At 39.1% G+C, this 227,034-nt stretch overlaps 5 protein-coding genes, 2 long non-coding RNA genes and 24 other non-coding genes across 40 annotated transcripts; 18 read left to right on the top strand and 13 right to left on the bottom strand.

The window, feature by feature from the left end:
- Positions 1 to 134: 134 nt before the first annotated feature.
- TRNAP-AGG (transfer RNA proline (anticodon AGG)) lies at positions 135 to 206 on the bottom strand. Its single transcript has one exon. It is a non-coding gene; the product is annotated as a tRNA-Pro (tRNA).
- Positions 207 to 441: 235 nt separating this feature from the next.
- Positions 442 to 523, top strand: TRNAL-UAG (transfer RNA leucine (anticodon UAG)). The gene has a single exon. It is a non-coding gene; the product is annotated as a tRNA-Leu (tRNA).
- Positions 524 to 2,738: 2,215 nt separating this feature from the next.
- On the bottom strand, positions 2,739 to 2,829 carry TRNAY-GUA (transfer RNA tyrosine (anticodon GUA)). Its single transcript is given in 2 exon segments — positions 2,739 to 2,774; positions 2,793 to 2,829. It is a non-coding gene; the product is annotated as a tRNA-Tyr (tRNA).
- Positions 2,830 to 2,842: 13 nt separating this feature from the next.
- On the top strand, positions 2,843 to 3,962 carry LOC140513497 (uncharacterized). Its single transcript, XR_011970208.1, has 3 exons — positions 2,843 to 3,064; positions 3,599 to 3,680; positions 3,866 to 3,962. It is a non-coding gene; the product is annotated as an uncharacterized lncRNA (long non-coding RNA).
- Positions 3,963 to 9,978: 6,016 nt separating this feature from the next.
- TRNAL-UAG (transfer RNA leucine (anticodon UAG)) lies at positions 9,979 to 10,060 on the top strand. Its single transcript has one exon. It is a non-coding gene; the product is annotated as a tRNA-Leu (tRNA).
- Positions 10,061 to 32,755: 22,695 nt separating this feature from the next.
- On the top strand, positions 32,756 to 33,715 carry OR6S1 (olfactory receptor family 6 subfamily S member 1). Its single transcript, XM_072624025.1, has one exon. It carries the CDS (start codon positions 32,756 to 32,758, stop codon positions 33,713 to 33,715), a length of 960 nt encoding a protein of 319 aa, XP_072480126.1.
- Positions 33,716 to 61,136: 27,421 nt separating this feature from the next.
- TRNAP-UGG (transfer RNA proline (anticodon UGG)) lies at positions 61,137 to 61,208 on the bottom strand. The gene has a single exon. It is a non-coding gene; the product is annotated as a tRNA-Pro (tRNA).
- Positions 61,209 to 62,516: 1,308 nt separating this feature from the next.
- Positions 62,517 to 62,589, top strand: TRNAT-UGU (transfer RNA threonine (anticodon UGU)). The gene has a single exon. It is a non-coding gene; the product is annotated as a tRNA-Thr (tRNA).
- Positions 62,590 to 71,797: 9,208 nt separating this feature from the next.
- On the top strand, positions 71,798 to 71,889 carry TRNAY-GUA (transfer RNA tyrosine (anticodon GUA)). The gene is given in 2 exon segments: positions 71,798 to 71,834; positions 71,854 to 71,889. It is a non-coding gene; the product is annotated as a tRNA-Tyr (tRNA).
- A 919-nt stretch (positions 71,890 to 72,808) lies between these two features.
- On the top strand, positions 72,809 to 72,900 carry TRNAY-GUA (transfer RNA tyrosine (anticodon GUA)). Its single transcript is given in 2 exon segments — positions 72,809 to 72,845; positions 72,865 to 72,900. It is a non-coding gene; the product is annotated as a tRNA-Tyr (tRNA).
- Positions 72,901 to 74,009: 1,109 nt separating this feature from the next.
- TRNAY-GUA (transfer RNA tyrosine (anticodon GUA)) lies at positions 74,010 to 74,099 on the top strand. The gene is given in 2 exon segments: positions 74,010 to 74,046; positions 74,064 to 74,099. It is a non-coding gene; the product is annotated as a tRNA-Tyr (tRNA).
- Positions 74,100 to 75,216: 1,117 nt separating this feature from the next.
- On the bottom strand, positions 75,217 to 75,288 carry TRNAP-UGG (transfer RNA proline (anticodon UGG)). Its single transcript has one exon. It is a non-coding gene; the product is annotated as a tRNA-Pro (tRNA).
- A 1,586-nt stretch (positions 75,289 to 76,874) lies between these two features.
- On the bottom strand, positions 76,875 to 76,964 carry TRNAY-GUA (transfer RNA tyrosine (anticodon GUA)). Its single transcript is given in 2 exon segments — positions 76,875 to 76,910; positions 76,928 to 76,964. It is a non-coding gene; the product is annotated as a tRNA-Tyr (tRNA).
- A 1,110-nt stretch (positions 76,965 to 78,074) lies between these two features.
- On the bottom strand, positions 78,075 to 78,166 carry TRNAY-GUA (transfer RNA tyrosine (anticodon GUA)). Its single transcript is given in 2 exon segments — positions 78,075 to 78,110; positions 78,130 to 78,166. It is a non-coding gene; the product is annotated as a tRNA-Tyr (tRNA).
- A 919-nt stretch (positions 78,167 to 79,085) lies between these two features.
- Positions 79,086 to 79,177, bottom strand: TRNAY-GUA (transfer RNA tyrosine (anticodon GUA)). The gene is given in 2 exon segments: positions 79,086 to 79,121; positions 79,141 to 79,177. It is a non-coding gene; the product is annotated as a tRNA-Tyr (tRNA).
- A 2,784-nt stretch (positions 79,178 to 81,961) lies between these two features.
- On the bottom strand, positions 81,962 to 82,034 carry TRNAT-UGU (transfer RNA threonine (anticodon UGU)). Its single transcript has one exon. It is a non-coding gene; the product is annotated as a tRNA-Thr (tRNA).
- A 5,920-nt stretch (positions 82,035 to 87,954) lies between these two features.
- TRNAY-GUA (transfer RNA tyrosine (anticodon GUA)) lies at positions 87,955 to 88,045 on the bottom strand. Its single transcript is given in 2 exon segments — positions 87,955 to 87,990; positions 88,009 to 88,045. It is a non-coding gene; the product is annotated as a tRNA-Tyr (tRNA).
- A 1,332-nt stretch (positions 88,046 to 89,377) lies between these two features.
- On the bottom strand, positions 89,378 to 89,459 carry TRNAL-AAG (transfer RNA leucine (anticodon AAG)). The gene has a single exon. It is a non-coding gene; the product is annotated as a tRNA-Leu (tRNA).
- An 8,436-nt stretch (positions 89,460 to 97,895) lies between these two features.
- Positions 97,896 to 97,967, top strand: TRNAP-UGG (transfer RNA proline (anticodon UGG)). Its single transcript has one exon. It is a non-coding gene; the product is annotated as a tRNA-Pro (tRNA).
- A 3,317-nt stretch (positions 97,968 to 101,284) lies between these two features.
- On the bottom strand, positions 101,285 to 101,356 carry TRNAP-AGG (transfer RNA proline (anticodon AGG)). The gene has a single exon. It is a non-coding gene; the product is annotated as a tRNA-Pro (tRNA).
- Positions 101,357 to 101,453: 97 nt separating this feature from the next.
- Positions 101,454 to 102,862, top strand: LOC140513439 (uncharacterized). Its single transcript, XR_011970168.1, has 2 exons — positions 101,454 to 101,726; positions 102,409 to 102,862. It is a non-coding gene; the product is annotated as an uncharacterized lncRNA (long non-coding RNA).
- Positions 102,414 to 102,495, top strand: TRNAL-AAG (transfer RNA leucine (anticodon AAG)). The gene has a single exon. It is a non-coding gene; the product is annotated as a tRNA-Leu (tRNA).
- A 3,397-nt stretch (positions 102,863 to 106,259) lies between the features above and the next one.
- TRNAP-CGG (transfer RNA proline (anticodon CGG)) lies at positions 106,260 to 106,331 on the top strand. Its single transcript has one exon. It is a non-coding gene; the product is annotated as a tRNA-Pro (tRNA).
- A 932-nt stretch (positions 106,332 to 107,263) lies between these two features.
- TRNAT-UGU (transfer RNA threonine (anticodon UGU)) lies at positions 107,264 to 107,336 on the top strand. The gene has a single exon. It is a non-coding gene; the product is annotated as a tRNA-Thr (tRNA).
- Positions 107,337 to 118,059: 10,723 nt separating this feature from the next.
- Positions 118,060 to 118,150, top strand: TRNAY-GUA (transfer RNA tyrosine (anticodon GUA)). Its single transcript is given in 2 exon segments — positions 118,060 to 118,096; positions 118,115 to 118,150. It is a non-coding gene; the product is annotated as a tRNA-Tyr (tRNA).
- A 2,832-nt stretch (positions 118,151 to 120,982) lies between these two features.
- Positions 120,983 to 121,070, bottom strand: TRNAY-GUA (transfer RNA tyrosine (anticodon GUA)). Its single transcript is given in 2 exon segments — positions 120,983 to 121,018; positions 121,034 to 121,070. It is a non-coding gene; the product is annotated as a tRNA-Tyr (tRNA).
- A 1,325-nt stretch (positions 121,071 to 122,395) lies between these two features.
- On the top strand, positions 122,396 to 122,467 carry TRNAP-UGG (transfer RNA proline (anticodon UGG)). Its single transcript has one exon. It is a non-coding gene; the product is annotated as a tRNA-Pro (tRNA).
- Positions 122,468 to 123,450: 983 nt separating this feature from the next.
- On the top strand, positions 123,451 to 140,156 carry ANG (angiogenin). Of its 5 annotated transcripts, XM_072623992.1 has the most exons (3): positions 136,315 to 136,399; positions 137,548 to 137,594; positions 139,280 to 140,156. In XM_072623992.1, the coding sequence occupies exon 3, from the start codon at positions 139,308 to 139,310 to the stop codon at positions 139,764 to 139,766; it is 459 nt and encodes a 152-aa protein (XP_072480093.1). In that variant the 5' UTR covers positions 136,315 to 136,399; positions 137,548 to 137,594; positions 139,280 to 139,307; the 3' UTR covers positions 139,767 to 140,156. The 5 variants fall into 5 exon arrangements, with proteins under 5 accessions (XP_072480091.1, XP_072480092.1, XP_072480090.1 ...); XM_072623990.1 differs by lacking the exons at positions 136,315 to 136,399; positions 137,548 to 137,594 and adding an exon at positions 123,451 to 123,541; XM_072623991.1 differs by lacking the exons at positions 136,315 to 136,399; positions 137,548 to 137,594 and adding an exon at positions 128,174 to 128,268.
- RNASE4 (ribonuclease A family member 4) lies at positions 123,451 to 171,069 on the top strand. 6 transcript variants are annotated; one of them, XM_072623985.1, is made up of 4 exons: positions 123,451 to 123,541; positions 146,320 to 146,353; positions 169,257 to 169,310; positions 170,063 to 171,069. In XM_072623985.1, the coding sequence occupies exon 4, from the start codon at positions 170,087 to 170,089 to the stop codon at positions 170,516 to 170,518; it is 432 nt and encodes a 143-aa protein (XP_072480086.1). In that variant the 5' UTR covers positions 123,451 to 123,541; positions 146,320 to 146,353; positions 169,257 to 169,310; positions 170,063 to 170,086; the 3' UTR covers positions 170,519 to 171,069. The 6 variants fall into 6 exon arrangements, with proteins under 6 accessions (XP_072480086.1, XP_072480085.1, XP_072480082.1 ...); XM_072623986.1 differs by lacking the exons at positions 123,451 to 123,541; positions 146,320 to 146,353 and adding exons at positions 157,193 to 157,275; positions 158,423 to 158,469; XM_072623984.1 differs by lacking the exon at positions 146,320 to 146,353 and having other exon boundaries at positions 123,457 to 123,541.
- A 24,877-nt stretch (positions 171,070 to 195,946) lies between these two features.
- On the bottom strand, positions 195,947 to 203,670 carry LOC140514048 (FUN14 domain-containing protein 1-like). The gene is given in 2 exon segments (XM_072624023.1): positions 195,947 to 196,416; positions 203,619 to 203,670. Coding segments are annotated over 2 exon segments (522 nt in total).
- A 5,366-nt stretch (positions 203,671 to 209,036) lies between these two features.
- Positions 209,037 to 216,909, top strand: LOC140513542 (epididymal secretory protein E3-beta-like). The gene is made up of 2 exons (XM_072623288.1): positions 209,037 to 209,273; positions 215,925 to 216,909. Exon 2 carries the CDS (start codon positions 215,943 to 215,945, stop codon positions 216,381 to 216,383), a length of 441 nt encoding a protein of 146 aa, XP_072479389.1. The 5' UTR covers positions 209,037 to 209,273; positions 215,925 to 215,942; the 3' UTR covers positions 216,384 to 216,909.
- The last annotated feature ends 10,125 nt before the right edge of the window (positions 216,910 to 227,034 follow it).

The raw sequence follows: 227,034 nt of genomic DNA, 5'->3' as shown, positions 1-227,034 counted from the left end.
AACAACGTTCCAGGTTACGCCAGGTTATACCTGAACGCTTTGTACACGCTCAGGTGGCTAATCTGCAAGGTGTCAGGGAATCCTCGAATCAGTCAGTTTCTTTTCTCCAAGCGGCTGGGTTCGGTCAATAAAATGGGCTCGTCCGGGATTTGAACCCGGGACCTCTCGCACCCTAAGCGAGAATCATACCCCTAGACCAACGAGCCGCTACAAAGTGCGTTTTTTTCTCTCCCTTACTCTAGCATAACTGTTTGTAATCATAAGTTGTTTCTTTTTAAATTCAGTTTGAAATGTTCAAGGAAATACAAAAGTGTTTTTTGAATGGAGATTAACTGACAATTATTGTTGGTACTTTGGAAAAAATAATGTACCTCATGCTAGGCCCTCAACTGGGAAGAAAATCTTACTGAAGGAATGAGGTAGAAAAGGCTTTATGTGCTTGGTAGTGTGGCCGAGCGGTCTAAGGCGCTGGATTTAGGCTCCAGTCTCTTCGGAGGCGTGGGTTCGAATCCCACCACTGCCATCGAGACTTTTATTCAGGAAATCTTGTGCAAATCATTATATTTAGATTCTTCCTAAAATGACTTACCTATGATTTAAGGCACCCTCTTATCGTTTGGGAGTAACCTGGGCTTTCCCCCAATAGGTAAAAGCAAAAAATGGTCAAGTTTTACACAATTGTGTTCAGAAACTGGAAAAGTACATCATTATTATGATTATATAGATAGTGAGATATTTCCAATGGATATACAACAAAAAAGATGTTTTTTTAAAAAAAATCTACAATTCGAATCACCACTTCCTTGAGTCAAGTGCCCATCTGAGGAAGTGGAGATCTCGTCAGACTCAATTTGAGATGACTTTTGACCTAATCAAACTGATGAAAGGTCATTTTTGAAACTGGAAAAGATGAATAATGAATTGTAAATAGTAGTCTTTTGAGAGAAGCTGTTGGCAATTAAATTTTATATGTATAGACTATTGATCAATTTGGTAACTTATCTTTGGAGGATATCACTGGAGATTAAGAGGTTAATTTCATTTGCAGATCACCCAGTACATGCTGTATCACTCCTTTCATTAAGTATTGCCTTGTATTGTTAGATTAAAATTTCTCACATATCCCAAGTAAGAAATCAAAAGAGTATTTTTATTTTAATAATATTTCACAAAGGAATAGGCTTATAGCACATACTTTAGTTAATTCCCTAGTTTTTAGTTGCATCTTTTCATATTATATGCCAATTAAAAGCCTTATTTCTATTTTTGTTGCTCTTTTCTCCTAGAAGAATAAACAGTTGAAGGATAAAATCCTTTAAACTTGGGCATAGCTTAGAGCCTAAACATACCTTTACATTTACCTGCTCTGCAGCCTTCCCCAAGAGAAATATTACATGGATTGTCTGGATCCACAGGCACAACCATTTTTTTAAAAATTCTACAGTATTGTTGTTGTTTAGTCTGTCTTTCACTCTTCCTGACCCCTTTTGGGGTTTTCTTGACAAAGTGGTTTGCCATTTCCTTCTCCAGCTCATTTTACAGATGAGGAAATTGAGGCAAACGAGGTGAAATGACTTGCCCAGGGTAAGCTTGTAATTAGATGAGGCTGAATTTGAACATATGTCTTTCTGGCTCCAGTGCTCTATGCCTTGTGCCACCTAGATGCCCAGTAACTTCTCTATGAACTCCAGTGATTCTGACCTGTAGGCTGCTTAGGCCCATGTTCCTTTCCCTGACACCTGGTACTGTCTCATACACATCTACGTCGACCCTATCCATCTGGTGTCCCTCTGTATACCATTTTCATTGTGCTATCTGGAATATTTGCTACATTGTGAAGAATCTGCCCTTCCTCTGCAAATTACTTCATTAAAATTTTGTGTTTAATTTTATGAATAACTATTGTTTCTTCACTTACACTATGAGCAGCTAACTTCTCTGTTACAAGGGATGACTTTCTAAGAAAGGTAAATGAATAGAAAAATATAGATTATTTCAAATAAAATTAAGAAAAAAACGAGATAAAGAGACTGTAAGTTCTTTGACAGCAGAGAATGTCTAGAAAGTAGATGGCACTTAACAAAAGTTTATCAAATTTGGTAAATTAAAAATATTCCAAATCTGGAATCATAGGAACTGAGTTAAAATTCTGTTTCTTCCATTTTCTTGCTATGTAACTTTGGACAAGTCACTTAAATTTCTGGATTCACAGGGCCTGAGTTCAAATTCTATCTCTTCCACTTACTGACTGTAAGTAACCTTGGAAGAATCATTTCACTTTCTGGGTTCCAGTTTCCTCATCTGAGTGGGTACTTTTCAATGATGTCCAATATATCCTTCCAACTCTACGTTTGGACCTGATTTTTCCTAGGAGGAAGGAAGGCAGCAAGAATCATATGAAGAAAGGGAAAGAGGAAGGATTAAAGGAAAAGGAAGTTTGTAGGAAATCAGTTTGGTTGGAATATAGTAGTTTGGAATCCCCCAATTAGTCAATCAATTAATAAGAACTGACAATTTCTAGATGCCTCGGTCGGTGTTAAGTGCTGGATTTACTTTGTAAATGCCTCCTGCCCTCAACGAGCTTAGATCCCTAACCCTGGCCAAATTCTTGAAAAATTCATGGTCCCAAAGAAGACTCAGAGTGTCTCGGTGAAAATTCAGATCTATTACCGGAAAGATAAACAAAACCTTGAAGAATGTATTCAGTTGATAAAAGTTTGCAGAAAAAGTCACACGCTTCCTTCGAGCCGGAATCGAACCAGCGACCTAAGGATTCCTACAGATGTATTACTCTACAGTCCTCCGCTCTACCAGCTGAGCTATCGAAGGGCGCATGCTAGAACCCTCTAGGACAGAATTTTCTGTGCACCGTTACAGTTAAACTAGTCTTCTCAGTATTGTTCTACGAATATCTGTGTTGATCTTGGCTACTTGGGTTTCTCTGTTAAAATCTCAGCCCGAAGACAGCAGGAAAGCAACGCTGTCAGATATCAGAGTACTTCAGGAACTTAGCGAGCTTCTAAAACTCGGAGAACACTTCCATCTTGTAAATAGGAGATCTTGGGTGAGTCGTTTAACTTTTCTGAGCCTCAGTTTCTTCATCTGTAAAATGAGGAAGTGAGACTAAATGGCCTCTAAGGTCCCATCCAAGTGTATATTGCTCTATGATCCTACGATCGTGACCGTTTCTAAATTCTCTCAGGTCTTCAAATCCTTTGGTCCCAGTAACCTTCCATAGGTAGCTAGTTTCTGGCAACCCTCCCTCATCCCTAAGTTGCCACTACCAATACTGAAATGGGACTTTTCAGCTCTTGAACCAAATGAAAATAATGTCAGGAGACAGAAAGACTCTTCAGGCAACCCCGAGTTCCTCCAGAGTTTAAAGGGAGAAAGATTGAAGGAATTTCCTTCCCTTTTTCCCACATTGATCAGCCATACCTGAAGAGTTCGATTCCATATTGTTAAAGGATCACAAAGACGCTTGTACTTGATCAGAGGCAATAGTGAGCCACTAGAATTTCTTGAGCAAATGAGTAACATAATCTAGGATCTGTACTTTAGCATTGTCATCATTTGAAAGAGTGTCACTATTTCGCAGAATGTCATCAGTTGACAGGAAGACCAATTAGACGGTTCCGGGGAAGGGTGAGGAGGACTTGACCAACTGGAAAATCTGAGAGGTAGAATCTACAAGACTTGGCAATTGATTGGATATGAGGGAGGGTGAAGGAGAAGGAAGAGTTGAGGATGACTGAAGCTGTGAACTTGGGTGACTGGAGGAGTAATGGTGACCTCACCAAACCAGGGAAGTTACAAAGAAAAGTGGGTTTTGAGGGGAAGATAGCTACTTCTCTTTTGGACATAGGACCATGATGAGAATGCTGAGCGATAAAAAGTGACTGGAAAGTGGAATTAGAGGACGAAATTCTGTTCATTGATTGGACAAAGACCCATAAGCTGTGAGTAGGGAAAGAAAATCCATGGGGAACTCCAGAACTGAGAATGCTTGCTAATTCCAGCATTGGAGATATTTTACTAGCATTTAGAGGATTCAGTCCATGGGCAGATTTGAATCCAGGTGTCTGATTTTTTTTTTTTTTTTTTTTGCAGCTCCTGTTTTGAGGACATGCCCTTATATTGGTTAGGGGCTGCCTAAGTTTGAGAGGAGCTGTTAGGCTCACAACCCATGAGGTGGTTAATAGTTGGAATACGTCAAACTTTATTTCTTTTACTTTCTGTTGTGAGTAAAAACTGTAGAGGTAAGTCAGGGTTGTGTCATTAACCCTGTCATATCATACTTACGAGATTAGGGTCTGTCAACCTTGAAAACAAATGATCAGAGTCACAGAGGATATGCAACTGCTGTCAACTCTGAAAATACCTAAGAACTCATACCAACCACAGTTAACTGAAAAGTGAAATAAAATAAAACCAAAATGCTAACAGTGGCCATAAGCAAAAAACTTTCTTCATTTGGTTGGAGGAGGAAAACTAGACACGTGCTGGGGCCTCCTCTGATACTGAGAAGATGCAGATTAGTGTGGGCAAGTATCAATACATATATCAGAACATGGGTACTGTAGGTGCTTGTTAGAGCTCAGAGATCACCTCATGCTGGTGTGAAACAATTCTGGGATTTTGCTGTGGATGAGTTCATGCTGTGGGTGAGCATAAAGAATTGTTGTTATGCCAAGCCCAAGCTCAGAGCACAGCTTGCTTGTTGGGCTTTAGCTCTGGAAAACAGGGTGTCTGCTAATGATAAAAAGGAAGTAAAAGGAGAGCAGTAGTCTTGGTATGAGAAAATTGACAAGTCCAATGAAACATTAAGACAGAGAGCTACTCTTTGTAGTTGCCAAAAACTGGAAGTCAAGGGGATGCCCATCAACTGGGGAATGGCTGAATAAATTGTGGTATATGAATGTAATGGAATACTTCTGTGCTATAAGAAATGATGAACATGAAGACTTCAGGGAGGTCTCGAAGGACTTATATGATCTGATGCTGAGAGAAAGGAGCAGAACCAGGGGAACTTTGTGCACAGCAACGACCACAGTGTGCGAGAGTTTTTTTCTGGTAGACTTGGAACTTCGTAATAACACAAGAACTTAAAAAAAAAAATCCCAATGTTTTCCTAAGGCAAAATGCTTTCCACACTCAGAGAAAGAACTATGGAATTCATTCACAGAATGTAGCAGATCATGTTTGTGTGTGTGTGTGTATGTGTGTGTGTGTGTGTGTATGTATTATGTTTTGATTTGTTATATGATTTCTTCCATTTATTTTAGTTTGTCTACACAGCATGACTATAGTGAAAACATATTCAATAGGAAAGTATATGTAGATCCTATATAGAATTGTATACAGTCTTGGGGAGGGAGGAGGGTGGGGAGGTAGGTGAGGGGGGTAAAAATCTAAATTTTATGGTAGTGATTGTAGAACACTAAAAAAAAAATAAAATAAAAAAATTTGGATTAAAAAAAAGATAAAAAAAAGACAGAGAGCTAGAGTTGGCTTAAGGTGGTTCAGACGCAAACTTTAAGAGACAAAATGGATAAGTCTACCCAGACATGTCTTTAGACTAATGAAGGGAGCAGGGTCACACATAAAAGTATTGGAAGTAGGGGAGAGAGACTACTAATTCTCTGAGAACTATAGGCAAACTGGTATCTCCCAAAGCACCCTCTAATATGGACATAATTCATTAACTAATGGAGTGAGCATGGAACTACCCAGGGCCTAGTCCTTCTTCAATGGTAGGCTACTACCTCATTGACAAAATACATTGTAAAGGATAGGCCTTTTCAGGAAGAAGTTTGGGGATCATTAAAAGCACTGTAAAAGAAGTTCCCAAAATAAGTCCTGGCAGCTCTTCCACTCTGGGGTCAACTCATCATTGGATGTACAGTATATTTCCAAGATATCTGAATGAATGGACCAGCTCTCTAGATGCTCCATCTAATTATGTTATAGTCTGGAAAATAGAACTATCCTTCTACTTGGTTTATCCATCATAGATAATGAGACCAAACTATTTTTGAGTAATTACAGATCAGCACACTGGCCTCTGCAAAGAGGAGGGCCTGAAAGACCTCCACCATCCATCTTTCTTCTATTTGGACTCAGTGCTGAAAATCCTCCATGTTGCTGGAAAGTTTATTTAACAAGTATAAATATCCCTATTTTATTCCTCTCTTCTTACTCAATATAATCAGAAGGTCAAAGGACCTTCTATCTTTATTGCCGTATCTTTCAAGGAATTGTGGATAACTGACATATTGTAGAAGATATCGTATTGAGGTAAAGCCTGGAAGACAGTGTTTCTCTCTACTGAATCAAATGCATTTTTATAGCCAACAAACATAGTGACATTTTGTATTCTTTAAACCTTCCCATCTACTTGACCTTAAAGATATAGTGTGCTAAACAATATTATTTGAAAGAGCCTTACTGTTCGCTACTCAGATCATCAAGGGTGCCTGCAGTGTATGGGGGAAGAAACATATAGTTTGGTAGTTACTTATATTCAATATGTTGCCTTTCATGGGGCTGGATTTTGGAGGGTGGGAGTGATAGTAATTAGTGGCAGCTAAGTGGCATAGTGGATAGAAGCTGTGAGTTTGAATCTGTCCTTAGGCATTAACTGTGGGATCATGAATAAGTCACTTAACCTGCTTTCTCATCTGTGATGTGGAGGTAATAATAATACCTCCCCCCAGAATTGTAGGGAGGATCAAGTGAGATAAATAAAAATGCTTTGCAAAATTTAAAATGCCATATAAATGCTAGATATTTTTATTAATAAGACTCAAGCCTTCTGCATCCCGTTTCAGATACCTTGAGAATTCATCTCAATGTCCTCAAAATCCTGTCACCTCCAAAACAAAACTCCTTTGTGTTTGATTGATCTAATCTAGTCAGTTTTCCTATCTCTCTATCTTTTTTTTTTCCTTCAGTGATATTTTTTTAAGTAAAGAAAGGTAGGTTTAAGGGAGGTTTATTGGGTAGCACTGTTGGGGTTTAGGGGTGCTTGGATCCTGAAATAGCAACACACAGGTCCTGCCTAGAATACCAGTCAGGGTGGGCATGATTCTAAAAATCTGCAATATTGGCCAAGCTGAATCTCAACCATTGGCTAGACTCTTAAGGAATCTGAGCACCTTAATGGAGGCAAGATGAATCTTTTACACAGAAGACTGTGGGAACAGAGGAGTCTAGATGGAATTAAGGAAGTAGCTATCTAGGTTGGGCCAGAAGCAGACAATGAAAGAGAAGTTAATGAAGAGGGAAGGGCTGGCTAGCTAGGCTAACACCTATAAGGGATATAAAAGCAATTCTTTTGATACAGGTTCTAGATAAAGGGGAAACGACTTTATGAGGCCTTTAGGTTACAGAAAAAACTAGGGGTTTTACAAAGTACTGAAAAATCAACCTTTACTATTTTTTTTAACCCTTAGAACACTTTGTATCCACATCACTGGGTTACAGCATTCATCTAGTGAGTTTAACTTCCACAAAGATAATGTGCTAGGCCAACACCAGGGACCTGGGCCAGGTGGGAAAGTCCTGGGGCTTTTCCTTTTGGGGGTCCAGAACCCCCCAAAATGGTCTTTTTCTTTTGGGGGTTCAGATCCCATCCCCATCAGGACCAACCTTAGGGTTTGCCTCACAAATGTTCCCAAGGTTTGAAAGTCTAACCTTTGCCTGATAAAAGGCAATTTTCTTGGGAATTCCAACTCTTAATCAGAGGAAAGGATCACATACATGGTTCCCAGTACTGAGAGAGGCATCTTTGAAATATCTCCACAATGTGGAGAAGTAAAAGGCCTGGACTTTGCATTCTACCTTTATCCTAAATTATTAGGGCTATGCCTTCAAGACCATTTCCACACTCTCCTCAATATCAAAAAAATAAAAGGTCCTTTTAGCACATTATCTTTGTGGAAGTTAAACTCACTAGATGAATGCTGTAACCCAGTGATGTGGATACAAAGTGTTCTGAGGGTTAAAAAAAAATAGTAAGGGTTGATTTTTCAGTACTTTGTAAAACCCCTAGTTTTTTCTGTAACCTAAAGGCCTCATAAAGTCATTTCCCTTTTATCTAGAACCTGTACCAAAAGAATTGCTTTTATATCCCTTATCCTGTGTTCCCCCTGTCCTTTAATGCTTAACCTGTGTCCTCCTGCTCTGTCCTTAAATCCTTGAACCATACAGAATTCCCTTTGCCTCCTTACCCTGTCACTCTGTCCTGTCTTTAATCTTTAATCTCCATAAAAACCTCTAAAACTACACCATCATTCTGAAATCTCTATATAAGCATAACTCCCCCAAATATTGGAGTTTCACTTTGCTTTCTTGCTAGGAAATTCATACTGCTTTTGTGTCAATAAAGCTCCCAATGGCTACAGAGGTCTAAGTGAATTCTTTCACACCGGAACCAGCTCCACCAACTCTAAACCTCATCACCACCACAACCCCCTCCCCACCCACCATCCTTCACTCCACCCCCACCCCCCACAGATGAATTTTCATTAAGGCAAATCTACTTACTTAGGTTTCTTGGGGTGAGGGTTGGGGCTTCCAATGCTAACATTATGTGGTTAGGCAACAAAATGACTTATGCTGCCCAATTCAGTGATAACCCTGCCCATTCATTTGTTATGTAAGTAAGGGGCAACCTTACTTACATAACAACCTTATTCTGAACTATCCTCTGAGCACTGCCTCTTTAGCTCGGGATCTCAGCAAGGCATAGGGAGATGCCTGCGTGTAAAATTAGAGAAAAGGGGTTTGAATCCCTGCTGGACTCCTACTACCTGAGAAGCCTCAGTTTTCTCATCTGTAAAATAATGTGGAGATTAGGCAAGATGGTCTCTATGCCCCTCCTGGCTATATGTCTAACTAGTTGATGTCGAAACAAGTTCTTTAGTAACAAATGACATTTCAACAGCTGCATTTTTCTATCCCCAGCCTCCTCTTTACTGCCGTGAACAAGAATATCTGTCTAGATGGTAGTAGCAGAAAGCTGAAAAAGTAAAATGTAAACAACTGAGACTTGTCTAGAACAGGCTTCCACTATGCCTACGTTTTCCCTTTATGGCTCTCGGAAGTCAGTAAGCAGAGAAACGAAGTTCTCCACCAGGCCTTTAGACAGGTTTCAAACTTCACTGGAAATTTCTTTTCCCTCCTGGTCTAGAAATTCCCCTAGAAAGGGGAAACCCCAGCTATCATTCAACCAATGAATCGACAAACATTGAAACTATCGCTACTCTCAAGAAACTTACATATTAACGGAGACAACGTGTATATAGAAAACTAAATAAAGCATAGATGTAAATACATATAAATATACATATAAATTATAGGCAATATAATTAAATTAAAAGAAGTTTGGGAAAGAGGTGCTATGGGGAGGGGAGAAGGTCAGGAAAGCCGTCCTGCTACTTGAGATAGGCGGGGGCAGGGGCGGGGAAGAGAGACTGTATTCCAGGTCAGTAGGACGACGAAAGCAAAGACTAGGAGGCCGGAAAGACTTGTGAAAGAGGAACGGAAAAAAGGCCAGTTTGTCTGGATCGCAGACTGGAGTTTCTATTTTATCCTTAAGCCTGTGGTCTTCTGTTATTGTTTCAAGGTAGTCTTAGTTCCACACCTACTCCAGGGTCCTCTATATTCACAAACACAAATCTGGGTAAAGAGAAGACATTGTTCGGTGCCGGGAAGGTATCGCTCCCAGACTCCTGCTTTCCCACTCCCTTTGGATAGTGTAAGTACGCCCTTCGTTTCCGGCAACTCCTAGATCTCGAATTCCTGAATCAGGAAATGGCAAGCGAGCACGTCCTTTGAGAGGAAAGCGAGCTTTAAATGAAAGATCGAAGTGTCTTGGCTTTTTTTCCGTACACAGAACAGAATCTTGAAGAAAACCGCTAGATGAATTGCCCTCAATCAAGGAGATAAAGACGGATGCCCGGAACGACCACTGTGGGTAGCGTGGCCGAGCGGTCTAAGGCGCTGGATTTAGGCTCCAGTCTCTTCGGAGGCGTGGGTTCGAATCCCACCGCTGCCATTGACGTTGGTTTTTAGTGGAAAAAAATTTAATTTGTTTGAAATTTTCTGTATTACCCAGCCAACACATAAAAACGAGCGTGACGGAATGTAGAAAGTCTATTGGTGTTAATTAAATTTGATATCCTTATCTTCCAAGTCTGTAGAAGGCCTTATGTCACTTTTTAGCCCCCAGACCATCTTAGGGGTCAGTCGATAAGCATTTATGAAATACCGTATGTATGTATGTATGTATGTGTGTGTGTATATGTGTATGGTGTGTGGATGTGTGTGTTTATGGCGTGTATGTGTATACATATGTGTGTATGTATGTGTATATGTATGTATATATGTCAGGCAACCACCATAAGGATACAAAGAAAGGTAAAGGGCAGCCTCTGGTCTCAAGGAGACAATATACAAACAACTATGTCCAAATAAGATATATACAGGACATATTGGAGATCATCCATTGAGAGAGGGCACTACAATTCAGGGAGATAAAGAAAGGTTTCCTGCAGAAGATGGGCTTTTAGCTGGAACTTGAAGAAAATCATGCAATCCACTAGGCAGAAATGGGGAGGAAGAGCATTCCAGGCATGGGATACGGTCAGTGAAAATGCCAGAACCCAGAGATAGAGTGTCCTGTTTTTGGATCTGTAAGGACAGTTGTCATTGGATCTTGAAGTACAATGGGAGTCATAGGTGGAAGGGGGGAGGGCCAGGAAGGGAGGTAAGGTGCAAATTGTCCTGAAAGTTGAGGGAGGACAAGTTACAAAGGGCTTTGAACTCCAAACAGAAGATTTTATATTTCATCTTGGACAAGGGGGCCAGTGGAGTTTATAAATGGTGGGGAGTTGGAAGGGTGAGGGAGAACGGACTTGGACTTTAGAAAGATCCCTTTCGAAGCTAAAGGAAGTATAGACTGGAATAGGGAAGAGACTTGAGGCAGGTAGACCACCAACAAACTTGCAGTAGTCTAGGACTGAAGTGATGCAGGTCTATACCAGTCTGGTGGCACTATCAGAGGAGAGACTAGACATTTGGGAGAGATGGTATGAAGGTAAAATCAACAAGCCTTAAATCTATACTAATATCAACTCAATCAAGAAACCTTGAAAAGAAAAGACTTCAAGGGCAGTGGTTGAATAATAGTAAATTACTCTCACCTTCATATTATTTGACAATGTGGTTGCATACCGACACAGGTAAACTGCTATACGGAGACATTAGTCTGTGCCAGCCTTTGGTTTCTTGCTTTTAGTTTTCCTTAGACTGTATTTCCTTAAATGGATACATTGTTTAACTTTGAAGAAACAAATAAACTAACCAAAAGAATAGAAAACCAAAAGGAAGAACAAAACAATCAAAATAGCAACAAAACAATCAAGATAGCAACAAAATAACCCCTGGGAAGTTAAGCAAAACAACACACTAAAGAGATTGCTAATATACTGCCCATTGTTAAAAGAAAAGAAGTCTAGGTACTTCAACATATTAGGTCATAGAAGCAATGTCCATTATATTTAACCTATATTGTTGCCTGCCTTTACATAACTGTAGTTCGTGTGCATTTTCTTTTAGTGTTCATGTAATTGGAAGGAATTTCACGGATCACTTAGGCAACTCATCCTGGTAGGCAAGCATTGTTAACATGAGATCTGAGAACTTGGTAGAGAGAGACGGACAATGGGGACAGAGAGACACACAGAGAGAGAGGGAGAGAGAGACAGAGACAGAGACAGACAGAGACAGAGACAGAGACAGGGAGAGAGAGAGAGAGAGAGGAACAGACAGATAAACAGAGACAGAAAAACAGGAGACAAAGAGACAGAGAGACAGAGACAGAGACAGATGATAGATTAACAGACTATATTTCAATATAATTGATTTCCTTTGTATTCCTATATATTTTATGAATTTAAAAACATTATTCTGATAAAAGGCCAATAGGCTTCACCAGATTGCCAAAGGGGTCCAAAAAGGCTAAGACTCCTGGGGTGGAGGAACCCTCTTAATAACGTCTCCTGTGCTTTTGGAAAGGGATTGGTCTTTCTTTTATTTTGTCCTTTTCAGTTAAAGGTGTTGCTTGTGATGGCACCAGACCTAGGAGTTTGAGCCATAGTGACCATGGAGGGAGGATTCCAGAAGTGTTACACCCATTCAGTCTGGAAAGGAAGCTCTGGGAAGCCAGGGTGCCTTAAAAGGCAGCCCAAGGGGGGAGGGTTGTGGAACTTAGAATTGGTACTGTACTCCATAGGAACTGAGCTGAACTGTTTGTATATTAGTTTTATATCTTTGAAGTAAATATATTTTTGAAAAAGCTAGTCCAACCATTAGTACACTAGAGTACCGGGGAGCCCTCCTGCACTTAAGGAGATACCATTTCTGGGGGATGGAAACTTTTGCAGAGAACCTTCACAACCCTAAATCCCCTTTAGGGCACATAGAACCCTGGGGGAAGGGATGAAATATAATATGTGTGACCTTCAGTTAGTGGAGGCCAAAGTGTCTAATGTTACATATTAAAATAGTAATCAAAATATTTTTAAACACAAGTTCATGCACTCAAGGTTAAGTAGCTCTGCTTTAACTTAAAAAGTCAGGTCCATTGGATTTTTCAATTAATTAGACTACATAGCCTGGGGTGGAATATGTTGGCAGAAGCCAGGTAGAGGCTTGAAACACAATTGCTACTTGAAAAAAATACAAACATTTAAATACTTAGAATATATAGGCTACTCTTCTGCCTAGTACAGCTCAACTTCTAGCCAGAGATTTGTTAAGTCTCACTCAGATGTATCTCCTCAACACTGACAAGTACAATACAAATTAGGAGCTCAGTAAATGTTCTTTGAATGAATAGATTAACTGTAACCATTAGAGGTCATTAGAGGTTTGACCTTGTGGAACATTTAAAAACCTCAAGTTCACTAGAATTCTTCCCTTGGGAAATGTCATTAATATAATATATAAGTGACTTCTGATTTTGCCCCCAGAGAGTGTGAAAGCTGGAAGATTGGGATCCTAGACCTGTGTCCAGAAAGGTTGCTTTCTCCTGTGCAGATCCCAGAGCTGTTCTATGTCCTCATACTGCAAAGAGAGACCAGGAAAAGCAAAGGACAGAGTCAATCACAGGTGTTAATGAGCCATAAAATTTGATCAGTCAACTCAAATGAGAACAGGATAAAAGGACACACAGAAATGGAAATCAGCTGCACACTTGGCCAAAGTAAGGCTGGGGAATGGTTTTAGTTCTTTATCTGTTTCTGTGTGCTCCAGCTACCTAAGTGAAAACCTATGATGAATGATGAGATAATCTTAATCATAACAACAATAAACTACAGTGTTATACCTTGCTGCCTGTCTCTTAGCTTGTCCCTTTAGCTCACACAGTCTCCTTTAGGGGTACAAACTTGAAGAGGGGCACCACTGCTAAAACTGTTCCATGTGGGGAGTAGAGAGGAAAGCCTGGCCACTTACTTCCCTTCTCCCTGTTTTCTCCTCCCCTTAGTCAACAAGCATTTATTAAGTACTTATTATGTGCCAAGTATTAGATACTTAAATTTTTACTGTAGCAGAAAACAGCCCTCTAGTGCTGATCTCACATTAGCTTTCACTCTTTCAGAAGTAAGAAAAAATTACAGTTCAACTCCCAGCGTCTTTAGGGACTTAAATCTCCCTGAAAAGTAGCCAATCCCAGCCTTGCCGAAAGGACTGATACAGAGTGAGTGTGTGCACTGTTCTCTCTATGAAAATTTAATAGGGATGGACTACTCTATGAGGATCCAGTCCTTGAAGAATGTGCAGATATTCTCTAATTCCTTTCTGTCCACTGCATGGAACTTTAGGGAGCCAGTATTGACCTTGAGTAACTGAGGGGCTTGCACCACTAATGACTAAAAGAACAAATCTAAATTTCCTAACAAATCAGAAAGAACTGACAATTCCAGAGTTGCTGAGATGGGAACTGAGCGGCATTCCAAAGGATTAGCTAACCCCCAAGTCTGCTCCCTTTCCTTGGTAGCTTAAAGGGAAATAACACTACTTTAACTTGCATTCTTAGAACTGGGTAAACAACCACAACAATGATAATATTTATATAGAGTTTATTTGGTGGCGGGCACTGTGCTAAATGTTTACAAATGTTATCCCATTGGGTCCTCTCAACAACTCTGCAAGGTAGGTGCTATTTTTACCCACATTTTACAGATGAGAAAACAGAGGCAGAGATTAAGTGACTTGCCCAGTAAGTGTCTGAGGTCTATTTGAACTCAGGTGTTCCTGACTCCAGGTTCTACAAGGTGAACTAGTGGCAGCTGTAACTACTCTTTTGTTTTTTTGCTCCCTAGAGTAAGTAACTAAGCAGGAACTGTGAGGTGGATGTGTCCAGGAGGCCCTGTGAGTTTGGGAGATCCAGGAATCTCGTTAGTTCCTGCTGACAGCCCAAAGTGGTGACAGGAGACAGCCACACAGTAGTTATCAGTGGCAATGGAATCATATGTAGAAAAGTAGTCATCTGAATCCTACAGAAAGCTAGACCTAAGGGAAATCTCATGAGGACTCTTTGAAAGGAGAAAATTGCTTTCAATAACCGGGAATTGTGAGTAGCACCATTGCCACATGTGTTCACTATACATGTATTCACATGTATCCTGTGCATATTTGTGGAAAGGGGTACCCCAGATTTTTGAGGGAGAATGACTTTGTAACTATTGGTCTTGCTATACCTCCTTAGTAGATACCTTTGCTAAAAGCTAAGTGAGGCCAATGGCTGATTGGCAATGAGAAGTATTGGCAAAGAAGAAGTAGGGGCTTGTGATCTACACTACTAGAATTTCAGATGCTTAGGGTTGTCTTGATAACCCTAAGATTAGTAGTAGCAGCCACACTCTGGGAACCTGGTCTACCAATTCAAATGGGGTTGGGAAAGTTGTTGTTGTTGTTTGTTCTTCATTCTTGAAGAGGACCATCACATCAGGATGCCTTTACTTGCAGGTGATTTGGATTTAAGTGAGGGAGTGCTGTGCAAGGTCTCTAGCCTCACTTTCTCTTCAGGAGTTATCTGGGTCCGGTGGCAAGTTATAGATCAGGAAGACTGGAGATGGCTCCAGATCATAGGGAAGTAGCCTTAAAGTGAATGCTATGAGAACATTAAGAATATCAAGCTGACCTAGTGTAAGAAAAGAATAGTGGGACCACTGTTGGAATTTGTTTCCTTTGATGATGCATTTTCCTTCCTTCTTTTTTTCTTTAATGTAAGGATAAGAGTGGAAGGGAGAGAGAGGCTAGGGATAAAGTAACCAACAGAAAAAGAAAGAAAGAAAAGAGAAGAGGAAAGAAAAGAAAAGTAGAGTCTTTGAAGTGTTTTAAAAAAAACAGTACAGTAGAGAACAAAAAGGTCAGAAAGACTTTAGCAGAACAATTGTATTGTGATTAGCAGGACAATTTTTTAAAGTTACATATTGAATATATTTAGAATGAAAGCAAACTGTATGTAGTAGAGAATTCATGTACAATTCTTCTTTTCTATCCTATGATGTATATGTAAAAGGTCCATTTTCATTTGGTATTTATTCAGTTAAGGATTTTAAAAAATACACTCCAATAAGAAAGAAAGAAAAAACACTGGAGTCAGGAGTCCTGGGCTTTAGTCCTGGATTTTCTGGGTGACCTAGGGTGGGTCTCATCTCCTTCCTCAACCTCAATTCCACAAATCAAAAGCAATGGACCAGATGTTCCCCCAAGTATCTTCCAGCTCTGACATTCAATATTCTATGATGTTTTTTTGATATGAAAAGATATGTCTATTCAAATGGATCTGTGATCACTTTGATTTCCAGCATCCTTCCCACAATACAGATTATAGCCCATCTGTGTTTGCCTATTCTGGGAGGTTCTTGTCCATTTCCTCCCAGAAGTTCAGAACAGGGGCTATACTAGAATTCTGGAGGCCTTCTTGCTTCCAATCCCTTTCAACTTCAATTCATCTTTCACCTGGTGTATGTAAGGTGAATTTTAGTGTAAGTAAGATGGATTTTAGTGAGTAAAGTAGATTTTTATTATTATTTCTTAGAATTCAGTTTCCCAGGATCAATAGCTATAACAATCTCTTGTTCACAGGTATTAGATAAGAGTCCCCACAATTATGGTTCAAAACATCTCCACCATGTTTGTGCAGCATTATATAATGATAAATAATATGAATATCCACTGTGGCTGCTCAGTGAGATACAGGGATGAGGTGATGTAAACTTGTGAGGCTATTGCTGGCAATATGCCTTCTTTGTCTGTTGCCCTATAAAGTAGGTGGGCATTAGTCAGTCTATGGGGAAACCTTAGAGTTGAATGCACAAGTGAGAATGCTTATGTGTGCCTCAACTGGCACCCATTGAGGCTTTTGGGGCTTTACTGTTGAATTCACAAATACTGTGTGTTCCTTGATCAGCCCCCATTAAGGCTTGGTAGAAATCTGTGTTTGGCCCCCAGAAAGGCTTGAGGGGATTCAGGGAGATGCACAAGTTGTGCCTGTCTCAATTGACCTCATTGAGAAGTAGGGGTAGTTGCCCCCGCTTTTCACCAGCCCCTGTGAGAAGGGCAATTAAGCAATACTGTAGGAGTTGTGCTGTCATTATCAACAATCCTTTTCTGAAAAAACTAAACTAGAATAAAGTAAGATTATAAACCCCTTTTTAGTGTCTTTCCTGACTGACCAGATCAAGAATAAACCTGTGCTAACAGCCCTACTATGTGCTGTGTTTATGTCTTACCCCTTGCTAGTTAACTAATATTTCTAGCACTGTTCTAATTGTATCATTTCTCCATTGAAATAAATTCAAAGGCTCCCAATAGCCTACACAATCTACTGCCAACCTTACTTCTCAGTATTATCTCCCACTACTTCCCATATTACTAGCCCAGAAGTTCTCAAACTGTGGTCCAAAGAACTCTGGTTATCTATGATACCATTTCTGTGGCTTCTCAAGGTCAAAATGATTTTCATAGTGACATAAAGATGTTATTTGCCTAATAAAATACTTCTCTCATTTCTGATTATATATCTGTGTGGGATAAGATTTTCTTCATATACTTCATCCAACACATCATAAAAAATTGAATGAAGAAGTAGAAATTATAATTTAGCTGTACTTACTAAGCCAGATATTAAAAAGGTATTTAAAAATATGTAAAACAAGACTGGCCTTCACATTGTGTTTTATAAAAATAATCCTTATTTTCAATTAAATATGTAATTTATATTAACATGTATAATTACTTTTTTATTCTTATTTGTTAATGAATTAATAAATATTTTAAAACTTCAGCAGTCTTAATTTCTAATATGGTAAATATTGATACATATAATCCATATAAACAAAAGCTCTTTGTGTTCCTCAATAATTTGGGGGGTTAATTAATATAACTAATAAGTATAAAAAGATCCTGAGGCTAAAATATTTGAGAATAGTTGCTCTTTTAGACTGTTCTCAGTGCACATTTCTCATCCTCCTATGACTCATTTCAGACTTTTGTTCATGTGTCCTTCATGCCCAGAATGAATGTCACCTTCCCTGACCCCATATTTCCAGTGAAATCCCTCTCTCCTCCTCTTCCTTCCTGTAAGACCCAATTAAGCTTGTACTTCTACATAAAGTCTTCTATAACCTCCTCCACATTTCAAGGAAAAGCTCTCTCTCTCTCTCTCTCTCTCTCTCTCTCTCTCTCTCTCTCTCTCTCTCTCTCTCTCTCTCTCTCTCTCTCTCTGTCTCTCTGTCTGTCTTTCTCTGTCTCTGTCTCTTTCTGTCTCTGTCTCTCTGTCTGTCTGTCTCTCTCTCTCTCTGTCTTTCTCTGTCTCTGTCTCTTTCTGTCTCTGTCTCTGTCTGTCTGTCTGTCTGTCTGTCTGTCTGTCTGTCTCTCTCTCTCTCTCTCCTCATATCTCCTTGAGGTGGGGTGAGAGTGAGTAATACGAGACCCTTTGGTTGGACTTCTTTTCATTTAAAGAAATATGTGTGATATTTTTATCTGTATGCCTTTGAGCAAATGGTTTCATGGACTACCTTCTAAAAAACTATCTTAATCTATAAGCACCACTTCTCTTTGCATGTCTTTGTCCCCAGAAATCCAGATGGAATTCCATTACTGTTCTTCTTTTAAAGGAGAGCTCAAGAGATGTGAACTTACTTTGTATCAGTCATTCTCAATGTTGTGTCAGCGGGACAATCCTGGACAATAGAAAGAATTCATGGATTATCAAGGTATCACCATCAATGGCAGAACAGCATCCTCATCAGTGAGGTCAATGGGAACCTGGGAAAATGTTGGAGTGTATATGTCAATTAGTGATAGTAGCTGTAGATGAGGAAACAGTTAACAATTGTTGAGTTGTTAAGGCCCAAACTCAAATTGAGCAGCATGATGCAATAAGAAAAATTTATATCTAACATTTGTGGAAGAAGCTAATGAGTCTTTCACATCCCTCCCCTTTAACAATATAAATATAACTTTCTATCTTTGGGATAGATTATGCATTCATTAAATCATTCTGAAGATGCTTAAGTTGTTATTATTATTCTGCATATTTATTTTTATGATTGGCCTGCAATATCTACTTTGTTTTCTTCTCAGTTTTCCTTCTAACAGTATTTCCCCCATTCTCTCATTTTTAAAAAACTTCCCTTTGCCTACTCCCCAATTTTTTTACTGCAAAAAAATCATTCATTTTCTTATGAAAAAAATTACCTGTTCAGAATTTACTCTGTGTCAGAAATGTATTAAGGCCTTTAACAGGATTTACCAAAAATAAAAATAAAGGGTACTGTCTCTGTGTTCAGAAATTGTTAAAAAAAAAAGCCACCTAAGGACTTGAGGTCCAGGATCTACCTCCCCTCCTCTAAGGCCATTTGTGGTTTAAAATGTGCTTCTGTGAATAGGCAATCATTGGACATGGAAACACCTTTCTCTTCTGTCAGTAGATAAGTGAGAAATCATGTGACTAAAATATCGTATGTGATAGATTTATTTGCTTTGTCAGTTGCTTTTTTACCTGTTATTCTTGGAGAATTCAGGAGAATTTTTTAAAAAATCAATAAAGTGCTAAAACAAACCAAGTATTGCTCCTTAATGGAAAAGACTGTTTGTAAAAGCCTGCCATATTCCTCAAAGGGTCTGCATATCATGGAAGAGTAAATTCTCAGAAGAATGACAATTGCAGGTGATTCAATGAGCAGTGGTAGGATAAATGGTACATATAAAAAAAGCTGCTGCAATTTCCAGCAAATACATGTGGATAAGAAATATAAAAACTATCATTAAGGGAAGTTTCAAGTATACTTGTCAAGACAAACTGAGGAACTACATGAACATAATTATAAAACACTTTTCATACCAATGAAGTCAGCAATATTAATTGCTCATGGATAGGCAGAGCAAATGTAATACTAAGTAAATAATAAAGAAATGACAATTCTACTTAAAGTAACATACTTATTCAATACCATCTCAATTGAATTACCAAAAAATTATTTCAGGGGACTGGGAAAAAATAATGAAATTCATTTAGAAGAACAAAAGGTCAAGAATATCAAAGGAATTAATGAAAAATATAAAGGAAGGATGTTTAGCAGTACCAGATCTTGAGCAATATTATAAGTTAGTAGTTATCAAAACTATCTGGTACTGACTAAGAAATAGAAAGGTGGATCAGTGGAACAGAGTAGACATACAATATACAATAAAAAAATTATTATAATAACCTTATGTTTGACAAATATAATAATTTAAGCTTTTGGAATAAAAATATACTATTTGGTAAAAAAAAAAAATCTTGGAAACCCTGGAAAGTGTCTGGCAGAAATTGGGTATAGGTCAATATTTTACACTATTTACCAAGATAAGGTCAAAATGGATATATGACCTAAAGGGAGATATCCTAAGTAAATTAGAAAAATGTGGTACACATTACCTATCAGACTCATGGATAGGAGAAGAATTTATGAATAAACAAGTGATAGAAAGCATTCTGAGATATAAAATGGATAATGTTGAGTACATTAAATTAAAAAGGGTTTGTACAAATAAAACCAATATAACCAAGATTAGAAGGAAAGAATAAAAATGAGGGAAAATTTTTATAGAAGTTCTCAGATAAAGGTTTTATATCTCAAATAGATGGAGAACTTTGTCAAATTTATGAGAATATAAGTCATTCTCCAACTGATAAATGGTGAAAGCATATGAGCAGGCAGTTTTTCAAAGAAGAAATCAAAACTATATATAGTCAGATGAAAAAATGCTCTAAAATATTACTGATTATGGAAATGCAAATTAAAACAACTTTGAGATATTATCTTATACCTATCAGATGTACTAAAATGATAGAAAGGGAAAATGACAAAGACTTGCACAAAATAATGAAAAGTGAAAAGAGAGAACCAAGAGAACATTGTATACAGTAACAACAGTATTGTTTGAAGAATGATTTTGAGCAAGTTATTCCATGTATTATAAGTACTCAAATCAGCTACAAAGGACCTACCAAGGAAGAGGCTATCCACCTCTAGAGAAAGAACTAATAAACAGAAGTATACAAAGTATAAGTTTACATATATTTATAAATCTGTGTCAAATGGTAGCCTTCTCTAGTGTGAGGTGGGGAGGGAGAGGGGGAGACAGTTTGGAACTTAAAATGTAACAAAAATAAATTAATAATTTTTTTTAAAGGATACCTGTGAAAAGGCAGTAGGCATAAAAGAGAGCCCACTTAAGTGTTGTGCTGGTGTCGACATAATAAGAAAATGCCTACAGAAAGGCCTCTAGCATGTACCTGAAGGGACTGTTCCTTTGGTATTACATGACATTAGCCATAAGCAATCAAATAAAGTGGGGGAGTCCTTGGTAATAGGACCAAGGAAACTTCAGAGCTATGCTTGTAATAGTGTTGGTTAGTTGTAACTGTTCTGAGGCCTCTGCTTATACAGGACATGCTTGGCTGTCTTTTGAAGACAAGAATAAGGATAGTTCCAGTGTGCAAATGTCAGTGTATGGGGTTGTTCTGAGAATTCTGTATGTCTCTTCTTCCAAAATGATTGCACAGTGCTTGCCTTCACACTGTGAGAAACAACGGAAGGAATTCTATTTCCATAGGAAAAGTGATAACAGGAGTGACAACAGGATGCAAGTCAGAGGTGACTGGTTCTAATCACAGCTATGACCTAGAAGAACGATGCTTCTGATCAAGTAAATAAATAATATTTATTTATTTACATTTAGTGTATAAATAGTGTCCTAATAAATTTATATTGTAAATAAAAATCAAGTAAAAAAATACAGAAGCCTGTATGCATGCTTAATGCCCTGTTTAATATTATCCCACCCCCCACTCTCCAGGGTGAAGCAAGATAATTTAAATGCTCATTTGATACATGAAGGGGAAGGGAGAAAATATCAAAGAGGACAACATGAAATGGACAGTTCAGGAGGTTGCATCTAGCCAATGGAAAGCAAGGGGGAACATTCAAAATGGGAACCAGCATGAATAGCTTTGCATTTGTCTGAGTAAGTGTGCTCCATTAGGGAACATAAAATAAATGTAAAATAAAAGGAGAGTTTTCCTGGCTTCACGATGAGTATTGTTTTTTCTAGAGTGAGCATGTTTCTCACGATGCACTCTGCCTTCTTGCTGAACTCTTCTATTACTATCATTTCTGTATACAATATCCTCTATCCCATCTCCATGGTTTTGGACAAGCTATCCCTCTGCTTGGACTGTGCACCTTCCTCACCTCCTGTATTCTCTAGTTTCCCTCAAGACTTAACTCAAGGGCCCCTTCATGTGCAACAACTTTCCAGATTTCTCTCTCTCTCCCCACTCCCAGGAAATTACTTTGATTTCATATATATCTTTTTAAAAATTTAGTCATCTGTGAACATATTATTTCCCCTAACAGAATATGAGTTCCTTGATTATGGGAGTTGTTTTGTTTTATGTTTTTGACTTCCAAGCACTTACTTGTTACAGTACCAGGCACATAGTAGGTTCTATTAAGTGTTTGCTGAATGAATGAGTAATCTCAGAATGTGCTCTCATAGCCCTGTGACTTTGCTTAAACAGTTCTTTGTTCCTGGAGTGCCCTTCAGCTCTATCTCTGCTGCTACTGTTGTTGGTTCCCTGGTCATTATATAAAGCCCAACTCTTTCAGAAATCTTTCCTAGATCCTCCTCCCATAGTCCTAGCCATATCCTTTCTTTTTGGACTTTGAATAGCACTTTTTATTTGTGCAATTTTAAACTGAAATCTTTTCTCTTTGAGTGGATCTCTTATTTTATCAGTGTAGAGAGTTCCTTGTTGGGAGCTCCTGGTGAAATATTCATGATCTCAACACAGATCGACACTTTCTTTGTAACTGAGAGTCTTAGAGAATTGCCCAAAGCACTGAGAGTTTGCTACTTGTCAAGGTCTTGTAATCAATATGTGTCAGAAGTAGCAACTGAATTCAGGACTTCCTGATACTTCTTATCCACTATACCATGTTACCTCTAAGACTGCACTTATCCTTTGATATTATATATAACAATTACATATGTATATATATATGCATAACACACATATAATTTTATATAAAATAGAATTAAAATAAAGATTTGGTTGCTATTAATCTCCTCTCATGTGGCAAAGTATCCAATGTTGATTCTATTGCAGCTGAGATTTACAAGGCAGGGGGTAAATTGCTCATACAAAAGCTGATTGAAATTTTCCGGTTTATATGGTAAGCAGAGGTTACCTCCCAGGTTACCTCCATTGTCCATCTCTATAAAGGAAAAAGAAACAAGTTGTCTTGTGACGACCATGGGGGGTGGGGGAGGATGGAAATCTCTCTTTTAGTTGTTCATTGCTGGCAAGATTCTTCCCATGGTCCTACTTAATAGACTGATCTTGTACCTGAAAGACTATCATCTACCTGAGACATAATGTGATTTCAAAAAAGGCAGAGGAATGGTCAATACGATGTTTGCTGCCCAACAACTCCAAGAGAAATGCCAGGAGGAAGACAGAGATCTGTACACAATATTTATCAATCTGCCCAAGGTCTTTGATATTGTCAGCCATGAGGGTTTGTGGAAGATCATGGCATAATTTGGGTTACCCAGAGAAATTCATCAGTATTGTTCCATAACAATTTGCTCACACATTTTCAGTCACCAGTGGAGTGAAGCAGGGCTGTGTGCTTGCTCCTCTGCTTTTTAGCAGATGTTTTCAATGGTGTTGTCAGATGTCTTCAACGAGGACAAAAATGACATAAAGATCAGCTAGTGAACTGATGGTAAATTATTTAACTTGAAAAGAATATAAGCCAAGATTAGGGCGAGGGAGCATTGATATGTGCCAATTTTTGTTTGCTAATGATTGGGCACTCAGTGCAGACTCTGAGGCTGAGATGTAATAGAGCATGGATCAATTCTCTACTACTTGTGTGAATTTTGACCTAACAATTAACACCAAAAAGACAGAAGTTCTCCACTAGCCAGCACCACACCACCTATATCTGGAGCCACTGGTTGCAGCAAATGGAGAAATTTTGAATGCTGTTGATAAGTTCATTTACCTTGGCAGTATACCTTCCAGTTATGTACACAGAGATGATGAAGTTTATATACACATTTCCCTATCTAACTCCATGTTTGGGAGGCTCAGAAGGAGGGTGTGGGAGAGAAGAGGTATTAGGTTTCCTACAAAACTGAAGATCTATAGAGCTTTTGTGCTGACTTCGTTGTTGTATGTCTGTGAAACCTGGACATATATATAGCATATAGCAGCACCATGTCAAGAAACTGAATCAATTCCTTTTGAATTGTCTTAGGAGGATTCTGAAGATCTGATGTCCTCTTTGGAGCTGAACTGCTAAGTATTCAAACTCTATTGCAGCAAACACAAGTCCAATGGGCTGGCCAATTTTTCAAATGTCAAATATGTGTTTGCCTAAAAGACTATTTTATGGAGAACTCACACAAGGCAAGTACTCATGAGGACGTCAAAAGAAGTGATACAAGGATACTCTCAAAGTCTCTCCAAGGAACTTTGGAATTAATTGAGACATGGGAAACATTGGCACAGTGCCGCCCAGCATGGCATGCCTGCATCAAAGAGGGTACTGTGCTCTATGAGCAAAGCAGAATTGCACTAGCTCAAAAGAAGCACGAGATGCACAAATTTAGAGACATCTCCACTTCTAATGTTCATATAGACTATTTGTGCCTGACCTGTAGTAGAACCTTCTGAGATTGTACCTGTTGGACACGCTATACCTTGACTCCAGCATAGTGATGTCATTTTGGTCCTCCTTGAGAATGAAGGACAAGAACTAACTACATATAAAATATAAATTATATATGTATGTATACATATGTATGTGTGTATATATGTTTGTATGCATGTATGAAAATTGGAGCCAATGTTGGACCCAGAGGCTAGGAGCGCTATACCTTCTCACTATTCATCAAAGCGGTAAGGGACAGCTACTTTTTTTCCTTCACACAAAATAAAAGTTTAACAAGAAGACCACAAGTTGGAACTGACAAAAAAAACCCCCCATAAACCAGGATAAAGTGATGCATCTACAGATATATTTTACCATAAGGTTAATTACACTTTAGAACATAGAAGCAGTTTGTGGGACTAGGAGCTAGTTCTCTAAAATGACCTAGCCTCTAAAATGTCCAAACAGTTCCTGCAAGATTCATGTCTTATAGTCACCCCAGCCAAAGGATAAATTTCTTCCCCCTGTTGGGGATCATTTTCTTCAGTGTAAAATCTTTTCCCGCAGCCAATCATATCCAACTATGGAGGCCAAGATCCCTGGACCTCTCCAATTTATCAGTTCACTTCCATGTCTGGACACATCCATCTAGAGAATCATTATTTAGTTACCCATATTCAAGCAAGAAATAAAACACAAACAGCAGCTTGGATCCCATGCTCAGACTTGCCCAAGACTATCCAGGTACTTTAGTTGCCAAGTGTTTGAAGTCTTCCATTTTTGTGGTGATGTGGTAATACCACCGACTCTACCCTTATCTCTGTAGAGGGATATTCAGAGACACCTACTCTAGTAGGCAGATGGGAAAAAAAGAAAACAGACAGAGTTTGGGTCACTCCCACTTAAATATTTAATGAGTCAGCAGCTCTTCTTGCTCAGGAGTCATTAAGGAAATTGCTTCTTCACGTCAAATCATAAACTATTCAGTGCTGAATCCCACATATCTCTCTGGAAGATGTCAGAGAAAGTCCTGTGCCTTCTTCCTGGGATGACCTCTACTTTCCCACCCTCACACATTCTCTGTGAGGTGAAACCCCAATGAAACTTACCATGATTATCTAGGTGTCAAATCTCCTTACTAAACTGTGAGCTCCAAGGGGACAGAGACCTTTGAATTTACTTCAATGTTTATCACAATACTTTGTATACTGTAGCTGCTTTTAAAAGCACTATTATATCTATGTTATATATAGATATTATATCTATATCTATATATATTATATATATCCTTACGTGCTATATATAGATATATGTAATAGATATATAATATCTATGTTATATAAAGCATATCTTATTATAATACTCATTAAGGTGTGCTTCCATACTAATTCATCTTTTGTTGAGTCTCCAATCTAGGAGACATTATAATTAGAGTGGTTGGTCTCTAGCTCCTGGTCTCTGACCTCATGGGGATTAGTGTTTTTATTTTCTGCATTTGTTCCACTTTTTTGAGACTCAGAAATCAGGCTATTCTCAGGCACCTGGATTCCTGATGGATTTTACAGCTCATTAGAATCTAGACTTTCTCTGTGGTAGCTCTGAGTAGCCGCACATGTTACTTGACATTCTCTAGTGGCTGACTCTTCATACTCCATGGAATTAGATGTTATCATTTCCATGGGGAATATTCCTAACATTCATAAACTTTGCCATCTGAATAAGACATATTTCTTGGAATTCAGATACTTCTTCATGAAGGGAATACCTTCTGGTTCAGGACCATAACTACACTGAGGTGTGAAGTATTTAGGGACATCTCATTGGATTATACCCATGTTCTAGCTGGAAATCACCCCAACCACTTATGAAAGGACAAAGGGGAATTCACCAGAAGTATGAAGATTCACTGAAGTCTACCCAAGTTCTTAGAGGAGTAGAACACATTCGGCTTTCAAAGTGCTGACTTTTTTTTGTGGTCTTTGAATTTGCCAGAGGACAGAGGAAGGAACACACAACTGAGATGCTTCATTGTTCTTGAATCTCTGTTACTGGCTGGCTCATCTGTCAATTAGCATCAGGCCAGAGATAAATTATGTAATTACCAAGTGAAAAACTATTTCTGTCTGGCCTGAGGTACTCGACAGCTTGCCCATTTAGTAACATTGGAGGAAAGATAGAGAGTAACCTTCCTCTATATTTGTACGTATGTTAGTTGTAACTACTTTTGAAATCCTGTTGATACAAAACTCCTGCACCTGTCCATTAAATACTTTGTGTTGTTTAAATGTATTTACAAAAAAGGTAATTATTTTTTCAGATGCAAGTTTTCCCCATAACAGGCCTCTGAGAGTGAAACTGTGGGAAAATTGAGGTTCAGAATTACAGTAGTTTTTCTTATATAATTCTTTGTTGTAAGAAGAAATAGTCATTATTAAATCTAAAATTTCTACAGTTCAATAGTTTATTTAATTTCTGGGAGCCATATTAGTCTAACTTTCTTCTGATCTGATTGTTTTCATGTAAAAACTCCTATGTTCTACTTGGCTTAGAGATATAAATAACATTCTAGTGTCCAAACTGATTGAAAATAGGCCCGGATGATCTTTGCCTTATTTAAGTTACGTGACTTTTATTTCTTCTGTGCCATCATTGATTCAGAAACCATGTTTGGATGAAGGACAAAAATCATGCTTATGAATTAGATTATCTCCATTATTTCTCAAATATTAGAAGAGTTCTCCTTTTTCTCCTTTTGTCTTGGTAAATATAACCTTTCCCTTCCATAATTCAGCACTAACAACGGTCCCCATTTCCTCTTCTGGTTTTGTAAACACAGTTCTTTGGATTAGGTTAAAGTGGCATTCTTCAGGGCAAAGAGGCAGTAGAATGAGAGATGTCTTTTGTTTCACAAGGATTCTATCGAACTGGTGACCCCTATATATTTATGGGGTCTTCCCTAATCTAATAATTGAATATATTTGTGGAGGGATAGGATTTGGGTGGATTTAATACAAGATGAATTTCTAATACATCGGTTCTCAAAGTGTGATGTCCAGTCACTCCCCATGCCCAAACATTCACATGCCAAGTTCATTTATTACATGAGAAATGAGGTTCCTTATCACTAGAGTCCCTGCAAGGAATATTTACCCTTTATAATATTTCTATCTCCACCTCTGTCATTTACCCCAATCCCCAAATATCATGTAATACTCAGAAAAAAGACATCAAATTTTTGTTGATTGCTTTGTAGGAAACTTTCTGACTTCAAGAATGCCATAGAGAAAGGAGTGTTCAAGACGAGGTAGGTCGTCTCCTCCCCAATCTCAAACTTAATTTATCACCAATACCATTATTTGACGTTTCTTTGGGCCAAGGTGAGTTACTAACTGTGACAAATGCTAAGGCAGCAATACATTATTGTATGTTCAATGCCCTTTTCAGATTTTGTGAGAATAGCAAATGGGACATTTCTACTGACACACAAATTCCCCTTAACTCTTCCAGAAGCTGCTTTTCTCTTTCTTTGTCTTGGCCCCTCATTTTCACTGGGGAGAACCTTCCCAGAGAAATGCTGTCCTCTGGGCTCCTGTTCTTGGCCCAGCTCTCAATGTGTGAAGCATCTCCAATAGTGACTGCTACTAATGCACTGAGGATTCTCTCATTAAATAGAACTGTTCAGAAACAAAGGTCTCCCTCACTTTCCTTTCTTCTTAAACACAGGATAGTGCTTTGAACCAGAAAGAAGGGAATTGACCTCAAAGAATGGACCAAATCCAGTGCATATTCTCCATAAAATCAATCATTGGGCGGAAAAGAATTGGTCCTCAAGGGAACATCTTCCAAGCAGAGACACTTTTAAAGAAACTGTAAGTGTGGAAATGTGGTGTTTTTTTTTTTTTTAAATTCCCTGGCTCTTTTCGGTAATAGAGACCTGAGATCTGTTAAGCCTTGAGAGGTTACTCTTCCATTCCAGTAAAACTTGTGTCCAATAAAGATAATTCAGGGATCCCTATATCTGAACACATTTTAATTTCAATGGCAGTTAAATCAATTTGTTGTCTTACTGCACTCTAAGCCCCAAGAACAGAGTCTGGGACAATATGATGGAGATTAATAGAAATCCTCAAAGGAGGGAGATGTGTGACCTTGAGCTAGAAATTTAACTTCTCTAAACCTTAGTTTCCTCATCTGTAAAATGAGAGTTTTAAACAGTTTCACTTGAAGGTTCCTTCCAACTCTAGATATAAGATCACTGATCCTCTGATTCTATCTAACGTGCAGACCTCCTAACCATAGATAGAGCAGGTCTGATTCAGCTCACTTAGAATCGGAAAGAATGTTCTATTTTTGAGGCAGAAGAGCAATGTCTTTGGGCCACCCCAGGGAGGAAAATACAAGAGAAGAATGGTAGTTATTCCCAGTCACATTATCCCATTTTTTCCTAATTGCTTTTCCCATATGGAAGTGCTCCAAGATAAGCATGGGTTTACTATCATTACCTAAATCATGAGGATAAGACCATGATAAGGACATGATGTAAGATCAAAGAGTGATCTGTGACCATCAGAAGGGATAGAAAATTTTTACCATCTCCACCAAAGTGGCCGCTCTTCCCTCCCCTAGACACTCAAAGTGACAATGGCGTTTACATTCATCTCCTATTGTAGATAAGGTTAGACTAGCCTTAGAGCAAATCCAGTACATTTTGGATGCATGCGACTGTCGCAAAAAGCCCTTATCCCCTGGAGATGGAGGCCCCTCTGAGTCTTTTTTTTTTTTTTAAAGCAAGAGGTGACAATTCCCCCTGCTCTGGTAGGCTTCTCCAATTATAATCATTTACAGCTCAGAAATGCCATGTAAGCAAATCATTGCTTTTTCTGTGGTAAACATTAACTAGGGTTTTGCTTAAAGAAACACTGGAGCAAATAAGGGAGAGAGGATTTCAGAGGTCACTCGGGACATGGATAAGGATGCTGTAATTCTAATAACTAGGAAGATTAAAAAAGTTAAATCCATGGTAAATCTTTCTTAGAGAATGTCATAACAGAACTGGAGCTACTCAACTCACAAATATTTGAACTCTATTTCAAATGACAGAAGATGTTAGAGTAGATAGAGTGGACTTAACCTCAAGAGGTTTTCATTCAAATACTAATTTGGGTATTTAACAATTATATGAAAGTCACTTAACTTTTCCCAACAGGCTTTTTCAGCTGTAAAAATGAGATAATATCTGAACTATCTTACCTGGCTTATTACAAAATATTACTTCAATATGAAGTATTATTATTATTGGGTGCCAGAGCTTAGAAGACTTCTGACTTCGTAAATGACCAGGAGTTTGATCTGGTTTCAGTTAAAGGTGTTTTGGAATTGGAAGTCATACATTCCCCAAGCAAATCATATGATTTCTCCTTTATTTTTAAGGACATGATCTGGTCACTTCTTGTTTTCCTAAATGACTCAAAATGAATGAGAACCACCTTTTAATACATGGAAAATGAGGAAAGATGGGAGTTACATCATTGAAGCACAAGACCTTAGGGTGTGTTCAGAGCCAGAAAGAACCATAAAGGTCATGGTCCACCTCATTTGACAAATGAAGAAACTGAATTTCATGTCTGAAATTCATTCCTGTGGGGTCTCTAATGCAGGAGTTTTTAAAGTGTGCCTTCCAGTGACTCCCCAACCCCAACCCACTTGACATATTCATTTATTACCTGAGAAGGTCCAGATTCCAATCAGGCTCTGCTGTCTACTATCTATGTAGCCTTGGGCAGTGCACATATGCTCTCCAGATTTCAGATTCATAATATAAAAGAAAATAGATGTAGAAATTAGGCCTCAGAAATATGGAGCCTAATGTTCTAAATGAGCAGAAGAGGAAACTGAGGCCCAGAGAGATTATGTGATTTGCCCAAAGTTATATATGTAATTTGAAACATAAATGCTTACATGTGTAGCAGGGCTGGAATATTAATTCAGAGCCTCTCTTTCCAAATCTAGTGCTATTTCTAATAATCTGCACTTCTACCACTTCTCTAAAAATGCAGGAGAAGGAGAAGACAGGCATCCAAGATCCCTTCCAGCTGAGTCATATGATGTTTGCATCAGCCTTCTCATTTCCCTGTAAGACATTTATCAGTTTTGTTATCTAAGAGACAGAATAATGAACTAGCAGTCAAAAGACCTGGGTTTAAATATTGGGTTCAAATGCTATCTCAGATACTTTGTGCTTATGACTTTTAACTTCAAATTCAGACAGATAGACAGACAGAGACAGAGAACACACAGAAAGAGACAGAGAGCACACAGAGAGATAGACCAGACAGATAGGGATAGGGGATGAAGAGAGCGAGGAGAGAGATTGTTTACATGCTGAATACTCCATTAGGATCTGAGCTTCTTGAAATCAGGGTCTACCTTCTGCCTTTCTTTGAGTCCCCAGTACTTAGAACACAGTAGACATTTAATAAAGGTTTATTGACTGACTGATAAAAGCATAAATGCTCTACTTGGCAAAGTTGCAGATGGCACAAAAGTAAGACACTGGGTGGCAAAATCAGAATCCAAAAGGATTTGACAGGCTCAAAGAGTGAGTCAAATCTAATAAAGCAAAATATAATAAATATAACCATCAATTCCACACCTGAGTTTTAAAAAATCAATTTCATAGTACCAAATAGGGGCAGCACACATGCTTCCATTAATACGAATTTTTAAAAAGCTCTAGGAGGCTTGGGGGGTCTCAGTGTGAGTAACGATGTGAAGGGTCAGACAAGTCATATCAAAGTCCTCTTCAGTTACATTAGAAAGCAAAGTGTGCAGAATGAGGGAAGTCCCGATCCAGCACTCAGAGGAGTACATGGCACACAGTGGATGCTTGATACATTTTTATTGACTGACCGACTGTCTCACTCTCCTCTGTCCTAGTCAGGCCACATCTGGAGTATGGCATTTAGGAAAAGTAATGACAAGCTGGGGCATGGTCACGATGTTGAAGAGATTGGAGACCATGCCAAATGAGAATCAATTAAAAATACTTATTGTGGAGAAGAAAAGACTTCGGGTTATCACGGTGGTCATCAAGTATTGGAACAATTGTCATGTGGAAAAGAGAATGAATTTGCTCTATTTAGCACCAGAGGGCATTACTTGGAACAACAGGTAGAAGTTGGAGAGATAAAGATAGAGTCTACCTGTGAAAAACCTTCCTAACAATTACAGGTATCTAAAAGGAAAGAAGGAAATAGGCATTTATTAAATACATTGTGATAAGTTAAATCTATATTAAATTAAATTAAACATACTTATATAATGTATATTAAATTAAATATATTAAATATGTAATTAAATATACTGTGATAAGTAAATATTCCCTCGTTTCATCCTCACAACAATCCTGGGAGGTAGGTACTATTATTGTTTCTTGTTTACAACAGAGAAAACTGAACTAAACAAAGTTACGTGACTTACCCAGGGTCATACAGCTATTATGTGTCTGAGTCTGGATCTGAAGCTAGGCCTTCCTGACTCCAGGCTCTGTGCTTTATATATACCCAGCTGCTTCTAAAAAAGAGGCACTCAAGGAGAAGGAGATAAGAAAAGGGGAGGGGGGAGTGGTGATAGAAGGGAGGGCAGATTGGCAAATTGGGGGAAGGGGTAATTGGAGAGAGAGAAGAGATGGGGAGAAAATTTGGAATTCAAATGTTGTGGAAGGGAATGCTGAAAACTCAAATAAATAAATAGAAATGTGAATAAATAAGTAGACTCTCAAAAGCAGCTTTTTTTTTACTTCCTTAGGGAGTAGGGGGTTCCCTTTTATGGGAGCCCTTAAGTGAAGACTGGATAGACATTTCTTTAAGATATTGTATGCAGATAGGATTCTCAGTCAAATATAGGTTAAGCCAGGAGTCTGTGAAGTCCTTTCTAGTTCTGAGATTCAGGACTTGCACTCATTCTAAGCAAGGGAAAAAACAAGCAGCATATTCAGGGTCTTGGATTTTGATTTTGCCTGCAATAGTAAATCAGTCTATCCTAGGGGGTAGAAAAATTAGGTCATTCCTGCCTGGGCAATGGGATTACCCAATTTCTGGCTTGGGTTGAGTGGTATCAAATAATGCCTCAGAAAACCATTTTTGGATTCTCCTGTTCCCAGTCTTGACTGAGCTATTTAGGTGAAGTTTCTCAATAAGTTTGCATCAATGAAAAAATGACATGACTTCACAGTCTGAGAAGGGAGGAAGCTCTTTGTTTTGAAGGCGAAGGTTTCTACACCTGGATTTGAGTTATTCTTTAAAGATATCCCATCCAGCCTGTTGGAAGATGACCCCAGTTCCATCTAGTTTTAGAATAGTCTCTCAATGAGGAAAGAAAGTTAGGGGGATAAGGGTAGGTAAGTACTTAAATGTGTATTCTCTCACCATGACTATCTCTTCATTGTTCAATAGATGAGAAAACCAATGGCTGTGGGCAGGAATCAGAGTGGTGGTGTGACTGAGTTCATCCTGGCAGGTTTCCCCACTCTTCATAACATGCAAACTGAGCTCTGTTCAATATTCCTGCTAGTGTACCTGCTGACCTTAATGGGCAACATGGTGATTATAAGTGTGGTAGGAGTTGATCCCCGCTTGCAGACTCCTATGTACTTTTTTCTGGGAAACCTGTCCTGCTTGGAGATCCTGATCACTTCTGTGATTATCCCTAAGATGCTGACTAACTTCTTTTCGGGTCGGCGTACCATCTCTTTCACTGCTTGCATTACTCAATTCTATTTTTACTTCTGCCTTGGAGCTTCTGAGTTTCTGCTACTGGCTATCATGTCTGTGGATCGTTACTTAGCTGTCTGTCATCCCTTGAGATATCCTATACTGATGCGTGGGGCCATATGCTTACGATTAGCTCTGGTCTGCTGGGCAGGGGGCCTTCTCCCTGTGCTTGGTCCTACAGTGGTTGTGGCCTTACTTCCTTTCTGTGGCCAGGATGTGGTGATCCAACATTTCTTTTGTGATAGCGGCCCTTTACTTCGCTTGGCATGCACCAACACCAAACAACTGGAAGAGGTTGATTTTGCTCTGGCTTCTGTGGTCATCATGGTCTCCCTTCTGCTTACTGCTACTTCCTATGGTCACATTGTTTTGGCTGTCCATCGAATACCCTCAGCCTCAGGCCGACAGAAAGCCTTCTCCACTTGTACCTCCCACTTGATGGTGGTCACACTCTTCTATGGAAGTGCCATCTTCCTCTACGTCAGACCATCACAAAGCAGTTCTGTTGGCACAAACTGGGCAGTGACAGTAGTGACTACTTTTGTGACACCACTAATGAACCCTGTCATTTACACCCTTCGAAATGAAAGAGTGAAGGTAGCCTTAAGGGATATGCTTAAGAAAGGATTAACAGCTTGCTCTGGACATCTCTGATATTATTACAACTAGACTAGGGAAAGAAAGAAATGAAAAGGAAGAATCAGAGGAAAGGGTAGATCTACTTTACCTCTGCATTCTGTTTTGGTATAGCATGAGAATCACTCTTGTGTCCATATCTCATTGGCCTTTAATCTTTGGAAAATCTTTCTCACTGTCATTTTTATTTTACTAACATCTTCCACACTAGCAAACTGCAGAATTCTAGAACTAGCGAAGATTTCCAAAGATTACTTAGTCCTTATTCCTTTTTCTCAAGGAAAGATTCACAAGCCAAATTACAAATGTTGACTGAATTTTCTAACAGCCTTTGGGGACTCTTTCTGATTAAATAAACTTCCACAAAGTTAATAAGTTTGCCACATATGAAAGACTGCAATATCCAAGACCTAATGAGCACAGGAAGAAATGCCAGTAGATCAAGTCTGCATAGACTGTGCTTGAGTTTTTTCAAATCTGCTTGCTACACCTAAATATTTGCCAACAGATGAAAAAGAAATAAAGAAAATTGAACCAAGGGACTGGTTTCCAACTCTAGAGAAATGCCAATAGTCATGGAAGGTTGAGACCCCTGAAGGACTTAAGGAGACTAGCTTTTCATCAACTCTTCTGCTTCCTATATTTTATCTTCATCTAGCTTCAGGTAAAAGTTTGGTGGAGAACTATTTTATTTCTTGTCACTGGGATATCTTTCCTTTAATTATACCACCTTCCCTTCCTGTCTTTTCTTAAATTCATATTTACTTTTATTGAAGTTGGTGTGGGAATGGACTTATCCTGATGAATACTGACCATTTTTTTAATGATTGTAAATATAGTAGTGTATTTACTGGCCAACTGAATGTGATAAATAATAGTAGTCACTATGGTTACTTCTAAAAATTGTGTTCTGTAATTTTGTAACTATCTACCTCATAGGATGCTGATGAGCAGATGAACTCATGCCTTACAATGTACTCAGAGGCTGATGTGAGAGAAAGATAACAAATAAGGTGATGTTCATCAGTGAGAACCTAATATCACATAGTGATGGGAGAAATAAATGTACAAAGATGTTCCAGATAAAGGACAATTAAATTCAAGAGCTTGGTGAGTAAACTGATTTCAAAATGATCCAAAAAATGGGCACATTGAAAAGCTTTAACACCACTGTAAAACTGACTGATGGAACAGTCTTGAATCTCCAAATGCCTATCTGACAAATCAAACTGAATTAACTCAACATGATCAAAACTGAACTCATCATCTCCCCTTCTCCCTCCACCCCACCAATCCCCACCCCTTTCCAGAATTTTCCATTATTGTCCAGAGCACCACCATCCTGCTAGTTCCTCAGACTCACAAACTCGGTGTCATTCTCCACTCCTCATTATCCCTCAGTCTCTTTATCCAATATGTTGCCAAGGCTTGCTGATTTTACCTTTGCACCATCTCTGAGCTATGACCATTTATGACCTCTGATGCTGTTACCACTCTGGTTCAGGACCTTATCACCTCATGTTTGGACTATTCAATAGTCTGCTGGTTGGTTTGCCTGTCACATATCTCTCCACAATCCAGTCCATCCTCCATTCAGCTAATGAAGTGATTTTCCTTACTTGTATATCCTACAATGTCATCCTCCTTCTTATTCAATAAACTACAGTGGCTCTCTAGCACCTTTAGGATCAAACACTAAAAGCCTCTGTTTGGTTCTAAACCTTTCATAACCTATCTGTTTCTTCATAACCTATCTGCCCTTCTGATCTTCTTGAATATCTTCCCTATATACTCTTTGATCCAGTAGCAATGACTTTTCTGTTCCCTGGACAAGTCACTCCCCTAGGCCCAAAATGCTTTCCCTCCTCATCTTTATCTCCTGGATTCCCTAGAATCCTTCAAGTCTCAGCTAAAATCCTACTGTCTATGAGAAGTCTTTCCCAAACTATTTTAATTCTAGTGCCTTCCCTCTATTGATTATGTCCCCTTTATCCTGTTTATACCTTGTTTGCATATCATAAGAATTTTTAATTTACTCTCTAGTGGCTTCAGGATAGTCCCCCCTTTTTTTGTACAAAAAAAAAATTCAGAGAAATAACTGAAGCTTTCCTTACAGTGTGGAATTTGAATGAATCTTTCAATAATTTAATCTGGATGATTAACTTGTTAGGGGTAAAAGAATCCTTACCTCAACTTTGTCATAATGATTTCCTAGCTGGTTGTAATTTCCAGAGTAACTCCTCAGTGTTTGTTGATCAATTTACAACTTGACCTGTTGTGATTTTTCTCCTTCTGCTATCTTCTGCTATCTGGAGAGGATAGTATTATCCATTAGCCTACTAGAAATTTTATGTTTATCTCTGAAATATAAATCTTTTCCTGTTCCTTTGGCAGCCATAAAATCCAATTGTACCTTTTCTTTTCCCTGATGAAATTGGCAACTATATAAGTCATAGGAAAATTCTATCTGGTAGGTGGTTATTTTTAGGTATCATGAGGCTACTAAGCAAAAAATAAACAGGTTAATGAAATGTTTCTGAATGTTGATAATTATGATTGGCAGTACTACCTGCCAATGAATCTTTGTATATTTCCATATCACACATATTTGTTTGCATGTTATCTCTCCCCCATTAGATTCTGAGCTCCTTGGGGATAAGGACTATCTTTTGCCTTTCTTTTTATTACCAGCACTTAGCCCAGTGATGAACACATTTAGAATAGGTGCATAATAAATACTTATTGCCTGACTGGCATATCTTGGATTTATCTTTAAGATTTCAATATGTGGTAAGAATGTTGTTTTTTCCTTTCCTGTTACACTACTACCACTCTTCTTATTATGTATTTCTATCTAAGGAAATCTTGCAAAGAAGTAGAAAAAGAAGCAATGGGGAGGGGAAGGTTATGATGAGAGATCTAGATTTTCATAGATTTGTTGAGGTCAATGAACATATTGACTCAGAAATTTCCAGAGAGTGGGAAATCCAGAACAATGGAATTTTCCCAACTGCCAGTGATGTAATAGTAATATGAAAATATTCCAGTCATTTGTATAAGTGGGGAGGGTAATTAATAATCTAAGATATTTTTGGACAGAAACAGCTCCTATTCACATCAGAATAAATGCTTTTAATCTTCAGTGGATCTATAATCTCCATGATGCAGCTACTTCCTCCAAAGCTGCAAATTGCAACACATCTCCTCTTCCTTTGCAAATTTTGTCCATGTTGTCCTACCCTCCACAGATTCTGGGAGTGAAGGGGTAGGGTCTTCCTCTGAATCTTACGACATTATATGGATCTCAATGAAGTACAAGAGCTAACCAGTGACTATCCTTCATTTTTGTCACAAGACCAAAACCTTTTCTTATCACATTTCCTGGTAGCATCCTTCACAACACCTCTCTTACACAATTTTTATTGGTAATGTGTCAACCAGCTTATGCAGATCACTTGTACATCTTTCCATTACCTTTGGGGGACCCCTTTCTTGGATATTTCATGACTTACAGTCACACAGCATCAATAGAAGAATTTTTTTAAACATAGCTTTTATTTGAAGGGGAAAGTTTGGGGTTCTTAAAAGTACTACACATGCAAAAATTAAGCTTAGACCAACATCTTGTGCCCTATTTCCGTGTAATTCAAAATGAATACATGGCCTTAAAATTAATTATGATACCATGAAAAATTAGTTCAGTGGACAGAGCCAAGATGGCGGACTAGAAAGACACATTTATGCAGGGTCCTCCCCACAGCCCATAAAATACCTGTAGAGAGGGACTCTCAACAAATTTTGGAGCAGCAGAAGTGGAGAACCACAGAGTGGAGGAGATTTCCAGCCCACAGTGACCTGAAAGGCTGACGGAAACGTTAGTTGTGCTGGACACAGAGCCAAGCACAGAGCCCAGCCCAGCCTTGGACAAGTGACGGTGCGTCGCAATGAGACTCTGGGAGGAGGACACCTCGGGGGTGGAATCTCCAGTCCCAGTAGCAGGTCCTCAGATCCCTTGGCCCACAGGCCGCAAAGGTCAGTGACAGGGTTTAATCAGCAGGCCAGGAAGGGAGAAGGGCTTTCCCATAGCTCTAGCAGCAGGCAGCGGCCACAGAGCCTGCACAACAGCCATTATGAAGCTCCACTGTTGGAGCATAAAAAACCCTGGGGGCATTGAAAAGCTGAGTCTTACCTCCACCCTGGGTGGAAGCCCTGGGAGAGCTGGTCTTTGTCTCACACTGAATGGCAGTCCTGCCCATCCAGCTTATCTGAAAATCAGCCCCCAGTGTTGACTTGGGAACTGGATGCCAAGTGGCTGTGGAGAGGTATCTGCTAAGATTCTGGGCACAAAAATCCCTCTCTGCATCCAGACTAGTACACACTTGATTGTGCCACCTTGGAGGAACTGAGATCTCACAGATTCCCAGAGTATACCCTACTCTTGACAAAGGACTCAAAAGTCAAGTAACTGGTTGGGAAAATGCCCAAAAAGGGAAAAAAAGTAAGACCATAGAAGGTTACTTTCTTGGTGAACAGATATCTGCTCCCATCCTTTCAGATGAGGAAGAACAATGCTTACCATCAAAGAAAGACATAAAAGTCAAGGCTTCTGCATCCAAAACGTCCAAAATAAATATTCAGTGGGCTCAGGCCATGGAAGAGCTCAAAAAGGATTTTGAAAATCAGGTTAGAGAGGTGGAGGAAAAACTGGGAAGAGAAATGAGAGAGATGCAAGAAAAGCATGAAAAGCAGGTCAACACCTTGCTAAAGGAGACCCAAAAAAATGCTGAAGAAAATAACACATTGAAAAATAGGCTAACAATTGGCAAAAGAGGTTCAAAAAGCCAATGAGGAGAAGAATGCTTTCAAAAGCAGAATTAGCCAAATGGAAAAGGAAGTTCAAAAGCTCACTGAAGAAAATACTTCTTTCAAAATTAGAATGGAACAGATGGAGGCTAATGACTTTATGAGAAACCAAGAAATCACAAAACAAAACCAGAAGAATAAAAAATGGAAGATAATGTGAAATATCTCATTGGAAAAACAACTGACCTGGAAAATAGATCCAGGAGAGACAATTTAAAAATTATGGGACTGTCTGAAAGCCATGATCAAAAAAAGAGCCTAGACATCATCTTTCATGAAATTATCAAGGAAAACTGCCCTGATATTCTAGAACCAGAGGGCAAAATAAATATTGAAAGAATCCACCGATCCTCTCCTGAAAGAGATCCAAAAAGAGAAACTCCTAGGAACATTGAGGCCAAATTTCAGAATTCCCAGGTCAAGGAGAAAATATTGCAAGCAGCTAGAAAGAAACAATTCAAGTATTGTGGAAATACAATCAGGATAACACAAGATCTAGCAGCTTCTAAATTAAGGGATGGAAGGGCATGGAATAGGATATTCCAGAAGTCAAAGGAACTAGGACTAAAACCAAGAATCACCTACCCAGCAAAACTGAGTATAATACTTCAGGGGAAAAAAAAATGGTGTTTCAATGATACAGAGGACTTTCAAGCATTCTTGATGAAAAGACCAGAGCTGAAAAGAAAATTTGACTTTCAAATACAAGAATGAAGAGAAGCATGAAAAGATAAACAGCAAAGAGAAGTCATAAGGGAGTTACTAAAGTTGAAGTTCCTACATGGAAAGACAATATTTGTAACTCTTGAAACTTTTCAGTTTCTGGGTAGTTGCTGGGATTACACACACACACACACCCACACACACCCACACACACACAGCACAGAGTGAGTTGAATAGGATGGGATCGTATCGTAAAAAAATGAAATTATGCAGTGAGAGAGAAATATATTGGGAAGAGAAAGGGAGAAATGGAATGGGGCAAATTATCTCTCATAAAAGAGGTAAGCAAAAGACTTTTCAGTGGAGGGAAAAAGAGGGGAGGTGAGAGAAAAACATGAAGCTTACTCTCATCACATTCCACTAAAGGAAGGAATAAAATGCACACTCATTTTGGTATGAAAACCTATCTTACAATACAGGAAAATGGGGGAGAAGGGATAGGAGGGGTGAGGGAAGATAATGGAGGGGAGGGCAGTGGGAGGAGGGAGCAAATTGAGGTCAACACTCTTGGGGAGGAACAGGATCCAAAGAGAGAACAGAAGCTATGGGGGGCAGGACAGGATGTAGGGAAATATAGTTAGTCTTACACCACATGACTATTATGGAAGTCATTTGCAAAACTACAGAGATATGGCCTATATTGAACTGCTTGCTTCCCAAAGGGAATGGGTGGGGAGGGAGGGATGAAGAGAAGTTGGAAGTTGAAGTTTTAGGAACAACTGTTGAGTATTGTTCTTACTACTAGGAAATAAGAAATGCAGGTAATGGGATATAGAAAGTTATCTGGCCCTACAGGACAAAAGAGAAGATGGGGACAAGGGAAGGGAGGGATGTTAGAAGAGAGGGCAGATCGGTGATAGGGGCAATTAGAATGCTCGGTGTTTTGGGGGGAGGAGGGGAGAAATGGGGAGAAAATTGGGAACCCAAAATTTTGTGAAAATGAATGTTAGAAGTTAAATAAATAAATAAAACGGAAAAAAATTAGTTCATATACTTTTCATTTCATTTCATCTATAGATAGGAGATGTATTCTTAAGCAAATAAAAGACAGAGAACAGAAAGAAACAAGCATTTATTAAGCATCTACACAGTACTGTGCTTATAGGTGCTATCATTATCCCCACTTTACAGGTGAGGAAACTGAGGCAGATAGCAGTTAGGTGACTTGCCAAGGGTCACATAGCTCATAAGTATCTGTGGCAGGATTTGAGCTCTGCTGTTACTAACTCCAAGCTTACTGCAGTATCTATTATGTCATCTAGCTGCCTAGAGGCAATGACAAAAGATAAACTAGATAATTTTAATTACATGAAACCAAATAGCTTCTGAATAAACAAAATCAATATATCTAGGATAAGAAGTGAAGTGGTCAAATGAAGAAAATATATTTATAAATTTTTTGGATAAGGTTTTGGCATTCAAGATATATAGATAAGTAATGGAAATAATGTATAAAAGCCATTCCCCAATATATAAGTAATCAGAAGATATGAACAAAGAATTCTCAAAAAATTTGCAAACTATTAACAATATGAAAAAAGTCTCCAAAATGCGGGTCACCAGCCTCACTTCTCTTCCAGAGCCATCTGAATGCAGTGACCAGATATTCTTCAGGATGACTGGAGATGACCCAGTTGCTCAAGGTCACACAGCTAGTGAGTGTCAGGTATCCAAGGTGAGATTTCAACTCAGGTCCTCCTGACTCCTGCACTGGTGCTCTATCCATTGTGCCATGTAGCTGCCCTAGAATACAATTCTGTAGTTATGCTTAGATCACTCATTTGATTTTGGCTTGGAGGAAGTTTTGGCATTTTGGTGTCACTTAGCAAAAAGTGGAGCTTCAACACTGAATTCACTGCAATTCATTAGTAATAGACCATCAAGAAAGAGATAAAACTAATCCAGGTACTGAAGAGGAAACTGCACACTTCTTCTGTATTCTACTTTAGTATTCTCCAAACTCTTAAGGTTGTACCCTAATATGTTTACTTGTTTAAAAATATATACATTTACTACTGTACTAATAAAATTATAAATTAAAAATGAAATAAAATGTTTTAATAGCTAAAAAACCTTTCGTTAACTTTTTGAAAAAATAAGAATATTATAATCTACTTTATTATTTTAAAAGTACCTGTAAAAGTCCTAGAAGAGAAGGCAGCCATAAATATGTTATTAGAAATTAATTTATTCACTCACTTTGATCAAATGAGCTAGCCAGACAGTTGAATTTTTTTCTTTTGTCATTTTCTATAGTCATTTTTTTTTAATTTTTCATATTTAACACAGTTCATATCACATAAAACAATTCCAACTCTTGGTCAGATGATACTTCTTTTAAAGTATTTACAATATAGACCACAAATGAATATTTTTTTAACATTAACCAACTGAGACCCAAATTATAACTATGTATACTAACTTCACAAGCCTTGACCTAATTGTCTCCTTTCTACTACTAAGTATTTAAGGACCCTAACTTATTGTTGTTGTTCTAAAGTCCTAAGCCTAATAGCTTAATTTTAGACAACCTCAGAAGTCCCCCTACCAACAATCTATAATTTAATGGATCTGATATTAAACTTACAAACCTTTTGACTATAGGAAGTTGCCACTAAGAGCAGGGACGTTGCAGGGAATCAATATCTCCCCAACTTCATGTCAATTCCAGGCAAGAGTAGATTTTCAACTTGCGTTCAGTCAGGTGTGATGTCTGCCAGGTGTCAGTGGGGAAATTTAGTCAGGAGAATCCTACCTCAGCCCAGGCTGAACAGCTGCTCTCCCATCCTTCCCATGAGATCCCTTTTTGCAGTTCATACCAGCATCTCAGCAGCTTACTGGCATCATGTATTGGAGGCTGAGATTGCCTTTCTTGCTATCCATACCTGGAGTTAGACTCAGAAAAACAGTCAGTAAATAGTCCCATTGAATCTTAAAATAACAAGTTCCAATAATAAGGTTTCACATATGGCTATAATTTCACATTGGCTAAGGAACATATTTTGAGGCAAGTCTTAAGTGACTTACACACCTTTCTATACATGTTCTAGTTCCTAATTAAATAACAACCATAAGATCAAATTTACCATTAAAACCTTAACTTTTTCATCAGTGCCAAATTTTACCTGAGGTTTCCTGCCTCTAGGAAACTTAGACTAAAATTATTTCCCCCAAACTAAAGATGTCTCTGATTTAGGCTCAGTAATTAATCAGTCAATTGTTTTAATACTAGTTACTTTTACATCACTTTGTAATATGTCCAATTTTTCTCCCCATCTCTCCCCTCTCCACACCCCCTAATATCTTGCATTCTGATTACCCCTTCCCTCAATGTTCCCTCCCTTCTATCACACCCCACCCTTCCCTTATCCCCATCTTCTCTCTTTTCTTGTAGGGCAAGATAAATTTCTATACCCCATTACCTGTGTTTCTTATTTCCCAGTTATATGCAATAATAATTCTCAACATTTGTTTCTAATTCTTTGAATTCCCACTTTTCTCCCTTCCTCCCCATCCCCACTGAGAAGGCAAGCAATTCAATACATACTAAATATATGTCATTTTGCAAAAAACTTTCATAATAATCATGTTGTGTAATACTAACTATATTGCCCTCTATCCTACTCTATCCTCCTTTGTTTTTTTATTCCCTCATTTGACCTTGTCCCTTCTCAAAAGTGTTTATTTCTAGTTACTCCCTTCTCCCATTTGCCCTCCCTTCTATCATTCCCCTCACCCCACTTGTCACCTCCTCCCCTACTTTCTAGTAGTGTAAGATAGATTTTCATACCAAATTTAGTGAGTATGTTATTCTCTCCTTAAGCCACATGTGGAGAGAGTAGCTTCACTTTTCCCCTCTCCCCTTCTCCCTTTTCTCCTCTATTGAACAAGATTTTGAGTTATAGCCTGCCCCATTCCCTTTCTCCCTTTCTCCTCCTACTATTTTCCTCCCTCACTCCTTAATTTTTATTTTTTTTTGGAGGCATATCATCTCTTCTGATTCAATACAACCTGTACTCTCTGTCTAACTCTGTCTATGTGTGTGTGTGTGATCCCTCTGCCTACCTAAACACTGAGAAAAGTCTCAAAAGTTACAAATATTTTCTTTCCATGTAGGAATGTAAACAGTTCAGCTTTAGAAAGTCTTTTATGATTTATCTTTCCTGTTTACCTTTTCATGCTTCTCTTGATTCTTGTGTTTGAAAGTCAAATTTTTTCTTCAGTTCTGATCTTTTCATCATAAATGCTTGAAAGTTCTCTATATCACTGAATGACCATTTATTTCCTTGAAGTATTATACTCAGTTTTGCTGGGTAGGTGATTCTTGGCTTTAACTCCAGTTCCTTTGACTTCTGGAATATCCTAGTCCAAGCCCTTCAATCCCTTAATGTAGAAGCTGCTAGATCTTGTGTTATCCTGATTATATTTCCACAGTACTCGAATTGTTTCTTTCTAGCTGCTTGCAATATTTTCTCCTTGACCTGGGAACTCTGAAATTTGGCCACAATATTCCTAGGAGTTTCTCTTTGTGGATCTCTTTCAGGAGGTGATGGGTGAATTTTTTCGATATTTATTTTGCCCTCTGGTTCTAGAATATCAGGACAGTTTTCCTTGATAACTTCATGGAAGATAATGTCTAGGCTATTTTTTTGATCATGGCTTTCAGGTAGTCCCATAGTTTTTAAATTGTCTCTCCTGGATCTATTTTCCAGGTCAGTTGTTTTTCCAATAAGATATTTCACATTATCTTCTATTTTTTCAAACTTTTGGTTTTGTTTTTTAACTGCGTGGTTTATGTCATAGTCATTAGCTTCCCTGAACTCAATTCTCTCTTTTAAAAAGCTATTTTGTTCAGTGAGATTTTGAACTTTCACCTCCATTTGGCTAATTCTGCTTTTTAAAGCCTTCTTCTCCTCATTGGCTTTTTGGACCTCTTTTGCCAATTGATTTAGCCTCTTTTTAAAGGTGTTATTTTCCTCAGCATTTTTTTGGTTCTCTTTTAGCAAACTGCTAACTTGCTTTTTGAGCTCTTCTACTGCCTGAGTCTAATTTAGGTTCACTTTGGAGGCCCTGGAGGCAGGGGCTTTGACTTTCTATGACATTATGCCTTGTTCTTCCTCATCTAAAAGGATGGGAGGAGACACCTGTTCACCAAGAAAGTAACCTTCTATGATCTTACTTTTTCCCCTTTTTTTGGGCATTTTCCCAGCCAGTTATTTGACTTCTGAGTTTCCTGTCCATACCCACTTTGCCTCCAGTTCTACCTGAGGTTCAGATGAGCTGCTCCAATCCCTCAAGGGTTTTAGGCAGGGGCAGGGCCATTACTGAGGGCTGAGGTTCAGATCAGCTGCTTCCTACAGCCAGAGGCTTTACATTGAACTGCCTGGAAAATGGATCCAGGTTGTTTCCTGGCCACCGTAGCTGCCTGCAGTCTGCTACTGCTATTGCTGCCTTCAGGAATCCTGGTCCCCTGTTGCCCAGCTTGGAAAGCCCTCCCACACTGACCTTTGGAGCTTTCTTTGTTGCTTGTGGGTTGGGATACCTGGGACCCTCCCTGCTGGGAACTCTGCCCCAGAGGTCTATTCAGGTCCTGTTCCTCCCAGTGCCTTTTGGCCAAGGCTGGCTCCACTATGCTCAGCATCCTGTAAAATAGATCTTTCCTGTTGGCCTCTAGGTTACCTTTGGCTGGAAACCTCTTTTGCTCTGTTGTTCTGTGGCTTCTGTTGCTCTAGACTTTGTTGAGAGTCATTTTTACAGGTATTTTGTAGGCTGTGGGGGGGAAAGTGCTAGAGTATATGATCTTCTCACTCTACCATCTTGTCTCTGCCCCCTAGAGAGTTGAATTTTTGAAGGAACTTTTTTGTTTTGTTTTGTTTCAATTTATTAATTTATTTATTTTTAGTTTTCAACATTCACTTCTGTAAGTTTTAAATTTTCTCTCCCTCTCTCCCCCTCCTTCCTCAAGACAGCATGTAATTTGATATGGGCTGTATATGTATATTCCCATTAAACACATTTTCATATTAGTCATGTTGTATAGAAGAATTATAACAAGTAGGAGAAACTATGAGAAAGAAGAACAAACAAAACAAAAAAGAAAATAGTCTGCTTCACTCTCCATTCCAACTCCATAGTTCTTTCTCTGAATGTGGATGGCATTTTCCATCATGAGTCTTTTGAAATTGTTTTAGGTCCTTGCATTGGTGAGAAGGCAAAGTCTATCAAGATCAGTCATCACACACTGTAGCTGTTGGTGTGTACAATGTTCTCCTGGTAAAGAAACTTTTAAGTGGAAAGATACAAAGTATTTGTCAAGTAAGTATTGTTAATGAACATGAACATAATAGCTCTTCTGTATGTAGAGATTCACCATAAATAGTACAAAAGAAAAAAGAAACAAGCAGAAGTCAATAGCGTGATTTTATTTCAGTAAAAAGTTTCCAATAAACCCATTCCTCTTTCTTTAAGTGGTCCTCCTTAATGGATGCTTCTATATCTTAATTTCTAATTCAGATTTGAATATTTTAGTTGTGTGTTTCTGTGAAAGTGAAGAACAGGAAGAAGAACAGTTTGACTGAATATAGAATGCAATAATTGCGAGTAATGATAAAGCTGAAAAGGTAAGTTGGGATCAGGTAAAGATAAACTTTTAATGCCAAGCAGAGGAGTCCATGGGAACAACTGCAATGAATTACACAGAAGAAGCAATACAGTCAAACCTGAACTTTAGGAAAATCACTTTGGTAGTTGTGTGGAGGATGGATTGAAACAAGGACCAAGGAGTACACTAACTTAAAGATTATTTCGGTAGTCCAGGTGAGAGGTGATGAGGACCTGAACTAGGGAGGTTGGTGAAGTGAAGGGGGGGTAGATTTGAAAGTTGTTGCATAGATAAAGGTAACAAGACTTGACGACTATTTGAATACGTAAGGTAAGTGAAAATGAAAAGTCTAGTATGATACCCAAGTGTCAAACTGGGGTGACTGGCAATATGGTGCTATTATGGATAGAAATATGAAATTCAAGGGGAGCAAAATTTGAAGGAAAGATAATGCAATTGAGCTCTTCAGTGAAGATTGCAACAAATTCATGCCTACTCATTCTGTGCAACTCACTCTGTCCCACATAAAGTAAAATAGGAATAGGAGGAGGTGTTTGCAGGGCTCTAACATAGAGAACACTGAGCTCAGAATTGACTTTCCAATAGATACTGGCCACAGTAAGAGATGATCTAGAGGTTAGGGAGTGTTAGGATCTGGGAATATTCCCCATGGCACTATCACAACTATTCCTGTAGGTTCAATGGTTACCATTAAGTTGTAATGTACTATCATAAGGGGTCAAAGATACAGAAGGATGAGGTTGGAAACTTGCACAGTGAAAGGATGGTGAGAGATATGAGAGTGTTGGCTAATGATAAATGAAGTGTAGGTTTAAGAGAAATTCCACAAGTTGCTATGTGTGAAAGAGTGTATGAAGCAACCCTTCTTTGAAAGCTCCATTTGCTGGTCACACACCCCTGGGGTCTCTCACTTTGAAGATAACTGCTATAAAGCATCTTATCTTGTCCTTAAGGAGAAATACACCTAAAAGGTGTGAACTGATTTTCACCACTCCTCCCTCATCAGAAAATTACTAGCAGTTGGAATATTGAATTTAGAACTGACACTGCTGGATTCTGGAGAAGAACCAGGATTTCTTAGGAAATGGAAACTTGAATGATAGAGGAAAAACAGGGAGTTATTACACAATATGATTGAATTAGGTTTTTGATCTATTAATCTGCTGAGATTTGAAGATTTTTATATGGATAAGTCATAACTATGAGAAGTTTTTGATGCTCTTTCCCTCTTAATGAGTATCAACAAAGATAGATTTCCCCCCACATTGCTGGAAATTTCCCCTCCTTAAGAAAACTTGAGAATCCATCCTTCAACAAGGATTTCCTGTACCTATGGAAACAAGGAAGACAGGAGAGAAGGAATGAAAGAAGGAAGAGTGGAAAGAATGTTTTATTATATTGTTCAGAGAAATTATTAGAGGTTGTTTGCATCCAGAATGTCACCTGACCGCAGTAGCTCTCTAGCAATGCTGGAGATGGCTACAAGGAATTTTGGGTTCCCCCAGGCTTTGGATCCACCCAAAGCATTCTTATTTTAGGCCTACCACACCCAGGATTTGCTTAGGATCCACCCAAGCTGGTGTTTTGATTCCCTTCGTTGTGTGTTCATCCTTTGTTGCTGAAGAAGACCATGCCATCAGAGAAATTATGACATTTGACTTGCACTTGACTTTGTTTTGAGTGAGGGAGGGCTGTGCCGGTCACCAGCCTCACTTCTTCAGAGCCATCTGAATCCAGTGACCAGATGTTCATCAGGATGACTGGAGATGACCCAGGATGCACTGGGAGACCTGGGCCCTTTAGGTCAAGATCTTTGCAGGTACTCACTTAGGGTGAGGTAATGCCCATTCATTGAATAGGCCTGTTTAAGAAGTAGCCAGGGCATGGCCCCTTTAATGAGGCCAAGAAAAAGAAAGACTTCAGGTTGGGTGGGAAACAGCAACAGTTACTATTGATAATCACTCTAAAGCTAGGAGGGTCCAGAGGAGCCCTTAGGCATGGGCCCATTGGCATCCCAGTTTCAGAGTGCATAGGACAGGACAGGATAGCCCAGGACAGGACAAAGGGTAAGGAAAGGGGAAAGGGAAGGGGAAGGGGAAGGGAAAAGGGAAGGGAAAGGGAAAGAGAAAGGGAAGGAGTCAGTAAAACCCAAGTCAACAGGGCATCTTTTGGCCATCCAAATTTACCTTCCTTTGGAGAGCAGAAGGGGAGGGGGAGTCAGACAGGAGAGGAGGAGTTGAATTACCCAGCTAACTGGGTCTCCATTCAGCCAGCTGCGTCTGCTATTTGGTGATTTAGCGAATAGAAAGATAAAAAAGATCTACTTCCTACCCTTAGGGAGCTTATCATAGTTCAAGCACTATCTTCTATATAAAACCTTTCTTGATTCCTAACCAAATACTAGTACCCTCTTTCCCAAACTAACTTGTAATTAACTACTTCATATTTATTTGTATTTACTCTTTTCCCTTCATATAATTTGCATGTGACTAATGCATGAAAACCCATCAAAATCCTATATAATGTAAATCTTCCAGAACCTGGAGAAGGAATCATTCTCTTCTTTCCAGCTTTCTCTCTCTACCAAAAGACCTAATAAATTTCTTTCTAAAACTATTTAGATTTTGGGGTTTGTTCTCATGAACAAGAGAAGGAAGGAAGGAAGGAAGGAAGGAAGGAAGGAAGGAAGGAAGGAAGGAAGGAAGGAAGAAGAAAGGGAGGGAGAGAAGAATATGGAGAAAGACTAGGGAAGGGATCATTATTCACCTGTTAACTAAATAACACCTCTAATGCACCACTATGAGTTTGCCACACTTTTCCTTATTTAAAAACATTCAATTGCATATTTTCTAATCTTGATATTCAAGGTCTTTCATAGTTGGCTCCACTTTTATCTTCCACCTTCATTTCACACAACTCTCCAGTTTATGGGACTATTCTTCTGATTGTTACCAACCATTCTGAGTTTTTTACTCATCATGTACATTATTTCTAGAATGGCCTCTATCTTTTCGGCATCATAACCCCACATTTTCATCTCTTGAGGTCCTTCCCTTTTTCAAGGCTGAACTCAGGTGATATTATCCAATCAACACTTTCCTGACCACTTCCCATCCCAGATGGAACTCTCTCTCTCTCTCTCTCTCTCTCTCTCTCTCTCTCTCTCTCTCTCTCTCTCTCTCTCTCTCTCTCTCCTACCCCCCTCCCTACCCCCCTCCCTCCCTCCCTCCCTTTGTCTCTCTCTCTCTCTCTCTCTCTCTCTCTCTCTCTCTCTCTCTCTCTCTCTCCCTTCCTCTTCTCTCTCATATAGAGAGCACAAATATAGTTTTCTCCATTTTACATATGAGGAAACTGAAGTAAAATCACTCATCTTTGATCATACAAATGGTTATCTGGTGATAGGATTGAGACAAATTAAGATCTGACTTCTAGTTCATTCTTCTTTCCATTAGGCCAAGCTTTTTAACAGTGACTATCTCAGATACCTACTACTCTTTGGGTTTCTAATACAGTCCAAATATCCTTTTATATTTACTATACCATTCAGAAAAGGGGAAAGAATATTTAGAATGTTCACAATCTTGTGCACAATTCCAGGAGCCTCCCAAATTGAGAATCATAAGCCTAGACCAACAAGCCCAAGACCTAAGTATCTTACCTTCTGGTAATTTTCTAAATAGTATTCACTATATATGCCTTCCTTGGTTCAGGTTCTTCCACTAAGAAGCCATCTTTCTTCTCCATGCCTTCAAAAGACATCCTGAACTCTCTCTACTACAGTAGAGCTAGGATTCTGGTCAGAAACTCTAAAGAGACTTGGGTAATCTGGGGGTTCTCTAACCTTTCTGTCTTTCTTAGTTTTTACCAGAGTGTTTTGCACACAGTAGGTTGTCAACCAATGCTTGTTCATTTTAGTGGAATTCAAGTCAATGCCAGGGTCAATGATGCTCATGTTCTAAAAAATAAAGAGGTAGCCAAAGCTTAAGTAAAGCACATGCAGAAATTTCCTCCCTCTTTTCTATCAACTATGTGTGCTACCTATGTTCTTAGAGCTATGTGAGCATGAAGAAATAAGTCCTTCAATGGTTACTGAACAGGAAGACCTCATGACTCAATGAACCTTTAAAAAGGGGGTGATTCTTCAACTTTCTTTGAATCCTCCAGTGGCACCTGAGCCTTCCAGGTAAGGGAAGGACAACTTACCTTTTTCTCTATCTTGGCTACCAAACAACCAGGAGTACACAGAAGTTAAATTATATGTTCTGCCTGGGTAAGCCTGAGGACTTCACAATCTTGGCTGCTTTTTCTGTTTAGTTTTTTTTTTCTTTCTAATTTACATTTAGGTAAGTAAATATCAGCCTCAAGCTAAAGTCTTGTCTTGAGGTGACCTTGAGAGTAGTAGAGGTTGAGAGATTCTAGTTAGCTTGGTTGGAGCTGCTTGGGGAAGGTTCTGAATTGGAAAAGATGATCACAGACAAGAGTAGGAGCCAAAGCCCTGGCCTGCCTAGTCAGAAGACATGAATGTTGAGGAGTGTAAGAGCAAGCAAAATGGAATTTTTGTTGTTTTCTTTTTGAAGTTCAGTTTCCCAGGCTCATTGAAAACATCTGAAGGATTAATCTCCTTTGAACCCTGACAGTTCACAGCTGTGTGGAGTCAAGTAGGTTTCGTGCCTACCAACTCTGAGTCAATCAGGAATGGAGTCTTTGTTATATATATTGGGAGGTTGTTTTGTTTTGGTTTTTTTTGCTTTGCTTATGAGAAAGACCTTTGGATTCTCTGGATGGGACTCTGAGTAGCCATTTGTTAAGAGCCTCCTGACTACTCAGATGTTGTTAGTGCTCCCCCATCCAGTGGTGTATGTAGGTGGTTGTGTTACTTTGTCAGACAGTTGGAGCCCTGTCTGTTGATGTTTGTGCTAATTTCTCTGTTTGTATTTTCTCTATGTTCAGGGTATTGACCTCTCCCCTGAACTAGTGAATAACTTATCTATGTTTAATTAAAGAAGGATTGTTAACTCCTTTGAATCTGTCTTTCCTTTATAAAGCAGAGCAAAGAACCTGTGCTAACAGGACATCCTGGGTGCGCTAGGATGCTTGCTAATACAAGGAGTCAGAGCAGAACCTAGATAAAATGTAAGAATACTTCTTCCTTAGTCCCTCAGACTGCTGGTCTGGTCCAGTGATCTTTAAGTCTTAACTTCCCAGGAGAGCAAAAGAGTAGTCGTGTTAAGATATTGAAACTTATTCTGAGTCTGTCAATGTATACTTGTTTTTTAAATTTAATTTATTGTATTCTGAACTGAAGAAATAAAACAAGATTTCCATAGCACAGTAAAATAGAAAACGATGATTGTACCTGAAACTGCATGTCTATTACGTGCAACTTGCTATTCCTTTTAAATATATATTAAAGTTGCCAAGTAACTTTCTTCCCTCCCCCTTTTTTTTCTCCACTCTCCCCATGCCCTTGAGATGGCTACCATTAGACACAAATATGGATATATATGTAAAACCATTCTATGCGTACTTCTATTTATCAGTTTTTTCTCTGGATGCACATAGTGTCTTCCTTCATATATCCTTTGTAGTTAATTTGGGTATTTATAATAGTCAAAATGATTTAGTAACTCAAAGTTGTTTTTTTTTTTTTAACAATATTGCTATTATTATATACAATGTTCTCTTGGTTGTACTCATTTTACTCTTCATTATTTTGTGTAAGTCTATGTTTTTCTAAGATTGTCAAGCTCACTATCATATACCACAACGTGTTCAATCATTCTCCAATTGATGAGCATGTCAGCAATTTCCAGGTCTTTGCCACTACAAAGAGAGCTGCCATAAATATTTTAGAATGTATGGGTTCTTTTCCCTTTTCTCTAATCATCTTGGGAATGTCAATGTATACTTGTGTTTAACATTTCTTTTGTGTGTAGGAAAAAATGACTACTCTATACCTGATTCATATTGTCTATTGAATACCTTTCTATCCATCATTTTTGAAATATCCTAGACATGAGGAAAACTTTAAGCAAAAATTTCCTAGGGTGCCAGGATGGAGCTCACATAGAGGCAGAGTGTAAATATAGGAATATGACTTCTTTTCTGGGTAGTCACTCTCACTCAGGACTGAGGTTATATAGACCAAGTACATGGTTACAAAGAAGATGAACTTTTTAGTGGAGAAGTATCTTAGGATAAAAGTGCCTCAGCCCTCTGGGTCCAATAGTAGTTTGTATTTTTAGATGGATTATTAATTGAAAGAACTGGATCTGTTTAGTCTGCAGTCTTTGGAGGAATGTAATTGTCATATTAAATTGTTAGAAGGACTCTCATTTGAAAAAGAGGTTAGATTCCCTGCTTGGACTCAGAGGACACAACTAGGATAAATAATAGCTCACATTTATTTAGGGCTTTGTAACAGCAAGCACCCTGGTACACCCAAGATGACCTGCTAGCACAGGTTCTTGGAACTGCTTTTCTTAAAGGAAAGCAACTTTTAAGGGATCAACAATCTTCTTTAATTACATTTACTAGTTCAAGAGAAAAGTCAGCACCCTGAATATCAGGGGGAAACAAGCAGAGAAATACAAACAGAGAAAATACAGAGAAATTGGCATAAAGACCAACAGACAGGGCTCTGACTGCCTGAATCAAAGCAATATTTCTATACACTTTACATGTACCACTGGATCGAGCAAGCCTTTACATCTAAGCAGTTGGGGATCTGTACATATATAGGGGTACTCAGAGTCTTGACCAGGGAATCACAAGGTCCTTCTCATAAGTGAGCCTCCAAAGCAAAATACCAACTCAGAGTACACATACACTTCTCAGGGCCAGGAGGTATTACAACCCTTGTGACTCAGGGCCTAATCAACTTAGTACCAAAAGGTACTACAAGCAAGCCTCTCCCTAAGTAAGCTCTTCCTTAGGCAAGTCCCTCCCCCAGTGGGCTCCATGTGAGGGCTATTAATGGGTAGAGAAGATTTTATTATCCCATTAACATTACAGGCTTTAAGGCTTACAAAACATTTAATTTACCTTATCTCATTTGATCCTAACAACAAACCTGAGAAGTAGGTGTTATTATTACCCCACTTTATAGATAATGAAACAGTGTCAGAGAAAATAAGTACCTTGTCCAAAGTCATATAACTTAAAAAATGTATGAGGTCAAATTCCAACTCAAATCTTCCTGACTATAGGTTTAGCAGTTACTCTCCTCCTTTCTTCTACTCCAGGGAATCATTTCAGCTCCTTGCTGACAATAAAAGGCAATCCAAAAGTCCAGTGGATTATCTAAAAAATGTAGTGTTTTTTCAATTATTGAGCAAAGTTAAAGTTTTTCTCTTCATTAGCTCAAAGCTAAGGAATTAGAGAAAACATGGGAATGGATGTAACTCTTAATTATTTTCTCTGTGGTCATGTATTTCTGATGAATCCAAGACCCAGTCCAACTCTATCTCTGCTCAACAAAAGATGCTGGATCCTTAACCAACATTGATTAGAGAAGACAAGTTGCTATGTAGTACATGGATACTCTCTCACCCCAATTGGAGTGGCCATGCCCCATTTGGACTTGCCTACCAGGGTTTGCCTTGATCTCAACCTGGTAAAACTTTGTCCAGAGAAAAATCCTTGACCTAAAGAATCCCCTGGAGATGAGTAGGTCAGGACATGGCAGATGAATATTCATTTGAGATGAAAGGGAGCCTTGATTAAAGGACTAGATACTTCCCTCTCCTCTCTTTGTCTCTGTCTCTCTTTCCCTGTCCCATACATCCACAGACTCACAGTAATGTACTGAATAAAACTTTTGCAGATCTCTCTATTTCCTCTGTCTTCTCCTACTGCCCTATACAATTGCCCACAGTCATAGAGACAAAGAAGACAAGCTAAAGAAAGACCTTGGTGGAGGCAGTATGGCCTAATGATCTAAAGTTCTAGGTCCTGTTCTCTTTGGAGGCATAGGTTCAAATCATACTGTTCCTACTCTTAATTTTAGTTCTTAAATTTAGAAGGAATAAGTGAATGATTTTCATTCCTCAATATTTATAGACTAAGATTGTTGTGTTCGTCCTTCATTTTCAAAGAAGACCATGACATCAGGGAAATTAGCCTATAGACTAAGGAGTGAATGGGTAAATGGATAAAACTCTCAGAGGCTGGAGGACTCCAGGGTACTCTAGAAAAAAGAGAATCATCTTCTCTAAAAGTGGACACTAGGGTCATTACTTGGCTAATATTAGGAAAGAGGAGAGAAGAGAAGGAAAGAATTATAGTTTAGATATAGCCTGTAAAATTAGAGTAGAAAGATTATGCAATAGGGCAGGGGCCTACTGAGGCTGTGTATAATTTGAGATAAGTAAAATCAGATTGGATTTCATTACTTTTTCAAGTGAAACCCAGCATCTTGGAGAAGTAGAGGTAGAAGCAGAAGCAGAGAAATTAAATGTTAGGTGTTACTAAAGCCTGAGATTGTGAAGATGCAGAGTGGCAGAAGGTGCTAAGCAGGGAAAACCATTGTAAAATCTAGGCATTTAAAGGATAACTTTAGCAATCCAACTTCTTTGGTGAGTAGAGATGCCCAGCTTTTAACTCCACTGACACACAGTGTTAGGAAGGGAGTGGAGAGAAGATTAAGACAAAGTAGCAAGCCAGATAGCCTGAGGAGATGGCCTTTTAAGATGTGTATCACTGTCTGTTCTGTGAGGTTGGCTAGGAAAGTTTGTACTCAGTCATCAGTCAAGATGGTTCAGCTCAAGGGATAGAAAGTCAAATCTGATTGGACAAAGTCCTCAAAGTCAACTCAGTGCAGATATAATGGGAAAAGGATTGTTTTTTCTGTTATCTCCAGTGTGTTTGGCTTCTTTTGGGGAGTCCAATCCACTGGGTGATGCTGGATCAGAAAGAGACTGTGTAGGGATAGGGATCCACCAGAATGTCAAAGATCAATTCCTTTCTGAGAGGGCCTAAGGGGTTATATGTGACATATTTTTCTGTATCAGTTCATGGACTCCTATGAATGTTTTACATCTTCTATATTTTTTGTCGAGTGAAATAAAAGTTGTCCTGATCATATGCATTGCTCCTTGAAGTATGGAATCTGGGAGACTGTTATCCACATTTGTGGGAAATCTAGATATAAGGTAAATATAAACCCTACTTGGAGATTTTTCTGGAGTAATTGTAGATGGAAGCAATGAATCAAAGAGAAAAAAATAACCTCCTTTGGACTAGCCACCAGGATTGTGATAGGGTGAGTTCAAGATCTTGAGTGACACTGAGCCACAAATTTCAGTAATATTGTCCAAGCAGCCAGATGAGCAGTAAAGAAAAATTTAAGAATTGTCTTGATTTTCATTATTCAGAGAACTGCTTAGAGAGAGAAAGATTAAAAAGGACTTTTATTTTCCCTACCCAATATACTTTGGCTGTGTCCATTTCAGCTGTCTCTCTCTCTCTCTCTCTCTCTCTCTCTCTCTCTCTCTCTCTCTCTCTCTCTCTCTCTCTCTCTCAATCAACATTTATTAAGTGCCTACTATGTACCAGGCACTCTGCTAAGTACTGGGGATACAAAGAAGGAGGAACAAAAGATGATCTCTCCTGCCAATGAGCTTATAATCTCATGGGAGGAACAATGAACAAACACATACAAACAAACTCGACACATTTTTAATAGAAAATCATTAAGAGAAGGAATGCACTAGAATTAAGAGGGGTTGGAGAAGGCTTCCTGTAGAAGATGGCATTTTAGTTGGAACTTAAGGAAGCCCAGGAAGGCAGGGGGTGAAGATTAGGAAGGAGCATGGGGGAATTCCAGAAAAAAATGCATGGAGATCTGAGATAGAATATGTTGTTTGTGGAATAGCAAGGAAGCCAGTGTTACTGAATCAAAAAGTATGTGATGGGAAGTAAGGTGTAAGAAGACTGGAAAGGGAGGAGAACAGTAGGTTATGAAAGGCACTGAACACTTCCTAAACTCAACATGTACAAAATTGATCTTGTTATTTTCCTCTCAGACTTTCCTTCCCCTAGATTTCCAATTATTGTAAAAGACAACACAGCATCTTCTCAGTTTCTTAGGCTTACATTGATGAAGAATCAAGGAGAAGAGGGGGCTCACAGCAAATCCTCTCATCTTTTTCCTGTAAAATGAGACAAAGTTCTCAGCTGAGATAGAAGAGAGAGTTGGAAACATGGAAAGTTTGAGAAGGAATAAAATCTTTGGAAGAGCTGCTGTGGAGAGTGAGTTGATAAGACAAGTATAGAAGCATTGCTCAGCAGCAGTGAGGGCCCAGTTGAGGTGGACCCAGTCACAAAGGTATTGTGTTCTCCAACACCTTCATTCAACAGCATGTGTGTAGGAGCAAAGGTAGAAAATAGTGGGAGTGATCCAAGACTGAGGCTTAGCTGGGTATAACTTATCAAATGATAAAAGGGCTAGGGATTCAAATGAGGAACAAAGTATAGAATTGAATAGATTTACCAAGGGGTCAAAATGGGGAAAAATAGAAAGAATGACCAGTGAAGGGCAGCTAACTTAGGAGAGATTTGAAGGGTCAAGGAATTGGAGATCATGATGCAGACAAAGAATAGAATTTTTTAAGGGAAGGCAGAGGAAGAGGTGAAAATCCAATAGATTATGATTTGATAAGAGAACTTTGGAATTCTGGGATGTGGAAATGGTACATTTGTCAGTGATGGAAAGATCAAGGGTATGACCATCTTTGTGTGTGATTGATATGAGGTGTAAGGATAGGCCATGGGACACGAATAGGTGAAGGAATTGAGTGGTTAGAGTATTTGAGGAAGAAATCAACATATATGTTGAAGTCTCCCAGTAAAAGGGCAGGAGTTGAGGAGAACAAAAAATTGTGAACCATATACCAAACTCATCAAGGAAGGAAGGGGAGTGACCTAGAGGTTGGTAGGCAACAGCTACTGGGATTTTGATTGAGTGGTAGATATGAATAGAATGAACTTCAAAGGAGGAGAGGATACTTGGTAATGAAAGTAGGAGGGAAATCTAGCTAGAAGTGGCAATGGGGAGCAATGAGGCCTTTACCTCTCCCACTTTGACCAGTGAGCCAAAGAGAATGAGTAAAGGTGCAGCCAATAATGGAAAGTATGGCCAGGGAAGCTGTTTCACCAGGGAGGGGAGGGCAGGTTTCAGTAATAGCTAGAAGATAGAAAGAGTAGGAAAGGAAAGGATTTGGGATAAAGACAAGTTTGTTGTCTATGAAACAGGCATTCCATAGTGCACAGTAGAACTTGGTGGTGTTTGTTTAAAACTTTAGGATGGAAAGGTTGAAAGGGAGAGGAATAGAAGTCAGGAGGCAGGGTAGGGGTTCAGAATCATTAGAATGTGAAGGCTATGATGATAAGACTAGGTGTGAGAAGGTTCTTTACTGAATTGAGAGCACTATTCACATCTGACAGGAGGCTAGAGATTAAGCCAGAGGCAAGTTTGGTATGAAATGGAAGGTATAAAGTTAGAAAGTCAGATGGGAGGTCTTGATTCACTACTCCTCTTCCCTCCTAAGGGTGGATATTATTCTGGGAATGCTGCCTTATAAGACATCTAGGGTTTCATGTCCTTTTCTGTTCCAATGAAATGCTTTTTGTTGAAATTATGCTTTTATTTCCCCAAGATTCATATGAGTGTGGAGATTGAGTATACAGACCCAGTTCCCATTTTCACAATGTTGTGGGGACTCAAACTTTATGGGAGTATATTTGCTAGAAAATATCCCACTACAACTGAAGAGAAGTGCCGTTTGGCATCCCGTTTTTCATTTCCAATATTTGCTCTTTTGCTGAGTGTGAGGTGAAACCTCAGTTATTTTTATTTGCATTTCTCTCATTTTGATAACTTGAAATATTGTTCTATATGGTTGATAGTTTGAAACTTTTGGCAACTGTTTGTTGTACTTTGACCATTTATCTCTTGAATAATCTGTTTTGGTCTGAAATATTTGTGTTAGTTTCATATATATTGTATTTTAGACATATTTGATGCAAAGTTTTTTTGTGGTATTTATCCATTTATTTGTTTGTTCATTTTTATGTTTGTTTAGTTTGCCAATGTAATGTGACTTCCATTCAAACAAGTTAAAGAAATGCTAGGAAAGGTAGAGACCTTCCAAGGATAAAATAGTCAAGAAATTGACAATCACAAAGAACCAGCTCAAAGCAATAATAAACTGTGGTTTGAGCGAAGATCCGCTGGAGAAGTCGGAAGAGACACCAGGAGGAAGAAGGTACTGTTGGAAGGAATTTCTAGAACTGAAGATTAATTCTGCCAACTTCATTATTTCACACTGCATGAACCCTCTGCTTCTATCTCTTCTTGTCTGATGATGCAGGAGTTGTAGACTCAACTTGGATAGAATCCTGAGTGACAGGATTGGTTATGAAATACTCAAGATTTTTGAACAGTTCAGTGGAGCACAGTCCAAAACACTGATCCTCTAAGTGTTTCCTTAGGTGGATCAAGCCTTATTTTATGAGTTCTGATTCAAGAAATTCAGCCTCCAGCTTCAGCAAAACTAGAATGAGGTAGTGGTTTGCATTTCCTAAGGAAAGTAATATACCCTAACTGATAGTATTAAAGAAAGGTCTCCTCCATGCAGTCCTGGATTCTCCACTGAAATTCAGTCTTCCCAGAGCTGGTTCAAACCTGAAATTTTCATATGTAAGATTCTCCTGTATTTTGTCCCCAAACCACATTCACCTAAGAAAACAATCACATATCACAATAATGATCGAAGATGCTGTAAGTTTTCCTCTTGGACTTTTTTTTAAAGGGCTTCCTTTCTGCTCGTCTTCTTCAGGTTCATTTTTTTAAAAAAAAAAAATCTTTCAAAACTATCCTTATTTTCCATAATGATCCCCCCCCCCCCTTTTCTTATTCTTCCCTCTAGGGAGAGAACACTTGTCTACATCTACTTTGTCTACCCATACCTCTGTACAACACAGTTCAACCTCTTTTCCGCCTCTTTTCACTTGTTGAGAGTAGGTTTAACCTCCGACAAGGAGGGTAAGCTCAATTGGAATCTCATATTCCCACTGCAGTCGGTATTTTGTTGTTGGGATTTAAGGTATCTATTAGTTTTAGTCATTCATAGCCCAAGTGTATTCCTGGAATGATCCAGATCATTCCTTAAAACTAAAAAATAAATCATTGGAAAAGAGTATGAGGTGGCAAGTAATTAATTAGGGCACGGGGTGGGGGTGGGGAGAAAGAAAAGCAGGAAAAGCAGTTTGGGAAGAAAAATGGATAAGCCCAGGTTTTCTGGTGGGAAACTCAAAGGTAGCAGAGAATGCGGATGAGAAGACTAAGGGATTGGTTCTGAGGGAATTACTAGTCAGCTTGTCTTTATGGAGAGAAATGAAGCTAAACACCTCTGGGGTGTCCAGAGTGGCTATTCCGGTGATAGCCAGAGGAAATAGAAAATATGCCGTTTCTCAGACTAATTATCCTAAATGACAAAATTTCTTTCATTATTAAAAGAGAACAGAAAAAGTTTCAGCACAGACTAGCATGGCACCTTTGAAATAAGGCATACGCAAGACTGTTAACGACCGCTCTTCAATAGCTCACTTGGTAGAGCGGAGTACGGTAGTTTGTAACCTGTGGAAATCTTTAGGTCGCTGGTTCAACTCCGGCTCGAAGGAGTAGTCTGCTTCCTTTTACTGCCAAACCATAGATAATGTCTTCAGAATTTGGTGTCACTTAAATCCAATTTAACCTCTCTGACCAATAAGTTTTAGGAAGGAAACAGAAAGGATGGAGTGGGTCCAGAGGAGGGTTCCCAAGATGGTAAGGGCAATAACAGTTGTGCCTCAGGAAGGTGGGTTGAAGGAGGCTGAGTCAGAAGAAGATCAGCTCTAGGGGACAACCCCAGTCCTCCCCACACTTAAAGAAGACTTAGATTTCTGCTTCAGTGAGAACTCCTTAAAACCTTCCGGCCTCATTCTGATCAGCCAGGTCTGGTCAAATAACACTCCTCTTTCACTATTTTACCTCTTCTTCCCTCCAGCACAAAACGTTTGTGGTCTCTACTAAGGTGAATAGTGTTCTCAGCATGTCTATCCTAAAGTCCTTCCTAAAAGTCAGGATATAAGCATCCCCAAAGTCTCAAACTCGACAGCCTTACTTTACCAGGTGAGATATCGGAAGTCGAGAAGAAGAATGAGTTAAGGAAGAAGGGGTTAGCAAGTAATTCTTGGGAGAACAGTGTCAGTGGAATGGTGGGGACCAGAGATAGTCTACTTAACATCTAGAAAAAAAGTTTAGGGAAGAAATGGAGACATCCATTGTGGACTTTCCCAAGACATTTAGTATTGAAGGAAGAAGGTAAAGCTAGAGGCCAGTACAAAGGTCAAGGGGAGGGTTTTTTAAATTAGAATTGGGGAGACCCAGGTATATTTTTGGCTGCCGGCAAGGACCCAGAAGTGAAAAACACTAAAGAGACAGACCGACAGTGACACGGAGGCAAGAGAGAGAGAGAGAGAGTGAGAAGAGTGAAGGCGAAGGGAGGGAGAGGGATGGACAGGGAGATAGATGAAGAGAGGGAAAGAGAGAGGTAGAGGATAGGGGAGGGAGGAAGAAGATATGATGACTTCCTTCATGAGGAATCCCTAAACTACTCCTGTACCTGGAGAGGAGTAGAAAGTACTTGTTTAATGGTGCTATTCTCTCCCCACCCCCACCCCCCACCCCGAGGAATGATATAATGGAAATTGACGCCCCATCTCCTCATTCTTCTCCGGGAAGTAGAGAATTAAGCCTTGTGCTGTAAGTGTGAGGCCACTCACATGTGAGATATACAGGTGTCTGAACTGTATGCCATATTACTCAGAGCAGCATATACAATCTACCTGGACCCCACTTCCGCCAAGAGACCTCGTACCAACCCCAAAACCATGCCAGCAAAGATGAAAACAAAGCTGCCAAGTTCCAGTATAGAAGTTAGATGTATAGGCAGGAAGCGGACAGGTAGAGGAATAGGATCAGAAACGGTACGAAGAGGGAACGCTTGAAGTACCGACCATGTTTCCCATGTTTATTCATCTATGTGTAAGTATGCGTGCCAGGTATCTATTCACGTCCATGCTGTGAGTTTTAGTTTAACTCTGGATAGATGTCTCCAAGCTGGAAAATATATCCTGCAGAATGGTGAGTGCAATTCGAAAGTCGATATGACCAAAGGGAAAATACCAGGGCTCGTCCGGGATTTGAACCCGGGACCTCTCGCACCCAAAGCGAGAATCATACCCCTAGACCAACGAGCCACATGTACAAAGATTACCTTTTCGCCTTAAGTATTTTAACAAAAAAGTGACTTGTTCTTTGGGAATTTTTGATTCGAGAAGTCACCGCACCACCAACCAAAATTGTTGTTTCCTATCTTTCCAGTTTTCTTCTCTCCACCTTACACTTACTTTTCCATACCTCCTTCATCCTACACCACGCGCCTTTCACCATCCCTGCCATTCGAGAAAGGACACAAATGCTCCAGTCTTCCGCAGTACAGACAAAGGGATCCTGGGTACTTTGCGTTGGTCTACTCCAACCTTCGCGCACCCAACAATGCTTATCCTGGAAACACGAGCTACAGCAAAAACCAGCTGCACCCACCCTAAGCCCAGGTACAGCCAAGCTTACAGGCTTCTTCTCAAACACCTTGACTTCAATTCCCGATCACTACCAAGATTTATTTATTTGAAAAAAAACAAACTTTTTTTTTTCCTGCAAAGTCAATCTCATAGCCATACTGCAGGAAAAATGAAAAAGGAAGAAGGAAAAGACTGAACAGTTAGAAAGTGCTCATGGCCAAAATACTGTCTCCATGTAAGTGCATCAGTAGCTAATACCAAAGTACCAACCTGGCTGAGCACCGAGCTGTTCAGACCCTGAACGCAGGCATAGCCAGTAGTGACAGAAGCAAAGCCCAAGGACAGTCATATACAGAGAGAGGAGTCATTCCAGCCAGAAACGCTGATTGGTGATAGTACTAGTTCCACCCTCACCGAAAGTGCTGAAAGGCTCTGTCATATCTGGAAACCACAGTCAGGCTCTTGTTCATTCTCAAATACATACTTCTTGGAATCCTTTTCATCCATCAGATAGGATCTCTTCTGGATTTTTGATAGCATCTTTCTACAAATTCTGGATCCCTACTAGACACTTCAGTCTGTATGAAGAAAAGTTTGTCTAACTCCGGCCAAATTTTTATCCCTAGCAAACATTCTGAGTTAGGGAAGGAGACAAACCACGGTGAAAAGAGGAAACCTAGTTCAGATCTTGCAGCGGAGGTTGCCACGTGAAAAGGGTGGTTCCAAGTGAGCCTTATGAATGTAATAGGTTCCTGGTTGATTTCTAATTCAATTATGAAATGCTACTTACTATTCGTAGTTTTCGGCGCTTCACCCGGCTATGGATTGTTTTTGAGTGCAAGGAAACTAATGGACCCCAGTTTTTATACTTACACTTCAGAGCCAAACAAAACTTGAAATAGCAGGTGGATTCGTAATAATAAGAAAGCGTAGAAAAATTCAACGTTCCTGGAATTCTGTTGTGAAAAAAAGGCAGATTACATGGGCTCCATAGCTCAGGGGTTAGAGCACTGGTCTTGTAAACCAGGGGTCGCGAGTTCAAATCTCGCTGGGGCCTTTCGTCTCCACTTTTTGCTTTCATTCCCGTTTCTTTCCATAGAAATTCAAATCAACCACGGCCCCCGCCCCCGCCCCCTCGTCCCGGTGTAATTACACTGCTTTTGCAGATAAATGTCACCCTGATACCTGAAGTAAAGTGGTGATTCTATTGCTTTTTGAAACGAGGTGATAGTCTTCCTGAACTCTGCCTTCGTTGATTTTCCGAGGTATTGTCTTCCTATTTGAGCAGTACCTTATAGGAAGTGTTTTCAAAAGTTAGACCCTTCAGAAGACTAGACTTTGCCGAGACATGATAGATACAAGAAGTACTATCTCCTGGACCATCGGACCACCATGGCACCCTAGTGAGAACTACACGTGGCATCAATGAGAAGAAGGGGCACATACTAGTAGAGATTCATACTTAGTGAATACGTCTAGCCACTTCTGTCACATAGTGTGTGTATTCGTGCTTCGTTGCCGAAGAAGACCATGTCATCAGAGAAATAATGACACGACTTGCACTTGACTTTGTTTTGAATGAGGGAGGGCTGTGCAGGTCACCATACTCGCTTCTCCTCCAGAGTCATCTGAATCCAGTGACCAGATATTCCTCAGGATGACTAGAGATGACCCAGGATGAGGAATTGAGGTTAACTGACTTGTCCACGGTCACACAGCTAGTGAGTGTCATGTGTCTGACTGGTGTCCTCATGCTTCTCCCCCTATGTTTAGCATTTCTGATGGTCTTATGCATACCTCACAATCCTCAGACTGACTCTAGAAAATCTATAGTAGAGTGTCTTTAAAGGACCACTAAGGGCACTATGAGTCCTTGACCTATCACTGGCTAGCTGTCTTCAATTTCCATCAGTGCTGATTAGGGCACTTCATTCATAATGAAAGGGGAATAAAGTGTTACCCCTTATTCATTTTTTCCTGAGGCACAAATACCGTTACCTTTTTAACCTACCTTTTATTTTCTTCAATTCTATCAACTAGGCTAAAGAGAAATTCATTTATTGGAATGTCCAAAAAAAGATACCCTATTCAGTATATACCACACTTCCCCTGGCAATTCACTGGTCATTGTGCAATGGTATGTTCAACTCCTTTCATCACCTCCCACCCCACAAAAGATCGCTGTAAATATTTTGGTATATATTGGAACTTTCTTTCTGCCTTTGACTTCCTTGTGTGTGCAGATTATGCCTTATAGAGGGATTATTAGGTCAAAGAATATGGAGGGGTTAGTGACTTCTTGTATAATTCCAAACTTTTATCCAAAATGATAGGACCAATTTACTGCTCCATGAGTAGTACATTAAAATGTCTATCTTTCCATAGAACTTTTATAATTGGATATTTTCATTTTTATAATGTTTGCCAAATTTCTGGATAAAAGGTGAAATGATTTTTTAAAATTATATTTCGATTGCTATTGGTGGTTTGAAGTATACTTTCTTGTTGATGTTTATAATTTAATTTTTTTCTCTTGAAAATTGTCCATATCTTTTGCTAACTTATCTAGTGTGGATTATTGGTATTTTTTTCAGTTCTCTGTGTATCTTGGCCAATTAACTTTTATTAATGATATTTTACTCAAGGATTTTTCTCTCAGCTAACCAGATTCTCTTATTTCCCTTAATTTTTTTCCCCATTGAATTTTTTTTTTAAATTCCTGGTTAGTTTTTATTTTATTTTTCTCAATTACATGTAAACAAATTTTTTTAGCATTTTTGAAATTTTGAGTTCCAGATGCCCTTCCTCCTTTCCCTTCACCTTGAGAAGGTAAACAATTTGATGTTGATTATACATGTAGTCATGCAAAACATTTCCATATTAACCATATTACAAAAGAAAAAAGACTCCCTCCCCCCAAAAAAACCCAAGAGTAATAAAGTTTTCTTTTTCAATTATGCTTCAACCTGCATTCAGACTCCATCAATCGTTTCTCTGGAGTTAGACAGCATTTTTCATCACAAGTCCCTCAGAATTGTCTTAGATATTTGGTATGTTGGGAATAGCTAAATCATTCACAATCGATCATCTTACAATATTTTAGTTACTGTGTAAAATGTTCTCCTGGTTCTGCTCACATCACGTTGCATCAGTTCATGTAACTTTTGCTTAGGTTTTTCTGAAAACATCCTGCTCATCCTTAGCATGATAGTATTCCACCATAATTATATACCACAACTTCTTCAACTATTCCCCAAATGATGGGCATTCCCTCAATTTTGAATTGTTTGCTACCACAAAAAGAGCTGCTATAAATATTTGTGTATGTGTACATATGTGTGTGTGTATTTTTCCTTTTTCTTGGGTCTCTTTGGGGTACAAACCTAGTAGTAGTATTGCTGGGTCAAAGGGTACACATGGTTTTACAGTCCTTTGTACATAATTCCAAATTTCTCTCCAGAATGGTTGGATTCATTCACAATTTCATTAACAATGCGCTAGTGTCCCTATTTTTCTGCATTTCCTCCAACATTTGTCATTTTCCTTTTCTGTCATGCCTTAAATCCAATTCACTCTGGCTCTCATTGATTAGACAACAATAGGTCCCTGCCCAAGCACTACTTAATGGTTATTTTTTGAGTCGTGATAGCTCATAGCAGAGGCAAATAGTAATTGTTTTTCCTTTGGTCAGAAATCTTGAGGGTCTTTTTCTCCAGTTTGATTAAAGGGCCACTCCTTGGTTCTCTTCTCAAACAGCCCTAATTACTGAATGGGCTATACCTCAGTCATGTTGAGTACTTGAAAAGATCTTACCTTAAAAGGGCTAAGATTTCCCACTGCATCCAGTCCTCCTGATCTATATCTGGCCACTGAACTCAGATGGCTCTGGAAGAGAAAGTAAAGCCGGTGACTTTGCACAGCCCTCCCTCACTTAAATCCAATTCATTTGCAAGTCATGGCATCATTTGCCTGATGTCATGGTTCTCTTCGAGAAGGAAGGACAAACCACATCAGCCAACATAATACGTATGAGGTGGTGTCTCAAAGTTGTTTTAATTTATATTTTTCTAGTCGATGGTGATTTAAAATACTTTATATGACTATAGATAGTCTGGATTTCTTTTGAAAACTGTCTTTTCATATTCATTGACTGTCAATTGACTCATCTTATAAATTTGATTCAGTTCTCTACCTATTTGAGAAAGAAGGTTGTCATCAGAGAAACTTACTATAAAAAATATTTCTCCAGTTTCCTGGTTTCCTTCTAAATTGGGCTCCATTCCTTTTGTTTGTGCAAAAGCATTGTAATTTGCTGTAATCAAAATTGTCCATTGTACATTCTATAATGCTCTCTATCTCTTGTTTGGTCATGAATTCTTCCCTTATTCATAAATCTGACAGGTAAAATATTTCTTGCTCCCCTAATTTGCCCATGGTATCACCTTTTACGTCTTTATGTCTATATCATGTACCCATTTTAATCCTATCTTGGTAGATAGCATGAGATGTTGGTCTATATCTAGTTTCTACCAAACCTCTCTCCAGTTTTCCCCACAAGTTTTGTCAAATAGTGATTTCTTATCCCAAAATACTAGGTCATTGTATTTATCAAAGACTAGATTGCTATGGTCATTTACTACTGTGTATTGTGTACCTAATCTATTCCACTGATCTACTACTCTATATATTAGACAGTACCACATTGTTTTGGTGATTACTGCTTTCTAATACAGTTTGACATCTGGTACTGGTAGGACACTTTCCTTCACATTTTTTTCTCATTGATTTCCTTGATATTCTTGACTTTTTGTTCTTCCAGATGAATTTTATTATTATTTTTCTACCTCTCTAAAATAATTTTTGGTAGTTTGGCATGGCACTGTATCAGTAAGCACCTCAGCATACAGAGGAGCATGCAATCATAGGTTCTTTGATCTGCTTCTCTAAAAGAAAAGGCAACTTTTGAGAGGTTAACAATCACTTTAATCAAGCACATGTATCATTCCTTTAACCAAGTACATATATCATTCACCTAGTTCAGGGCAGTCAGCTCCCTGAACTTCATAGAAAATACAGAGAAAGCAAAGATCAACAGACATGGCTTCCTCTCTTTGAATTCAACAGACAGGCCCTACTGTCTGACCATAGTTACCAGAGAGGGAAGCACTGATATCTGAGTTTTCAAGGTGGGGGCGGAGGGGGGGGGGGGGGGGGGACTCCTTTAGTTGCTTCCCAGAATCCTCATCTGACCAAACAAACAATTCCAGTCAGTAAGCCCCGGTAAGTAAGTAAAACCCTCAGCATATTTATACCTTTTTTAGAGCCAGAGGGCATCCCAACCCTTGGGAACTAGTGCCTCATTAACAAAAGGTGTAGTCATTCTTACAAATCTTCCCTAATCAAACTCCCCTTGATGGGCAGGCCCATTAATGGGTGGGGAAGATCCTTAATCACATTAATAATACAAACGCACATACTGTTTCTAGTTAAAGAAACTCTTGTTTCTGAACTTTACTCCTAGTAAAGGCTCTTGATTGATAAAGGCAAGATTCCATCAGAGGCACTTGATTATACTAAAACAAAAACAGTAAAAGATCCTACTTTGCTTGCCCTTACAGGCACTAAAGAAGTAAATTAATTTGGGTAGAACTGCCATTTTTTTTATATTGACTCAGCCTACCCATGAGCAATTAACATTTAATTATACTAATATTAATATATGATCATTGTTATTTCTCAAAGTGTTTAGAATTGGCTTTATGTCAAAAGTGTTTTGTAATTGTGTTCACATAATTCCTAGTTTGTCTTGGCAGGTAGACTCCCAAGTATTTTATATTGTCTGCAGTTATTTTAACTGGATTGTCTCCTTCTGTCTCCTCCCGGTGGGTTTTGTTGGTGGTATATAAAAGTGCTGATGATTTATGTGGGCTTATTTTACATCCTGCAACTTTGCTGAAATTGTTAGTTATTTCAACTGGTTTTTAGTTCATTCTCTAGGATTCTTTAAATACGCCATCATCATACCACCTACAAAGAGTGATAGTTTTGTTTCCTCATTGTATATTCTAATTGCTTCAATTTTTTTCTTGTCTTATTGCTATAACTAGCATTTCTAGAAGAACATTGAATAATAGTAGTGAGAATTACCATTGTTCTTCACCCCTGATCTTATTGGAAAGGCTTTTAGCTTACCTTATAGACATTATAAACGTTACAGATACTGTTTGCTGATGGTTTTAGATAGACTTATCATTTTAAGAAAACCTCAGTTTATTCCTATGGTTTTTGTCTAGTGTTCTTAAAAAGAATAAGTGTTGTATTTTGCCAAATGTTTTTTCTGTATCCATTGAGATGATTATATGATCTTTATTGGTTTTATTACTGATGTGGTCAATTATGCTGATGATATTCCTAATATTGAGCCATTCCTCGTTCCTGGTATAAATTCCTGGTCATAGTGTATGATCTTTCTGATATGTTGCTGTAATCTTGCTGGTATTTTATTTAAATTTTTTTTTGCATCAATAGTCATTAGGGAAATTTGTCTATAGTTTTCTTTGTATATTTTTGCTTTTCCTGTTTTAGTTATCTGTACCATATTTGTGCTGTAAAAAGAATTTGGTAGACTCCTTATTTGTGTATTTTTTCTAAGTTTATATGGTGTCAGAATCAATTGTTCTTTAAATTTTGTTGTTGTTTTTCAGTTGTTCAGGTGTGTCTGACACTTTATGACCACGTGGACGATAAGATGCCAGGCCCTTCTATCCTCCACTATCTCTTAAAGTCTGTCCAAGTTCATTTCATTGTTTCCATGATAGAATTTGTCCATCTCATCTGCTACCATCCCTGTTTCCTTTTGTCTTCAGTCTTTCCCCAGACCAGCATCTTTTCCAATGAATCCTGTCTTCTCTTTATGTGGCCAAAGTACTTAAACTTCAGCTTCAGTATTTGACCTTCCAGTGAATACTTTGAATTAATTTCTTTAAGTTTTGACTGATTTGACCTTGCTGTTCAAGGGATTCTCAAAAGTCTTCTACAGCACCACAATTTGAAAGCATCAATTCTGCAGCACTCAGGTTTCCTTATAGTCCAGCTGTTACAGTCATACATTGCTACTGGAAAAAAGCATAGCTTTGACTATATAGACCTTTGTCAGCAAGGTGATGCCTCTGCTTTTTTTAGTATGCTGTCTAGATTTGCCATAGCCTTTCTTCCAAAGAGCAAGCATCTTTTTATTACATGACTCCAACCTCCATCTGAAGTGATCTTTAAGCCCAAGAACATAAAATCTGACACTGTTTCCATTTCTTCTCCCTCTGTTTGCCACAAAGTGATGGGGCTGGTTGTCAGGATCTTAGTTTTATTAAGCTTCAAGCCAGCTTTTACAGTCTCCTCTTTCACTCTCATAAGGAGGCTTCTTAATTCCTCTTCATTTTCTGCCCTCATAGTGGTATCATCTGCATATCTGAAATTGTTAATATTTCTCCCAGTGACCTCAATTTCAGCTTTTGATTCATCCAACCTGGCATTTTGCATGATGTATTCTGCATATAAGTTAAATAAATAAAATGAAAATATACAACCTTGCTATATTACTTTTTCAATCTTAAACCAATCCACGTTTAGTTCTAACTGTTGTTTCTTGGCCTACATTATAGGTTCCTCATGAGACAAGTAAGATGATTTAGTACTCCCATCTCTTTGAAGACTTGCCACATTTTGTTGTGATTCACACCGTGAAAGGCTTTAATGTCAAAGCAGAAGTAACAGAAGTTCTTTAAATAATTGGTAGAATTTATTTGTGAATCCATCTGGTCCTGGGGATTTTTTTCTTAGGGAACTCATTTATGAATTGTTGAATTTCTTTTTTCTAAGAAAGGATTATTTAAATACTTTATTTCCTCTTCTGTTAATCTGGGCAATTTATATTTTTGTAAACATTCATCCATTTCCCTTAGATTGTAAGATTTATTGACCTATAACTGGACAAAATATCACCTAACAATTGGTTTCATTTTCCCTTCTTTGGTGGAGAATTAACTCTTTTTATTTTTGATACTTGTAATTTGGTTTTCTTCTTTTTCTAAAACACCAAATTAACCAATAGCATCCTGTTATTTTTTGTTTCCTTGTCTCCATGAAACCAATCTCTAGTTTTGTCTATTACTTCAATGATTTTCTTACTTCCAGTTTTAGTAATCTCTCCTTTGATTTTCAAGATGTCCAATTTGGTGTTTAATTGCAGATTTCAGTTTTTTCTAGCTTTTCTCAGTTGCATGCTCAATTTACTGATGTCCTCTTTCTCTATTTTATTGATGTAAGTGTGTAGAGATACAAAATTACCTCCAAAATACGTCAGTTTTCATACTAGGCCTCCATTCCCAGAAGAACGGGTTGGGGATACATATGTAAACAAAAAATCTAGAGAGCCTTATGAATGCAGCCACTAAGGACTTAAAGAACTGACCAACCTGGGCTGTCATTCTTATCTCTTACTCATGTTTAGTATATTAAAATACGCTTTAGTAGGTTAAAATATTAAAAGTTTGCTTACTGTAGATCCTTTTGTTTGTAAGCTTTCTAGCTCTGTTTGCTTCTGAGTATAAAAGCAGTATAAACTTCAAGAAAGAAAAGAAGAAGAGAGGAGAACAGAAAAGAGGAGAGGAGGAGAGAAGAGAAGAGAAAAGAGGAGAAGAGAAGAGAAAGAAACCTAGTCAGTATATTCCACGTTAACTGTGCAGCTTCTAGCCAGCAAAATTTACCTTCCTTTGGAGAGAAGGAGAAGAAGAAGGGGAGGATGAGTTGCAGGACCCTGAGTAACTCAGGACCCTGAGTTGGCTGGGTCCGCATTCAGACAGTTCTATCTACTCAAAGGCTTTGTTTGTCCCTTGTTTTTGAAGAGGACCACGACATCAGGGATATGATGACATGGTTTGCAGTTGACTTTGATTTTAGTGAGTGAGGGCTGTGCAAGGCCACCAGTCTCACTTTCTCCAGCAGAGCCATCTGGATTCAGTGACCAGATATTCATCAGGATGACTGGAGATCGCCCAGGTGCAATGGGAAACCCTTAAAGAATGAATGGGGGAATACCTCACTCTAAGTGAATACCTGAAAAGGCCTCAGCCTAAAAGGGCCAGGGCAATGAAATACTAGGTTCCTCTCATCCTGTATCCTTATCCCTCCCAATTGCTATCCCTACCCAACATGGCTGTCACAATTACAGCACTCTTTCCAAAGGGAAATGATTCTCAGGCCAACAGTCCTACCCAAAGACTTCTTTACTATCCCGTGCTTTCCCAGCTGAAGAGGGAGGGCTGGATAGAGCTGTAGCTAGAATATGCAGCTCCCATCCAAACTATTATACATATGAAGAAGAATGCTACCTTTCTCCAAGTGGAAATTTGGGATCCCGAAACCTGAACGTGGGCGAAAGGAGCCATCTGGGACGATGCTAAAAGTTAAGGGGCTGGAACACCCACATGCCAGGAATCACGTCTCTGATTTTGCAAATGACCCAGCAGCTCTTGAGCTGGGCGTGCCTCCACTGCTTCGTTCACTCGTCAGTTCGATATAGGTTCGTTCATTCAGCAAGCATCATTAAAGTCCGTGTCTTGTGCTAATAGGTGCCAGTCCCTGTGCCGGGTGCCGGGGATACAAAGACAAAAATGAAACCGTGCTCAAAAAATGAGAGCCTCAAGCACGGGAAACCTCATTGTAATCTCTCTCACACAAGGCGCCCCCCACCCCCCTTTTTTGCAGCAAATAGTTCCGCTCTTGTGCCATGAGGGTCACCTGTCACTCATCTGCAACTTAGGGTGTGATCAAAAGAATCGTTTTAAAGGAAAGCCAGTTCGGAGCAAAAAGAGCAGGAACGAGGTGGGCAGTGAACTGGACACGGGGGTGGGGAGAAAGAAAAGCGTTGAGAAGGAAGGCGAGTGAACGAGCCGTGGTTTCTCCAAGCGCTTCGCAGAGGAGTCGAGGGCAGCGCAAAGACGGCGGGCAGAAGGAGTCGGGTGGTGGACGGCGCAGCGGGAATTGGAAGTGAAGCGTATGTTTGGGGGAAGAGCTGCACATAGACACCGTGGGCGTGGCGAGGGTGGCCATCGTTTCGAGTGCGGTTGGGAGCGGGTGGGAAACGTGCTCCTAGGCCTAGTGTGCCACATGGCATGATTTGCTTGGTTCTGAAGAAGGCAAGAGAAGATGTAGCGCCAAGCAGTGCCACTCCTTTAAAAAGAGACGTCCGCGATTTCGCTCTCGTGCGCCCTTCGATAGCTCAGTTGGTAGAGCGGAGGACTGTAGAGGCACGGTGTCCCTAGCTATCCTTAGGTCGCTGGTTCGACTCCGGCTCGAAGGAGGTGCCCTGTCTTTTGGACACGTCCCAAAGAAAGACGTCGCCTCACAAAAGGCGACTTTCTCAGCAACCACGGCTCTTCTTCTCAGCTGCCTGATGGGGAGACAGACACGGACAAACAAAGGCACCTTCCGGCAACGCTCAAGCGGCCCGCGCCTTTCCAAAACTTCCCAGAGAAAGCTCGACGAAGTCACGCTACCAAAAACAGAGAGCATCCCATCCCTCCTCCCTTGCCGCACCTTCTTTCTACCCCTGGACAACACCCCACAGCCACCAACCGCTTCCTTACGCTTCCCCAAACGGCTGACTAACTAACCTTTGACGCTTCGCACTGCTTGACCCTGAACTGCAGACTAACTAGTCTGCTCGAGCTCATCGAGGCAGGCTCAAGTGAGTCTTGCAGAAGGTGACTTGGAGGAGCTCCGAGACTGGGCTTCCACGTGAAAGCTGGGCCATGTTGGGCAACTAGGCTGATTTTAGAAAACTGGGAAAGCAAGCGCTCCGCTGGATGCGTGTTTTCCTCCTAAACCTCGACATACATATGTATTTGTACGCCCGCATTTTGGTAGCAATCAGGACCAAGACGTTTCCAGGCCAGTTGGAGTGTTGCCTTCTTAAAGATACTTGGAGACTCCATTGTTGAGTTGGGTCAACCTGTGGGCTCCAGCGCACAACTCCTCTGCACGTGCAAGAAATGCCCAAATATTTACGGAGAAAGAATGGAAGGGAGGGAGGCCGAGAGGGAAGACATAAGGAAAGAAGGCAGGGTTGGAAGAAGGGGGACGAGGAAGGATGGATTAAAGGAAAGGATGGCTTCTGTGGATGTATAGAAGAACGGAAGAAAAAACCAAATAGTTCCATTCCAGGACGGGCATTTCCCGCACTCTTCAAGTAGGCAGCGTACAGAGGTGGTAGCGTTCCCCCTTCGATAGCTCAGCTGGTAGAGCGGAGGACTGTAGAGGCAGAAAGTCTGTGGTCATCCTTAGGTCGCTGGTTCGATTCCGGCTCGAAGGAAGGGTTGTCGTTCTATTTTGACTTGAGCTTCAGAACCCCCGAACAAACCCACAGGACTCGCCAGACCCCTTAACAGAATAGTCCAGAGGACAACTGCCTGGGCGCCGCCAGCCTCATCTACCCAGCGTCCCACAGATTTCCGAAACTTGAAGGAGAATCAAGCCACCGCAAACGTTACCCAGCTAGACAGTCTCAAATCCAACCCCGCGCCCTCATCCTCCCGACTCTTTGAGGAAGGGGTGAGCGAGGCGCTGACGAGCACTGAAGCCAAGCACATGGATGACATATAACACATACGCACTCTTCCAAGGAGAACAATCCCGTCCTGCCCCCAACTGTTCTTGCTGCCAACCCATCCCATTCTCCTTTCGGGGAATGTCTCTGACACTCTGGCGTGCACTACTCTGAAGAGCGACTTGATTGAATTCACATGAGCTTAGATACCTGTGCATAGAAGCGGCAGAGGACAGCGCTGGGATGGTTAAGACTTTTGTTTCCTCAAACAGTAAGTGGAGTGTAACAGCACGAGTTTGGTTTTCCGTTCCCTCGCAAGAAGTGAAGTGCTCCTTTCTGTCCATTCTGGCGAGTTCTACCTTAAATGAATAAAAAAGAAAAAGAGCAAGGATGATTCTGCTCACTCAACAGCAGAAAGGACTCTCTTCCGAAGGCAAACAAACACACAAACAAAACCCCAGCATCTGCAGAAATGCATCCAGGTTATCAAGTTCAGGGCAGAATGCGAGTTCTCACCGGCTAATTGCTCTCTGGTTTCCCCAAGTGCTTCTTCTCCGCATTAACCACAGGCACTTGGGTTCATTATGTCACAACCCAACATAGAGTCAGGCTAGGACCCTGGCCGCGGGAGGTAGGATGCGTAGGAACTCCTGAAAGACTTGACAGGAAAGAGGCGTTGGCAGAAGGGGGCGGAGAAGAGCGCATTTAGAGAAAGTAAGTTTCAAGAAAGAGTGTCTTTAAGGAAACTATTAGAGAAAGAATAGTTTGTCTGCATGCAGAAAAGAGTAGAAGAGGAAAAATCAACAGCTCCATTCCAGGACGGGCATTTCCCGCTCTTTTCACGTAGGCAGTGAGCAGGCTTAGTGGCATAGCTCCCTTCGATAGCTCAGCTGGTAGAGCGGAGGACTGTAGAGGGATAGTCTGTGGTCATCCTTAGGTCGCTGGTTCGATTCCGGCTCGAAGGAATTTTGACTTGCGAACCTCGCCCCCTGAACAAATCACAACGAGGCCCTTTCACAGAACCGGTGTGAGGATGAATTGGCTGCTCCCTGGTCCTTCTGCTACCTAGCTCTGCAGACACTTCCGGAACTCGCAGGGGAATGAAGACTTCCTGGAGATACGGACACCTATCGCCAGGGCTTCTCTTTCACCTTTCCTTTACGTCTCGACGCCTACAGAATCTTCCTGTCCTCCTAGATGGAGGAGGAAAACATGGGAGGTCTTGAGGAGGACTGAAGCAGGTTGAGCGCAACGCAGTCGCTTTCGCAGAGGGGGCAAATGGGTTGCAGGGAATTTAGAAGCATGGAGACGACACCTATGCAAAGACTGAGGTGATGGGTCTGAGTGACTCAACTCAAACGCGATGAATCTGGTGTATAACTGATATCATTGCTTGCCTTTTCGATGAATAGGGGCGGGGCGGGAGGGAAGGAGAGGATTTGGAAATCCAAATTGCTTGAAAAATGAATTTTTAAAGTAATCTTGGTTAATTAAGGAAAAAAAAGAAGCATGATGAGTCTTTGAAGGGGGTAATGACGTCCTCTGAAGAGTGGAAACCTCCAGCAAGTGCCGCAGCTGATCAGTCCAGTAGTGCTAGCAGGGCTCTACCACAAGTTGGGCACAAATAGTCCGTTTTTTATACATTTGGATTGCAATGATCTTCGAGGAAAAATGATAGAATGGTAAAAGGGTGGATTATGAGCGAGTCAAGTCATAGCCTGAGCAGAACTGGGCTCTGTTTTAGGCTGTAGCAAACTCAACATTTCAGTCTGTTACCCAGTTGAGTGGAGGCCAGATGGAAATACCGTTGGAAGGCAGGAAAAGGTTGCCAAAATGGAAAGGTACAGCCTACTTACTAGCTCTATTTGAAAAGCACCACCAAGTTCAAGGAGAATTCTACCTTTCGTGTTTCAGGATTTTAAAACCAAAGGGGAAGCTATAGAATGAGACTTTAATAAATCCTTTCCGTCTTGTCCGTCCCGCTAAGTAAGCTCTTTCTGGGCAACTCGTCTGGCGGAAAGCTGGAGAGTCTTCCTGCAGAGTAGCCTAGCTGAAGAAATATCCGGACGTCATAAAAACCGTGGGCTCGTCCGGGATTTGAACCCGGGACCTCTCGCACCCAAAGCGAGAATCATACCCCTAGACCAACGAGCCAGATAGCTTAAGATGACTAACCTAGCCTTTTGAGGGACTTTGTTTTTGAAGAGTCTTCACACAGTAAGAGTTCTTCAAAATTATTTTTTTCTCTCCTTTTCCATTATTCTTCCATCCAACTTAACTCACCTTTCCACACCTCCTGCAGACCACCAGGCACACTTCACCATCGCTCCCATTTGGAAAAAGACATAAACGCACAGCCAGACTTCTACAGCACGGACATTAGGACCCTGGACGCTTTCTCTCTACAACCTTGCAGTCTCTTACCCTGGAAACAGGCGCTTAGCAAATCTGGCATCTCTAACTGTTATAAAGGGACAAGAGCAGCTCCCACCCTTAATACCACTAGGTCAGCCAAGCTTACACGCTTTTCCCTCAACTATCTCTACCTCTACTCCGATCACAAAGATTATTAGATAACTCTCACGAGTCTTCTTCACTCCCTCCATCAACATAGAGATAAATAGTACAGGCTTAAAATCTACCGAAACCTAACCTACTTTGATCCTTGTTGCTTCAAGTAATGAATCAGACTCTCGCTTCTTTTTACCCTACACCCTCTTTTGGTCTCCCTCTCCCCCTTCCATCCAGCCTGCCTGAACCCCCATTCATTCTCTGCCATTTGACTATCCTTTCCAGGATGATTTCAGTCTGTCACCATGAGGCAATGAGTGTTTTTTCTGAACTTGAGTAAGTTACTGGATTACCCTGGAGATTTAAGGACACCCAGATGTTCGAGGGCTGCCCAACTTGTGGTAGAGCCCTGGTAGCACTATTGGACTGATCAGCTCCAGCAGAACACTTGGTACCTTGATCACGACGTCATGATTCAGGTAAAAGGATGAACAACGACAGAAAGTTCAGAGTTTGTTTTAAACAGTTTTCCGGACGTGCAACACTGACGGTAGAAAACACTGAGGTAGAAAACACTACCTTCAAACCGTGGGACAGAGCTAGCCGTATTGCTGAGCTGCTGCAGCACTTGCTGGAGGTTTCCACTCTTCAGAGGACGTCATTACCCCCTTCAAAGACTCATCATGCTTCTTTTTTTTCCTTAATTAACCAAGATTACTTTAAAAATTCATTTTTCAAGCAATTTGGATTTCCAAATCCTCTCCTTCCCTCCCGCCCCGCCCCTATTCATCGAAAAGGCAAGCAATGATATCAGTTATACACCAGATTCATCGCGTTTGAGTTGAGTCACTCAGACCCATCACCTCAGTCTTTGCATAGGTGTCGTCTCCATGCTTCTAAATTCCCTGCAACCCATTTGCCCCCTCTGCGAAAGCGACTGCGTTGCGCTCAACCTGCTTCAGTCCTCCTCAAGACCTCCCATGTTTTCCTCCTCCATCTAGGAGGACAGGAAGATTCTGTAGGCGTCGAGACGTAAAGGAAAGGTGAAAGAGAAGCCCTGGCGATAGGTGTCCGTATCTCCAGGAAGTCTTCATTCCCCTGCGAGTTCCGGAAGTGTCTGCAGAGCTAGGTAGCAGAAGGACCAGGGAGCAGCCAATTCATCCTCACACCGGTTCTGTGAAAGGGCCTCGTTGTGATTTGTTCAGGGGGCGAGGTTCGCAAGTCAAAATTCCTTCGAGCCGGAATCGAACCAGCGACCTAAGGATGACCACAGACTATCCCTCTACAGTCCTCCGCTCTACCAGCTGAGCTATCGAAGGGAGCTATGCCACTAAGCCTGCTCACTGCCTACGTGAAAAGAGCGGGAAATGCCCGTCCTGGAATGGAGCTGTTGATTTTTCCTCTTCTACTCTTTTCTGCATGCAGACAAACTATTCTTTCTCTAATAGTTTCCTTAAAGACACTCTTTCTTGAAACTTACTTTCTCTAAATGCGCTCTTCTCCGCCCCCTTCTGCCAACGCCTCTTTCCTGTCAAGTCTTTCAGGAGTTCCTACGCATCCTACCTCCCGCGGCCAGGGTCCTAGCCTGACTCTATGTTGGGTTGTGACATAATGAACCCAAGTGCCTGTGGTTAATGCGGAGAAGAAGCACTTGGGGAAACCAGAGAGCAATTAGCCGGTGAGAACTCGCATTCTGCCCTGAACTTGATAACCTGGATGCATTTCTGCAGATGCTGGGGTTTTGTTTGTGTGTTTGTTTGCCTTCGGAAGAGAGTCCTTTCTGCTGTTGAGTGAGCAGAATCATCCTTGCTCTTTTTCTTTTTTATTCATTTAAGGTAGAACTCGCCAGAATGGACAGAAAGGAGCACTTCACTTCTTGCGAGGGAACGGAAAACCAAACTCGTGCTGTTACACTCCACTTACTGTTTGAGGAAACAAAAGTCTTAACCATCCCAGCGCTGTCCTCTGCCGCTTCTATGCACAGGTATCTAAGCTCATGTGAATTCAATCAAGTCGCTCTTCAGAGTAGTGCACGCCAGAGTGTCAGAGACATTCCCCGAAAGGAGAATGGGATGGGTTGGCAGCAAGAACAGTTGGGGGCAGGACGGGATTGTTCTCCTTGGAAGAGTGCGTATGTGTTATATGTCATCCATGTGCTTGGCTTCAGTGCTCGTCAGCGCCTCGCTCACCCCTTCCTCAAAGAGTCGGGAGGATGAGGGCGCGGGGTTGGATTTGAGACTGTCTAGCTGGGTAACGTTTGCGGTGGCTTGATTCTCCTTCAAGTTTCGGAAATCTGTGGGACGCCTGGGTAGATGAGGCTGGCGGCGCCCAGGCAGTTGTCCTCTGGACTATTCTGTTAAGGGGTCTGGCGAGTCCTGTGGGTTTGTTCGGGGGTTCTGAAGCTCAAGTCAAAATAGAACGACAACCCTTCCTTCGAGCCGGAATCGAACCAGCGACCTAAGGATGACCACAGACTTTCTGCCTCTACAGTCCTCCGCTCTACCAGCTGAGCTATCGAAGGGGGAACGCTACCACCTCTGTACGCTGCCTACTTGAAGAGTGCGGGAAATGCCCGTCCTGGAATGGAACTATTTGGTTTTTTCTTCCGTTCTTCTATACATCCACAGAAGCCATCCTTTCCTTTAATCCATCCTTCCTCGTCCCCCTTCTTCCAACCCTGCCTTCTTTCCTTATGTCTTCCCTCTCGGCCTCCCTCCCTTCCATTCTTTCTCCGTAAATATTTGGGCATTTCTTGCACGTGCAGAGGAGTTGTGCGCTGGAGCCCACAGGTTGACCCAACTCAACAATGGAGTCTCCAAGTATCTTTAAGAAGGCAACACTCCAACTGGCCTGGAAACGTCTTGGTCCTGATTGCTACCAAAATGCGGGCGTACAAATACATATGTATGTCGAGGTTTAGGAGGAAAACACGCATCCAGCGGAGCGCTTGCTTTCCCAGTTTTCTAAAATCAGCCTAGTTGCCCAACATGGCCCAGCTTTCACGTGGAAGCCCAGTCTCGGAGCTCCTCCAAGTCACCTTCTGCAAGACTCACTTGAGCCTGCCTCGATGAGCTCGAGCAGACTAGTTAGTCTGCAGTTCAGGGTCAAGCAGTGCGAAGCGTCAAAGGTTAGTTAGTCAGCCGTTTGGGGAAGCGTAAGGAAGCGGTTGGTGGCTGTGGGGTGTTGTCCAGGGGTAGAAAGAAGGTGCGGCAAGGGAGGAGGGATGGGATGCTCTCTGTTTTTGGTAGCGTGACTTCGTCGAGCTTTCTCTGGGAAGTTTTGGAAAGGCGCGGGCCGCTTGAGCGTTGCCGGAAGGTGCCTTTGTTTGTCCGTGTCTGTCTCCCCATCAGGCAGCTGAGAAGAAGAGCCGTGGTTGCTGAGAAAGTCGCCTTTTGTGAGGCGACGTCTTTCTTTGGGACGTGTCCAAAAGACAGGGCACCTCCTTCGAGCCGGAGTCGAACCAGCGACCTAAGGATAGCTAGGGACACCGTGCCTCTACAGTCCTCCGCTCTACCAACTGAGCTATCGAAGGGCGCACGAGAGCGAAATCGCGGACGTCTCTTTTTAAAGGAGTGGCACTGCTTGGCGCTACATCTTCTCTTGCCTTCTTCAGAACCAAGCAAATCATGCCATGTGGCACACTAGGCCTAGGAGCACGTTTCCCACCCGCTCCCAACCGCACTCGAAACGATGGCCACCCTCGCCACGCCCACGGTGTCTATGTGCAGCTCTTCCCCCAAACATACGCTTCACTTCCAATTCCCGCTGCGCCGTCCACCACCCGACTCCTTCTGCCCGCCGTCTTTGCGCTGCCCTCGACTCCTCTGCGAAGCGCTTGGAGAAACCACGGCTCGTTCACTCGCCTTCCTTCTCAACGCTTTTCTTTCTCCCCACCCCCGTGTCCAGTTCACTGCCCACCTCGTTCCTGCTCTTTTTGCTCCGAACTGGCTTTCCTTTAAAACGATTCTTTTGATCACACCCTAAGTTGCAGATGAGTGACAGGTGACCCTCATGGCACAAGAGCGGAACTATTTGCTGCAAAAAAGGGGGGTGGGGGGCGCCTTGTGTGAGAGAGATTACAATGAGGTTTCCCGTGCTTGAGGCTCTCATTTTTTGAGCACGGTTTCATTTTTGTCTTTGTATCCCCGGCACCCGGCACAGGGACTGGCACCTATTAGCACAAGACACGGACTTTAATGATGCTTGCTGAATGAACGAACCTATATCGAACTGACGAGTGAACGAAGCAGTGGAGACACGCCCAGCTCAAGAGCTGCTGGGTCATTTGCAAAATCAGAGACGTGATTCCTGGCATGTGGGTGTTCCAGCCCCTTAACTTTTAGCATCGTCCCAGATGGCTCCTTTCGCCCACGTTCAGGTTTCGGGATCCCAAATTTCCACTTGGAGAAAGGTAGCATTCTTCTTCATATGTATAATAGTTTGGATGGGAGCTGCATATTCTAGCTACAGCTCTATCCAGCCCTCCCTCTTCAGCTGGGAAAGCACGGGATAGTAAAGAAGTCTTTGGGTAGGACTGTTGGCCTGAGAATCATTTCCCTTTGGAAAGAGTGCTGTAATTGTGACAGCCATGTTGGGTAGGGACAGCAATTGGGAGATATCAGGATAGAGACAGAAATAGGAACAGGGAATGACATGGACATGGGATTTCATTACTGTGAGGGAATTCCAGGACTAGGAAGTCCCCAGCGTCAGTGTAGGTCAGCAGCTTTCCAATAAATACGTGTTTATTAAGCACCTACTAAGTGACAATCACTTTGTTAAGCTCTGGAAATACAAAAAGAGGGGACGGTCTTTGCCCCCAAGAGGTTTACAATGTGACGGAGAAGACAATGGGCAAACGAATATACATACAGCTGCAAGCAGTGCAAATAGGAAATAATTAACGGAGGTAAGACAGTGAAATGCAGAGGGGTTAAAGAATGCTTCTAGTAAAGGATGGGATTTTATCTGGGACTTAGAAGCCAGGGAAGTTAGTAGTTGGAGGGGACGAGGGAGAGTATTCCAGGAATGGGGGATGGCCAGAGAGAATACCACGAGCAGAGACTTCACGGAAGAGGCAGGAGGCCAAGGTCACTGGATAGAAGAGTTCCGGTTCTGGAGTTAGGTGTACGAAGACTGGAAAAGTAGTACGGGGCTTAATTATGAAGAACTTTGAATGGCAGAAGATTTTTGTATTCTATCTTGAAAGCAATAGGAAGCCACTGGAGTTTATTGTGGTCGGGGGGTGGGGGGTGGGGGACGCGGGACTGGGTGGTCTTTGCCGGATAAGGAGAGGAAGGTGTGCGTGACAGAATTTCAACTTTGCTTTAGGAAAAATCACCTAAGTGACTTGAATGGAGGATGTATTGGAGTGAGTTGAGACTCCGGGCAGGCAAACCCAGCAGCAGGCTATTGCAGTAGACCAGGCATGGGGAGCTGAGGGCTGCACTGGAATATCAGCAGAGGAGGCATTTTCTAGAGATGTGACAAAGGCGAAAATGACAGGCTTTGGTAACAGCTTGGATATTTAGGGGGCGGGGGCAATGTGAGAGATAGTGAGGAATCTAGAATGACCAGGTAGTGAGCCAGAGAGACTAGAAAGATAGTGTTGTTGTCCTCTACAGTAATAAGGAAAGTAGGATCGAAGGAGGTTTAGCGGGAAATGTGAGCTCCAGTTTTTGAACAATTCAGTTAAAGGTGTCTACTGGATATCCAGTTTGAAATGCCTGAACGGCGATTGGACATTCGACTTTGGAGGTCAGCAGAAAGATTGGATGGAGATAGTAATTAAATCCTTTGGAGTTGATGAGACCACCTAGTGAATTAGTATAGAGGGAGAAGAGAAGAAGGTCTAAGATTATGCCTGGAGGAACACCTGAGATTAGATGGCATGATCCAGAAGAGGAGCAAGTTGACAAAGAAGGAGCAGTTAGATAGGTAGGAGGAAAGCCAGGAGAAAGCAGTGTTGGGAAAACCTAAGGGAGAAAAGAATATCAAAGCAATTTAAAAGGCTTCAGATAGGTCAAAGAGAATGAGGATTGAGAAAGTAGGATTGACTAGGCTTTTGATAAATATTTATCGAATTAATTTGGAAGCGAAGACAGCACTCCAGATGTAGTCTCCTACGAGGGGGGGAGCATAGGGAGACTATCACCTTGCTGCAAAAACCATCACTCTATTTCAGGTACGAATAAGGTATTCTATTTCAGGTATGAATAAGAGATTTAACTGCAAGAACAGTACACTGTTAGATCAGGGAAATTAGATCAGGGAAATTCAAATATTACTTGGAGTTTCTAAGAAAGAGTAAAGTGGAAGGCCCCAGCGAGATTTGAACTCGCGACCCCTGGTTTACAAGACCAGTGCTCTAACCCCTGAGCTATGGAGCCCACATAATTTTGCTTCTTTAATACAGAATCTCTGAAACACTGGACTTTTCTATACTTCTTAAGAATCTACCAGTTATTTCACATTTTGTTTGGTTCTACGGTGCAAATGTGAAAGGCTGAGTCCATTCGCTTTCCTAAACTCGAAGGGAATCCATGCCCGGTGTATTGAAGAATGGGAAGAGTAGGATTTCATAGTCGTAGTTGGTGTAGGTTCCAGTCTGTCAGACTCTGCAGTCAAAAGAGGGCTGAAAAAAGCTCACTTGTGTTTTAATAAACAGATAAAGCAATAAATGAGGAATCAGGGACACGAGTTCCCAGTTCAGTCTCAGACATTTACTAGCTGTGGACAAGTCGCCTAACCTCTGTCTGTCTCAGTTTCTTCACTTGTAAAATGGGAGTCATGATAGCAAACACCTCGCAGGGTTGTTGGGAGGCTCTAACATATGGTATTTGTAATGTACTTGGCAAACATTTAAAAAGCTATATAAATTGCTAGCAATTCTTATTTTAAAAAGAGCACCCGATACTCTGTCGAAGAGAAAAAACTGCCATTTCTTCCCTGCGAAATTAGCGTGATTTATAGTGACTCTGGAAAATCTCTGGTTATCTTGGATTTTGTATTGAGCAAGAAGAGAGTGACAGGTCCAGAGACATAAGTAGAACTTGACTTGGGGGAGTTGAAAGCTGGTTGGCTTGTACAGGATGTGGCGTGAAGAAATGAGCAAGATGCCCTAGACAAGTCACTTAACTCATCTAAGCCTCAGTTTCCTCCTGCCGACTCTCCATCTAGATCTATGATCCCAGACTAGAATGGACAAGTGTAGATGGCCTACTGACCAGCTTCATTGACTCAAGAGCTTTCTTGTCCTGCCAATTTCTTAGGATGCCAGGGTGAGCCAGTAAATTATTCATGATCTGGGAAAAGCAGAAACAAAACAAACAAACAAAAACATGCATTGTTTTAAAGGTAACAGACTGAAATCATCCTAGGCGGGATAGTTAAGTCCCAGAGAATGACTGGTGGTTTAGGCAGGAGGCAGGCTGGGAGGTATGGAGGGAGAGAAGTGTTATTCTGGTTCATTAATCAAGAAACAACGGTCAAAGCAGAGGGGTATCGTTTGACTTTGGACTTGCCGCGTTTCGTTTAGTGTCTGTATTGAAGGAAGTTTAGAAAGATCTTGAGAGTTACCTAATAATCCTTGGTGATAAGCGAGGTTGAGGTAGAGAGAGGTAGCTGGGAAGACGCATGTAAACTTAGATGTCTTTGTGGGGCTAAGGATGCGTGCTGGTGGTGGTTGCACCAGAATTTGCTAAGCGCGTGTTCCCGGGGCAGAGGTGTTGGAGGCAGAGGATGCAGTGTCCAAAGTCCCCGCGTCTGTGCTGCAGGAAATTGAAACACTTGTGTATGTTGTTTCTGGAGTGAGAGTGATGGTGAAAGGTGTATATTGAACAAAGTAGGAGGTGTGGGAAAGTGACTGTAAGATGGAGGGAGGGATAACTGAAAGGGAGAAGAGAGCAGTTTTAGGGAATCTTCAGAGAGGTAACTCCTAACAAATGTTTCTCAGGGAAACTGTACTTTATGTATTCTAATATACTTCTGGGGGGAGACTAAGCTGGTGCTTTCGTGGTTCGTTGGTCTAGGGGTATGATTCTCGCTTAGGGTGCGAGAGTTCCCGGGCTCTAATCCCGGACGAGCCCTCCTCTTTTTGTAAGTCTAGGTTTGCACAAGTTGGTAAGAAAGAGTGTAATGAGACGCCGCCAGATGTATCTGGAAACTCACTTTGCTGTTGTTGGGAAACAATTTTTGTGTGACCACTCTACTCCTCCTTTTATTATTCATACTCTGAAAAATTGAATGCTGAATTTCTAGTATTGAGTTCACCACCGAATAAAGCTAGATCTTTGTAAAACAGACCAAGTACTTCTATTATGCTAAATCTTCCTGCCTTGCAGTTGTACTTTGTAGACTCTCCACCATCGCTTAAGAGGCTGAAACTCCTGGTCCGGTCTGCGGCAGCCTGCGGCCCATTCTACTAACAGCGCGGCCACTCACTCCACAGATCACTTGGTAAAAGCAGATGTGCGCAGAAAATGGAAGAACGCCGACACCTGAGAAATAGCTAAATGCACACTTCCATAGATTCATTAATAAATAGGTGGATAAATAAGGGGGGAAAAAAAATCTTCATCTTGGCTTTTCAAACTGTCACTTTTCAGTCTTTCCCAGCCCTCTTAATTCTTCTCCCAGTCCCTCGCCTGCCTTTCCTTCTAACCACTGTATTGGAACTCGGTGGCTTTGTTTTTTTCACTTTGAGGGGTTCGGTTTAGGTAGGATGTGCTTTTCTGAATAACCTGGCATGAAAGGTCGGAGACTGGGTGGAATGAAATAGCGGCCAGTGGCTTCACACTTAGAACAGATGGCTTAACTCTATTTACCAGAAGGAATGAAAAGTCTTGAACTCTCACCATGATTCTCTTCAATTTTTTCAACTTCATTAAACAAGTACCTTCTGCTCCTCTCCTCAAGTTGACAAAGAAAATCAGTGCTATACTTGACCTGGAGCTTCAATTCTCCCTCTTCCCACTTTCTCTCTTCTCCAGTGTCTATGATGTCTGTGCCTCTCTGTGCCTCTCTGTCTGCCTCTCTGTCTCTCTGTCTCTGTCTCTCTCCTTCCCCCTTCCTCCACTCTGTCTCCGTTTTTGTCTGTCTGTCTCTGGGTCTGCCTTCCTGTTTCTCATTTTCAGCATTTTCCACTGCAGAGGCCTTACTAGCTGCCCACAAACCTACCTGGATCTCCCCAACCCTATTTAAAAACAAAACAAAACACAACTTCCCCATTAACTCTTATATTTCCATCTAGCTACTGTTCCTTTTCACTTCAAGGTTAAATGTCTTGGGAAAAACTCTACAGTGGACTCCTCCATTTCTTCCCTAACCACTTTCTCCTCATCAAGTTGAAGACTCTTTCCCTCCTCCACCACTCCACTAACAGTATTTCCTCTTAAATCAATCCCCTTTGACCTACTACTAGATATCTCCAGTGTCTTCTCTTTAGTGATCGACCTTCTCCTCTCTGCATATCTTGAAATTGTTGCTTGACAGGTTTATTGATTGTCAGGCAGCTCCAAAGTCAAACTGCATTTCACCCATTGGGTTCTATGACAAGCCTCCTAGCTATCACCATTGCATAGCTTTATTTTCACCTCTTTCTCTACAACTAAAATTTTAGGAATTCTTACTTTCACTGCAACATTACTATGATTGAAGATTCTTCTAGCATGGTTCTCCACATTCAGCAGGTAAGGACCCCTTTCCTCCAAACACTGCATCTAGTCATTTTCTCCTTGTGATGTTCCTTGGGTGCTTCTCTTCCTTATTTCTTCTCAAGAATTCCCATTTCTTATTTATGGTGATTATATACTCTATATCCCAGAATTAGTATTCTGAGAAATGAAGTCTTGGTCTGATGGGACTGTGCCTACTGCACAACAGTCTTAGAAGTATAGCCTTGCTATCCTCTGGCCCATTACAAAATTTGCCCACAAGAAAGATGCAAGACTCTTATGGGGTGGCCTAGATCTCTCCTTATCTCAAGAGCTTGCTGGTTCTGCCAACACTGTAGACTGGCCATTAATTGTCATGGAAAGATGGGGATTTATATTGTGTTCATACTCAGAAGTAAACAAAGAGAGCTGATATATTTGCAAATAACTCCTCGAGGGCAATTAGACCCCAAACACATTTGAATATACCTACCCTGAGTAAGACAGACAAAGACACCTACATAATTTGGTCTTTGATATTTAGTGGATGCATTCAAGACGCTTTAGAATGCTAAGGAATCTACTCTTGCTAATAGCAAATTCAGCAAATAGAAAGGTAAAACATTTCACAGGAGAGACAAGGGTAGAGAAAGGGAGATCTGAAAAGGGAGGACAGAGGATGTTTTTGGCATGCAATGTCAGGGTTTATTATCTGAAAAAAATAATACAGAGGAAGCAGAGGTGGAGGACTGGTAATGTTGGAAATTTATTCTCATCTAGATGGAAGAGGAAACTATACATCTGGAAGGGCATAGAATTCTTCTGAACATGTAGAGAGGTGAGAAAACTGGGGGGAAATTGAAGCAAAAATGCAAATGTAAAGTTTGCAATAAACATTGACAAAGCTGGCAAGAAAAAAAGAAACAACTACAGTTATAAAAGCTCTAAGATAAACTATGATGAGTCTTTAGTCACTGCTTCCTTCATCTACCAGAAATGTTCAACTTGGTTCAGAACTTTCCAGAGCTTTTTGAGGTGGCCAAAACAAAATAAAATGTAATTGGGAAATATTTAACAATATAAATAAAATACAATAATACACAGATAATATTAATATGTGATTTTCTAAGTCAATATACAGCCCTGAGGGACTCTTATGTATGGTTTAGTGGTCCCTTGTTTCTATCTGAGTTTGATACCAATGGTTTAAAGCACTGAGAGTTTTAGGCAGTATTTGAAAGCAGCTCTTCCTGGCTGTGAAGCTGGTTGGGTATCCACTATACCAAGTTGTAGGCAAATTAAAACATTTTTGCCTTTCTAGCTCACATTCATCAGACCGGAAAAGATGTAAAAAAATGACATTTATTGAAAGGGCTATGGGAGAGTAGACACAGGAATTCCCTACTGGTTGAATTGTAAAATGGTCCAGTCATTCTGTGTAGCAATTTGGAACTATATGCCCAAAGCCACTAACCTGTGCACAGTCTTTGATCAATCCATAACATCATTATACAGTAATAATATAATAACAAAACATAATATTACACCTTCTTCCCCTCCCCCAAAGAGGTCAAAGAAAGAAGGAAAGGACTCACATGTACAAAAAAAAAATATTTATAGCAGCACTTTTCCTCACAGCGAAGAACTGGAAACAAAGTGGGTATCCATCACCTGGGACCTGGTTGAACAAATTGAGTATATCAATGTAAAGGACTATTTTATATACTGTTGCAGATGATGAAAATGATGGATTCATAGTATTTTGAGAAGATCTGTATGAACTGATGCAGAGTAAAGGAGGCAGAAGTAGGAGGAAAAATTAGAGTGACCTGCATTGAAAAGAATAATAACTAGGAAAGACTCTAGAATGAAATATACAATGACGAGTCAAAATACCACCTCTTGGCAGAGAGGTAATTGACTAGTAATAAAGAAGCCATTTATTGTCACACAAAGCCAATGTGTTGATTTTATTTGTATTAATCAATTTATTTGTTATAGAAAAAGTATTTTACTGAGGTGTGTCATTGAGAATGGGGGGGGGGGGGGGAGGAATGATAAGGACACTTCCAAAAAAGAGAAAAATAAGTACTTTACTGAATCGCTTAAAAAAACAAGAGAAAGAAAACAGAAGGAAGAAGACAAAGACAAGCATGGCAATATTGGAACTACCACGTTAATTTGAAATATGTGGTTAATGTGAAATATGGATAATTTACAACTTCCTATTCAGTCCTTTTTCCCTATTCTTATTTGTGTAGGGAAGCTCATTTTTCTGGTTTTTGTTTTTTACATCTGTCAAGTTCAAAACAATAGAAAGAATAATATTGGCTGGCAAGTGGCATACGACATTTGCTAGTGGTGTGCCCTCTGAGAAGTCATTCAACTTCTGCGTACTTAGTTTCCCCTGAAATTTGTGTCCTTTAATAGTTCTGAGCAGAGATTGTATCGGGCCTTTGGTGAAGTTGCACGAAGCAGTACTGTAAGATACTTCTCTTCCTGAGAAAGACTGTCCTGGAAAGGAGCACAGAGATCTCCCTTTTCTTTCGATCCCTATTCAGGCGGGGAATTTTTGAACTTTGTTCAAAGGTGGTGGTTTTATAGGCGATCTTACAGTTACAATTACATACCTGGGTCTAAACAAAATCGCAGTACTTCCTTCGAGCCGGAGTCGAACCAGCGACCTAAGGATTTCTAGGTGTATGTATTCCTACAGTCCTCCGCTCTACCAACTGAGCTATCGAAGGGTACACATAAGAAGATTGGCGTGCGTCCTATTTTTAAAGGTGTGGTGCTAGTCGGCGCCAAATCGTTTATTGCTTCCTTATTTCTACTCAAGGAAATTATGCCATTACAGACATTTAGCCTGGGAGTACAGCAAGTACATTTTCCATGTGCTTTTAGCCACTGCCTTAACATTAACCACTCCGGAAGTGTCTAGCTTCTTTTCTCCTTACAAACACAAGCTCTTTTCGAATTCCCTCAGTCAATCACTCTACTTCTAACCATATTTTCCCCTTTGCCTTCTACTTTCCTAGAAAACACTTGAAATCACCGCGGAAAGGGGTTCATTCACTTTCCTTCCTTTCCAAATTGCTTCCCAATAAAGCTCGTATTTTGCAGCTCCAAAAAGAGAGATTGCCCCTCTAACCCTTCTGCTTCAGCCCCAGGACATGAACGACTTCATCTTTCTCGACTTCGTAGATAGTTAAAGCAATCTGCTTAGACTGTACAATAACATAATAGAAAGGTTATATATTGTGACCAGGTTTGGTTTATAAAAGTAATGTAGGACTGGTTGAACATTAAGAAGACCATACATATAATAAATCATGTTAGTACGAATAATAAAAGCATGTGATCTTAATAACAGGTCTCCAAAAGACTTCTGGCAAAATCCAGCTCTTAATATAGGAATGAATCATTCGGATGCACCTCATTAAACTTGGTAAGTTAAATCATATATTTCAAACCGCCAATGAACTATGGCATCTTCAGCGAAGACACAGAGGACAGTGCCTTCCTTACGAAGGACTTGGATTGATAAAATTATCTTTAGAAAGTTTGCATTTTACAACCATTAGAGTTCATTCCATCCCCTCTTCCCCAAGACCTTTCTCCATTCATGACCTGCAGATTCTTGGCCTTCGGTTAATGCCTAACATTTGATCTTTCTTCTTCTGCAGAAATGCTAAGTTGCACTTGAAAAAGTAACAGAATCCCATTTTTTATTTACTGCACATCACAAATAACCTCTCTTGGTGCTGACCAGCTCCGCAGTCTTTCTACCCTCCTATGGACTTAGGTGTCCTACATATTTATTTCTCTACTATAATAACCCCTTCCTTCTCTCCTCTCCTTGTCTCTTCCGTACCATCATCTTCGTACCCATATTTTTGAGGAGAAAATTATTTTATTTATTTTAGAAAAGAGGTTCTTGAACTTCATTTCTAAAAGTATTGTGTCATTACTCACTCACTTCCTCCAAAATGCATGGTATTTTTAAAACTAAGGAGAGTAGAATGTCCAACTCAAACCTTCTATATAAACTCTGATGCTTTTATAAAAATCCTTTTAGATGGCAGCGGTGGGATTCGAACCCACGCCCCCGAAGAGACTGGAGCCTTAATCCAGCGCCTTAGACCGCTCGGCCACGCTACCATGCCGCTTTCTCCTCTTTTTTTTTATTGGTCAGTTTATAAGGATTGATTAGACACTTGCTACGTGCCAGGTATACTAAATTTGGAATGCCAAGACAAAAATGCAGTCCCTACTCTCTAGTAGCTCTTAGCCAAGGCGGGAAACCAACATAAAAACAACTACGCATAAACAAGATATGGACTGAACAGAATGTTGATAATCCACGTAGGATGAACGCTAGCATGCATAGCGGGGATCAGGAAAGGCCTCTCATAGAAGGTAGGGTTTTAGCTGGAATATGAAGGAAGTCAAGGAAGCCAGGGAAGCCAAGGGTTTGAGAGGAGGAGGAAGAGAGAGCAATTCTGTGTTGGAGATGAGCAGTGATAATTCCGGAATTTCGGAGACTGAATGTCTATTACGGGAAACAGTCAGGAAGCCAGTGTCACTGGACTGCAAAGTAGGTGAAGAGTGGGGGAAGGATGGAGAGAGGAAAGTAGGAAGAAGACAGGAAAGGGAGGAAGGGGACAGGTTATGAAGGTTTTTGAAAATCAAACAAGATTTGATATTTTATGCTGGAGGTTAAACGCAGCCACTGGAGTTTATTGAATAGCGGGACCACGTGGTCAATCTTGCATTTTAGGAAAATCGATTTGACAACTGAGTGGAGGAATGATTGAATTGGTGAGATACTTGAGGCAGGGAGACCAATCATAGGCTGTTGCAATAGTCCAGGCATGAGGTCTTGGGGCTGAGAGGGGTTTCAGTGAAACAATTCTGAAAGTGATTTCAGTGTCAGATGAGAAATGGCTGCTAGAAATAACAGTATTTGAAAAGAATGGAAGGGTGGTGGTGAGAGAGAGAGGAGTAAAGAATTACATCTAGGCTGTGAGCTCGGGTGACTGGGAAGATGGCGTTACTCTCAACAGTGATAAGAAACATAAGAAGAGGAGAGGGTTGGTGAAGAAGGGGTACTATATTGAGTTCTGTTTTGGACATCTTGAGTGGGAGATGTCTACTAGACTAGAGATGTCCAAGAGGCAGTTGGAGACATAAGTCTGGAAGTTAGGAGAGATGTTAGGGCTGCATTAAGTAGATCTGAGAGTTATTTATATGGAAATGATAACTGAATCCACTGATGAGATCAGATGAGAGGAGCTGATGAGATCATTATGTCAAATAGTATAGAGGAGAATAAAAGAGAAGAGGGGAGGAGAGAAGGGAGGGGAAAGGGGAAGGGGTAGGGAGAAGGGAGGGGAGGGGAGAAGAGGAGAGGAGAGGAGAAATGAGGAGAGGAGATGAGAGGGCACACCTAGGACATCCTGGAGGACACCCACCTTCTTCATCCAGGTTAAGCTATATTAAGAACCAATAAAGGAGCCTAAGGTATGATCAGACAGGTAGGAGATACATCACAATAGAGAAGTGTCATTGAAAACTAGATAGAAATTATCAAGAAGAGGGTGATGGATTAATCAATCAATCAATAAACATTTAAGTTCCTACTATGCATCAGGTACTGTGCTAAGTGCTGTGTATTAAAGGATTATATTTTTGTAAATGGTCATAACCGAATGTTGTTACGAGGGAAAATAATTTGGGCCAATGCACAAGATTGCAAAACAAAAACGAGGCTTTTAATAGAGTTGCTGATAAATAGCAGGATTGTTTTTACTGCTGGATGGTCTCAAAAACTGTCTTCAGAATAAGAAAAAGGACTTGAGTCAATATTATTTCAACTGGGAAACAACATTTGGTAAAGAAGAGAAACCAGAATTGTTTGGTCAAGGGTAGAGAAATTTAAGTGATTTAGGGGAATTTTGTAGTCTCTTGGATGTGCTTGCTACCTGCACGAAAGTATTCACTATATGTGTATGTATTTCAGCCACTGCATATGACAATTAACAAACTTCTCATTAACCTGAGATAATTTCAGCCTCCTGACTTTTGCAATCCAACAAAAATGGCAACAAGAAGGAGATTGTCCTGGTGGACATGAGACTGAGGGGAACCACTGAGTGGAAAAGCAGCCTCTACTAAGCAGGGCTACTGACCCTGCAATTTCTGTCTAAAAAGCCTCTACCCATGATCCCTCCTGCTCTGTCAGTCCTGCAAGGGGAATCTAAATGAAATAAATTCCAGGTAAGAGGCATCTGGACTGATTGTCACTTGTAGTCTGGGGAAACTGACAGTCAAGAATACATTTTGGAACTCTTTTAAAGGAGCTGGTCAGCAAATTCGTCAATCTGGTATGCTTCAGGAACTTGAAGTATTAAGTGTTTCATTTGTCTAATATCAACTATGTTGCAAATATTGTTTGTGTTTTGCGTCTTGGTAGTTCCAAACTGACTTTTTCCAGCTAAAGAAAAAAGGATATAAAGAATGAAACCTTTTCTTCAAGACTTTCCACATTTCTAACTCTAGCTAAGTTGGAGAGGCAGACAAGAGATGACACAGATAAAAGGAAAGGAATATTTTTCCTGGTCTCCAGAAATGTATTGTTTTGTAAATCAGTTAGGGACTAACTTTCAGAATATAATGTAAGTTCTCTACCATAAAGTTCCAAATTGTGATTTGAATTTTTTAAAAGAAATACTGAGGTGGGTATTGAAGCCCTCAGGAAGTACGATGTGATTAAATAACATTAGGATTACTGGTTTAGGGGTGGGGGACTGTGAAGACTTGATGATAAACTTCTATCTATTTGTGGCACTTTTTTCTAGCTCTGCTAATTCTGATCATCTGAAAAGAAAAATGTTTACTGTGCTTAGTAATTGAGAACACACTTCGTTTTCAGGTAATCCATTCCACTGTTGGATTGCTTTCATTGCTGAGAATGAGCTGAAATGGCTCCCTGTAACTTCTACTTATATTTAAAAGAGTTAGGAGTAGTGAAGTTCACCAGAGTGATGGACCTGTAGTTAGGATGACCTGAATTGGAATTCAGCCTCAGAGACTGACATGATTGTAACTGAACTTCAGTTTCTTTATTTATAAAATGGAAATAATTGTAGCACCTACTTCTAATGGTTATTATGAGGATCAAATGAGATTAGGCCCATAAAGAGCTGTGCAAATGTTAAATCCATATGTATACATGAGTGATTTTTGGTCCTAGTTGTGTAGGGTCCAACTCTAGATCCAAGCAGGGCATCTAACATCTTTTCCAGGGAAGAATCCTTCAAACAATTTATAATGGCACTCTCCCTACCCCACCCCCAGTCTCTAGGTTAATCATGCTCCATTCCTTCAGTCAATATCCATCTAACAATATAAATTACTGTTGGACCCTCACTCTCTTCACTAAGGAACTCACCTGCTCTGTGTGACATGATGTAATATTGGCCAGCCTTACTGAGTCTGCCATCTTTTTAGCTCAGTTTTGGCAATAGAAGGAAGTGAAACATTCCTAGGTCATATAACCATTGACAGAAGAAGGTTTACTTATAGCACAGAAGAGATATTAAATTGGGATATTGCAGCACTTAACTCTGGATATGGAAGATGAGAGAAAGGGAGGATTCAGGAATTAATTCTCAGTTTTCAACCTAGGTGACTGGAAATATAGTGGTGCCTTTTATAGAAATAGGTACATAAGAAAGTGAGGAGAGGTTTTCTGAAGGGCAGAAAAGAAGGAAAATAATGAGTTCTGTCAGGATTCCTATGCCAAGACCATCCCTCTCTTTTTACTCCTCTCTTTTTAATATTAGGAGACACCCTGTTTTCCAGAGCTAAGGCCCAGAAAGCAAGCTGTGACCTGATCTTAGCATAACAACAATCTTTTGTGCTCATCCTCTGGGTGAACTTTACCACAGCAAAATCCCAGAATTATTTCACACTAGCCCCAGGTGGTCCATGAGTTCAAACACACACCTGTAGGACCCATGTTCTGGTCATGAAATTCTGCTATGAATCATACATGTTACTGCTCATTGTCAGGGCTGCAGCTCACTGTGTAGCCATTGCCATATGTATCAAGATTTGGCCTCACTAAAGTGAATCTCCTTCTAGAGGAGGCCCCTCTATCTGTGTCTAGTTTCCTTCCTCCAATCGAATAAAGAGAACTTTTGGCTTATGACTGCTGTTGGCTCTATTTTAATTTTATTTTATTTTCTTAGAGTTAACTGTGGTTGTGATGACTTGTGTAATCTCTGATAATTTGCAAATTTAACTGTGGCTATGATAACATGTGTGAGCTATTTGATATTTTTAGAGTTAACAGCAGTGGCATAACTTCTATGACTTTTTGGTCATTTGTTTTCAGACTTGACAGTTCTATTTTGTACATCTTGACCCTCACAGGCTCCGATTTATAGCCACACATAAGGAGAATCAGATGTGTAATGGGTCAAATACTACTAGAGTTTCTAAGGATGATTTGAAAATAAGATGGACAATTTCTTTAAACACTATTTCTAAGCTGTCGTTTGTGACTATTGGCATCACTCCCCATGGGATTTATTTGAATTCAATTAAAATGAGCAAACATTGGTTGAGTCTCTATTGTGTGCAGACACTCTGGTAAAAGTTAAGACTGATATCTGATGCCTACGATCATGAAGTTTACAATTTAAGCTAACAAAATGGGACCAACATTACCATCTTATACTAACCTTTTCGATAGAGAAAGGAATTAAGATAACACGTATTCAATATTTTCAGTAAAACTCAAATCAATATTATTAATCTAGGGTATTGAATTTCAAGAAACACAGCTATTAATTCTATTAAGAACCATCCAAAGGTAATTTTGATTATATCAAATTGAAAAGTTTTTGTACAAACAAACAATACAGCCAAGATTAGAAAGAAAACTGGGAAAGAATTTTTATAACCACTGTCTGATCAAGGCCTTATTTCTAAAAACATATGGAGAACTGAGTCAAATTTATAAGAATACAAGTCATTCTCCAATTGATAAATGGCCAAAGGATATGAACAGGCAGTTTTCAGATGAAGAAATTAAAGTTATCTTTAGTCATTAAAAAAAGTTCTAAATCACTATCGATAAGAAAAATGCAAATCAAAACAGCTCCGAGGTACCACATCATACCTATCAGATTGGCTAACATGACAAAACAGGAAAATTATAAATTCTGGAGAAGATGTGGGAAAATTGGAACACTATAGCATTGTTGATCAAGGCGTGAACTGATTCAACCATTCTGGAGAGCAATTTGGAGCTTTGCCCAAGGAGCTATAAAACTCTGCATACCCTTTGACTTAGCAATACCACTTCTAGGTTTGTATCCAAAAAAGATCATACAAATGGGTAAAGGACCCACATGTGCAAAAATATTTATAGCAGCTCTTTTTGTGGTGGCAAAGAATTAAAAATTCCCTATCAGTTAGGGAATGACTGAATAAGTTGTGGTATATGAATGCAATGGAATACTATTGTGCTATAAGAAATGATGAACAGGCAGACTTCAGAAAAACCTGGAAAGACTTGAATGAACGGATGCTGAATGAAGTGAGCAGAACCAGGAGAACATTATACACAGTAACAGCCATAATGTGCAATGACTCACTTTGATAGACTTATCTCTTCTTAGCAATGCAAGGATCCAAGACAACTCCAAAGGACTCATGATGGAAAATGCTGTCCACATCCAGAAAAAGAAGTATGGAGACTGAATGCAGATTAAAGCATATTATTAGCTCTCTCTCTCTCTCTCTCTCTCTCTCTCTCTCTTTCTCTTCTTTCTTGTGGTTTGTCCCATTGGTTCTAATTCTTCTTTACAACATGCCTAATGTGAAAACAGGTTCATTATGAATGTATATGTAGCACCTATATAAAATTACACCATCTTGGGGTGGGGGAGGGGACAGTTGGGAAGAAAATTTGGAACTCAAAATCTTATGGAAGTAAGTGTTGAAAAACAAAAATAAGTAAACAATTTTTTAAAAAAAAGAACAATTTAAAAAAAAAAACCTTCCAAAATATTCCTCCTCCCTATAGCTGAGTCAGTGAAGGATGCAAGTCAGACTAATCATGAGAAAATTACAGACATTGATACAAATACATATAAATGGTTAGACACAGATTCCCCAAGTCACTTTAAAATTTCTTTTTAAAAAATTTATTTATTTTATTTTTTAATTTATAAAGTAAAACAAGCATTCCCATAACATAGTAGAATTTAAAAAAAGATGATTGCTCATGAAACTGCAGATCTATTATGTACAACTTGCCATTCCTTTTAAGTATATAATGCAGTTTTCATGTAAATTTTTTCTTTTTCTTCTCTCCTCTCCTAGAGATGGCTACTATTAGCCACAAATATGTATACACACACATGCACATATATGCATATACATATACATACACACATACATTTATGTAAAATCATTCTATACATCTACTTTTAAAAACATTTTTTGTTTAAAGTTTTGAGTTAAAATTCTGTCCCTGCCTTTCCCTTCCGCTCCCCCTTTCCTGAGATGTTAAGCAATCTGATATAGGTTATGCATGTGTAATTATATAAAATATTTCCATACTAGTCATTGTGTAGAAGAAGAATCAAAGAAATAAATAAAAGAAAATGAAGCAAAATGAGTAAAAGAAAAAATGCAAGAAAGCAAAAAATAGCATACTTCACTCTGTATTCAAACAATATCAGTTCTTTCTCTAGAGGCAGAGAGTATACTTCACCATTCATCCCTTGGGATTCTCTTGCATCATGGCATTGATGACAATAGCCAAGTCATTCATAGTTCTTCATCAAACAACATTGTTGTTATTGTGTACAACTTTCTCTTGGTTCTGTTCACTTCACTATGCATCAGTTCATATAAGTCTTTCCAGGTTTTTCTGAAATCATTTGTTTGTCATTTCTTATAGCGCAATACTATTCCATTACAACCACATACCACAGCTTGTTTAGTCATTCTGCAACTGATGAACATCACTTTTTAGGTCAGTTGTTTTTCCAATGAGAAATTTCACAGTTTTTCTTTTTACTTTTTTGATTTTGCTTTATTGTGTCTTGATGTCTCATAGAGTCATTAGTTTCTAATTGTTCATTCTAATTTTTGTGGAATTTACTTTCTTTAGTGAGTACTTCCTTTTCTCTTTGGCCAGTTCTATTTTTTAGGGAGTTATTTTCCTTGGTATATTTTTGTGTATCTTTTTCCATGCTGTTGACTCTTTTTTCATTATTCCCTTGCATTATTCCCATTTCTTTTTTTTCCAATTTTTCTTCTACTTCTCTAATTTGCTTTTTAAAACCCTTTTTAAGTTCTTCAAGGATTTGTTTTCGCACCTGAGACCAAATTACACTCTTCCACGTTGGTAACAGAAGCCAATACATACTTCTATTTATCAGTTCCCTGGTTGCAGATTTCTCATCAGGATCTTGGCTCCACTGCAGTCCAGAGTAAGCTCACAATGCATCCTTGACCCTTCTCACCTATTTCCTGTAAAATGAACATGAAGAATCATACAAATCTATATCTATGTGATGCTTTTAGATTGGTGGAGAGACACAGAGAAAAACAGAGAAAGAGAGAGACACAGACAGAGACAGAGAGACAGAGTGAGATAGAGAGACAGAGACAAAGACAGACAGACAGACACATCTAGATAAACACACACACAGACAGAGAAGAGAGGAAAACAAATTGAGAGAAGAAAGTAATGGAGATAGAAAGACAGAGACAGTCACAGAGAGAAAGACAAAGGGGGAAGAAGGGGGAAAGAGAGAGAGGAGACAGAGACAGAGGCAAGGGTGGAGAGAGCAGAGTATAGAGATTCTGAATTTTGATGACTGTGGCCAGGCCTTTCCATGGCTTTTGCTCTCAGTGCAACCATTACTAACACAAACCTCTTCAAAAAGAGTCAGGAATATTATGACATTTTTCAGACCCTTAGTGTTGAATGGTGATTTAGCAGGTAGCGGAAAGCTGAGTGAATGGGAGCAAGAAATAAAATGTATCTCTTCACCTCCCCTGGTAGGTAACAATATCATTCATTAGTTGTCTTAGAATAGTTGGGGAAAATGGGTTGAAATATGTTGTATAGAGGCAATGGGGTATAGAAATCTATTTTGTCCTACAGGAAAATAGAGGGGAAGTGAATGTAAAAAGAGGGAATAATAGAAGGAAGGACAGACTGGAGGAAGGAGTGGATGGGGTGCATGCTGTCCTGGGATGGGAGTGGGGAGAGATGGGGAAAGATGGGGAGAAAATTTTGAATTCAAATTCTTGTGGAAGTCAATGTTGAGAACTGAAAAACAAAGTTTTTTTAAAGAAAAAAATAAATAATAAATATGTTGTGTAGAATGAGATGAGATGAAGGAGATATAAACAAATGAGAGCAAAGTGCAAGGTGAAATAAAGAAGTGGATAAAAGTATTAGAAGAACTTGGAGGAAGAAATGACGTTTTACTAAAAGCACTTGCACTAAATTTAGTGAGTACTATCCAGAAAATTACCGAAAGCAAAAATCCCACAAGGCTTGGCTCGTTGGTCTAGGGGTATGATTCTCGCTTTGGGTGCGAGAGGTCCCGGGTTCAAATCCCGGACGAGCCCTTTATGTCACGCTTTTCTGCTTTCGGTAGATAGTAAGAGGATAATGTTTCAATTGTGTTGGAAGGGCAAATACTTTAGCACCTGGAGTTTCGTGTACTGGAAAGCGGATGGGATAAGGGCTCATAAGGTAATGACCCCCATGAAAACCTTCTCAATCTAGTCCATTCCAAGAATGGAAGATAAACATAAAATGAGTGAAAGACTGAGACAAAAGAGTTTGTAAGAGCACATTGAGAAGATGGGAAGACAATTAGATTAAGAAGCCATGTACCACTTTTGTTTATCCCCCAATTTTTGGCTGTAATGACTGTGCTGAAACTAGCTTCTCTCATGGAAATGGTGACATGATTTTTTTTTTTTTCAGAAGAGGAAGGGTAGTTTCCTAATGATTTTTGGTATCTCTTGAAGATGTAGGAGGGAGTAGCCTGAGAAAAGGAGGATCTGTCCACTTAAAGCCAACACTTAGGACCATCTTCTCCGCTGGGAGCTATAGCTTTTATTTAACTGAGTTAAGATGCTGGAGAAAAAGTTGAAATATATATGGGAAATTAAGAAGAAATATAAAACAACATAAGAGATCTAAGGAAGAACTATATAAAAGGAGAAAACTTAGGTCACAGATTAATTTGGGGGGAGAAGATATTGTGTGTGTAGGAGATATGAAAAAATAATTGCAGGAGAGTTTTTGATTGACTTTTAAAAGGTTAGAGAGAGTAAACAAACAAACCTGTAGGGTTGTGAGAGGTCCTTGGTTCAAATCTTGAAACCTGGTTAATTTTACCTGTCTCTGCCTAAACAATTTCGAGTCATCTCTGATTTTCACTTCCTTCTTTCAGCCTTGGTTTGTCTTTTGATCCTTAGTCTCTTCTAGAGATGGAACCATTGTCTCTTCTCTACTTTCCATGGCATTAGGTACACAGCTAAGTAGAATGACTCTTCAGTTACCCCAAATCATCCATAGGATTATTGTGAAAAACGGTGTTTGCAATTGGGGAAAGGAAGAAGAAGGAACATCTGGGAGGGAAACTCCAGATCATGAGAGAGACAGTTTTGTGTTGAGGAAAAAGTAGTAGATTGGGAATCTGGAGAGGTACTTCTAGGCTCAGTCTTGTTTCTTGACCATCTCAACTGTCACCTCGCTCTCTCTGGGCCTCATGCTCCTTCATTGCAAAAATAAAAGGCTTTATTAAGACTTTTGCTCAATTATCCTAAGAATAAAAGAAAATCCCAAGCTACCAATCATTTGTTTACAAAATCCTCAATATTATTTACCTTTATTAAGCCTTTGATATCCGTGATCACTTTCTTCACTTTCTTCTCTTTAGGATTTTGTGACACTTTTTCTTCTGATTCTTCTCCTACGTGTTGACTACACTTTCTCAGTCTTAGCTGAATCTTCATTCAGGTAGTATTTGCTAACCTAGAGTGTTCTCCAAGTATCTACTCTGGGCCCTTTTCCCTTCTTTCTCTACACTATTTTGCTTGGTGATCTGATCAGGGCCCATGGATTTAAGTGTCATTTCTATGTAGATGATGCTCAGATACATTTATCTACTCTTAGCTTCTCTCCTGACCTCCAGGATCATATTACTAACTATCTCTTAAACAGTTTGAACTAGTTTTTCTGTAGATATATTTAATTCAACATGTCCAAAATGGAACTCATTATCTTCCCTATTCTCCAAATCCATATCTTTTCTACACTTCCTTGTTGTTGTTGAGGGCATCACCATCTTTCTAGGCAACTAGCTGGTATAGCAGATAGAGCCCTGGACCTAAAATTAGGAACACATGAATTCAAATCAGACTTTATCCATATACTATCTGTGTGACACTGGCTAAGTCATTAAATTCTGCTTGCCTTAGTTTTCTCAACTGTATAATAAGGATAAGAATAGCACCTACTGGGCAGAGTTGTTGTAGGGATCAAAGAAGACAATATTTGTGAAATACTTGACATGTGTCTGCCACATAGTAGGTGCTTAATAAATCATTCCCTCCCCCTTCCCAGTCACTCACACTTTCATCCTAGTTATCATCTTTGACTCCTCATTACACACACTCATTCCAGATATCACATGTATTGCCAAGTTCTGTCAATTCTATAGTTAAAACATCTCTCATGAATGCCCTCATACATTCTCAAAAGGCTGCTGCAGAACCTTATTTCCTCCCAACCTGATTGTTTCAGTAGCCTTCTGAGTCCTCTCCTTGCTTCGTCTTTTACCACTCCAATACATCATCTACTCAGCTTTCAAATTTATCTTAAAATGAAGGTTTCACTGCTACTCTTCCCTATTCAATAAACTCCAAAAGCTCCCTATTACATCTAGGATCAAATATAGAATCCTTTATTTAGCATGTAAAACCCTTCACAATCTTACTTCAGCTTATTGTTCCATATTTATTATACTTTATCTCCCTCCCCCCATGCATTCTTTAGGCCAATCAAACAACTCAATTTCTATCCCTCACTTAGGATATTCCATGTATTTCTCCAGCCTTTGCACAAATATGTCTGATATACACTTTCTTCCCACCTCCGTTGTCTTAGAACAGGGGTGGGGAACCTGTGGTTGCAAGACCACTCTAGGTCCTCAAGTGAGACCCTTTGACTGAATCCAAGTTTGGAGGCCACATGTAGCCTTTAGGACTAAGGTTTCCCACCCATCTTAGAGAGTAACAACTCTTCCTTCCTTCCTTCCTTCCTTCCTTCCTTCCTTCCTTCCTTCCTTCCTTCCTTCCTTCCTTCCTTCCTTTCTTCCTTCCTTCCTTCTTTCCTTCCTTCCTTCCTTCCTTCTTGCCTTACTCCCTTCCTGTGTCTGGCATATAAGAGGACCCAATAAATGCTTATCAAGTGACTGATTGGTTTCTTGTATAGAAATCTTATGACTTTCAGAGGGAAAGGAGACCTTCCCTATCCCTGAAGAGCTATTGGAAGTCAAGGGTCTTTCCCTGTTCTCTCCTCTACACTACTAGAGAGCTTATCTGTCCCATAAACTGAATGCAGGATAAAGAGAAATGGGTTCCTTCCAGAGAAGATGTTGAAGTTAGATTATCAATAAATCTATAAATAAGGACTCTGAATCTCAATTTCCTCATCGTTAAAATGGGGGACTGAAATACCTACCTTTCAAGTTTGTTGCATGGACTAAATGAAATAAGGTGTATAAAACCGTTGACAACTTTAGAGTGGCATTTTTATGTTGTACGTTATTACTAAACGTATTTTGATAGACATAAATGTTTCTCTTTTTTGTAAATGAAAAGAAAAATAAGACTTCCTATTGCCGAAATTCAAGGAAGAAAAAAAAGAAGGGCTCGTCCGGGATTTGAACCCGGGACCTCTCGCACCCTAAGCGAGAATCATACCCCTAGACCAACGAGCCACCTACTAAAACCCTCGAGATTCCTTTACTTCAGGAAAGATTTCAGCCACGTCAAACTTTTTCGTGATTTTTCAGCAACAGTTGTGAATCCGGAGCCACCTGCTGGACGCAAAAAATGAATCCATGTTCTCAAACGAATTGCTGATGAGGATTTTTCCCTTCTGTATTTTCGGACTGATGCAACATTACAGCATTGAAATATGGTCGCAGATTAGAGATTTGGGGGAAAAGGAGGAATCTCTGGGAATGCCCGACGAGGGAGGAACAGAGCCTGTTTGCGCAACGTTAAAAGCAAGAAATACTTTACTGCGTGTTCAGTGGTTACGTTACTGCTAAATCTGAAGGCCTAGGGATGTATGAAATGATCCCCGTAAGTCCTGGTCACGTCTGCTTTTATGCATATTGGAGATGTCACTCTTTGCGTGCCTCATTTTAATCTTTTGTCTGTTCTACTGTTCTTTCCTTATTTCGAGTGTGTCTCACATGGGGACGAGATGAGGAAAGACTGCTTCCTTCCTCCTCTCTCCTCCCTCTGTCCTCCTCCTTCCCTCAATCTGTCCTCCTCTGTCCCCTCTTAGTCCTTCCTTTTTCTCCTACCCCATGTGTCCTCCTTCTTCCCCGGTCTTCCTTCCTCTCCCCATCTGTTTTCCGTCTCCTGTCCTCCTCCCCGCCATCTTTGTTGTCCTACCCACCCTCTTTATAAAATTCCCTCCCCTCTCTGTTCCCTTTACACTCTTCCTCCCCTCCTTTGTCTTACGTCACTTTCATTCTCTTTCCTTCCCCAATATCTTCTCCACCCCACTCCCCATTCCTCCCTCACTGCCCACTTCTGAGACAAAGAAGCTAAATAGATCTTCGGTAGCGCAGTCCTTTCAGTTTCCTTCCTTTGTTCTCTCCACCTCCCTGTCATTTCCGAACAAGTCTATTTCAGCTCTTTCAAATTCCCTCTATTAGAAAAAAAATCACAATGCATTAAAAAAACAACTAAATGATCTATCTAGCCAAACCAAAGAAAACACAGAATGATTGATTTTTCTACTTTTTCATTACAGCGTCTGGTAGCGTGGCCGAGCGGTCTAAGGCGCTGGATTAAGGCTCCAGTCTCTTCGGGGGCGTGGGTTCGAATCCCACCGCTGCCACATTTTTGAGCTACTCAGTTTATCAACTAGAGCTTTGTAATTTTCAATTATTAATATCTAATGTTGATCCCGAACATTACGAAGTTTTGCCATCCAAGTAGTATCTTTACCAAGTGCTAAACTGGAAAGCGTCTGAGTGGGACAAAGAAACGCATCTCTCGAACTTTGACGAGTACTTGCAGATCATAGCTACTCATGAGACTATCTGCTGCTTAAAACTGTCCTCGGAAACAGACGAAATAGCATATCTTTTGAAGAACCCATATTAGTTTATGCGATCTTTAACACCCGTTACTCCGTCAAAACTGTTCTTGTTAATATCCTGCACTCAGTGAACTGCTTAAAGTAAAGTGTCTCAGTAAAATAATTCACAACCAAGGTGGGAATAACAAGCTTACTTCTAGAGCCCTGATCGGTCGGTTTTCATTTGTTTAGTCCAAATTGATGGAGATCTAAATGAGAAAAAATTATCAGAAACATTTGGGGGAAAAGTTTTAGGAACTCTTCAAACTCAGTATTCAGGGACTGACAGTTCAAGGCTGACTACTATGATAGATCCCAGAGAGCTGGTTTGGAGTGATTCTGTCTTTTCCCACTTGTTCTTTCTACATCGCTTCATTTTCTGTCTGCCATTACCTCATTCCTTCCTCATTCTGCACTTAAGCCACAAAGTTGAGACTTTTTAAATCAAAGTAGAAAATTAATAAATACCTCACGCATCAAGTCAATCAACAAACATTCATGGAGAGCTTACTATGTGCCAGGCACTGCTAAGCACTGATAGTATAAAGATAAATAGAAAACAGTCCAGTCACCAAGAAAGTTGCATTTTAAAGAAGGAAGAAGAATAATTACATTAAATAATAGTTTCAATTTTTTGTCAAATCAGATTTTTCTTTTTCTCTGGGAGGGGGAAGGGTAGGAAAGGGAGGAGGAAAAGCAGATTCCAGTTCTACATCAGGGTCTATCAAATCATAGAACAGGTTACCTCCGCACAATTCTCTCTCTCTCTCTCTCTGTCTCTCTCTCTTTTTGTCCTGCCCCTTCCTTTCTTCCTTTCCCCCTTCCCCCCTTCCTTCCCTCCTCATCTTGTGTCCCCTAATCCAGTGGTTTATACTTTACTGCTTACAAACACAACGAAATCAATCTAGAATCAAATTTTTATTAAGCATCTACCAAGTGCCAGGCATTGGTTCCCCAAAACAAAACAAACCCACCCTCTCTCTTGATCTTACCCCCCCCAAGCTATCATTCATATATTCATAAATATCATATATTTCTTTTGCCTTTCTTGCCAAACTCCTAGAAAAATTCAATTACACTCCTAATTGACTACCTCCATTTGCTCTCAACAGTCAGGTCCAATAGCCATTTCTCAAACCTTATCTTTCTTGACCTTGACCTTGGTGCAGCACTTGACACTACTGACTGACCCACTTGGAATGCTCTTTGTTCCTTGAGTTGCCATTCCATCGCTCTATTTGGCTTCTCCATCTACCTAGCTGACTGCTTCTTATTTTCCCAACCAGGGGCTCAACTCCAAGGCTTTGACCTGCTTTTCCTCTCTGTTTTGAGGACTTAATTAGTTTCTATGGATTCAATAATCATTCATACACAGATGGTTCCCTACTTTCTCTCCTGAGTTCTAGTTCTGTATCACCAGATAGTTACTTATTGAACACTTCTAACTGGATGTCATGCCAGCATCTCAAGCCCAACTTGATCCAAACAGAACTTCTTGTCCTCCCTGGAAACCCACTTTTTGCCCCTTAACTTCCTTATTTCTTCTCATAAAGTTGTAATAGCTTTGTATATGTTGTAAATATGTTTACATGTGTCCATATTATTTCCCTCAATAGATTGTAAGCTCCTTGATGGAAGGGATGTTTTTATTTCATTTGCATAAAGATTTGACTACTGACAATCACAGTACCTTAAACTACAGGTATTTATATAATTGTTAATTGATTTATTGATCAATTGACACAAAAATGCATTAAAAAAAATCTACCCCTAATCCCAGGGGGAAGATATGTAAAAATAGATGCAAAATGCTGATGTTGTAATATCCATTCCTCCCAAGACCCTTCTCTTTTCTTCCTTTGTCTAAATCTGGGGAAATTAACTTCATAGGAAAGTAGACTTTTTATACAGGCCATAGACACAATTTGATACGAGTACGAAGTAAGAATCTAACATTTTAGCTTGACTCAGTCAAAATTTCTTTAGCCTAATGTTAGGCAAAGAAACCATTAACAAGCAGACAGGCAAACAGGTAAGAGTCCTGTGAGCCTTTGATAATTAGCTCATTTTCCCATTCTCCAACCTTTAATCCTCAGGGTCACAGATGGAAATGACAGATAGAAAGAAAAGCCACAGATCAAGTCAACTTAGCATTTATGAAGGACTTACTATGTGCCAGGCACTGTGCTAAGGATAGGTGACCTATGAGTTGATAAGAAATTTCCTGGGTTATGGGTACTTTAAAACTGATCCCTGAACCCACAACAATGGAGGGTTCCTCCACAGTCAGAAACCATTACTCTATTTTTCTATCTTCAGAAGAGGCTGGAGTCACACAAACTTTCATGATTATCACCCGCATTGATCAGCCTTTATCCTCTACTTTTGGGAGGCTTGAACTTAATGAATTTTCCTGGGAATCTCACTATCATGTCAAACACCAATCTTTTTGAAATCCTGATCAAAAGATTGTGTTCCTAGTGAACACCTGTACATCTCCACCCAGGGAATAGGTCACTCTTGAAAGTATGCCCAGAAAGTAGTCTGCTGACTTGTGGAATCATCATTGAACTCCCACGATAAGAAGGCCATTAAGTATGTAAATATTCAAGAAATATATGATAGAAAAAAATGGGTGTGGTATATAATTTTAACTAGAAACAACATAATCAAATGCTACACTAATATCCATGTAATATTAAAAGACTTTATCTTGCCCACATTAAACATCAGTCAAGTTTACCGAGCTTTAAAAAAAAACATACACGTTTTACACCATGGTGTATCTTACCCCTCTCTCCCTTATCTGAAAGTTCGCATGTAGGTTGACATAATTTCCTACAGATATACTTCTTTTAGAACAATAAATGACATTTAGCTATTGTCCCAAAGAGAATGGATAGAAATCTGTTCAGTACTTGGTAGACTCCATGAAGTAAGGTAGGTGAATGTTTTAGGGTATATATAAGACAAATCCTGGAAGAGACAATAGAAGGGTGCTGAACCCACTCAATAAATGCTTAAGTCCAGGTAGGCCTTGAAAACTTCAATCGTGGCTGTGGGTGAACCTTGGGAGTTATTCGAATATGTTAGGTACAAAACACCCGTGAGGAAAGCATTGAAATCCTGAATTACTTTTGTCTTTGTGCTGGACAAATCCGTCAGGTTCGGAAAGATGCATGAGTCTGGGAATAGGGGTATTCTTTTCTGGATCTGAGAGCAGCCATCTTTGCCCTCTTCCCTTTGCCCCCCTCCACTGCCCCCTTCATCCCACAGCGGTGACTTTTATTGTTTTCTGCTGCAGTGCAGGAGCTGGTAAGGGAAAAAAGGGTCGAAATGATTCAAGAGAAGTGTAGACAACTGTGAGTGAAGCGCCTGGAAGAATAGATCTTAGAGAACGGCTCTGAGAAATCTGTGGCAAAATATATATAATTCTAGTGCATATCATATATGTTCGTATAGCTACACCTCCCAGAAAAGTACCTTAAAGGAAATTCGGAAGAAAGAAACTTCAGGTGTCCGGCTCGTTGGTCTAGGGGTATGATTCTCGCTTCGGGTGCGAGAGGTCCCGGGTTCAAATCCCGGACGAGCCCAGGGTCGCTTTATTGTTTGTGTCAGCACTTAATCTTTAAACTTCTACCTCAGGAAGGACAAGGGACGACTATCAATTTCATGCGCAATTGGAAGCTATTATTAGTAACTGACAGTTTCACTGAATTACAAACTTCTTTGAGAACTCATTTCCTTAACCCTGAAATTCGGATGTTGGACAAGACCTAGTAGCTAAAATTATTAGGTTTTTTTTTTTTTTTTACATGAAGACAAAATACCTGGCATTTAATAAATATTGTTGACTTGTTGATTGACTAGAAGATGAGAAAATCGTGTGTTTCTCTATGAAACGCCAGATAAGCGCTAGACCTCCACGATAATTGAGTTCACTTTTGTTAGGACACTGACAAGTTGGGGGAGCACATTTAGGGAGGCAACTTAGTACGATGAAGGGGCTTGAGATCACACCATGAGAGGATTCAATAAAGGAATTGAGAAACCCAGAGAAAAAGGGAAGAAAAGTGAAAAGGAACAGCGTTTACTAAGCACTTACGATGTGCCAGGCTTCCTGCTAAGCGCTTTTAAAATAGCTCATTTAATTTTCACAGCTGTGTGAGGCACCATTTTGCAGCTGAGAAAACTGAGGCAGCACAAAGAGTTTGATTTGGCCACGCTTATACGGCTATAGTAAAATCTAAAGCCTGACTTCACCTTGTTTTCCTCAGTTCCGGACCCTGCACTACTTACTTGCCCGAGTAATAGTAATCTTTGGGAGTTGACGTCTATCAAATATTACAGCTGAAAATAAATTTCCCGTCCATGTCCAAACCGAAGACTCAATCAGGTTTTCTTTTTCCTCTCTATTTGAAACTTAAATTAAACACTTACTAAATAATTAAAAAATGTTACTTAGCCGGAATAAAACAAAAAGAAAGGGCTCTTCTAGGTAGAAATTAGGCATTTTTCTGCGTCTGGCTCCATAGCTCAGGGGTTAGAGCACTGGTCTTGTAAACCAGGGGTCGCGAGTTCAAATCTCGCTGGGGCCTGATGATTCAACATTTTTAAACTCAAAAATTTGTAATCAGGCTCTACCTTATTGTTCATTCAACTTAAGTATCCGCCCTGTAAAATGACATTCTTCGTACCATATTTAATTTAAAGTTCATTGTCTGACTCGAGAAATGGAATGTCACTAAATCTAGAAACTGCCCTTGCTATTACAAACTGTACCCAAGAACAGAATTCCCTAAATCCAGTATATGACAAGGAAAGTGTCCATGGTAGGAGGAAAGCGTCCCTTGCACAAGGAATCGGGAGTTTTAAGTCGCCCCAGGACCAGGAAGGGTGCGACATGCACTGCAGAATCTGAGACGTGGAAGGGCTCAGTGCCGGTTGGAGGCTCCTCCTTTGGAGTGATATCCTGGGGCAACAGGCACAGCAGAACAAATTGCAAGCTTTCGGACTTATAAACAGGCTAGGCCTGGTTTGAGGAGGGGTCGCCGCCCGATCTGGGGCCAAGATGGAAAGGATGCAGTCTTCAAACTCCGCCCCTCTCCAAGCCCCGGAAGAAACTCTGTGGTCAAGCTACTTCCGTGCCTCCACTTTGCCTGTCCGATAATTATTCCTCCAGGCGCGAACTGCGCTTTGGATCATAGGAACAGTGGGTTAAAAGTCCCAAAGGCCCCTTTTTCTCTTTGAATCTTTTCCTTCCTGCTCCAATTTCTGTCTTCAGAGAACCTGCCTTTCCCTAGGCTCTGGAGAGCTCTCCAAACTCTGGCTCCCTGCCTCCGCCTGGAACCCAAAACAAAGATGCCACGTAGTGCGGAGGAAGCTTGGCCTCATCTCTGAATAAGACCCGGGTAAAATTCTCCTGCTTTGTGCTAAGTTATGTTGTAGCCAGGGAGACTGGAGAGAGCGATTAGGTTGGGAGGTACTTATGAATCCAGAAAAATATTTAAGGTGCAACTGTTGCTAATTGTTTCAAAGGAGATACGTCATCCGCAAAACATTCACTCCAGTCTGGCTGTGTATGTGCTCTTACCTTTCACCTTTAGCTTTCACGCGAACCCTGAACCAATCACATTACTTCCTGTAATAAATAGAAATAAAGTGGGGAGGTTTCCCGAAGGATAACTACTTCATCGAAACACGTCCAGAAAGCAAGAAAGGGAAGAAAATTCAAGGGCATGATGGGTACAGGCTGAAGGAGAGAACACTGAATCTCAGGGAAGATGAACTTAGGTTGGAAGAGGCTGGTGAAGATCTTGTCTGGACTATAGAAAACTCTTTTAGGATCCTGGCTCTGCCATTCAGGTTATCTATTCTTCCTTCCCTTGTGTCCCTCGAAAACTGGATATGCATTTCTGGCCTTCTGTTTACCATAGTGCATCCACTCAAACCATCATCCCTTGCACATTATCCTGGCTACCAGAACACTTCCCAGGCTGTCTCCACAGCCCGCCGCCGAGTTCCTACTTTTCCTCCTCTTTCCATCTCCCCTTTATGTTTTATCTTTTTTAGGTCCTTGAGGGCTGGGACTATTTTGTTTACTTATATTTATATCCCTCCCTCACTATCTATTTTAACACATAGCCTGGCTTATAGTAAGCTCTATAATAATTTACAAGAAAAGCTAACATTTTTATAGCACTTTGTTTGCACAGTCCATCAGGTTGTATATAAGTCATGTTATTCTATTTATTCTTCACAACCACCCTGCAAGGTAGATGTTATTATTACCCTGTTTTACAGAAGAGAAAACTGAGACTAGAGAGATTAATTGACTTGTACTGAATCACACAGCTAGTATTTAAGAAGGGTTCAAGTTCAGGTCTTTTTGACTCCAAGTTCAAGTCTATTTGATGTACCACCTAGCTACTTCAAATCTATCTATCTATACATCCACCCATCTATCATCTATCTATCATATACCTATGTACCAATCTACATTCTTACAAGTTTTTGTTAAAAGTAAAGATAAGCAGCACAGGACCAAGGACAGAACTCCCTCCGAGTTGACATGTTTATTAATTACTACTCTCAGGGGAGGCTACCTGAACTATTCTCTAGCCTACATCTCTCAATCTTGTACTGAAGGACAGCATAATATATTTTATTGTACATAGTATGTGCTTAATACATGTTTGAATGTGTAAATAAATTCACACATTTTACTTTTCAATTAATTCTACATTCTTTTCATATATGTTTTCCATCTTTCCAATTCAACCACAGAATGATGCTAGATTTGGAGTCATGGTATCTAAACAAAAAGTCACAACTTCTCTGGGGGGACTTAGTTTCTTCATATGTAAAATGAGGAGGGGTGCCCTCAAAGACCTCTAATCTACAGAACCTTTCATCTCTATATCTATGATCTGATGAACCCATTGTTGATGTATTTTTTCTTTCTAATTTCCATAGCATCCCTGGGAAACCTCAAGAAACTTTTATTGAAACATCTTGAAATCAAGCTATGAGTTTTATAACTAACCTTTATTCTCTAAGTTTTTCACAAGAGAATTGCAATTTCCTCCTTTTAAGTGTCAAAAGCAGAATGATTGCTTTCAGTCTCCTACTAGTGCCCTTTGGTGACTATCAATGACGTTAACAGTGACAAAGAAAGGCTGACAAAGTCAGACTTCAACCAGAACAATGGAGGTGGATTCTAAAATGCTATTTAAAGTTTCCCATAAAAAATTCCAATCCATTTCTCTTACCTACCAGTTAAGCTACTAAAAAGTCTCAGACAAATAAACAAACAATTCCTAATAAGACCTAATGTAGTTTGGGGAGATTTGAATGAAGAGCACCACACAGAGATAGAGTTAATGGAACTTTATTATTATACATGGAGGATGGAGGAAAACTTGCAGGTTAAGTAAGATTCAGTGTTTGGGCCCCCACAGCCTTTGATTGAGGGAAATACTCAGTGGGGTATCTTCTGGAGGTGAAACTCTCTAATGGTTTTTGCTCTCCAATCAAAGGCACAAAGCCCTTAAAGGTTCAAATTACTATAAAATTTTAGACAAAGCTGGTACCAATGATTGCCGTACGTACAGAAGGAGAATAGTATAGTTGATATCAGTGAGGTGTTACCCTCCCAGATTGATTCTTTTATGAAGGCAAACTAGATCATTTTTTGCCTCCATTCTTTGTAACGGGACGAGTTAGAGCCGACCCCTGTCCATTTCAGGACGCCACACTGAGAGCCTGCCTAGATAACCTAGGGGCTTATCAGTAGGGGTGGAACTAGATGGATTTCAGGAGGAAGGGTCTTGTCTTTGTTTGCAACGTGGCAGTTCTTTGTCTGGCTTCGGATGTCCAGTGGAGAAGATACCCATATAAGGAAAGGTGATAGGTGATAGGTTCAATGTGAAAGGTGATAGGTGATAGGTTCAGTGTAAGGCTTAGGAATGTTTCACGTAATTAAGACTATATATGCATGTGAATTAGCTGAAATAAACGGAGTCTTCACCACCTTTGTCTCCCGCCCCATCTCATTACTCACAAGATCAAGGCCTCTTGCTGGACAAGAGCCTTGGGTCGGGGTTAGGGGTTCCCATAAATGGTCTAGGGGACCCCAACAATTCTTAACTAGCCTTTAATTACTGAATGGGTATTGCCTCAGACAAACTGAGAGCTGGGAAAGACCTTACCTTAAAAAAGCCAAGGTCTCCCAGTGCACCCCAGGTCACTACCTATCCTGCTGACCTAAGTCTTGCCACAGGATTCCTGATGATTCTGGAGGACAGAGTGAGGCTGATGACTTTGTACAGCTCTGCCTCACTTAAATTCAATTCATTTGCAAATCAAAACATCACCTTCTTGAAGTCCTACAGAGGACAGACAACAACAACAACCACAATAGAAACTAATGGATGTAGGCAGAGATACAAAGAAATTAACTCTATGCAATCCAGCAAGAAGCTGGTGTGTGTGTGTGTGTGTGTTTGTTTGTGTAATGCCCAAGATATGGATTTATTAGCTTTAGCATACATGCATCCTGGCAGATGGGGGAAGACGGAAATGTCACACCAGTCAAATCAGTTTTCACACACCTATCTATATATGCACGTATACATGTATACATGTATGTAATATATATACATGTATTGTTTGTACACAGTTGTTGGTATGTTTTCTCTGCTGAGACTGTGAGCCCCTTCAGAGAAGACTCTTTTGCCTTTCTCTGTGTCCCCAGTGCCTTGCACAATGACTGACACATAGTAGGTGCTTAACAAATGGTTATTGACTGACTGAGTTTAAAACTGCACCAAGACTTTTGGAGACACTCTGTATAAGATGGTAATGCCATTTCCTGACATTTTCCTCCCCCTGTGCCATATATAATGAAACAGAATTGCTGTTTCATTATATATGGCATCAAACCAAATACTCGTAACTCTCCCAATCACCACAATAACATCCTTCACTGTTTTCTCTCTCCATGGCCTCACTGCCCCCAAAGACATTTCCAATTGACACTTCATACCCTTTAGTGTTGTACTGAGGGAAAAGTCCTGGATCTGGAGTCCACATCCCTGTACCCAACTTCCAATTCTGCCACTCTTACCATTTCTCTCAAGGTCTCAGTTTCTTCTCTGAAAAATGATATGGGCTAGTGTTTTTGCTCCAAATATTGGACATAAAAAAGTGATAGCAGACACTCAAAATATTAGCTCATAGAATCAATTCATCATGGAATGCATGGTGTGCTCTTTAAATGCATGACATGGGTGAGAACATTTTAAGTCTATGAATATTTGAATCTCCCCAAATGACCCAACACAGGCTTGGCTTATGTGTTATTTGACTTTGCTTGGCTGCTTCTCCTCATCCCTTTTTTAATTCCAATTTTTGTTGCAGTGAATGACTCCCGGTAAGGGAGGGGGAAGGGATGTATTTGGAAGTGAAGAGGACATAAAAGCAAGCACCACATGGACTGACTAATGAGATCCCAGTCCTGGGAGCAGGGCTGAGGGTCTTGCCTATTTTTTCTTGCCCCTAGGTAAAGGAGTATCAGAGCTGTCTGACTCTATGAGCTTCAAAAGAGAGAGGGAGTGAGCCATGGTAGTCCAGAAACTAGTGTCCATACCAGAGTTTATTGGCAACTGAATCCAACCAGGAATAACCTATAGGATCCAGCCCCACAGTGAATTTGACTGGGAAGCAAGATATTTGTTTATTCAAATAACTTCTTACATGGACTATGGATTTCGAAGTGAACTTTAAGAGGCAAATATTTTCTAATAACCATTATAAGTTTGAGTACAGTACACTTTTTCAGAGACAGAGGGGGAAAGGTTTAGGAGACAGTATTCCCTTGGTTTGGGAAGATTTTAAGTCCTTCCAATATCTTTTCAGCAAATACCCCTTTTGTAAAAGCTAATTAGTGGTAATTGGTCAAAGGATATTTGGGCAATAATCAGTGTTGTAGGTGAGAAGACATTAAATAATATTGGTTAGATGCTAATGAAGAGATAATTTAGGAAGTGATACCCAGAGAATGATGGGGTCGAGGCTCTGGGAACTCCCTTGAACTCTCCTTCCCACTTGATCTGATGTTCACCTGAGACCATAAGCCTTTCATCATCCTTAACCAAGCCTAGTCCTCCATTGTCTGATACCTCCAGATTGTACCTGCCTATTTCCCATCCTTGATCCTATCAAAATACCCTTAGTTTAGCCTAGTCCTCCATTGTCTGTTACCTTCCCATTGCCTCCAGCTGCTTTGGACTCTTGATCCCATCAAAATTCCCTTCTCTTGGTTCTGATCTCTAGTCACCCCAGTCCCCTAAGATCCTACTTAGACTCCTCCTGAATACAGTCCCTAAATCCCTCCTCCTGTCACCCCAGACTACTAGACCATCCCTAAATCCCTGTATATAAGATCCTTCTTCTCTCTATGAAGGTGCTCAGATTCAATCTAGCTCAGATTCCATCTATCCTGATTGTTAATGCAAGCCATGTCACAAGCCAAGGCTTCTTAAGAGTCAACCCAATATGACGAATTTTAAATAAACTTTGTTTTCCTCTTGGCTAAAAGAAGGCTTGAGTCAAGGATCAGAGTGTCAGTATTTTGGGTCCCAAGCACCCTAAACCTCAAAAGGAGCACATTGTAATGGCAGCTTGCACCAAAAGCATTAAAAAGATACCTAGACCCCTTAGAGGTACATCTAGAACAACGAAGTGTCTATATACTCTTACTCTGATTATGTAACTTGCCAGGGAGAGTGAGAGTTAGGGTAAGGAACCCCAGAATATATGTAGACTGCACAAGATACAAATAGAACTTAAAAAAAAGCAACACAACATTGCCATCCCATGACTACAGCTTGCAAAAGGGTACTCTGCAGTGGATTTATCCTATGTGTTTGATTAGCTCATTTCAAGTGATCTGTTACTTTTACTTTTGTAGAAATTCTCTAGCTAGCTGTTAGTCTTTCAACTAGAAAATGATCACGTTTTATAGATCCTGTGATGGGGTATAGGCTCTGGGAACCCACATGAACTCTCTGTGAATCCTCCTGCTTGATGTATCTTCACTCCCAAATCTGTTACCCTTAACGTAGCCTAGTCCTCCATTGTCTGTTCCTATCAAGACCCTCCCTAAACCCCTCCTCTAGTTACTCCAGGCTACTTGGCCAACCCTAGATCCCTCCCACAGTCTTTCTGTATATAACATCCACCTTCCCTCCATGAAAATGCTCAGATTCAACTTAGTTTAGATTCTATCAGGCTAACTGATATTAGCATTACAAATACTTAGATTCCTTAAGAGTCTACCCAATATGGCAGATCTTAAATAAACTTTGTTCTTCTTTGGCCAAAAGAAGTCTTAAGTCAAATTCATCCAGGTAGGATCTGGCATGCATGTAGGTATTTTGGGGTCCTAAGCATCCCTCAACATCAACACCTGCATTCCTGTAGCGCACTGATTTTGCTTACCTGAAGAGAGTGCCATTGCAGACTTGCCCAAGTTCAGAATTAATTTCTTCCTCATTTCCATCTCTTAGAATGCTTCAAGGTTCAGTTTAGGTGTCACCTCCTATGGGAAGCCTTTCTTAATCAATCTTAATTATTTGTGCTCTCTCACTTCTCAAATGAGGCTGTCTGTGCTTCTTAAATATTTTGTGCTCCAGTAGAATGTAAGTTGTTTGAAAATGGACTGTTTTTCATTATTTTGCCTTTGTATCTCTAGTATCTAGTACATCTTGCACAACATAGGTGCCTGTTTTAAAAATGTTCTTGAATTGAACAATTAATTTTTTTTACCCTAAGTAGGATTATCTTCTCAGGACCATGTCTCATGATCCTCAAAGTACGGTGAAATTGTGAGGCCTTATTTTGGGACACTTTTGGTTAAAAGTTCTTCTCTGAAAACTTGGAGGCTTGGTGAAGGAAGGAGACCAGAATTGTGAAGGAACCCCACGAATGAGATGAATTTTCAAAGGAACATGGAATATTTAACCTTGAAGAGATATAGGAAGGGCTAGACATGGTAGTACTTGCCTATACTCAGTTTCTGGGGAGACTGAGGCTAGTTATTCTTTTGATTTTTGAACTACAGTGAGGCTGAATTCTTCACTAAATCTGGCAAAAATATACTGAGTTCTCAGGAGCAGAGGATATTCATAGTGCTCAAGGAGGGGTGAACCAGAAAATAGAATGGGTTAATGTTTCTGTGCTGACCTATATTGGGATGACCCTGTATGTGGGTGCTGCACTTTTAGCCTGGGAGAAATAGAGAAATGTTGTCTTAAAAAAAAAGCCATAGGAGAGCTGGAATAGCTGTTTTCTCGTATTTGAAGAGTTATCATATAGAAGATGAATTAGACTTATTTTGTTTTGTCATATGCTAGGTTTCACTTCTTAAAAACCAAAATAAATCACAACTTAAAGCAAATTAAAAAAAAAAATCTTGATCCTGTGTTTTTACTGTATCATTGAATCCTTTTGCTTACTACCAAATTTCTAGAAATAAGTCTCCACTCACTAATTTCACTTTTAGAAGACCTAGTAATCAGGTTCTATTTACTACTGCTCTATTGAATCTGCTCTTTTTTAGGTCATTAACCAGTCCTTTATGGCTAAAATCAATGGCAGTTTTCTGTCCTTGACTGCTTTATAGCCCTTGATGCTGTAGACCATTCCTTCTTTGAGACACTCTTATCTTGACTTCTCAGATTCTCAGGTCTCATGGATTACCTCAAAGAAAGGAACAGTTGGCACCATGGATAACCCAGAGCCTGAGTGTTCCAGTAAGCAACAGTCAACAAACAAGAAATGAAATAAGCTCATGGTTTTTCTAGATTTTTTAGTAAGTTGTATGATTGTGAAGATAAGACATGCTAGAAAATAATTTATGAATTCTTCTCATACCTTCAACAACGATGCCCTTTTCAATTCAAATCAATAAGCATTTATTAGACACTTACTATGTGTCAGGCTGTAAAGGCAAGCACCCCAACATACACCAGGGGCCCTGCTATCATAGGTTCTTAGATCTGCTTTTCTAAAAGGAAAGCAACTTTTGAGGGGTCAACAATCACTTTATTCAAGCACATATATCATTCATTTAGTTTAGGGGACCTAAACTTCAGAGAAAATACAGAGAAATAAAAACCAACAGACAGTGCTTCCAAATGTCTGACATAAGCAATACGTACATCATAGATCAACAGACAGATAACTGTCTGGCCATGCATGCATAGTTACCAGAGAGAAGTACCAACATCTGGGTTTTCAAAGGGGGGCTTACATTTTTCAGAGCCAGAGAGCACTCCTTGAGAACCAGTGCCTCATTAGAAAATTAGCAAAAGGTGTGAGCCTTCCCTAATCAAGCTTCTTTTAATGGGCAGGCCCATTATAGGTGGGGAAGATCTTTAATCTCATTGGCATTACACAGGCACCATGCTAAGTGCTGTGGACACAAAGAAAGGCAAAATCAGTCCCTTCCCTCAAGGAACTTGCAATGTAATAGGGAAGACAATGGGCGAAGACCATGTATAACATATGCACATACACGCATGACACCTTGGAGGTAATTTCAGACGGAATAGATTAAGACGTTAAGTGAGAACCAAAAAGAAGCTTAGCGAAGGTGGACTTTTAGCTGAGACCTGAAGGAATACAGAGAAAGCCAGGAGGAAGAGCCATGAAGGAACACATTCTAGGTATAGGATACAGTCAAAGAAAATGCACTGAATACCTAGAAAGCTCTCTGCCATCTCTGGCTTCCTTGACTTCCTTCAAGTCCCAGCAAAAATCCTATCTTTGATAGGACACACTTCCCAGTAACTTTGAATTTTACATTCTTTCTTCTACTGATTATTTCTGTTTTATCATGTGTATGCCTTTTTTTTTTTGTATAGAATTGTTTTCATGTTTGCAGTAGACTAGGAACACCTTGAAAGCAGAGGCTGACTTACTTTGTACCTCCAGTGCTCAGCACAAGGCCTGTCATGTAATAGGTGCTGGATAAAGGATTATTTACTGACTGACTAAATGGAGAATTGCAATTTGGAAGTTTGAATACAGTGAGAAACTCAAATAATGTTTATTTTCTCTGAGCTGATTTTTCTTTCTTTTTTTTATTCTTTGTTACAAGCATAACTCTTATTAGAAATTGAATTGAATTTTGCATTCTGTTTGGAGACAAGGAGAGTCAGTACCAAGGGCCTGGTAAATTGGCATTTTTTGAAAGGGGTAACCTTGATAATGGATTACCATCCTCTTAAAGAGATACAAAAGGAATTCAATAGGACCAGGCTACCCTTCTGGGCAACTCTAGTCTATATATCAGGAAGACTTCATTTTGAATGTGGGACCTGAGTTGTGCTTTGAGTGCAGGGAAGAATTACAGGAGCAAAACCACAGCAATGGAAAAGATCAGGAAGAGAATAGATATGAAGAGTATTCCAGTTTATAAGGTATGTAAAGTGCATAAAGGGGAAAATATTGGAAATATAGTTTGGAGTCTAATTCTGAGGGCCTTAAATACCAAGGCTCAGAGTTCATAGGTTTTGTATTGAAGGGGTGCAGTACCCTAGGCAATGATGAAAGCAAAGAAACAAGTAGAAGTGTGAGTCATATCACGTGATAGCCATTGAACAAATCTTAAATGCTGATGGCAGAGGTGGTTTAAGAAATTATCACATAGATGATGATATCTGTGCATTTTGGGGAGCAGAGCCTTCATTGGAGAACCAGATTAGCAGAGGTTGGTTGACTACTCGTCGAGGCTGTTGCATAATTCTGTTCAGGTATAGGTTGTACAAGTTGACTTGTGATTCTTTCAACACTGGGATTCCATGGTTGTTTCTATACTGTTTTCCCCTTAGTGGCAAGATGCCAGAAGTTTACATTTTTCTCTTCTTTCAAGACAATGGTTCTCAGAAGTCATGGTGCCATCAATTTTAGATCCGAACATTTTAGAGGAATCTGGTCACAGGAAGATCGTTTGTAGCTCCTACAAAGAGCCTTTAGGAGCAGGAAGCAAAGCCTGGGAGCTAGCAGAGGGCAAATCACAGACGATTCCTATTCGGAAGAATTCCTTGCACCTAGGTAAGTATCTACCAAATGGAGAGCAATACGTTTTGAAGATCAAAAGTGGCAGTGTAGTTATTGATGGTGAGTATGACTAACTATTGGAGGAGTCATTAAATTTAAAGGAAAAAAAATTTCACACATCTGCCTTCCAGAACAAATCTTGCCAGAGCGATATATCTTATAAAGAGGATTTTAGGAAACAAAACTTTAAGGTGCCCTTCGATAGCTCAGCTGGTAGAGCGGAGGACTGTAGTTTGTATAATCTGTGGAAATCCTTAGGTCGCTGGTTCGATTCCGGCTCGAAGGAGGTGCTACCGTTTTAGACACACCCAAAGATTGGCATTCAATAACTGTGTACCTGTTCTGGACTACTCTCCCCAGTCTTGGGCTTTAAAAGAAAACCAAAACTCCTGAGTTCTTTCTAGTAGTAGATCGATAAATTCTCGGGGCAATTATTTGATCTGAACCTTCAAAATACCGGGCAACAAACTATTCTTACTTGGATTTTTTTTTTAAACTTCCAGTAATAATACAGACCTTCAGTTTCTGTTTTGACCCGGAATTCACGTAAGGAACACTGTCCTAGAACCTCAAACATGTCTCTCCTCTATATTTTCCCTTTCCCCACTACAACACTCCCTCTCCTCTTCTCTCTCAGCCCCTTACCAATAGTAACATATTCTGAATTAAGAAATCTTAGAAAAACAAAAGGTCCAGAATATCAAAGGGACTAATGAAAAGAAATGCTTGGGAAGGTGGCCTAGCGCTACCAGACCTCAAACTGTACTATAAAGCAGCAATTATCAAAACCACTTGGTATTGGCGAAGAAACAGAGAGGTAGACAAGTGGAATAGACTTGGCACTCAAGATGCAGTAGGCAAGGAATATAGCAACCTTCTGTTTGATAAACCCAAGGACCCCAGCTTCTGGGATAAGAACTCATTGTTTGACAAAAATTGCTGGGAAAACTGGATAACAGTGTGGCGGAAATTAGGCATAGACCCATACCTGACACCGTACACAAGAATAAAGTCCAAATGGGTACATGATTTAGGTATAAAGATTGATACCATGAATAAACTGGAGAAGCAAGGAATAGTGTATTTATCAGATCTATGGAGAAGGGAAGAATTCTTTACTAAAGGAGAGATAGAATGCATTATGAAATGCAAAATGGATAACTTTGATTACATTAAACTGAGAAGTTTTTGCACAACCAAACCCAATGCAACCAAAATCCGGAGGGATGTAGTAAATTGGGAAAGAATTTTTACAGCTAAGCTCGGGGATAAAGGCCTCATTTCTAGAATATATAGAGAACTGATCCAAATGTTTAATCATACAAGTCATTCCCCAATTGATAAATGGTCAAAGGATATGAACAGGCAATTTTCAGAGGAAGAGGTTAAGGCTATCTATAATCATATGAAAAAATGCTCTAAATCACTATTGGTTAGAGAGATGCAAATCAAAACAACTCTGAGGTACCACATCACACCTATAAGATTGGCAAACATGACAGAACAAGAAAATGATAAATGCTGGAGAGGATGTGGGAAAGTTGGAACACTAATTCATTGTTGGTGGAGCTGCGAGCGCATCCAACCATTCTGGAGAGCAATTTGGAACTATGCCCAAAGGGCTACAAAAATGTGCATACCCTTTGACCCAGCAATATCGCTACTAGGACTATATCCCCAAGAGATCATAAAAATGGGAAAGGGTCCCACATGTACAAAAATATTTATAGCAGCACTCTATGTAGTTGCCAAAAACTGGAAGTCAAGGGGATGTCCATCAATTGGGGAATGGCTGAATAAATTATGGTATATGAATGTAATGGAGTACTATTGTGCCATAAGAAATGATGAACAAGAAGACTTCAGAGAGGCCTGGAAGGACTTATATGACCTGATGCTGAGTGAAAGGAGCAGAACCAGGAGAACTTTATGCACAGCAACAACCACAGTGTGTGAGAGTTTTTTCTGGTAGACTTAGATTTTTGTAATAACACAAGAACTTCTTACCAAAAAAAAAAAAAAATCCCAATGGAGGATCTCAAGGCAAAATGCCTGCCACACTCAGAGAGAGGAATATGGAAGTCACTCACATATTGTAGCAGATCATGTTTGTGTATGTGTATGTGTTTGTGTATCATGTTCTGATTTGTTATACGATTTCTTTCATTTATCTTAGTCTGACTACATAGCATGACTATAGTGAAAATATACTCAATAGGAAAGTATATGTAGAATCTATACAGAATTGTATGCAGTTGTGGGGAGGGAGGGGGGGAGTGGGGGGTAGGTGGGGGGGATAAAATCACAATTGTATGGCAGTGATTGTTAAACATTACAAAATAAAAATAAAAAAAAAGATAAAAAAAAAAAGAAATCTTAGATGTTACTGCAAAAGGTTTCTTTTTAATTGGCATCTCATCAGGACTCTATAGTAATCCTGTTATATTGACATACAGCCTCCACTGGAAGACAGGCAAGGCAGCTGATTCCTTATTGGGACAGCTGTAGTTTGAAGAAGTTTCTCCTTAAATCTAACCTAAATCCGGTTCCCTGAAACTTCTGTGCTTAACTCTTTCCTCTAAGGCCCAGCAAATCAAGTCAATCTTTTCTCTTTCTCCCAGGTCTCGTCCTGAGATTGACGTGTCACTCTCAGCTTGTCTCACTTCCAACATATGGGTTTGCCTATTTTAACCACCTCAATATAATAGTTCTTATTCACATAACTTTAAAGTTTACTAAAAGCTTAAAACAGAAAGGAGCACTGGTTTGGATCCAAAATATTTGGTTTCTACCATTTATTATTATGGCGTTGTGTAAGGCATATCACTTCTCTGGGCCTCAGTTTCTTTATTTGTAAAATGATGGGCTTGGGTTAGACTCTGCCTCCAAATTTCTTTCTTTCCAACTTTAAATGCTATGGTCTTTGTTTTCTTCATAGTAAACCTGTGACTCGTATAATGCAAATGTTAAATACTGTACAAATTCTGACGATGAAGGCAAGAAGACTAAGAAACTTGGGTTTTCTGTGGCACGCGAGGGATGGGTTGAATAAAGCGTGTTCGCAGACACAAACAACCATACAGAAAATACTGGGTGCTAGGAAAAGCAAAAACTCATCTCCTTCGAGCCGGAATCGAACCAGCGACCTAAGGATCCCTACAGGCAAACTCTACAGTCCTCCGCTCTACCAGCTGAGCTATCGAAGGAGGACACTATAGCAAATTTACGGTTGACATTTCAGTGAGACTTTATGATCTTCTGTGGAGTTCATAAGCTATTTGAACCAGATTCATTTTTACATACTTTTTAAAGGTTTATTCATTTAACAAATACTATGGAACAAGACACTGTGGGGGAATACAGTAGTGAATAAGGTGATCATTGTTTCTGTCAAGGAGGATACAAAATAAAAGAGGTCAGGGTATGTAAACTGTAGTAACTTAAGTCCCTAGGGTTAAGGTTAGGGTTAGGGTTAGGGCTAGGGCTAACCCTGAATGTGTTCTCTCTGATTTAGACTAGAGAAGAGATTTGTGAAGGCCTTTTAAATGAAAGACAATTAGACTTACTTTGCAGGGTGTTCAAGCAGATCTTGGGTGACCATTTATCGGGGAGATTACAGAATGGATTCATGTATCAGGCAGGGTGTTGGACAAGATGACCTCAAATCCTTTCAGTGGATTCAGTGAATCTTAAAAAGTCATACACAATAAAGATAGTAACAGTGTTTTAAGGGTTCCGAGCAGGGTAAAATCACATTCTGCTGGAGAACAAGAAGGGCTTCTGGGAAAAGGCGATGTTTGACCTTCTCTTTGAGAGATGGGCAAGATTTAGGGGGCATAGATAAGTGGGACTAAAGCACTTCTGGGCAGGGGGAACTACCAGAGCAAAAGTAGAGGTTGCAAAAGAGCACATGCTAAGGGAGTCATGAAATAGTTCATTTTGGTGGGCTTTTTTCGAATGTTTAAATCCAATTAAATATCTATTTAAACTACTCCTACTACTTGCAAGGAAGTTTCCTTCTTTCCCTGACTAGTTCACTAAGCTAAGGGCGATGATTTCTCAGTCGCGAGGGTTGGCAAATGCCTCTGGGAGCTTTTCTGTCTTGCTACAAAGAAAGCGCAAAGACTAGTGTGCCCCTTTCCCTGGGGGAAAGGCCAGACGTAAGTCTCTGTCTAGTTAATTGGTCCCTCAATTCCAGACAGATTTACTCCCGCGCGGCAGAAATTAAGTTCTTAGTTCCCTCCCTATCCCTCAGTTTCCCTTTTGTCTCTTAGTACTAGTCAAGATCCCTCTGACTACAACTTCTGTTGGACAAAGTTAAAAGTGGAATCAATCTATTAGTATGGGTTTGGGCGCAGGTAGGGAAGGGAAATGAATACAGGGAAGGGGTAAGTGATGTCATGGCAGGATAAATAGTAGATGAGAAGAGAAAGAGGACGAAAGAAAGATAACCACATGATGTATTCCAAACCAGAAACAAAATGCATTCATATGTGACAGACAAGGAGTTTAACCACCCGATCCAGTATGGGGCTCGTTGGTCTAGGGGTATGATTCTCGCTTTGGGTGCGAGAGGTCCCGGGTTCAAATCCCGGACGAGCCCGTACTTTTTTCCCCCTCTCTATACATAAGGAAATATATTAAAACTTTTCTTGTACTTCAGTCCTCCCTGCTAAAAGGAAACAGAGTTAAACAGAGATATTAGTGAGAGCAAAGGGGAAAGTATTGGGGACATCTACATTAGACCAAGCTGACTCTATTTCAAGGTCCCCCGTCCACCTCTCTCCCCCGCCCTCCCTACTTAATGCGTGCAAGCCAGCTGTTTCTACCCCATTGGAGTAACAGCTCCTCTCCACCCCTGCATTCAATTTTTCCAGCCCTTTGCTGCCCCCTGGAGGTACTCCAGGAAAGAGCTTCCGAATTCCGACAGTGGTTCCCATTTCGCTGATCGGGGGCGCCTAGGCCCAAAGCAATGCCTCAGAATTGCACCAGAGCCACTCCCACCTTGGGACGCACCCTGCTACACCCACCAGAGTTTCCAAGTGTTAGGCTGGGAAAGAGGACCCATCCCCAGGCTGAGAGGACAGTAATGATCCCTTTAGTTCCGAGCAAGTTTAACAGAGGACCCCTGCATCACATGTTGACTCTCAAACATATCCACACATCACGTAATACAGCAGACACAGACACACTAACATGTACACGTACACATCACACACCAACGTGCATACAGAACAGTTACACACAACACCAACGCCCACAACTTTTCCCTTTCCTCTCCTAATACCCTCCCCCTTTTCTCCTTTCATTCCTCTTTTTCTTTAGCTCTTACTGACTCTTCTATTGGCCAATGAGCAGAGCCCCAAAGACCACATTTCATACATAACTTGTCTTTCTGGGATTGTACTTGTTTGTATTATCTTGGCCATCTTTCCGCACTCTGAGTCTAGCACTGTAGCCACCTCATCACAGTAAGAGCCCAATAAATTCCCATTACTTTGGGTTTTTTATCACGAACGAGCGCCTGGTGATAGAATAAATCTGTTAACTTTAGCTAATTTTTCCTCTCCCGTTTTCATTTCATAGATTTTCATTCCTAAAAGGAAACCTTATTAAGAGATCATCCTTCTCCTTCCGCATTACTGAAGGAGGAAACAGGACTGTTGCTCAAAACACGGTGAGTTACTTTTTATTGTTATTTTGGTTTTTTGGGGAAAGGGTAGGGAGGGATACAAAAGTCTTTGACTTCCAGTCCTGGACTCACTCTGTCTTTCCTTAAAAAAAAAGTTCAGAGTCAAATGATCCCCCAAACCCCAAGAATTTCAGCTAAGCAAAACAATTCAACATTTTGTATAAGTCCGACAATCTATAGTCCACCTTCTCTCTTCTGAGAGGCAAGAGGCATGCTTCACTCTCAGTCCTCTGAAAGACCCAACCATTGACCCACTGCACGTTTGGTGAAGTTGTTCAGTGTTGTTTTCCCTGTGTTATTGTGTCATCATGTATATTGTTTTGTTTACTTGGACCCTGGCTCAGTTGATGCTAGTTTTCCCAAGTTTGTCTGACTTGTTGATGTTAGCTCTTTCTAAGGGTGCAACACAACCTCATTACATTCATATATGTATGCTTAGCTATTCCTCAACAAGGGCACCCAGACTCTTATTTGATCAGTTAAGGCAAATGTGTAAGGAGGCAGTGTGCTGGACATATCAGTCTTCCTTTAAAGTTGAAGTTAACTTGCTTTCTTTTTCTGCTTAGTGTCTGGGTCCACTTTTTGAGGTTTAAAGGTCATGGCCCCCCTTTCCCTTATCCTAAGTAAAATATGTGTTTTAAAAAACTGTGTTTTCTGCAGTGGCATATACCTGGACCCCAAGAAAGGAATTTCTGATGGACATGTTTCTTAGACTTCCTATTAGAATTTCAGGGGAATCTGCAACTCTGACTTGGGACTGGTCATCAAGATAAGCTATATAATGTTTACTTAGCAGATATTACAGTTAGAGTATACAGTTAATGTTGAAAAAGTGGTCCCTAATGCAACTACTTATTGCTGTCTCCTTCTTCCCATATACTACAAAAGAAGCATTTATTAAAATATGAATTGAATGCAAAAGAATTGGGAGGAGGAACCAGGAATATGAAGGAGCTGGTGCCTGAGGTGAACCTTAAAAACAAAGCAAAATAGATTGATATTTGGAGGGAGGCCTTTCCCAAATCACTGTAGGAGGGAAGGAAAGGACAGATCTGGCCACAAATAGCAATTGTGATTGGAGTATGTGAAGGAGAACAATGGTTATAATGAAATGGGTTAAGAATTGCCATGTTTATGTAGAAGAATAACTTATAAGTACTTGGAGGAGTTTACTGGTGGAGGATTGAAACTCATTGTTGAATATTGAATTTGAAAAGTGTCTTGAAAAGAATAATCTGTATAGACAATTACATATGCAAACAACCTCAATTCTAGATGCTTGTCTCAGAGTTTGCAGAGGAGTGAATATTTAATCCCTGTCTCTATTTCCAAATAGAGAAAAATAAGTGTGTAAACAAGACTTTGGCCCCATTCTCCTTTAGTCAACAAGATTCCTGAACATCACCACAGGAAACATGCAGAGCACATCTGTTGCTTTTCCAAGAAATTCCCCCAATGATATTTTTCCATTGGCAAAAGTACATGCAAGTTCTAATCCCTGTGCGAGATAAGTTGCTCAGAGTGGTTTGCAGGGTATGTGGCAGCAGAGAGAGGGAAGGGACAAGTAAGCAGGATATGTAGGGAGTCACAGTAGAATTATCAGATTGGAAGCCCTGAATGTTCATGGTTCGGCTGGTTGGTGCTTCTGTCCAGAGGATGTGTGTGTGTGTGTGCGTGTGTGTGTGTGTGTGTGTGTGTGTGTGTGTGTGCGCGTGCAATTCTAGAGCACATCTGAGCTCACATTCCTGTGGTGTCCTCCGCATTTTGACATTCATATTAGGCAAGGAATGTATTGGTTAAGTATTTCCAGGCTAGCTATTTGGATTGTTTCAGTCACTGCTACTAAGACAGAAGTGGTAACTATTTGTTTTCTGTTTATCCTAGGAGATCATTGCTTGACATCTTTTTTAGAGCTCAGGTATTTTTAAAAGTATAGTTCTACTTCATTTTATTGCACTTTGCTTTATTGTTCTTTGAAGATGTTCTATTGAATTCTATTTTTCTCATTTTCTTTTTCTTTTCTTTTTTTAAAAACAAATTGAAGCTTTATGGCAAGCCCATGTCAAACAAGTCTCTCAGTACAATTTGTCCAATAGCATGTACTCACACAGTGTCCCTTGTCACATTTTGGTAATTCTCACATCATTTTAAACTTTTTCATTCTTATTATATCTGTTATGGTGATCTCTGATCAGTGATCTTTGTTGCTACTATTATAATTATTGTGGGGTGCCACAAATCATGCCCATATAAGATGGTGAACTTAATAAATGTTGAGTGTGTTCTGACTGTTTCACTGACTCACTTTTGTTTATCTCCCTGTCCTTGGGCTTCTCTATTTCCTTGAGACACAACAATATTGAAAGTCGGCCAATTACTACCCCTGCAACGGCTTCTGAGTGGTTAAACCAGAGGAAGAGCCAAATGGACACAGCGAATTTCATTGCTGTCTTATTTTTAAAAATTTGCTACAGCCCCTTGAACCTTCCCCCAATCAGTCAGCAGCCACAACATGGAGGCAAGACCCTCCACCAACAAAAAGATTACAACTCATTGAATGGCTAGCATTTTTTAAACAATAAAGCGTTTTTAAAAGTATGTGCATTTTTTAGACATAATACTTCTGCATACTTAATAGACTATAGTATAGTATAAACATAACTTTTATATGCACTGGGAAATGAAAAAAATTCATGTTACTCATTGTATTGCGATAATCATTTTATTGCAGTAGTCTGGAACTGAACTCCACAATATCTCTGATGTATGCCTGTATGGAAGCTATTCAAAACTGAACTTATCTGAGCACCCAGGGTACCTTTGCCTACATGAAGAAAGTGTTTCCCAGTAGTTGTTAGTTGCGTTTATTTTCCCTTCTACTGTCTAGGCAAGATGGTATGAGAATGTTGCTTGACTGTCAGTTTATTCTTTGTTCAATCTGATAGCAAACATGCCTTCACTCAAAAAAAAAAAACCCCTTTATAACTACCTTACATCTTCAAATCACTGTGCTAGTCACTTGGGATGAAAAAAATAATATGAAAAAATAATAATAGTAGTATTGATAATGCAGAGCAACCTAAGAGGAAATTGAGCACTCCAGTATAGCTGAAACATAAACACAAATATGAATCAAAAGTAATTTGACATAAGACTAGAAAGGCAGATTGGAGACCAACTGTAGAGAGCCTTGAATGCCAGGTAAAGAACGGGCTATTTTTTCCCTAAGAGCAATGGGGTTGCCATTGAAGATTTTCTGGTAGTGACATGGTATGAATATATTTGCTCTTGAAGAAGATTAACTGGTGGTTTTTTGTTTTTTTTTCTTTGATGAATTGGATGGGAGAAAGTCAGTAGGATGTCATCACATCTAACGAAAACCTCAAAAACCTGAAACATCTAAATGCATCACCTGGGGTCACCTTCCATCATGTAGGGTAATCCCATAGTAGAAGGCTGTCCATTGTGGTTTGTTCAACTTTAATAGTCAGCCAAAAATCTTGATTAGTTTAAAGTAAAGACAATTTTAAAGTCAAGTGGAATGGTAAAAAGAAAGAAAAGTACTTAACAAAACATTCCCTCATAAATCTGGGGCATATTTCATCACAAATACCGCATCAGCAGGGAATACCCATGGAGAAGCAGGCATGTTGAGAATACATATAGGCAAGTCACACAAATAGAGAAAGTGTGTGTTGATAATATTTAACATAAATTTTGGACTTTAATAAGGGCTAAAGCTTGAATTAAGAAGAGTCTGAACCTAATGGCCTTTTGGTGTCAGGGAAGCAAAGGGACTGACTTAATAATTCCCTTAGGAGACCCTTTCTCCTGGCATTTTAGTGATAAAAAAAACCCCACAGATGTCCTGGGTTGTAATTTCAATTGAAACTTTGTTTACCCTTTCCTGTGTCAGCTATTTTGAGTACCTGTTTAGGACAGGAAGCCTGCCACTAGAGTGGCGGGATTTTCTTCTTATTGTATGTCACAGACACATATGTTTACACAGCCTGGAGTCACTAAACCCTACTGACATTGCTTTGTTAATTGTCTTGTCTTACTAAATTTACAATTTTTCCAACTAAGAGAGTTCCTTTCTCACTGTAAAATGTGTATAAGCCAGAAGATTTCTGTACCAGCCAGCCAGATTTGATCCTGTCTCTGTAGTGCTATGCAACTGTTATCTTTATGGGGATTTGTTTAATTAATTAAATCATAAAATGTATGCATTTAGCCTGTGCCTTTTCTTTAACCAAGTTCTCAGGTCAACAATGTCCAGGGCATACATATGGAGGAGGAACTCATTCTTTAGAGCTGTTGGAAGGCCTTTGTGTTCATACTGTTTCTATTAGGTCTGCTCATGACTAATTTCATAGTTTCCACCAAATACTGGTTATAAGCTGGCTATGAAGTCCATCCCAGATTCTGTTTGACTATGCAGTCCTTATCTTCAGGGAAAACTTGCTCTGTCAGCTAGTAGACTTTTCCAGTTCTTTTAGAAAAGGTAGAAAACCTTTGCCCTAGGACATGTAACAAGCCTCTCATTTCTCTTGCAGGAGATAACTAGTTCAGGTACCAATCTCTTTGGAGTTTAGACCAAAGAGCATGATCCTCCCAGTTGACTAAGGCTTGAAACTTTAGTCTTTTCTTTAGATTTCTCTTCCTCCTGAGGAATTTGTGTCTTTCAGGCAGAGAACTCTCCCTAGTAGATGGTAAGTATTCCATCCCAAATTTTAATATCTGAAGGCCAAACTATTAACAAAACAGTTGGTATTTGCTGGATACCAAACAGTTCTATTTCTCAGAATTCACCAGTTTCCAAACCCTAAGTCTCTTCTGTTTGCCCATGTGGATGAGTGGGTGGAGAAAAGAACAGAAAGACAATGCCAAGTCTAGAGGTCCGAGGTCATTTTCTCTGCTACTGGCTGAGTTGCTTTCCTGGCCCCTTCCTATGCTTGCAACCAGACTTCTCAATCATGGCTGCAGGAACCTTTGGGAATTGTAGCAAAAAGTGGACAATATAAATTCTGCTACAGGGGGTGAAGAAGGTTATAATACTTGAGGGAAGTGAGAAAGGCAATGACTAAGCAGGAGAAACAGAGAGATTAGCTCTGGGAGTTGTTGATTTGGCTTATGTTCAGTGTTCAAAATCTGGAGAAGGGCTGTGTGCTGAAACAGACTAAGGTTACTAGCTATTGTCAATTCTTGGGATCAACTCAAGGACAGTGGAAGTTTAACTCCTTTTCCATCCTCTCCCAGAACCTGTAGCAGGCAGAGACCTTCAACAAAATCTCCTCTAATTGCTTTAAGCTGTTTTTTTCTTTAAAAAAATCATTTTGAACTTGAAAAATGTTATTCTTGTCCCTCAAAATGAACATTTCCATATGCAAAGGTAGAATGGGAAAATAGAATTTTATATGAAACTGTTCATTTCTGTTCCCTACTCATATGCTTTTTAAATTTTTAAATTTATTTTATTTTAATTTATGTAATAAAACAAGCCTTTCCATAACACAGCAGGATAAGAAAAAATGACTGCACATGAAACTTCAAATTTATTATGTATAGCTTGCTATTCCTTCTAAATATATAATAATAATAATAAATAATAATAAAGTTATCACATAAATTATTAATTATTTCAATTAACATTTTAGTTTAGTCTTTTGGATTTTCCAAGTATATCATATCATCTGCAAAAAAGGGCTAGTTTTATTACCTCATTCCATATTCTGATTCTTTCTATTTCTTTTTCTTTTCTTACTGCTATTACTAGGATTTCCAGTACAGTACTGAAAAATATTAGTGACAGTGGGCATCCTTATTTCACCTGTGCTCTTACAAGGCTTCTAACTTATCCCCTGTACAAATGATGCTTGCTGATGGTTTTAGATAATTTTTTTCATCAATGTAAGGAAAAAAATCCATTTATACCTATACTTTCAATGTTTTGAATAGTAATAGGTGTTGTATTTTATCAATAACTTTTTCTGCATCTATTGATATAATCATGATTTTAAAAACTTTTATTATTGATATAATCAATTATGTTAATAGTTCTCCTTACGTTAAACCATTCCTGAATTTTTGTTATAAATCCCGCTTGATCATAATGTATAATCTTTGCAATATATTGTTATAACCTTTTAGCTAGTATTTTATTTAGGATTTTTACATCCATATTCATTAATGCAACTGGTCTATAATTTTCTTTCTCTGATCTCTTCCTGGTTTAAGTATCAGTATCATATCTGTTTCATAAAAAGAATTTGGTAATATAGCTTTTTTGCCTATTATTTCAAATAACTTTTAAAATATTGAATTAGTTAAAATACTTTAGGTGTTTGATAGAATTCATTTGTTAATCCATCTCGTCCTGGCGTTTTATTTTTTTTCTTCCTTATTTATGGCCTGTTCAATTTTTTTTTCTAAAATAGGTCTGTTTAGATATTCTGTTTCCTCTTCTGCTCATCTAAGCAAGCTAAATTTTTGTAAATATCCTTCTACTTCACTTAAATTGTTAAATTTATTGGCATATAATTAAGCAAAAAACCTCCTTATAATTATTTTAATTTCATCTTTGATGGTGGTGTATTTACCCTTTTCATTTTTGATACTAGTGATTTGGTTTTTCTCTCTTTTTAAAAATCAAATTAACCAATGGTTTATCTATTTGATTGGTTTTTTTCATAAAACTAACTCCTAATTTTATTTATTAATTCAATTTAGTTAATTCAACAATTACCCTCAATTGTATTAATCTCAGCTTTAATTTTTAGAATTTCCAGTTTAGTGTTTATTTGGGGATTTTCAGTTTGTTCTTTTTCTAGTTTAATTGCATACTCAATATATTGGGCTGCTTTTTCTCTCTTTTATTAGTATAAGCATCTAGAGATATACATTTTTCTTTGATTACTGCTGCTATCTCATAGGTTTTGATATGTTGTCTCATTATTGTCATTCTCTTTAATGAAATTAATTAAATTCCTTAAGATTAGGTTGTTTAATCTCCAATGAGATGTTAACTATGTTTCAATGTTTCCCTATTAAATATAATTTTTATTGCATTGTGATCTGAAAAGGATACTTTTAATATTTCTGCTTTTAACTATAAAATTTTCATGTCCTAATTTAAAGTCAATCTTTGTAAAGGTACTGTGAGCCACTGAGAAAAGGGTGTATTCCTTTGTATTTCCATTCAGTTCTTTCCAGATATCTATCATATGTAGTTTATCTAAAATTCTATTTACTTCCTTGACTTTTTTCTTATTTATGTTTTGTTAGATTGATCTAGTTCTGAGAGGGGAAGATTAAAGTCCACCACTATTACAGTACTACTATCTGTCTCCACATGCAATTTATTTAAGTTTTGTTTTAAAAAGTTAGATGCTATACCGTCTGGTATATATAGATTTGGTATTGATATTGTTTTATTATCTATAGAACATTTTATCAAAATGTAGTTACCTTGCTTATCTCTTTTAATTAAATATATTTTAGCCGTAACTTTGTTTGATATCTTGATAGCTATTCCTACCTTTTTTGGCACCATCTGAAGCATAATAAATTCTATTCCAACCCTCTATTTTTAACTCTGTGTGTATCTCTCTTTCTTAAATGTGTTTCTTATAAACAACATATTGTTGAATTTTGATTTTTAATGTATTCTGCTGTCCATTTCCATTTTATGAGTGAGTTTATCCCATTTACATTCAAAGTTATAATTACTATTTGTGAATTTCTCTCCATCCTATTTTTGCTCACTGTTGTCCTTTTCAGCATCTTTTCACCCCATCTATATTACCTTATCAGCTTCCCTTACCCCCCATTCCTGATTTTAGCCACCCCTATATGCTTTCTCTTTGATCTGTTCTCCAGATCATTTTTTTTCTAATGAGATATTTCAGATCCTCTTCTGTTATTTCTTGCTTTATTATTTCTTGGTGTTTTATAATGTCATTCTATTCTCCTTATCCAATTCTAGTTTTCAAGGAGTTAGTTTCTCCTTTAAGATTTTGAACCTCTTTTCCCAGTTGGTTAACTTTCTTTTCATAATTTTCTTGGATTGCTTTTTCCCCCTTGATTTTTCCTTGATCTCACTGATTTGATTTTTGAATTTCTTTTTAGGTTGTTCCAAGAATTATTTTTGAGCTTGTGACCATTTGATGTGACTCTTTGGGGTAGAAGTGGCTTTTTTTTTAAAAGCTCACTATCTTCCTCTGAATATGAACCAGATCTTTTACAATATAGTAGTTATCTATGGTGAGGTGCTTTTTCCTTTGCTTACTCATTTTTATTTTTATTTTATTTTTTAGCAGCTTCTTATTGTAGTAAGGTTTTAATCCCAAATTGTGAGTAATGGTGGCCCAGGCCTCAGGAAATCCTTACTGTTATTTTCTGAATTCTGTCCAGTGGGTTCAACCTCAGGCCCATAGTTAGGTACTCTAGTCACACTGTCTCAGCAATATTCTTGTTCCTGCAGGAATCCACACTCACCAGACCTGTGTGCTCACTCTTTCTCACCTGTAGCCATAGACTGGTCAGCAGTGCTATATGCTTTTAAAGGAAATATGTAATAATCTCAACCCATTACTTTCAAAATGGGGCTACTTTGCTTATGCTTCATTCTGCACTTAAAACAATATTTAAATGCCCCTCCTCTTGTTTCTTTTTGTATTTTTTGCACTTCTATCCTTCCCCTTCCTCCAATGAAAACGGGAAAAAAACTACCTTGTAACAAATAGGACTGGTCAATCAAATCAAATCCACATAATGGTAACATCAAAAAAGTTTCTTTCTAAACCTCTAGTACATCACTTCTCTGTCAGGACTTCAGGAACATATTTCATCGTAGGTCCTTTGAAGGCATTGGTTGTTGTTTTGAATAGTTTTTAAATTGTTCAGAGTTGTTTTTCTTCACAATTTTGTTGTAAAAATTGTCCTCTTGGTTCTGTGTTGCTTACCAGCCTATGGTTGGTATCCCTCTTTCATCACTTCGGCCAGCACAAAGTGTTCCATTACATCTTGTGAAGGGAATCATGATTTTTCATATTAATCGATATGACATATGAATATACTAATAATGAAGTTTCTCAAGAATTGCCTCTTCTAGTTTGTGAGTCAGAAGCTCACAATGCAGCTTGAAATGAGCAAGCAAACCTCGACAATGCTCACGATCACTGCCTGTGTGCCTGAAGTGAAGTGAATTAAAAATTGTAGAATCTGTTCCCATCACAGAACCCTGGTTCTGTGCCCTGAGTGGGGGTGGGGGTGGTCATGAACCCTAAAGATTTGACTCCAGAACTGTTGTATTATGGACTTGTGGGCTGGTCGTGGGAGACCATTCTGGCCCTGGAAATGATTCTTTTAATCCACCTTCACCACTCCTTTCCCATTGAGATTTATGTATATCATCTCTGTCTTTACTTCAGGAGGTGGAATTCTGATCAGGAGAATTCCTGATTGGCAAATCTGCTCCTCACAATGAAAGTAATTAATTAAATGATTACCTGATTATTGGGGCTTTGTCTGGCCATCTGTCTCATCATTTTCAAGTTGGAGACTGGGTCAGTAAAATCCTGTTAACAATCCACACACTACAATTTCTTCAAACATTCCTCTATTGGGAAACTTCTTGGTTTCCAGCTATTTTATTTTTCCTTTTAAATTTCTCTTCAGGATTAGGAATTTTATTTGGATTTGAACTATTCATTTCCCTGTCTTAATCCCTTTGCCCATATCCCTGCCTACTTATCTGCTAAGTATGATGTGCAATACTAAACTCTTTGAGTGTGTGTGTGAGTGTGTGTGTTCAAACCTTCTTTGCCAAGTTCAGATAAAAATGAGATTCATCTGACCTCTCCTTTCTTCAAATTTTATACTTTTTTCTCATGCCCCCTAATTCTGAGAAATAGCAAGTTCCATTTCCTTATTAATTTTATCCCTACCTTTTCTTTCCCTTCTTATATCCCTCAGAATGTAATCAATTTATCCCCAGGTTCTCTATTTTTTTTTTTGTAATTAGCTCCCTCTGTACATTTTAAATTATTCATCTTCCAATTCCTTCCTCCAGAGCTTTTATTTCATTTTTGATTTCTTGCTTCATTACTTATAAGTGTTCATGTAGTTCTTTAGGAAAATCCATATCCCTTCTCCTTTTTAATCTGCTTGTAGTTGCTGTGGAGTTGCTCTCTTTTTCTAGGTTTGAGTTTTGGACATCTCCAGATCTATTATAATTCTATATAGTGGTCTGTATCTTCTCATACTTACAAATTTTTAGTCTTAGTTCTTGGGTTGGGGCTTTGTGTCAGGGTTCTGCTTTTCCACTTGTCATGCTAAGGCGCTTTTCTTTAATAATTTCTTGTAATATTGTATCAAGATTCTTTTTTACCATAATTTTCAGACATCCCAGCAATTCTTATATTGTTTCTCCCTGATCTATTCTCCAGGTCATTTATTTTTCTAATGAGATATTTCATGGTGTGGTCTGCTCTTCTTGGTTCCCTGGACCTCCGCATTGACCTCTACCTCCTGAGATCAGGTCCCTTCATTAAATCTTTGAGATTTAGAATGCTGGATCTTTAGGGCACTTTGAACATCTCAGGACTGAGGGCTTGGGTATTCTAGCATGAATACTGTTGTTGTACCTAGACTGGTCATTGCTGCTTTTGGTCCCTTCCCAGGTCCCAATTGCCTCTGGGGCTTTCTTGGTCAATGGCTCCAGTCTTGGTGCCTCTATATACAGAACGTTGGGTTCACATCTGTCAACAGCATTTCTCTGACTTTGGTTGTACTGGGAGACTTCCAACTAATGTGCCTGCACCAGCAGGGGAGGTAGCAAAGGTAGAATCTGAACAATTCTTGAAAATGGATCAGTTCCTTTCTAAATAATACACAGCTTCTTTGTAGTTGATCCTTCTTTGTAAATGGTAGATAGAAACTTGTGTTGTGGATTGTGGAGTCAGTGGCTTCAGTGGAAACTGGTGAGGAGAGGAAAGTAGAGTGGTGGCAAATAAAGTGCTAGGTCCTACCCAGCAAATAATTACTGTCACTGTGATATGTGTCTAGTAGACAATAAATATCTTCTTCTTGTTTGCCTATCTTTTGTAACAAGTGGCAAGTGATACTTCTGGATTTCTCAGAGCCTCTGTTGTGTTAGCAACAATTATGTGCTCAGAGCCAGAGAACTTCTTGCTAACAATAACAATCTTTCACCTGTGTATCCCACAATATTATTTGAAGCCCTTTCTTTTACATAGTTTAATATGATGGAATGTTTTCTTTGTTACAAAATGGTAGTGGGAGCATTTTTGTAACAGAGTTGCAATAAGTGGAAGTTTTTGTGCTATCCATATTTCAAAGCCCTCTTCTTGAGGTCAGGGGTACTTGGGACTCCAAAATACATGCTGGGACCTGCTCAAAAAAATTAGACTTAAGCCTTTCAGCCAAAGAAAAACAAAGCTTATTTAATATTTGCTATATTAGGTAGACTCTTAAGGAGCGTAAACATTTGTGATGCTTGAATTGACAAGCAAGCCAGATCGAATCTCAGCTAGGTTGAATTTCAGCTCGATTGAATCTGAGTGCCTTCATGGAGGCAAGATGGAATTTATATACAGAAAGACCGTGGGAGGAATCTAGGGGTGGCCAAGTAGTCTGGGGATAATGGGAGGAGGGATTTAGGGAGGGTCTTGAGGAGGAGTCTAAGAAGGATCTTGATGGGACTGGGGTGACTAAAGGTCAGAACTAAGAGAATGTTGGAGTTTGATGGGATCTAGGGTGGGAAGCAGTTGGAGGCAATTGGACAAAGTGATAATGAAAGGCTTGTGGCCTCAGGTGAGTGACAGATCAAGTTGCAAAATTCAAGGAAGATTCAAAGGGGTTCCAAGTGCCTGTACCTCATCATTATGAATTTATAATATTTGATTATTCTTTCCCATCTAGTTTTTACCATGGATAGAAGTTGGGGGTGTGAGCCAGTAAGACCCATGAAAGGAGGGAGAGAACCATAGGGTAGTTAATACATTTCTACAATCCTTTAAGATTTACAAAGAGCTTTCTTCACAACCTTAAGAGGCAGGTAGTGCTAGTATTTTTACAGATGAGAAAAATGAGACTTCGAGTGAAGTGACTTACTCATGATCATAGAGCTAGCATATATCAGGATAGTAATAAAGGCTTTGGATAAGGAATCAGAGAACTTGAGTTCTGCTCTTAAGTATGTCACTTAATTATGCTGTGAAATGCCCTTTGTCTCCATGCCAATAGTAGCTTGATAAGCTCAGAGAGCTAGAAACATGATCATGTGCATCTAAAGCAGAAAGACCTTCGACTTCCACTCTTGGGTATGTAAGTACCCTCAAGGTTGGTGACCATGGAAAGGCAGGTGTTTCTCCTAGGTCAAGTTGTCAGCCTGGAGAATAGCAGGAAGATTTGTATATTTCATACTCCCCAAACATAAAGACCTATTTGAAAAGCTCTCTATCTCTAAAGACAACAGATTAAGGTGGGTTTTGCAGATAGAGCAGATCCTGGGTCTCTGTTGGCCAGGTTCAACAGATTTTGGTTGTCAGGGCTAATCTCTAAATCCCTTTGGTCAGGTTAATATTTCACTCAACCACTCCCAAAGAGGACGTGAATGACTTCTCTCTTGTTTGTACAAAACAAATACCCTTGATTTTCCTGTTTCTAATAGAGGTTGGGAGTCAAATAAATTATCTCCACCCCTTGTCTATCTGAAAACTATATAGTCAGAATCAAGGCAGGGAGGAGGTGTCTGAGCACTCTCCACCAGGGAAGAAGCAACTGGAACCCTTCTCCAGTAAGGGAAATTGACGGATTGTTGTAAGACTTCTTTTCTATGGAATAATCTGATCTGAACTAACCTAATTAACCTATCAATCTGCTCATTTATCATCTACCAATCTATCCATCTATTTATCATGATAAATTAATATTTATATACATAATATTACGTATACTATAATAAATTTATATTTGAATTACAGATAAATTAATATTTATTAAATACAGATGATAGTTAATTGCTATTAACTGTTGTGGGATGGTCCTTCCACTCCCACTTAAAGTCTTTGGTTCTAGGACAAAGAGTGAAATGTAAATAAGCTATTGTGAAAGCCACTTCTGCAACCAAGGTTTAATGGTAGCTATCAGTGAGATGGCAAGTCTCTCATGGAGATTAACAGAAGTAAATTTGTGAGCCTAATCTTTCAATGGAGGGCACCCACAATTGGTTCCAGTTAGAGGCTTCAGATTGGATAAAGCTTTCTTAGGCTAGAATAAGGTATAGGTAAATTAGGAAATCTTGGAATATTTCAATTTGGCTGTGTTTAGTTTGTCCTTGTGACTCCTTGCTATTTTCTTGCCAATTACTCCCCTTAGAAACAGAGCAAAAGCTATTCAGGAAGGCAGGAATATATGGCTTGTATAATCTCTTTATTCTATGGAAGATACTTAGGAAAAATATAACTCTAAAGCCATATCCAGGAAAAATTTACTCTCAGTACTAATAATAATTTAATAGTTTAAAACCATTCTGTGTGACTCGCAAAGCCAATGCCAGAGAGAAAGAGATAGAAACAGACAGAAACAGAGATATACGTGGAGATGGCGACAGAGATACACACACTCCCAGAGAGACAGAAACAAAAAGAGAGAGTCAGAAGGGGAAGCGAGAGAGAGAGTTGGGGGTGGGAGAGACAGAGAGATGCTTATATCTAATTTTTTGGTCAGTCTGGTATTCTTTCTGTGGACTATTTGTATGGTAGAGGAGGACAGATGAGCTTCTGTTGCACCTACAGTATGTTGGTGGGATGAGCAGGTAGACATGAAGGTCAAAAAGTGTGATAATATTTCCTGCCTTAAGCTGGTACCTGGGGTTCTTCAGTTTCTAATGGTCAAACTGCTTTGTAAGCACCATTCTCAGTAGACAAAGCACCTTTCTATAGACTGCCCAATGCCTTAATTTCCAGGTGATATGTGTGGTCTGAACCGTGCAGATTAGTGGGACAAAGTCAAGGTAAATATTATTGATAGAGAAACTTGACTTCTCAACTTTTTTTTAACCTTTGATAAGCAAGGTTATGCATGACCATAGAGTGTGCCAGTATCTGAATGTTTTGGTCATCTGTCTTTTACCACATAAAAGATTAAGTTTTCAGTGATGAGGATGAATTCCAAACAATTTCATTTTCCTATGATATCCAAGGGAATAGACTCTGCCACTTCATCATTCATCTATCAACAATCACCTCTAGCAAGGAAACTTGGATTTAGATCTGAGAGTCTATTGCAGGATTGGCAGAGACTTTTAGATTGGTTGATGCCTCCTGACTCCTTAACCAGTAATGCCCTTGTGACTTGTACATGACATGTATACCTTCCACTAATATTGAGAGAGCCTAGTTTAAGATGATTCTACCAATTTTCCCCAATATATTCTCATGTCCCTTATCTATGCTAAGAAAGACTAACTTGAATAAAAAAGACTTGAGACAGTTATATGACCATCTTGATCCTCAGCTAATGAGACTTTAATGTATTGGTTGTTTTCTGATTACCTTGAACTTTAGAAAGCAAGTCTTTCTCCATAGCAGGACAAGTTGGTATGTGAACATAGTGAATAAAAACCCTGATAATATTTTCTCAAATAACTCAAAGAGGAAACATTCTCAGGCTAATCCAAAGTGTAATGAATGATGACTATGGAAGGACTTGGTAAACTTTGGGAATGCTTTATTCATAAAGTGAAACATAAGCAAAATAATGTCAGTAAGAGTTATGAGCTAATTATATATATATGTATATATAATAGTAAGCATTAGTATTTTCCTGAAGAGTAGACTTCAATCAGAGACTATCTTTGCCAATAAAATAAATTCCATTGAACTCTAATCTTTTATCAGTTGTATTCTGGCTTGACCTAGTGGACTAGTTCAAATTGAATCTGAGTGTAAGTGGTATTTGAGATATGGGAAGAGTAAGTAGCATAGGAAAACCAGACTAGGCACCAGAACTCTTGATTTCTATTCCATTTGTTGACACATACTAGCTGTATGACCTTGGGCATATCACAAATCTCTAGGGCTCAGTTTTCTCATTCTTAAAATAAGAGTAATATAATTGCACTATTGACATGAGAGAGTTGTTGTCATGATCAAATGATATATTTCATACAAGTACTTTGTAACAACAAAAAAAATTATAAACTTACGCCATCCTCTTGGGTTCCCTTTTCCTTAACCATTTTTGTGATGACAATTTTCGTGCCAGAGCCTTTAGGGTATGTTTGACAGACAGCCCTTATCAACCACTGCCTTCTAGTGGCTCATAGTATAATTCTATATCAATTGCTTAAAACCAATAGAACTATGTAATGGAAGCAAGGGACCAACCATAGTTTTAGAGCTACAAGTGACCTTACAGGTTATTGAGTCCAACTCCTCTTTTTGTATATAAATATTGTTATCTTCGCAGACATGTCATGCAAATGGATAGTGAACTGTGGTTAAGGAATTAAGAATGAGAATTGATCAAAGTTCATGACTCCAGATCCATAGTGGGAACTTTGAGGTTATAGAGTTCTGCTCTCTTGGCAAAAAAAAAAAAAAAGCAGAAAAAAAGGAACAGAATTTCCTTATTCATTTGGCTTATATTTGGAAGCATGTCCTATAATGGTTGTCATATCCTTCATCCTCTATCTAGCCCTTGGCAGGACACCTGATTGGGAGAGATGGTGATGTTTCTAAAGGGCATGGGCCCTCTTTTGCTGTTCTTCATCCTGGGACTTTGGCTGGTTTCACCTTTGACCCAAGAAAATGACAGGGAGAAACGCTTCCTGACACAGCACTTTGATCACCATCCAACGGGCCGGGATGACAACTACTGTGAAACGATCATGAGAGAGAGAGATTTGACCAATCCCTGCAAGGACATGAATACCTTCATCCACGCTGATTACCCCAAAATCAAGGCTGTCTGTGAAGATAATGCTGGGGATCCCTATCAAGACGAGAGGTTTAGGATAAGCAAATCACAATTTCAGGTCACCAACTGTCGACATCACGGAGGGTCCACAAGACCTCCCTGCAGGTACAGGGCCACTGCTGACTCTAGATATATTGTTATTGCCTGCGAGCATGGCTTACCTGTCCACCTTGAAAAGACTATCACGGCAAAAAAATTTACATAAAGAGTTTGGCAATCTAAGATACGGGTACCCCAAATGGTATTTAGATGGATACCAATGCTGTATAATGATCTCATCCCTTTCTAATGGACATGTAGTTCTTTTTTTTTAATGCTACTCTTTTCATACCTCCAGCATCCTAGACTTGGGATGTTGCTAAGGTCCTTTGGCAGGGTTGCCAACCCTTGATCTATATGCTTAGTAAGATTGTTGATTTTTGTTAGTTTTGCTTCCATTGTAAGCCACTGGAACTCCATACTTCCTCCTTAACGTTATGTCCTTATATGCAGGAGTGTTTATAACTCTCATTATCAGTCTCTTAAAAGCTGAATTGCTCAGTTTCTTCTGTTTTCAGTCTTTGAATCAATAAAATATCTCTGAAATCAGTAATAATCAGTCTTCTCACTGGCTCATTGAATATTAAACTTGTTTCCCATTCTCACCTGTTTCCTTAAAGGGAAACTAATAACATGGAAAGAAACCCCTTTCCTCACTCTGTAACTTTGTATCAATATCTGCTAGAAATTGTTGATGTGTAAACTTATAAGTGTCTCTAAAGTTAGTGTTGATTTAATACCCTTATGAAAGCAGTTTGAAAAAATCCCCATAGCTTTAGACCACTAGGCAAAGAATTTAGGTGAGTCAGGACATTGTTCATCCCATAATCTTGGAAAATACAAGAAGAGTAGGTTACTTTCCTACATAGGCTGCTGAGAAACTGCCCAAGAGATCCCAATGATAATCCTACCCTATTGGCAGACCTCAGTTTGATTGTGGAAGATAGAGAAATGGGTTAATGGTTCCTGAACTCTTTATAGGAGTCTTCTTAGCTTTAGTTCCTTAGTTAGGAACTATAGCTAGCATCAACTCCCTGAGAGGAAAGAAGAGGCTTCCTAAATATTGAATGTTAGGAAACCTACTATTATCCAAACCTTTACAGTCAGGGATGGTAGTAAAAATTTCTCAAAGAAGAATTATATCCTCATCAAATTCCAGAACATTTTCATTCATTCCTATTTCCCTGATTTGGGACTCAGTTGCTATTATATAGATCATTGCTATTGTCAAAGATAGAGAGAACAAGATCTATAGGTCATTAAAAAGGGAAAAACAGATATATGTTTATTCTTATATTAAAATCTCTCTAGCTATAATGTCTCTCAACCACCTCAAATAGCCCACTTATGACATTAATAGCCTAGGCAGGAGTGGGCAACCTGTGGCCTCAAGGTCACATATGGCCTTCTAGATCCTTGGGTGTGACTTTTTGACCGAATCCAAGTTTTACAGAACAAATCTTTTTTTTTTTTATGGGGATTTATTCTTTGAAGTTTGGCTTTAGTCAAAGAGTTGCACTTGAGGACCTAGAGAGCCACATGTGACTTCAAAGCCATTGCTTCCCATTCCCTGGATTGGACCCTTGATCTGATGTTGGTTGACACACTGGAGATTCATAAATAGTTTTTGTCACAGGATAGAAGTACTTCTTTGTCTACTTAAGGGGCTAACTGGAGGGTAGCTGTTCTGATGATACTTAGCTACAGGACACATGCAGTTAGTTGAAACATTCGATTTTACATAATCAAATCTATACACAGTGATAAGCCAATTTAGTAGGTCAAATAATTGTATATGAGACCAGAGTCATAGAAGGTACCAAAGTCCTTCTCATCGCAGTTTGGCTATGCTTTCTGGCCCTGCAATGAGAACAAAGAATTCCAAGGTATTGAATTGCTTGAAAAAGAATAAATTCAGAAAATGAGATTGTTTGCAAGGTGGACAAGAGATATCCTTAGGAACATAGTTTGTAGCTGGAAAAGATGACAACTTGGATAAATAACTTTCTCATGTTTCTGAAAACACAGGGGCTTTGTGGAATACAAGTGACCTCTACTATATAATCTCCAAGGTTCATAATGCCCATAATGATTGCACACTCAATATAGCTTAAAGTTGAAGTGCAACAAAGTATGGATCAATTCTCTGCTGCTTGTGCTAATTTTGGCTCAATAATTAATAACATGAAAACAGAGGTTCTTCACCAGTAGTACTGCACCATCCATTTGATGAAACATTAGTACAGAAAATGGAGAAATTTTGAATACTGAGGATAAGTTAATTTACCTTGACAGCATACTTTCTAGGACTGTACCCAAAAATGAATTTGACACACACATTGCTAGAGCCAGCTCAGTGTTTGGGACACTCCAAAGGAAAGTGTGGGAGAGAAGATATGTTAGATTGCCTACCAGACTGAAAGTCAATAGATCCATTGTGTTGATCTCATTGATATATACCTGTGAAACCTGGACAGTATACCAGGGCCATGCCAGGAATCAATGCCATTTGAATTGTCTTAGAAATATTCTGAAAATCATCTGGCAAGATAAGGTTCCATCCAGATACTGAGGTCCTTTCTGGAACTAAACTGCCAAGCATTCAGACTCTACTCCAGAGGGAGTAACTGATGGGTTGGCCACAATGCTCAAATTTCAAACCTATGTTTGTTTAAAAGACTGTTTTATGAAGAACTCACACAAGGCAAGTCACATGGAGGTCGGAAGAAGCTATATAAGGACACTTTCAAGGTCTCTCCAGAACTTTTGAATTATGAGACATGGGAGATGATGGCACAGGACCACCCAGCATAGTGGGCCTATCAAAGGGGGCATTGTGTTCTATGAGCAAAGCAAAGTTACAGTAGCTTAAAAGAAATGTAAGATTCACAAATTTAAAGATATCTCCCTTCCAAATGTTTATATAGGTTATTTGTGTCTGATTTGTGGCAGAGCCTTCTGAGGTCCTACTGGTCTGATCAGCCATGTTGGGACACTTTATTTTTTTATTTTTAATTTTTAAAAATTTATTTATTTATTTTAAGTTTTCAACATTCATTTCCAGTTTTAGTCCCAAATTTTCTCTCCATCTCTCCCCTCCCACCACCCCAAAACATCAAGCATTCTAATTAACCCTACCACCAATCTGTCCTCCCTTCAAACATCCCTCCATTCCCTTATCCCCATCTTCTCTTTTGTCCTGTAGGGCAAGAGAGATTTCTATGCTCAATTACTTGCATTTCTTATTTCTCAGTTGTATGCAAGAACAATACTCAACAGTTGTTCCTAAAACTTTGAGTTCCAATTTCTCTTCCTTCCTCCCTCCCCATCTATCCCCACTGGGGAGGCAAGCAATTCAATATAGGCCATATATGTGTAGTTTTGCAAATGACTTCCATTATAGTCATGTTGTGTAAGACTAACTATATTTCCCTCCATCCTATCCTACCCCGCCATTTCTTCTATTCTCTCTTTTGACCTTGTCCCTCCCCAGGAATGTTGACTTCTAATTGCTCCCTCCTCCCACTGCCCTCCCTTCCATTATCCCCGCCACCCTGCTTATCCCCTTCTTCCCCACTTTCCTGTATTGTGAGATAGGTTTTCATACCAAAATGAGTGTGCATTTTATTCCTTCCTTGAGCCAAATGTGATGAGAGTAAACTTCATGTTTTCTCTTTCATCTCCCCCCCTTTTTCCCTCCATTGAAAAGTCTTTTTCTTGCCTCTTTTATGAGAGCTAATTTACCCCATTCCATTTCTCCCTTTCTCCTCCCAATATATTCCTCTCTCACCCCTTAATTTCACTATTTTAGATATGATCTCTTCCTATTCAACTCACCCAGTGTTCTCTGTCTCTGTGTGTGTGTGTATGTATGTGTGTGTGTGTATAATCCCTCCAACTACCCAAATACTGAAAAAAGTTTCAGGAGTTAAAAATATTATCTTTCCATGGAGGAATGTAAACAGTTCAACTTTAGTAAAGTCCCTTATGATTTCTCTTTCCTGTGTACCTTTTCATGCTTCTTTTGATTCTTGTGTTTGAAAGTCAAATTATCTTTACAACTCTGACCTTTTCATCAAGAATACTTGAAAGTCATCCATTTCATTGAAAGACCATTTTCCCCCCTGAAGTATTGTACTCAGTTTTGCTGAGGTGATTCTTGGTTTTAATCCTACTTCCTTTGACTTCTGGAATATCCTCTTCCAAGCTCTTCAGTACCTCAATGTAGAAGCTGCTAGATCTTGTGTTATCCTGATTGCATTTCCACAATACTTGAATTATTTCTTTCTAAATGCTTGCAATATTTTCTCCTTGACCTGGAAACTCTGGAATTTGGCCACAATGTTCCTAGGAGTTTCTCTTTTTGGATCTCTTTCAGAAGGTGATTGGTGGATTCTTTCCATATTTATTTTGCCCTCTGGTTCTAGAATGTCAGGGCAGTTTTCCTTGATAATTTCATGAAAGATGATGTCTAGGCTCTTTTTTGATCAAGGCTTTCAGGTAATCCCATAATTTTAAAATTGTCTCTCCTGGATCTATTTTCCAGGTCGGTTGTTTTTCCAGTGAGATATTTCACATTATTTTCCATTTTTTCATTCTTTTGGTTTTGTTTTGTGATTTCTTGGTTTCTCATAAAGTCATTGGCTTTCATCTGTTCCATTCTCATTTTAAAGAACTATTTTCTTCAGTGAGCTTTTGAATCTCCTTTTCCATTTGGCTAATTCTGCTTTTTAAAGCATTCTTCTCCTCATTGGCTTTTTGAACCTCTTTTGCCAATTGAGTTAGCCTATTTTTCAAGGTGTTATTTTCTTCAGTATTTTTTTGGGTCTCCTTTAGCAAGCTATTGACTCACTTTTCATGATTTTCTTGCATCTCTCTCATTTCTCTTCCCGATTTTTCCTCCACCTCTCTTACTTGATTTTCAAAATCCTTTTTGAGCTCTTCCATGGCCTGAGACCATTGAATATTTATTTTGGATGTTTGGGATACAGAGGCCTTGACTTTTTTGTCTTTCTTTGATGGTAAGCATTGTTCTTCCTTATCTGAAAGGATGGGAGAAGATATCCATTCACCAAGAAAGTAACCTTCTGTAGTCTTAATTATTTCCCTTTTTTGGGCATTTTTCCAACCAGTTACTTGACTTTTGTGTCCTTTGTCAAAAGTAGGGTATACTCTGGGGATCTGTAAGATCTCAGTTCCTCCAAGGTGGTACAGTCAAGCATGTACACTGGTCTAGGAGCAACAAGAAACTTTTCTGTCCAGAATCTGTAAGTAGTAGCATTTCCTTTCCACAGCCACCTGGCCTCCAGTTCCACCAAGCCAGCACTGGGGGCTGAGATTCAGATAAACTGCTTAATTCCCCCAGGGGCTTTCATGGGGGGGCAGGGCCACCACATAGGGCTGAGGTATGGATCAGATGATCAGGTCCCCCAGGGGTTTTACAATCCAATAATGGATGTGGGCTACTGTGGGAACTGCTGCCACCAGATGTGGCCTTTGCTGTGGCCACCTGAGGCCAGAGCCATGGGAAGACCTTGCTCCCTTCTTGGCCAGCTGAAAAAAACCTCTCACTGACCTTTGACCTCTGTGGGTTGAGGGATCAGCAAACCTCCCCTACTGCTGCTGAGGATTCTGCCCCTGAGGCCTGCTCAGGTCCTCCTCCCAACACCATGCCACGTGGCCAAGGTCGGGCTGGGCTCCGCTCCTTGTCAGGTGTGACAAACCTTTCCCATTGGCCTTTCAGTTCACCCTGGGCTGGAAATCTCCTCCAGTCCATTGTTCTGTGGCTTCTGCTGCTCTAGAATTTGTTGAGAGTCTTTCTTCACAGGTATTTTATGGGCTGTGGGGGAAGAGCTAGTGTATATGTGTCTTTCTACTCTGCCATCTTGGCTTCACCCCCCTGTTGGACACTTTATATCTTGACCCCAACAGAGTGGTGTCATTTGGGTCCTCTTCAGGAACAAAAGACAACAACCAACCAACGATATAATCTTCCAGGCTCTTTTTAGCTCTAATGTATTACAGGCTTTGAATGGAGAAAGTATTTTGATACAAGTTTTTTAGGTTGAGTCACTAGTGATTATATACAGATATAAGAGAGAGAAGAAATGATATGTTTTTTTACCACCTAAGGCTAAAGCTTTTTTTTTTAATTGAGAGGCAGTGAAGTTCAGTGAAGATAGGCCTGGGTTAAGATTTTATGACAGATATACATGTGGTCTTGGGACCAATTTCCAAAATCCCAGTCAGAGGCAGATTAATATAAAATCTGGAAGAGATCATTTCCTAGTCCCCAGCTCTCCATTTTATATTACTCCATTATAAATCATGACTGAGCATTAGGGATAATCCCTTCTGACCATGTAGTACCACTTTTTCGTAATCTACTCTTGATTTCCAGTTACTTCTCTTTGAAATTCCAGGCTGGAAATGGACATTGACCCCATTCCTTCCCAATATGGGATTTCTCCTCATCTCAAATACTGTTTTTGTTGTTGTTTTGTGTGTGTGTGTGTGTGTGTGTGTGTGTGTGTGTATGTGTGTGTGCGTGCAATTCTAGAGCACATCTGAGCTCACATTCCTGTGGTGTCCTCTGCATTTTGACATTCATATTAGGGAAGGAATGTATTGGTTAAGTATTTCCAGGCTAGCTATTTGGATTGTTTCAGTCACTGCTAGTAAGACAGAAGTGGTAACTATTTGTTTTCTGGTTATCCTAGGAGATCACTGCTTGACATCTTTTTTAGAGCTCAGGTATTTTTAAAAGTATAGTTCTACTTCATTTTATTGCACTTTGCTTTATTGTTCTTTGAAGATGTTCTATTGAATTCTATTTTTCTCATTTTCTTTTTCTTTTCTTTTTTTAAAAACAAATTGAAGCTTTATGGCAAGCCCATGTCAAACAAGTCTCTCAGTACAATTTGTCCAATAGCATGTACTCACACAGTGTCCCTTGTCACATTTTGGTAATTCTCACATCATTTTAAACTTTTTCATTCTTATTATATCTGTTATGGTGATCTCTGATCAGTGATCTTTGTTGCTACTATTATAATTATTGTGGGGTGCCACAAATCATGCCCATATAAGATGGTGAACTTAATAAATGTTGAGTGTGTTCTGACTGTTTCACTGACTCACTTTTGTTTATCTCCCTGTCCTTGGGCTTCTCTATTTCCTTGAGACACAACAATATTGAAAGTCGGCCAATTACTACCCCTGCAACGGCTTCTGAGTGGTTAAACCAGAGGAAGAGCCAAATGGACACAGCGAATTTCATTGCTGTCTTATTTTTAAAAATTTGCTACAGCCCCTTGAACCTTCCCCCAATCAGTCAGCAGCCACAACATGGAGGCAAGACCCTCCACCAACAAAAAGATTACAACTCATTGAATGGCTAGCATTTTTTAAACAATAAAGTGTTTTTAAAAGCATGTGCATTTTTTAGACATAATACTTCTGCATACTTAATAGACTATAGTATAGTATAAACATAACTTTTATATGCACTGGGAAATGAAAAAAATTCATGTTACTCATTGTATTGCGATAATCATTTTATTGCAGTAGTCTGGAACTGAACTCCACAATATCTCTGATGTATGCCTGTATGGAAGCTATTCAAAACTGAACTTATCTGAGCACCCAGGGTACCTTTGCCTACATGAAGAAAGTGTTTCCCAGTAGTTGTTAGTTGCGTTTATTTTCCCTTCTACTGTCTAGGCAAGATGGTATGAGAATGTTGCTTGACTGTCAGTTTATTCTTTGTTCAATCTGATAGCAAACATGCCTTCACTCAAAAAAAAACCCCTTTATAACTACCTTACATCTTCAAATCACTGTGCTAGTCACTTGGGATGAAAAAAATAATATGAAAAAATAATAATAGTAGTATTGATAATGCAGAGCAACCTAAGAGGAAATTGAGCACTCCAGTATAGCTGAAACATAAACACAAATATGAATCAAAAGTAATTTGACATAAGACTAGAAAGGCAGATTGGAGACCAACTGTAGAGAGCCTTGAATGCCAGGTAAAGAACGGGCTATTTTTTCCCTAAGAGCAATGGGGTTGCCATTGAAGATTTTCTGGTAGTGACATGGTATGAATATATTTGCTCTTGAAGAAGATTAACTGGTGGTTTTTTGTTTTTTTTTCTTTGATGAATTGGATGGGAGAAAGTCAGTAGGATGTCATCACATCTAACGAAAACCTCAAAAACCTGAAACATCTAAATGCATCACCTGGGGTCACCTTCCATCATGTAGGGTAATCCCATAGTAGAAGGCTGTCCATTGTGGTTTGTTCAACTTTAATAGTCAGCCAAAAATCTTGATTAGTTTAAAGTAAAGACAATTTTAAAGTCAAGTGGAATGGTAAAAAGAAAGAAAAGTACTTAACAAAACATTCCCTCATAAATCTGGGGCATATTTCATCACAAATACCGCATCAGCAGGGAATACCCATGGAGAAGCAGGCATGTTGAGAATACATATAGGCAAGTCACACAAATAGAGAAAGTGTGTGTTGATAATATTTAACATAAATTTTGGACTTTAATAAGGGCTAAAGCTTGAATTAAGAAGAGTCTGAACCTAATGGCCTTTTGGTGTCAGGGAAGCAAAGGGACTGACTTAATAATTCCCTTAGGAGACCCTTTCTCCTGGCATTTTAGTGATAAAAAAAACCCCACAGATGTCCTGGGTTGTAATTTCAATTGAAACTTTGTTTACCCTTTCCTGTGTCAGCTATTTTGAGTACCTGTTTAGGACAGGAAGCCTGCCACTAGAGTGGCGGGATTTTCTTCTTATTGTATGTCACAGACACATATGTTTACACAGCCTGGAGTCACTAAACCCTACTGACATTGCTTTGTTAATTGTCTTGTCTTACTAAATTTACAATTTTTCCAACTAAGAGAGTTCCTTTCTCACTGTAAAATGTGTATAAGCCAGAAGATTTCTGTACCAGCCAGCCAGATTTGATCCTGTCTCTGTAGTGCTATGCAACTGTTATCTTTATGGGGATTTGTTTAATTAATTAAATCATAAAATGTATGCATTTAGCCTGTGCCTTTTCTTTAACCAAGTTCTCAGGTCAACAATGTCCAGGGCATACATATGGAGGAGGAACTCATTCTTTAGAGCTGTTGGAAGGCCTTTGTGTTCATACTGTTTCTATTAGGTCTGCTCATGACTAATTTCATAGTTTCCACCAAATACTAGTTGTAAGCTGGCTATGAAGTCCATCCCAGATTCTGTTTGACTATGCAGTCCTTATCTTCAGGGAAAACTTGCTCTGTCAGCTAGTAGACTTTTCCAGTTCTTTTAGAAAAGGTAGAAAACCTTTGCCCTAGGACATGTAACAAGCCTCTCATTTCTCTTGCAGGAGATAACTAGTTCAGGTACCAATCTCTTTGGAGTTTAGACCAAAGAGCATGATCCTCCCAGTTGACTAAGGCTTGAAACTTTAGTCTTTTCTTTAGATTTCTCTTCCTCCTGAGGAATTTGTGTCTTTCAGGTAGAGAACTCTCCCTAGTAGATGGTAAGTATTCCATCCCAAATTTTAATATCTGAAGGCCAAACTATTAACAAAACAGTCGGTATTTGCTGGATACCAAACAGTTCTATTTCTCAGAATTCACCAGTTTCCAAACCCTAAGTCTCTTCTGTTTGCCCATGTGGATGAGTGGGTGGAGAAAAGAACAGAAAGACAATGCCAAGTCTAGAGGTCCGAGGTCATTTTCTCTGCTACTGGCTGAGTTGCTTTCCTGGCCCCTTCCTATGCTTGCAACCAGACTTCTCAATCATGGCTGCAGGAACCTTTGGGAATTGTAGCAAACAGAGGACAATACAAATTCTGCTACAGGGGGTGAAGAAGGTTATAATACTTGAGGGAAGTGAGAAAGGCAATGACTAAGCAGGAGAAACAGAGAGATTAGCTCTGGGAGTTGTTGATTTGGCTTATGTTCAATGTTCAAAATCTGGAGAAGGGCTGTGTGCTGGAACAGACTAAGGTTACTAGCTATTGTTAATTCTTGGGATCAACTCAAGGACAGTGGAAGTTTAACTCCTTCTCCATCCTCTCCCAGAACCTGTAGCAGGCAGAGACCTTCAACAAAATCTCCTCTAATTGCTTTAAGCTGTTTTTTCTTTAAAAAAATCATTTTGAACTTGAAAAATGTTATTCTTGTCCCTCAAAATGAACATTTCCATATGCAAAGGTAGAATGGGAAAATAGAATTTTATATGAAACTGTTCATTTCTGTTCCCTACTCATATGCTTTTTAAATTTTTAAATTTATTTTATTTTAATTTATGTAATAAAACAAGCCTTTCCATAACACAGCAGGATAAGAAAAAATGACTGCACATGAAACTTCAAATTTATTATGTATAGCTTGCTATTCCTTCTAAATATATAATAATAATAATAAATAATAATAAAGTTATCACATAAATTATTAATTATTTCAATTAACATTTTAGTTTAGTCTTTTGGATTTTCCAAGTATATCATATCATCTGCAAAAAAGGGCTAGTTTTATTACCTCATTCCATATTCTGATTCTTTCTATTTCTTTTTCTTTTCTTACTGCTATTACTAGGATTTCCAGTACAGTACTGAAAAATATTAGTGACAGTGGGCATCCTTATTTCACCTGTGCTCTTACAAGGCTTCTAACTTATCCCCTGTACAAATGATGCTTGCTGATGGTTTTAGATAATTTTTTTCATCAATGTAAGGAAAAAAATCCATTTATACCTATACTTTCAATGTTTTGAATAGTAATAGGTGTTGTATTTTATCAATAACTTTTTCTGCATCTATTGATATAATCATGATTTTAAAAACTTTTATTATTGATATAATCAATTATGTTAATAGTTCTCCTTATGTTAAACCATTCCTGAATTTTTGTTATAAATCCCGCTTGATCATAATGTATAATCTTTGCAATATATTGTTATAACCTTTTAGCTAGTATTTTATTTAGGATTTTTACATCCATATTCATTAATGCAACTGGTCTATAATTTTCTTTCTCTGATCTCTTCCTGGTTTAAGTATCAGTATCATATCTGTTTCATAAAAAGAATTTGGTAATATAGCTTTTTTGCCTATTATTTCAAATAACTTTTAAAATATTGAATTAGTTAAAATACTTTAGGTGTTTGATAGAATTCATTTGTTAATCCATCTCGTCCTGGCGTTTTATTTTTTTTCTTCCTTATTTATGGCCTGTTCAATTTTTTTTTCTAAAATAGGTCTGTTTAGATATTCTGTTTCCTCTTCTGCTCATCTAAGCAAGCTAAATTTTTGTAAACATTCTTCTACTTCACTTAAATTGTTAAATTTATTGGCATATAATTAAGCAAAAAACCTCCTTATAATTATTTTAATTTCTTCTTTGATGGTGGTGTATTTACCCTTTTCATTTTTGATACTAGTGATTTGGTTTTTCTCTCTTTTTAAAAATCAAATTAACCAATGGTTTATCTATTTGATTGGCTTTTTTCATAAAACTAACTCCTAATTTTATTTATTAATTCAATTTAGTTAATTCAACAATTACCCTCAATTGTATTAATCTCAGCTTTAATATTTAGAATTTCCAATTTAGTGTTTATTTGGGGATTTTCAGTTTGTTCTTTTTCTAGTTTAATTGCATACTCAATATATTGGGCTGCTTTTTCTCTCTTTTATTAGTATAAGGATCTAGAGATATACATTTTTCTTTGATTACTGCTGCTATCTCATAGGTTTTGATATGTTGTCTCATTATTGTCATTCTCTTTAATGAAATTAATTAAATTCCTTAAGATTAGGTTGTTTAATCTCCAATGAGATGTTAACTATGTTTCAATGTTTCCCTATTAAATATAATTTTTATTGCATTGTGATCTGAAAAGGATACTTTTAATATTTCTGCTTTTAACTATAAAATTTTCATGTCCTAATTTAAAGTCAATCTTTGTAAAGGTACTGTGAGCCACTGAGAAAAGGGTGTATTCCTTTGTATTTCCATTCAGTTCTTTCCAGATATCTATCATATGTAGTTTATCTAAAATTCTATTTACTTCCTTGACTTTTTTCTTATTTATGTTTTGTTAGATTGATCTAGTTCTGAGAGGGGAAGATTAAAGTCCACCACTATTACAGTACTACTATCTGTCTCCACATGCAATTTATTTAAGTTTTGTTTTAAAAAGTTAGATGCTATACCGTCTGGTATATATAGATTTGGTATTGATATTGTTTTATTATCTATAGAACATTTTATCAAAATGTAGTTACCTTGCTTATCTCTTTTAATTAAATATATTTTAGCCGTAACTTTGTTTGATATCTTGATAGCTATTCCTACCTTTTTTGGCACCATCTGAAGCATAATAAATTCTATTCCAACCCTCTATTTTTAACTCTGTGTGTATCTCTCTTTCTTAAATGTGTTTCTTATAAACAACATATTGTTGAATTTTGATTTTTAATGTATTCTGCTGTCCATTTCCATTTTATGAGTGAGTTTATCCCATTTACATTCAAAGTTATAATTACTATTTGTGAATTTCTCTCCATCCTATTTTTGCTCACTGTTGTCCTTTTCAGCATCTTTTCACCCCATCTATATTACCTTATCAGCTTCCCTTACCCCCCGTTCCTGATTTTAGCCACCCCTATATGCTTTCTCTTTGATCTGTTCTCCAGATCATTTTTTTTCTAATGAGATATTTCAGATCCTCTTCTGTTATTTCTTGCTTTATTATTTCTTGGTGTTTTATAATGTCATTCTATTCTCCTTATCCAATTCTAGTTTTCAAGGAGTTAGTTTCTCCTTTAAGATTTTGAACCTCTTTTCCCAGTTGGTTAACTTTCTTTTCATAATTTTCTTGGATTGCTTTTTCCCCCTTGATTTTTCCTTGATCTCACTGATTTGATTTTTGAATTTCTTTTTAGGTTGTTCCAAGAATTATTTTTGAGCTTGTGACCATTTGATGTGACTCTTTGGGGTAGAAGTGGCTTTTTTTTTAAAAGCTCACTATCTTCCTCTGAATATGAACCAGATCTTTTACAATATAGTAGTTATCTATGGTGAGGTGCTTTTTCCTTTGCTTACTCATTTTTATTTTTATTTTATTTTTTAGCAGCTTCTTATTGTAGTAAGGTTTTAATCCCAAATTGTGAGTAATGGTGGCCCAGGCCTCAGAAAATCCTTACTGTTATTTTCTGAATTCTGTCCAGTGGGTTCAACCTCAGGCCCATAGTTAGGTACTCTAGTCACACTGTCTCAGCAATATTCTTGTTCCTGAAGGAATCCACACTCACCAGACCTGTGTGCTCACTCTTTCTCACCTGTAGCCATAGACTGGTCAGCAGTGCTATATGCTTTTAAAGGAAATATGTAATAATCTCAACCCATTACTTTCAAAATGGGGCTACTTTGCTTATGCTTCATTCTGCACTTAAAACAATATTTAAATGCCCCTCCTCTTGTTTCTTTTTGTATTTTTTGCACTTCTATCCTTCCCCTTCCTCCAATGAAAACGGGAAAAAAACTACCTTGTAACAAATAGGACTGGTCAATCAAATCAAATCCACATAATGGTAACATCAAAAAAGTTTCTTTCTAAACCTCTAGTACATCACTTCTCTGTCAGGACTTCAGGAACATATTTCATCGTAGGTCCTTTGAAGGCATTGGTTGTTGTTTTGAATAGTTTTTAAATTGTTCAGAGTTGTTTTTCTTCACAATTTTGTTGTAAAAATTGTCCTCTTGGTTCTGTGTTGCTTACCAGCCTATAGTTGGAATCACCTCTTTCATCACTTCGGCCAGCACAAAGTGTTCCATTACATCCTGTGAAGGGAATCATGATTTTTCATATTAATCAATATGACATATGAATGTACTAATAATGAAGTTTCTCAAGAATTGCCTCTTCTAGTTTGTGAGTCAGAAGCTCACAATGCAGCTTGAAATGAGCAAGCAAACCTCGACAATGCTCACGATCACTGCCTGTGTGCCTGAAGTGAAGTGAATTAAAAATTGTAGAATCTGTTCCCATCACAGAACCCTGGTTCTGTGCCCTGAGTGGGGGTGGGGGTGGTCATGAACCCTAAAGATTTGACTCCAGAACTGTTGTATTATGGACTTGTGGGCTGGTCGTGGGAGACCATTCTGGCCCTGGAAATGATTCTTTTAATCCACCTTCACCACTCCTTTCCCATTGAGATTTATGTATATCATGTCTGTCTTTACTTCATCAAGGTGGAATTCTGATCAGGAGAATTCCTGATTGGCAAATCTGCTCCTCACAATGAAAGTAATTAATTAAATGGTTACCTGATTATTGGGGCTTTGTCTGGCCATCTGTCTCATCATTTTCAAGTTGGAGACTGGGTCAGTAAAATCCTGTTAACAATCCACACACTACAATTTCTTCAAACATTCCTCTATTGGGAAACTTCTTGGTTTCCAGCTATTTTATTTTTCCTTTTAAATTTCTCTTCAGGATTAGGAATTTTTTTGGATTTGAACTATTCATTTCCCTGTCTTAATCCCTTTGCCCATATCCCTGCCTACTTATCTGCTAAGTATGATGTGCAATACTAAACTCTTTGAGTGTGTGTGTGAGTGTGTGTGTTCAAACCTTCTTTGCCAAGTTCAGATAAAAATGAGATTCGTCTGACGTCTCCTTTCTTCAAATTTTATACTTTTTTCTCATGCCCCCTAATTCTGAGAAATAGCAAGTTCCATTTCCTTATTAATTTTATCCCTACCTTTTCTTTCCCTTCTTATATCCCTCAGAATGTAATCAATTTATCCCTAGGTTCTCTATTTTTTTTTTGTAATTAGCTCCCTCTGTACATTTTAAATTATTCATCTTCCAATTCCTTCCTCCAGAGCTTTTATTTCATTTTTGATTTCTTGCTTCATTACTTATAAGTGTTCATGTAGTTCTTTAGGAAAATCCATATCCCTTCTCTTTTTTAATCTGCTTGTAGTTGCTGTGGAGTTGCTCTCTTTTTCTAGGTTTGAGTTTTGGACATCTCCAGATCTATTATAATTCTATATAGTGGTCTGTATCTTCTCGTACTTACAAATTTTTAGTCTTAGTTCTTGGGTTGGGGCTTTGTGTCAGGGTTCTGCTTTTCCACTTGTCATGCTAAGGCGCTTTTCTTTAATAATTTCTTGTAATATTGTATCAAGATTCTTTTTTATCATAATTTTCAGACATCCCAGCAATTCTTTTATTGTTTCCCCTTGATCTATTCTCCAGGTCATTTATTTTTCTAACGAGATATTTCATGGTGTGGTCTGCTCTGCTTGGTTCCCTGGACCTCCACATTGACCTCTACCTCCTGAGATCAGGTCCCTTCATTAAATCTTTGAGATTTAGAATGCTGGATCTTTAGGGCACTTTGAACATCTCAGGACTGAGGGCTTGGGTATTCTAGCATGAATACTGTTGTTGTACCTAGACTGGTCATTGCTGCTTTTGGTCCCTTCCCAGGTCCCAATTACCTCTGGGGCTTTCTTGGTCAATGGCTCCAGTCTTGGTGCCTCTATATACAGAACGTTGGGTTCACATCTGTCAACAGCATTTCTCTGACTTTGGTTGTACTGGGAGACTTCCAATTAATTTGCCTGCACCAGCAGGGGAGATAGCAAAGGTAGAATCTGAACAATTCTTGAAAATGGATCAGTTCCTTTCTAAATAATACACAGCTTCTTTGTAGTTGATCCTTCTTTGTAAATGGTAGATAGAAACTTGTGTTGTGGATTGTGGAGTCAGTGGCTTCAGTGGAAACTGGTGAGGAGAGGAAAGTAGAGTGGTGGCAAATAAAGTGCTAGGTCCTACCCAGCAAATAATTACTGTCACTGTGATATGTGTCTAGTAGACAATAAATATCTTCTTCTTGTTTGCCTATCTTTTGTAACAAGTGGCAAGTGATACTTCTGGATTTCTCAGAGCCTCTGTTGTGTTAGCAACAATTATGTGCTCAGAGCCAGAGAACTTCTTGCTAACAATAACAATCTTTCACCTGTGTATCCCACAATATTATTTGAAGCCCTTTCTTTTACATAGTTTAATATGATGGAATGTTTTCTTTGTTACAAAATGGTAGGGGGAGCATTTTTGTAACAGAGTTGCAATAAGTGGAAGTTTTTGTGCTATCCATATTTCAAAGCCCTCTTCTTGAGGTCAGGGGTACTTGGGACTCCAAAATACATGCTGGGACCTGCTCAAAAAAATTAGACTTAAGCCTTTCAGCCAAAGAAAAACAAAGCTTATTTAATATTTGCTATATTAGGTAGACTCTTAAGGAGCGTAAACATTTGTGATGCTTGAATTGACAAGCAAGCCAGATCGAATCTCAGCTAGGTTGAATTTCAGCTCGATTGAATCTGAGTGCCTTCATGGAGGCAAGATGGAATTTATATACAGAAAGACCGTGGGAGGAATCTAGGGGTGGCCACGTAGTCTGGGGATAATGGGAGGAGGGATTTAGGGAGGGTCTTGAGGAGGAGTCTAAGGAGGATCTTGATGGGACTGGGGTGACTAAAGGTCAGAACTAAGAGAATGTTGGAGTTTGATGGGATCCAAGGTGGGAAGCAGTTGGATGCAAATTGTACAAAGTGATAATGAAAGGCTTAAGGCCTCAGGTGAGTGACAGATCAAGTTGTAAAATTCAAGGAAGATTCAGAGGGGTTCCAAGTGCCTGTACCTCATCATTATGAATTTATAATGTTTGATTATTCTTTCCCATCTAGTTTTTACCATGGATAGAAGTTGGGGGTGTGAGCCAGTAAGACCCATGAAAGGAGGAATAGAACCATAGGGTAGTTAATATATTTCTACAATCCTTTAAGATTTACAAAGAGCTTTCCTCACAACCTTAAGAGGCAGGTAGTGCTCGTATTTTTACAGATGAGAAAAATGAGACTTCGAGTGAAGTGACTTACTCATGATCATAGAGCTAGCATATATCAGGATAGTAATAAAGGCTTTGGATAAGGAATCAGAGAACTTGAGTTCTGCTCTTAAGTATGTCACTTAATTATGCTGTGAAATGCCCTTTGTCTCCATGCCAATAGTAGCTTGATAAGCTCAGAGAGCAAGAAACATGATCATGTGCATCTAAAGCAGAAAGACCTTTGACTTCCACTCTTGGGTATGTAAGTACCCTCAAGGTTGGTGACCATGGAAAGGCAGGTGTTTCTCCTAGGTCAAGTTGCAGCCTGGAGAATAGCAGGAAGATTTGTATATTTCATACTCCCCAAACATAAAGACTTATTTAAAAACCTCTCTATCTCTAAAGACAACAGATTAAGGTGGGTTTTGCAGATAGAGCAGATCCTGGTTCTCTGTTGGCCAGGTTCAACAGATTTTTGGTTGTCAGGGCTAATCTCTAAATCCCTTTGGTCAGGTTAATATTTCACTCAACCACCCCCAAAGAGGAGGTGAATGACTTCTCTTTTGTTTGTACAAAACAAATACCCTTGATTTTCCTGTTTCTAATAGAGGTTGGGAGTCAAATAAATTATCTCCACCCCTTGTCTATCTGAAAACTATATAGTCAGAATCAAGGCAGGGAGGAGGTGTCTGAGCACTCTCTACCAGGGAAGAAGCAACTGGAACCCTTCTCCAGTAAGGGAAATTGACGGATTGTTGTAAGACTTCTTTTCAATGGAATAATCTGATCTGAACTAACCTAATTAACCTATCAATCTGCTCATTTATCATCTACCAATCTATCCATCTATTTATCATGATAAATTAATATTTATATACATAATATTACGTATACTATAATAAATTTATATTTGAATTACAGATAAATTAATATTTATTAAATACAGATGATAGTTAATTGCTATTAACTGTTGTGGGATGGTCCTTCCACTCCCACTTAAAGTCTTTGGTTCTAGGACAAAGAGTGAAATGTAAATAAGCTATTGTGAAAGCCACTTCTGCAACCAAGGTTTAATGGTAGCTATCAGTGAGATGGCAAGTCTCTCATGGAGATTAACAGAAGTAAATTTGTGAGCCTAATCTTTCAATGGAGGGCACCCACAATTGGTTCCAATTAGAGGCTTCAGATTGGATAAAGTTTTCTTAGGCTAGAATAAGGTATAGGTAAATTAGGAAATCTTGGAATATTTCAATTTGGCTGTGTTTAGTTTGTCCTTGTGACTCCTTGCTATTTTCTTGCCAATTACTCCACTTAGAAACAGAGCAAAAGCTATTTAGGAAGGCAGGAATATATGGCTTGTATAATCTCTTTATTCTATGGAAGATACTTAGGAAAAATATAACTCTAAAGCCATATCCAGGAAAAATTTACTCTCAGTACTAATAATAATTTAATAGTTTAAAACCATTCTGTGTGACTCGGAAAGCCAATGCCAGAGAGACAGAGATAGAAACAGACAGAAACAGAGATATACGTGGAGATGGCGACAGAGATACACACACTCCCAGAGAGACAGAAACAGAAAGAGAGAGTCAGAAGGGGAAGGAGAGAGAGAGTTGGGGGTGGGAGAGACAGAGAGATGCTTATATCTAATTTTTTGGTCAATCTGGTATTCTTTCTGTGGACTATTTGTATGGTAGAGGAGGACAGATGAGCTTCTGTTGCACCTACAGTATGTTGGTGGGATGAGCAGGTAGACATGAAGGTCAAAAAGTGTGATAACATTTCCTGCCTTAAGCTGGTACCTGGGGTTCTTCAGTTTCTAATGGTCAAACTGCTTTGTAAGCACCATTCTCAGTAGACAAAGCACCTTTCTATAGACTGCCCAATGCCTTAATTTCCAGGTGATATGTGTGGTCTGAACCGTGCAGATTAGTGGGACAAAGTCAAGGTAAATATTATTGATAGAGAAACTTGACTTCTCAACTTTTTTTTAACCTTTGATAAGCAAGGTTATGCATGACCATAGAGTGTGCCAGTATCTGAATGTTTTGGTCATCTGTCTTTTACCACATAAAAGATTAAGTTTTCAGTGATGAGGATGAATTCCAAACAATTTCATTTTCCTATGATATCCAAGGGAATAGACTCTGCCACTTCATCATTCATCTATCAACAATCACCTCTAGCAAGGAAACTTGGATTTAGATCTGAGAGTCTATTGCAGGATTGGCAGAGACTTTTAGATTGGTTGATGCCTCCTGACTCCTTAACCAGTAATGCCCTTGTGACTTGTACATGACATGTATACCTTCCACTAATATTGAGAGAGCCTAGTTTAAGATGATTCTACCAATTTTCCCCAATATATTCTCATGTCCCTTATCTATGCTAAGAAAGACTAACTTGAATAAAAAAGACTTGAGACAGTTATATGACCATCTTGATCCTCAGCTAATGAGACTTTAATGTATTGGTTGTTTTCTGATTACCTTGAACTTTAGAAAGCAAGTCTTTCTCCATAGCAGGACAAGTTGGTATGTGAACATAGTGAATAAAAACCCTGATAATATTTTCTCAAATAACTCAAAGAGGAAACATTCTCAGGCTAATCCAAAGTGTAATGAATGATGACTATGGAAGGACTTGGTAAACTTTGGGAATGCTTTATTCATAAAGTGAAACATAAGCAAAATAATGTCAGTAAGAATTATGAGCTAATTATATATATATGTATATATAATAGTAAGCATTAGTATTTTCCTGAAGAGTAGACTTCAATCAGAGACTATCTTTGCCAATAAAATAAATTCCATTGAACTCTAATCTTTTATCAGTTGTATTCTGGCTTGACCTAGTGGACTAGTTCAAATTGAATCTGAGTGTAAGTGGTATTTGAGATATGGAAAGAGTAAGTAGCATAGGAAAACCAGACTAGGCACCAGAACTCTTGATTTCTATTCCATTTGTTGACACATACTAGCTGTATGACCTTGGGCATATCACAAATCTCTAGGGCTCAGTTTTCTCATTCTTAAAATAAGAGTAATATAATTGCACTATTGACATGAGAGAGTTGTTATGATCAAATGATATATTTCATACAAGTACTTTGTAACAACAAAAAAAATTATAAACCTAAGCCATCCTCTTGGGTTCCCTTTTCCTTAACCATTTTTGTGATGACAATTTTCGTGCCAGAGCCTTTAGGGTATGTTTGACAGACAGCCCTTATCAGCCACTGCCATCTAGTGGCTCATAGTATAATTCTATATCAATTGCTTAAAACCAATAGAACTATGTAATGGAACCAATGGATCAACCATAGTTTTAGAGCTACAAGTGACCTTACAGGTTATTGAGCCCAACTCCTCTTTTTGTATATAAATATTGTTATTTTCGAAGACATGTCATGCAAATGGATAGTGATCTGTGGTTAAGGGATTAAGAATGAAGATTGATCAAAGTTCATGACTCCAGATCCATAGTGGGAACTTTGAGGTTATAGAGTTCTGCTCTCTTGGCAAAAAAAAAAGCAGAAAAAAAGGAACAGAATTTCCTTATTCATTTGGCTTGTATTTGGAAGCATGTCCTATAATGGTTGTCATATCCTTCATCCTCTATCTAGCCGTTGGCAGGACACCTGATTGGGAGAGATGATGATGTTTCTAAAGGGCATGGGCCCTCTTTTGCTGTTCTTCATCCTGGGGCTTTGGCTGGTTTCACCTTCTTTGACCCAAGAAAATGACAGGGAGAAGGAGTTCCTGAGAAAGCACTATGATTCCAAAGTAAAGGGCGGGGATGACAAGTACTGTGAAAAGATCATGGAAAAGAGAGGTTTGGCCAAGACCTGCAAGGACAAGAATACCTTCATCCACGATAATTACCCAAGGATCAAAGCTGTCTGTGGAGATAATGCTGGGGAACCCTATCAAGACGGGAGGTTTAGGAAAAGCAGATCACGATTTCAGGTCACCAACTGTCGACATCACGGAGGGTCCACAAGACCTCCCTGCAGGTACAGGGCCACTGCTGACTCTAGATATATTGTTATTGCCTGCGAGCATGGCTTACCTGTCCACCTTGAAAAGACTATCACGGCAAAAAAATTTACATAAAGAGTTTGGCAATCTAAGATACGGGTACCCCAAATGGTATTTAGATGGATACCAATGCTGTATAATGATCTCATCCCTTTCTAATGGACATGTAGTTCTTTTTTTTTAATGCTACTCTTTTCATACCTCCATCATCCTAGACTTGGGATGTTGCTAAGGTCCTTTGGCAGGGTTGCCAACCCTTGATCTATATGCTTAGTAAGATTGTTGATTTTTGTTAGTTTTGCTTCCATTGTAAGCCACTGGAACTCCATACTTCCTCCTTAACGTTATGTCCTTATATGCAGGAGTGTTTATAACTCTCATTATCAGTCTCTTAAAAGCTGAATTGCTCAGTTTCTTCTGTTTTCAGTCTTTGAGCACTTTGAATCAATAAAATATCCCTGAAATCAGTAATAATCAGTCTTCTCACTGGCTCATTGAATATTAAACTTGTTTCCCATTCTCACCTGTTTCCTTAAAGGGAAACTAATAACATGGAAAGAAACCCCTTTCCTCACTCTGTAACTTTGTATCAATATCTGCTAGAAATTGTTGATGTGTAAACTTATAAGTGTCTCTAAAGTTAGTGTTGATTTAATACCCTTATCAAAGCAGTTTGAAAAAATCCCCATAGCTTTAGAGCACTAGGCAAAGAATTTAGGTGAGTCAGGACATTGTTCATCCCATAATCTTGGAAAATACAAGAAGAGTAGGTTACTTTCCTACATAGGCTGCTGAGAAACTGCCCAAGAGATCCCAATGATAATCCTACCCTATTGGCAGACCTCAGTTTGATTGTGGAAGATAGAGAAATGGGTTAATGGTTCCTGAACTCTTTATAGGAGTCTTCTTAGCTTTAGTTCCTTAGTTAGGAACTATAGCTAGCATCAACTCCCTGAGAGGAAAGAAGAGGCTTCCTAAATATTGAATGTTAGGAAACCTACTATTATCCAAACCTTTACAGTCAGGGATGGTAGTAAAAATTTCTCAAAGAAGAATTATATCCTCATCAAATTCCAGAACATTTTCATTCATTCCTATTTCCCTGATTTGGGACTCAGTTGCTATTATATAGATCATTGCTATTGTCAAAGATAGAGAGAACAAGATCTATAGGTCATTAAAAAGGGAAAAACAGATATATGTTTATTCTTATATTAAAATCTCTCTAGCTATAATGTCTCTCAACCACCTCAAATAGCCCACTTATGACATTAATAGCCTAGGCAGGAGTGGGCAACCTGTGGCCTCAAGGTCACATATGGCCTTCTAGATCCTTGGGTGTGACCTTTTGACCGAATCCAAGTTTTACAGAACAAATCTTTTTTTTTTTTATGGGGATTTATTCTTTGAAGTTTGGCTTTAGTCAAAGAGTTGCACTTGAGGACCTAGAGAGCCACATGTGACTTCAAAGCCATTGCTTCCCATTCCCTGGATTGGACCCTTGATCTGATGTTGGTTGACACACTGGAGATTCATAAATAGTTTTTGTCACAGGATAGAAGTACTTCTTTGTCTACTTAAGGGGCTAACTGGAGGGTAGCTGTTCTGATGATACTTAGCTACAGGACACATGCAGTTAGTTGAAATATTCGATTTTACATAATCAAATCTATACACAGTGATAAGCCAATTTAGTAGGTCAAGTAATTGTATATGAGACCAGAGTCATAGAAGGTACCAAAGTCCTTCTCATCACAGTTTGGCTATGCTTTCTGGCCCTGCAATGAGAACAAAGAATTCTAAGATATTGAATTGCTTGAAAGAGAATAAACTCAGGAAATGAGATTGTTTGCAAGGTGGAGAAGAGATATCCTTAGGAACATAGTTTGTAGCTGGAAAAGATCACAACTTGGATAAATAACTTTCTCATGTTTCTGAAAACACAGGGGCTTTGTGGAATACAAGTGACCTCTACTATATAATCTCCAAGGTTCATAATGCCCATAATGATTGCACACTCAATATAGCTTAAAGTTGAAGTGCAACAAAGTATGGATCAATTCTCTGCTGCTTGTGCTAATTTTGGCTCAATAATTAATAACATGAAAACAGAGGTTCTTCACCAGTAGTACTGCACCATCCATCTGATGAAACGTTAGTTACAGAAAATGGAGAAATTTTGAATACTGAGGATAAGTTAATTTACCTTGACAGCATACTTTCTAGGACTGTACCCAAAAATGAATTTGACACACGCATTGCTAGAGCCAGCTCAGTGTTTGGGACACTCCAAAGGAAAGTGTGGGAGAGAAGATATATTAGATTGCCTAACAAACTGAAAGTCAATAGATCCATTGTGTTGATCTCATTGGAATATGCCTGTGAAACCTGGACAGTATACCAGGGCCATGCCAGGAATCAATGCCATTTGAATTGTCTTAGGAATATTCTGAAGATCATCTGGCAAGATAAGGTTCCATCCAGATACTGAGGTCCTTTCTGGAACTAAACTGCCAAGCATTCAGACTCTACTCCAGAGAGAGTAACTGATGGGTTGGCCACAATGCTCAAATTTCAAACCTATGTTTGCTTAAAAGACTATTTTTTGAAGAACTCACACAAGGCAAGTCACATGGAGGTCGGAAGAAGCTATATAAGGACACTTTCAAGGTCTCTCCAGAACTTTTGAATTATGAGACATGGGAGATGATGGCACAGGACCACCCAGCATAGTGGGCCTATCAGAGGGGGCATTGTGTTCTATGAGCAAAGCAAAGTTACAGTAGCTTAAAAGAAATGTAAGATTCACAAATTTAAAGATATCTCCCTTCCAAATGTTTATATAGATTATTTGTGTCTGATTTGTGGCAGAGCCTTCTGAGGTCCTACTGGTCTGATCAGCCATGTTGGGACACTTTATTTTTTATTTTTAATTTTCAAAAATTTATTTATTTATTTTAAGTTTTCAACATTCATTTCCAGTTTTAGTCCCAAATTTTCTCCCCATCTCTCCCCTCCCACCACCCCAAAACATCAAGCATTCTAATTACCCCTACCACCAATCTGCCCTCCTTTCAAACATCCCTCCATTCCCTTATCCCCATCTTCTCTTTTGTCCTGTAGGGCAAGAGAGATTTCTATACTCAATTAATTTCTTATTTCTCAGTTGTATGCAAGAACAATACTTAACAGTTGTTCCTAAAAGTTTGAGTTCCAATTTCTCTTTCTTCCTCCCTCCCCATCTATCCCCACTGGGGAGGCAAGCAATTCAATATAGGCCATATATGTGTAGTTTTGCAAATGACTTCCATTATAGTCATGTTGTGTAAGACTAACTATATTTCCCTCCATCCTATCCTACCCCGCCATTTCTTCTATTCTCTCTTTTGACCTTGTCCCTCCCCAGGAATGTTGACTTCTAATTGCTCCCTCCTCCCACTGCCCTCCCTTCCATTATCCCCGCCACCCTGCTTATCCCCTTCTTCCCCACTTTCCTGTATTGTGAGATAGGTTTTCATACCAAAATGAGTGTGCATTTTATTCCTTCCTTGAGCCAAATGTGATGAGAGTAAACTTCATGTTTTCTCTTTCATCTCCTCCCCTTTTTCCCTCCATTGAAAAGTCTTTTTCTTGCCTCTTTTATGAGAGCTAATTTACCCCATTCCATTTCTCCCTTTCTCCTCCCAATATATTCCTCTCTCACCCCTTAATTTCACTATTTTAGATATGATCTCTTCCTATTCAACTCACCCAGTGTTCTCTGTCTCTGTGTGTGTGTGTGTGTGTGTGTGTGTGTGTGTGTGTGTAATCCCTCCAACTACCCAAATACTGAAAAAAGTTTCAGGAGTTAAAAATATTATCTTTTCATGGAGGAATGTAAACAGTTCAACTTTAGTAAAGTCCCTTATGATTTCTCTTTCCTGTTTACCTTTTCATGCTTCTTTTGATTCTTGTGTTTGAAAGTCAAATTATCTTTACAACTCTGACCTTTTCATCAAGAATACTTGAAAGTCATCCATTTCATTGAAAGACCATTTTCCCCCCTGAAGTATTATACTCAGTTTTGCTGAGGTGATTCTTGGTTTTAATCCTACTTCCTTTGACTTCTGGAATATCCTCTTCCAAGCTCTTCAATACCTCAATGTAGAAGCTGCTAGATCTTGTGTTATCCTGATTGCATTTCCACAATACTTGAATTATTTCTTTCTAAATGCTTGCAATATTTTCTCCTTGACCTGGGAACTCTGGAATTTGGCCACAATGTTCCTAGGAGTTTCTCTTTTTGGATCTCTTTCAGAAGGTGATTGGTGGATTCTTTCCATATTTATTTTGCCCTCTGGTTCTAGAATATCAGGGCAGTTTTCCTTGATAATTTCATGAAAGATGATGTCTAGGCTCTTTTTTGATCAAGACTTTCAGGTAGTCCCATAATTTTAAAATTGTCTCTCCTGGATCTATTTTCCAGGTCGGTTGTTTTTCCAGTGAGATATTTCACATTATTTTCCATTTTTTCATTCTTTTGGTTTTGTTTTGTGATTTCTTGGTTTCTCATAAAGTCATTGGCTTTCATCTGTTCCATTCTCATTTTAAAGAACTATTTTCTTCAGTGAGTTTTTGAGCCTCCTTTTCCATTTGGCTAATTCTGCTTTTTAAAGCATTCTTTTCCTCATTGGCTTTTTGAACCTCTTTTGCCAATTGAGTTAGCCTATTTTTCAAGGTGTTATTTTCTTCAACATTTTTTTGGGTCTCCTTTAGCAAGCTATTGACTCACTTTTCATGCTTTTCTTTCATCTCTCTCATTTCTCTTCCCAATTTTTCCTCCACCTCTCTTACTTGATTTTCAAAATCCTTTTTGAGCTCTTCCATGGCCTGAGACCATTGAATATTTATTTTGGATGTTTGGGATACAGAGGCCTTGACTTTTTTGTCTTTCTTTGATGGTAAGCATTGTTCTTCCTTATCTGAAAGGATGGGAGAAGATATCCATTCACCAAGAAAGTAACCTTCTGTAGTCTTAATTATTTCCCTTTTTTGGGCATTTTTCCAACCAGTTACTTGACTTTTGGGTCCTTTGTCAAAAGTAGGGTATATTCTCGGGATCTGTAAGATCTCAGTTCCTCCAAGGTGGTACAGTCAAGCATGTACACTGGTCTAGGAGCAACAAGAAACTTTTCTGTCCAGAATCTGTAAGTAGTAGCATTTCCTTTCCACAGCCACCTGGCCTCCAGTTCCACCAAGCCAGCACTGGGGGCTGAGATTCAGATAAACTGCTTAATTCCCCCAGGGGCTTTCATGGGGGGGCAGGGCCACCACATAGGGCTGAGGTATGGATCAGATGATCAGGTCCCCCAGGGGTTTTAAGATCCAATAATGGATGTGGGCTACTGTGGGAACTGCTGCCACCTGATGTGGCCTTTGCTATGGCCACCTGAGGCCAGAGCCAGAGCCTGGGAAGACCCTGCTCCCTTCTTGGCCAGCTGAAAAAAACCCTCTCACTGACCTTGACCTCTGTGGGTTGAGGGATCAGCAAACCTCCCCTACTGCTGCTGAGGATTCTGCCCCTGAGGCCTGCTCAGGTCCTCCTCCCGACACCATGCCATGTGGCCAAGGATGGGCTGGGCTCTGCTCCTTGTCAGGTGTGACAAACCTTTCCCATTGGCCTTTCAGTTCACCCTGGGCTGGAAATCTCCTCCAGTCCATTGTTCTGTGGCTTCTGCTGCTCTAGAATTTGTTGAGAGTCTTTCTTCACAGGTATTTTACGGGCTGTGGGGGAAGAGCTAGTGTATATGTGTCTTTCTACTCTGCCATCTTGGCTTCACCCCCCTGTTGGACACTTTATATCTTGACCCCAACAGAGTGGTGTCATTTGGGTCCTCTTCAGGAACAAAAGACAACAACCAACCAACCATATAATCTTCCAGGCTCTTTTTAGCTCTAATGTATTACAGGCTTTGAATGGAGAAAGTATTTTGATACAAGTTTTTTAGGTTGACTCACTAGTGATTATATGCAGATACAAGAGAGAGAAGAAATGATATGTTTTTTTACCACCTAAGGCTAAAGCTTTTTTTTTTAATTGAGAGGCAGTGAAGTTCAGTGAAGATAGGCCTGGGTTAAGATTTTATGACAGATATACATGTGGTCTTGGGACCAATTTCCAAAATCCCAGTCAGAGGCAGATTAATATAAAATCTGGAAGAGATCATTTCCTAGTCCCCAGCTCTCCATTTTATATTACTCCATTATAAATCATGACTGAGCATTAGGGATAATCCCTTCTGACCATGTAGTACCACTTTTTCGTAATCTACTCTTGATTTCCAGTTACTTCTCTTTGAAATTCCAGGCTGGAAATGGACATTGACCCCATTCCTTCCCAATATGGGATTTCTCCTCATCTCAAATACCATTTTTGTTGTTGTTGTTTTGTGTGTCTGTGTGTGTGTGTGTGTGTGTGTGTGTGTGTGGTTGGCTTTTTTAGTGAGTTAACTGTAGGGCCATGATTATGGATTAGATCTTTATATGGATCAGAGAGGTCTTCTTTGTGGTCAACTGTCACAAAAATACATAAGGTAGCTAAGTTGTATAGCGCATAGAGCACCAGGTCTGGAGTCTGGAGTGAGACAGACAAGTTTAAATCCCGCCTCAGACACTACATTAACCCTGGGCAAGTCACTTAGCTTTTTTTGCCCCAGTTTCCTCATTTTACAAATGGGGATAATAATGGAATCTACCTTGTAGGATTATTGTGAAAATCAAGTAAGATAATAATTGCAAAGTGCTTGTGCTTGGCACATAAGAAGTGCTCCATAAATGTTGTTGTGTAGCTATTTCAGTTATGTCTGACTCTTTGTGACCCTATTTGGGGTTTTCTTGGCAAAGATACTGGAGTGGTTTGCCACTTCCTTCTCCAGCTCATTTGAGAGATGAAGAAACTGAGATAAACACGGGTAAGTGACTTGCCCAGGATCACACAACTAGGTAGTGTTTGAAGTGAAATTTGAATTCATGAAGATGAATCTTCCCCTACTCCAGCCCTACCCCTTCCCACACTCTATCTACTGCACTCGCTAGCTACCCTAATTATATCAGCGTTAGCTATTAGTAGTAGTAGTTTTAAAAGAACTAGGATAAGAGACAGCAGACAGAGAAATATAAATTTGTTACTGTTGTTGAAAAATCAGAACAAAGCAATGCCCTGAAGTGACTCCTAGGTGGCAACAGAGTACTGAACTGGAGCCAGGAAGACCTGAGTTCAAATTCTGCCTAAAACAGTTTCCAGTTGGGATTCTGTTCAAGTCACTAAAGCATTGCTTGCCTCAGTTTCCTCCTTGATGAAATGGGACATAGTAATAACACCTACCTCCTAGGATCGTTGTGAGGATAAAAATGAGATAATCTTTGTAAAGTCCTTTATAAGCCTTAAAGTGGAATAGAAATGCTGTTATTATTAAATTGGAATCAAAAGCCTCTCTGGGTGTTACTATTTGTGTTACCTTAGACCTAAGTTGCTTATCTTTTCTGAGCATCCATTTCCCCATTTGTAAAAAATGGTGCGAGTGTCTGCTTTGTTAGCTCACAGATTTATTTTGGAAACCGAATGAGGATTTCTTTCAGCTTTGAGAATGAATGTCACTGTTTGTCTTAATGTGCGGAGATTAAGGTACAAAAGTAAGTATGAGTAGTGGGAGAGTGGGTCCAGGTATAGGAGAGGGAAGGGATAACAGCAGAAAGAAAGTGAAACAATGTAGGATTGTTTAAAGTACATGAAGGGGCAGATAGGGATCATGAAGTATGACCCTTTATCATCACCAGAAAGTCTGACAGCTTCCTACATGAGGAGTTTATAAGAAAAGTTGTTTAAGTTCTTTCTTAGGAAGCTGGTATTGATAAGCAGATAGGTAGCACAGTGTATAGAGTGTAGTCCTTTAATTTAAGAAGACCTGAGTCCAAATATCACCCCAGACACTTAGTAACCATATGTCCCTGAGAAAGTTACTGTATCTTTCCTGCTGTCAATTTCCTCTTCTGTAAGTTGGGGATCATAGTAGCACTTATATCACAGGACTGTTGTGAGGGTCAGATTAGTTAACGTGCATAAAGTGCTTTGAAAGCCTCAAAGTGTTATATGAATGCTCATTTGTTACTTAGCAGATGGTATTGATCCCAATTCATCTCAAAATTCCCCTCTTATTTAGTGTATTGGTGGCTTGAGAAGTACTTTCGTTATCATTACCCACATTGTTCATTCCTTAATTTCTTCATTCAACAAGCGTTGCCAACTGTTGCCATATGCAAGGCACTATGCTAGGATATGTATGCACACATGTACAAGCTTGACAAAGGCCCTGGCTTTTATGGCCATTGGGAGGAAAAAAAAAAAAAGAAAACCGGAATCAAAGTTTGGCCTCATTATCTTTTGCTACTCCATCTCTGTTTTGAACTTCAATTGATATCTTGATAATAAGATAAAAAAGATTTGTATAACTGTGAAAACTCAACCTGCCTATATTTTGTGAGAAATAAATCCACCTCAATTCTTGGGACTAGGAGCTCCTAAGGAATTAAATATTCTCTAAAGAAAACAGTGGCCAAGGAGTAGTGGCATATACACGAATGGGCCAAGTAGCCTTTTGGTTCCATGTAGGTATTATGTCTTGCTATCTTGTAGTCACACAAGATGCTTTCTTTTCAGGACCTGACCAGGAGGTTTCATCAGGGTCATCTGCAGTTTTCTCCACAAGCAAAGGTAAACTGGAGCCTTGCTCATAGCCCTAAATTGTTGTAGGATCCCTAGTACTTAACTTCTCTGAGATGAAACTCTGCTTTTGAATAGAAAGAGTGCTGGGAAACTGAATCACTTGGGAACAATGCTGTGAAAAATAAAACTAAGAAGAGCAAAATCTGTGAATGGGAGAGGTACCCGATGGAGATTCACAGGATAACAGAATATTAGAGATTAGTAGAATATGAGTTCCTTGAGGGAAGTGATTGTATTTTCTTTTCTTTTTTTACTTCTTTATATCCTCAGCTCTTAGCACAATGCCTGGCACATAGTGAGCACTTAATAAATGTTTGTTGATTGATTAAAGAGGAAGACAACCTTAGAGAGGAGCTATACTAGGAGTTCTTAACTTTCATGTGTGTTCTGAGGTTCTTTTTGCAGCAAGGAAGCTGATAGATCCCTTCTCAGAATAATGTTTTAAAATGCAAGAAATAAAATATGTAGAATTATAAAGGAAAACAATGATATTGAAGTAAAGATGTAATTGTTTTTCCATTCAAGTTCATGGATGACTTGAAATCTATGATCAGTGATCCCTGGTTTAGAACCACTGATCTAGAACAACTAAGAAATGAAAGCCTAGAGAAGAATTGGTATGTGAGAAGGGAGAAGTTGAATATGGAAATATAGAATAGGGATGCTTTGTCTTTTGCAAAGGGAGGGGGAGTTCATCCTCTATCCTTATGGTCTACTCTCCTGCCTTGTTCTCTTTTTAGGGGCCACTACCTAGGCAGAAGATAATGGCCAACCAGGGGATCCGATCACTGCTGCTGCTATTGGCCTTGCTTGGCCTGTGGCTGGTGCAGCCCTCTTCTGGCCAGAGTAGGAGGTACCAACGGTTCCTGCGACAGCATGTGGACCCTCTTAGTCAAGGTGGTGATGCTACATACTGCAACCAGATGATGCATAGGAGACGGATGGTTGCACCAAAATGCAAGCCTGTTAACACCTTTATCCATGAGGACATCTGGAACATTAACAGTATCTGCCATACCACTAGCATCAAATGCAAGAATGGTGAAATGAATTGCCATGAAGCCATTATGAAGGTCACAGACTGCAGACTGACAGGTGGCTCCACTTCCCCAAACTGTAGGTACCGGGCCACAGCCACAACCAGGCATGTTGTCATTGCCTGTGAGAATTCAGATCCTGTACACTTTGATGGGTAAGACCCATCCTGCTGGCTTCATCCTCAGCCTCAGTTCCCACTTTTTTATTGTCTGCTAATGAAAGATGGGAGCTTTCCTGGGCCTATTCCCTAATATCCTTTGCTTATTTTCCTATAACCAGTCCATGACTTTACATACTTTGACCCTAAAGAATGAGAAGCAAAATCTGCAAAAATCCTGGATTATATCCCCTAACAAACCTCCTTGCATGGTTGTGGAAGGGTTAAATAATTTTTCCCCTGTCCTCTTGACAGGAGAAAGGATGAATAATGATATGTCTCTCTCTCTCTCTCTCTCTCTCTCTTTCTGCATACACATACCCACACATACACACACACACACATATCACTTGTTTCTTTTTTATATGTCATTTCATCATGTGATTGTCATAATACCCCCAGTAACACTTAACATACCAGAAGTGTCAAATACTAGGTCCATGGGCCACATGTATCCTGTAACACTCTCCAGTATGGACAAAATTGTAATTACAAAAATGTAATTGGGAAATAATTAGCAAAATAAATGAAAACACTTTAAAACATACATAATAGTACATTTTAAAACTAAGTCAATATGAGGCCTGCAGGATCCTTCTTTTTATGATCTAATGGCCCTCATTTCTATTTGAGTTTGATGCCACTGTTAACAGACTATATTGTGTCTAAAGCTTCTAACTAAGCACTTCTTGAACTTGTGTGCGTTCGTCCTTCATTGCCGAAGAAGACCATGCCATCAGAGAAATAATGACATGACTTGCACTTCACTTTGTTTTGAGTTTTGAGCTTCATAACAACCCAACAGGCATCTTTCACATCTTTATTTTATGACTGGGGAAACTGAAGCTGAGAGAAAGTGCCTTGAGAAAAAAATTGTTGGAGGCAGAATTTTCATCCTGGTCTGTCTTGACTTTAAGCGTAGACCTTTTTACACCATGGTATTGGTATAATTATATATATATATGTATGTGTGTGTGTGTGTGTGTGTGTGTGTGTGTGTGTGTATAATTACACCAGGGAATATTACTATTCTTACTTGAAAGATGAAGACCCTGAGACCCAGAGTGGTCAAAAGGCTAGGTAGTGGTGGTTTAGTCAAGCACAGACTATAGATCTGCTAGCTTCTAAGCTGATTCCCTCTTTACTATACTAAGACAAGCATTGGAATGCTGGTTCTTCTTAGTAGCCAAGGAAAAGCAGTTGTGGTGGGAGGCCTTCATCAGCTTGGGAATTGGGACAGTGGAAAGTTTTGGACCCCGTCAGTTTCAGTCTGAATTAGGATATGATCAAACTACCAGACATATTTCCTTTTTCCCTCTTCCCAAGCCTGGAAATTGCCTTAGTGAGTTAGAATCATATATTAAAAGAGCAACATGACGTCAATATTGTGTTAGAGATCTTGGCATGATTGAATTTCTCTGTCTGTTATAAAAGACTTAAATTTGTAACAGTGAGACACCAGCTATATTTGGGATAAGGAAGATTATTTATTTTTCTCTTCCTTAACCTCAATACTCACATACCTTAAACCTTCCTGGCTAGTCACCTCCCCATTCCAAACAAACAGCTAAGGTTTGGGCATAAGGCCCATGTTTACCAGGAGATTTATGATAAACTTTACAGTCAATTTTCTCCATCCTGACAATAATCAGCTCTGGAGGCCTCAGGAATAGTGTGGATGTTACAAATGCACAAATTTATCACTGGAAATCTGCTACCTGCTTATCTGAATGTAGGTTTGTTGTGCGTGTCCAAGTGTGAATGTTCTACGATCTTTACATTCATTGACAGATTTCCTTACTGTGAGTGAAGGAAGTACCCTAACGGATGCACTACTAAACTAAGCCACGGGTAAGGCTACCACCAATGCTTCTAGTATGATTTCAGAGGATTCTTTGAGTCTCTCTGAATCTCTCACTAAATCCACTATTGCAGCCTATAGAAGGATAAGATTACTGGAGGCTCTCCAGAGAAGCTGAATTTCCTCAGGGTACACACAGAAAATAATAGGCCCTACAATTCCAACCTTCCAGACAGACTATACAGGGTCTCATTTACCTGGGCAACTAGGGGTGGAACCCAACACTTCTGTGGGCTGTGGTAGTAAGGCTTAGTTCCAAGCCCCTGTTACCAAACACCAGAACATAGCTTTTGACTATTCTTAGCAGAACTGTAAGAGCTGCTTCAGCAGTCATATGTACTGAATGACTTCCAGTCATAAGGCTTATATAATGACTTATATGACCTTAAATACAAATAGTGGCAGCTACTCAAAGGCTAGTCATGAAGGGCTATCTATTTACTATGGTAGAGAAGGAAGGAAAAAAACATTCATTAAGCATTTGCTGTGTGCCAGGTACTGTGTTGGATATTTTGCAAATATTCTCTCTTTTGATCTTCATAACATGGGTGCAATTATTATTTCTATTTTACACTTAAGGAAATTGAAGCAGACAGAGGTTGTGACTTACCTAGGGTCATACAGATAATATATATCAGAGGCAAGGTTTGAACTGAAGTATTCCTGAGTCCGGGTTCTGCACTGCCTAGTTGCCTCAGGTGGGAAGTGGTAATCCCTTGATCCATAAACTGTTGATTGCTAACATTCTGTTCTAATAAGATTAGAACCCTCTGACTCTCCTCTCTCTACTCTCTCTCCCCTGACCCCAACCACAATTTGCTAATACTGCATGTGGAGACCCAGATTTATAGCATTGAAAAGTTGAGACCTGACAAGAACTTTAGAGATTAATTGGCCCAAAGGCTTTCATTTAAAGATGAAGAAAATGGGGAGTAGTGATAGGAAGTATGACTTGCTCAAAAATCATGCACATGACAAGTAGTACTGTGATGATTCCATTGACTCAATCCAGTGTTCTTCTTTCCACTCCACCATTTTGACTCATTATCTGTTAAGTCCCTTATTTTAAAGATGAGGCTTGGGGAGGTACATAATAGCAGCAGTGGCGACAATAACAGCAAGGATGCCTAACATTTACAGTGTTTTAAGGTTTGCAATGCACTTTCGTCACAAGAATTCTTTGAGAGGGGTAGAAAACATCATAGCCACAGTTACTGTTCATTTAGTCCCTCATGTAAATACCTCAATTTCCTCATCTCTAAAATGAGTTATTAGGTATTTTGTTATGGTTTCTGTTGTGAAGTCATTTTAGTCATGCCCAACTCTTCATAGCCTCATTTGGGATTTTCTTGACAAAGATCCTGAAGTGGTTTACCATTTCCTTCTCCAGCTCATTTTACAGATGAGGAAACTGAAGCAAACAAGGTTATGTGACTTGCCCAAAGTCCCCCAGCTAGTAAATGTCTGAGGCCAGATTTGAACTCAGGAAGATCAGTCTTACTGACTCCAGACCCAGCACTCTTTCACTGCACCTTGACTTCAAAAGCCCCCTCTAGGTCTAAAGCCTATGGTACTTGTTTATTAGAAAAAAAAAATCCTGGGGAAAAGGTTTATCCTATCTTAGGAATGGATCTTTAGGGGTTTAGGGAATAGATATATGTTTCCATTTTATATCTTTTCTCCATCTTTCAAACATTCTAAAGTCTACCTACCACACATGAGGATATGGTATATACTACAGGTATACTACAAGTATACTAATCAAAATTGATCCCCTACATTTCTTTTATTTTCTTCCTGCTCCTTTTGGGATAGATGATTTCTCACAAAGACAGAACCACAACTATTATAAACCACTGTTATCATAATCTCCTCCTCTCTTAGTCATCTTTATAGTATTACCAATCATTAGTCAAGCAAAAGTTTCTGACCCAGGCTTCAACATCTTGCGTGAAATAGCTGGGTAAGATTTGGTGAAAGGTTGTCCTTGACACTGCTCAAATGTTCTTAGCAATGGGCATTCACTCATCTGGATTATCTTTTTATTTCCAGAAACCTCCAAGGGTCTGCTGATTATAAATCCTATTAAAAAATACTTCTAATGGCTTACCAAGGGAGTCAGATAAATAATACAGTTTCTCTGGTATTTCTTGTATAACCTAGGTAGTATTCACAGCCCTGAGGGTGACCTTGAATATGCTAGTATAGTTCTGAATTGCAAAGTATAACAGACTCTTCATAGAAAAGGCAGAAGAAAAATATTTATTTAGACATCAGAAAGCCAAATCCTAACACCAGGAAGCCAAATGTGTCATAGTAACCAAAAAATCAATACACATTAGCACTGTAGGGGACAAAGCCATTTCTAAACCTTCCCCTCCCCTCTCCTCCACCACCAATTGCTCTCACCAGCTTCCTCTCAGTTCTGTTCCACCCTTCCTATTCCACTCATTCAGCAAGCTCCTCCTACCATATGTGACTTGGACTTCCATGCGATTGGGAAAGATCTTCCCATTTAAATTACCATTACATCTTCACAAATAGCATCTTCTCTTAATATATTATTATTATTATCTCTTTTACAAAGGAATATTTACTTCAGAGGTGTAGCAAGAACAAGCATACATTTTCTCCCCTCTCAATTTCCTACATACCACCTCAGTCTTTGAACAGAGGAAGGGGATTGGGTTTCCAGTTTTAACTTAGTCCCACACAGCATTAGTCCTATTAAATTCAAGTTCAAAGATTCTTCTGGGCTTCCACCTCAACATTTAGTTTCTCAGGGCTTCCTTGCTGGACTGGTTGAAACATCTAGCCTGGAATCCTAGGCTTCAAAGTCCTCATGGCTTGAGCTCTTTGAGGTGAGGACTCCATTCCCCATACTTAAAACTAAAAAGGATAAACAAAAGAGGTCAAAACTACAAGACCATTTCTTGGGGCCATAGCTCCTCAGGCAAGCAGATGGTGGTCTTAAGGTACTTCCCATCTGGCTTATTGCATGATACACTGTTAGGGCCCAGCTCTGGACCGTGGCCTCCTGTATGGAAAGTAGAGACACCTGGAGGTGTTAACCTGCCTACGTGGCAAGCTAGCTGGTCTAGCAAGCTACGAGGTACTGGGACCGCCTCAGTAACAGGGTAGGCTCCGCCTACGGGGAGGAACATGGGAGGAGCTCGGGTGCCTAAAGATATACTGGAGCATTGTGGGGATCCCGGGGGAAGTGAATGAACAATTAAAGAGTGGACTGCTGCCAACTTGGGTGTTCTGTCTAGTTATTCCCCTCCCCCACGGGAGGGACCAGGGACGCCTGAGGACTGACAAAGACGTAGATCTTGAGGTAAGATTCCAAGCAAAGCCCCAGGGAGGGAGGATTAGCTTAGAGAGCCCGGGACATTTAAATAAGTGAAAGGAGCCTGGGATATTTAAATTAGTGCAGAAAGCCCAGGACATTACAATACCCCTAATGTGAGTGAATGAGCCCTTCTCTCCTAGAAGCAGCCACTGGAAAGAGAATGCCTCAGTCACATTGATTTAAAGATATGAGCAATTCTGACTATGCAACCAGTGGAAAGAGGCTGCATTCAGTTGCATGGCAAACCACCGAAGAATGTCCACACCTGTGTCAGTCCTGTTTCTTAGAAACAGGTCCCAAGAACCCACCTATCTTAAGTGGTCTGGGCATGTGCCAAGCTCTCATTAGATTCTCTCCCCATTTGTGAAATTTGCCATTCCTAGAAAATAGGTGGGGGTGCCTTTTGAACATACCGTACATTTACCCAATTAAAAACAATCCTTTATAGTCACAGTGGAAGTAAAAGCACTGTCCTTTCATTTGCTTCCTCAGTGCCATACAGACAGAAGTGCACTGGTCAATGTTTAACAGCCAGCTCTCTGAAAAAATTTTTATGAATAACACACACTAGTAAGTTTAAATTGCATTATTGACATTTTCTCCATTATTTTCTTAGTCTAGAAATCAACAAAACACTAAGCCAAGCCCTATTTTGTAGTGCTTGACAATTTCTGAGGTGTGAATGCTCATACTGAAAATTTAACAATTGTCTCTCCCAAACCAGTTCAGGATGACTCCAGCACATTCCTCTATATGAGTCTCAAAACAGTCATGTTGCATCGTCATATAAAGTCTCACATGTATGAATGAAAGTCACAATTATCCAAAAACTCTTATAGATTCAACAAACAAGGAATATTTTATATAGTTTACCAAGGATGCCTGCTTGTTTAGTACTCAACACATACCTTACTTGGTGCTCAAATGATCTTTCTCAGCCCATAAGTAAAAGATAAAGCAAGGGTAAAGAAATCGATTTCTTAGACAGGAATCCGATGCATAATGAGTTTGCCAAACCACATGGAGTTTAGGGATTTAGGACCTGGGTTCAATTAGGCATAATTCCTCTCTAAGATAAGAAATAATCTTCCCTCCATGCAAGTCATTCAAAAGGAATTCAGGAAAAATTTTCAAGTGTCCCTTTCTCCACAGTCCCTAGGCGATTCTTATAGAGTTTCAGACAAATTTCCTCTGGGTCTTTATTCTAAAGGGATTCCAAAATTCCCTTTATTCCAAAGGGAAATTATTTAAAATTCTCTCAATAGATCCCTAACACTACAAGGGTAATCCATACAGAGTTTAAAACTCACCCAAGAGGACAAAAAAACGTAGTCCCAGTTAGAGAAGTAACAAAGAAGGCCAACTACTCATGGATTCTAAGAACAGGCGTCCTTACCCTAAGAATTTGTAGGGAAAGCTCTTCCACAGTAAAGCAAGGAGAAGGAGAAGAAGGATTAATTAGGCAAGGCATTCTGGTGATATAGACTCCACACTTTTCCTATTAAACTTAGTATCAATAATTATGCAAAATTCAGTGATAGTATCTAAAATATCTAAACACTCAAGGAACCAGTAAATATAAAGTATGCCAAAATACATCACTGGAACATCAATAAATTTGCAAGGAAACCCACAGTGGAAAAAATATCAACTGTAAAATTAATATTCTTAAAATAGGTTTGCTGGTTTCTCTAGGATCTTGCAAATGAGGGTATCCAAAACTTAAAGTCCCAGGTAGGAAATCTCTCCAAGGATTCCCATGGCTTTTTGTCAGAAAAGGTCCCATATATAACAATGATCACTCTTGGCTCCCACTACCTCTCCCTCAGAGTTGGCCTTATGCTTAGAGGGTTTGATGGGTTTTCCTCATCTCTGCCACTGGCTGCAGCTCTCACTGATTATGTTCCCCTTAATGTAGGGGGTATTCTAAGTACCCTAATTCCATTTAAACTCTTAGATTAGCTTTTACAAAGGAATATTTGCTTCAAATGCATAGCAAGAATGGTTATACAAACATTTCTCAAGCTGACTCTTTCTCCACAGGGGCACAGCCAATGCACTGAGGCTATAATTCCTCCTAAACCTTTGGGCAGGGCAAAGGGGTTAGGTTCCCAATTGAGCTCAGTTCTAAGTTCAAAGTGTGCTCCCTCTCCCCTATTCCCTAAACCATCTTAAATCTCAGGGTTGGCTTCCCAGAGATTCCCTGCTGGCCAGATTGCAATACCCAGGCTGGAATCCTGGGCTCCAAGGTCCCCAAGCTTGAGTGCCTGAGCTGAGGACTCCATTCTTCACACCTAGAACTCAAAAGGACAAAAAAGCAAATGAAAGCTCCAAAGTCATCTCTTAGGGCCACAGGGCCCAAGGAAAAGAGAGCATAGTCCTTCCTCCCAGTTTACTGTATGGTGCCCTTGATAGTGAATAAACTCTTCAGCTTTTTCTTTTTTAGCTTTGTTTTCCTTGCCTTCTCAGTGGGGGGAGAGAGAAGAGAAGGAAAATTCAGAAAATAAAATAAAATTGAATTTTAAAAAAAGTGTGTTTGACATGAATTATTTTGTGTTTAACCTGAATATTAATTCAATATCAATTATAACTAAATGAGAAATTATTCACTTGGGGGTTTTAGGGGTTATATCTATTCTTAGTGCCTCCATTAAAACAATTACTTGAGTTTACTTGTCTATACTTGATTAACAAAGCTGCAAATGATTACTATGGTTTCAAGATTCAAGTGGGTACACAAGTCTGATCGTTAGACTAACAATTCAGGTAAATGGTGGTGATGTTCATATACAATAATTGTTCAAATTGTCTAAGAATGCTGCTAAAATTAAGAAGAGGAGGATAATCATTTAGAAAGAGAAGAATGTCTTCTCTTTAGTTCTTCCTTGATAAGTTTCATAATGAATTATTTTTCTGCCATTCTTATGGAATTCAAAATGTTTCCATCCATGAAAGTTATTTTCACATGTTAAAGAATGGATCATGGTCAAGATAAAAAACTTATGTAATTCTAAAGATAGACATTTTGGTATAAGGAAGAGAGGGCTGATCTGGAAGTCAAGATCTTACCTCTAATACATAATGCCTGTGAAATCATAAGCAAGTCACTTAAACTTTCATTGCTCCAGACCACTCCCTAAGATGATAAATTACAAAGATCCAGCCATCTCCATTGGATGACAGCCTTTTCATGTTGATCATTCCTCTACAGCAATGAAGTCACACATTTTGACCAAGTAACAAAAGTAACATAAATTTATAAGCTACTGACTAAGCTGATGTCCATATGGCATAGGGTTTTGTCCACTGTCATTCTGTCCTTGTACTACTAAATCATACCCATTTCCAACTTTACATGCATTGTTAATGGCACTTCTGGCTAACATATCTGGCATATTGTCCAGATGGCTTCGTATATCTCTTGCTCCATGGTGATATAAGACTCCCTCAGTTTGAAGGCATCTGCAGTTTGGTGAAGAGTAAAAAAGCATGGAAGAAGGACATGTATTCTCTTGAAAATATTTAGGCAATAGTAGAGTCGGGTGTTAAGTATTTCTTCCATATGGAAGCAACTACTCTTGTCTGGGCACTGAAAAGGTAGCTGGGCAAATTAAGTATAGCTACTTGCTTCCAAGAGAGGAGATTGTAATAGTTACAGGAGAATAACTTCAAAATATGCCATTAGATAGTGGAGAGAAGAAATAAGTCAAAATTAAACTGGGTTCCTTATATGATTCCTATTCCTAACTTTCTTGTGTCTGCTTTCTCGTGTCTGGGTTCTATCTTGTTTAGTGTAGGGTTATACGTGTCTTAAAGTGGAGAGGAGAGTTGAATTAGAGCACTTCTCCTGGATCTGGTCTTCATGGAAACCCTTGCAAACCTCAGTTTCATGGAAATACTCCAATCTACTCCTTAACAAATTTAAAATATTAAGATGATCGTAACTCATTGAATAAATTTATCAAAATGGCTTATACTCTCATTCCCATTGAGAGTTATCTTTGCAATTTGGAGTTATTCAAATAAAAAAACTAAAACGTTGATATCCTCTGAACCAGAGATTCTATTACTGGGCTAATACCCAAGGAAGCCATTGGTAAGAAGAACGTCCCCATAATATTTATAGCAGCACTTTTTATTATAGCCAATAATTGGAAACAAAGTCAATGCCCATCAACTGGGGAATGGCTAAACAAATGTGGTACATGAATATAATGGAATGTTACTGTAGTGTAAGAAATGATGAGTGATAGATATAGAGAAATATGGAAAGATTTAAATGAACTTATACACAGTGAAGTAAGCAGAGCCAAGAAAACAGTATACATGATAACTAAAACAATGTAAATGGAAAGAAGAACTGTAAACTGAAAACATCAGAAATGAATGTAGCAAAATTAAAAAGATCAAGCAGAATTCAAATGAAGATATGAGAAGACACCCCCCCACCTGTACTTTCACAAAGGTGGGAAGTCCGTAGGTATTATACATAACCCAGGCTTTTGGACTTTTTCAATCAGTTACTCAACTGTGCTGATTTTTCCCTGTCTCTTAGAAATAGTATTTGTTATATGGGAAGGCTCTTTGGGAAGGGGAAAAGGGAGAATACTTGGGATAACTATGATGATATAAGAAATAGAAAACATTAATAAAAATTAGTTTAAAAAAGATTCTCATCTCTTTCCCAACTTTGTGTGACCTAAGGGAACACGCACTCATCTTTACAGATTATAGATTCCATTTACTAATTGGAGTGAGAAATAAAATTGCAGTGCCTCTGGTAAAGGCATGAAATAACCGCTTCCCTTTTCTCCAAAAGAACATCTGTATCCAGAGTCTATTTACAAAGGAGAAATGACCATCATTCCCTCCCCCCAACATCAACGCTCCCCTGCAAAGAGGAAATAGCACAATTCCATCCCAGGAGAGCTCCTCATTTTAAGTCCTTTAGAGTTGGTTCATTTAGATCAGGTGATCTCAACCTATTTTTTAAAATGCATATAATAAAATATATAGGATAAGAAAGAAAAGGAGTTGTGTTGAAATAAAGATGTATTTTTTTCCCATCTTAAGTTCACAGATCCCTTGAAATCTATCCCTGGTCCTGGGATCTTTGGACCTCACGCTAAAGTACCCTGACTTAGATGATGGATAATAGTTAAGTAGGCATAAAAATGTCTGCAGAAAGAGTTTATATTGATCTTTTAGCCCCCTATCTATACATTTTCTCTTATACAGAGAGAACATACCCACCCTCATTTCTGAATCTATCCTAGTTGTGACCATCTGGCCAACTCAAATTCTCTTGGGTAAGTATGAGATTCCTCTTCCTGAGAGAATCCTTATAGGGAACCATTCCTTTGTCCACTCTCACAATGCTTCTCAAACCCAATTCTACCATTTTTCTAATCATGTTTGTGTGTTCTAACCATACTACCACTTGTACCTTTTCTTAAGGTATGCCAGTGGTCAGGCCAGATAGCTATATATTTTGCTGCTTCATTTGCCTATTCTCTTCACATATACACTCCTACCCCAATCTGGGCACATATATTCAACTACACTGTACTACCAAGACAAAAAACAATTTGCAAATAGTGCTTCTGCATCTAGTCTTCCCTAATCATTCATTTAAGAAAAGTTCTGACCCTCACGAATCTGACCAATTGCACTTAACAAACACATTACTGTTACTCAACAGTGATATCCCCTTAATTTCCCACCTTGTGTACATGTTCTACGTTCACAAAATGGACAAGGTGGAATCTTTATCCCACAATCTTCATCTGCCTTTTCTCTGCTATTACCTAATTTCATTAACATCTATCTTCCTATTAACTCAAAAATGCCATCACTTCAATTTTTTCTCCCTTTACCTGTATTTCCCAGTTGCATGTAAAAACAATTTTTAATATTTGTTTTTAAAACTTTGAGTTCCAACTTCTCTCCCTTCCTCCCTCTTTGCCCACTCCCACTGAGAAGGCAAACAATTCAATATAGGTTATACATGTGTAATTATGCAAAAGACTTCCATAAAAGTGAGGTTGTGAAAGACTAATCATATTTCTCTCCATCCTTTCCTGCCACCCCATTTATTCTATTCTTTCTTCTGGCCTTGTCCCTCCCCAAAAGTGTTTACTTCTAATCACCCCCTCCTCCCATTTGCCCTCCCTTCTGTCATTCCCCCCCCCCATGACTTATGCCTTTCTCCCCTACTTTCCTGTAGTGTAAGAGATTTTCATACCAAATTGAGTGAGCATGCTATTCCCTCCTTAACGCAAATGTGAAGAAAGTAAGCTTCACTTTCCCCCTCTCACTTCCTCCCTTCTCCCCTCCATTGAAAAAGCTTATTCTTGCCTCTTTTATGAGAGATAATTTGTCCCATTCCATTTCTCCCTTTCTTCTCCCTATATATTCCTCTCCCATCCTTTGATTTTATTTTTTTAGATATGATCCCTTGCTATTCAACTCATCCTGCGCTCTCTTTCTATATGTATATAATCCCTCCAACTACCCAAACACTGAGAAAAATCTCAGAAGTTACAAATATTATCTTTCCATGTAGGAATGTAAACAGTTCAACTTTAGTAAGTCCCTTATGATTTCTCTTTCCTGTTTACCTTTTCATGCTTCTCTTGATGCTTGGGTTTGAAAGTCAAATTTTCTATTCAGCTCTGGTCTTTTCATCAAGAATGCTTGAAAGTCCTCTATTTCACTGAATTGCCATTTTTTCCCCTGAAGTATTATACTCAGTTTTGCTGGGTAAGTGATTCTTGGTTTTAATCCTAGCTCCTTTGGCTTCTGGAATATCATATTCCAAGCCCTTCAATCCCTTAATGTAGAAGCTGCTAGATCTTGTGTTATCCTGATTGTATTTCCACAATACTTGAATTGTTACTTTCTGTCTGGTTGCAATATTTTCTCCTTGACCTGGGAACTCTGGAATTTGGCTACAATGTTCCTAGGAGTTTTTCTTTTTGGATCTCTTTCAGGAAGTGATTGGTGGATTCTTTCAATACTTATTTTTCCCTCTGGTTCTAGAATATCAGGACAGTTTTCCCTGATAATTTCATGGAAGATGATGTATAGGCTCTTTTTTTGATCATGGCTTTCAGGTAGTCCCATAATTTTTAAGTTGTCTCTCCTGGAACTATTTTCCAGGTCAGTTGTTTTTCCAGTGAGATATTTCACATTGTCTAATATTTTTTCATTCCTTTCATTTTGTTTTATAATTTCTTGATTTTTTATGAAGTCTTTGGCTTTCATTTGCTCCATTTTAATCTTTAAGGAATTATTTTCTTTAGGACCTTCTTTTTCATCTGGCCAATTCTGCTTTTTCGGGCATTCTTCTTCTCATTGGCTTTTTGGACCTCTTTTGCCATTTGGTTTAGTCTATTTTTTAAAGTGTTATTTTCTTCAGCATTTTTGGGGTCTCCTTTAGCAAGCAGTTGACTCGTTTTTCATGATTTTTTGTATGACTTTTATTTCGCTTCCCAATTTTTGCTCTACTTCTCTTACTTGATTTTCAAAGTCCTTTTTGAGCTCTTCCATGGCCTGCAACCAATTCATATTTTTCTTGGAGGTTTTGGATGGAGGAGTTTTGATTTTGTTTTCTTCTGTTTTGCATACTTTGGTCTTCTGTGTCACCAAAGTAAGATTCTATATTCTGATTCTTTTTCTGGTTTTTTCTCATTTTTCCAGCCACTTACTTGACTTATGAATTCTTTGTCATGGTAGTTCTCTGTTTCCAGTGGTGGTTGGGGGGTGTTCTGTCAGCCACTTGATCCTCCCACAGTCTGTGGGCCTAGAACTCCAGCAAGAGACTTGTCTCTGTCCCTGCTGCTGTTGTGGCTGCCACTGGTTCCTTTGCCTCCTCCCCCTTTGCCACCCTGGGACTGGGGATGGACCGCTCCACTCTCCTGCACTAGTCCCACAGGCTTTTTCCACTGACCTTCCAATTTATTCCCAGTGTTTTGGGGTCATGAAGTCTAGAAACTGCTACAGGTGCGAGAGATTCAGTCTCCTCAAGGCCTGCTCAGGTCCTGTCTGTGCCTGTGTGACCCACATTTGACTATACCCTGCCCCCTGCTTGGCAAAATAGACACTTTCTGGGGACCTTCCATGCTATCTTGGGCTATAGATTTGCTTCATTCTGTCATTCTGTGGGTTCTGCAGCTCCAGAATTTGTTTAGAGCCATTTTGTACAGGTATTTGACTGGGCTTGGTGGGAGCACTCTAGAAAGTCCGTGCTATTACTCTACCATCTTGACTCCACTTCCCATCTCCATCACTAGTTTTTAGATCTCTAGAGATGGATGGGGCCATAGAGAGTATCTTGTGCAACTACCTTATTTTAAAGTTGAAGTCATTGAAGATGGAGGGGAGGTTTGCCGAATGATTTGTCCAGCATCACATTTCCACTGAATTTCAGAGTCAGACTGTCTGATTCTCAGTATGATTTCCAGCCTTCCATGTTTAGGGAAGCAGAGTGATCCAGAGGAGAGGTCGCTGATTGTGCAGTCCCACTTCTGCTATTTACATGTGTGACCTTAGCAAATCACTTTCCATCTCTGTGCCCTTTTTTACCTCATTAGTAAAATGAAGGAGTTTGACTAACTGGCCTCTGATATCTTTTCCAGTCCTCAGCCTATGCCTATATGCTCCTATTTCATTACCTTCACTATAGTTAGCATTAAAGAAGTCTGGTTTTTAGATTTTATTATTGTTGTTGTGTTCATCCTTCATTGCCAAAGATCATGCCATCAGAGAAATGATGACATGACTTGTATTTGACTTTGTTTTGAGTGAGTGAGGGCTGTGCAAGGTCATACTGGAGCCATCTGGATCCAGCTAACAGATATTCATCAAGATGATTGGAGATGGCCCAGGATGCAATGGAGGACCAGATTTTATTAAAGACATAAGACAAACTCTAAAAAACAGAAAATGTTCATGCCCAGTTAGCTCAGTTACTTAGGAGGAGGTCGGGGTGCTAAATTGGATTCCCGTTTAGTTCATTTAATTTTGATCTGTTCATTGACTTAAAACTATTCTCTTTCCTCTTCCACACACCCAGATGTGTGGTATATGTGAAGTGTTGGGGTAAATCACGCAGAGCAAATGCATCAAGCCTACTAGCACTAAGTGGCACAGTCGTTAGAGTGCTGTCTGGAGTAAAAAAATCCCCTGAGTTTAAATCTGGCCTCAGATACTTGTTATCTGTGTAAGCCTAGGGAAGTCACCTAACTTGACTTGCCTCAGTTTCCTCAGTTCTAAAACAAGGCTAACAGTACCTACCTCAGAGGGTTGTGCCCCATTTAGCTGATACAAGCGCCTGGTTCATAGTATGTTATATATAAATGCCTATTTTCTTCTTCTTCCCTACTAGACAGCTCAGCTCAACTCTTAAACATCACTGATAGTGATTAATACTGTCTATTTATGGCCCGTATATGGAAACGACTCCAGTGAAAAATAGACCTTGCTTTTACTGTAGGATGTGAAGAGTAAGGCTAATTTAACCATAGGACTTACTTAAACTGGTTTAAACATTTTGTTAAGAATCTTTCCTGGGTTAGAAATGAAATTGAAACGTAATATATTTAGTAGTTTTCTAGAAAGGAATTAAAAATGCATTAAAATTTTAAAAAAAAGGAAGCTTTTATTAACTTAATTTTTTCATTCCAAATCTTTTCAAATCAATAAAAACATTTTAAAATTTGATTTCATGTTACCATGCGGGTCATTTGGGGGAACATTTACTACCAATGAACCCACTTAAAGGTAACTTTGGTTTTTTTAAGAGTTGAGGTAAAATTTTTGTTGTTCAATTGTTTAGTTGGACCATCAAGCACAAATAGTGCCCATGGGATTTTCTTGGCAAGGATCCTGGAGTTGTTTGTCCTTTCCTTCTCCAGTGTATTAAAGCATACATACAGAGGTTAAGTGACTTGCCCAGGGTCACACAGGCAAGACTGGAAGTCAGGCCTTCCTGACTCCAGGTGCAGTGCCACCTAGCAAAGTTTTTATACCATGAGGCAGATATTTGAATTCCAATTACCCACTCTCTATTCTAAACTAATTTGAGAAGGACACAGTCCTTCAGGGTTTCTCCTACTACTTGTCATCTACTTTTCTAGATCTTTCTAGCAGTGGTGATGGTTCTAGAGGGGATCTCTAATTTAAATTCAAGTAGTGACAGTTGTACTCCATTAGGTCCCAACATTTGCAGGGGGATCTTCATCTGAGAGTTGACCCCAGATCCAACTAGGGTGAGTGTCATTCAAGGTCAGTGATCTCATTAGCATGCTCTTGAAATCTTTTGTAGACTGGACCATGCTATCAGAAATTCAAATCTTCAGTATTTTAACTTATCAGTGTTTCAGGTTTTTCAGCTTGTTGGCTGAAGCCTGAGAAGTTACTCCAGCTACACACTACATGAAATGCTCTAAGTAGATATGGGCCAGGAGTTATCTTCCATAAAGTTATGGGCAAATCTTTCAGCTACAGTCATCTTTACTCATAATTGGTTACTTCTGAGGAGCTAGGATTTGCCTGGGGACAAAGGATTATACCATCAGTTAGTTGGAATGGACCTTCGAGGCCTTTGGGTTTTACACTCCAATTTTATAGATAAGGAAACTGAGGCACAGAAAGGATAAATGAGTTGCCTGATACCGCATAGCTACTAAGTGGCTGAGAGGATTTGAACTCAAGGATTCTTGACCCCAAATTCATCAATCTACTTACTATTCCATCCTGCCTAGAGAACTCTGATAATATCTGGAAACAAGAAGTGAGGAACATGATAATTTTACTACTTAAGCCCTTTACAAGTCAGGTTTACTTTACTATTTTAAAAGCCTGCTTAACATTTGTGACTGTCAGGGTATAAGGTTGAGTGAAAGTGAAAGGGAACAAGTGCTGGACCCTACCTTTTGAATATGGGGTTTTCTAATCCCGACTAACCATACCATTTTCTTTCACCATGGAGGTCCTACTTCCTAGTCTTTGCCCTCAACTCCACTCCCTCAGAGAGCTTTCTCTGAACATTTGTGTGGAGGATGGAGAAGGATAAGTTAGTGAGGTTATGTGCCCCAATAGCTTAATCTCATCCCAGACAACAAAATGATGCTTTGAATTATTTTTAGCTCAAAGGGTAGAGGAAAAACCTTAAATCCTGTTCATTTCTTCCTTTGGGGAAGTTTATCCAAAATTTTATGAATACAGATTACAAGATTTTCTCTCCATTTTGTTCTGCCATCAGCCAAGAGGCAGTTGGTACTTGTGGACCAGTGCTTGAAATTCAAGTCACTCAACGCATAGGGAACTGGACTTGGAATCAGGAATGCTCATCTTCCTAAATTCAAATCCAGCCTCATACACTTAAGAGCTGTGTGACCCTGCTTAAATCATTTGAGCCTGTTTCTTCCTCTGTAAAATGAGCTGGAGAAGGAAAAGGCAAAGGCTACAGTATCTCTGCCAAGAAAACCCCAAATGGAGTCATGAAGATTTGGACACAACTGAATAACAACAATTGTAATTCAATATTTCTGTATATTAAAACCAATCATTGTTCCTTCCTCCTGATGCCTCTATTTACAATTAAGGACATACATGAATCAAAAGCAGTTAAAATAGATCAGATTTTTGCTTCAGTGAATTGCCTTTTAAATGTTCTACTGAAAACAGCAAGTAGACAAATTTAAATAAGAGAAAACTCTGCACCATACGTCCATCCTCTTGGAAAGAAAGGAAGAGGGCCTCACCAACTTGGACTCTAAGCAAGGGGAAAGTGTACCAATGATGGGACACTCCCCATGCTCTGGTCACAGCTTGCTATCCACTTGGGTGGATGAAACTATCCGCTGCCCTGGAACTCTTCTCTACTGCAGCATCTATCTCTCCACAGTATGTTTCTACTTCTCCTGTTGCTTCTGCCATAATTATTACCAACCGCCCTTTCCTCTGCCACAGTCCCACCTTAGTCCCATAGACCGCCACTCAAAATATCCACTCTGTCTTAAAGCTCTACTTGAACAAGACTTTCCATGTTTCTAGCTGTTTGGGATGAAGACTACTCTGTGTCTTTCAGACTACATCTACTAGGAACCTATAAATGTAGTCTCTATCTCAGAAGCCCAATGTATACGAATAAAGCTCTTCTCTGAAATGAGGAAGTCACCCTACAAATGTGCAGATTAGCTGGACCATTTGAAGATGAGCTAATTCTACTATATGGACTTTAATATAGGTAAAGGGCATATATACAAAAGGAGTTCTTTAAATGCAGCAGATTCTCCAGATACATAGACATAGAGGTAGAAATTGAGGACCCTCTTTCAACTGGGACCTATCTTTCAACTTAAAAAGAAAATTGGGGTGCATTATTTAGGTGAAACCATTGAAACAACCTAACCTAAACATAGCCTGCCTCAGGTTTCTCCCCTGGGGAAGAGGGATACCAAGAGTCTGGAATGTTTTGGAAATGGTAGCCCATGTTCAAGGGACAATCTGCAGCCAAAAGACTTTAGTTCATAGCAAAAATCACAAGCCCCATCATCCTGTTATTGGCATCTGTGGTCAGGGCTGCAGGAAGTTGGTTTGGTAATTAGTTTCAAGGAACAAGGAACAACCCCAAAGTGTGCGTTATCTAATCTTTGAATGTTGCTTTTATCTCTGCTGATTTCCCCAGAAAGGGATAGATCCTGTTTGCCACAACACCAGAAGTGTGTTTAGGTTACATTTCTTTCGGGGTTATGTCACAGCATATATTGAAGTTAAAAGGCATGTTGCCATAAATAGTGTGGTATAGTCAAAAGTGCATTTATGGACTTAGAGTCAGGAGACTTAGATTTGAGTCACAGTTTTGCCTATTTGCTCTTGGACAAGTCACAAGGCAGCAGGTGGTGCAGTGGATAGAGTGCTGGGCGTGGAAGACCTGGGCTCAGATATGACCTCAGACACTTAAAGCTGTGTGACTAGGTGAGTCATTTAATTTCTGTTTGCCTTCGTTCTTTCATCTTTAAAATCGAGATAATAATAGTACCTTTGTTGTGAGTATCAAAAATAATATGGTAAAAAAAACTTAGCACAGGTATTTGGCACATAGGAAGTGCTATATAAAAATACTTATTCCCTCTCACTTAATCTTTGTGATTCTCAGTTTCCTAATCCACAAAGTAGATGATTTTAAGGTCTCTTCCAAATGCAATGGTCTGTGATAGAGTCTATGAATGATTCATGTTATCCTGTTTATTTTTCTACAACCTTCATGATGCCTGTTCCTCCAGACCATTTGTATATTTCCAGTGACAGAAAGCTCACTATCTTTCAAAGGTAAATTGCATTTTGGGACATCTCTAAGAAAGTTCTTTAATAAACTTATGTCATTAAATGTTTAGTGTCTTATTCATCTACCTTACCAAAGTGATTCTAGACAGAAAGAACATGACTCTCAAAGCCCCAGTTACTTAAGAGTTTGGGATTTGTATCATTTTGTAAATTTCAAAGTGCTATAAAAATGGGAGTAGTATTGCCAGGATCCTGAGCTGTCCCAGATCTGATTCGGTGGCAAAAGAGATAGTTTCTGTAGTCTCATACACTTTGTGAGTCTCACATAAGAGTTCTAATTTTCATCTCACCTTCTTCAAACTCCTCTGTTGACTAAGATGTGGGAAGGGTTGAACAAATAATTTATAACTTGTTCTCTTGTCTCCATTACATCTTAAAAGTAATGTTGCTTTTTTTTTTACAGAGTTTATCTTCAAATGTCAATAAATATTAACCTATAGCTATAATTCTGAAGATATAGTCATAGGCTCCAGGGGTAGAAGGGATGATAAACTTGGATTGGGAAGGAACTTTAAAAGAAATCTAGTACAGGAAATCTAGTACAATGCCCTCATTTTACATGTATCCAATGGGAGTCCCCATAAATTAGCTACCCTCAATTCTAAGTGATTTGTGGATAAAAAAAAAAATCCTCTACAAAATATAGCTCGTAAACTCCCACTAGTATATCTGATTTTACCAATGACCTATAAGACATGTTTATTTCAAAGAAAGAGCTATTCAATGAATTAGCAATTTAAATTAAGTAATAATTGGATATTGTCTTCCATAAAACTTGAATTCATTCTCTTACAATTAAATGTGCACTCAGTGGGAAAAGTGGACCTTTCCTGAGATAACCTGTGGAACATCCACATTTGGTATTATAGGCTGGATCTGACTCAGACTGGCTTGGTAGTTCAAGTTTAAGATTTCAGTGAAATGAGACACTTGCAGATCAGCTAACAAAAGAAGGTTTATTTATATAATAAAAGTTACCCTATCTCCCACTACCTGAAGGCCAGCAATGTTACATTTCACTCCCTAGGGTTCTCTGAGGGAGGGGAAGGATATTAGGTTCATAGCTTAGTTGAGCTCCTATAGGGCACAGTCCTAGTTCCAAGTCCAAAACTTCCATTGGGCTCAAGTCTCAGGCACCCTAATTTTGGGGGGCTTCCATTCAAGGCTGATGGGCTATATTGTTCTGCCTACAATCTTTTCCCCAAGGTCAGTATAGCTTGAATTCCTGTTTCTGCACCTGAAACTTTGGACAAACAACACAGAGCAGAAACAAACACCCCAGGCCAACTTCTCAGAGATGAGAAGGACTTTCCTTCTCTTCTCACTGGTTCAATTTACGGCACCAATATTGAGGATGAACACTGATCCTCATCCTCTGGATATAGTAAATAAGAGAAGCCAAAAAGAGTGCTGAAGAGAAGAAGAGTGAACAGCACTATCTCACCAATTTTAAAGATCAGGCAGCAAATCAAAGGAAGCTACCCCATTCATATGGTAGAGGATGCAGACCTCCACACTATGTGGTGCTGTGACAGTCAATTAAAAGAGGCTTACTCACTCATGTGGTAGAGCATGTAGAGACCTCCATGGTAGGCAAACAAGACATGCTCCAAAGACCCCTCAAGGGCATGGCCATCTGGGCCTGCTCAGATAAGCCCGAATTATACTTGACTATAGTATGGGAAAGATATTCAGCAAGGATACACCACTGATTCAGACAGATGTGGCTCCTCTTCTGTTCATAAAGAGTCAAGTCTGATCAGCAGATTGTGTGACACTCTTGGTAGTGGGACATCCACCATGGCTGAGGGAGCAGTGACCTTTTTTATATCCTTAGATGATTGTGGAGCTACGTCAATAGCTTGATCCTCAGCTCCCTGGACCAACCAATTAAACTTTTAAGGAAAAAAAATGGCTTCATCTACCTGGTAGGTTGCCTGGAGGATAGTGTTCTTTCCACACCTAGGCAACAGATTGACCATGTGATTTGCATGAAGCAGTATATGGAAGGGCAATTTATACCTCTGATGCTGCAAAATTGTTAATGCCTTCTATATATGTCATTGTGCTTGCTCCATTCTGCTGTTTCCTGCCACACTTTGCATCTTACATGCTTCCTGCTACACTTCTCTATTGCTTCCCAGCAGGCATCATGTATCTTGCTTTAGCTAGCTTGTTAATTGACACCTGCTCATCTCAACAGAGAAGAAAAAAAGAAACATAAAAGAAAGGAAGGTCATTAAAGCATGTTCAAAAATGCTTAGCACAGAAAAGAAGGAAGCCCAGAAAGAATTATAAACAAGCAGAGAAGCTTTGATAGTTTACATGTTGAATTTTGTATACTTATATATGATTTTTAAATATACATATTTGAAAAGAAAATTGTACATAACAGACTGGTTCATTCACAACTTTGTTTTCTGTTCTATTATATACATAGAAATGCTCTTTTTATTTTTGTTAGCTAAGTTCAGAAAGAAATATTGATTTTTTTTGCAAAGAAAAACATTAAAAGTATTGGTGGCTAATAGTAATTAGTGGGATTAGTAAAAGTGTTGTGTAGGAAGTAATATTTGAGCTGAGCTTTAGAGAAAGCTGGGGATTTAAAGTAGAACAAAGTAAGAAGGGAGTACTTTCAAGGTCTGGGGGACACCTTATTTAAAGACATTGAAATGGAAAATGAAATGTTGTAGATGAGGAAGAGTAAGTAGCCTTGTTTTGTTGGAATATATAACACCTGAAGGAGAATAATGTGAAATAAATCTATAAAAGTAGGACTGAGTCAGACTTCAAAGGAATTTAAATGCCAAACAAAGGAGTTTGTATTTTATTGTGAAAGCCATAGAGAACCACTAGAATTCTTACAGCTGAGGAGTGATGTAGCCAGACTCTGCTTTTGAAATAGGAATTTGGTAGTTCTTTGTTGGATTAAGAAGAGAGGAGAGAACCCTGAGGTAGGGTGACCTCAACTGGGATGGTAGCCCATGTGAGTGGAAAGAAGGGACAAAAATGAGGGATGTAGTGAGTGAAGAACCAACAAGGCTTATAGATTAAATGATTGTGGGGTTTGAGGAATGCTGAAGAACAGAGGGCGACTGAGATTGAAAACAATTTTAGGATGGCAGCATCCTCAATAGAAATACAAAAGCTAGGAAGAGAGATGAGTTTGGAGAGGTACCTTTATCCCTCTCTTTCACTATCTCTATCAGGTCTTTATGTCTAGGTCTTTGTTTTTCTCTGAGAAACTTTACAGAAACTCATTGTGGTTCATGGTTGAGTTAAAGTGGGACAAAGGTCTACAACCTTTTGGACTTCTCTAGATTACATAGTTCTTACATCCCTGGAGGGCTTAAGGATACCTTTAGATTACTGTCTGGATTCATCCATTTGAGCTTGAATCTTACAAGAGTTAAAGATGGCTTCCCTAGTCTCTGCTAGAATTGATTAGAAGTAACCATATAACATTTGAAAAACCTTCTGACAAAAACAGAGAGCAGCAGGAGCTCCGTGAAGCTACTTGGCAGGGAATGTGATGCACAGAAAAGTAGTTCAGTGGAGCAAAAGAGCAGCAAAATTAGATCATCAGAGGACATGGATGACTCTGAAGTATTGAAGATATGAGTTGCTACACATGTCCCACTCCAGGCATGGTGCCTGAGAGTACGTGTTGCTTGTACATGTACAATTAGACACTAGACAGTGTGATAATCTGTAAGAGAGTGGATTTTTATGTGAATGAGGTATTTTTCTTTTTCATTATTTTGCTATGTTGTTCGATGATATGTCTTTTGTCTTCAAAGAAATATGTCTTTTCCTTGGTTTAGTAAAAAATAAAATAGAAGTGGTTAATAAGTTATTGATTTGATTGTAAGTTGACCTACAAAATTCCTTCATCTTTTTGAAGATCCTTGTGGAAAGGTAATTATAAGTGCCACCAATATGCATTGTGTCTCCAGAGAAATGTTTCACTGCTGCATTTAGTGCTTCCCTTTTCTTTCCTTCCTTTCTTCCTTCTTTCTTATTTCTTTTTCTTTCTTTCTCCTCCTTCTCTTCCTTCATCTCTAATGAAGGGTGCCATTTTAATTTTAGTTGGGGTGCATGTAGGAAGGCAAAGATTCCAGATCAGGGAATTTAAAACATGATCAAATAGAGAGTCATAGATGCTTAGAACAGTAGCTTTAGAGATCATCTGCTCTAGTGTTTCTCTATTTTAACTATATTGCAAACTGGTAAAATATCTGTTGTCTAAGGGCCTATTTCTAAGGACCATCCATCATTTTTCACCAGGGTAGCTCTTAGTCATTCAATGAGGCATGACTAAGAGCCCTGAGTGGGAGTAGTAGGATGCAGTTTTTAAGCTTTAAATCATGAAACATTAGTTGGTTTTAAGAATTCAAGATAAAAATATATAGATTGACTTCTGGAAAGGAATGGCAAGATGGCTGGCCAGTTTTCACAGTTTTATTTCAAACAAAAACCTGAAGTTCATACTAGCCAGAAAAATTACCAAGAAATCCAATGAGAAACTACAGTGACATCTTTCACCACAGAACTACACAGAAAGCCAGCTAGAAGGCAATGGGTGGTAGTAGGAAGAGGTTCATCATCCCAAGTGAGTACCAGCTAGACAAGAGATAGGGCATATTTAGCTTGCAAGACTATTTATAGAGGCAGTAGTAGCAGAAGAATTCTCTAAGAAAGCCCAGGGATGGTCAAAAAGGTTTATGATAGGGACCTTAGAAGCCCTGGGGGGACCAGTGCTGGATAGTAAGCAATGTTATTTTGACTAATGTGTACATGTGGATGCTAAGGCAAGAAAAATAAATAGCTAAAAAAAAGAGAAAGTGGTAGACCTTATCCAAGCAACAGAATCAGTGAAGACTAGAACAGACAATCCAAAATGAATGATTCTGTGAGTCAGGGAAAAAAATAGAATAAAATCAAAAGAATGAAAAAATAGAAGGAAATGTAAGAGAGATGTATTAAAAAAACTAAACTATAAACAGTTCAAACAGAATTTAAGAACCACTGGACTCCTAGAAAACCATGATTTTTAAAAAGTCTAAATATTATATTTCAAGAAATAATATTTGAAATTGCCCAGATCTGTTAGAATTAGAGGGAAAAGTAAAGACAGAAAGACTTCACCAATCGCCTCCAACAAGAAGCCCCAAAAAGAAAAGTTCCAAGAATGCATAGACAAAGTCCAGAGGTCCCACATAGGTAAAAAAAACACTATAAGCACCCAGAAGGACATAGTTTAAGTACCAAAGATCTACAATTTAAATTACACAAGACCTGACAGCTTTGGCTGGAAATGAGAGGACATGTTGTAAAATAATGCTCTAAAAGACAAAAGAGGGAGGCTTATAACAAAAATAACTTATTTTGTAAAATTGAGTATCATCCAAGAAGGGGGAAATAGGCCTTTAATGGAATAGCACTTTCAAGTATTTCTTAAGAAGACACCAGAACTGAGTAGAAACTTTGAAGTACAAATGCATCATTCCAGAGAAACGGAGAAAGATAAATTTATTTGATCAAATGGAAGGTGTTGTACAATAATGTACTGCTAACATTCTAACAAGGTTAGAAGAAACAAGTATATTCCTTCAGAACCTTAGTATCTTCACAGGGTATTTAAAAAATAGAGGCGATGGATTCAAGGCACAGAAAGAAATGCACATTTTGGGACATGGTTCCTGTGTGAATTTGTTTTGCTTGATTATGCTTATTTGTTACAAGGTTATTTTTTCCTTTCTTTTTTCTTCATTAATTGGAGAAAAATTGCGATTAGCAGTAATGATGCAAAGAAAGGAGCGGGGTAGGCTATTAAAACATTTTTGCAAATACGTAGAAGAAAACAGAATAAAGTTCAGAAAGAAGCACAGGCCAGTTTTGGATGGTGACATGTAGTGCTTGTTATATACTTAAAAAAATCAAAGGAAGTAGTGTGAAATGGAGATTTATAGTTTCAGAATGAATCTCCTTTTTTATTCTATTGTATGTGTGTAAATACTATTTTTGGTGTCTAAGCTGAGAATAAAACGTGGGTTAAAATATTTTTAAAGAATCAAGAACCTTTCTCTGTGAAAACTTTGTTGACTGAATATTTGCTTATCCAGTGGTTGGGGAAAAACTGATCAAATCTATTTCCCTGATTTTACATATGTGAAAAACTGAAAACCAGAATATTTAAGGGACTTGTTCAATGGCAAAGAGTCATGAATGGCAGAGCCAAGATGAGAACTCAGGACTCTTAATTCTCAGGTTTGTATTATTTCTTTTTTTTTTCTGTTTAATTTGTTTTTAATATCTCTAATAAGTATTTCTCATCCTTCCGTAAAAGCACATTACAGTTCTACAATTTATTGCAAACAGATTCCTTATCTGTTGATATTCAAACTATAATACATATTATTGAATTATTGGCACATTTACTCTACAGCACAATGGAGAATGCTTCTTTAAGTAAAGAAAAAAACCCAGCAACTCAGTGGGAAAAATGTCAAACAAAAGGCTCTTTTACTAAGCCAACTACATATCTATACCGATAGTTACATTAAAAATACTAATTTCTGAACAGGCACAGGATTAAAAAGTCATGATGAAAGTGAGCCAGGTTTTGTCCAGAAATATGGTATATACTGCACAGTCTATTTATTTATTTATTTATTTTTAGCAAATCCTAGTTTGCCAAGCTTCAGAAGGCAAAAGTCTAAAAGTATAAGTTTCAGTGTTGTCCACATAGCTAGTCTTCTTGCTCAGAAGAATCTGGTGATCGGTACTACTTTGCAAGAGAGCACGCTGTCACTAATGCTTTTGTTGTTAATTAATCCATCAAAACAGCAACATTCATGTCCTTAACATGCAAAGCCTAGCAAGAAGCTTCCCACAAATTCACTGGACACTACTATGTTCTGTTTGATAAATTCTGTTGACTCTTCAATGATGATATTGATTTCAGGTGCAGTTTTATTTGCTCTTTTTTAAATCTATCTTTTTGCTTTGTTTGCATCGTTTTCAACTCTCTTCCAGTCAACTTGAACATAGCTACTATGACTAGCAATCTGCAGGAGAAGAAAGCCACCATCCACTGCAGTTGCTGCAATTTTCCCAACTTTCTGGAATAAAAATCTCGCACAGCATCCAGTAACTCCACCCAATACAATCTGAGTAGCTACAGAGTACTTCTCTACCGGAGGTCCAGAGCAGTGGCCAAATACACGGTTCCACCAGTGGTGTCTTCTTGCATACTCTGTTAAATTGAGTACTTCATAAGAATCATCATCACTGTCATGTTCTGTGGGACAGGGGTTCCTTCCTGGTCGCCCTCAGGTTTGTATTATTTCAAAGAAGTCACATTATGTTAGATTTGGAGTTGCAAAATGGTGTTATGTACTAATGTGGATCTATCTATCTATCTATCTATCTATCTATCTATCTATCTATCTATCTATCTATCTATGTATATGTACATAAATCATTTCACTTTTTAAAGTAATAGTTAATTTCCCCCCTAATTACATGTAAAAACAATGTTTAACTTTTTTTTAAGTTTTGAGTTCTAAATTCTATCCTTCCCTCCCACCTCCCTGAAAGGGTAAGCAATCTGATATAGGTTATACATGTACAATCATATAAAGCATATTTCCATAACTCATGTGGTTTTAAAAGTCAATACTCTAGGATCCTATCCCTTCATCTCAGTGATAATGACTGAGTTTATAAACTTCTTCCTTTAGACACTGCAAAATCTTGAATACTGTAAAGAAAATGCATAAAATATCATTCAAAATACTAAGATGGACTAGTAATCTCATTGATTTAGATATTATCTGTATTGATTCTGATTATAACCCATTCATGCATACACATTGTGAAAAAGGCACTAGCAAAGGAATAGAACCTTAACTGATGAAGCCAGGAAAGCATTTCATTACAATTTTTAGAAAAGTTTATTTATTTATTTTTAGTTTTCAGCATTCATTTCCACAAAATTTTTAGTTCCAAATTTTCTCCCCATCTTCCCCTTTCCCCACCCCAAAATGCCATGTATTCTGATTGCCCCTTCCTCCAATCTGCCCTCCCTTCTAATACCCCTCCCTTCCCTTATCCCCATATTCTCTCTTGTCTTGTAGGGCAAGATAAATTTCTGTACCCTATTTCCTGTATTTCTTATTTTCCAGTTGTATACAAAAACAGTTCTCAACATTTGTTCCTAAAACTTTGAGTTCCAACTTCTCTTCCTTCCTCCCTCCTCACCCATCACCACTGAAAAGACAAACAATTCAACATATGTGTAGTTTTGCAAACAACTTCCATGATAGTCATGTTGTGTAAGACGAAATACATTTCCCTCCATCCTATCCTACCCCCCATTTATTCTATTCTTTCTTTTGACCTTGTCCCTTCCCGAAAGTGTTTACTTCTAATTTCTCCCTCTTCCCATTGCCCTCCCTTGCATCATCCTTCTGCCCTGCTTATGCCCTTCTCCCCTATGTTCCTATAGTGTAAGATAGATTTTCATATCAAGTTGAGTGTACATGTTATTCCTTCCTTAAGCCAAATGTGATGAGACTAAGCTTCACTTTTTTCCTCTCACCTCTTCCTTTTCTCCTCCATTGAAAAAAGCTTTTTCTTGCCTCTTTTATGAGAGTCAGTTTGCTCCATTCCATTTCTCCCTTTCTCCTCCCAATATATTCCTCTCTCACCCCTTAATTTTATTTTTTAGATATGATCCCTTCCTATTCAACTCACCCTGTGCTTTGTGTGTGTGTGTGTGTGTGTGTGTGTGTGTGTGTGTGTGTAATCCCTCCAACTACTCAAATACTAAGAAAAGTCTCAAGAGTTACAAATATCATCTTTCCATGTAGGAATGTATACTGTTCAACTTTACTAAGTCTGTTATGATTTGTCTTTCCTGTTTACCTTTCCTCTTGATTTGAAAGTCAAATTTTCTATTCAGCTCTAGTCTTTTCATCAAGAATGGTTGAGAATTCTCTATTTCATTGAATGACCATTTTTCCCCCTGAAATATTATACTTGGTTCTGCTGTGTAGGTGATTCGTAGTTTCAATCCTAGTTTCTTTGACGTCTGGAATATCATATTATAAGCCCTTTGATCACTTAATGCAGAAGCTGCTAGATCTTGTGTTAACCTGATTGTATTTCCACAATACTCTAGCTACTTGCAATATTTTCTCCTTGACCTGGGAACTCTGGAATTTGGCTACAGTATTCTTAGGAGTTTCTCTTTTTGGATCTATTTCAGGAGATGATAGGTGGATTCTTTCAATATTTATTTTACCCTCTGGTTCTAGAGTATCAGGACAGTTTTTCTTTATAATTTCATGAAAGATGATGTCTAGGCTCTTTTTCTGATCATGGCTTTCAGGTAGTTCCATAATTTTTAAATTGTCTCTCCTGGATCTATTTTCCATGTCAGTTGTTTTTCCAATGAGATATTTCACATTATTTTCCATTTTTTCATTCTTTTGGTTTTGTTTTGTAATTTTTTGGTTTCTCATAAAGTCATTGTCTTCCATCTGTTCCATTCTCATTTTAAAGAACTATTTTCTTCAGTGAGCTTTTGAGCCTCCTTTTCCGTTTGGCTAATTCTGCTTTTTAAAGCATTCTTTTCCTCATTGTCTTTTTGGACCTCTTTTGCCAGTTGAGCTAGCCTATTTTTCAAGGTGTTATTTTCTTCAGCATATTTTTAGGTCTCCTTTAGCAAACTGTTGACTCCTTTTTCATGATTTTCTTGCATTGCTCTCATTTCTTTTCCCAATTTTTCCTCCACCTCTTTTATTTGATTTTCAAAATCCTTTCTGAGCTCTTCCATGGCCTGAGACACTGCATATTTATTTTGGAGGCCTCTGATGGTAAGCATTGTTCTTCTTCATCTGAAAGGATGGAAGAAAATACCTGTTCACCAAGAAAGTAAACTTCTACAGTTTTTTTTTCTTTTTTGGGCATTTCCCCAGCCCGTTACTTGACTTTTGAGTCCTTTGTCAAGAGGGGGGTATACTCTGGGGACCTGTAAGTTCTCAGTTCCTTCAAGGTGGCACAATCAAGGGAGAAGAGTTTACTCCTCTCCTGGCCTGTGCTCTAGTCTGGGAGTTAACAAAGCTTTTCTGCCCAGGATTTGCAAGTAGAATTTCCTTTCCAGAGCCTCCACCAGCTCCACCATGCCAGCCAGCACTCTTCCTCACCCCTGGGCCACCACTCTGGACTGAGACCCAGATCAGCGGCTCAATTCCTCCAGGGGTTTTAAGCTGAGGGTTCCAAAAATGGATGCTGCTGGTGCTACCACCACTGACACCGCCTGGATCTGGGGTTAGGGGAGGACCCTGCTTTCTCCCTGACCTTTGAAGCTGCCTTAGGTGTTTATGAGCTGCTGCTCTTGGGAATTCCACCCCCGAGGACTGTTCCAGTCCTATTCCTGTGTGGCCAAGGCTGGGCTGGGCTCCATAGGCTGTGATTTCATTACTTTTTTGCAAGCACAGGGCACAGTCAGCTTTTAATTTCCATTCTTGACCATCAGGTCCCTCCCTTGCTCTCTATTGGCTGGAAAACTTCTTGAACTGCCTATTCCATATTTTTCTCCTAGACGTGTTCCCTCTCCCTTGTCATGCATTGCATGTGCATTCAAATCAGATTGCTCCACCCTGGGGGGTGGTGTTGGTTAATATTTAACAGCTCACTAACCATGCATACAAGTTTCTGACTTTTTACCTGATCAGAAGCCTGGTTAGAACTAGTTACTTCTGACTTGCATCCTGTTATATTTCTGTAATGGCAAGTAAGATAGAATCTTTTGCTGTTTTTGTTTTAGTATAATCAAGAAGTATAATGCCTCTGTTTGAATGTGACTGAGGAGGATCTTTCCTACCCATTGTTGGGCTGGGGAAGATTTGTAAGGTCCATGCCTTTTGTTAATGAGGCACTGGTTCTCAAGGGAAGTGATGCCCTCTGGCTCTAAAAAGTGTATAAAGATTCTGAGCTGAGGGTTTTATTTTGGGGCTTACTGACAGAAAGTGGTTGTTTGGTCAGATGAGGACTCTGGGAAGCCACTAAGGAGTCCCTTAGCTTTTAGAACCCAGATGTCATGCTTCCCTCTCTGGTAATTATGGTGAGATAGTTGTGGCCCAATTGTCTGTTGAATTCAGACAGAGGAAGTCATGTCTCTTCATTTTTAATTTCTTTGAATTTTCTTTGAAGTTCGGGATGCTCCCCTGAAATAGGTAAATGATATATGTGCTTGTTTAAAGGATTGATACATGTGCTTGATTAAAGTGATTGTTAACCCCCCAAAAGTTGCCTTTCCTTTTATGAATGCAGATCTCAGAAGCTGTGGTAGCAGGCCCTTCTGTGTATATTGGAGTGCTTACTGATACAGCTTCCTACCAGGCTTGGAGTGTGTATGTTTCATTTCTGTGGAAACAGAACTGTTTCCTCTATTTCTCACAACATTCTGTATATCTTTTTTCTGTCATATAATTTCCCCACAGGATGTCTAGAGACTTTTTTCTATTTCCTCTGACATCTGGAGGATACCTCAAAAATCCACTTGATTTCTCTTGCCTTTGCCACACAACAGTCCATCCTCCCTTCCTATTATATATTGCTCTGATGACATTTTTTTAGTTTAGTTCTTCTTCAAAATTCCTTATTAGGTTATCTTTTGAAGCCTCTTTGAGCAAACTATGTTCATCTAAATGTCCTCTGTGTGACACTCATTCTGCTCCCCCATCTGTAACACTTCTGAAAAGAATTTTTAATCTTGTTATTTACATCACTAGAAATTTCCCAGTATCTCTATCTCTCCACTTTTCACAGAACTATTTCATATAAAAATAACATTTAAAAAAAAATTTATTTATTTAACTTTTAACATTCATTTTCACAAAATTTTGGGTTCCAAATTTTCTCTCCATTTCTCCCCTCCCCCCACCTCAAAACGCCAAGCATTCTAATTGCCCCTATCACTGATTTGCCCTCTCTTCTAACATCCCTCCCTTCCCTTGTCCCCATCTTCTCTTTTGTCCTGTAGGGCCAGATAACTTTCTATACTCCATTACCTGTAATTCTTATTTCCTAATAGTAAGAACAATACTTGACAGTTGTTCCTAAAACTTTGACTTCCAACCTCTCTTCATCCCTCCCTCCCCACCCATTCCTTTTGGGAAGCAAGCAATTCAATATAGGCCATATCTGTGTAGTTTTGCAAATGACTTCCATAATAGTTGTGTTGTGTAAGACTAACTGTATTTCCTTCCATCCTATCCTGCCCCCCATTGCTTCTGTTCTCTCTTTGGATCCTGTCCCTCCCCAAGAGTGTTGACTTCAAATTGCTCCCTCCTCCCACTGCCCTCCCTTCCATCATCCCTCCCATCCTGCTTAACCCCTTCTCCCCTACTTTCCTGTATTGAAAGATAGGTTTTCATACCAAAATGAGTGTGCATTTTATTCCTTCCTTTAGTCGAATGTGATGAGAGTAGGCTTCATGTTTTTCTCTCACCTCCCCTCTTTTTCCCTCCACTGAAAAAGTCTTTTGCTTGCCTCTTTTATGAGAGATAATTTGCTCCATTCCATTTCTCCCTTTCTCCTCCCAATATATTTCTCTCTCACTGCTTAATTTCATTTTTTAAAGATATGATCCCATCCTATTCAATTCAATCTGTGCTCTCTCTCTCTCTCTCTCTCTCTCTCTCTCTCTCTCTCTGTGTATGTGTGTGTGTGCGTGTAATCCCACCAACTACCCAGATACTGAAAAGTTTCAAGACTTACAAATATTGTCTTTCCATGTAGGAATGTAAACAGTTCAACTTTAGTAAGTCCCTTATGACTTCTCTTTGCTGTTTACCTTTTCATGCTTCTCTTCATTCTTGTGTTTGAAAGTCAAATTTTCTTTTCAGCTCTGGTCTTTTCATCAAGAATGCTTGAAAGTCCTCTATTTCATTGAAAGACCATTTTTTCCCCTGAAGCATTCTACTCAGTTTTGGTGGGTAGGTGATTCTTGGTTTTAGTCCTAGTTCCTTTGACTTCTGGAATATCCTATTCCACGCCCTTCAGTCCCTTAATGTAGAAGCTGCTAGATCTTGTGTTATCCTGATTGTATTTCCACAATACTTGAATTATTTCTTTCTACATGCTTGCAATATTTTCTCCTTGACCTGGGAACTCTGGAATTTGGCCACAATGTTCTTAGGAGTTTCTCTTTTTGGATCTCTTTCAGAAGGTGATTGGTGGATTCCTTGAATACTTATTTTGCCCTCTGGTTCTAGAATCTCAGGGCAGTTTTCCTTGATAATTTCATGAAAGATGATGTCTAGGCTCTTTTTTTGATCATGGCTTTCAGGTAGTCCCATAATTTTTAAATTGTCTCTCCTGAATCTGTTTTCCAGGTCAGTTGTTTTTCCAGTGAGATATTTCACATTATTTTCCATTTTTTCATTCTTTTGGTTTTGTTTTGTGATTTCTTGATTTCTCATAACGTCATTGGCTTCCATCTGTTCCATTCCCATTTTAAAGAACTATTTTCTTCAGTGAGCTTTTGAGCCTCCTTTTCCATTTGGCTAATTCTGCTTTTTAAAGCATTCTTTTCCTCATTGACTTTTTGGACCTCTTTTGCCAATTGAGCTAGCCTATTTTTCAAGGTGTTATTTTCTTCAGCATATTTTTGGGTCTCCTTTAGCAAACTGTTTACTCATTTTTCATGATTTTCTTGCATCTGTTTCATTTCTCTTCCCAGTTTTTCCTCCACCTCTCTAACTTGATTTTCAAAATCCTTTTTGAGTTCTTCCATGGCCTGAGCCCATTGAATATTTATTTTGGATGTTTGGGACACAGAAGCCTTGACTTCTGCATCTTTCCCTGATGCTAAGCATTTTTCTTCCTCCTCTTAAAGGATGGGAGGAGATATCTGTTTACCAGGAAAGTAACCTTCTGTGGTCTTATTTTTTTCCCCTTTTTGGGCATTTTCCCAACCAGTTACTTGACTTTTGGGTCCTTTGTCAAGAGAAGGGTATACTCTGGGGATCTATGAGATCTCAGTTCTTCCAAGGTGGCACGATCAAGCATGTACTGGTCTGGACTCAGAGAGGGATTTTTATGCCCAGAATTTTAGCAGTTACCTCTCCACAGCCACCTGGCCTTCAGTTCCCAAGTCAGCTCTGGGGGCTGATTTTCAGATAAGCTGGATGGGCCCAGCCACCATTCAGTGTGAGACAAAGACCAGCTCTCCCAGGGCCTCCACCCAGGCATGAGGTAGGACTCAGCTCTTCAATGCCCCCAGGGGTTTTTACGCTCCAACAACAGAGCTTCTGTATGGGCTGCTGTGCAGGCTCTGTGGCCACTGCCTGCTGCCACAGCTATGGGAAGACCCTTCTCCCTTCCTAGCTAGCTGATAAAACCCCATCATTGACCTTTGGTGTCTGTGGGCTGAGGGATCTGAGGACCTGCTACTGTGACTGGAGAATTCTGCCCCTGAGGTGTCCTCCTCCCAGAGTCTCATCAAGCTGCACCACTTGCCCAAGGCTGGGCTGGGCTCTGCACTTGCCTCCATGTCTGGTGCACTCGACATTTCGTGGGCCTTTCAGGTCACTGAGGGCTGGAAATCTCCTCCACTCTGTTGTTCTCCACCTCTGCTGGTCCAAAATTTGTTGATAGTCCCTCTCTGCAGGTATTTTATGGGCTGTGGGGTGGACCGTGTGTAAGTGTGTCTTTCTAGTCCACTATCTTGGCTCCACCCCCCTAAAATAACATTTTAAAGGAGAAAAATAAGAGAAAGAGGAAAGAAATAAACAAAAATTATCAATACATAGAAAAGTCTGAAAAATATATATGTAATGTTGGTAGGTGGGTTGTTGTCCTTCATTCTTGAAGCGGACCAAAATGACATCACTGTACTGGAGTCAAGTTTCAATGTGTCCAACTGATCAGACCAATATGACTTTGGAATGCTCAACCGCAGGTCTGGCACAAATAGTCTGTGTGAACACTTGGGGTGGATACTCTAAATTTGTACATCCTCTGTTTCCTTTGAGCTGTTTCAATTCTGCTTTGCTCATAGAGCACAGCATGTTCTCTGATGTAGGCACACCATGCTGAGAGGGCCTGTGCCAGTGTCTCCCATGTCACACCATCAATTCCAAAGTTCTTAAGGGAGACTTTGAAAGTGTCTTTGTATTGCTTCTTCTGACCACAATGTAAACACTTGTTCTCCATAAAAAGTCTTTTTGGCAAGTGTACATTTTACATCTGAACAACATGGCCAGCCCATTGGAGTTGTGCTCTCTGAAGCACAGTGTGAATGCTTGGCTTTTAGTTTGAGTAAGGACTTCAGTGTCTGGTACCTTATCCTGCCAGATGATCTTCAGAATCTTCCTAAGACAATTTAAATGGAAACAATTCAGTTTCCTGGCATGGCACTGGTATACTGTCCATGTTTCACAGGCATACAACAATGAGGTCAGCACAATGGTCCTGTAGACTTTCAGTTTCGTAGTCAGTCTAATGCTTCTTCTCTCCCACACTTTTCTTTGGAGCCTCCCAAATACTGAGCTACCTCTGGCAATGCATGTGTCAACCTCATTATCAACGTGTGCATGCCTGGAAAGTACACTACTAATATAAGTGAACTTACCCACAGCCTTCAAGACTTCCCATTTGCTGTAACTAATGGTTCCATGTATGGGGGGCTGTGGTGGTGGCTGATGGAACACCTGTGTTTTCTTGTGGTTAATTGTAAGGCCAAAATTAGCACTAACAGCAGAGAATGGATCCATATTTTGTTGAATCTTAGCTTCAGAGGCTGCGTTGAGTGCACAATCATCTGCAAACAGAAAATCATGCACCAACACTCCCTCCACTTTGGTCTTGGCTTGTAGTCTTTTCAAGTTGAAGAATTTACCATCAGTGCAGCGGCTGACCTTGATACTGTGTTCATCCTCATTGAAAGCATTGGACAACATGGCTGAAAACATCATGCTAAAAAGCATGGGAGCAAGCACACAGTCCTGTTACACTCCTTTGGTGACTGGGAAGGCATGAGAGGATTTTCCATTATTTAGAACCTGGATAAGCATGAAGTCATGGTGATGATGAACTAGTCTGGGCAACCAAATTTTGACCTGATTTTCCATATGTAACATACTGTGCCTTTGGACCTTCCATCTCTGCAAAGGAGTGATATGGCATTATCTTCTCATTTATCTTTGAGGCTATGCTTGTTTTTTGTAGTTCTGTAGTTTTCTCTTTTGAATGTCTTGTGATTATTCTTTCCATTTATGTTGTAGTTATTGTGTGTGTGTGTGTGTGTGTGTGTGTGTGTGTGTGCGTGTGGTGTGTAGGTTCTGCTCACTTCACTCTATATCAAATATTATTCATCTTTTCTGTATTTACTCTAGTCATCATTTTTTTAGACCACAATAATATACCATCATATTAGTCTACCACAGTTTGTTTAACCACTCCTCAATCAATGAGTATCTATTTGGTTTCCAATTCTTTGGTACAGCAAGTGCTGATGTAAATATTTTGATTTAAATGGGGGCTTTCTTCTTATCAATGATCTCCTTGTAGATATAAACCTAATAGTGGAATCTATGGGTCAAAGATTATATATATCACTTTATTTGAATAATTCCAAATTACTTTACAAAACATCTATAATGATTCACAGCTCCATCAAAAATATCCCAATACTCCTATCTTCCACAATCGCTCCACCATTGACTATTCCCATCTTTTGTCATCTTTGCTGAATGTGAGGTAAAACTTGATGGTTATTTTGATTTTCATATTTTATATTATTATTTGGAGCATTCTTCCACATTAAAAAAAATTCATGTTGATTAATTGTTGACATTATCTTTGATGAAATTATCTTTTGAATTGTGACCTAGTCATCAAACTGAGCAGATTCTGCAAATATTTATCAGTGTCTATACACAGGTCTCCTGAATATAGTTTTATATATTCCGTGTATATATGTGCATCCCATGTATCTCATGTATATATATATACGTCTTACATGGATAGATATACCTACTTCACATTTACACTATTTTCATTCATACTGAGTCCTCTGTCTCCTTAATCTATTGAACTTTTACTTATGAAGTCCAAATCAACTGATAAAGTTCAAATCAATGAATACTTCTTTTTTACAGAGTTTTTCTCTTATCCGTTGACCAGAATAACATTTCTCAACCTGGAAAGATTTACATGAACTGATGCAAAGTGAAGTAAGCAGAACCAGGAGAACATTGTACACAGTAACAGCAGCATTATGTGATCCAAGGCAATTCCAAAGGACTTATGATAGAAAATGCTACACACATCCACAGAAAGAACTGATAGATTCTGAACGCAGATCAAAGTATGCTATTTTTACTTTATTTTATGGGCTTTTTTCCTTTTGGTCTGTTTCTTCTTTCCCAACATGAGTAATATGGAAATATGTTTTACATGATTGCATGTAAATAATCTATATTGAATTGCTTACTGTTTTAGAGAGGGAGGAAAGAGAGAGGGAGAAAATTTGGAACTCAAAATTTGAAAAAATGTTAAAAATTTTCTTTACATGTAACTGGAAAAATAAAATGCTATTTAAAAAAGAAAGAAAGAACATTTCTCCTTAGAACTCACCTGGCAGGTTTTGTGTACTCCACTAACTGTCTCATCCCCCTACTAGAAGGGAAGAGAATGGAGATAAGCATTTCATTGCCTACTATGTGCCAGGCATTGTACTAAGCAGTTTACAAATATCAAATCTCATTTGATCTTCACAACAACCCTGGGAGACAGGTACTATTATTATCATCCCCATTTTATAGCTGAGGGAACTAAGGCTAACACAGGTTAAGTGACTATTAAGTATATGTGGTCAGATTTAAATTCAGGATTTCCTGCTTCCAAATTCAGTGATCTATCCACTGAACCCACCAGCTACCTCTACTAGACCATTAAGCTCCATAAAGGCAGGGGCTGTAGCTAAACTCTTTATTTCCATTAGGATCTAGTACAGACGTAATAGATTTGAGTGAACAAATAAAGGTTTTTCTGAAAGTTTTAGATTCAGAGTTTGTAAACCTTTGTAAACCTTTATTGTTATTGGTTAGTCATTTTCAGTTACGCCTGACTTTTGGGGGCTTGGTAAAGACATTGGAGTGGTTGGTCATTTCATTCTCTAGTTGATTTTATAGATGAGAAACTGAGGCAAATAGGGTTAAGTGACTTGTCCAAGCTCATACAACTAGTAAGTAGTTGAGGCTGGATTTGGACTCAGGAAGATGAGTCTTCCTGACTTCAGGCCCAGCACTCTATCCACTGTGCTGAGTTTCCTTGTAAACCTTAAAGTGCCATGCAAATCTAAATAATTACTATTGCTAACAGAATTATCTGTCCAAGTATCCAAATAACATAACTCCAGATGCCTCATGTATACTTTATTCTATACTGTCTCACACCTGATCAGAGAACATGTGTGGAGGGGTAAATATGCTTTGATAATATTTGACCAGGTCAACTCATGCCTACTATATTGCAGTCACCAATGTTTTTTAGGTTTGTTGTCATGTTGTTTTCTGTTGGATAACTCCATTGAGCAATTTTGCCATACACCTTTGCCTAGGAGACTGGAGATTATAGTAATATAGCTGTGTGAAGAAAGAGTGACCAGAAACAGCCCCACTCCTTCTGGTTATCTGATGATAATGCCCTCTCATTAGCTAGAGAATGTTTAACAATGAATGAACTAAGTTTTGAGAACCAAAAACAACTGAGCTTAGTTAGGGTGTTTCACTCTTTTTAAAAATGCCAAACATGGCCTCATCTAACCCCAGTTACTTAGCTGCCTTTTCAAAGAGGAGGTCAATAGACCATAGCCTACAGTGGCATTGCTTTGGAGATAAGCTTTAGATGTAAACAAATTGCTATAACATTGATCACTTGGCAACTGATGGAAGGTTTAATTCTACCTCCAAGGTACACTGAACAAGTTAAGCAATAATTCTTTCCCTATAATCATGACTACTATTGTTATTCAGTCGTGTCAGATTCTTTGTGACTCTATCTGGTGTGGTTGGCTATATCCTTCTCCAGCTCATTTTATAGATGATAAAACTGAGGTAAACAGGGTTAAGTGACTTGGTCACACAGCTAGTAAATATCTGAGGCTACCTTTGAACTCAGATCTTCCTGACTTGAGGGCTATCTATTATATATTCTCTATCTACTGTTCCACGTAGCTTCCCTATCATAATCGTGATAGGAAAAGTGTAACTAAATGTAGGTAAGGGAAGTGCCACACAGGTATTTATAGAAGCTGATCCTTGGTTTTGGTAGGGTTTGAAGTTAATGCCACCATATTTTTATGGCATTTTAAGAGCCTTGCAAAACCTTTCCCCCACAACAGTCTTGCAGAGAGTTTGAGTATTGTTATTACCATTTCATAGATCAGTCACATAGTTAATAAATGTTAAAGCTGGGATTCAAATCAAGGAATTCTAAATCCAGTACTATACACACTTTACCATGTGGGAAAAGAAAGTAGCCCTGATTTGTCCATAGGTGAAACTGTAGATGAATGTAAGATGAACTGCACTCATGCATCCTCCACCAAGTGTAATTTTTACCCTTTAATTTCTATGGGAAATTTATCTTCTCTCTTAAGTGTTCATGGGACTCTGCCCAGAATTCATCTTTGCAAAGGACTTCACTTTTCATGGACTTTCTAAAGGTGAGTTTTCCAGGAAGAGGTAGAGGGAGCCAGGTCTTGAGTTCTGCCTTTTTCAGGGTTACACAAAATCTCGACCTGGGACACACCTCTAACCTGGTGCCTAGACTCAAAGCCTTCATTGTTTGCCATTTCTACTTAACACTGGGCCAATTTTGAAGTGACCCCAAATTGCTCCTGATGGCATGCTCTGTGGCTTGCTTTCCTCTCTTTCTCCCTCAGCTTGTTTCCCTGAGCTCGCAAGGGAGGGAAGTCTTCTATTTCACATTGGAAATTCCATTCATATGGATTAATGCACTTCCCTATATCTCCACCTTTCTGCTCTCTCACTGCTGGACTCTAAGAAGAGACTCTTGGAAGGGACAGAAATCAAAGACTTTCTGCTTCTCAAACATATTTTCTGCTCCTATCTGTGAAGGAAAGGTGACCCCTGAATCCAACAGTAGGTGAGTGTGAGCAGCACTGATGTTGTGGCATCAAGATGAGAGATTTTAGCGCCAATGACCTGTTTGCAGTGTAATAGGCTCATCAAAAGGTTAAGAATTGAAAGTGACTTTAGAGATCCCTGAATCTACCCGCTCAGCTTACAGATAAGGAAATTGAGGTCCAAAGAGGTTAAATAACTTATTGAAGTTTATATAAGTACCAATTGGCAGAGCCGGATATCAAGCTCTCCTCTTCTCAATCAAGAACCACTTAAAATTTGGAATTGGAGTATGGCTATGAACAAATGGAAAATGAACCAGTTAGTGAATATGATTGTGGAAGTTGCACTGGATTTAGAGTGTCTGGATTTGAATTCTGATTTTGGTTCTTACTACCTTTTACTGCTTTGAGATTCAGTTTTCCTCATCTTTAAAATGAGTGGCAATATTGGTCAAGATGGTCTTTGATCTCTCTAGTCCCATATGACAGATGGAAAAACTGGTACCTCAGAGGAGATTTCACAATATTATCTGTCTAGTGATGATTGAAATTTCAATAAAGGGTACTTTTATATATCATTTCATTTCATTCTCACAAACGCTATAAAGTAGACAGAGCAGGCTTTACTTTGCCAGATGAAGTAACTGAGGCCCAAATAATTTGGGCAAAGTTATAAAATTATTAAGTAGAGGAGTTAGGATTTTGAATCCAGGTCTTTAGACTCAGTTCCTTACAATTGCCTAAAGTCACTGTGAAGAGGCATAGACAGTTAGTAGAAGAACCAAGATAACAACCCAATATCCCTTTAGCTACCCATCTGGGGCCATTTTCAATAGTGTCTCCATAAAGAGCCCTGGAGTCATGAGTTAGGTGAGATAGTTTTCCCTTATTCTTTTTCCTGTAGCTCTGCATCAAGTTCTAGGGTCAGAAAGTATAGTGCAATGCAGATTAAGGCTGGAGGGCTTGGATGGAGAATAGATAAATAGAGCTCATAGACCTCTGCTCATCCTCATCATAGAGCTATCTCTTCTAAGGGTTGAATAATGGTTCTTTTTTCCAACCAGTGTTGTACTGGTTAGCATAACATTCAAAAATTGATGTCATGTTATAGGAGACAGAGAGACAGAGATAGAGATAGTGAGGCAGAGAAAGATAGAAAAAAAGGATAAGATATTTTATATAGGGTGTGGGGAGCAGTATTGCAGAAGAAACTTAGAAGAGTCATAGAGAAACAAAATAGGCAGAGCATGTGATGGGATTTTCTGTGGCCAAAGGCCTTTTTAAAATCAAATTTATAATCACTCCATTTCTTGATGTGAGTTAAGTGTTGTCTGACAAAAAAAATAAAACAAAAACAAGACAAAACAAAGCAAAGTGCAAAACTTCAGTGAACAATTAGAAATAAATAAAATGCAAATATAATTGGGAAAGTTATTTAAAAGACAAATTCATGATGAATCTGACTGAGATAAGAACCTTTCCAAAGAGTAGGCTTTATTGTTTTTATGTTACCTTTTTAAAAATCATATTTCATTTTTTCCAGTCAGCAAAAGTCTGCCTTCTTACTCCATGCCCTCCCCACCCCCACCTCACATTGCAAACAAAAGAAAAACTAAAAATCACTATCAACATGTATGCTCTAACAAAACAAATTTCTTCGTTGGTCATGTCCAAATTTTAAAAAACATTTTTTCTTCCCTCTGAGTCCTTCAGCTCTCTCTCAGCAGGTAGGTGCCACGTTTCATCATTAGTCCTTGGAATTCATACTTGATCCTTCTATTGATTTATTCCTGATTCTTTCTGACTTGTTTGCCTTTACCATATTGCTGTCATTGCATGAATTTTTCTGTTACCTTCGCTTTGTATCAACTCATAAAAGTCATCCCAGGTTTCTCTGAAACCATCCCCTTCATCATTTCTTAGAGCACAATAGTATTTCATGACATATTAATATGTGATGAAAAACTGCTGTATTTGTTCAGTATTTATTTATTTCAGTATTTCATGTATTTATTTGTTCAGCCATCCCCCAATTTAGGGATACTCCCTCAAATTCCTATTCTTTGCCATCTCAAAAATAGCTATGTATATTTTCATATATTCTTAGTTAGAATTTGTTTTGCTTAGGAGTAATTCCTCCCTTAATTTACCCTTGCTTTAATGCTTCCTCCTCACCTCTCCCCTTTCTCTCCTATTTCTCTGTTGAGTGATCCGCATGTCTATATTCACTTGTGTGTGTGTGTGTGTGTGTGTGTGTGTACATGTGTATCCTTCCTTCTTCTGATCAGCTCAGATGAGTGAGGTTGAAGTGTCAGTTGCTCCCTCATCTTCCCCCTCCTTGTTTACATAAATGTCCATTTGTGTACCCTGATTATGAAAATTAATTTTCTCTAATCATCTTTTCCCTCCCCTCCCCAGTGTACTCCTCTTTCCCTCTTTCCATTCTTTGCTTACAATGAAGACAAAACAAAACCAGTCCCAGCTCTTATTTAATGACTCTTTCAATAGACTCTGATGATAAAAAGACTCAGAGGGGGTACATATATCACCTCCTCATGTTTGAATATAAGCATTTTATTTTTCCTTCCTTCTTTCATTCTTCCTTTCTTTCTTCCTTCCTTCCTTCCTTCCTTCCTTCCTTCCTTCCTTCCTTCCTTCCTTCCTTCCTTCCTTCCTTCCTTCCTTCCTTCCTTCCTTCCTTCCTTTCTTTCTTTCTTTCTTTCTTTCTTTCTTTCTTTCTTTTCCTTTTCATTGTTCATTCATCTTTACCTTTTTGTATTTATCTTAATCCCTTTGTTTGGTCTTCAGAGTTTCTAAGCAGCTCTGGTCTTTTCATCAAGAATGTTTGAAGTCCTCTGTTTCATTTCCATTTTTGTAGCATTATACTCAGCTTTTCTGAGTAAGTTATTCTTGGCTACAAACCTGTATCTGTTGCTTCATGCAATATCATATTTTAAATTCTCCACTCCTTTGGTGGTAGTTGCTAAATCCTGCGTGATCCTGACTGTGGCCCCTTGGTGCCTGATTCTTTTTTTCTGGGTGCTTGTTATATATTTTTATTTGACCTGGAAGCTCTGGATGTTAGGTGTGATGTTACTGAGAGTATTTACTTTGTAATTTCTTTCAGGAGGTGATTTGTGGATTCTACTTTGCTCTCTGGTTTTAGGAAGTGTGTACAGTTTTCTTGAAATATGATTTCTAGTCTTTTCTTTTTTTTTGGTCATGACATTTAGACAGTGCAATGACTCTTAATTTTTTTCTTGATCTTTCTTCCAGGTCAATTGTTTTTGCTCTGGAATACCTTATGTTTTCTTGTGATTTTTTAGCCTTTTGATTTTGTTATAATGTTTTTGTTTGACTCTTGAAGTTGTTGGCTTCTGTTTGGTAGGTACTAAATGTCAGGAATTTGCTGACTAGGTAAGGTTTTGTGTCTCTTTTGCTAGGCTTTAAATTTTCCTTTCTAGTTCTTTCTTCTATAGCTTTCCTTTTTCTTTCATTTTTTCCCTGAAGCACTCTCATTTCATGATGAAGTATTTTATAACTTTAAAAAAAGCCAAAACCTTTTTGTTCCAGGAATTCTTGTTGAGTGTGTACCCAAACTATGCTTTTTCTTTGAGGACTTGCTTGTAGATGTTTTGAAGTCATTTTCTTCTTCTGCATTAATGTTTTGAGTTTCTTTGCCAACACAATATCTCTTTATGATAAGATTCTTTTTAATTTGCTTATTCTTCCAGGCTACTTCCTAATGTCAGACCTGATGTTAAGCCTGGACTGTCTTTACTTCTGGAGTCAGGTCTGGGGTGGTCCCATTATTGTTTTCTTGGGGATTGCCTTTGTGTTATTCCAGGATCTCAGGGTCATTCTTTAAGTTTTAAGCACTCCCAAAGTAGGCTGATAAAGGACAAAATCTGATTTCTGATTTCCCATACCTACCGTCCTCCACCCTTTCTGAGCTCTTCAAACTCCTGGTCTGAATTTGAGTCTGAGCAACAGCACAATGCTCCTCACTCAGCCCTTATCAGCTAGCTGGAAAACTCTTTGGATTTAGAGTGGCAGAATTACAGATTCCCCTTTGATCATGGATTCCTGCCCTGATTATTCTTCAGTAGTCTGTGCTAGCCACAGTGCTATTGCTGGCTTCTAAATCTTCTCCTTTCTTGGTATACTTCTTATGGAGTCCCAGTCTGGGATCATCAAGTCCAGAGTAGTCTCCTCAGTCCATCATGGATTTGTGACCCAGAACTAGGCAGTGAGCAACAAAGTGGCTGGTTAGTACCTATCCCTGTCACAGTCCTTCAGTATGAGTCTGGTGGTGTTTCAGTAAGAGTCTGGAACTTCCTCTTGCCCCCTTCATAGCCCCTTCCTGAGTTCTAGAGTGTTCTGAGTACAGCGTGCTCCTGGATTCATCCTATTTTCAGTGTCTGCAGAATTGTCTGTCTCCCAGCACTGACCTGATTTGGGAAAATGATTTACTGTGACCTTTTTTTCTTGAATTTCCCCATTAGGATTTGACCTGGTGCATTTTGTAGATCTGTTTGGAAGAACTTTTTAGGTGGAAACTTCCTGCTTCCTGCCTCTCTGCCCTCTTGACTCCAACCCAGAGATTTTGATTATTGAGAGAGAGAGGAAAAAGCAAGGGAGTGGAGTGTTTGGTGACTGATGTGTATGTATGATTGAATGAAGGAATGAAGGAATACAAAGAGGAGTGTGTGATTCCAGAGACTGATTTCATCACTTTCACAAGTTTGATTAAGGTTTACATTATTTTCAGCCCATCTAAACCTTCTCTCTGACCTAATCAACTTTTTCATTTTCTAAATTAGTTATTTAATAAGGAAAATATAGTATTGTAGACTGAAGAACTGGACTCTGACACCATGGGTTCCAGTTCCAATTCCCAGAACAAGCCCAGTCAGAGACCTGGGTTCAAGTTCAAGTCTTGCCATTTACCAGCTGGTTATGTTACTTTGAACAAAGCACTTAATCTCTTTGAATCTCAATTTTCTCCTCTGTAAGAGATAGGCTGGACTAGATCGAGGGTGGGGAAACTGGCCTTCTAGGTCCTTGGGTGTAGCCTTTTGACTGAGTCCAAACTTTACAGAATGAATCTTTTTATTAAGGGGATTTGTTCTATGAAGTTTGGATTCAGTCAAAGGGCCCCACTTGAGGAACTAGAGGACCATGTATTGCCTCAAGGCAGCAGATTCTCCACTCTTGGACTAGATAAACTAATTTAAAGTTCCTTTCAGTTGTTATATTCTATGTTTCTGTCCTTTAATTGCTATGTACTTTGGGGAAGTTTCAGCTTTTTCTCATCTATAAAATGAGGACAATATTATTTGTATTAGCTGGCTTTCAGGTTTATATTGATTTCACTGAGGATTGGGTGAGATAACATTATGTTAAGTGTTTTAAAGGTTTATATTCCCATAAGCTCATATTTTTTATTTGATCAACTAGGGAACTACTTCTCATTATCTGATTTTGTTCAATAATAAGGAGCAGATTCTGGGCATCTCATGCTCATGCAAGCTGTGTCCTTCCCCCAACACCAGACGATACTGTGGAGTAACCATTAAGTTCTCTGTTGCTCTCAGAGAGATGGCTAGCTCAGTGCCCTAGTGCTGCCCATTTTGTGGGGTGTAGCATTTTTCTTTGTAGCTCAAGGGTGTGGGTGTGCATATTTATATAATTAGACTCTTGTGGTTCATGCCCCAACATTGCAGAAGACTTTGGTTCTTTATCTTTGGTTCCTTATTCCATTTCAATAGACATGGTTAAATCACATGCAGCTCTTTACCCAGAAACATAGAGGCAAAAGGAATAGACAGGAGTGCGTTAAAACATCTTCTGCACAGATGGCTCATCCACAGCTTCTTGGGGAAAGGTGTGTGTGTGGGGGGCATTTAAAATAGCTCCAAACAAACTGTAGGCACATGTCAAAGAAAAGAGTTCCAGGAACACACCTCAGGAACTTAGAGTCAGACCTATTCGTCGGTTGCTCCCATAGGGTTCTAGTAGGCATCTTCCAGATTTTTCAACTTATGGCCAAACTTTCCAATGGACCCGTGTCCTATCAGGTAGGGACTCAGTACCTGGACATCTCATCACTCTCTGTTTTTCCTCTCTTATTACTTTATTGGTGAAAGGGATATCTGATTCTTCCTTCTGACTAGTCACTGGCATATCTAGTTTATTCACTGACTCAGGTTATGTGGGAGCCCCACCTCTACACTTCTCATTCATTACTTGTAGAATGAAAGAGCAGGAGAGACTCCTCAGTACCTGCCATTGTCATCTTTCTCTTCTTTTTCCTCTAAAACACTTGTGTCCTACTCTTTCTCCCCCCTTTTTCTCAACTACACAAAATTATCAATCTTTTCCTATTCTATACTGTGTGGGCAACACAACTTAAGAAAGTGTGTGTGTGTGTGTGTGTGTGTTCATGCATGTTTGGTGACATGGGGCAGTTATTCAGCTGAGGGTGGTGGGAGTATGCTTATACCTCTAATACATTGAGAAATTATCATTGAAGGGGAAAGTAATTATAGATACTGGGTTAGAAGTATGAGAAAGGGATTGACAGGAGGTTAGGAAGGGCCCAGTGGAATGATTTCCCAGGAGGATATTCTGGTCTTCTGTCTGATTCTCTTACTTTTGAAATACTGCAGGTGGTCCTGGTGGATAAGATGGCATCTGTTCTGAAGGGCACAGGGCCTATCTTGTTGATGTTGCTCCCTTTGTGGGTGCTTCCTGGATGCTCTGAAGACCTAGCCTGGCAAGAGTTCATGAAACAACACCATCTCAGCCTGGGCCTGGAGTTCAGCCAGCTGAACTGTGAAGATCTTATGGGTGCCATGGAATCTCTGAAGGGGAAAACCTCCCATACCTTCATCTATGCCATTTGGAGCCAAATAGAAGATATATGTTGTAGGGATGGGTTAGATTGCTATGAAAATGTGAGGGTATGGAGCGTGAAACCCTTTAAAATCCTTACCTGTGAGAAGTTGGAGTCTGGTCAAGGCTACAGGGGCACCAGTAGCTATAGCTATGTAGAGGTCCATTGTGGCCTGAATGGATTCCCTGTGAGCCTAGAGGACACCAAGGTGGAGAAGAAAATTTCAGATTAGGACACTGTCTCTACTTATGTTACAAACTGAGGCATTTGAGGTTATTGACCACCTGGGTTTATGTTTTCCTGTACAACCCAACCATGGAACACTGAATAAATTTGCTGAAGTTAATAGTTTACTTCTTAACAATGGAGAGAATCTGAGTCAAATCATCACCCTACCCTCTAACCTATTCCCCCCTCCACACACTCACCTTTTCTTCACTGCCAGTCCCTAAAGGCAGAGAGGACTGAAAGGCTAAGAAACAGGAACAGGGATATCAAATATCAGAAGGGCAAAATTTCATTCCTTGGGTCTTTGTCCTGACAAAGGGTGTGTAGGGAAGAGGCCTTCAGAAAGGAAAAGGATGCAACGAGTTCTAATCAAGTCTTTCTCCCTGGGAGATATAAAGGTGGGAGAGGGACTTAGGATGGTGATGGGAGAAGGCAAAATGTTTAGGAGAGAGAGAATTTTTCTTCAAATTGGCTTTCCCTAATAACAGTTCTTCCTTTCACTGAATAAAATGTTCTTCCTTTCATTTCAAGGCTTGAAGATGTGCATGTGTTTAAATGTGTTTGGGTTAAATGTTTACAATGAAGGCTGCGGTGTATGTGGAAAGAGCACTGACTTTATAGTCTAGATATGAATCCAGGATCTGTCATTTACTAGCTGTTTGTCTTTGGGCAGTTCACTTACCCTCTCTTGTCTTCCATTTCCTTCTCTGTAAAATGAGGAGTTGGATTCTATGTCTTCTGATTTCTCCACCAGCCCTATCTCTAGGATCCTGTGTGACCTTGGACAAGTCACTAATCTATTTAGGACTTAATTCCTCATATACAAAATGAGAGGGTTGGGCTGGATGTCCTCTAAGCACACTTCTAGCTTTTTATTCATCATCCTATAGTCCCACAAAAATAAAAGGAGATAGGACATATACACAGATCAATAAAACACAAATTAGAATATTATGACTTTATAAGAGAAGTATAAAATGCTATCACTCAAAAGATATCATATCTAGCTGCAGGAATAAGAGGAGTTTTCACAGAGGAGAAGGCATTTGAACTGGGTCTTGAAGGATATTTTAGATGCCAATGAGAGGAAACGGGGAGAGGTAGTGGATGGGGGAGGGCGGGAGAGAGGGGAAGAAGGATGTTGTCATTGCAGATTAGGAAACAGCAGTTACAGAAGCAGGAAATTGTTGGGTGTGTTTTAGAAACACAGAAAGCAATACAGTTTTTATTGCAATGTAGATAAAGGAGACCTGGTGTGGTATGAGACAAAGCAAGAAAGCTCAATTAGATCCAGAAAGGGAGCCTCAGGAGTTTGTTTTCAGGAGATAATGGAAGTCCACCAACAAATACTGGTGGAATTAATTGTCAACACTGACTCATTCTATGTGGTTGCAACCTCTTTGCACCTGTTTCTTTGTTTATAAAAGGAAAGATTTCCTGCCAAATTTTCAAGACTATGTAAACTGGACAGAAATGCTGTACAGCTGTTATTCTGAACGGTGAATGTACATGCTAGGGTCCTACCTGAGGTTGACAGTGTGGCTTTTTTTAAGCACATCGTTATCCTGGACAGATGAAGGATTACCCTCCACCCCCAATTTGGTACCTCAGTTCAGCCCTCAATAAAGCATTTATTATGAGACCAAGTAGTCTTTCTTTCTAAACAATGATCTTGTAGGCATAGGAAGAGCTTCACAATTCATTTAGGCCAGCCTTCTCATTTATACATGAACACAACAAAGCCTAGAAAAAAATAAAAGTAAAATAGGCTGCCAAAGACCCAAAGCAAGGAGACTAGGTGATGCATCCAAGGATTATCCAAAGTCTCCAGAACCAGAAATATCTTTCCATACACTTGTCATTTTCATAGGCCCTGAAGGGCACATGTGCATTTTCAATGGATTAGTTCATTATGATTCTCCACTAAAAGGCTAAATTAATTCTGATGCCTCATTGAGTCATTGAGCTGACCCTGAGTCTAGAAAGTGTCACCAGAAAGCAAACTTTAAGTTGTGTTACCAAACTAAAAACAATCAAGTAAAAGCCTGATGAAGAATGCAAATCAGTCCAAAAGGACTTGCTTAGACATCTTTGGAGGGGTTAATTATGAACAGGTGGTTACCAAGTGATAAATTCTGACTGTGGTAAGATGGCAAGATTGATGGACTTGGAGTCAGGACTACCTGGGTATGAATTCTGCCTCAGATATTTACCAGTTGGGAAAATCTCCATGTCAGTTTCCCAATCTGTAAAATGAAGGAGTTGGATTTGATAACCTTTAAGTTAGCTTCCAAATACAAATCTGTGATCCCATGAGGCAGAGCTAGGTCACAATTAAGGCAAATATTCTGTGAAATGGTTGCATTATTTGAATTAGCACTGCATTTCCATTGGGCTAGAACTTTTTTATACTTGTAATTTGTAAAATGCAATGTAAATTGTAATTTATAATTGTAATTTTAATAATGCAAATTCAAATATAGGCAACTATTTTTACAACATTCGTTGTTGCAAGTAATTGAAACCTAGCCATATCATCTACTAAGGTGGAAGAATCTACATTGATAGCGAGAATATTCACACTAGCAAAATCATGAACCTTTGGGAATTATTGAAGTTGAAGAAGGGGTTACATTCATTGGATGGCTGAAACGTTAGCAAGATACATGTTAACATAAATGACTTTATCTCATATAGACATTGTTACCTGTCAAATAGATTGGGACACTTAAAAATCCTAGCCCTATGGAAAGCTAAGTTTTGATGGAGAGAAGAGGAAGAAGGAAGAAAGAAGAAAAATATCAGACACATGAGATCCTTAGTTCAACTTAACCTCATAGGGTTGTTGGACAGAAAGATCTATGAAAACCTCAGCACACTCTTAGAAGTGAAAGTCATTATTGATAAAATAACCATATAAAGAAAACATAAAGGTCCTGTATGCTGAAGGTAAAGAACTTAAAGGAGAGATGATAAAGAGAAATTTTAATGATTTCATTATTTTGCTTAGGAAAATGTTGTTTGTTTATGTTTGTTCACACTGAATAGTCAAAAATTATCAGACTTTTGCAAAGGGCAATATGATATTATATTTGAGGTGTTTAAGAAAAAAACACAGAAATCTAGTCTCATATAATACCAAAACTGACAGGTACATTAGGAGTCATTCAGAAACTTCAACCTCTCCTTAAGACAAACAACCTTGGATAAGTTTTCATATTGCCTTCATTTGATGATCTGCAGTGATGGATACCTACTACCTAACAGGGAAGTGCACTGTGCTTTTGGGTGTAGAATTTAGATCGGATTGGCACCTTAGAGAGTTCAACTGCATTAAATTACAGATGAAGAAATTAAGGCCCAGAGAAATACAAGTCAAGGTCACTTGAGTAGAAGGTAGCTAAGATCTGAATTTAGGCCCTCTGATTCCAAATTTTTGACTTGTGTTTTCCCTTGTTGAGCACTATTCTGTTGTGTTATGATTTGTACATGTAATGTGTATTTCTGTCTTCTGGAATTGATGTTGAAATTCTTTTTGTCTTATAAGATAACATGTCCTGTTACATTTGAAAAAATAATCCCCACTTTTGCCATTTAGCTTTCTCCACATATGTATAAAATTCAATTTGGTCAATACTTTGTTCAAATCTTAATCTTCTTTGTCATTCATGTTTTTGTTTCTTTAAACATTCCTTAGTGGAGTATTAAAATCTCCCATCATTACTACTTTTCTAGCTAATTCTTTTCACTTCAGGTAATTTATCTTTTGCAAATTCATTTTCTATGTCATGAGAAATAGCTTTAAATTAAATAAGTAATAAATACGTTCATTGCTGAAGGTACCTTCGAGCACATAATTTTCTTTAGTATCTCTCGTGCTTTCTAATGTGTTGACTTTTTCTGAAATCTTGTATTGCCCAGGCAATATTCACATTACTGAGGGCAACTATGAATATACCAGCATAGTTCTGACTAGCAAAGTATAACAGATTCTCCATGTAGAAGGCAGAAGAAAAACATTTATTCAAACACCAGAAAGCCAAATCCCAACACCAGGAAGCCAAATCCATCATAGTAACCAAGAAGTCAATACACATTAGCACTGCAGGGGACAATATCATTCCCAAGCCTCCTCTCTCCCGCTGCTATGGCTTTCCCACAAACAATGAGCTTACCTGTGTCTGCTTGCCAGTGTCCTTTCTAACTCTGACTAGCCTGACCAACTTCCTCTCAGCTCTGCTCCACCCTTTCTGTTCTACCCATTCAGCAAGGTCCTCCCATCACATGTGACTTAGGTTTCCATGTAGTTTAAGCAGGTCACATGAGCCTATTAATGAATGGGAAAGATCTTTCCATTTAAATTACTATTACATTTGGCCCCAAGATCTTTTGAATTCATGACATAAGTTGGTGGGGCAACTGGTATTAATAGAACTGTAACAGGAATAACAGAAAATAAGCATGTAGGACAATATCTTAAGGTAGGGTTTGAGCACAAGCAGCCCATCATTCCCCCCTTGAATGAATGGGGCCCAAAATCTTGGGGTAAGGGACATAGTTCTTTTCTTCCATAGCTACTTCCTGCTGAGATTGGATGTGGAGCTGTCCCTGCCCCCAAATTCCCATTCCAGGGGTCAGTTCTTTAGCTAGCATCCAGAGTTTGGTTGACACCAGGTCCAGGGATGACACATCACATTTGTGGACAAAGGATGATATCTGCTTTAAGCAATCAGCCATCTGCAGATGGAGGGTACTAAACCTGCAGAAAACAAATCTAGCAAACGAGTTTAAGAGACAAAAAGCCAAAAAGAAACAAGGAGACAAAAACCAGAAGCAGGGTAGTTATATGGTCAGCTATGCTTTTGGAGTTCATGAACCCACTATCATAGCCTCATTCACTGTTCTTTATTGTTTTCTAATTTGCAGTTTGGGGGTCATCATTCTGGCTAGAAATATACTTTATTCAATGTGAGCTGGGGCCTGGACAATTTCCTGTTCTCCCTGCAGGTGTGATGAACTTGGATACAATGTTTCAAGAAGATCCGTAGGGGTAGTTCTTACTTTCCTGCTCAGTCTAATATCAAGCCCCTTTTCTCTACACATTTTGTATATTTCATTAGGTGGAATGCCATCTATTGTTCCTAAATCTACCCCTGCTCTCAATAGAGCAATAAACAGTTCTTTTCTTGTCAATCTATCCTGACTTTGAATTCACAGGCTATTTACTCTTCTCTCTTGAGAAAGTTTATCTTTTTCATCTATTCTCACCATCTAAGATACCAACCATTCTCCTATCCTTTGGGTGAACCAATCCAAAATATTTGTGATCTCCTACTGAGTAAAATCCTCGATGACCCCCCCCCCCCCCCCCCAAACACTGTGTGGCTCCCTTGATTCTCTTGTTGTGCTTCTGCCTGAGAAGCCTCCCATGCTTTCTTTCTCTTGTTTTCTTTTTGTGAGCTAAACTAACAACAACTTTTTCTTCTGACACTTGAAACTTTCTAGCTTGCTCTTCTAAAGGAGAATTTGTATGCTGCAGGATAAAAAGATTCTCATGCAAACCAGTCAACTCCTTTTGCATCTGAGATTTCTCTTCCAGCAGCTTCTCTCTGCTTTTACACACAATATGGTAACCTCTTAATAAAATCCAGCCTCTTCTACACACTCCTGCCAATTCTTTCCCTGGTCTTACTGATATTTCTAGCAAGCACCTTTCCAAGTCTCTATGTTCCCATTCATATAACCTTGGTTTCCAGTTCTCACAAGGTTCAGTGCTTTTGCTTTTAGCCCATTCCTTTGCTAGGAAGGAATATGGTAAATCCTCCCATCCTAGGATATCTGTTTTTTCCTCTAAATCTTTTCTGCTTCCAAATAGAGATTTTATATCTTACCATCCTGTTCATGATGGCAAATGTGTCTTCCAGGCAATATTCACAGCCCTGAAGACAACTATGAATATGTCCATGTAATTCCAAATTGCGAAGTATAACAGACCCTCCATATAGCAGGCAGAGGAACAACATTTATTCAGACACCAGAAAGCCAAAACCCAACACCAGAAAGCCAAATCCATCATAGTAACCAAGAAGTCAATACACATTAGCACTGCAGGGGACAACCCCATTCCCAAGTATTTCCCCTTACTGGGGTCTTCCCACAAACAAACACTCACAATTCTAGTTGTGCCTACTTGCCTGTGTCTTACCAGCTCTGACTAGCCTGACTGAGTTCTTCTCAGCCCTTCTCCAGCCTTCCTACTCTACCTGTTCAGCATGGTCCTCCCACCACATGTGACTTAGGCTTCCATGGGATTTAAACAGGTCACATGGGACTATTAATGAATGGGAAAGATCTTCCCATTTCAGTTACCATTACAAATCTTCACCACAATTCAAGATTTTCCAGTGTGTTAGAAACATGTCATTCTCATGAAAATAACTCAAGGACAGAGTGGGTAGATGAAGGTAGTTTATTTTACATGTTGGAATGTGGGTGCTGTTCACAGAGAACAGAACAGAACCCTGTGGAGAAGCAAAAATAAGTTTAAAAATTGTTTAGGTGATCAGATCTCCCCTTAGAGTCAGGATTGGTCTAGAACTCTTCAGGGTTACAATCTTTCTGACACTGCCATTACTTGACAGCCCTTGGTGTTCTATTCTCCCAAACATGCTTCAACATAGAGCCCATGATTAGAAAATGGAGGGATAATTTTATGCGGAGTGTGTCAGTTAATATGCATGAAGCTTACTAAGCAAGTGCAATGAAGAAAGGCTTTCTCCCTCTCATTGACCCCTGCTGGTTTAGATTAGTTTCAAGCCTGGCCCACTTTCTCAAGAACTTTATTTTTAGGCTAGCTTCTTCCCCTGAGGGCTGATTGGTTGGTAGTGCTTCTTATCTTATACCACCTTGACATTACAGCTTTTTGTGGAAACCTAACTTTTAATGCCATAGACTGAAACATAGCAAGTGATCCTCTCTCATCTTCACCCTATATGTTTTTTTAATACATTAAATATTTCCCTTAACAGTAGCTTTTCAGCTTTTAATCAATTCGAAAACCCCTTTTCCTTTTATAGGGGAGTCTAGTCTAGTTATATTAGGTTTTAATTGAGAAATTTGATCTATTCTTTACTGTATTTTTAAAAAGTTTCTTTTAATCCAGAAGGATATACAATAGTCATTATTTCACTAGGACTGTTCATGCTCATTCACACATCACTAAGCATAGTTCTTATCATTTATGTTACATACCAAATTGATTTAAAAAAATCTCTCCCCAGTCCTCTTACTTTTTTAATACCTTTGAATCTTTTTTGTAATCATTTAGTTGTTCATTAAAATAGTACAGCCATTTTTGTTGACCTCCTGCAAGGATTAAATTGAGGTAGTGCCTAGTTAAACATGATCATTGATTTTCATGTATAATGGTTATTCCACACATCATTTAATTACATAATTCCTTGGGTTCAATGTGAGGATAATATTTGGCTTCAACTCCCATCAAGGATATTCTACTTCAGCAGACCAGGCAAAAACCATCAATCAAATTAAAAGCATTTATTGAATTAGGCCCACTTAGCATAGAACTTCTGTGTCCAGAGCTGTGATTGCTTTGGTATGGGAAATTCACAGGTGAGGAAAGTTTGTCTATCAATATAGATCCTAACTTCCAGTCTTAGAGTGTGGCCTTGGGTGATGAGGTTACGTGACTTGTCCCAAATCTAGTATGTATCAGAATAGAACTTGAACTATGGTCATTCTGACTCCGAGGTCAACTTTCTATATTCCATGTTATATTGCCTCTTGGAAATAAATAACAGAAGAAAAATCAAGGAATGGAATCATTCAAAGTTGCCTATGTGAATGAGGACAAACTTGTTCAGACTCATATGCCAGAAGGGAATAATTCCTTGGAGTGTTGAGACCTTTGAAAAAAGCTGAATTTTTCATTAAATTAAATTTTTCATTATAAATTAAATCAATTATTTAAAGAAAAATTGAGTATCCAACAATAATTTATTAATTAGCCCCAAAGAGTCTCAATTTTCCAAGGTGGAGAAATTGGAAGATGGAAGAAAAAGAAAGGAAGCAGATTGAGTGTCCTCCTCCCTGCTTTCTCTGGGTCAGTAATGAATAGAATTTTTCAACAGTTTCAGAAGTTCATTTCCCTCCAATTTTCCTCCATCCTGATGTGACATTTTCTGTACCACCTGAGATCACCTGTTTGTATTTCCTCCCTTGCCTGGCATCTTAGTTCTTTTTGTTTGACTTCTGGGTTTTTATATTCTTTTTCCTCTCCTTCCTTTCTTACCTCTCCTTCTTCCTCTCCTCCTCCTCCTTCTTCTCCTCCTCCTCCTTCTTTTTCTTCTTCTTCTTCTTCTTCTTCTTCTTCTTCTTCTTCTTCTTCTTCTTCTTCTTCTTCTCCTTCTCCTTCTCCTTCTCCTTCTCCTTCTTCTTCTTCTTCCTCTTCTTCTTCTTCTGTAGCCAGGGTTCTGTTTATTGCAATTTCTATTTATATGTGTTTTTCTCCTGGCACCAAAATATGAAAGATTATTTCCAATCTGCTGAAACACATAATCAAACATCTTTGCCTTCAGATTTTAATGGTAAAGCATTTGTCACATTATGTTACTTTCTTTTAGCTTTACCTGTTTTTAACATTGCTGCCAGAAACTTTTTCAATGATTGATTTCAATTTTTATATCTCTGAGAAAATCAGATATGTTTGGACTCAACTCTTCTTCAATATACCACCATGGCTGTATGAAAGGTGCCTGATCACAAGAAGTCAGTGGACCGCTTTCTAAGTTCTTCTACCCACAAACCTCTTTACCAAAGTTTGAATGCAACGAGGAAGCGGAATACTGTCTATCCAGTGGGTAAAATCTTTTCTGCAAGACTTTGTGTTGTCCTTATATGCATATCTGATAGACCAGCGATTAATTCTATTTTTTTTAACGCAGAGTTAAGTGACTTGTCCAGGGTCACACAACTAGTGAATGTCTCAGATCAGTTTCTTCTGAATCCAGGACCAGTTGCCCTCTCTACTGCACTAGCTAGCTGCCATGACTTGATTCTAAAAGTATGTTTTTGTTAGCTTGAGCAAGTCTGTTGAGGTGAAAGTAATAACCATATTTCATGTAATTAAGAGAGGAAAGATGATTTTAGTAAGGATAGACCAGCTCAGTTTCATATTCACAATAAGAAAAGTTACAGAGAAATTAATTTTCAGATACCTATTGGTATCCTAAATTGAATTCAGAAGACTAAATTAAAAAAAAATAAAAGTTGAGAAAGTATTTTAGTTTAATTATTTAGTTTCTTCATATGTAGAGTGAGAGCAATAATATGAAAATTTACTCTTTCAGAAATCTATAGGAAGGTTAAATTAATTTTTGGCTAACAGAATAATTGATCATCCTTTTCACAGGGGATATCTGTCTTTGTCATTGTAACTAGAAAAATGAATTAGCAATAAATATCTTCTGACAATCAGCTATAGCCTTGAGTGAAGCATAGGAGTGAATCTATCATACATGAATCATTGCCCCTAATACACCTTATCAAAAGTCAAACATATTTATCACACAAGGGAGTGTTTATCCTAGGAGAAAGTAAGGTGAAGGTTTATATTAAGCTGAAATAAAAGAACCACCCATTTGGGTGTTTGAAAATAACTTCATAGGAGCTGGGTCTGTTACAGAAATAGATACAGTTCAATGAATATTTCTAATGAAAATCTTTGTGCCTTAACCCTATGGTAAGCCTGTATGAGTGATACAATAAGTAGGAGGCAGCATGGTAGAGGGTAGAGAACATAGATAGAACACTGAAATTATTAGCAGCAGACATAGCTTCTAGTCCTGCATCCAGTAATTTATTATATACAAGTCACTTCACTTCTCTGGATCTTAGTTCCCCATTTCGATCTGGCAGAAAAGGTAGAGGTACCTGTGAGCTAGGGCCCATAGGACTAGCTGCTGACTTTTATCACTCCCTGTCATCTACTTAGACGTTGCATTTAGCTCAGGTTCAGCTTTGGGGAAGCTTGACTTAGGAGGAGAAGGAGGGTGCTCCTTTTCACCATCATTATCATATTGCCCAACCCAGCTTCTGGGGGAAAGTTGTTAATTGTTGTAATAGTTGTGACTTGAAAGTCTAATGGTTCCCCAACAGTTCCCCAAATGGGGAAATTTAAAGAATACTCAATGTACATGGATAAAAAGGGTTTAAGACAAATGATTCATTCCTCATGAAAAGTGGAATGCTAAGCTAAAAAGAAACCAGAGATTGCAATAGAATAACGATTAGGACAGAATTCAATAATAACTTTTCACTAGTAGTATAGGCAACTAGGAGGCTAATATTAAAACTGTATTTAGACATAAAGAAATGCTTGCAAAGCTGTTAGTCATTTTACATTTATACTTTCTTTGATTACACAAAATTGAAAAGCTTTTATGTAAATAAAATCAATACAATTATTAGAAAAGAAACAGTTAACTAGAAAGAGTCTTTTCAATGATCAAGTGCAATACTGCTTGGAAGTGCTTAGCACAGTCCTTGGCATGTAGGAATTGCTATATTAATGCTTGCTCCCTCCCTTCCTGCCTTTCTCTTTGGTACTGATGTGGTGTGATTAAACAACTAAGTCT

The sequence above is a fragment of the Notamacropus eugenii genome, chromosome 7 (genome assembly GCF_028372415.1).
Source record: "Notamacropus eugenii isolate mMacEug1 chromosome 7, mMacEug1.pri_v2, whole genome shotgun sequence".
Classification (NCBI taxonomy): domain Eukaryota; kingdom Metazoa; phylum Chordata; class Mammalia; order Diprotodontia; family Macropodidae; genus Notamacropus; species Notamacropus eugenii.
Note: the sequence above shows the minus strand (reverse complement) of the source record. Positions and strands in the feature narration are given on the sequence as shown.

Bases quoted from the DNA above. Each gene is read 5' to 3' on its own strand.
- OR6S1 (XM_072624025.1), top strand. From the start codon at position 32,756: ATGGCTGTGGGCAGGAATCAGAGTGGTGGTGTGACTGAGTTCATCCTG.
- ANG (XM_072623990.1), top strand. From the start codon at position 139,308: ATGGTGATGTTTCTAAAGGGCATGGGCCCTCTTTTGCTGTTCTTCATC.
- RNASE4 (XM_072623981.1), top strand. The intron at 169,311-170,062 runs GTAAACTGGAGC...TTCTCTTTTTAG, and splicing joins AGTTTTCTCCACAAGCAAAG to GGGCCACTACCTAGGCAGAA.
- LOC140513542 (XM_072623288.1), top strand. From the start codon at position 215,943: ATGGCATCTGTTCTGAAGGGCACAGGGCCTATCTTGTTGATGTTGCTC.